At 42.1% G+C, this 288,358-nt stretch overlaps 3 protein-coding genes, 2 non-coding genes and 1 pseudogene across 8 annotated transcripts; 3 read left to right on the plus strand and 3 right to left on the minus strand.

Moving 5' to 3' along the window:
- Window positions 1-7,147: 7,147 nt before the first annotated feature.
- Window positions 7,148-193,958, plus strand: Stim1 (stromal interaction molecule 1). 4 transcript variants are annotated; one of them, XM_070035138.1, is made up of 14 exons: window positions 7,148-7,898; window positions 106,590-106,720; window positions 137,755-137,869; window positions 157,453-157,564; window positions 161,733-161,848; window positions 171,424-171,601; window positions 176,370-176,547; window positions 181,896-182,063; window positions 182,556-182,656; window positions 182,941-183,176; window positions 184,802-184,894; window positions 187,034-187,100; window positions 189,280-189,316; window positions 192,041-192,187. In XM_070035138.1, the coding sequence occupies exons 1-14, from the start codon at window positions 7,760-7,762 to the stop codon at window positions 192,083-192,085; spliced, it is 1,716 nt and encodes a 571-aa protein (XP_069891239.1). In that variant the 5' UTR covers window positions 7,148-7,759; the 3' UTR covers window positions 192,086-192,187. The 4 variants fall into 4 exon arrangements, with proteins under 4 accessions (XP_069891239.1, XP_069891240.1, XP_069891236.1 ...); XM_070035139.1 differs by lacking the exon at window positions 184,802-184,894 and having other exon boundaries at window positions 7,149-7,898; window positions 192,041-193,958; XM_070035135.1 differs by lacking the exon at window positions 189,280-189,316 and having other exon boundaries at window positions 7,150-7,898; window positions 192,041-193,958.
- On the minus strand, window positions 139,700-139,806 carry LOC138836672 (U6 spliceosomal RNA). The gene has a single exon (XR_011374990.1). It is a non-coding gene; the product is annotated as a U6 spliceosomal RNA (small nuclear RNA).
- LOC138836656 (U6 spliceosomal RNA) lies at window positions 155,186-155,287 on the plus strand. The gene has a single exon (XR_011374977.1). It is a non-coding gene; the product is annotated as a U6 spliceosomal RNA (small nuclear RNA).
- A 2,634-nt stretch (window positions 193,959-196,592) lies between the features above and the next one.
- On the plus strand, window positions 196,593-236,755 carry Rrm1 (ribonucleotide reductase catalytic subunit M1). Its single transcript, XM_070035156.1, has 19 exons — window positions 196,593-196,828; window positions 202,402-202,490; window positions 205,355-205,532; window positions 207,214-207,314; window positions 209,180-209,239; window positions 211,926-211,965; window positions 213,072-213,234; window positions 219,402-219,543; window positions 220,799-220,882; window positions 222,007-222,168; window positions 222,836-222,915; window positions 224,656-224,857; window positions 225,679-225,828; window positions 226,161-226,382; window positions 227,891-227,967; window positions 229,957-230,092; window positions 232,055-232,150; window positions 233,629-233,817; window positions 236,123-236,755. Exons 1-19 carry the CDS (start codon window positions 196,810-196,812, stop codon window positions 236,309-236,311), a joined length of 2,379 nt encoding a protein of 792 aa, XP_069891257.1. The 5' UTR covers window positions 196,593-196,809; the 3' UTR covers window positions 236,312-236,755.
- A 5,164-nt stretch (window positions 236,756-241,919) lies between these two features.
- On the minus strand, window positions 241,920-247,452 carry LOC138836180 (olfactory receptor 52Z1P-like). The gene is made up of 2 exons (XM_070034681.1): window positions 246,771-247,452; window positions 241,920-243,028 (listed from the first exon to the last, which is right to left on the minus strand). Exon 2 carries the CDS (start codon window positions 243,010-243,012, stop codon window positions 241,993-241,995), a length of 1,020 nt encoding a protein of 339 aa, XP_069890782.1. The 5' UTR covers window positions 243,013-243,028; window positions 246,771-247,452; the 3' UTR covers window positions 241,920-241,992.
- Window positions 247,453-253,161: 5,709 nt separating this feature from the next.
- Window positions 253,162-254,534, minus strand: LOC138836569 (olfactory receptor 52K1-like; annotated as a pseudogene).
- Between the last annotated feature and the right edge of the window lie 33,824 nt (window positions 254,535-288,358).

Raw genomic sequence — 288,358 nt, forward strand, 5'->3', positions numbered from 1 at the left:
GATTTGTGGGGCTGTGAGGTTGAAATCCCCTCTGATCTGATCTCAGCGTTATCTCTAGAATGATCTCTCCAAATTACAAGTAGTCAGTTTTGGTGTAAATCTTCTTCTTCTCTTTTTTTTTAAAAAAAAAAATAGAAAATGGTTATTATGTTATATGTTTGAAATATGTGAATCAAAGGATACCAATGAAGAGAGAATTAATTAGGCCAAACCAAAAAAGCAGTCATGTGGCTTTGTCTCCCAAGGTCTAGAATATTTGAGAGACTCACTTATAACCGCTTTCCATCTTATGGCCTTTTAATTTAACCTTTAGTTACAACTCACCACAATGGGGAAACTGAAGCTCTCCCAGCTTGGAGAAGCTATTCTCATTCTCTGACCCATGGCTCTTTACATCTTCTAAGGCAGCCATGGCAGGTTAAGCTCCACCCTCTGTTGTACCCCCTTTTAATGGCTCTTTTGCTTCCTCTTCTACATTTAAGGACCTTCCACCACATTAGGATTACCATGTAAGGCTACATATTCACAGGCTCTGAATTTCTGGGGGCTCACTGTACACATACTTGAGAGTTAGAAACTCTGGGGTCCGGTCATAGGATGGCCTTTTACATTTTTGAGTTTGCCACTAGATTCTCACAGAGTGAAACAGGGGGAAAAAACCCACATGCTTCTATTAGGGATCCAGTTTCTGGTCCTGCTCTGTCCCTAGGAGGAGGAGGCTGTAAGTTGTCAGATGTATGAGCTGTTGTTCTCTATGAACAATGTTAGTAAGATTCCAGGCACTTGGGAGCACAGGCTGAAACCCCTGGGAAGTTCATTTAGTAGCAATTCCACTGATTGGTGGCCACATCATGATCAGGATCCAGATGGTCAGGACCTGAAGATAAAGTTCTTCTTCAAAGTGCATAGTTTGGGCAAATATCAGGGTGAATCTGGTCTTTTCCTCTTTCTTTCTTTCTTTCTTTCTTTCTTTCTTTCTTTCTTTCTTTCTTTCTTTCTTTCTTTCTTTCTTTCTTTCTTTCTTTCTTTTTCTTCTTGTGGAGGTCTTAGGGCTTGAACTCAGAACCTGGACACTATCCCTGAGCTTATTTGCTCAAGGCTTGTGCTCTATCACTTGAGCCACAGATCCACTTCTGGATTTTTTGGTGGTTAATTGGTTTTAAGAGTCCTTCCTTCCTTCCTTCCTTCCTTCCATTTCTTTCTCTTTGTGCCTGTCCTGTGGTTTGAACTCAGGGCCTGTGCTGTTCATGAACTTTCTTGCTCAAGGCTAGTGCCTATCACTTGAGCCAAAGCTCCACTTGTTTTTTTTTTTTTTTGGGGGGGGGTGCTTAATTGGAGATAAGAATATAACAGACCCCCCCAAAAGAAATCTTTCTTGGGCTGGGAAGGTGGCTTAGTGGTAGAGCACTTGCCTTGCATGCTTGAGGCCCTGGGTTCGATTCCTCAGCACCCCATAAGCAAAAAAGAAAAAAGCCGGAAGTGGCGCTGTGATTCAAGTGGTAGAACGCTAACCTTGAGCTGAATTGCTGAGGGACAGTGCCCAGGCCCAGCGTTCAGGCCCCACGACCAGACCCCTCCCCCCCCCCAAAAAAAAGAATATAACAGACTTTCCTGCACAGGCTGGCTTCAAATCATGATCCTCAGATCTCAGCCCCCTAAGTAGCTAGGGTTATAGGAAGGAGCCATGGATGCCTGGCAAAGACTCCAATTTAAATAGCTCAGAAATTCCTTGCAGAATATTAAGAGTCCACATTTACTGAGCATATTACTCTATGCTTGGCACTATTTGAATTGCTTTACAGATATTCTAAGCTTACAGAATATTCCATTTTTATATGGGAAACTGAGGCCAGAGAGGCTGTATAGATTCCTCAGGATCAACATCAGAGCTTAGATGGGAATCTAGGCAGTCCAATTCCAGACACCCCCCCCTACACCAACACACATGAAATCTGTATCCCTGCACGGTATCCTTGGCTGCTTTTAGCAGTTTGTCCCCTCTCTGATCCATTATCTACCCCTTTATCTCTCAAAACATTATCACTAAGTACTATCTACTCATATATGTATGTACAAAACTGCTTTGATGGCAGGAATGAGATTGTCATAAATAACCAGTAGATATTAAATGAAAGAATGAGTGAATATCGGCAGTAAGATTCTAGGTGTGGTATTAAAAGGGGAGATAATTCAGTTTCTGGAAGCCAAATAAGCCAGACGTTGGGCAAGTTCCCAGTAACAGCAATTCTTTCAGTTGGACAGCAAGGGGCGCCAGTAATAATGCTGCCCAAACAACAATTCCTAAACTTGTCTGAGCAGATAGATGTAGGACACTTTTTGTTTTGTTTTTGTTGGTTTACGGTGTTAGGGATCCAAACTCAAGGCCTGTGGAATACTAGGCAAGTGATCTGTCACTGAACTATACCTCCCAGCCTGAATCTCTTTATTTTAATCAAGTGTAATCTCCTGTTCAACACTTCTGTTTCTAAAGGATAATCAGAAACCCTACTGTATAGAGGAAGGACACTTAGTTTGCTGTACAGGGCATATCGTTTATCCATACTTTAAGCAAAATGTTTATGTACATGCTAGGTATGGGGAACGTAGCCTATGAGAATATAAAGATGTAGGAAATGCAGTACTTTATGAGCTCAGGGGCTGACAGGAGGAGATAGATACTTAGCTAATCAAGTCAAATGAAGAGAAGGAAGGGGAGAAAATGCAGTTAAAAATTCAGTGCATATCTTACAAAATTAAGAGAAGGGAGGAAAGGGGGGTGGAATTGGAGGGAGGCGTGAGAATGTTCAAAGGAATAACACTGACCAAAATGCATTTTTTTTTGAATGGCACTCCTTTGTACAACTACCTAAAAAATAAACGAGTTATATAAGTACTCTAAAATATAGCAGAAGGGCTGGGAAGGTGGCTCAGTGGGAGAATGCTTGCCTTGCATGCATGAGGCCCTGGGTTTGATTCCTCAGCACCACATAAGCAAAAAGAAAAAAGCCGGAAGTGGCGCTGTGGCTCAAGTGGTAGAGCGCTAGCCTTGAGCTGAAGAGCTGAGGGACAGCGCCTAGGCCCAGAGTTTGGCCCCACTACCAGACCCAAAAAACAAAACAAAACAAAACAAAAACAACAATAAAATATAGCAGAAGTCTGAAGAGATAGGACAAGTTTGGGAAGATACCAAAGGAACAGATGATGTTTTAAAGGTTTTTTTCTTTCTTCTTTTTTTTTTTGCCAGTCCTGAGGTTTGAACTCAGGGCCTGGGCACTGTCCTTGAGTTTCTTTTGCTCCATGCCAGCACTTTACTACTTGAGTCACAACGCTACTTCCTGCCTTTTCTGTGTATGTGGTACTGAGGAATGGAACCCAGGGTTTCATGCATGCTAGGCAAGCACTCTACTACTAAGCCACATTCCCAGCCTAAGTTATTTTTTCAATCTTCAAGTAGTTAGACAAAGACGGTTTTATTCAACAAAGCAGTTTGTGAAGACATGCATCTTGAGCAATGTCACTTCTTTCAACATTTTCACACATCCCTTCCCTCCCCACTCCTCCCATCATTCTTCCTAATTTTGTAGGATATACATTGAATTCTTTTTAAAATTAATATAATTTTGTTGTTATTGTGTTGTACAGAAAAGTTATTGTTTCCTGTCGGGTAAGGAGTACATTTCTTTTTTTAGACAATGATGCCAATTCCTTCGCTTTCCCCCATGTTCTCCTCCTGTCCCTGCCCACAAATTACATAGTTCATTTTCCACATACTGTATGCTGAATAGCATGATTGCATTTGTTCACTTTTCTTCCTTCCCTTTCTGTACCCTTCCTTTACTCCCCATTAAAAAAAAAACCCTAAAGCAAACAGTTGAATTTTTAAAGTTGAGTCTTCTTTTCCTCTTCCTCCTCCTTTTCCATCTTCTCTTTCTTTTTGAGTACTAGGGATTAAACTCAGGGCCTGATACTCTTGTGTGGCTTTTTTTTTTTTGCTTAAGGCTGGCATCCTACCACTTCAGCCATGCTAAGGGATAGTGCCTAGACCCTGAGTTTAAGCTCTAGACCAGCAAGAGAAAAAAAAAGCCAAAGCCAGCCCAGGCAGACAAATCCCAGAAATCCAGAAACTCTCATCTCCTATTAACCAACATAAAATCAGAACTACAGGCATGGCTCAAGTGGTAGGGTGCCAGCCTTAAGCAAAAAAGCCAACCAAGAGTATTATTTTTCTGCGTGTGTGGTACTGGATTTGAGCTTAGGACCTGGTCACTGACCTTTAGCTTTTTCTGAAGGCTGGTCCTTCACCACCTGATCTACAGCTTCACTTCCAGCTTTTTGGGTGTTATTTGGAGATAAGCATCCCAAACTTTCCTGCTTGGGCTGGCGCCAAACCTCTGTTCTCAGATCTCAGCCTCTTGAATAGATAACATTACAGGCGTAAGCCACAGGGGTTGGAGTTGGAATCATGATATATTTTTCTCTTGTTATTGGCTTATTTACTTATTTACTTACTTTTCCTCATCTATGTTCTATCATGTGTCAGAATTTACTGTACCAGAATTTTAAGGTTACAGAATATTCTACTGTATGTACTTACATTTTTGTTTATCCTTTCCTTATAGATTCTGTGGTTACTTTGAATATTTGGCTTTGTGAATAATGTTACTATGTACAAATATTTCTTTGAGACCCAACTTTCATTACTTTCAGGTATATACCCAAAGGAATATAAATTGGATCTTTGCTAATTCTTAGATGGATCTAATTTTTAGATGGAAAATGTAATTTTTTGCCTCACAGGAAATATAAAAATTTCTGAAAAATTCAAAGTCTTGATGTAAATTGGTAATTGGCTGACCCTGGTTTCTTGTTTCTAAGACTCAGACTTTTTGTGCCAAGTAGGTCATGTACTCATACACCCAAAGAAATCATGCGGTGGCTAAGGGAAATGATGTAGTCAAATTTGAAGGAAGTTGTGTTAAGCATGCTTTACTTTGCACTTAAAAAAAATTCTATTTTGGTGCTTTTGAAATAGGGTCTTGTTATGTTGAGATAGGGTCTTGTTATCCAGGATGGCTTCAAACTTTTAATCTTCTTGCTGCCACCTCCTGAGTGATGAGATTACAGGGATGTTCCAACACAGCAAGCAAAATGGTTTTTCTTTTCTTTTCTTTTTGATGTGGTACTGGGGATTGAGCCCAGGACTTGGCACTTACTAGACAAGTGTTCTACCAGTTTAGCTACAACTTCAGCACTTGCTCATTTCTCCTTCTTCCCTCCCTCCTTCCCTTCCTTCCTTCTTTCCTTCCTTCCCTCTTTTGTGTGTACAGGCCATATCTTCATTTCTGGCTTTTTGCTAGTTAATTCGACATAAGCATATCATTGACTTTCCTACAAGGCTGGCTTCTAACCTTGATCCTCAGATCTCAGCCTCCATGCTAGCTAAAGATTATTGATGAAAGCCACCTGCCCTGGAAGGAGTGCAGTTTCAAAGGAAGAACAGCTATGTGAAGAGCTGCAGGGTAGGGGGGAAAGTTTCAGGCAGAAGCAGCCGCACACAGAAATCTAGGCTGTGAATGCACCAAGAGTTAGGTGTGCATTGGCAACTTCACAGAAGGCTCTAGGATGGGGGTGTGACACAGTGGTGAAATGCTTGTTTAGCAAGCCTGATGCTTGGGTTTGATCCTCAGCACTACTAGGGAAGAAGGGGAGGGAGGGGGGAGAGAGAGAAAGAGAGCAAGCAGCGAGAGAGTGAGAGCAAGCAAGCCAGCCAGCAAGTCAGTGTCAGGGCCAGCTAGAGTGGGGAGAGTGGTAGTAGCTGACGTTGGATATGTATTTTTATATCAACAGCCTACCCATTAAGCCAGGCAGCTGTTGGACAAATCCACGCTCTAGTGTTCAAAGGCTTTCCTTAGAACAGGAGCTGGTTTATTACTGTCAGAGGAACGACTGGGCCTGATTCCTTCTCCTGCCTCCGGTGGCAAGGACAGGGTAGGGCACAGAGGTTTCAGTAAAGATTTGCTGACGGTATGCTTGAGAACAGGAAATGCAGCTTTGCTGAAGGAGGCTCAGGCCCGGCTTGCTCTTTCCTGGGGCTCTCATTCTCAAGTCGCTGCCACTTCCCCCCACCAGGCTCAATGGGCAGGGAGACTGAGATGCATGGGGGAACTGGCCACGGGCCCTTCCCGCAAAAACCTCAAGAGGGTGGAGACTTGAGGGGCAGGTAGGAAAACGGACAGGGAGTGTTAAGCAAGGGCATCCGATTTAGCTTGAAAAGGAGGGAAGGGGGGATGGGTGGGAGGGTGTCAAGAAGGCAGTTGTATAAGTGGAACTTTATCCAGAGTGGTCTGGACATTTTAGTTGGCTTTTTGCAATAATTTCCTTTGGAAAGACTCGCAGACTCTACATGAACCTCTAGGGGCGGATCCTAGTTTCTCACCTCAACCCTTTCTGCCAAGAGACCCCGGGCCTCCCGGGAGCTCATCTGGACTGGAGTACCTAGAATTTCCCACCAGAGGTCGCTACGTACGGGAGCCTACGTGCACTGGTTCCTAAGCCGCAGAGAGGCGGAAGCCGATTGGTTGTGAGGTCGTAAGGAGGGCGGGGCTTGGAAGGCCAGTAGGGGTGGTGGGTGGGTGGGTGGGGTTGGGGGAGCGCGCCCCCAGGCCAAACGCAGCGGGGCCGTGGTCACCTCCCGCGACGCCTCGGGCCGACTCTCGTTGCGTGGGGTCCTTGGTCCAGCTTGGGATCTAGCGCTGAGGCGAGTGGAGCAGCACCGCGGCCCGGGTATCCGGGCGGGGCAGTTGCTGTCACCGCCGCCGCCGCCGCCACCGCAGGCCTAGGTTACCTGAGCAACTGCGTGTCGGGCCCTCCGATAGGCGGGCGGTTAGCGCGGGAGACTCGGGGGGCGGCGGAGGGAGGCTGAGGTAGGGGTCCGGACGAAGACCTTGAGCTGGGGTGGGGTGGGGGGGGGCGGCCAGGAGATCCCGGCCTCCCACAGGTTCCTCCCCGCTGAGCCCCGGCCCTGGGGCGGGTCTGGGCTTGTCCAGGGGCCGGGCGGCGCGGGGCGGGTTCGACGGAGAGCACGCCCCCGGCCGCCCGCGGCCGCCCCGGGCCGCCCCGCCCCGCCCGCGCCCGCCCGCCCGCTCGCCTGTCGGCCCGCCCGAGAGCCGCTGTCCCGGGCCTGGCCCGTGTGCTGGAGCGGGGCAGCGCGGGCCCACTGGGCACGGGAGTGAGTGAGCGCACTGACCTCGGCCCGGGAGTCTGAGGATCCCGGGCACCTCCGCGCCCCCTGGGGGGGCCTGCGGGTCGCACGTTTTCCCTCCGGAGCTTCCGTGGCTCGGACTCCTCCTCGGCGGGGCGAGGTCAGGTGCCTTCCCGCTTCGCACCTCGTCTCCCTCGCGCTTCCTCCGCCACCCCGGCGGAGCCCGTGCGCCCCTTCCCGCGTCGGCCGGCTGCGGAGCTGACTGCGGCCCCCCGCGGCCACCCTGTCCTAACTCTCCGGAAGCGGCCGGAGTGGAGGCCGCCGCCGCCGCCCAAGCCCGGCCCGACCCACACCGCGGGACCCTCTTTGCGCCCAAACTTGGGAAAGCACTTGACCTTTGGCTGTCGAGAGGAGGCAGGCCCGCAGGTGGCTGGACAGCTGCGGCGCGGCGAGGGCAGCTTGCCTAGGAGCTGTGGGCTACGCTCCCGGGGCTCCTGGCTTTGCCTCCGGGATCCCAAGGTGTCCACACCAGGCGCATGGTGACTGAGACCGACAGTCATGGAGGTGTGCGCCCGTCTTGCCCTGTGGCTTCTCTGGGGGCTCCTCCTGCACCAGGGCCAGAGCCTCAGCCACAGCCACAGCGAGAAGGCGGCAGGAGCCGGTTCCGGGGCGACTAACGAAGAGTCCACTGCAGCAGGTAAGGCCTTGCTGCGCGGGCCGGACGGAGGCTGGGGGCTTTGACTCACAGCCCAGTGACCTGAAGCGGGCCGCTGGAATCTACTTGGATACCCGTGGGTTAGTGGAGGATCCACACATGGCCCTGCCTAGTCCTAGTCTGAGAAGTTTTGTTTTGTTTTTTGTCTTTTCTATTTTCTTTTTCTGTTTAGTTGCACTGGCTAATGGTACGTGTGTCTCCCGAATAAACTTTCTGCATCCCTCCTCAGAATGCCTTTTGTTGGCGGTGGAAAGCCTTTGGGGGGCACATCGCCCTAGCAGATCAGCAAGGCAAGACCCCACTCAGGACTACTTGTGTAAAGAATGCCCTGTCCAGATGATATGTTCCGTCCCCCCACCCCCCCAAGTTTTAGCACTTAGGAGCACGAGTGTGCTGGGGGGGGAGGACTGAGAACATTTGGGTTGGGCCAGCCGTGTTGTGCTCCTTGCCTATTGTTCAGGTGTGCCTTTCTAATCCTTCTTACTATGAGAATCGTAGTCCTTCCCTTTCCTTAAGGAGATCTGCTGTCTCTTAGCTCTGCCCATACGAAATATCAAAGCAAGTCCTTAGATGGAATCCTATTTACCAGTAGGGAGTGAAATGGCCTTTTTGACTTTGACATAGTATAGTTCTTGGAACCACTTGTTGACTTATTCTGGTTCTTCTGCCAGAGTAGGGAATTCCGTGTTATTTTTCGTATGTCCTGATTTCCTTCCCCTCTGCACTTGTGAAGCCTTGTCAGGCATTTGGATCCCTGGTACACGCTTGAAGTAGAAAGGAGCCCTTTTAAAATCCAGTTATATAGCAGAACATGTAGTTGATCTTTTCTCAGTTATTTCATCCCGTAACTGATCTGCCCAAAGTTGTGGCCTGAAGAGTGGTATTGTGCAGATGTGTGTGTGTGTGTGTGTGTGTGTGTGTGTGTGTGTGTTAGGGAGGGTAGAGGAGGGGGAAGTATAAGTAGGGTGGAGAAAGAGTTTATAGTGGATTGTTTTGACATTAAGCAAGCTCAAGTGAGGGAATGTCTCCTTGAGTATCTGCTGATAGAAGTAGGAAAAGGAAGTTCAGGTCTTCATGGGTGAGGTGTCTCATGTATGGATCCAGAGTCTGATATTCGAGGTAGACCTTTTCTTGGGAAGCCCCCCTTTAGTTTCCATGCCTGGGCTGGATATGATTCCATATCCCCCAAGAACAAACTTTCAAATGAGGCTAGGGTTGCCTTGTGTACTAATGTAGCACTCAGTCTGTTGCGTTCAAGATAGATCATTCTTGCAAATTAACCTTGCAGTTGCTCAGGCCTCTGAAACAGCTCAGAGCTTGGTTTCATTGGACTGTGAAAGGAAAGACAGGTGGAACTGTTAGGTAGGCCCCGAGTAGCATCTCTCTTGTCCCAGTGACAACTATTTTTGCTGATATATTTTTTTTAAACTTTAAAATATGAGTGCCTGACAGAGGAGGTGTTTTAGATTTTAGACATGAGCTAAAGGGATGAAGTTTTGAATTTTAGGTATCAGCTATTAGGAAGTTGTGTGTGTGTGTGTGTGTGTGTGTGTGTGTGTGTGTGTGTGTGTGTGTGTGTGTGTGTGTGTGTGTGTGTGTGTGTGTGTGTGTGTGTGTATGTTTTAAGTTTTACCTAGAGGGTCAGTCTGGCATTTCTTAGGAATATTGCAGAGGTTGAGCTTATAGGGACAGCACTCACATCATATTTCAGGGACCTAGCTCTGCTGATTCTACCACCTAGAATCAGCCCATCATCCAAACAACCGTGCTATCCTCTTCAATGCTCCACCACCACCACCACTGCTCTTCATGTCACAGCTTTGGGCAGAGATCACAGTAACAGGATGAATGAAACAAGGAAAAATGGACTTTTTCCTCTTTTCCACTCTCTCAGTTCAGAAACTGGCTCCTGTTGTTACAATAACAGTGAATTCCAGGGCAGAAAACGTCTTGGACAGAGACTGTAGGAGAATGCTTATGATTTGTGTGGGAACTTGTGTGCCCCCACTGTCGTTCTGGTAGGTTGTCCCTTTGGTTCTTTCTGGGGCTTTGACTCAGACTTACTTTTGTTAAGAGGTGGCTCACAGACCAGGCTCTGCAAAAGGGTTTTGAGGGAAGCACTTCTATGCAGCTAGACCCTCTTATAGACTTTTCAATTCCCCTACTTTTGTTTTGTGCTTGTTACTAGGGCTTGAACTCAGGACTTCATGGTCATGGTTTGCTTGCTCAGGGACTGTGCTCTACCACTTGAGCCACCCCTTTTTATCTTTAGAACACAGAAGTTGTAACTGCTCCTAAAGCTACCATTTTCTAAGTCATATTTAATATGTATTGAACATTTCTGTTCAAGTTTTCTGTAGAACTTCACAATGTCTCAATTAGAATGTATGGCTAGATAATATATTCCTATTTCTAGGGGTGAAAAAACTGGGTCCTGTTCTTGGTCTTGTAGGCAAGTCTTCTAATGCTAAGTCTTGGCCTTCTTCCATCTTCTCATGTCCTGTCCTGTTAAAGGAGTGCTAGGTGGGGCCTAGAGAATATTGCACTTCTTCTGGTAATTAGGCAGGCCCGGTAACACTATAGCTGAGACTCTAGAATAGAGATACCCTTTTCTCCACTGGAAAGTGTGTTTAGGGGTTCAGAGAATACATTTTTAGGGGGTGCCATTTCTGGGGCTTGAACTCAGGGCTTGGGTGTTGTCCATGAGCTTTTTTGCTCAAGGCTAGTGCACTTCCACTAGAGCTAGAGCTCCACTTCTGGCATTCTGGTGGTTAATTGGAAAAAAAAGTGTCATGCCCAGGCTGACTTCAAACCATGATCCTCATATCTCAGCCTTCTGAGAAGCTAGGATTACAGGGGTGAGCTACTGGTGCCCAGTGAGACTATATTAAAAACATCAATTAAAAAAATATGTTGTACTCATCTATTTCCTTTTAGTCAGTTACAGAATTTGATTTTTTTTTTTTGTCTGTTGTGGGGCCTGAACTAAGCATGAATGCTGCTCCATGGCTCTTCAGCTTAAGGCTAGTGCTCTGCCACTTGAGCCACAGTGCCACATCTGGCTTTTTCTGCTTATGTGGTGCTGAGCAATTGAACCCAGGGCCTTATGTATGCAAGGCAAGCGCTCTACCATTGAGCCACTTTCCCAGCCCAGAATTGGATTTAAAAAAAATATTGTTTTAGAGGTGATATATAACAGGGTTACCTTTACAGATGTCAGGTAATAAGTACATTTCCTTTCTTTTGCATAGTATCATCTATTCTCTTATTCTCTCCTATTCCCTTTCTCCCTACCATCTCAGCCCATGAGTTGTGTGGCAAAATTTGATTTTTAAAAATATTTTTTTTCCTTTCTTTTTTAAGCAGGTTAGTATTGTTTATTGGGGCGCAGCAAGGTGCCACAAACCTTCCTTCTTTACCGGAATGCAGGTTGTGCACGCCACTTTGAAAAAAACTCATTTTAATGTAGTTTTTTCTTTTCTTTCTTTCTTATTATTTTTAGCCAATCTTGGGGCTTGAACTCAGGTCCTGGGCACTGTCCCTGAGCTGCTTTTGCTCAAGTCTAGCACTCTACCACTTGAGCCACAGTGCTACTTCTGGCTTTTTCTGCTTATTTGGCACTGAAGAATTGAACCCAGGTCTTCATGCATGCTAGGCAAGCACTCTATCACTGAGCAACATTCTTAGGCCCATCTTTTATTTATTTTTTATGTGGTACGGAGGAATTGAACCCAGGGCCTTATGAATGGTAGACAAGCTCTCTACCACTAATCCACATTCCCAGCCCCAAAATTTGATTTTTTTGGCTATTAATTTTAACAAAATTTGATTTTTAAAAAAGTTTAGTTGCCCACGAGACCCCCATCTCCAATGTTTCTTTTTTTTTAATTTTTTTAATTTTTTTGGTCCGGTTGTGGGGCCTGAACTCTGGGCCTGAGCACTTTCCCTCAGCTCTTCAACTCAAGGCTAGTGCCCTACCACTTGAGCCACAGCGCCACTTCCGGCTTTTTTCTTTTTTGCTTATGTGGTGCTGAGGAATCGAACCCAGGGCCTCATGCTTGCAAGGCAAGCGCTCTACCACTGAGCCAACTTCCCAGCCCCTCCAATGTTTCTTAAGATGGCTTGAAATGGAGACTTGGAACCTCTGTTAGCCTGTAGGCTCTTTGTCTCTAGAAACTAAAAAACATTTTCTCTTGAATGTGTGTGAGGACTGAGGGATAGCTGCAGTTGTGGCTGCCATTGTTGAGAAGAAGCTGGGCATTGTGGCACTCACCTGTTATCCCAGCTATGACAGGGAGCTAAAATAGGTCCAGGCATGCTTAGGTAGGAAGCAAGACTCTCTAGGAATGTGGCTTAGTGGTAGAGTGCTTGCCTAGCATGCATGAAGACCGGGATTCGGGTCCTCAGAACCACATACACAGAAAAAGCCAGAAGTGGCACTGTGGCTCAAATGGTAGAGTGCCAGCCTTGAGCAAAAGAGGCTCAGGGACAGTGCCCATGCCCCGAGTTCAAGCCCCAGGACTGGCCAAAAAATAAAATAAGTTGAGCGCCAGTGGCTCAAGCCTATAGGCCTAGCTACTCAGGAGGCTGAGATCTGAGGATTGTGGTTCATAGCCAGCCCAGGCAAGAGAGTCTATGATACTCTTATCTCCAATTAACCACCTGAAAACTGGAAGTGGTAGAGCGCTCACCTTGAGCTGAAGAGCGCAGGGATAGTGCCCAGGCCCAGAGTTCAAGCCTCATGAACGGGGGGAAAAAAAAAGCCAGTGCATAAAAAAGGCTGAAAATAAGGCTTATTAGTAGAACACCTCCCTAGCAAGTGTGAGGCTCTGAGTTTAAAGCCCAGTAATGCCTCCTCCATTAAAAAAACAAAACAAAACAAACCACCCAAAAAGATTTAGTTTCAATATTTCTGGTAGGCTTGGAGGTATATAGTTCAGTGGCAGAGTGCTTGGTTAGCATGCAAAGGCTGTGGGTTTAGTCCCTCATACCATCCTCCTCACCAATACAAATGTTTGTGAAATTCTCTTGCATAAACTCAATACTGTTAAACCCATGACTCTGCTTGAAGACTGTCTTGTTGGGCAGAAGAGAACCCTGACACTTGCTGTCTTTTTTATACTTTCACACTTAGCTGTGCTAAATTGCTTTCTCAGTAAAGAACTGTGCCTGGTGCCAGGCTACTCAGGAGGCTGAGATCTGAGGATCTCAGTTCAAAGCCAGCCCAGGCAGGAAAGTCCATGAGACTCTTATCTCCAGTAAACCACTAGAAAACCAGAAGTGGTGCTGTGGCTCAAGTGGCGCGCTTGCCTTGAGCTGAAGAGCGCAGGGACAGCGCCCAAGCCCAGCGTTCAAGCCCCACGACCGACAAAAAAAAAAAACAACAACAAAAAACAAACTGTGTCTGGCTACTACTTTAGTGCCTACATTTCTGAGGATGACTTGAAATGGGTACTTGGAACCCCTGTTACTCTGTAGGCTCATTGCTTCTAGAAACTAAAAAATATTTTCTGTAGAGTATATGTGAAGACTAAGGAGCATCTGCAGTTGTTGCTGCCATTGTTGGAGTATTGAAAATTTCTAATCAGAAACTGTGGTTTGGTTCATTTAGCTAGAAGCAGGTATCGGAAGATAGGACTCTAGGCAGTGTGTATGGTGCAGGCTAGCTTCTCAATCATCTGATGGAGTGTCAGGCTCGAGCCCTGTCTGCCTACCCAGTTAGTTATTGCTGCCTCCAAGGCTATAAATGGGTTGGCCATCTTGGTAGCTATGCTAATTTTAGCAGAGGGTTGTTCCTAGAACTGGGATGGGGCCAAGAGCAGGTAGGTGGGGCTTGCCTGAAGTTAACACAGCTGGGGAGAGGGACACCCTAATCCTGGAACAGCCTGGATGTATCTGTTTGAAGGCCTCAGCTTTGACAATCACCTTTAGCTGGGTTATTTGATTCAGCAAGCAGAGAACAGTGCCAGCTCATGGCCTATTTACTCAGCAAGTATTTGAGTGACTGCTCTGGGTCAACTACTATCTATGTTTTCTGTGGAGAGTTAAGGATGAACAAAGCAGATGTCTTCCCTCCTTCCTAGAAGCTGGTATTGTTGGGAAGACAGAAAATAAACACATACATACATGCATATTGTGGTGTGGAAAACAACACAAATGGGAGAAATAGAGATCTAGCATTCAATGTCTAGTAAGGTAGTATCAAAAATAATCTTAGCAAGCTAACAGTTTTTTGTTGCTTATTATGTGACAGGCACGCTTATCAACAAATGTCTTGTGTGATAGATGTTCTTCATTTTATAGTTGAGAAAATGAAGTCATAGTGAGGTTAAAAACTGCCCAAGATTACACAGTTAGTAAAGAGAGTCAGAGACTGAGTCCAGGAAGACTCCTTACCTCTCCTTCAGCAATTAATCTTTATATCCTGTAACTCTATCAAAACTTTGTGATAATGCTGTTTTAGGTGTATTGTATGTGTACATACATATGTACACACACAGAAAACTGTGGGAAGCCCAGAGGAACAAGTGACTATATCTGGGAGAGTTGAGGGAGGCCCTATAGTTTCCCCTATCATTTTTCTAAGATTCTGAGGTGATAAAAAATGGCCATTTAGGGCTGGGAAGGTGGCTCAGTGGTAGAGTGCTTGCCTTGCACGCATGAGGCCCTGGGTTCAATTCCTCAGCACCACATAAGCAGAAAAAGCCAGAAGTGGCACTGTGGCTCAAGTGGTAGAGCATTACCTTGAGCTGAAGAGCTGAGCAAAAGTGCCCAGGCCCAGAGTTCAAGCCCTAGGACCGACAAAAAAAGAAAAAAATAGGCCATTTAATTAAAAAGTTAAGAGACTGAAATATCAGTTCAGCCTACTTGTTTTCATGTGTGAGGAAATTGATACTTAGGCATTAAATACAAGTTTCATAGTAGGTTAATGGTAGAACACTAGACTAGACATTTGAATAGGGATCCTGAATTAGTTACTGAGTTTATAAGTGAGAAAAATGAATGTTGCTTGCTTTGTACTGTGGAAGAAACTTAGGTCTACCAAAGAAATCTGAGTCTTGTAGAGCCATATATATTTAGGAAATAATAAATATAATGTAATGCCTAAGCTTATTGAAATGTAGGCAAAGGGCTGAAAGAGGTTTATATGGGCTGAGCTAGGCTAAGATGGCTAAGGAGGGCTTTTTTAGAGTGAGAGGTTAGGTGAAGGCAGAAGAGAATCAGGAGTAAGTCAGGTATTGTACATGTCTGGAGTTACTAGTATCACCATATGGTATCTCACTGTTTAGTGGCTGGTAACTGAGCAGAATTACTTCACTGTTAGCTAGCTACCTCTCATGAGTACCTGCAGGTAGGATGATTGCAGTCATGTGTAATTTAGTGGTGATTCTAATAATTACCTCAATTTTTTTTTTTTTTTTTTTTGTCGGTTGTAGGGCTTGAACTCTGGGCCTGGGCGCTGTCCTTGCCCTCTTCAGTTCAAGGCGACTACTCTACCATTTGAGCCACAGCACCACTTCCAGTTTTCTGGTGGTTAACTGCATTTAAAAGTCTCACGGACTTTCCTTCGCAGGCTGGCTTCAAACCACAGTCCTCAAATCTCAGCCTCCTGAGTAGCTAGGCTTATAGGCATGAACCACTGATGTTCGGCAATTGCCTTACTTTTTAAGATGAATGTCAATATTTTGTGATATCTTTTTTTTGAACTCTGGGCCTAGGTGCTGTCCCTCAGCTCTTCAGCTCAAGGTGAGCGCTCTACCACTTGGGCCATAGCACCACTTCTAGTTTTCTGGTGGTTTATTGGAGATAAGAGTCTCACAGACATTCTTGCCTGGGCTGGCTTTGAACCGTGATCTTCAGATCTCAGCCTCCTTAATAGCTAGGATTACAGGCATGAGCCACAAGTGCCGGCTTGCAACAATATATGGTATGGAAATATCTATATTTTTATCTGTGAGACTCTAATTTCCAATTAACACCAGAAAACCAGAAGTGGTGCTGTGGATCAAGTGGTAGAGTGCTAGTCTTGAGCTGAAGAGCTGAGGGACAGAGCCCAGGCCCAGAGTTTAAGCCCCATGAATAATAACAACAAAAAGAAATAAAATAAAAATACAGAGCTTTCTTTATTACCCCATGAACACTTTGTATAAATTTCTGATGTAACACATTGCACGTTCTCTATCTATCTGCTCCTTCAGAATTGTGAGATCTTGGTGGATTGTGTACTGTCTCACTTCTGTTACAATTTGCTGAAAAACTGCAATTAGGTCTAATAGATCTTAGTTTCTCTCCTTTATTTGATGTTTTAGAATACATTTGGGGCCTTTTCTCAGTCTTTGGAGATGTTGCTTTTTTTTTTTTTGGGTCCGGTCGTGGGGCCTGAATTCTGGGCCTGGGTGCTGTCCCTCAGCTCTTCAGCTCAAGGCTAGCACTCTACCACTTGAGCCACAGCGCCACTTCCAGCTTTTTTTCTTTTTGCTTATGTGGTGCTGGGGAATCGAAACCAGGGCCTCATGCATGCAAGGCAAGCACTCTACCACTGAGCCACCTTCCCAGCTCCGAGATGTTGCTTTTTATCCAGGGTGCTTGGCATTAAGTTTATGTCTGCCTATCCCTTTTCAACTTTTTTTTTTTTTTTTGGGTCCAGTCGTGGGGCCTGAACTCTGGGCCTGGGCGCTGTCCCTCAGCTCTTCAGCTCAAGGCTAGCGCTCTACCACTTGAGCCACAGCACCACTTCCGGCTTTTTTCCTTTTGCTTATGTGGTGCTGAGGAATCGAACCCAGGGCCTCAGGCTTGCAAGGCAAGCGCTTCTACCACTGAGCCAACTTCCCAGCCCTCAACTTTTTTTTTAAACTCTGAGTTTTGCCACTTTAAAGTCGATGAGTTTGTAGCAGAGAGATTGTTTTCTGTATGACATAGTTAAAAAGTGTCAGGATCAGTGGAGTTAGCCTGTGTTATTTTTACCAAAACATATTACCTGTCAGCATAACCTAAAGAAAGATCTGGCACTCAAAGCCTCAGTCCTCAATAGTCTGTCTATACCTGTATGGACAAAGATATTTGAATAGCAAAGTCACTCATTACAAAGCAGTGCTGCTTTGGAGGATAGATAATTGATTCTATAGGGTTAGCAGCTATGCTGTGCGGTTACCTCTTTATGTACCTGCCTGCATGCCTGCTCTTCTACACCCTAAACTCCTCAAGAGTTAGGTTAGTAGATGTTCAGCTTTTAAAAATTGTTATTATAAAGGTGATATACAGAGGAGTTACAACTATATAAGTCAGGTAAAGAGTATATTTCTTTTTGAACAATGTCAATCCTTTCCTTGGATGTTCAACTTTTTTACTGAAGCTCCTAGCACAATGTTTTGCATGTGGCATATTTCATGTACTATAAAGTCTGTAGAATTGAGTTAAACTGTATATATTATCTGGTTCTGACTCTATTATAATTTATGAAGTAATCTGATTGAAAGTTGAAAAATACTTCCTTTGAAAGGGGTTAGGTGAAAATAGGCTTTACATTTATTTATTATTTACTACTGATGCTTGATGAATGTAATATGGATGTATTTGTTTGAAAAACAACAATAACAAAAAAAAGCATCTGTGAAACTTTAATTCTCCAGAAGACCTATTTTAGGAAGTTGGGAAATTAGGGGGAAGGGCTGGATAGAAGCTTAGACGTATAAATTGTGATGTTGCTTTTGGTTTACAGAAAGGTCTAAGGTGGCCACACCCATATAAATATCCGATTTCTTGAAAGCTTTAGAATTCTAGACCCTTTCCTTATTAGCTCTGTTTATCCAGTGGATGATAAATCATTTAATCTCTCTCAACCTTAGATTTTTCTTGTTTTGTTTTTAAATTTTGTATTGTTATTATAAAAAATTTAAATTATTATCAAGGTGATGTACAGAGGAGTTACAGTTATATAAGTCAGGTCAGAGTACATTTCTTTTTGGACAGTGTCACCTCTTCCCTCTCTCCCAGTTTTTTCTTTCCATCCCTGTCCACAGTTGTATAGTTCATTTTCAACATTGTGTATAAGACTTTTCATTTGTAAAAAAGGAATAAGATTAACTAATAAAGTTAGTGGCTTGCCAGGTGCTGGTGGCTTATACATGTAATCCTAGCTACTCAGGAACTGAGATCTGAGGATAAAGGTTTGAAACAAACCCAGGCAGTCCATGAGATTCTTATCTCCAAATAACCAGCAAAAAGCCAGAAGTACAGGTATGGCGTAAGAGGTAGAACACCAGCTTTGAGAGAAAAAAAACCCATTTTCTGAGTTCAAAGCCTAGCACAGGGACAAAAAAAAGTTGTGGTGAGGTAAGGATAAAAAAAGACAATGTGGGCTGGGAAGGTGGCTCAGTGGTAGAGCGCTTGCCTTGCATGCATGAGGCCCTGGGTTCAATTCCTTAGCACCACATAAGCAGAAAAAAAAGCCGGAAGTGGCACTATGGCTCAAGTGGTAGAGTGCTAGCCTTGAGCTGAAAAGCTGAGGGACATCGCCCAGGCCCCCAGTTCAGGCCCCACAACCGGACCCCCTCCCCCCAAAAAAGACAATGTTCATGAAGGATCTTTATAAAACGATACATAGGTCGTTGAGTCATCTCAGCCTTTTTTTTCATTTCCGAAAAAGCTTAGAATTTATATATCTGCTTATAGTACTAGTCTCTGAGGGTAGTTGTACTCTGAATTACTGTAGTTCCGTTGTCTTTTTTTTCAAGTATACATACCCACTGGATATATAGGCTTTGGGTATGTCAAGCCAGGCTTTTCTTCAAGGCTTACTCTAGACCATAGGAAAATTGTGAATAAAGTCTAGGTGCTAGTATTTAACCTAATTTCTGGCCTATACTCCTTTCACTTTTCTGTATATAACCGCTTCCTTAGTCCCACCTGTGGTCTTGAAATGGCTGAGCAGATGGGCCAGGTCCCCACTTGGGTTGGTATTTAGTGGTGCATAGCAAATTATGACAAAATTAGAGGTTTAAGGTATTACTTTTTTTTTTCTTAAATCTCCTTGATTCTGTGGATTAGGAATCTGGGTGCAGTTTACCTGGGCATTTTTGGCTCAAGGTCTCATAAGATTGCAGTCAAGCTGTTGGCTGGAGCTGAAAACTCAACTAGGGAAAGAGTATTTGCTTTCAAGCTAATTTACATGGTTGTTGGCAGGCCTTGGTCCCCTGCCACATGGACCTCTCTACTGGGCTGCTTTATGACATGACAGTTGGCTTCCTAACCCCAAAATAAGTGATCCAAGAGAGCATGAGAGAGTGAGATGAATGTTCCAGTCTTTTTATTGTCTAATCTTGAAATCTGTATGCTACCACTTCTTCCATATTCTGTTTGTCAGAAGCAAGCCAGTAAGTCCACTTCAGAGTCAAGGAGATAGGATTACATAATAAGGTCACTCAACACCAGGAGGGCAGGAATTACTGGAGCCATTTTAAACAATACCCCCAGTATTACCAGAACCATTCATTTGGGGACAATAACTTCTAAGTATTGTGACCTTTCAGGTGTTTTTTTTCTTTTTTTTTTAAACTTTGCTTATTTCTTTGAGCTTCATGAAGTCTCTCTGTATTTCTTTGGTATCATGCCACTGGTTGCTTTGCTATATTCCCTCTATATCTCTTAGTCTCTCCTGAAGCCAGCCCAATCCTGAGTTAGTTTTAACTAGGCTTTAGTCCTGTCTCTCAACTTCTTTTTTGATAACTTTGATTATGATGTCTCTGCATAGCTATTGATCTTGGAGCCTTTACCAGTCCTACTTGGCTTCTGAAAATTAGACTTACAGATGGCATTGTTTTAGAATTCATACAGTAATAGATGATAGACTTGCTCAGAGCTGGTGATGTGGCTTAAGTATTAGAGTTCTTGCTTAGCACACGCATGAGGCCTAGGGTTCAATCTCTAGTATTGCAAAAAAAGAAAAAAAAAAGAAAGAAAAGGGAAATCTTTATTTATTTATTTACATTTGGGCTGGTCCTGGGGCTTGAACTCAGGGCCTAGGTGCTGTCCCTGACCTCTATTACTCAAGGTAAGTGCTCTGCCACTTTGAGCCAGATCTCCATTTCTATTTTTTAGGTGAATAAGTGGAGCTGGCTTCAAACCATTATCCTCAGCTCTCAGCCTCTTGAGTAGCTGGGATTACAGGCATGAGCCACCAGTGCCTGGCTACTTCCAGTTTTTTGGTGGTTAATTGGAGGTCAGAGTCGCACACAGACTTTTCCTGCTTTAGCTGGCTTTAAACTTTGATCCTCATAGCTCAGCCTCCTAAGTAGCTAGGATTGCAGGCCTGAGACTGGCTATCCGTGACTCTTTAGACCCTTGCTTGGTATTAGGTGTTGGAATGAAACATTCTAATATGTCATAGATAGAAGGGATTTTAGAGGCCATCTCTTCCAAACTTTTCACTGTACATATGAGAAGAGCAAACTTTCACAAGGCTTTGCTAAGTGAGGGCTAGGATCTTACTTTTCTCTGATTTTCAATTGTTGTTGTTGTCCCTACTTGGTTGTAGAGCCTTTCTATCTTTCATAATGTAGACACTTTGCATTGTTAGGGTCTGGGACCTACATAGAAGAGAAGCAGAAAGCTGTCCATAATATTGCATCATATTCACAGAAATTGGTGCTTCTAGGGTCCCAGCTAGGGAGCATTTATGTTAGGAAAAAATGCCCAGTAATATCCTTTGCTTATGGCAGCTCTGTGCCTCTCTTTTGGCATTATCAGTTCAGAGGAACGAGAGATCCCTCCCTAACAGGGGTTAGCATCTGAGTTAGCATCTGAAGGATGTGGGTCAGAGCCTTATGTCACATGTCTTACGTGCCATATGCCATATGCAAGTTGTATTACAGATTTGGAGCCTCCACAGCAAGGTAAGTGTATCTAAAGCCTTGTGGAGTTACTTGTGGCCACCCAGAAAATGCCAATGGAAGCTTTCTGGGTACTGAGAATTGCGTGGAGACAATTCTCCAGGGCAGGTGAGACTTAAATAGGGATGGCTGTGTGTCTGTCATATTTATCAGTGAAACAGATTCATTTTGTGTGAAAGGCCATGTAAAGAAAAACCTGAAATGAGCCAACAGTACTCTACAGCAACTTTGTTTTCTGCTGGGGAGCTTGAAAATCTCTTTGTGGGTAGTGGTTGCTTTTCCAAAATCTCAGGGTTCTAACCACAGAACACTCACTTACTTGATCTTTCTCTGTTACTGTCTGCATTCTGGGTGGCCCAGGTTTTTTTTTTTTTTCATATATGACTTGTTCTATAGAACACACCATTATTTATAATGCTTTTTTACTTTTTTCTTTTTTTCTTTTTTTTTTGTTGGTCGTGAGGCTTGAACTCTGGGCCTGGGCGCTATACCTTAGCTCTTCAGCTCAAGCTAGCGCTCTACCGCTTGAGCCACAGCACCACTTCCGGTTTTCTAGTGTTTATTGGAGATAAGAGTCTCAAGGAGTTTCCTGCCCAGGCTAGCTTTGAACCATGATCCTCAGATCTCAGCCTCCTGAGTAGCTAGGAATACAGGCGTGAGCTACCCGTGCCCGACTTTCTTTTTTTTTTTTTTTTTTATTGTGAAAATACTGTACAGAGGGGTTACAATTACATGGGCAAGATAATGAGTACATTTCTTATCAAACATTGTAGCCTCCTCCTTTGTTTCCCCTTCCCATCCCTTCCCATCCTCCACCCCGCCCCTCTGACTTTATTTTTTTAATGTATGTTTTTTATTGTAAAGATACTGTACAGTGGGGTTACAGTTACATGAGTAAAGAGTACATTTCCTATGAAGCATTGTTACCCCCTCCTTTGTTTTTCTCCTACCATCTCTTCCCTCCTCACCTCCCCAACTTCTCCCTATCCCCCAAGGCGTAAAGTTCATTTTGAACATAGTATCTGTACATCTCATTGTTACAATGGGTCAACCTGTTTCCTTGTTTCAGCATTTTATTATTTCCCTTCCCCTCCTCAAATTAGAAAAATGTACATACAAGATGCAGGGCATCGGAATCAAATACAGTGAAAACAGGGGTTATACCATGGAGGAAGAAAGTAGAAAAGAAACAAAAAAATCACATAGTACATTAAAAATAACAGCAAGAAAGATAAAACCTCTCGTGTCCCTAACTTGGGGTTCATTTTGCTTAGCATCATCTTATATAGTCATATGTACATAGCTTTTGACCTTTTCTGCTTGTCTTAGACGTATACTCGTTATTGCAAATAAGGGAAACCATGGGACTTATGTTTCTTTGGGCCTGGCTTACTTCACTTAATATAATTTTTTCCAAGTCTTTCCATTTCCTAACAAATGGGGCAGTGTCATTCTTTCTGATAGAGGCATAGAATTCCATTGTATATATATGTATATATATTTGTGTATATGTATATATACACACACACACACACAAACCATATTTTTTTGGGGGGGGGTCAGGTCATGGGGCCTGAACTCTGGGCCTGGGCGCTGTCCCTCAGCTCTTCAGCTCAAGGCTAGTGCTCTACCACTTGAGCCACAGGGCCACTTCTGGCTTTTTTCTTTTTGCTTATGTGATGCTGAGGAATCAAACCCAGGGCCTCATGCATGCAAGGCAAGCACTGTACCACTGAGCCACCTTCCCAGCCCCCCAAACCATATTTTCTTGATCCATTCATCTACTAAGGGGCATCTGGGTTGATTCCATATCTTAGCCATGGTGAATAATGCTGTGATAAACATAGTTGTGCTGGTAGCTTTAGTATGGTCTTGTTTGTGAGTGTTTGGGTAAATGCCCAAAAGTGGGATTGCTGGGTCATAGGGGAACTCTATGTGTAGTCTTTTTTTTCCAGAGTGGTTAAACAAGTTTACACTACCACCAATAGTGTAGTAGGGTTCCCTTTTGGCCACATTCCCTCCAGCATCTGTTGTTAATAGATTTCTTGATTATAGCCATTCTAACTGGGGTGAGGTAGAATCTCAATAGATGAAAACTAAAAACCTTGATGTCAGTATAACATGTGGAGGAGATGGGGACAAACAAGTCGTTTAAGGATTCAGGTGGACCTGTTGCAACAATGAGAAGTACAAAATGTCATGTCAAAACCAGCTTTACAATGTCGGTGTGTGTGGGGGGGAGGGGGGTATGATTGGGTGGGGGGGAGGGAGGAGGCTGGGAAGGGAGGTGAAGGGTAAACAAAGGAGGAGGCTGCAATGCTTGGTAAGAAATGTATGCATTATCCTGCCCATGTAATTGTAACCCCTCTGTACAGTATGTTCTCAAATAAAATAAAATAAAATAAAAAAAAAAACAAAAAAAAACTAAAAACCTGAAAAAGGAAATTAAAGCAGAACTAAGGAAATGGAAAAACTTCCCATGCTCCTGGATTGGGAGGATTATCTGTGAAAAGGGCAATACTGCCAAAGGCTATCTACAAATTCAATGTGACACCTATCAATATCCCAACCTCATTCTTCAGTGAAATAGAAGAATCAATCCAAAAATTCATATGGAACAATAAAAGACCCCTGAATAATTGGAGGAATATCAATACCGAATTTCAAACTCTACTACAAAGTCATAGTAATCAAAACAGCTTGGTACTGGCACAAGAACAGACCTGAAGACCTGAGGGCCAATGGAATAGAGCTGAAGGCTTTTTTTTTTTGTTGTTTTTGGTCGTGGGGCTTGAACTCTGAGCCTGGGCGCTGTCCCTTACTCTTCAGCTCAAGACTAGCTCTCTACCACTGAGCCACAGCTCCACTCTCCTGCCTGGACTGGCTTTGAACTGTGATCCTCAGATCTCAGCATCCTGAGTAGCTAGGATTACAGGCGTGAGCCACCTGTACCTGGCTTATTTATACTTCTTCTTCTTTTTTTTTTGTCAGTCGTGGGGCTTGAACTTTGGGCCTGGGCACTGTCCCTCAGCTCTTCAGCTCAAGGTGAGTGCTCTACCGCTTGAGCTACAGTACCACTTCCAGTTTTCTGGTGGTTTGTTGGAGATAAGAGTTTCACGGACTTTCCTGCCTTGGCTGGCTATGAACCATGATCCTCAGATCTAAGCCTTCTAAGTAGCTAGGATTACAGGCATGAACCACCGGCGCCCAGCTTATTTATGTTTCTTTTATTCCTTTTTTCCTGTCAATTTACATTCCTTATTGAGTGTTCTCCATCCTTCTTTATTTTCCCCCAATCTCTCAGTTCTCAGTATTATTCTCTCATCTTTGATTAGTTTCTGGTACTTACTGTCTGCAGTAGTCTGCATTTGATAACTTGCTTTGGCCTTTCAGTGAGAGGCAGTTTGATGGCTTTAGACCTTGCTGAGAGTGATTCAGATTCTCCTCGCTTGAAAAATGGAGATAAAAAAGTTATATATGTCAAGTATACACTATGTAGAAAACGAGCAATACAACTTGTAGGCTGGGACTGGAGGGGGAAACTGGGGGAAGTGAAGGAGGAGGTGAAATTGTCAAAAAGAGAAATGTATACATTCTCTGAATTGTGAAACAGTAACTCCACTGTACTATACCTTAATAATAACAATAAAGTTATATATGAAAAACAAAAAACAAAAAAAAGTTACTGTGTATGAGAGGGTTGTATAGAGCTTAAAGTTCTTTTGTTTATACATTTCCCTTTCTCTACAGGACAGGAACCATGTTAGTTTTTCTACCACTGAAGTATTTATACTCTATCACAGTGTATTACACAGTATTGGTCAGAGAATGTGTGCTGCCCAAGAGATGTATTTGTTAAACAAATTTGTTTATTTACCTTTTCCAGTATTGATTGAACTGAACATGATGGATTTTCTGAGAAGTTTTTTTTTTTTTTTTTTTTTTTTTTTTTTTTTTGTGGGTTGTGGGGCTTGAACTCTGAGCTTGGGTGCTGTCCCTGTGCTCTTCAGCTCAAGGCAAGTGCTCTACTGCTTGAGACACACCACTTCCGGTTTTTGAGTGGTTTATTGGAGATAAGAGTCTCACGGGCAGGGACTTTCCTGCCCGGGCTGGCTTTGAGCCGAGATCCTCAGATCTCAGCCTCCTGAGTAGCTAATATTACAGGTGTGAGCCACCGGTGCCTGGCTTCTGAGAAGTTTTGTGGGATGATTTTTCTATCTGACCTATTACTTTATCCTTTTTTTTTTTTTTGGTCGGTTGTGGGGCCTGAACTCTGGGCCTGGGCACTGTCCCTCAACTCTTCAGCTCAAGGCTAGTGCTCTACCACTTGAGCCACAGCACCATTTCTGACTTTTTCTGCTTATGTGGTGCTGAGGAATCGAACCCAGGGCTTCATGCATGCAAGGCAAGCACTCTACCACTGAGCCACCTTCCCAGCCCTACTTTATCCTTTTATTGAGCAACTACTTATTGTGCTCATTGATAGTTCTCAATCACACTATGGAATTATTTGGCTAGTGACTCTGGCCGGCATTTTCCCACGCACGCGCGCCCCCTACCCCCCTTGTGGGGCTCAATCTCTGGGCCTGGATGCTGTCCCTTAGCTCCTCATCTCAATGCTAGCACTCTACCACTTGATCGACAGCACTACTTCCAGTTTTCTGGAGGTTAATTGGAGATAAGAGTCTCACAGACTTTCCTGCCCAGGCTGGCTTTGAACCGAGACCCTCAGATCTCAGCCTCCTGCGTAGCTAGGACTACAGATGTGAGCCACCAGCATCTGGAATGGATGGCATTTTTGTACACTACCACAGTGGCTTCTGCAAGTGGCTACATTCTGAGTGGAGTAAGGAAAGACTTGACGCCTGAGGGCGAGGCCTCCTTGGATGCTGCTGCTCCCTGTCTTTAGTTCCACAGCCCACATGGGTTTACCTCAGGTCAAACTTGAGGCAGCCAAATGAACAGAATGAACTTTAACTGCTTTTCTTAGCCTGGCTTGTGGGATGGAGGAAGGAACCTTTTCTGGTTTCCACTGCTGGGCTTGTGTAGCAGGGAGATAGTATAGTCTTGGAATGATGTCTGTCTGCCCTTCTTTCCTTCTTTCCTTCCTTCCTTCCTTTTTTTTGTGTTTTGATATTGAGGGCTTTAACTCAGGGCCTTATGCTCTTTCTTAGCTTCTTCACTCAAGGCTGGTCCTCTACCACTTAAGCCACACCTTCACTTCTAGCTGTTTTGCTGGTTAATTGAGGTTAGAGTCTCTCAGATTTTTTTTGCCTAGATGACTTCAAACCTTGATCCTCAGATCTCACTGTCTTGAGTAGCAAGGATTACAGGTTTGAGACACCAGTGCCTAGCAAGATAGCTGAGTTTTTATTTTATTTTTGGTAGCTGGCTTAAAAAAAAAAAAAAAAGTTATCTCTGCTGCTGAGAACTCCTTGAGCTTCTGAGAATGCCAGCCTGAGCAGAGTTAGAATCCCACTAGCTTTTCTTCAAGGCATTAAGGAGGATCTTTTTTCCAGTCTTGTTAGAAGAGGTCAATGAGTAAGAGTCAAACTATCCTGTCAATGTAGCCTATGCAGGACAGATCTTTCCTTTTCCTCTCTTAGCCTATTTACAGAGCTGCCTCATGTTGAGCTTTGGCCTAGGTAATGACAAGAAATCTCACTGGCTGGCAGTCAGACAGACCTACAAATCTCATGTGTCTCTAAATTTTGAAGTGTGATTCAATAGCTTGCTCTTGTTTGGCCTCTCTGGGTTATCTCAGGCCTCTTAGGAAGCTCTCAGAACTCTCATCACTACAGTGCATGTTAAAACAAATGTGTCTGTATCTGCCAAGCTCTAAGAGCCAGCTTCTGAAATGCAGTAGCCAGGGAAGATGGGTGCCCCTCAGATACAATATACATATACAGATTAGCAAACAGTGTTTTGCTTTTGGTTTGTGTTTATTTTGGGGGGAGGTCAGATTTGTGGAGGTCTTGTTTCAAGAAACTTTTGCTGATCAGGGCAAAGGTCACTTGAACTCTTCTAAAGTGATACATATTCAAGTAACTTTAATGATAAGAATAATGATGATAGCTACAGTTCTTTTGAGCAACTGGATAAGTGATTTACAAGATAGGACAACTCTTATAGGTCAATATTTTTCTTCAGGAGTTTAAGATAATTTTCTCCAAGAATTTAAGGTAACTTTTAAGATATTTTAAGATAACTTTTCCCAAAGTTGGCTGACCCAGGATTTGAAGTGAACTACATCTGATCCCCAAACCAAAACTGTTTCTCTTTTTGTTTAATAACTTGCAGAGAGGGAAAGAAACAGCTATATGAATTTAGATAAGAGATAAACATTTTAATTAGAAACTATAGAACTGGGGGGGGAGGATTGGGGGGGAGGGGGGAGGCTGGGAAGGGATGTGAAGGGTAAACAAAGGAGGAGGCTGCAATGCTTGGTAAGAAATGTATGCATTATCCTGCCCATGTAATTGTAACCCTTCTGTACAATATGTTCACAAATAAAATAAAATAAAATATGTATATATAAAAAAAGAAACTATAGAACTGTTAGTGGCATTTGTTTAGTCCATCTTATAAGTGGCTTGGAAAAATCTAGAATTAGAGTTGGTGGGGGGGTTAAGGAGAAAGAAAGAAGGTTTGTATTTCACCTATGAATTGTGAGTGGATCATACCATGTTTGTGAAGCACTTGGCTACAGGGTTGTGTATATTCAGTTTGTATCTTCCAAAAATAGCACTCTGGTTGAGCTCCCCTTGGGACGGGGCTCTGAGTATGTAGCTTTTTTACCTCCTCTATCAGCATTTAGCTTGTTTGCTATTGGTTATATGACAATCCCTGCCCCATTAGAAGGACTCAATACAAGGGTTAAGATGTATATCTAAGCTGAGCATCGTGACGCATACCTGGGCTATATAATGATACCTTGCTGCTAAATGAAGTGCTTGATAACTAAATTTTACATTATAACAAGAGTTCTGTTTTAATGTGAACCTATACTATATAAGGACTGGGTAAGTACTCTTGCATACATGATCATATTTAATCCTTAAAACAGGTCTCCTATAGCTTATTGTGCAAGGCATTGTCTAGGTTCATTGTCCTATGGGTTGGTACTGTTAGTTCTGTTTGAAAGTAGAAAGGATCACTTCTGCCTAGAGAAGTTAGAAAAGCTTTGTGGAGGAAGTAGCAGCCTAGTTAAATCTTCTAGTACTTTAAGCAGAAATATAAGAAAGGCTGAGAGAAATATTTCAGAGGAAATGTCTCAAATGAAGGTATGGAAAGGGAAAAACTGAAGAGTTCTTGGAGGACACTAGTTCAGACAGGTATGTATCTGCAGAAAAATGCTATAAAATAAGGTCAGAAGATTAATTGAAGAGAGATTACAGAGAGCCCCAAATGTCAGGTAAATAGTTTAGACTTTATTATGTAGGTAATAAGTAGGGTTTTAAGCAGAGGAATGACATGATCTGAGTTTTAGCTTTAGGAAATATTAAATCTTACAGAACATGCATAATACATTGGTAGAAGATCGGAGGCAAGAGCCTAGAGAGGAGAGTTCAAAATTTTGAGTAGAGTGATCAGAGTGAATTGTGGAGGCTGAGTCAGTAGGAATTAAGGAGAGTTAAAGCTATATCAGTGTTTTGTTTTGTTTTGTTTTGTTTTTTTGGGTCCGGTCGTGGGGCCTGAACTCTGGGCCTGGGCGCTGTCCCTCAGCTCTTCAGCTCAAGGCTAGCGCTCTACCACTTGAGCCAGAGCGCCACTTCTTTATTTATTTTTTCTTTATTTGCTTATGTGGTGCTGAGGAATTGAACCCAGGGCCTCGAGCGTGCAAGGCAAGCGCTCTACCACTGAGCCACCTTCCCAGCCCCTGTATATTATTTTTGAGTATGGTAATAAGGGATTGGTGGTACCATTAACAAAAAATGTATGACAGTCCAAGTGTCAAGGGGCAATGAGTAGTTGACCTTATTTAAAGTACTAAGCCAGGGGCCACACTCTATAGTATTCTGGGAACCAAATAGTTCTTTCTGTGCTTGTTTCATATTGCTGTATTTTTACAGATAAGTTTTCTGGCATCGAAAGAAATGACGTGATTTTTTTTCCCCTAAACATCATACAGTAACTCCATGGTAAAATTTTTATTTATTTATTTTATTGTGTGAATACTGTACAGAGGAGTTACAATTATGGGCAAGATGAGTACATTTCTTTTTTTTTTTTGGTCAGTTGTGGGGCTTGAACTCTGGGCCTGGGCGCTGTCCCTCAGCTCTTCAGCTCAAGGCGAGCGCTCTACCACTTTAGCTACAGCGCCACTTCCGGTTTTCTGGTGATTTATTGGAGATAGGAGTCTCACGGTCTCTCCTGCCCTGGCTGGCTTTGAACCTCGATCCTCACTCAGATCTCAGCCTCCTGAGTAGCTAGGATTACAGGCGAGAGCTACCAACGCCCGGCTCACGAGTACATTTCTTATCAAACATTGTTGCCTCCTCTTTGTTTCCCCTTCCCATCCCTTCCCATCTCCCCACCAACCCCCTACCCCCCTCCCCCCGCCCCAGCCAAAGTTGTAAAGTTCATTTTTTGGCATAATGATTTGTACATCTCACTGTTGCAATGGGTCCACCTGTATCCCTAGTTAAACGATTTGTTTTTGCCCTTCCCCTCCACAAATTATACCAAGATCAAATACAGTGAAAGCAGGGGTTATACTGTGGGGGAGGAACATACAAAGCAACATAGAAATCATCTTATAAATATGTTTGAAACAATTGCATGAAAGAAAAAAAAAACATTTGAGTCCTTATCTTGGGGTCCATTCCCCTAATATCAACTTATCTGACCTTTTCTGCTTGACTCAGACATATACTAGTTATTGCAAATAAGGGAAAATTTAAGCTTGAGAATCCAAGCCTCTGCTTTTTATCTATTAAGCTTCATAACAAAGTTGGGTCTTCTCTTCACTCTAGGATATCAGAGAGAGAAGTCTTAGAGATAGATAAATTGAGTTCAGCTCCAACTTTGCTATTTGCTGTTCTATGAATTCTTGAATAGGTTACTTTTTTTCTCTGAACCTCAGTGTCCACATTGTATAAATCCCTACCTCTTGGAGGCAATGGAAGAAAGGTACTTTGTAGAACTTGTTTTATTAATTTTTTGGTGTCATTCTGGGGACTGGGACTAGTGTGATCATCTCTTTGGCTTAATACACTGGTTTCTGAGTCAAGTAGGCTGCTTGTTAGGTACCATGGCTGTGATTATCTCAGCTCTCTGTCATCTGAAAGGGATAAAATGACTGTTATGTCTGATATCTAGTCACATACATTCTGTGTTTCTGTGTGAGAGAAGGAATACAAGAAGATTTTTCTTTTTTTGGTTGGTTGTGGGGCTTGAACTCTGGGTTTGGGCACTGCCCCTCAGCCCTTCAGCTCAAGGCTAGCGCTCTACCACTTGAGCCACAGCACCACTTCCGGTTTTCTAGTGGTTTATTGGAGATAAGAGTCTCATGGACTTTCCTGCCCTGGCTGTCTTTGAACCGTGATCCTCAGATCTCAGCCTCCTGAGTAGCTAGGATTACAGGTGTGAGCCACTGGCCGGTGCCCAGCTACAAGACTTTTTTTTTGGTCTGGTCGTGGGGCCTGAACTCTGGGCCTGTCCCTCAGCTCTTCAGCTCAGGGCTAGCACTCTACCACTTGAGCCACAGTGCCACTTCTGGCTTTTTTTCTTATGTGGTCCTGAGGAATTGAACCTAGGACCTCATCCATGCAAGGCAAGTGCTCTACCACTGAGCAAGCGCTCTACCACTGAGCCACCTTCCCAGCCCCTACAAGAAGATTTTTTAATTAACAAAATAGTCGATTATTCTCTTGTAGCTTCTGTTTAAATTTTTTTCCATTTGTTTCTCTTGAATTTTTCTTCTTAGCTTGGTTTTCTTGAGTCTTCCCAGTTTTCTTGGAAGAATATGTAGTTAAGAAAAAAGACCACTAGATTTGGAGTTAGGTAGAAATAGTTAGGTAGATATATGGATTATGATGCAATTGACCTGTCCAGATCTCAACATTGCTAAGTATTGTGGGGATATCTTACAAGATTGATATTTGCAGATCTTATGAGGTAATGTAACAAGCATTTAGTCTTTTTTTTTTTTTGCTTAAGTGGTGTTGTGGAATCGAACCCAGGGCCTCATGCATGCAAGGCAAGTGCTCTACCACTGAGCTACCTTCCCAGCCCCAAGCATTTAGTCTTACATGAGCAGTTCATCATCATCATCATCATCATCATCATCATCATCATCATCATCATCATCATCATCATCATCATCATCCACTTTTCCTTCTCTCCATTATCTGACTTTATTCTTCACAATTATTTGACTCAACCATTTGATTTTTTCTATTTCTTTTTCTTTCACTCTCCCTCCCTCTCCCTCCTTCCCTCCCTCTCAGCCTCCCTCCTTCCCTCCCTCTCAGCTTCCCTCCCTCCCTCCCTCCCTCCCTCCCTCCCTCCCTCCCTTCCTTCCTTCCTTCCTGCTTTTTTGCTGGGGCTTGAACTCAGGCCTGGGCACTGTCCCTGACCTTTGCTCAAGGCTAGCACTCTACCACTTGAGCCACAGCACCACTTTTGGTTTTTCCTGTTTATGTGGCAGTAAGGAATGGAACCCAGGGCTTCATGCATGCTAGGCAAGCACTCTACCACTAAGCCACATTCCCAGTCCTTTTCCTATTTCATGTAGCCTTGATTTTTTTTTTTTTAACTCTTCACTACCCCTAGCCCTGATCCATCCACTGCTGGGGATCTGATCAAGTCCTCAAGTGCTAGGCAAGTACTCTACCACTGAGGTATATTCTCAGCCCTTTGTTTTTTGAGACTGAGTCTTGTTATGTAGCTTGGGTGGCCTTGGTCTTGAGCTCTTTACCCATCTGCCTCAGCATCCCTAGTGCTAAGATTCTAGGTGTGTGCCACAACATCTGCCCATCTGCCTGTTTTATTTTATTATTATTTTTTTACGCTGATCCTGTGGATTGAACTCAGGGCCTGGGTGCTATCCCTGAACTTTTGAGCTCAAGGCTAGCTCTCTACTTCTTGAGCCACAGCTCTACTTCTGGCTTTTTGTTAGTTAATTGGAGATGAGAGTATTGTGGACTTTTTTTGCCCTGGCTGGCTTCAAACCCTGATCCTCATATCTCAGTCTCCTGAGTAGCTGGGGCTATAAGTGTGAGCCACTGGTACCTGGTTTATCTGTCTGTTTTTTAATTTTTAATAATTGGAAAAGTATGGTAACAGTGGTCTTGTTGAAAGGGGTAGACTTACAACTTGGAGGAAATATAAAATTCATTGGCTTTGGCATAATATGTCTTATTATTAACTTGAACACATCTTTGTACCTCTTTATGCCTCAATTTTCACATCTGTCATCAAGTTTATTACTATACTTCTTTTGAGTCTTGAATTCACTTTTTTTTTTTTTTGATGGATACTACCTCTCCCCCAACCCTTTTAAAATGCAAGTATTACTGTGTTGAGGTTTCCTTCTGATTTGAGGATTCACATTTGCCTTTGCTATCATTTTAATATGAATTAGGCTGGTGTATAGTTACTGGGAGAATGGGTCACAGCAGGACTCTGCATTCGGGGGATAGAGCCTGGCAAAAAGAAAGTTCTGTTAGTTGACTTCACCTGTACAGGAAAAGATGCCAGTGCCTCAGGGCATACTTTATGCTACCTATTAGACTGTAGCCAGCTGTTCTTCCCGAGCTGAACATGTGCCTGTATTCTCAGACAGAATTCAGAACTTGGTGAGTTTTATTCCCCAAAGAATTCAGTGGTGAAAATTAGGGCACTTGAATAGATCTAATTGACTGAACTGTGTGAAGGGCAGAGGCATTCCCGGGGGGCTCCTTTTAATCTCTTATGCTTATAGACTTTTGAGGTTGGACTAATTAAAATCTGTTCGCAGCTGGACTCAATACTTTCCGTGCACTAGGTTCTGTTCCAGCCTCCTGCAATATCAGCAGTTGGTACAGGGCTGTCTTTCCTGTGGAGCTGAGGAGTGGGTTTCCATTTCTTCATCTGTGAGGTGACACTTTTCAGAGTGGACTGCCAAACATCTGGTGGTGGAGAGTAATGTTGGCTATTACCTGGATATGGTCTGCATTTACTACTTCCAGACATTTAAGAGACCTTTTGGTTGATTCCCTATTTCATCTCCCACCTAACCCCAGTGACCTAATCTTTGAGCTTGCAGATCATTTCTATTGTCTTGGAGTATCCTTCCCTAGTATGTGTTCCTGTTCTAACCAGGGTAGATAAGATATTATGCCTTATCATGTGCCAGGTTGTGGCTAGTAGTTTACACAGCTATTGGTTGAAGTATGCTTCATAATGACCATTTTACTGATGAGGAAATAGATTTGGAGAAGGAAAATATCTTCATCATTACAGGAAACCTATTCTTTGTTCACATCTGAATCAGAATTCAAATCAAGCTTTTGGTTGTTTTTCTAAGGTAGTACAAATGACTCCCTCCCTTCTCTTTCTTGCTCCCTTCTGAAACAGGGTCCTTTGCCTAGGCTGGTCTTAAATTCCTGAGCTTAAACAATCCTCTTACTTGCTTAGCTTTCTAAGTAGCTGAGACAGCATGCTTACCACCATACCCGACTTTATGTCCTTTTATTCTTCTAAGCCTAGCTAAGTTCTCACCTCCAGAAAATTCTCTAATTCCTTCAGCCAGGAAACGATTCCTGTGCCTTTTTCATCTGACTACTCCCATTTCTGCAAGGTGTGACACTCTGGGTGTATTTGTTAAAGAACAGAATGAAATTGTAGCAATGGAATTTTAGGTGTCATGAATCTTGGCTACCACTAGAATAAAGCTAGGCTTGTGTCTTCCTGATTTGCTCAGTGGGCTGCTCTATTTTTGAGGCAATGAGTTTCTGGCAGGGGGCCTCTGGTTTCCTAAAGGTGCAGGCATTGCTTCATTTAGATTATTTTTCTTGATCTCTGTGGTTAGGATTTGTTTCTTTCTTGTAGTCTTCTTGCAACCAATAAAACTAGGCTCATGCTCTTAGAGGTAGAGTGGTGTGACAAAGCCTTGGCCTTGGTTGCTGAACTCAGGGCCTGTGTTCTTACACAGCTTTCTTTCTTTTTCCTTTTTCCCCCCTCTCACTGCTGGCACTTTGCCACTTTTATTACACCTCTACTTTTATCATTTGCTGGTTAATTGGAGGAAAGTGTCTCATGGACTTTTGTGAATTGGCTGGCTTTGAACCTCAATCCTCAGATCTCAGACTCTTGAGTAGCTAGGTTACAGGTATGAGCCCCTGTTGCCCAGCTTGGTTTTTTCTTTGTTTCTTTTTCTTTTTCTTTTTCTTTTTCTTTTCGTGTGTGTGTGTGTGTGTGTGTGTGTGTGTGTGTGTGTGTGTGTGTGTGTGTGTGTGTGTGTGTGTGTGTGTGTGTGTGTGTGTGTGTGTGTGTGTGTGTGTGTGTGTGTGTGTGTGTGCGCGCGCAGGCCCCAGGGCTTGCCTGGGTGTTGCTGTCTGTGAGCTTTTGTGTTCAAGGTAGTACTCTACCACTTGAGCCACATGTCTACTTCCACCTTTTTTGGTGGTTAATTGGAGGCAAGGGTCTCATGGACTTTCCTGTGCAGGCTAGCTTTGAACCACAATCCTCAGATCTGAGCCTCTTGAGTAGTCAGGATTACAGATGAGCTGCAAGTGCCTGGCTTTAACACTGAGGGATTTTTATTTATTTATTTATTTATTTATTTATTTATTTATTTATTTATTTATTTATTTATTTATTTATTTAATGTGTGTGTCAATACTGGGAATTGAAGTTAGGGCCTAGGTGCTGTCCCTGAGCTCTTTTGCACCGGGCTAGCAATCTACCTCTTGAGCCATAGCTCCACTTCCAGCTTTTTGGTGGTTCATTGGAGGTAAGAGTCTCATGGACTGGCTTTGAACCTTAATCCTCAGATCTCAGACTCTTGAGTAGCCAGGATTACAGGTGAGCTGCCAGTGCTGGCTCCAACACTGAGTTTTTTTTGGTTGGTTGTCGGGCTTGAACTCTGGGCCTGGGCGCTATCCCTCAGCTCTTCAGCTCAAGGGGAATGCTCTACCACTTGAGCTACAGTGCTACTTCCAGTTTTCTGGTGGTTTATTGGAGATAGGAGTCTCACGGTGTTTATTGGAGATAGGAGTCTCACGGTCTCTCCTGCCCGGGCTGGCTTTGAACCGAGATCCTCAGATCTCAGCCTCCTGAGTAGCTAGGATTACAGGCGAGAGCCACCAGCGCCCGGCTGAACACTGAGTTTTTAATCCAGAATTTGGGTTTAGTTTTTGTAACCTTTGTCTACTGGAACACATCACTTCAAAGGAAAAAAAAGGCTTACTTGGAGAAAGGAAGCACATGTAAAAGCACTTTTAAAGTTGAATTTTTTTCTCAATGACTTGAAAATTATTATTATAGTAAAGTATTTTTAGGCCTTTTCTATGCATATAGCATATATTTAAATTTTAATATATATTTAAGTATATATTAAACTTTTAATATATATATATATATTTAAATTTAAGTTTGTTCCTTTGGGAATAAATGTCTAGTGTGAACAGAGTAAAATACACTTAAATGGGGAAAGTGGTAACATACTAATGAAAATTTCACAATAGGATGAAACAATGTGGGTCTTTTTTGTTTTTACTTGTTTTGTTTTGATGCAGTATTAAATCTGAAATAGTTTAGTCAATGGGATGAATTAGATAGTGACACAAGACTCCATTGGTTTCTCTGATGGGGAGAGTAGGGTCACGGAATGTTCTTAGGAGAAGGGGAGAAGAATGCATTCTGAAACTGGGGGGAGCTGCTGTAGTTTGGTATGTCCTTGTGTTACTAAGCTTTCTAGATGTCAGATAAAGGGGAATAATACCTACCTTGTTTAATTTTATGAGAAAGTGAAAGTATCTGGTTAACTCTGAAGTACTATTTTCTTACTAACTCGGTGGCTGGAGCTCACTAACACTGCAAGGAAGCTTTTGATTTAAGATATGGCTTGACGTAAGAAGGAAGGATGCAGAATTGATGGATACACCGTTAAATGCTGTTTGGGCAGCGGCTGAGAGGAATTCCTGTGAGGCGATGGAAAAGAATGCACTCATTTCTCCAATGTGTGTTTATTACTGAGGCCTGCCTAGTGGGTGAGAGATAAATCTACCCACTAAATATGTCATGCTAAACTATAGAGGTGGCTTGGTGTAGAAGGAAAACTCTAGAGAGTTTTTTTTCTGTCTCATATGTTGTAATATAATCACCCAGGAGTAGTACCTGGCATGTAGTAATAGCTGTCAATAGGTCTCTGTTAAAACAAACACACAAATGGTTAAATTTTGGAAATAATAAGGACTGGGTTTATATATGACTAGAATTTGCTAAAACACAGTATTATATAACTTATGAAAAACGAACTAACAGTTCTACCCTCGCTTCCAGCCTTTCAGTAATCGTTAGCTATGGCTGTGAAAACGTGGGTTCAGCGTGACTCCTGTTCGGGATCAGCTGTAAATTCTCTCTTTTTTTTTTTTTTTTGTCGGTCGTGGGGCTTGAACTCTGGGCCTGGGAGCTGTCCCTCAGCTCTTCAGCTCAAGGCGAGCGCTCTACCACTTGAGCTACAGCGCCATTTCCGCTTTTCTGGTGGTTTATTGGAGATAAGAGTCTCATGGTCTTTCCTGCCCGGGCTGGCTTTGAACCGGGATCCTCAGATCTCAGCCTTCTGAGTAGCTAGGATTACAGGCGTGAGCCACCAGCGCCCGGCTGTAAATTCTCTTAAGACTTAGAGCAAACTTGGGTTAACAGGTATTTCTGAGTTGACCTTTCCTAGTGAAAATCTAATTTCCCCCTCATGCCTGAGTGACTCCAGTAGGTTCAGGGCCTGTTTGTGGGCATTCTTGGAACTAGTAGAACTGTGGCAGAATTGCCTGCCTTTGTCAGATCCTCACAAACTCCATTGAAATTTATTCATCCTTGAGCAAGGAGCCACAAATTTTATTTATTTATTTTTGTTGTTGTTGGTCTGGGGCCTGAACTCTGGGGCTTGGGCACTATCCCTCAGTCTTCAGCTCAAGGCTAGTGCTCTACCACTTGAGCTGGAGCATCACTTCTGGCTTTTTTTTTTTTTGCTTATATGGTGTGGAAGAATTGAACCCAGGGCCTCAGGTATGCCAGCAAGCACTCTACCACTGAGCCAACTTCCCAGTCCCAACTTCTTTGTTTTATCATATAGCTTTAAAGTACTGGGAAGACTACTGTCTTCTCTCTGACTAGCATTTTAGATGTTCGGAGAATGAATAAGCAAGAGAGGAATTATCCATCAGACAGAAAGGGCTTTTTGCTTGTGAATTGAAGACACTTGTAAGAAATATATGAGCAAAATTTCTGGATAGTAGTGATCAAGCATTGGCTAAATTAGAGAGTTGGTTTGGGACTTACTGGGTCTGATGCTCTGTAAGTATGGGATCAGTAAGTGTCTGGTATGTCTTCTGTGACCTCCTTGGGGATCTGAGTATTGTCACAGGGGAGATCTCAAATTGGACTGGGAGAAGGGGAAACTGTTTACCATGCTAGATGATTTATATCATTTTTTCTTTCATTTTAATGACAGTCTTATGAGGTGTAGATATAATTACTTTTGTTCAAAAAGTGATGAAGGTTAAGGGTATAACTTGAGTGGTAGGACACTTGTATAGCAAGCACAAGGCCCTGAGTTCAAACCCCAATACCACCAAAAGAAATAATATTTTTTAAAAAGGTGATGAAACTGAAGCTCAGAGAAGTTAAATAACCTTTCCAAGGTCACAGAGCTAGTAAATTATATAATAATAACAATAATTATTATTACTTATTGGACACTTGGAAGGCAAATGCCAAGTTTTCTTTTTTTTTAATTCTGTAAGAGAGGAAAATTTTTTTTGTATTAGAATTAGCTTTGGTGCTGTGGCTCAAGTGGTAGAGCGCTAGCCTTGAACTGAAGAGCTGAGGGACAGCACCCAGGCCCAGAGTTCAGGCCGCACGACTGGATACCCCTACCCCCCAAAAAAAGAAAATAGAATTAGCTTTGATTACTAATGGAGTCACTCTTTTAGCACTATCAATGAGGTAAGGGGGGGGGGATACTGGAAACTAGGTCTGTCTGATTATAAAACTTACTTTCTTGATGGCAGTGTTATTCTGCAGGAGGAAGAGCAGGAATTCAAATGCAGAGTCAAGAGAGCAGAACATTTGTCTTACTTTCATTTGTATTCCCATAACCTTTGACAATGCCTACCACGTTGCTGACACTCAGTAAATGTTTGCAATGAAATGTAGCCCTGCTGTCTGCCAAAGCTCATGTTATCTGCAGTAACTCTCTCCCTCTACCAGCCTCTAGCTTCCTCTCTTTACTCCCTAGTTTTACATTACCCTCCCTATTCTTTGTGAACTCCCTGATTCCACTGCAGCACTGTTACTCTCCTGCTTCTCCTCCTCTTTTGTTTATCCCTGTCTACATTTGTTCCTGCCATTGCTCTGCATCACTCTCCAATCTTGTCCATTCTTTCATATTTTTTTCTGTAGTTTCTCTGTTTAACCCCAGAGATTTCTCTTTTCAGACTTCTTGGTCTGTACCATGTAATTTGGTACCATGTTTTCTACTGTTTCACTTTGTATTGGTCACAGGGACATCTTCTCTCCAGGCAGCTGATGACCCCCCAGATGGATTTGTTCTCTGCGCTTTACCAGGCACTTCTGTACTCAAGATGGGTCTTTGTTCAATATACCCACAGCAACTTTGAGATATGACAGCAGAGAATTGTTTTCTCCATATCATAGTGGAAAAAGCAACTAAAAGAAGACAGGTGGCAACTTCCCAAGGCTATATATCTGTTGCAGAACTAGTTCTATTGATTCCTGGTTTAATATTTTGTTTGCAGTCCCTTCCATAGTTGTGATTGTGCCTGATTTTCCCCCTTCAAGGGCCATTCAGAAAACTTGGTGAGTTTCTTTTGGATTGGTTAGTGACCCTAGGAATGGCAGAGTAGCTTAGATAGCAATTTCAGATGTCACTCAGTGGCATCAGTGTCAGTCCTGGGTTACTGTTAGCCATGAGAGGTTCTGTCCTTGTGGCTGTAACTGCTAGGATTAAGAAGCAGTGAATGCCAGGCATTGTGTAATAGAAACATGCTTGTAATCCTTGAATTCAAGAGGCTGAGGCAGGGGGATAGCAAATTTAAGGACACCTTGGGCTACAAGGTTTCCTATGCCTCTTGAGGGCAACCAAAACAGCTTGTGGAAAGCTGGGGGCATGGTTTCATGAAACATTGGTAGCTAAATTCTTTTTTTAATGAAAGACTTTAGCTTTAGGAGTATTGCTTCTGGAAAGTCAAGAACCTAACTGTTATTTAGAAATTTTAGTTATTGCTGGAACTAGATATGGCTCTAAAGCCATGCTTCCTGAATTCCCACCCTCCCCAAAAGGAAGATAATCAGATCCAGACCTTTGTGTGATGTTGGCAGATTTGGCTTTCAACTGCTGCTTCAGGAGAGGTCAGTCATCTCCTTTCCCATTTGTGACCTGTCGGTGCTGCAGAGGAAATAGGGTGAAACACAAACATGGATCACTTGGACCCTGTTTAAAAGGGAGCTTTCCCTGGGTGTTGGTGGCTCATGCCTGTAATCTTAGTTCATGCCTGTAATCCTAGCTACTCGGGAGGCTGAGATCTAAGGATAGCAGTTAAAAGACAGTCCCCACAAGAAAGCTTATGAAGTTCTTATCACCAATTAACTACTAGAAAACTGTGGCTCCAAGTGGCAAAACTCTAGCCTTGAGCAATAAAGCTCAAGGACAGTGTGCAAGCCAAGTTCAAGGCCCAGGACTGGAAAATAACAACAACAGCAACAACTAAGGAGCTTTCTTTCTCACGGGATTTCAGACTACCTGACATACTGGAAATAACTAGAAACTCTAACCAAGGGAGCATAAGTCATTGCCAAAATGGCAGATTCAGATGTCTATGGGATGAGAGGGCCTAGGTTCCCTGAAGGGAAGGGTAGCTAGATAGAAAATGTATGTGACTTGAATTTTCCTTTTCATGTAAGGTCATTCTTTTAAAAATTGAGTTGAAAGTCAGATGATATAAAATGAACTATCTTGTAGTGCACAATTTAATGGCATTTAGTTAATTCATAATGTGTAGCTATCACCTCTATCTAGTTGGATGCCATTTATATTATTTCAAAGGAAAGCCACACTTTTTTGGGGGGGGTCTGCTTGTAGGGCCTGAACTCTGGGCCTGGGTGCTGTCCCTCAGCTCTTCAGCTCAAGGCTAGCACTCTACCACTATGAGCCACAGCACCACTTCTGGCTTTTTTCTTTTTTCTTATGTGGTGCTGAGGAATCGAACCCAGGGCCCATGCATGCAAGGCAAGCACTCTACCAGTGAGCCACCTTCCCAGCCCCTGAAACCCACACCTTTTAAGCAGTTGCTTCTCATTCTTTCCTCTTGCTTTCCCTCTGGCAGCCTGCTTTCTGTCTCTGTGGATTTACCTGTTACTGCTATTTTATATCAATGGAATTATGTGATATATGACCTTGTCTGTGTGGTTCTTTTACTTAGCATAATGTTTTAGAGGCTTAGCTAGTTGCTGCTTTTATTTCTCGGCCTGCCTTTTATGCACATACACATGTATGTATGTATGTATGTATTGTGCTCAAGGCTAGTGCTCTACCACTTGAGCCATAGCACCACTTCTTTATCTTCTTTATCTTCTCAAGCATAATTTCCTTATAGTGAGAATATTTAAAATCCTTTCTTCTAGCTTTTTTGGAAAGCGTAACTACATTATTGTTATCCATAGTCACCCTATTCTTCAATAGAACACCGGAACTTATGTTTTCTGTTAACTAAAACTTAGTCTCCACTGACCAGCCTTTCCCTAACTTTACCTACTCTCTACTTTCCCAGCCTATGCTAACCGGTATTCTGTTTCTCAACTTATATGAAATTAGCTTTCTTTTCTTTCTTTTTTTTTTTAGTTTATCTTTCAATCATTTATTCACAATTTTCTCCTAAAAGAGCAGAGAGAGCAAGAAAAGAACAGAGAGCGAAATTAGCTTTCTTAAGCTCCACATATTTTTTGGTATTTTGCAGTGTTTGTCTTTCTGTACCTCTCTTTTTTTCACTTTCATGTAATGACTTCAACTACTCATGCTTTTGCAATTACAGGATTCCTTTTTAAATGACTGAATAGTATTTTACAGCATTTCTATATAGCATATGTACAGCATTTCTTTATCCACTCATTAATTGATACCTGGGAGTTTTTCTTTGTTTGGCTATTGTTAATAGAGCAGCAGTAAACTAAGTAGCGCAGATGTCTTTTTGACATATTGATTTTATTTCCTTTGGACACATATCAGTAATGATTGCTGGGTCATTTGATAGTCTTACTCTTAATTATTTTTTATTTTTATTTTTTGCTAGTTCTGGGGTTTGAACTCCTGTACACTGTCCTTGAGCTTCTTTTGCTCAAGGCTAGCACTCTTACCACTTGAGCCACAGTGCTACTTCTGGATTTTTCTGTTTATGTGGTGCTGAGGAATCGAACTCAGGGGTTCATGCATGATACACAAGTACTCTACCACTAGGCCACATTTGTAGCCCTTACTCTTAATTTTTTCAGAATCTTTTATACTGTTTTCCATAATGTTTCCCACCAGTAGTATATAGTATATGAGTTCCCTTTTCTTCCCATCCTTCTTTTTTTTTTTTTTTTTTTTTGGTCGGTCATGGGGCTTGGACTCTGGGCTTGGGCACTATCCCTCAGCTCTTCAGCTCAAGGCGAGCGCTCTACCACTTAAGCCACAGCGCCACTTCCAGTTTTCTAGTGGTTTATTGGAGATAAGAGTCTCATGGACTTTCCTTGCCTGGGCTGGCTTTGAACCATGATCCACATATCTCAGCCTCCCGAGTAGCTAGGATTACAGGCGTGAGCTGCCGGCACCTAGCTTCACATTCTTCTTAACCTCATTATTTTTTGTCTTTTTGATAATAGCCATTTTCACTGGAATTAGGTGATATTGTGGTTTTGATTTGCATTTCCCTGATGGTCAGTGATGTTGAATATTTTTTCATCTTTAGAGAAATGTTTGTTGAAATCTATTGCCCATTTGTAATTATATTATTATTCTTGCTATTGATTTGTTTATGTTCTTAGATAGTGTAGATGTTAATTCTTTGTCAGATAAATAGTTTGCAAATATTTTCTCCCCTGTTGAAGGTTGTATCTTCAATTTCTTGATGTTTCCTTTACTATGTAGAATCCTTTTAGTTTAGTGTAATTCTCTCTATTTTTGCTTCTGTTTCCTGTGCTTTTGAGGCCTCATGGTTTTGATATGCATTTCCTTGATGACTAATGATGTTGGTCATCTTTTAATGTGCTGTTGACCATTTGTTTTTATATCTTCTTTAGAGAAATGTCTGTTCAAGACCTTTGTCCATTTTTAGGCTTTTTTCCTTTTTATTGTTGAATTGTAGTCTTCTAGATACTAGATTGATTTATCTTATCTGTCTTTTCCTGTGATACTGAAGTTTGAACTCAGGACCTGTACTTGGCTATGAAAATAGTAGTTAAGCCATATCTCCAAGTCCTTTTTGCTTTAGTGTTCTATTTTGGATATTATTTTGGATTTTTTTTCTAGGCTAGACTTTGACAATGACCCTCCTATGTAGCTGTGATTACAGGTGTGTGCTACCATGTCTGAGATGAGATCTCACTAGTTTTTTTGGGTATGTGTGTGCTTATACCTGGGGCTTGAACTTGATCAAGATTGATGATCTATCACTTGTGCCACAGCTCTACTTAAGGCTTTTGCTGGTTAATTGGAGATAAGAGACTTTCATTGCCTGTGGCATCTTGAACTTAAGTCCTAAGATTTGAGCCTTCTGAGTAGCTATGATTACAGGCATGAGCCAGGGCACTTAGCTAGAGCCCATATCTTAAAGGTTGCATTACTTCAACTTTGCCATATTGGAAACCAAGCTTCTAATTTGTAGGGGACAAACCATATCTAAACCATAACTGTGAGCATTGTAGCTCAATAAAAACAAAGATCCATTGAATCTGCTAAAACCTATTCATTTTAACACAATTGTAGGAAATAATATTTTATTTTCTCTTCTAATTGGAGATCTTCCTTTAGGACGTTAGGATTTATTGGCCTTATTCTAGTTTTGCATGTGAGCCTGAACATGATTTTAGGTATGAGCCCACCAGTGGGTAGGGGGAGAGCAATAGTACTCTGTTTGGCTCAAGGGAATGTTTTCCACCTTTGGCTAAGGATGGCATGGATGAGTCATTCTACCAATCTGAAGGTTGTGTGATGTGAAGAATAGGTTGTTATCTCATTCTGATGACATCTTGTGTATCATATAGTTGTAAGTCATATATAGGTTCCAAGCCACCTGGCCTGAATTCTTTGTGGAGAATTCCTTGGGAACATCTGAAGAAATGGAAAAGATAATTGAAGCTTGCGGGAACAACCAGTGAGAGATACCAATGATATATTTTGTTTTTGGTTTTGAGGCATGATCTTGTTACATTGCTAGGTTAGTTTCAAACTCATGGGCTCAAGAGATCCTTCTGCTTCAGACTTTTGAATAGTTGGAACTACAGACACATTCCATTGTACCCAGCTGGCACATTTTTAGATTACTTTTTCATAGATCAACAGTTACAGGCTGAAGGGAAATTTTTTTCCCATCTGTCTACAGCTATTGGTGGACTTCCTGTGTTTTCTGCAATAAGAGAGAGAAAGGCATCAGGTGCTGGTGGCTCAAGCCTGTAATATTAGCTACTCAGGAGGCTGAGCAGTAAGAGTAGTTTAAAGCCAGCCCAGGCAGGAAGTCTATGAGACTCTTATCTCTAGTTAACTACCAGAAAACTAGAAGTGAGGCTGTGGCTCAAGTGGTAGAGTGCTAGCCTTTAGCACAAAAGCTGAAGGACAGAACCCAGGCCCAGAGTTCAAGACCCGGGACTGATGAGAGAGAAAGACAGAGAGACAGAGAGAGAAAGACTAGTTCAGGACTGTGCACAGTAAGAGGAAGGAGTTGATTGTGATAATAAGAGAAGTAGACTGGGAAACTTGTTCTCAGCTAGAGCAGCATGCAGGGTGTATGCCTCCAGGAGAGATGTCAGGATGTGTGTGCTTCCTGTCGTGTTACAATTTTCTGCTCAGCTTTGCTGTACAACTAACATCTTTTCTGAGCCTGGCTCTGCACTGGTGGAACTGGAAGCATGGGCATGAAACTTGGGCTCTGCCTTTAGAAGAGCCTAATGTACTATGGAAAACAATGAACTCTACAGTTATAGGTCAAGGGGTATAGTAGACAAATGGTAGTCTTGGTATTTAAGACTAGACTGACTGACTTGGAATTAGGTAAGCCTACTTTTGAGTAGGCATTAGGAGAGGGCCTGGAAAGGATCATCTTCTCTTTTGGCATTAATGCCAGAAAATGAAGAAGATGAATGCTTCTTTTGAGGTTTGAGCTACTTCAGATTTGGTGCTCAGTGTTCAGAAATCTTTTTCTCCATCGTGCCTTCCAGCAGTGCTGGATGGACTGCAGAAGGCCATTTCCTGTTGTGCACTTGCTCCAGTGATGTTTTGGAAAGATGAAGTCTGAGAGTTGCCAGAGTTATGCCAGTTGCCACAGGGCCGGAAACAGGTGAGACTTCTATCTCTGAGTTGAGGAGTGAGAGATTGTCTTCTTCAGCCAGCGTAAGATCTACGTTTGCCATGAAATTGGATAAGTAGTCCACATGGCTTGTTTCTCATTTGGGGCTATTTTCAGCCTTAAGCCCAGCAAGGTGGAATGATTGAGATGCTTTTGTGGGGTTCAAGCTTTTGTTAGATGCTGTGTGCTAGGGTTTGTGCCCAGCTATTTCCCAGGAGTACTAAAGGGAAGAAATACTTCCCTTACTTTCAATGGGTAGTATAGGAAATGTGAGGGTGCATATTCAGTTTACCACCAAGCTCCTAGACAGAGCGGTGTCTAGTTTGAAACATTGCCTTTAAATTGCCATTAGTCTTTTTTTTTTTTTTTTAAAGAACTGTATTTTTTTTGTCAGTCGTGGGGCCTGAACTCTGGGCCTGGGTGCTGTCCCTCAGCTCTTCAGCTCAAGGCGAGCGCTCTACCACTTGAGCTACAGTGCCACTTCCGGTTTTCTGGTGGTTTATTGGAGATAGGAGTCTCACGGTCTCTCCTGCCCAGGCTGGCTTTGAACCGTGATCCTCAGATCTCAGCCTCCTGAGTAGCTAGGATTACAGGCGTGAGCCACCAGCACCCGGCCTTAAAGAACTGTATTTTTTTGTATTTTCTTTTCTTTTCTTCTTTTTTGGTACTGGGGATTGAACCTAGGACATTGCACTTGCTAGGCAAGTGCTTTAGCCACATCCCAGCCCTGCCACTAGTCTTTAAAGAAATGTTGAGGGGTTCATTGGAATCCTTGTTTTTTCTTGACACTCTAGTGGCTAGGCTTTACTCTGTGTGTGTGTACGTGTGTGTGTGTGTGTTTGTGCATGCGTGCATGTGTGCATGTGTATATATGCGTGTGTGTGTGTGTGTGTGTGTGTGTGTGTGTGCATGTGTAGTTCTGTATCCCTAACCCTTTCATTTTTATTTTGTTTTTGAGGCATAGTCTAACATTGCCTGGGTTGGCCTCAAACTTATAATCCTCTTGTTTCTGTCTCCTGAGTAGCTGTGATTACATGTGTGTAGCACCTTGACTGGCCTGACACTAAGGTTTTAAGTTCAAGAAGATACTGTATTGGTTTATTTTGAGACAAGGTCTCACTGTGTAACCCATGCTTGCCTGGAACTCAAGATCCTCTTGTCTGTGCCTCCCAAGCGGTTGGGATTACTGGTGTGTGCCACCACACCCAGCTTTAAAGACATTTTCTACTGTGGTTTCTTTCATTATTTGTTGGGTCAACTAGAGATCATGGTTTCTTGATTTTACCTCTGGAAGGTATAGTTTGAAAAGAGAGATTGCACTTCATTCTTTGGATTTTTACCTTTCTAGCACTGGGATAGAAGTTTAAGTTCTGGGGGGGAAAAAAAGTCTAAATTGTGCCAGGAGCTGGTGGCTCACATCTGTAACCCTACCTACTCAGGAAGCTGAGATCTGAGGATCATGTTTCAAAGACAGCTCTGGCAGGATAGTCCATGAAACTCTTATCTCCAATTAACCACCAGAAAAGGGGAAGTGGCACTTTGGCTCAAAGTAGTAGAGGGTTAGCTAGCCTTGAGCAAAAGAGCTCAGACAGAACCCAGGCCCCCATTTCAAGGCCTATGACCCACAAAACAACAACAATAAAAAATCTATATTTATAAAATAATCAGTATGGGTACAACTTGGTTCTTTTGGGGGGGCACTACCAGGAAATCATAGAAATTCTTAAGGTACCACCAAGTCCACCACTAATTAGACAATTAATATGATTAATTCTGACAAAACCAGATGTAGGTAGAATATTTGTCAGATAGCATTATACTTTTAAGTCTCATAACAGCAAATGACATAGACATTATTATTATATCATTTTATAGATGGGGAATGTGAAGTTATGTTATCTAGTATTGGTAGAACTAGGACTGAAATCTAACTTGGAATTTCATGTTCTAATCCTAAAGCCTCCTTTTTTTGTTTTGTTTTTTTGCTTTTTGTTTTTTGTCCAGTCCCAGCCTTGAACTCAGGCTTGGGTGCTGTCCCTGAGCTTTTTTGCTCTATGCTAGCATTCTACCACTTGAACCACAGCTATACTTCTGACATTTTTGATGGCTAATTAGAGATAAGAGTCTTATAAACTTTCTAGTGTGGGCTGGCTTTGAACCATTATCCTTAAATCTCAGCTTCCTGAGTAGCTAAGATTACAGGTATGAGGCACTGGTGCCTGGCCCCTAAACTCTGTGTTTTTGTTTTTTTTTATTTTGGGTCCAGTCGTGGGGCCTGAACTCTGGGCCTGGGCGCTGTCCCTCAGCTCTTCAGCTCAAGGCTAGCGCTCTACCACTTGAGCCACAGCGCCACTTCCGGCTTTTTTCTTTTTGCTTATGTGGTGCTGAGGAATTGAACCCAGGGCCTCAGGCATGCAAGGCAAGCACTCTACCACTGAGCCACCTTCCCAGCCCCTTTGGAGCTTGAACTCAGGCCTGGGCACTGACCCTGAGCTTCTTTTGCTCAAAGCTAGCACTCTACCACTTGAACCACAGTGCTACTTCCAGGTTTTTCTGTTTATGTGGTACTGAGGTGTTTATGTGGTACTGAGGAATAGAACCCAGGGCTTCATGCATGCAGGGCAAGCACTCTATCACTAAGCCACATTCCCAGCCCCCTAAACTTTTTTTTTTTTTTTTGGTCGGTCATGGGGCTTGACCTCTGGGCCTGAGCGCTGTCCCTCAGCTCTTCAGCTCAAGGCAAGCGAGTGCTCTACTACTTGAGCTATAGCACCACTTCCGGTTTTCTGGTGGTTTATTGGAGATAAGAGTCTCACGGACTTTCCTGTCAGGGCTGGCTTTGAACCGCAATCCTCAGATCTCAGCCTCCTGAGTAGCTAGGATTATAGGCATGAGCCACCGGCGCCCAGCTCCCCCTAAACTTTTTATTTATTTATTTTTTATTTACTTCTTTTTTTAAAATTTTATTTTATTTGTGAACATACTGTACAGAGGGGTTACAATTACGTGGGCAAGATAATGCATACATTTCTTACCAAGCATTGCACCCTCCTCCTTTGTTTACCCTTCACCTCCCTTCCCAGCCTCCCCCCTCCCCCCCACCGACATTGTAAAGCCCCTTTTTGACATGACAATTTGTACTTCTCACTGTTGCAACAGGTCCACCTGAATCCTTAAATGACTTGTTTTTCCCCATCTCCTCCATAAGTTATACTGACATCAAATATATTGAAAGCGGGGGAGGGACAACAAAGCAACAAAGAAATAAACTATAAACCTAAACTTTTTAAACTAATCCGTTATGTGGTCTTTCCAGCATACATGGATATATGCTGATTATATATTTGTGGGTCAGGTTGCTTCATTAGGAAGAGGATAATATGGTTACTGTCTCATCAGGCTCTTTCAAGACATTTATTTTTAGAATTCTTGTTTATGAGGTACTGGTTAGGGACCACAGATACTAATTTAGTTAACATTTTTCTTATTTAAAATTTTACCATTCATTTGGGCTGGGAAGGTGGCTCAGTGGTAAAGTGCTTGCCTTGCATGCATGAGGCCCTGGGTTCAATTGCTCAGTACCACATAAGCAGAAAAAGCTGGAAGTGGTGCTGTGGCTCAAGTGGTAGAGCACTAGCCTTGAGGTGAAGAGCTAAGGGACAGTGCCGAGGCCCAGAATTCAGGCCCCGTGACTGACAAAAACAACAACAAAAAAATTTACCTGTTCATTTATCAAGGTATATTTTAACTATCTTGTCTATAAAAATTGGCTTTGGACTGGGAAGGTGGCTCAGTGGTAGAGCGCTTGCCTTGCATGCTCGAGGCCCTGGGTTCAATTCCTCAGCACCACATAAGCAAAAAAGGAAAAACCAGAAGTGGCACTGTGGCTCAGGTAGTAGAGCGCTAGCCTTGAGCTGAAGAGCTGAGGGACAGCGCCCAAGCCCAGAGTTCAGGCCCCATGACCGGACCAAAAAAAAAAAATTTTTTTGGCCTTGCATGCCTTCCTAGATTATTCATTTTTCCCTTTTGTGCCATTGCAAAAATTAGCATAGCCCTTAACTGTAATTCTTACTACCATTGTAAAATAATTATTTACTTTTATTTCTTCCTACCGGGGTTTAAATTGCTAGAGAGCAGGAACTGATTACTATTTATTTCATTAAAACATATTGTATGGCCGGGCACAGGTGGTTCACGCCTGTAATCCTAGCTACTCAGGAAGCTGAGATCTGAGGATTTTTGTTCAGCCTGGGCGGGGAAATCCTTGAGACTCTTATCTCCAAAATGACCACCAGAAAACTGGAAGTGGCACCGTGGCTCAAGTGGTAGAGTGCTAGCCTTGAGCTGAAAAGCTGAGGGTCAGTGCCCAGGCCCAGAGTTAAAGCCCTACGACTGCTACCTCCCCCCTCAAAAAAAAAAAAAAACACCAAAAAACATATTGTTATAGCAATAACAATACAATAAAATTAATCAAATGCCTGATGAATTTTTACCAGTATATACAGATCTGTAATGTCTCTCTAGATCAACATACAGATATATTTCTGTATTTCCAGAGTCTAATAAAGACTACACAAATGTTTTCTGTTTAGGGCCAAATAGTATTTCAGAACTTGATGGAGCCACATACCAAGTTGTAGCAGGACAGCTGCTGTAGAAAATAAGTAAATTGATGTGTAGGGCTCTGTTCCAATAAAAATTTATTTACAAAAATAAGTTTTGGCTATCCTTGAGCAAAAATGCTCAGGCCCTAAGTTCAAGCCCAAGGACCAGCACACACACACAAAAAATAGACGGCAACAGACATGTATATTTTAGCCATTTTGATCATATGTAGCCATGTGTCTTTTTTATTTTTTTATCGTTCTCATTTCTTTTTCTTCAAATATTTCTTTATTGAGATTACTTGACTACATAAATTTCATATTTATACTTAGCTAAAGCCACAAACACATTTTAATCTTTACAATGATAATCATCATCTTAATCTACAAAGCTTAGAACTCTACAAACTTTAACATCGAGTGATATGTATACCTCTTTCCTTTTATTTAGTATCAGCTGTTTCCTCTTTCTCTCTCATTTGTCTTTTAGAAATGACATTTATTTTAGTGATCTGAAAAGTGGACGGAGAGGTAGATGAGGCTGATAAAAGTCATCTTTCTCACAAATCTTTTTGAGATAGAGATCTTGCAAGGCACTGCAGCTCTGGCATCCATTGTATAAAATTCAACGTGTGTATTCATAATAGTTTAAATTTACATACTGCTTTACATTTTATAAAAATGCATCCATATGTTTATTGTATGTGGAGAAATGTACCTCTAGGATCTGAGTCCTGATTTGATTTTGTATATGGGCTGTGTGCTGTTTATTCTTTTCAGTGTATTTCTGTTTTGACCTAAGTTTTCTCCTTTATTTCTGAACTGTGGTATTTGTAAATCATAGGATGCTTAATTTTGTGTTTTTTAAAAAAATAAATTATTTGGTATTGTTCTTACTAAAGAAAGCATTAAAAAAAACCCCAAATAGGTGTTGGGATGATTTGTCCTGAGGGGCCACAGCCTAGTCTCCAATGGCAGAATAGAAATTCAGTAAATGTTTGTTGGGTTATAGAAAATGACCTTGATCTCAGAAATCTTTTACCCTTTCTCTTCATCCCTTCCTTTTTTCCTTCTTTCTTCCCCTCTTCCTTCTCCTTTTTTTTTTTTGGTCCGGTCGTGGGGCCTGAACTCTGGGCCTGGGCGCTGTCCCTCACCTTTTCAGCTCAAGGCTAGCGCTCTACCACTTGAGCCACAGCGCCACTTCCGGCTTTTTTCTTTTTGCTTATGTGGTGCTGAGGAATTGAACCCAGGGCCTCGAGCATGCAAGGCAAGTGCTCTACCACTGAGCCACCTTCCCAGCCCCTTCCCTCTCCTTCTTTTTCCCGCTCTTTCCCTCTCTCTTCCTCTTTCCCCTATCCCTTCTTCTTTCTCCCTTCTCATTTATTTAGTACTTGGCCTGGGGCTTGATCTCAGGGCCTGAGTACTGTCCCTGAGCTTTTGCTCTACCACTTGAGCTACAACTCCACTTGCTTTTTTTTTGGGGGGGGGTATGCTTAATTGAAGATAAGAGTCTCACAGACTTTCCTGCCTGGACTGGTTTCAAATCAGGATCCTCAGATCTCAGCCTCCTCAGTAGTTAAGATTACCGATATGATTCACCAGCATTTGACTGTTTTTTGTTTTGTAATTTTTTGTTTTTGTTGGCTGTGGGGTTTGAACTCTGGGCCTGGGTGCTGTCCCTGAGCTCTTCAGCCCAAGGCTAGCCCTCTACCACTTGAGCCACAGAGACTCTTATGGTTTTCTGGAGATTAGAGTTTCATGGCCTTTCCTGACTGAGCTGACTTTGAATCGTGATCTTCAGATCTCAGCCTCCTGAGTAGCTAGGATTATGGATGTGAGCTACTGGCGCCCAGCTTGTTTTGTGATTTTTTAAATTGTTATACAGTTCTTGTACAGACTTTTTTTTGGTCAGTCATGGGGCTTGAACTCAGGGATGTGCTATGTCCCTGAGCTCTTTTGCTCAAAGCTAATGCTATAGAGCCACATCTCCACTTCCAGTTTTCTGGCGGCTCATGGGAGATAAGAGTTTCCTAGACTTTCCTGTCCCAGCTGGCTTTGAACCTCCATCTTCATAGCTCTGCTTCCTAAACAGCTAGGATTACAAGTGTGAGCTACCAACGCCTGGCTTTTTTTTTGTTTTTAAGGCACTGTTGTGTCACATAACCTAGGCTGCCTAGAACTCAGGATCCTCCTGCTTTTGCCTTCTGAGTGCTGGGATTGTGGGCATGGCTGGAGAAACTCTTTTCTTAATTTTCCAGCTTGTATATTCAGGATAGTTTTGTAATTTTGAAGGGGTAAATTTCTGGTGTAAGCTGCCGTTTGGCAAGTTATTTATGTTCCTAAAAGGATAAACATGTCACCTCCTGGTCTCAGGAACCTTAGGGTTCCATGAAATCACTAGGGCAGTATGTTCGTGTGAATTCCCTGAGGCCATGGACTATTATGTCTTATTAATTTTGTCCCTAGTGCCTAGCTAACATTGATAGACAATAATTCTTAGTAATTTTTTTTCTTTTGGTACTAGGTATTGAACCAAAGGCCTCCCAAAGGTTATGTTCCACAACACTTGGCTATTGGAGGCTTTTTTTGTTTTGTTTTGTTTTGTTTTTGAGACAGGGTCTCACTATGTAGTCCAGGCTGGCCTCAAACTTACCATCCTCCTGACTCAGCCTCCGAAGTGCTAGGATTGCAGGTATGTGCCACCATAAATGACCAAAAGACTTTTTTTTTAAGTTAAAAAAATTAGTGAAGTGTAGAGGGGGCTATTATTGGGACATGAAGAACCCACAGCTCTTCAAAATGTTTTACTTCTCCAACATAATTCCATGCTGATTGATTCTTTGACCTGACATTTTTTTTTTTAATTTTATTTATTTATTTTTTTATAATTTTTTTTTTTGAGTCTGGTCATGGGCCTGAACTCTGGGCCTGGGCACTGTCCCTCAGCTCTTCAGCTCAAGGCTAGCGCTCTACCACTTGAGCCACAGTGCCACTTCCAGCTTTTTTCTTTTTGCTTATGTGGTGCTGAGGAATCGAACCCAGGGCCTCAGGCATGCAAGGCAAGCGCTCTACCACTGAGCCACCTTCCCAGCTCCTTGACCTGACATTTGACAGGACATAAACCTGTTCAGTGAGTGAATGACCTTGAGTATAAGTATTGAGTCAAAATAAACACCTGGTAGCCCAATGCTTCAGTGTTTGTATGTTTACTTTCATTTTTTTTGTTTATTAGCAATATTAGCCCTTAACAATGTTATCAGGAAGCTTTGATACTTGTGTATGGTTGGTTAAAATCTGGATCAACATTTCTAAAAGAAAAGTAGTGATAATAAACACAGCTGGATAGGTTGAATTCTTTGCCAGTAAATATACTTTATTTATAGACAAAATCCCTCAAAATACGAGGAGCTGTGGAGGATAAACTTAAGTGTGGATAATGGAGAAGTCTTTTTTTTTTTTCTTAGTCAAGAATAGGCAGTTAAACTCTGTCACTAAGCCTAAGTATTTTTTTCCCCTAATAGACAGCCTTTATCACAGTGCCTTTTTCTTACTAGGTTTTATGATTTGGGACTAAGTGTTTAGAAACTTGGGTTCTACACTGGGAAGCAGTGGCAGAAGAAAAGGAGTTTAAGGCTAGCCTGGGCTACATAGCAAGTATAAGGTCAGCCTAAACTACATAGCAAGTGGCCTCTTTCTCTCAAAAAAAAAAAAAAAAGCCCTGAAAACAATGACTAGGAACGTAACTCAGTGGTAGAATGCTTGACTACCACTATACTTAGCACCAAAACACCAAACCAAACCAAACCAAACCAAAAAACATTGAGCAAATGAAGCTCAGGGACAGTGCCCAGGCCCTGAGTTCAAGCCCTAGGACTGGCAAAAACAAAAAACATCCCCCCCCCAAAAGCCCCATTTGTCCTTAAGGACAAATTTAAACATATTTTAAACCAAGGAGGTGTTATATAAATATTATGTAAAAACTATTATGTAATATGTATAATGAACCTTCATGTGTCTATGAGTCATCATCTACAGTATGTACTAATGATCAATCTTATCAGTTTTGTTTCATCTTGACTCTCCTACTTTATTGGATTATTATTATTGTTACTGGGGATGTGCTCTACCACTCTAGTCATGCCTCCAGCCCATCTTGGATTATTATTGTTATTATTATTATTATTATTTATTTTGTTAGTTGTGGGTCTTGAATTCTGGGCCTGGGTGCTATCCCTCAGCTCTTCAGCCCAAAGTAAGTACTATTCCACTTGAGCCAGTGTCACTCCAGTTTTCTGGTGGTTTATTGGAGATAAAAAAAGTCTCACGGATTTTGCTTGCCTGTGCTGGCTTTGAGCCATGATCCTCAGAACTCAGCCTCCTGAGTAGCTAGGATTACAGGTGGGAGCCACCAGTACCTGGCTAAGCTAGCACTTTGAACTACAGCTCTATTCCAGCTTTTCAGTGTTTAATTGAAGATTAAGAGTCTCATGGACTTTCCTGCCTTGTTGGGATCTGGCAGCCATCATCAGATCTCAGCCTGCTGAATAGCTAGGATACAGGTGTGAACCCAAGGTCTTGCTAGTGCTACTAAGCACTTTGCCACTGAGCTATATCCTGGCCTTTAAATCTTAAATCTCTTTAACTTTATAGTTTTTCTTTCATTGCAATTTTATATTGAAGAAGCTGGTCATTTGTTTTGAAGATTTTGTAGATTTCTTGGTTTAGCTGATCATCTCTCCATGATGTCATTTAATTTAATATGTCCTCTGTCTTTTCTGTAAATTGGCAGTTGGATTTTAAGGCTTGATCAGATTTATATTTAATCTTTTTCTTCCTTCCCCCTTCTTCCTTCTCTCTCTTCTCCTTCCCTCCCATTTTTTTTTTTTTTTAATCCGTCGTGGGACTTGAACTCTGGGCCTGGGCGCTGTCCCTCAGCTCTTCAGCTCAGGGCGAGCGCTCTACCACTTGAGCTACAGCGCCACTTCTGGTTTTCTGGTGGTTTATTGGAGATAGGAGTCTCATGGTCTCTCCTGCCCGGGCTGGCTTTGAACCGTGATCCTCAGATCTTAGCCTCCTGAGTAGCTAGGATTACAGGCGTGAGCCACCAGCGCCCGGCTAAACATATAGATTGTTTTGTTTTTTCTTTTTTTTTGTCGGTCGTGATGCCTGAACTCTAGGCCTGGGCGCTGTCCTTCAGCTCTTCAGCTGTAGACTAGCCCTCTACCACTTGAGCCTCAGTCCCACCCCAAGCCTTTTCTGCTTATGTGGTGCTGAGGAATCGAACCCAAGGCCTCATACATGCAAGGCAAGCACTCTACCACTGAGCCACCTTCCCAGCCCCTTCCCTCCCATTTTTTAAAGAATGTCCAATCATATCTAATTTGCTTTTGTTTTGTGAAGATTGATGAATGAGCTAAGGTATTATCATCCTGATCTGTTCATTTAAGTATTTCCTATCAGCTCTTTTTTTTTTTTAAAGGTATGATATTACCATACAGCTCAACTGGTCTCAAGTTTGTGATTCTCCTGCCTCAGCCTCCTGAGTGCTGGGATTACAGGCTGGTATCACAACACCTAGCTTCCTATCAGCTTTTTTCTCCTGCCCCCTCAATGGCTTTAGGAGACTCAGTGTCCATTAGTAGGTGAAGGGTTACAGAGAACATGGTGTGTGTGTGTGTGTGTGTGTGTGTGTGTGTGTGTGTGTGTGTGTGTGTGTGTGTGTGTGTGTGTGTGTGTGTGTGTGTGTGTGTGTGTGTGTAGTGTCACATTTTTCGCTCAGTTGTGGAATTTAGGAAAAATTTAAAAAAAGGCATGGTGTGTGTGTGTGTGTGTGTGTGTGTGTGTGTGTGTGTGTGTGTGTAGTGTCACATTTTTCGCTCAGTTGTGGAATTTAGGAAAAATTTAAAAAAAGGCATGAAAGTAAAAGGAGGATTAATTGGGAGGTGGAAGGAAAAGAAAATGGGAAATAAGAGTAATGGAAAGGGTAAATATGATCAAGGTATGTATGGAAATGCCATGATGACATCTCTCACTTTGTGTAGTAGCATATGCTATAAAATACTGTGTAGCATGAAAAAAGAAATTTGTGAAAACTATTGTCTCAGAAACCAGGAACTATGAAATAGAAACAGAGACAGTGGCTAACTTGTTAAACTTTTTAAACCTTGGTTTATTTCCTCATGTGTGTTGTTTTTGGCCTTCATTCTTTCCCAATCAAACAGTTAAACCCTTGCAACAGAAAGAGCCCATGTGTGTTACCTTTTGAAAGTGGATGTCATCTCACTTTAGAGCCAGGCTTGGGAAAGGGAGTAGGAATTACACTTTAATGAGCAAAGGAAGTGGTTAAGTCCCTAGGGCCTATATAGCCAGAGGAGACTGAAAAGTGACCTTGGGAGCAACTAAATTTAGATACTGTTAGCTGAGCATTGCTGGACTATTCTTTCTCTCTCTCTCTCTCTTTCTCTCTCTCTCTCTGTGTCAATACTTGGGTCTGAACTCAGGGCATTGAGCTTGCTTGCTGACATTCTACCACATGAACCATGCATCCAGCTTGTCTTTTTGCTGGTTATATTGGAGATGGAGTGTCTTAGACTTTTCTTTCAGTTTTCTGAGTAGGATTACAGAAGTGAGCCTCTGACTGGTACCTGGCTTCAGACCCTATTCTTTACTCAATATTCCATACCCTAAGATGGCTCCCTCCTCTATCCAAAGGTACTAGCATCAGTTGTGTCATACCTGACATGTCCCAGGCCCAGGTTCAGGTAGAGATGAGTTTTAATGGCTTGCTAGGAATCTTGAGTAGGTAATCTTAGGTAAAGGAGTGAAGGGCTCCCAGTTTTCACTCTGTTCTAAGGAAGAGCAAGGGCATGGGCTTCTTAGCAATAGATTTGGGTGATACTTGGCCAGCAATGCCTTATGTCACTCTGGCCAAGAGGAGAGCTTCTGTGGAGCACTTAGTGTTCCCTAGCATTTGTAGAGGTCATGGACAGGCAGGGCAAGAGAGCAAGGCCTTAATTAGCTAGGGACTCCTGGAACAAAGCCTCTTGGCAGTGTCATTCCTCAGCTACTTTGTGGGACTGGCTCCTCCTCTTAGTGACAGTGCAAATATACCCTCCTTTTATATCTTTTAGATCTCTGAGAGTTAAGTCTTAGGAGCTTTAAAATTCTCTGCATGGTGGTTTAGGACTGATTTTATAAACCAGAAAGGTAGCATGCTAGCACTACTTAGCCACTCTGGAAAGTTTAATTTGCTCTGAGGTAACAGTTCTATGAGTTGCAGATGAGGATGTTGAAGGTCAGAAGAAATTCTTAAACTGAGATTATTGATAATTAGACTCTGGATTTCCAGACCAGTGCTCATTCTGCCAGCATATATAGAAAGGGAAAGAAGGATGATACATGAAATTGAGCAATTTTTACATGTGAGGCCCTATGTAAAGTGCTTAACTTAGTATTTTTTTCTGTGTTGGGATTGAATTCAGAACCTTGCACATGCCAGGCAAATATTCTTCCACTAAGCAACCTTCCTAACCTTTAGCTTATTTTTTTCTTTAATCACTGTATGGTCAAAAATTTAATCTCCATTTTAGTGATAGGGACACTGAGTCTCAGAATGATTAAGTCACTTTCCCAAGATACAAAACTATGACATAGCTGAACCTGAATTCCAATTTCAGTCTTTGTTTTTTTTGGCCTGTCCTGGGGCTTGAACTTCTTTTGCTCAAGGCTAGCACTCTACCATCTGAGCCACAGTGCCACTTTGGGCTTTTTCTGTTTATGTGGTACTGAGGAATAGAACCATAGAACCCAGGGCTTCACGCATACTAGGCAAGCATTCTACCACTAAGCCACCTTCCTAGCCCCCTTTTTTGCTTTTAAAACTTAAAACCGATTTTTTTGGTGTCACTAGAGTTTGTACTCAGGACCTCATGCTGAGCCATGCCTCCAGCCCTGAACCTGGGAGTGTTCAATGTGATAAGGAAAGGTATGCAAGATTACCTCCATTTTTTTTTTGATCATGGGATTAAAAAAAAAATCTTCAAAAAAAATCCCCACAATACCCTACTAATTGACATTTGATAAGTCAACAGTGATCCATGGAACCCAGTTAGGCAATGAGTACATTGTGGGCCCTGTGTTTTGTTAGCAGGTTTTGGAGAAGCATATGGCAAGCTGTCTTTTGCCTGGTAAGGTGCCTTCGGGGATTCCCTTCTTTTCCAAGACTTGGTTTTGAAGTTGGAGGTGTTGGTTAATCCAACAGCCCTTCCTTATGTTTCAGACTCAATAGCGGGTTCTTTAGCTAATATCATCCATAATTGGTCTGAGTCTAGAAGTGAAGAAAGTGTCCTACCTCAAGGAAACAATACCAAGTTCAACCTGGGCTGTGTCTCTAAAGTTTTGGGAGCTTGCATTTACCATTTCAGTTTGCTCTGAGTGAAATATTTCTATTTTCTGAATCTTGATTTTCTTGTAGAAAGATGAAGAGACTAATTACATTTAATAAATACTTATTAAACATTTACTATGATCTATTCCCTCTTCTATGGTAATGAGGATATAGTGACAGAAGACATAACTTCTTTATGGGATTAAATCTAATAGAGATGATTGAATGGTATGCAGGTGGAAATGTATGCTAAAGATTAAGACTTTAAGCCGGGTGCCAGTGGCCCTTGCCTGTAATCCTAGCTAATCAGGAGGCTGAAGATCTTGGTTCAAAGCCAGCCCAGGCAGGAAAGTCCATGAGACTCTTATCTCCAATAAACCACTAGAAAACCATAAGTGATGCTGTGGCTCAAGAGGTAGAGTGCTCGCCTTGAGCTGAAGAGTGCAGGGACAGCGCTCAGGCCCAGAGTTCAAGCCCCATGACCAAAAAAAAAAAAAAAAAAAAAAAAAAAAGATTAACACTTTAATACTTGAAGGACAGCAGACACTTATATGAGTCACTGTAGACTTCCTGGTGATGGTGTCACTTAACTAGTTCCTACAGTCTTTTCAATGTTTTTATACTGCAGAAGCGCAGGGAGACAGTTGCATAGTGAATTTGACCTGGGAGCAGGTAGTAGAGAGCATAGAGAACAGACTCCTCAGGAGAAGATGGTGTTCTGCTTACTACTTTTAGGCATGCCATTATATGTGGGATATTATTGAAGGAGATAGTTCTTGGTTAGCTGAAGATAGTATTGCCAGAGAGGGAATTTACAGCTAACAATGGAGGGAGGAGTTGAGTGGATAGCAAACGATGTTGTGGGATGTAGAGGCAAAGGTTTATAAAAGAAATCAGAACTTACAAGGACTGTGAGCTGGTGGATTGTATAATGAGGCATAGGAAAGGCAATAATTCTCTTTCCAGAGTATGAATAACAGAGGGTCTTGAAACATGAACAGCTTTACAATATAATTTACTAAGTTCTTATTATGTATCAAGGATAATTCTTAGCATGTTAATGGTAAATTTAATTTTTATTATTAGATTATTTGGTATTACATTATTAATCTTTATAGCAGCTATTGAAGGTAGGTACTATTATTTCATTGTTTTATACATGAAAAAAACTGAGGTCCAGACAGTTTAACTTGCTTAAATTCATATGGTTAGTAGATGATAGAGTTGGAATTCAAGCCTAGGTGATACATTTTTAGAGTCTCAGAGTTTTTTGCTTTTAATCTCAGTTATACAGTTTTAGGCAATGAGAAGTCGTCATAGATTTCTGCCTAGTATAGTAATTTGTTGTAAATATTGTGATACAGGCCACTATCCTAAGGGATGAATTGAAGGCAAGGTAAGCCACAGGCTGTTGTAATTATCATCCAATTGCTTTTGAAGGTGTATAAATGTCTTAAAGTTATTTCAGAAATTGGTTCCTGAGATGTAGCTGGCAGTGTCTTTCCAGTACTCGGCTAATTTCAGAAATTATTTTCCAAAGAATTTTAACCTTTTTTTTTCAAATGGGCATGTTTAAAATCAGTGTCTAGCAATCTCACTTGGCTTGTTTGTTCACAGCCAGTGTTCTACCACTTGAGCTATACTTTCAGTCCAGCTCTTTTTGCTGGTTAGTTGGAGGTAGACTCTCTTGGATTGCCCTCCCCAGACTGGCTTCAAACTGTTTCAAGAGCTCAGACTCGTGAGTAGCTAGGATTGTAGGCTTTATTCGAAGTCCCAACAATATTTTTAATCTTAAGGAAATTCTCTGTCTCACAGGTGGTTCTTGGCTGAAGGACAGTGGGATTTTAGTTAGGAATAGCTCCTCTGAGTCCGTGTAGCATCTGGGAACATTTGCAAGAGGGGAAGTAGAACCTATTGAGACTTTCTGTTGCCTAGAGTTTGCTATCCCTGTACTGGAAGTACATAGGACGTTCATGTAATATAGTGTCACAAATGCTATAATAGAGGAAAATGAGAAAAATCAGAGAAAAAGGAAGTGGGGGTCTAAATACTAATCAAGACAGAGTTAGGGAAGAGCTGGGAGTGGGGGTTGGGTTCATGCCTATAATCCCAGCTACTTGGGGGGTGAAGGCAAGAGGATCTTGAGTTTGAGGCCAAATTAGTTTGAGTGAGTCCCTTTCTCAAAACCAAAACACAAAGGACTTGAGGTATAGCTTAAGTGGAAGAATACTTGTGTAGCGTGCAAAAGCCCTGGGTTCAGTCTCAGGAGAAAGGGGGCTGGGAATGTGTGTGTTAGACAAGGTGTCAAAGCTAGATCTTAAGGGTGATCATAAGCATACTGGGCAGAGAGGGCCAAAGAAGTAGGGGAATACTGAGGATGTGAATATAGAAAAACATGGCCTTTTGGGGGAATGGTAAGTGGTTCCTTGAGCCAGAGTCAAGGTGCTTAGAGCAGCAGTAGATGAACCTGGATGTGTAAAGAGTGTCAGATCCTGAATGGCTTTGTATTTTATGCCAGAAAAAACATAACAATTTTTACTGGAGTTGAACTTTACTATAGATAACTTAAAGATGACATGACAAGTAGGGTTCTTTAAAAAGATATCCCTTATACTTGTTCTTCGGGTGAAAAGATTAAAAGTAAGTAGAAACAGGGAAGCCAGTTGGAACACTGAACACTGTTGCAGTAGTGAATGATAATGAAACAAAGGCAGTAGTCATGGCAAGTGAATTAATTGTAGGACTGGATGATGAAGAGGTAGTATGACTATGACTGTGATACTATTAACACATGGAATATGACAAGGGAGAGAAAGAGAGTTAGAGATACAGCTTATTAGAGTTTTATAGGTAATGTTTCTGAAATACTTGCAAGTGACAATCAGAGAAAACATCTGCTACCTGGGGGAGGAATATGGATATAGGAATGGGGCATGTAAGTGATAGTGGAAACCATAGAAGTAGATGAGATAATCTGAGTAAAATTTATAAGAAAGGGAAAAGCGCAGGATGTGGATAGAGCACAAGGAACTTTGATGTGATTAGACAGAAAAGTTAGGGAGTCTAAGGAGGAACAATCAGAGAGGCAGAGCAAGTACTTCCTGGGAAGCCAGAAATGAGGAGTGTTTCTAAAAGAGAACAATAGTGTTGTCTCTTGCAGCAAAGAACAAGTAGGGTGAGCTTTGAGATGAGGATACTGAGTCATTGGTAACTTTACTGATAATAGTTTTTGTGGAGGGGTGGGGACGGAAATGACACTGCTGTGGCTTAGGGAGTATGAAGTGAGAATATAAAGGCACCTAGAGACTTCTCATTTGAGAAGAACAGGGGTAGGAGAAGAAGAAAGAAAGGGGTTAGTGGCTTGCACTATCATGTATATGCCATCATTCCTCCCCCAAGTAGCAGATGTTTTCACTGACGTCACTCATAAGCATCTCAGAAACATCAACTTTCCCAAAACATTTTGAAGCAGGGGAAGGTTTAAAGGTTTTAGTTTTTCAAAGTTGGGAGACTGGAGTGGAGACCTGATCTGATAAAGATTCAAAGGAGGAAAGACTGAACGTACAGCCAGTGAAGATTCTATTGCTCTCAGGGTACTGTATATAATGGTGGGAACATTATACATAGCCCTAAACAGTGCTGCTCTCAGAAGTCTGCTGTGGCTAGGGTGTGGGCAGATTGGGGAAACCTTGTCTTTAATAATAAGTCATCACAGCAGCATTTATTGGTGCTTTGCCTCTCCATGCCAGGCATTTCTCTAATGTTTACTACAATTCCAAGAAGTAAGCATTGTCACCATTTTTCCAGGTGCAAAAACAGATGAGTTAAGAAACATATAGCTAGCTAGTGGTGGAACCAAAATTTCTATCAGGTCAGCAGGACTCCAAGGCATGTGCCTTATGCCTTGTAGTGTTGTTTTTCCATTAGGGGCTTCATGTTGAGACTCTAAAGATATCCTTACTGGGGGCAGGAATTGGTGGTCCAGAAGGTCAAAGACAGAGGTCGGAAACTAATGTTATCCTGGAGAAAACATGGCTTCATTTTTGTAATAAGAGAGGAAGGTCCCGATGTGCCATTTCTCTGCCATCTCTTCGCTTAGACGGTGGTCCTAGTGACTATAGGCTTTTGTTTTATTTTGTCTCCATCTTTCTGTAATTTCTAATGTCTAAAGTCCCAGCTGCTACATGTTGTAGACTGTTCACAGTCTCTCACCCTCACTTTACTCTCATGATGCTACGAATAGGACTCAGGGCCTCTGTGCTCGGTAAGCACTCTATCACTTGAATTATACCCACAGATAAGATGTTGTGCTAAATTTGCTGGGGCTGGCTTTGGACTTAGATCCTCTTATCTTCACCTTCTGAGTAGCAGGAACCACAGGTGTGTACCACCATATCCAGTAGTTTAGTGTTTTTGAAAGACCATTTGACCATAAAGAAAGAGCATAACTGAGTCCTGAAGGGGCCAGGATGATACTCTATTTGGCATAGGACACATGGCAGGCACAAATACTCTTCCTGATATGTATTTTTGTTTGAATTGAATTATTTTGGGATTATTGAAAGAGCAAAAGAACTGAGAATTGGAAGACATGAGTTCCAATCTAAGTGATCAGTTGATCACTTACTCCAGCTAAGGCCTTTCACTAATCCATTAAAAAAAAGTATCTGTCCCCTTCCTCAGGGTACTGAAACTTCTTTTTCTCTTACTCTCCACCATCTGACATTTTTTTTAGCCTTTATGCTTAGTAAATATTTACTGAATAAATGAAGAAATAGAATGAAAACCTACTCTAAGTAGGCCAGGTATATTTGTCAATGATTTATATATGTATTTACTTTTCTTCAGAGGATCCCTGCAGAATACTACTGCTATTCCCATTTTACAAATAGGGAAAGTTATTTGCCCAAGATTGCATGACTAGAAAGTTGTAAAACCTATGACTCTTCTGTTTAATACACTGCCAAGTTAAAATAAAATGTTATTGAGGGATGGCATCTCAAAATTATTGCTCTGCTGTCCACAGGCCTACAAACCCAAGGAAAGCCAAAGTCTAAATGTCCTAAATTGGACCGTGCTCATTTATTTTACACACTGCTTCCTCTGACTCTGCTACATCTAGAAGCTATAGACCTTTTGTGTTAGACCTTCCTGTGCACCATTAGACACATTTGAATTGTATACCCAGGAAGCCAGCAGAGTTTGATTAGTTGGAAGATTTTTACTTTCCCCAAAGGAGACCGCTTTTGCCTGCTTTGGAAAGATACTCGAATTACTTTGGGCCAATTGCTTCATGTCACTTTTTTTCTTTTCTGTGTATTATCAGCCAAGACCAGAGTGTGTAATATCCCTAGGGATTGCTGGTATATGACTTTCTCAATGATATAATGTTTGGGGTGGTCAAGATAAAACAAGCAGGTGCTGGTGGCTCAGGCTTGTAATCCCAGATACTCAGGAGGCTGAGATTTGAGGACTGCAGGTCAAAGCCAGCTTGGATAGGAAAGTCTGTGAGACTCTTATCTCCAATTAACCACCAGAAAACCAGAAGTGGAGCTATGGCTCATGGAGCACTATCCTTGAGCAAAAGAAACTAAGGAAGGGCCAGCACTCAGGCACAGAGTTCAAGCCCCAGGACAGGCAAAATAAATAAAGGCATTTGGGGTGACAACATCATCACCAGGGTAAGAGGGGAAAAAAATAGCATGTTTGGTCAGCTATGAGTAAGAAGAGAAACATAATGAAAGGAAAGAATGTGAGGGTAGCATGTTTGAGAGATGAGGACAGGGAACTATGCACTTGCCAGATGATAGAGAGCCCTGTAGGTCTTGTTAAGAATTTGAGAATTTATTCTTTGGGCAATGCAGAAACATTGAAAAGTATTAAATACATATATATGTATATGTATATGTATACACACATATATGTTGGCTTTTGGTCACAATGATCTGAGTTCCTTGGGAAGCTGACATCAGGAAAAGCTAGAAAAGGTATGGTAGTCTAGGACTAGGAAGATGCTTGCGAAAAACCAGAATATCAGGCCTATTAGTCTTAGTAGAGATATCTGGGAATGGAATAAAATCGGTTACATGTGAAAACAACAGAGGTTTTCCTAGGTCCTTGTCAAAAACTAAGAACTTCTATCCTGGCATCATGGTATATCTATAGTCATAGCTACTGGGGAGGCAGAAATGGGAGAATCAGTTGAGTACAGGAATTTGAGATCAACCTGGGTGATACAGTGAGTTCCTCTCTAAAAAATGCTTCCAAACAAAAATCTGAGAACCTTAGTGAATGCACAATATTGTTATTATTTGTTATCTGAATTTCACTTCAATAAAAAACACTGGAAACCAAAACTAAGGGCCTCATCCTTCTTTTCTTTGTAGGAGTGGCTTATCCGTGGTGGCATTGGTCAGCTAAGGACAAGAATAGCAGCAGAGAAGCTAGTCCAAGCTATATCTTCTTGTCTATCCTTCCAATTGGCTGCTAGAGTCATCTTTCTAACAAATTAGTCTAACGGTAGCCCACTTCTATTCAGAAGTTTCAGTTGCTTTCCCATTCCCAGAGACTATAGAATCCAAGCTCCTTGTTCTGTGTTCATTATATTTTATGTTTTGGGTTCTATATACGGTCTTTTAAACTAAATATTCTCTGCTTTTGTTCATGCTTTCTTTCCATTTTGCTAGGAATGTCTTAAATTCTTTATCTAGTAACACTCAGCTTCAGTGTTGCCACTCTTCAAAGTTTTCAAAAGCAGGCAGACAGTTCCCATTTACTTTATATGTCTGTTAGTTATCTTGCTGCATTGTGGTTGCTGTGTATGATTGCCATACAAGATTGGAAGTGTTTTGAAGAGAGTAACTCTTGCAGAGATAGAGGCAACTCTCTGTCTGTCTGTCTGTCTTTACACAGAGATTTTATGTCTATGATAATTAATGTCAAGTAAAAAGGCTATTTTGCTTTTGATCAGTATTGTGAGAGGAAGTGTACCTTTTCCTCCCTCCCTTCTTCCTTTCTATCCTCCCTCCTTCTTTATCTCTTTCCCTTTCACCCTCTTTTCCTTGTTACCTTCCTTCCTTGTTTGTTTGTTTGTTTATTTGAGGTGAGTGTGAAAGATTCTTTGCAAATATTAACTCATTTTTTTCCTTAAGAATAGAATACCTGAGTATGATCAGAACACATAGCTGCCCTGCCTCCCTTGCTCTACTGAATTATGGTTACATGTCTAACTCGTGGAGTCCGAGTAGAAGTTGTTATGTAGGGTATGCCATTATAAAGAATACACAGTGCTTCCCTTACCCCCTTTTCCCTTCCTTCTGGCTGGGAGATGGTGAGAACTACAGCATGGTTGGTTTGTTGGTTTTTTTTTTTTTTGTCCCAGAAATGAAAACTTAATGTTGAGCAAGGAAGGCAAAGTTCACTCAGCCTCAGGCTACTCAGCACCAAGCTGTTTTATTTGCCAGTCCTAGGGCTTGAAGTAAGGGTCTGGGCACTGTCCCTGAGCTTCTTTGGGCTCAAGGTTAGCTCTACCACTTGAGCTACAGCTCAACTTCAAGCTTTTCCTGAATAGTTTATTAGAGATCAGAGTTTCATGGATTTTACAGCTTGGGCTAGTTTTGAACCATGATCCTCAGATCTCAGTCTCCTAAGTAGTTAGCCACTGGCACCTGGTTGGCACCAAACTATTATATCTATTTGGTTTAATCTAGTATATTTAAGAGTTTCTTTATAATGGAAGTTTTACCTCTATCCCTACCAGTACACCTGAGGCATTAGGTCACTTTACTATCAAGGTGCTTTTTTTTTTTTTTTGATGGGTTGTGGGGCTTGAACTCTGGGCTTGGGCACTGTCCCTGAGTTCTTCAGCTCAAGGCACTCTACCACTTGAGGCACATTGTTACTTCTAGTTTTCTGGTGGTTAATTGGAGATAAGAGTCTCACAGGCTTTCCTGCCTAGTGTTTGAACTGTGATCCTCAGATCTCAGCCTCCTGAGTAACTAGGATTACAGGCATGAGCCACCAGTGACCAGTTTCAAGTTGGTTTTTATTGCTGCTGTTCTTAGGTATCAGTCAGTTCAACTGCTTATTGGGTTCCTTAGCCATAATTCCTAATGCTAAGACAATTCCTTGAATTCCCTTACATACTAAAATAATTATTGAGCAGGATGCTGGTGGCTAATGCTAGCTACTCAGAGATCTAAGGATTGTGGTTTAAAGTCAGCCCAGGTAGAAAAGTTCATAAGACTCTCTATTTCTAATTAACTACCAAAAACTGGGACTGGAGCTATGGATCAAGTAGTAGAGCATTAACCTTGAACATAAAAGCTCAGGGATAGCGTCTGGGCCCTGAATTCAAACCTAAGGACTGACACATATACACACCCTCACTCTCTGTCTCTGTCTGTCTGTCTGTCTGTCTGTCTGTCTGTCTGTCTGTCTGTCTGTCTGTCTGTCTGTCTGTCTGTCTGTCTCTGTCTCTCTCTCTCTCTCTCTCATACACATACAATATTATTGGGGTTATACTTCATTTAATATAAAAATAGCCATTTAAAATTGAACAAATTTGGTTGTACCTAGTACACAAAAACTCCAAAGCAGTTTCTCCCCCATTTTCTTTTTCTTTCTTTCTTTCTTTCTTTTTTTTTTTGGTCGGTTGTGGGGCTTGAACTCTGGGCCTGGGCGCTATCTCTCAGCTCTTCAGCTCAAGGCTAGTGCTCTACCACTTGAGCCACAGTGCCACTTCTGGCTTTTTTCTTTTTTGCTTATGTGGTGCTGAGAAATCGAACCCAGGGCCTCATGCATGCAAGGCAAGCACTCTACCACTGAGCCACCTTCCCAGCCCTCCCCCATTTTCTTATACCCTAGCAACTACTTCTGAGTGTTTCGTATCAGTGAGTTTGTACCTTTTGTGACTGTTTTCTTTACTTTAGAATAGTACTTTGCTCTACTACATCTACAAATGTATCAATACTTCATTCCTTTTGAAAATACTTTTTGGTGATTGAATATGTCTGTCATTTTAATCACTAGTAGATATACACAATGTAATGATGCTATTTATATTTATAATGTTGTGCAATTATTACTGTTTCCAAAACTTTCATCCCAAACAGAAACTCTGTACCCATTAAGCAATGACTCCCCATTTCCTCCCTGCCAAGCCATTGTTAACCTGTAATCTATATTCTATCTCCATGAATTTAGCTATTCTAGATATTTGTAGAAGTGGAGTCACATAATATTTGGCCTTTTAGGTTTGGTTTATTTCATTTAGTATTTAGCACGTGTTTTCAGTTCTTTTGAGTCTATACCTAGGAATTGTGAAGTCATATGGTAATCAAGTTTTTGAGGGACCAACAGACTCTTCCATAGTGGCTGTACTGATCTGTATTCTCATCAACAAAGTATCAGAGTTACAGTTTTCCCACATTTCTCACCAAATTTGGTGTTTCTCTTTCTTTTTGTTTTTATTTTTAATTATAGCCATCCTATTGGGTGATAAATGGTATTTCATTGTGGTTTGATTTGTACTCCTTATGACTAATGACTTTGATTATATTTCCACTTGCTAGTTGGCTATTCATGTCTTTGGAGAAGTTATACAAATGCCTTCAGTATTATCAGATACTTTGTTTAAAATTAGGCTATTTGAATTTTTGTTAAGTTGCTAATTTTTTTTCTAGTCCTGAGGTTGAACTCCAGGCCTGGGCACTGTCCCTGTGCTGCTTTTGCTCAAGGCTAGCACTCTACCATTTGAACCACAGTGCCACTTCCAGCCTTTTCTGTTTATGTGGTATGGAGTAATTGAACCCAGGGTTTCAAGTATGCTAGGCAAGCACTCTACTACTAAGCTGTATTACCAGCCCTGAGTTGCTTGCTTTGATTTTTTTTTTTTTTTTTTTTTTTTTGGTCGGTCGTGGGGCTTGAACTCTGGGCCTGGGCGTTGTCCCTCAGCTCTTCAGCTCAAGGCGAGCGCTCTACCACTTGAGCTACAGCGCCACTTCCGGTTTTCTGATGGTTTATTGGAGATAGGAGTCTCACGGTCTTTCTTGCCCGGGCTGGCTTTGAACCGCAATCCTCAGATCTCAGCCTCCTGAGTAGCTAGGATTACAGGCGTGAGCCACCAGCGCCCTGCTTGCTTTGATTTTGTATCTGTCTGTCTGTCTGTCTGTCTGTCTGTCTGTCTGTCTATCTATCTATCTATCTATCTCTATCTGATTATATATTTTGCATATTAGACCATTGTCATGTATATGATTTGCAAATATTCTTTCGTATGGTTGACCTTTTACTTTCTTGATAATTTCCTTTGATGAATAGTAGTGTGTTACTTATTTACTTTTTTTGTTTTTTGGAGATAGGTTCTCACAATGTAGCCTAGGGCTAGCTAGCACTTGCTATATAGCCTAGTCTGGCCTAGAACCCACAGTCCTCCTGTTTCAACTTATAGATGCTTGGATAATAGGCATGTTCCACTATGTCCAGTTATTCTTAAGACTTATTTTCTTCTAACACTTTTTATGGTTTTAAATGCAGCCTCTTACCCCAACCCCTCCAGTCCCTTGCAATATTCACATATTGGGGCCTGAAGTTGGGGCCCAGAGCTTTTGCTAATGTTTTTTTTTTCTTTCATAGGTGGGGGGGAAAGGTGGGGGGCTAGGGCTTGATTTCAGGGTTTGCGTACTGTCCCTGAGCTTTTTTTTTTTTTGCTCAAGGCTAGTGTTCTGCCACTTGAGCTACAGCTCCACTTCTAGTTTTTTTTTAGTGGTTAATTGGAGATAAGAGTTTGTTTCATGGACTGCCTAGGCTGGCTTAAAGCCATGATCCTCAGATCTCAATTTCCTGAGTAGCTAGGATTGTAGGCATGATCCACTGGTGCCAAGCAGGTAGATCTATTTTTAGATCATAATGGTAGGTTCTTTCTGCTTGCCTGTCCTTCCTTCCTTCCTTCCTTCCTTCCTTCCTTCCTTCCTTCCTTCCTTCCTTCCTTCCTTCCTTCCTTCCTTCCTTCCTTCCCTTCTTTTCTTCTGTCCTTCCTTTCCTTCTGTCCTTCCTTTTCTTCTTTCCTCTCCGTTCCTTTCCTTCCTTTCCTTCATTCGTTTCCCTCCCTCCCTCCCTCCCTCCCTCCCTCCTTCCTTCCTTCCTTCCTCCCTCCCTTCCTTTTCCTCCTTCCTTCTTTCCTTTTCCTCCCTCCTCCCCTTCCTTCTTCCTTCCCTCCCTTCCTTTTCCTCCCTCCCTCCCTCCCTCCCTTCCTTTTCCTCCCTCCCTCCCTCCCTCCCTTTTCTTCCTTCCTTCCTTCCTTCTTCCTTCCTTCCTTCCTTCCTTCCTTCCTTCCTCTCCCTCCCTCCCCTTCCTTCTTCCTTCCCTCCCTCCCTTCCTCCCTCCTTCCCTTCCCTTCCTTCCTCCCTTCGTTCCACATGTTCATCCATGTATCCATGTAATGTAAAAGATATAACAGATTTGAAAATTTCTTGTACTGGGTAATTGAAAGAGACAAAGGTGGTAATTCTACTACTGTTGAGAGCTGATACCTCTTTTCTCACCATTTTGAATATGATTTTGGCCTTAGCCATGTGCCCACCCCAAAGTAATCACTGTGGTTGGAGAATCAAGTCTACCATTGGCTAACAGAATTATGTCCTACTCATGGTAACCTGGAGAGGCTTTTCTGAAACCATGTGGAATGAGAGTAGGGAAGGGATAGTTTCCTATGGGAAGAAGATCAAGATGTACTTGCTGAAAGAGGGATGGGAAATGGGGAAATTGTCAACACAATTTATAGATGTCTACTATCTTACTATTTACTTGAGACATTTTTATTAATTAAAAAATGTGTTCTGAATATTTAAAACTCAACAAAAGTACAATTGCTCTACTTGAAAAAGTAGATATTACCCAGAAACCTGTTAGGAGGTCTGAGGAGTCTGCAGAGCATAATTTGAAAATTGCTGGACAGTTTACCCAGTGAGTATTTGCGTGAGGTGAGATAGTGTATGAATTTTTTCTTCTATCTCTCTAGGCCTTTGTAATAGAGATGGTCTTTTCTTTCTAATCAGAGAAAGGGAGGGAAATAGCAGAGCCAAGTACTGTCTTGGATTGAAGGTAGTAAGGAACTTTTTATCCTTTAGTCTTGATCCCAAATTGTATGTTTTTGTTTTAAGAAGCTATAAGTAGTCTACTTTAAATAGAAACTCAAAGAGAACAGGAAGAAATTATTTTACAATATATTGCCTAATGTGAGTGATGAAATGTGCTTCTATCTTAAGTGTTTGGCAAGGTTTAATGCTATGTGTGCTATCAGTTATGATAAACTGAGTGAGGTCAAAGCTACCTGCATACCAGCCAGAGCATCAGATAGTGAACAACTAACTATTCAGTATTTTTTTAGATAAAATTAACATAAGGTTTTTATTATTTAGTATATGTAATTTGTAATCTTTTTTCTTTTTCTTTCTTTTTTTTTTGCAGGGGGTAGGCAGGGTCTTTCTGTTACAGCTTAGCTGGGCCTCAAGCTTGAGGTTCTCTTGTCTCAACCTGCTGAGTGCTGGAATTACAGGTATATACTACCATGTTAGGCCTAATTCAGTGGTTTATAAAACAACTTCACACAACCATTACTACTGTCTAATTCTAGATCATTTTTATCATTCCAAAAAGAAACTCTATACTCATTAAAGCAGTCATTCCCCATTTACTAGCCCCTGGAAACCATTAATCTAGTTTCTACTTCTATGAATTTGCTTATTCTGGGCATTTCATATAAGCAGGATCATGTCTGGTTTTGTTCATTTAATATAGTGTTAATATATATTTATCTTGTTACTGTATTTATGACACTGTTAAGAAGATTATCCCCTAGACCTACCAAGTGGTCATTTTCCCTGTCCTCAAGTGTGTAATTGGAACTGACAACCTCAGCAGTTAGAGCAGCATCCACATCAGGTCCTTGGCTTACTGAGTAGCTATCATAGTAGAGAAGGCCAACTAGAAGCCTTTGAAAAATTCCTGTCTGCTTCTTGGTTAAAGCAATGAATTAGGGCTGGGGTGATGGAGGGGTTTAAGAGGCAGAGTGCCTGCCTAGCAAATGACAGGACCTAAGTTCAAACCCTAGTACTGCCAAAATAGTGAATTAAAATCAATATAATGGCTTGGCACCAGTGGCTCACAATTCCAATCCTAGTTCCCCAGCCCAGCAGGAAAGTTCACGAGACTCTTTATCTCCAATTAATCACCCCCAAACCAGAAGTAGCATTGTGGCTCAAGTGGTAGAGTGCCAGCCTTGAACAAATAAGCTAAGGAATAGCACTCAGGCTCTGAACACATACCAGAACACACACACACACACACACACACACACACACACACACGCACGCACGCACGCACGCACGCACGCACACACACACACACACAAACACAAAATCATTGTCACCTTCTGGCAGAGATTAGTGTTACTCTAAGGATACTCTAAGGATTCAAGATGGTGAATCCTATTATGTCTTCACTTAATCAATTAGTTTTCATCCGGAAAAGGTGGATTGATCCAGGAGAATGACTAGACTACCGCAAGTTTTAACTTAGTAGCTGCATTGTGACTTCTGTAAAAAATGTGGTGTCTTTGCTAGAGTAGGTTATAATGTGGTATGTGGCCATTGACTTGGTGATTGCCTTCTTGTCTCAGTTGGAAAAAAAAAGATAAAAAAGAGTTTTATTTTTTCCTTCCTGTCTTCTTCCTGCCCTGCAGTTGCCTTCCAGTTTCCTATTCTTTCCCTTTTTGTTTTATTTTAAGACAGGATCTTTCTGTATAGACCAGGCTGGCCTGGAAGTCAGTCGTTCATATCCCAGGCTGACCTGAAACTTATGATCCTCTTGCCTCTGCTTTCTGAGTGTTGGAATTGTGGGTGTGTGCTACCATGCCCAGCTTTATGATAGTTTCCTAGCTATATGATATATGTATAAGATATAGTCTTTCTCTTTTTGTTGTTATTGTTGTTGTTATTATTATTATCATTATCATTACTATTATGCTGGTCCTGGGACTTGAACTCAGGCTCTGGACACTGTCTCTAAGGTTTTTTCTCAAGGCTATCCCTGTACCCCCTGAGCTCTAATTCTGTCTTTTTAATGTTTTTAGTTGGAGATAAGAGTGTCTTGGACTTTTCCTCCCCAGGCTGGCTTCAAACCACGATTCTCAGATCTTAGCTTCCTGTTTGGATTACAGGCGTGAGCCATCAGATAAAAACAAAGTGTGTGTGTGTGTGTGTGTGTGTGTGTGTGTGTGTGTGTTTGTGTGTGTGTGTGTGTGTGTGTGTGTGGCGTGAGCCATCAGATAAAAACAAAGTGTGTGTGTGTGTGTGTGTGTGTGTGTGTGTGTTGTTGAGGAGCAAACCCAGAGTCTTGTTCATGCTTGGCAAGTACTCTTATCACTGAGTTTATACCTTCAGCGTCTGTTTTGTGGACTTTTTTTAGTTGTTGATTTTTTTTTTTTTTTTTGGCCAGTCCTGGGACTTAAATTCAGGGCCTGGGTACTGTCCCTGAGCTGCTTTTGTTCAAGGCTAGCACTCTATCACTTGAGCCACAGTGCCACTTCTAGGTTTTTCTGTTTATGTGGACTGAGGAATCTAACCCTGGCTTAATGCATGCTAGGGAAGCATTCTACCACTAAGCCATATTCCCAGCCCTCTTTAAGTTTTTTTTTTTTTTTTTTTTTTTTTACCAAGTTTTCCAGGGGGTTGTTTGTTTGTTTCTTTTTTTTGGGTAATTTAAATTTTTATTGTTATAAAGGTCATGTACAGAGGGCCTACAGCCACATAAGTCAGGTAATAAGTACATTTCTTTTTGAACTAGTGATCCTCCTGCCTCATATTCCTCGTTGATTACAGACGTGTGCCATCACAGACAATGTACATTTTTTTTGAACGTACATTTTTTTCCCTTTCTGCTTCCCCAGTTTTTTCTTCCCATTCCCACCCACAAGTTGTTTAGTTCATTTTCAACATGGTGTCTAGTGAGTATCATGCTGCATTTGTTCAACATGGTGTCTAGTGAGTATCATGCTGCATTTGTTCACCCTTTGTCCCTCCATTTCAGTGTGGTTATTTCTTAACATGTTTTCTATGCATTCTGGGCCATATATGCATTGTGAACATTTTAGTTTATAAATTTTTTCTTTAATATTTAGACCTTTTTTTTGCATCCTATTCACGAAACTTTTACCCGATTCAAGATCATAAAACTTCTTTTTTTTTTTTTTTTTTTTTGGGTCTGGTCGTTGGGCCTGAACTCTGGGCCTGGGCACTGTCCCTCAGCTCTTCAGCTCAAGGCTAGTGCTCTACCACTTGAGCCACTGCGCCATTTCCGGCTTTTTTCTTTTTGCTTATGTGGTGCTGAGGAATCGAACTCAGGGCCTCAGGCATGCAAGGCAAGTACTCTACCACTGGAGCCACCTTCCCAGCCCAAGATCATAAAACTTCTAATTTAAAAAGTTTTTAGCCTTTATTATTTCATCTTTCACATTAGATCTGAAGTCTAATGTGAAGTTTAGTGTGTGTGTGTGTGTGTGTGTGTGTGTGTGTGTGTGTGTGTGTGTGTATTGGGATAAAAGTCAAGGTACTTCACTGTGTTGATGTTCTGTTGATTCAGCACCATTTATTGAAAACACCATTCTTTTCTTTCTGTACTGTAATGTCTCCTTTTTCAAACCAGGGGATAATATATTTAGGTTTATTTTTGGACTATTTTATTCTATTGGTAATTTAAAAAAAATTCGGCACCACTACCACATTATACACATTTTTTTTTTTTTTTTTTTTTGTCGGCCGTGGGGCTTGAACTCTGGGCCTGGGCACCGGCCCTCAGCTCTTCAGCTCAAGGCGAGTGCTCTACCACTTGAGCTACAGCGCCACTTCCGGTTTTCTGGTGGTTTATTGGAGATAGGAGTCTCACGGTCTCTCCTGCCCGGGCTGGCTTTGAACCGCGATCCTCAGATCTCAGCCTCCTGAGTAGCTAGGATTACAGGCGTGAGCCACCAGCGCCCGGCATTATACACATTTTTATTGTAAGTGTTTTTGATATTTGCTATTGTAAGTTCATCAGCTTGTTGTTCTTCAGGACTACCTGACTGTTCTTTCCTTCCTTTAAAAGAATTGCCAGTATTGGGGCATTTAACTCAGGACCCTGGTGCTTGCTGTGCTGGTGCAATACTATTGAGCCACTGCTGGACAGCAATTCACCTACTTTATTTAAGCTTCCTTTTATTGCTGGGATCACAGGCATGTACCACTGAGCCCAGCTTCCTTTCCTGGAAAGAGTCTTGAAGACTTTTCCTGCCTGGCCTGGCCTGGCACTATTATACTCTCAGACTCAGTCCCTTATGTATCTTGGGATGACAGATACATGCCATTGCACTACCATGAGCAGCTACAGGTAGAGCATCAGGGGCCCAGCTATTCTTAGGTTGAGTTCAAAATCTGGGTTGCTTCTTTGATTTTTTTTTTTTTGGGTCCGTTAGTGGGGCCTGAACTCTGGGCCTGGGCATTGTCCCTCAGCTCTTCAGTTCAAGGCTAGTGCTCTACCACTTGAGCCACAACGCCACTTCTGGCTTTTTTTCTTTTTTCTTATGTGGTGCTGGGGAATCAAACCCAGGGTCTCATGCATGCAAGGCAAGTGCAAGTGCTCTACAACTGAGCCACCTTCCCAGCCCCTCCTTGATTTTTTTTAGCCCCTCCTTGATTTTTTTTAGCTGTATATTCTTGGGTAAATTTACTTAGTCACTTTGTATCTCAGTTTCTTCTTATATATTAAATAGGGAACAATAGTATCCAACTTACAAAGTTGTTATGAAAACTTAGTTAATCCATATTAAATGCTTGGAATAGAATATGGCACTTGTGAAGTGTTCAGAGAGGATTAAAAGTTAACTTTTTGCAGGTTTAGATTTTGACAATTCACTGAGAACATTTTTGTTATATTTACCAAGTTCATTAGGCTGATGTAACAAAACTAAAATGTCAGCTTTTCAGTTTTCCTTAACAGAGAGAACAATCACATACTGGATTATCTATATGAATGTGACTAATATATTTTCTGCCTTGAGATGGCAATATTGAATCCTAATTATAAAGGTTGTGGTGAACATAGACTGAATTAGAGATGTTACTCAGATAAGTTTATTGTTTTGAATATATGCTAATATGACTAAAACTAATATTTATTACTCTTTCCTGTGTTTCCTGAAAAATTTCTTCAGCTAAAATACCAGATATTACTTTCAACCTCTTTTTCAGCTTACTCTAGGTTCTTTTAGTCTGATCTACTCCCTGTGGACTTTGACTCTTTGAAGAGCTTGGATACAAAGAAGTAGGATGCTGTGGTAATGATGTATGTAGCAAGACCCAGTTCTTGGAGCAATCATGGCAGTGATGGTATCCTGGATTAGTGTAGGTCAGCATTAGAAGAGAGATGCTCTAATCAAACTAGTTCTGCTACCTGGTTTTAGGTGTTGTTCTTGGGCATCCATCTCTAGTTTTCCACTTCTCTACATGAGTTTGAATAACTCTTTTGACAAGTTATTTTTCCATTTTAGGTAGAATCTGTTTCAATTGCTGAGCTAGCAGAGTAAGTTTTTCTCAACTTAGTTGATTGAACACCTTCATTAGCCTGATGCTTTTGTGTCTCACAGCAGGGCAGAAATGTCATAGAAGTGAAACTTGAATGTTTAAACTTAGATTGAGTCCTTTCCTGTTGAGAGTTTCATGACTACTGTATTTCCAGGACCTATGATAGTGCCTGGGAAGATGTAGGTTCTTGAAAGAACCTACATCTTTGTAGAATGATGGATACTGCCAAATATGTATCTGTGACTTGGCTTTTACTCAGCTTCATGGGTGACCAACTTCCCAAATGAAGAACACTGTGTGTGTGTGTGTGTGTGTGTGTGTGTGTGTGTGTGTGTGTGTGTGTGTGTGTGTGTGTGTGTGTGTGTGTGTGTGTGTGTGTGTGTGTGTGTGTGTGTGTGTGTGTGTGTGTGTGTGTGTCTCGTAGGGCTTGAACTCTGGGCCTGGGTACTGTCCCTCAGCTCTTCATCTCAAAGCTAGTGTTCTACCACTTGAGCCACAGCGCCACTTCCTGCTTTTTTTTTTTTTTTTCTGCTTATGTGGTGCTGAAGAATGGACCCAGGGCCTCAGGCATGCAAGGCAAGCACTTTACTACTGACCCACATTCCCAGCTCCATGAAGGACACTTTTTTTGGTATGTGGATGCCAATCCTAGGGCTTGAAATTAGGGCCTGAGTGCTGTCCCTTAGCTTCTTTACTCAAGGCTAGTGTTCTGCCATGCAACTCTCCTTCCGACCTTTTGGTGCTTATTTGGGGATAAAAGTCTCCTGAGATTACAGGTGTAAGCCACCAGCACCTGACATCTGAAGGCCTTTCTAGAGGCAAATTGAAATCCCAGAAAAGGCTAAGCCCCACCTGAGGTGTACTGTACAAAAAGCTAGCAGGGCTGGGAAGGGTCCAGAGTTTAATTCTTTGTTTCCTTCCCTGCACCAACACCTCTGGATATTTTTAAAAATAAGTACACATATATTTTATTCATTTATTTAACAAGTATCTCACCATGTAGCCCTAGCTAGCCTCAAATTTGTCATCCTCCTTCCTCAGCTTCTGAAGTGTAATATAGCATCCCCAGTACTACAATATTTTGCCATCCGTTTAAATTTTTTTTAATGTAAAGATACTGTACAGAGGCCCATTGTAAGAAGGATATGTACAAGATACTGTGTTGCAAATGAACCTTACAACTTCTGAGGGGGAGGGAGGAGTTGAAGAGGTGGGGAAGGAAGGGATAGTAGGGGAAAAACAAAGGAGGGAGTAAAAATGCTCAATAGGAAATGTACTCATTACCTTCCTCATGTAACTGTAACCCTTCTGGATATTTTTTTAAACTTCTGTTTGCTTTGATTTGATCCCACATTTCATTATTCAGATGGAATCTGAGCTCCAATTTTGTTCTGAAATGCACCCCAGTCTTAAATTGCTTGTCTTGTTCCATAGATTAGCAAGTTTGCAGATAACAGTTCTTCGCCTCTCTGGACACGTGACCAAGCTAATAATAGATGTGAAGTTCTGGGAGCCTCTCAGCTTCCCCCACATCCTCCTTCCTCTTTGCCCCCAGCAGCCTGCCTGCTGAGAGGTTTTTTTTTTTTTTTCATTGCCTTGGCAGCTGGATACAGAATGGAAACAGGGCAGTCTGCCCATCCCCTTTTAGGAGGCAGTGCAGGTCCAAGTCTATATGAGTAGCTTCTGACTTCATGGGTCTCTGTGGTGCTTCAGGTCAAGTGAAAGTACCTAGTGTTTAGGAGGAAATAATACCCTTATGACCCCCATGCAATTATGCCCTGAATGCCATCCTTTCCCCCCCTTTCCCCCTCTCCCTCTTTCTTCCCCTCTCCTTCTTCTCTTCTTTCATTCATTTGTGTGTGTTATCATAGTCTTCCCTATAACGTTTTGAATAGGTTATTCCTATTTTTCAGGATTTCTAAAACTCAGAAAGAATGATGAAATAACCAAATGTCGTGTAGCTGGCAAGACTTGATTCTATCATTCTTAAAACAACAGCCTTCACTTTATAATGTTCTATAGGAAAATTGGGCTATAATGATTGGGACAGACTTGTTTTTGGAGACACTTATATTATTGAATTATCTCATATAGCTCAAGAAAATGGGGCAAACCTGAAAGGTCAGAAAGAAAGCTTGTAACTGTGTGTTACAAAAGTTGCCCAGTAGATAGGAGATACTACTATAGGTCCATATGAGCCAAATTCTGCAGTTAATACTCATATTCCTTTAGCATGGCACATACTGCTTTCAGAGGTGAGCTTTCTGCTTTATAACCCTAATCTCTCCTCATTACTGTCAAACAAATGCTATTTGTTCTATTGTTCACTAAATATACTGTCCTCTTTCAAGCATGGGCATGTGTAGGCTGTTAGGATTCTAGTCAAAAAAGAACTATTATAGTTTCAGACTGAGCAGACAGTTTTGAATCCTAGAGCTATTTTAGATTAGAGTTCTGTCATTCATTCATTCATTCATTCATTCATCTATTCTGCCTTTTAACATTTGGTATTACCTCTGTGCCAGATACTGTCTTATGCAATGGGAATCAGTGTAATGAACAAGACATATATGGTTCCTGTTCTCCTAGAGCATATGGTGTAGGAGGGAAGGCAAACATGAAATGTAAACACAGTAAAGTCTGATGAATGTCATGAAATGGAAATCCAGGATGTGATGAGAGCGTACTGTAGCAGGGGAACTTAATACTATTTATTGTGTCAGGAAAGAGCTGACAGTATCTGAGGAAATGACTTAAGACTTGTAAATTGGGAAGAACTGGCTAGGTAAATGTTAAGAAAGACAATAGTGTGCGTATGGGTGTGTGTGTATGTGTCCATATGTGTGTGCATGTGTGTGTGTATATGTGCGTACATGCTTGCACACGTGAGCATGCGTGTGCTGGTACTGGACCAAGTTCAGGGATTTACTCATAACTGATGATTTACCACTTGAGCCACATCTCCAGTTCTGTTTTTTTTGCTGATTAATTGGAGATAACATCTCAACAATTTGTCTGCTTCATTGGCTTCAAATTGTAATCCTAAGATCTCAACCTCCTGAATGGCTAGTATTAGAGATATGAGCCACTAGCACCCAGCAAGGAAAATAGTTCTGGGTAGCAAGAAGAATATGTAAAAAGACGGAAAGGCCAGGCAGTAAGGATAAAAACCATGTTCATTTATTTAGCAACTGTTTACATCTGTATTACATAATGCAGCATGCTAGGTTCTGAGGACATAAAAACAGACACAATCTTCTTATCTGCCCTGGAGAAACTCAGTCAAGAGAAGTGATGTCAATTCTTGGTAACCATGGTGCTAAGGTCACCCTAGATCTTGGACTAAGTCTCCTGGGTCCCATGTGACAGGACTTAACACCATTAGGGAAACTACATGCCCTTAAGTGTTTGGTCCACCTGTCAAGAAGAGAGGACATGGACCTCAACTAGAAACTTGTAGCCTTTTCTCTTAACCCTGGATCACACTAGATCCTTGATTGATAGGACTCTGCTGCAGGCTGAATGTTTGTGCTACTGAATTCCATATTCATATGTTGAATTTTTTTTTCTGTCTGGTACTGGGGCTTGAACTCTGGCCCTGGGTGCTATCCCTGAGCTTTTGTGCTCAAGGCTAGTGCTCTACATAGCTCCACTTCCAGCTTTTTGTGGTTGCTTAGAGATAAGAGTCTCATGGACTTTCCTGCCCAGGCTAACTTCAAACCACGATCCTCAGATCTCAGACTCCCAAGTAGCTAGGATTACAGGTGTGAACCAGCAGTCCTGGGCTCCATTAGTTTTTTTTGGGGGGGGAGAGATCCAGTCATGGGGCCTGAACTCTGGGCCTGGGTGCTGGCCCTCAGCTCTTCAGCTCAAGGCTAGCGTTCTACCACTTGAGCCACAGAGCCACTTGCGGCTTTTTTCTTTTTGCTTATGTGGTGCTGAGGGATTGAACCCAGGGCCTCAGACATGCAAGGCAAGCACTCTACACTGAGCCACCTTCCCAGCCCCTCAACTAAAGTTTCTTGAACTATTGGCCTTAGACTGAGGGTTCTGTCCTTTTGGTGGTGTCCTAAGTATCTATGATATAGGAGAAGAATATATATATATGTAAGACAAAATTCAGGGAATGATGGGAGAAGATGTGGGGTGTGTTATTCATGCCATCACCTACTTTTCAGCATTCTTTTTCTCTTCCTTTCTTTTGAAGACTTTGCCTGGTCCTATATAGCACATGATGTTAAACTCACATATTCTGTGTTCCAACCCTACTAGTTTACTTGCTGTTCATGGACTATGACTTATCTTTTTATATCTCAAGCTTCTCTGTACTTTCTCTTTATCAGGCATGCCCTTCTCTTCTTCAATTTATTCAAGACCCAGTTTCCATGCCAGCTTTTCATTGACATTGCCTTTGATCTCTTCCCACTATGGAGGTAGTCATACCCACTTTTGTGCCTCCATAGTACTTTATAGTATTCTTATATTATGATTACTCATGTAGCTGTCTTTCTCTCCCCATGTTTTGTTATCCCCCCCTCACCCCATAAAGGAAGGTCTCTCTGTGTTGCCCAGGAGAGCTCAAATTCTAAATCCTCCTGCCCCAGCTTTCTCAGTGCTGTGTGTGCTACTATGTATAGCCATCTTTAACCTCTTATATCCTCAAAATTAAGAAAAGTGAGGGAAGGGGTAGGCTGGGAGGGATAGGTGAGTAGGTTGAAAGGGGTAATATTGATCAAGACACACACACTGTATTCATAAACTGCTTTGTTGAATGGCAACTACTTTGTACAATTACGTAAAGATAATAAAAACATAAAAAAATGTTACCCAAAAAGAGTAAGAGGCTGAGTTAGTTTTATCTGTCTTCAGCAAGCTCAGGTTGAGAGAGATTAGAATATCAATAATTACTAGTTTGAATAATTCAATTCATTATAGTATATCTGCACATCAGTGTTCTGATGCTCAAACTAAAAGCAGATGGTTGAGTGCTCCTGTGTCATGTACCTCCATAAACCAAAAAGATTCACTGAGTTGTATATCATCAAGGCCCCACAGTCTTCCCAACATGAATTGCAGCTGTTGACTTCCAAAGAGACCAGATGTCATCTTTGCCTGGTTTGCCTTACCTTGCCTTTTACCTTGTGAAGCTCTTCTAAGCTCCTGGGCCGAGCCCAGGGAATGAGTAGGAAGGAAATGCCAGGAATGAGCGTTTCTTGGCAGCCTGACTCTTTGGTTCACAGGCTTGGCCTTGTGTGGCCATGCAGGGTGCGAAAATGGAACTGAACCCATTCCCTGTAGTAGCAGCTGAAAGGGAACTCCTTCAGATTATTACTGCAGTTGTGTTGCTGATGCACAAAGAAGCACTCCCTGAGTTATGTTCTGGTCTAAGACCAGCCCTTCTGCATTGGTCCATTTTGCTTAGCCTGAGATTTCTCACAGGTCTGAGGGTCTGAAGTAAGTGGTCCTTCACTTCACATTTTTTTTTTCCTACCTGTATTAGGGCATGGGCTGTGAGGTTATCTTTTTTCCTTTGCATATCCTTTGGATACCAAGATTCACAGTGGGCATGATACCAAGATTCACAGTGGGCATGAAGTTGTTTGGCTTGTTTCACTTAAGGCCTGACACTGGTCTTCTAGCTCTCTGCAAGGCACTCCCTTCACTGTATTTTCCCTGCTTGTAAATAATGTAGATGGTAAAGTTTATGAGGATGAATTAACCAGGAAACCTGCTATCTTTCCCTTCTGTCTCCTACTTCCTATACATCTGGGCACAGAAGACATCCAGGATAAACTTAGAGAAGGGCTGAATAAAAAACAAATTTGAGCCATGTTCTGGTGACTCAACCTGTAATCCTAGCTACTAGGCTGAGATCTGAGGATCACAGTTTGAAGCCTGCTGGGGCAGGAAAGTCCATGAGACTCTTATCTCTAATAAACTAATCAGAAAAAGCCAGAAGTGGCACTGTGGCTCCAGTGGTAGAGCACTAGCCTTGAGCACAAAATGGCTTAGGGACAGTACCCAGGCCCAGAGTTCAAACTCCAGGGCCAGCAAAGAAAAAACAAAACAAAACAAAAGGCCAAAGTTGACAAAGTGAGACCTTACAGTCTAAGCCAAAGAAGGCTAATGCAAGCAGATTCCTCCCAGTTTCACTAGAATGTCTTTAATTGTGATGATATTTCCGTGCTTTGGCTTTCCCTGTGTCAAGTGCAACCTTTGCTGGAGCACTGAAGAGTTATAGTTTGTCATGCTAGTATTTTACCTAGCAAAAGCTAGACCTGTAGTAAAACTTCTGGGTATGTACCAATATCTGAGCAAGCTGGGGAATGCTTGTGGGCCTTCAGGTCATTCTTCTTTATTCCCCAGAAGCAAACACAGCACACACACAGTTGTGAGGGACTGAAAAGTCTTCTACAAATACATAATACTTGTTGAGTTCTTTACTAGGTTTTTGGATATTTTCCAATTCCAAATTCTATTTTAATCCTCACAAACTTCCATGAGTAGTAACTACATTAAAAAAAACTTCAACCCAGTGCTGGTGACTTAGGTCTTTAGGAGATTGAGATGTAGAGAACTGGGGTTTCGATTCAGCTCAGGCAGGAAAGTTTGCTAGACTTCATTTTCAAAATAATCAGTGAAAAGCAAGACTGGAGGGAGGCCTGGCTCACGTGGTAGACTGCCAGCCTAGCAAGCATGAAGTCCAGAGTTCAAACTTCAGTAAAACCTCTCCTCCCATTTTTTTCCCAAATTGATTTCCTGCTAATTAAAAAAAATTGACATTGTTCAGATATAATTTACATAGAAAATGCACTTATTTTATGTGATTGAGTTCTGAGAAATGTTTATCCTGTGCAAGTTCTTTCCTACAATCAAGATACAGATTTAAAAAAATCTATAGTTACTATTATTGAACTCATTATACAAAAGGGAAAACTGGGGCAGGAAGAAATTAAGTGACTTGTAAGCAATAGAACTAGTATTTGAACACTGGATATAAGGCTCTACATCCCATGTTCTGAAGGGTCTTTCTATATATCTAGGCAAATTTCAAACTCCTGGGCTCAAGAAATCCTACTGCTTCCGTCTCCCAAATAGTTGGGACTAAAGTTTACCCATTGTTTCAAGTTCTGTACCTCTATTCTTAACTACTATGCTTTTCTACTATTTTTTTTCTTTTTATTTGTTGTCCAACCATTGCCCTTTTTGCTCCGATGAACAAGTACATTAAAAGGAATTAGATGATTTAGCCTTTAAAGTCTTAAGCACTAAAGGAAGGTTTTGGAGAACAAGATGTTTAGAGATAGGCAGTGGGGAGAGGGATGAGATAGCCCTGACAATTCACTATGCTTAAAGATCAGGCAGACTTGCCTGTCTTTGTCCAGCCTTTGCCTTTTTAGGCCTGTGAAGAAAGGGGTGGATTAGGGAGCCAAGACAAGTGTGATTATAGTATCTGATAAAGGGGCTGGCTTCTAGCCTTATATAACTAAGGTACAAATGTATAGAGGATGAGAACAGATGATAGTCTCATGTTCTGTAAGTGATCTTGGCAGGAGGCTGCAAGCCAGTTCTGGCCGTGTGGTTGTAGACAACATAGATAGACCAAAATATTTGTGAAGGGGGGGGGGGGAAATCGAGATGGGAGAGGCCTTGAAATCAAATCATTAGAGAAGGGGCTGAGGGAGCCAGGATTGGATGCCCTGAAGAAAGAAATGTAATTCATTGTCTTTATTTCCTTGAAAGGCTATTCTTCCTCAGAAGAGAAAACTAACTTATTTTTCTTTGTGGCTTTAGAAGACAGAATTAGAACTCACAGGGACAGTGAAATGTATTTTGGAAAAATTGGACATAAGTGGATATGAAATATATCATCATCTTGGACTAATGTCTTTTCAGTTGTTAAAATGAATTTCTTTTGTACTTTAGTTGTTTAAACGATACAGCTGGCCAGGTACCGGTGGCATATGCTTGTAATGCTAGCTATCCAGACGGCTGATATTTGAGGATATCTGTTTGAAACCAGCCTGGGCTTCAAGTCTGTGAGACATAGCCATTTAACCTAAAAAAGCCAGAAGTGGAACTGTGGCTCAAGTGGTAGAATACTAACTAGCCTTAAGCAAAAAAGCTGAGGAACAGCACCTAGGCCTTCAGTTCAAGCCCTAGGACTGGCACATATATACAAACACAAAAAGATACAACCTTATCCTTTTTTTTTGGGGGGGGGTCAGGTCGTGGGGCCTGAACTCTGGGCCTGGGCGCTGTCCCTCAGCTCTTCAGCTCAAGGCTAGCACTCTACCACTTGAGCCACAGTGCCACTTCCGGCTCTTTTCTTTTTGCTTATGTGGTGCTGAGGAATCGAACCCAGGGCCTCATGGATGCAAGGCAAGCACTCTACCACTGAGCCACCTTCCCAGCCCCACAACCTTATTCTTTGTTCCACAATAGTAGCCTGTCCTTTCTCATTTGACTCAATAAATATTTTCTTATGTTGGCAATATAGTGCTTAGTAAGGTCATTTTATTTATTTATTTTTTATTTATTTATTTATTTATTTTGGGTCCGGTCGTGGGGCCTGAACTCTGAGTCTGGGCACTGTCCCTCAGCTCTTCAGCTCAAGGCTAGCGCTCTACCACTTGAACCACAGTGCCACTTCCGGCTTTTTCTTTTTGCTTGTGTGGTGCTGAGGAATCGAACCCAGGGCCTCAGGCATGCAAGGCAAGCACTCTACCACTGAGCCACCTTCCCAACCCAGTAAGGTCATTTTAGAGAGGAAGAAATTGAGGTCCGGGGAAATAATTTACGTGGTACAAATTGCATACCAGGTTGGCTAATATTCTTATTTCTTTCAATAAATATTTGTTAAATAAATGAAAGACTCAGAATTGGATCCCAGATTTTGTGATTCCTTGGGCAGTATTTTTCCACTCATATTTTTCTTAGCCCCTTTGGGGCATACCGGGTGGTATACCTTTCTGGTTGGCTGTGTTTTGTTGATCTTCTCTTTGGGATTCCCTCATCTGTAGCTGGAGCTGTGTGTACTCTTAGAGATCATCATCTAAGTTGTGTTTCCCACTGAGTGGGAAGGGAAAAAACACTACACCCACTGAAATTCTTTTTTTGTTACTTGTTTTCTGGGATCTTCATATCATTGCTGACAAGAGTGACTCATAGACTTGGCTATGTGATTTTTCTCAGTTAAGAGAGTTTTTTGTCTTCATTTTAAAAGAAATTCCTAATTTTTATATATGGTTAAGATGCAGTTGTTTTATTGCATTATGCAGGACACCATCGTTCTTTCTTCTAGCTGGGCCTGGACCTATGGATTGATAAAACACTGGGCCTAACTACGTGTTAGGATTATAGGGGAAGCTTTTGGGGTGAGGAAAGAGGTATTTAAAAATCCAAGCCGGGCGCTGGTGGCTCACGCCTGTAATCCTAGCTACTCAGGAGACTAAGATCTGAGGATTGTGGTTCAAAGCCAGCCCGGTCAGCAAAGTCCGTGAAACTCTTATCTCCAATAAGCCACCAGAAAACCGGAAGTGGCGCTGTAGCTCTAGTGGTAGAGCGCTTGCCTTGAGCTGAAGAACTGAGGGACAGCGTCCAAGCCCAGAGTTCAAGCCCTACGACCGACAAAAAAAAAAAAGAAAAAAGAAAGAAAGAAAGAAAAAAAATCAGGGAGATAAAACACATACATAAATAATGAAAGAGTTTGAGATAATTTTCAATAAAATGTAAAATCAGGGTATATACATATAAGTATTTACACATGGAGAATAAGTCATAATATAGTGGAAAGGACACATGCTTTAGAGCTGTGGGCCACCGACAAGTAAATATAACTCTTAGAACTACCATTTTTTTTAATCTGAAAAAGAGAGTAATAATAACCACATCACAGGGTTGTGAAGATTAACTGAAGTAATGTAGCATAAAGCACCAACACAGTGACTTGTACATGCGATACAGAAAACTCTTGGTAAATCCTTCCCTGTTCTTTTTCAAAGAGCCTTCCTGGAGGAATTGCACTTGAAAGCTTGATCAGCAATTTGAGAGAACATAGCATGCTGTGAATGAAGGGGTAGGGGTAGTTTCAGCACAGTATGTCAGTCTGGTGGAAGTTGAGGGGTACATGAAGAAAGTTTGGATTTTATTTAAAAGACATATTTTGTGGCATATTTCCTGAGAAAAATGGTCTAAGGTGCCTGATTAGCACATTTTCTAGCCTCTTTGCAACATTTCCAGGTTCCACAAGGACCAAGTTGAGCTGAGATTCTGTGGGTAGAGTTACCAGTGTGTGAAGGGTATCATGTTTACTACTACCCTCTTCTGTTTGGATAATGCTTTAGAGGAAGGCCTGAAAACCTTCCTCTATCCTTCTTTGCAATGCTGTCTGTGCTATGTACCTATCTTGAGCCTAACTAGAATGTGAATTTAGTGCGTGGTAGGATGGGAGAGATTACTGGATTTGAGGTATTTGCTCTGTATTTATGTAGCATTAAAAAGCTTTACCTTCATCTTTTGCCAGTTTAAGATGAAAACCTCTAAAAGTTGCATTTGATGCTAGATGTATCATGTTTCCTAAGTCAAGCTATGAAAACCTCTTTTGGAAGCCTTTCCCTGATTCCCACAAGAGTGTTAGGAATCTTGCTTCCACAGAACCTGATATATCCCTTGATTATAGCTTCACTACAAGATGGTAAAGGCTAGTAGGCTAGAAACTATTTTTTCCTAAGAAGAAAGATATTATACTTTAATTTAGAAATTATTCACTATTAGCTGGGTGCCAGTGGCTCATGCCTCTAATCCTAACTACTCAGGAGGCTGAGATCTGAGGATCATGGTTCAAAGCTAGCCCAGGCAGGAAAGTTCTTGAAACTCTTATCTCCAATAAACCACCAGAAAACTGGAAGTGGTGCTGTGGCTCAAGTGGTAGAGCACTAGCCTTGAGTTGAAGAGCTGAGAGACAGCGCTCAGGCCCAGAGTTCAAGCCCCATGACTGACACACACACACAAAAGTTATTCACTATTAAGCATTTTCCCCCCAAAAAGCTATATAGTAATTCTGATTATTTTTTCTTTTTCCTTTCTTTTTTCCTTTTTGGCACTACTGAGATTTGAACTGAAGGCTTTGTGCTTCCTAGGCAGATCCTAGGCTGAGTCATGCCTCCAGCATGAATTCAGATTTCTAAAACAAAAGACAAAACTTTTTCTGGAATAGATGGGGAAGTATAGTAAGGAACAAATAGTAATACAACTTTCCATTCATTCTTTCTCTCTGTATATAGGCATTATCACTGACTTGAGAAAAAGCAAATTGTCACTTCTGTACACACAGTTCACATAGGTAATAGAAGCAAATGAGTTACTCAAAGCATGGCATTACCTAGGGTCTGTTGCTCTCACTTGCTTTTTCATTCAAAGCTAGCACCTTGGCTGACTTTGAACCTTAGTTATTGGATCTAGCTTCCTTGGCAGCTAGGGTTATAGGCATGAACCACTGGATCCTAACTTAGGTAAGTTTTAGGGTTTTTTTTGATCATGGGGCTTGAACTCAGGGCCTGGATGCTGTCCCTCAGCAATTCAGCTCAAGGCAAGTGCTGTACCACTTGAGCCACAGCACCATGTCCAGTTTTCTGGTAGTTTATTGGAGATAAGAGTCTCATGGACTTTCCTTGCCTGGGCTGGCTTTAAACCAGATCCTCAGATCTCAGCCTCCTGAGTAGCTAGGATTACAAATATGAGCCACTGGCGCCCGGCTAGGTCAAGTTTTTTTTAAGGCAATGAAGTTGGGTGACTCTAGAACCTAACAAAACAAAGGCTTTATATAGAACAAATATTAATAATGAAGACTATAAGTTAGTGTTGGATTTTCAGCACTCTCTTTTCTTGTTTGGAGCTTAAAATCTCAGCTCAGTTGATTTGGTGGATAGAAATAAAGCTGGGGCCAAATTCCATCTTCTGTACAGGCTTAAGATAGTATGAAATGTTCTCTTCTCACCGGGTGTTAGCCCTAGCCTTTCCTTTTTTAGCGTTCTTCTCTTTTCTTTAATTGATTTGTATGCTGTGGATGAGCTGACAGAGGAGAATGTTTCCCTGAGGACGTGGCTTAGAATGGCAGCCAGGGTTTTGTGGGCTGATTAACTCACTGATTGAATCACTGACCTCTGGAGACACACCAAGGGAGGGAACCTCTGTCTATTTAAGTAGGCAGAACTTTGGTGGGAGCAGAGAGGGGTGGGGAAGGGAATGATGGTAAAGTGAAGAGAATGGTCAGAGAAAGCTAGAGTCAAGCTTTTCCTCAGCATCATTATTTAAAAAATTTAAACCATGTTTTAGACTTCCTTGCTGTGAACTCATACAAAAGGCAGAAGCCCAAGAGAATGTTTTTTGTCACTAACTTAGCTGTACCACCACAAACACTGCTGCTCTGTGGGATTTATTTTTTTTCTGTGTCAAGTGTGATCAGCAGTCTTTGCCTTGTTTGACTTCATGGTCTGTAGTGAGGATTGGTGAGATGTTGGATGAGAAAGCTCTGCATAACAAGTGAAGGTATAGTAAAGGAGTGTTGTACCTCTGGTTGCCATCATTACCAGAACCTTCCTGTCCTTGGAGGAGAAAATCATTGGACTCTGTTCTTGGAAGATCATTGATCTTATTTACTCTCATTCACTGTCTCCATTCACCCCTTCCACTATGTTTTGCTTCCCAACAGAGCCTGTTTAACTTTTCTGTCATTTTAGTGTATACTAATAAAAATTATAATAAAAAAGAATATGTTCTGGCTGGGTGTGGAGACACCCATGCTTATAAGAGGTTCATGGTTCAAGGTTAGCAAGACAAAAATTAGCAAGATTCCCATCTTAACTAAGAAACAATGCATGGTGGCTCATGCTGTAACACCAGTTACATGGATGTATAAATAGGATTGTGGTCCAGAATGGCCTAGGCAAAAAGGCCTACAGCCCAAACTACAAGAACTTATCTAAAACAAAACAAAACACTTAAAGTTCCCTCCTTCTTATAAAAAGGACTAGGGGCATGACTCAAGTGCAAGACTCTAGTTTAAATGCCAGTACTACCTGTACCAGCTATGGGTTGAAAACATTTCTGTTAAAGCACCCTAAGTGGCCAGGATTACAGGTGTGAGCAACCAGTGCTCTTCCCCAGGGACTATGTTTATTTCATTATCATACTTATCACAGAGTTGGTATAGCAGGCACTTGATAAGAATTTCTTGAATAAAAATATATACATTGGAATAATAGATCTGCTGTATACAGTACAAATTTTATGACGATGAGCAAGAGACTTGTCTTCTCTAAGCTGTAGTTTAGTTTATCTCTTGAATGGGAATCATAATCCTTGTCTTACGAGGCTGGAGTGAGCATCAAACACAGATGAAATGCCAGATGGTATGTAAATATCATTCCTTTCCCCACCTGCCAGGTATGACGTGTGGGGCCCAGTCATTTGCTAGGTACTGTGTTACTCCCATAGTGGGCTGTTCAACCCAGGCATGCTTGTGTGTGTGTGAGCTGCTATTTTTTGTATACTTGGCTTAGGAGAGAGGAAAGAAGAGGTACCTCAAGATTATCTTTAGCATTTCTAGCCTTTTCTTCCTTGCCCCCTTTTTTCTTTTTTAAGACAGGTCTCACTGTGTAGCCTAGACTGGCCTTGAACTCATGAACCTACTGCCTCAGCCTTCTGAGGATTGTAGGCATGCACCACCATTCTGGCTTTTGCTGTCTGACTGCCTCTTATTCTTCCTTGAACTCTTAGTTCCTAAAATAGCCAGAATATTTCTTTACCTCTCAGTTTTCCAAGTGTCTTAAGCAACCAGAAGCAGTTTTATTTTGGCTCTTTTAAACAGGCTCTGTTTAGTTCTTGTCATTCTTCATTAACCATTAGCATATCCTGCTTATACTGAGTTTCCTGACCTGAATTTTTTCCAGGACCGAAATAACACCACATCACTTTATCTGCTTCTCCCTACCCAGGGGAGGCATACTGGCCTGTGAGGTAGAAGACTTGAGTTCTGCCAGTATCTGACTGTGTGGCCTTGGGTGAGGCTCTTGTCTTCTCTGTGTTTCAGGCTTTTCATCATTAAAAATTAAGGATTTGAACCAAGTAAGTGGTTCCTAAGAGTCCTTACATCTTGTGTTTAATTTTTAACAAACTATTTCTCTTTTTTCGGGGGGGGTGGTCCTCATTTTTCTTATATATAAAACAAGTAAATTGGCCTGAATAAATTATAAAGTCCTACCTAGACCTGAATGTTTTTTCCTTTTTAATTTTTTTTTCTGTCTTGAATTGCTTTCTGGAGAGTTTCTGTGACGGTTAACAGTTGTGAACAGGAAACCCTTGAACACTTCTAACTTGGCAAAGGTTGCTGCTCCTGCTGAACCTCATCCCAGCCCATTTCCTGTGTTTACAGCCTTTGAGTTTTGAGCTTAGTGACAGGCCTGACAGGTTGTATTCTAGTACTTACTCCACAGCCTGGTACAGGGTAGGCCAAAATGGGTGCCAACTTGGGAGGCAGGAGGCAGGAAGCAGGGGGCAGGAGGCAGAAGGCAGAAGGCAGAAGGCAAAAACAAGAAGCAGGAGGGAAGGTATCAGTCTCTATTGTGATGTGTGGCCACAGGCAAATGACTACCTCTCCTACAGTTCAGTTTCCTCATTTGAAAAGCCAGAAAGATTAGCTAGTGAGATTTTATGACTCCAGTGTTGAAGGATGTGACTATCTGCCTACCTTCTATTCTCCCTTGAGGGCTTTTTATTTAACCTGTTTTTTCCATACACTCTACCTTGGAAAGGAGCTTCTTTGCTTTTTTTTTTTTTTTTTTTGGTTAGGGGGCTTAAGTTCAGGGCTTGGGCACTTTCTATGAGCTCCTTTTGCTCAAGGGTAGTGCTCTACCACGTTGAGCCACCTTGCTACTTCAGGTTTTCTAGTAGTTAGTTGGAGATGAGTCTGTTGGACTTCCTGACTGGGCTGGCTTCAAAACTTGAGCCACTCGTGCCTGGCATACTTTTATTCTAATCCAGACTTTGGAGACAGTTCTAGCCCTGCTTTCAATATCTATATGACCTTGGACAGCAATTTAGTATATTGGGCCTGTTTCCACACATTGGGGATAATAAAAGCACTAGTTTCACAAAATTGTAAAAGGAATAACTTATGTGGAAGTATTCCACACAATTCCTAACATGTTCATCTTCCTTTCCTTCCTCAGACATTATAATGTACTTATTTCTGTTCTTGCGAGAAACTAAAGAGTCTCTCAAGTCCAGCTCCAGAAGATTGAATAGGCCAGCTGGAGACAGAGTTCCTTATGGTTTGAAGAGCCTTTGCAGCATGGGAAGTGTAGCCTAGGCTCAGCAGTCTGATCTCAGAGGGGTCTCAGAGAGCCTCCAGTGCTTAACGGTTTCCTAACGACAATAGTTCTTTGTTTCTGTTTTATTTTTCAAGCTGGGCTTTGAAGGGCCAGCAAGTCTTAAACATGAGGAGCTAAAAGAAATAATTCTAGGCAACCTTCTACCCTTCCTCAGGCTTTGGTATTTTGTTCTCTTTCTCTCTTTCTGTCTTCCTCCCCTGCTTCTTCCCTCCCTCCATCCCCCCTCCTTCATGTAGATGGTTTTCCAAGGGACTTTTCCTTTTTTTTTTCATCCTTCTTTTCTTCCTTCCTTTCCTTCCTTCTTCCTTCCTTCCTTCTTCCCTTACTCTCTCTCTCCCTCTCTCTCTTCCCCCTCTCTCCCTTTCTCTCTCTCTTTCTTTCTTTCTTCATCAGTCATGGGCCTGGGGCCTGTCCCTCAGCTCTTCAGCTCAAGGCTAGTGCTGTACCACTTGAGCCACAGCACCACTTCCAGCTTTTTCTGCTTATGTGCTGCTGAGGAACCGAACCCAGGGCCTCATGCATGCAAGGTAAGCACTCTACCACTGAGCCACTTTCCCAGCTCCCCCATTTTATTTTAAGAGAAAAAAATCTTAGGGGAAAAGCCTGATTTTATTAAGAACAAATTAGTTTTACTTTAATCAGTGGACAATGTGATTTACTTGCATAATCTTAAATATTGAATATAGTAGTATTGTATTTATTTTGTAGATGGAAAAACAATGCCTCCAAAGGTTAAGTAACTGTTTGGGTTCCATATTAACAAATTATAATGATGAATCAAATGGACCCTACATAATAATTGGGAATATTTTGAGCTAGTGTATATAATAATAATTTAGCAGTTCTCAGTTGTGCTTATATATTATTGAAGTTTTAAATGTATAATAGAGTTTTTTTGAGTGTGTGATTGTGCTCATGTTCCAAAGATGTTTATCTTATTCCTAGTCCAACTTATACTTAACTCCTGCTCTTAGCAACAGTATTATGGCTCCAAATCTCAAGTTCTACCAATGACTTAGCCTTCTATCACTCTACCCCAACCTTAAATCCTGAGGTATTTGCCATCCACTATATGTCAGGCTAACGATGAAGTCAAATACTAGTTCTTGCTTTGGTCTTGTAGTGGTTAGATGGACAGTTATAACAAAAATATCATGGTAATAGTGTTTACTATATGCTTCACTCCTATCTGAAGTACTCTGTGTATTAACTTCTTTAATTTCCACAACCTACAGGTTGTGTACCATTTTCTCTTTATTTTACAGATAGAAACAGAAACAGAGAGTTTAAATAATTGGGCTAGATGTCATAGAGAGAAGCACAAAAGCTATAAGAGCACAAAAGAGGAGCTCCTAGGGCTAGAGGAGTTAGAAAAATCTTGAGTGGTTAATTTATAAAATCCAAGCACAGGGCTGGGAGGGTGGCTCAGTAGTAGAACACTTGCCTTGCATGCATGAGGTCCTGGGTTCGATTCCTCAGCACCACATAAGCAAAAAGAAAAAAAAAGTGGTACTGTGGCTCAAGTGGCAGAGCACTAGTCTTGAGCTGAAGAGCTGAGGGACAGCGCCCAGGCCCAGAGTTCAGGCCCCACGACAGGACCCAAAAAAATATAAAATCCAAGCTCACTGGTAACAGATGCATCACTAGTTCAAGGCCAGGTGGGATGTAAAAAGACTTTTTCTTTCCAATAAGCCTTGTATGTTTTGCTACACAATACCCATTATATTATAGACCAAGGGTTTCCAATTCCAACCTTGAAGATTTGAAGCCTTTGGAAAGGGATCTTGTCTATGGCCATACTGCCCTAAATCTGCCTGATCTCATCTGAAAGGGGCCCTTGAGGGAATCCTTATTATTTCCTTAATAATTTGCAAGGAGCTAGGTGCTGTTGGCTTACGCCTGTAATTCTAGCTACTCCGGAGGCTGAGATCTGAGGATCGTGGTTCAAAGCCAGCCCAGGCAAGAAAGTCTGTGAGACTCAGATCTTCAATTAATCACAGAAGTGACTCTCTGACAGAGCTAGCCTTGAGCAAAAAGTTGCTCAAGATAGCACCCAAGTCCAGAGTTCAAGCCCCAGGGCCAGGAAAAAATTCAAACATATTTATAAGATGAATCCTTTGTTGCTTTGTATGTCCCTCCCCTGCGGTATAGCCCCTGCTTTCACTGTATTTGATGTTGGTATAATTTGTGGAGGGGAAGGGAAAAAACTAATCATTTAATAGGGATACAGGTGGACCCATTGCAACAATGAGATGTACAAGTCATTATGTCGGAAAACGAACTTTACAACTTTGGCTGGGGGTGGGGGTGGGTGGGAGATGGGAAGGATGGGAAGGGGAAACAAAGGAGGAGGCAACAATGCTTGATAAGAAATGTACTCATTATCTTGCCCATGTAATTGTAACCCCTCTGTTCTGTATTTTCACAATTAAAAAAAAAGAAAAAAATTTAAAAAATTTAAAAAATTAAAAAAAATCAAGTAGATGCTAAAAGGACAATTATTATTATTATGGTTGTTATTGTTGTTGTTGTTGTTGCTGCTGCTGTTGCTGCTGATTTCCCTGCCTCTGTTCTAGTGTCTCTCAGATTTATCTTCTAAACCATCATTGTTTTTTTTTTTTTGTTGTTTTTTTTTGGTCATAGGGCTTGAACTCTGAGCCTGGGTGCTGTCCCTGAGCCTTTTAGCTCAAGGCTAGGGCTTTACCACTTGAGCCACAGTGCCACTTCTGGTTTTCTGGTGGTTTATTGGAGATTAGAGTCTCATGGACTTGCCTGCCAGGGCTGGCTTTGAACCTCGATCCTCAGATCTCAGCCTCCTGAGTAGCTAGGATTATAGGTGTAAGCCATCGGCACCCGGCTCATCAGTATATGTTCTAAACTTCAACTCTACCTTGTATATTCTACTAAAATTCATATATTTTGTAAAATTTAAATCTGTTTAATTCCTGAATGAATGAATCCTTTGATTGAGAGGATTCTGTTCTTTGCTATGTTAGGAATAACTGTTGTAGGAGTTTGGGAACCTTGAAATAATTATAAATTTACATCAGTTTTAAATAGTATTGGGAAACTGTAGTTTCTTCTATACTAACATTTAAAAAAAAACCTCTATAGTATAATTTTACTACCAACTTATTGGCATTGGCACAGTCCCCTTATCTTGTTCAGATTTCTTCAGCTTTACATGCTGTGTGTATGTGCACGTGTGTGTTAACACCAAAGGCTTCTTCCTGCCCTTTTAGAACTACTCTCATCTCCCTCTATCCCTGTCTCTGTCTCTAAATCTTCCTGCCCTCCATTCCTTTTTTGTTTTTGCCTTCCATTTGGAAAAGTTGTTCTTTCAAAACAATGTTATATAAATTGATGCACAGAGTATGAACCTTTTGGAGTTAGCTCATTATAATTTCTTGGAAAAATCACCAAAAATGTGTGCATTAAGTTCATTCCCTTTTATTGCTTGAGCAGTGTTATATTGTATATAAGTAACAGAGTTTAATCATTCATTGGTTAAGAAATATGTGGGCTGGTGTTGGGCTCAGGTGACTCATGCCTATAATCCTAGCTACTAAAGAGGCTGAGATCTGAGGACTGCTCAAAGCTAACCTGGGAGGAAAGTCCATGAGACTCTTATCTCCAATAAATCACCAGAAAACTGTCAGTGGTACTGTTGTGGCTTAAGTGGTAGAACACTTGCCTTGAACTGAAGAGCTAAAGGACAGTGCCCAGGCCCAGAGTTCAAGCCCCACGACTGACAAAAACGAAAAACAAAAGAGAAATACATGGGCTGATTCCAGGTTTTCAGCTGTTCTAAATAAAGTTATTATACATTTGTATACAGTTGTTTCCCGCCCCCGCCCCCCCCCCCCCCCACCATGGGTGAATCTGCAAAGGAGTTTGTTCAGGAGAGTTAGTTCCGGCTTTGTTCTGGGCTGGGTTGTGCTTTGCTGTATAGCTTTTGCCTTCAGAAATCATACCAGGCGGGGCTGGGAAGGTGGCTCAGTGGTAGAGTGCTTGCTTTGCATGCATAGGCCCTGGGTTCAATTCCTCAGCACAACAGAAGCAGAAAAAGTCAGAAGTGGCACTGTGGTAGAGCACTAGCCTTGAGCTGAAGAGCTAGGGATAGCACCCAGGCCCAGAGTTCAGGCCCCATGACCAGAAAAAAAAAAATCATACCAGGCTTGGGGTGATGGAGGACAGGCCTGAGCTGTAAGGATATTCCATAACACTTCGCTCTGGATGGTCTCCATACAGGGTAGATTTAATTTTTTTTTCTACTGCAGCAGAATAAGGTAATCAGGGATAGCTACTATTTATTTTTTTATTTTTTATTTTTTTGGGGTACTAGGGTTTGAACTCAGGGCCTTACTAGACAAGTACTCTATCACTTAACTCACTTCTCTAGTACTAGGAAAAGCTACCCTCAAGCTACACCTGCTTCTCAGAAGAATCATTCCGTTTAGAAGGTTTCTCAGGCTGTGTTCTCTCAAGTGAACAGGAGGACCAGTTATCTTTTATTATTTTAGTGAAAGCAGAACCATAATAAGAAGCGCTTTCCTAGTTCTGGTGTCATTTGGAGTCCAGGAATGTGTTCTCTGATTAATCAGGCAGCCACAGGCCTAAAAGACATTTGAGGCCGTCCTCTTGTTGCTATGGAAAATGGAATCCACATTGTTTTTACCCCACACAGTAGTGTGCCTGATTCCTCATTGTTTACATCTTCAAGGCATTTGTCATTATATTTTAGGGGTTGGTGATTAGAACTAATGATTGGAGCCAGCCTCATGTATGAACTCAGAAGAGTATAGTCTTAGCAGGGCAACTCATGGGTTGGACATCTCTCTTAGGCACTATGAAAAGTCCCCTTGTCTGGGCCAGTTCTTGAGTACCTAAGCTAACACTTTTAGAAAACTTTTCCCATCATGAAGCTATCTTGTGTTGATTATAATTATTATTTTGGCTGTCTGAGAGCCTGATGAGTGCTGGCTAGGACACAAGAATGTTTGGGTCAGGCACCAGGTCAGAGAGCTTGGGGTGTTTTTTGAGCAAGTGTGTACGGATTTAATTCCTCTGGGATTGTCTTGAATTTTCTTTTTTTGGGTCCAGTCATAGGCCTGAACTCTGGGCGTGGGCATTGTCCCTCAGCTCTTCAGCTCAAGGCTAGCACTCTACCACTTGAGCCACAGCACCACTTCCAGCTTTGTTTTCCTGCTTATGTGGTGCTGAGGAATCTAACCCAGGGCCTCATGCATGCAAGGCAAGCGCTCTACCACTGAGCCATCTTCTTAGCCCCATTGTTTCTTGTCATAGGCAGTTTTGCTTTACAGTGTGAAGACATGTGGCATGTGGAATCCCAAAGCTGGGAAAGCAAACCTTGAAAGTCAGTTCACAGCTTTCACTTGTCTCTAGATCAGGGTTTGTTTTGCCTAGTACTGAACTAGCCACCAAGGAACACCAGAAAAATCAAAGACTCCTCCTACTATCTTGGCAAGATAAGACTTCCAAGTGAAGTGGAAAATAGAAGACTGAGAAGTGAACAATTAGAAGGCTTTACTGTTTTTCCAAGAACTTTCCTGATTTTTCAGATAAGAAAATTAATCCTTAGGAGTAGACAGTTTATAGGAAAGTTGGAATTCAAGGATTTGCATTTTTGTAACTCAGCCTATATTTCAGTAATTGGAAGGTGAGAGCCGAAAGGATTCTGAAGGCCAAAGAAGTGTCTTTCGCATGTATGTATGTATGTATGTATGTATGTATGTATGTATGCATGCATGCATGTATGCATGTATGCATGTATATTTCCAATTGCCTTTGGCTAGTTAAGCTAGTTCTGTTTTTAGCAAAAACTTGAAGGTGTTAAATGAATATTGAAATGGGTGTTTCAACATATGAAAACTGAACTGGGGGTAAGAAACTTTTAATTCAATCAGAAAGATTATAGAAATAAAAAGGCAGGCAAATAGGTTGTCCAGCAGGAGACTGCAGCCCCGTGGGAGACCAAAGAATAGGCAGAGGGAGTCAACAGCTAGAAGATTCCTACTCCAAATGCCTAAGTTACAGAGGTGGTGGCTTGCTTGATGGTGACCAGCTTTAGAGATTAAGCCTTTTCCTTTGGAAGGTAGCTTCTATTGAGGTCAAACTGTGGAGAAAATAGTACTGAGAGGCAGTAGTAGATAAATGTGGAACAAGTGGCTGAGTGCCTCCCTAAGGGGAGTGGCTGAGGATTTCTTCCAGCAGATGATTAAGTTTCATATACATTTTCAGAAGCATCTTTCTGTTTTGCTCCTCCCTGCAGTATGCCAGGAGCTAGTTATTCCTTCTCTAGTAACTCCTCTCCCCCCTCTCCCTTTCCCCTTTTCTCTCCTCTCCCAGCCCAGGTGTAAATGTGAGTCCCAATTAGAAGAATAAAGCAAAAAGGGTGGGGGCATGGCTCAATAGTAGCATGGATGTGAAGCAAGCATGAGGCCTTGAGTTCATATTCTACTACTGCCAAAAAAAAAAAAAAGAAGGGAAGGAAGGAAGAAGGGAGGAGGAGAGATCAAAAGAGAGAAGGAAGGAAGAAAAAAGAAGGAAGAAAGGAAAGAAGAAAGAACATTTGTATTTTTAGAGTAATGAGACTTTGTGTGTGTATGTGTGTGCTGGTTGTGAGGCTTGAACTCTGGGGCTGGGCACTGTTCCTGAGCTTCTTTGGCTCAAGACTAGTGCTCTGCCACTTCAGCCACAGCACAACTTCTGGCTGTTGCTGAGTAGTTTACTGGAGTTACGTAAGAGTCTCATAGACTTTCCTGCTTGGACTGGCTTCAAACAGTGATTCTCAGGTCTCAGCCTTTTGAATAGCTAGGATTGCAGGTATGAGCCACCAGTATCCAGCTAATGAGACTTTTTTTATTATTATTATTTTTTGGGCCCAGTTGTGGGGCCTGAACTCTGGGCCTGGGTGCTGTCCCTCAGCTCTTCAGCTCAAGGCTAGCACTCTACCACTTGAGCCACAGTGCCACTTCCGGCTGTTTTCTTTTTGCTTATGTGGTACTGAGGAATCAAACTCAGGGCCTCATGCATACAAGGCAAGCGCTCTACCACTGAACCATCTTCCCAGCCCCATGAGACATTTTTTGAAGAGTTACAAAGGGTAGTAACTAGAGTGGTATTCTACAGGTGGTCACTAGCGTTGCCTGTGGCTAGCATTCCTGCTGATTAAACATTTTCAGTTTTCAGAATATTTCCTCTAGGACTGGTATACTGTTCAGAGAATAGCATTTGGAATAGTTAAGGAGTAGTGAACTAGGACTGGTAATTGCTTAACTTGGGGAGGAGGAGAGTGACATGTTAAGATATCTGACATAAACAACTGTGCAAGTTAGGAAAGTTGGGGGAGAGAGAAAGAGTCCAGATTCTGAAATCAAGAGTTTAGGTACCTGAGAGACATCCATGTGGGAGTGTTCAGCAGGTCCTTGGAGTCTATGGGTTTCTATGAATCAGAAGTGCAATTAATCAGAAAAATAATTAGGGGAACTGGCAATAAATTTATTTCCTTGGTGGTAGTTACATGGCTTTTCTGGGGCTTGAACTCAGAGCTTGGGTGCTGTCCTTCAGCTAGCATTTTACCACTTGAGCCATAGCTCCATTTCCAGCTAATTAGAGATAAGAGTCTCATGGACTTTCCTGTTTGGGCTGGCTTCAAACCTCAGTCCTCACATCTCAGCCTTCTGAGTAGCTAGGATTCCATGCATGATCCACCAGTGCCCAGCTGTTACATGCCTTTTTTTTTTTTTTTGGTTGGTCCTGGGGTTTGAACTCTTGGCCTGGGCGCTGTATCTGAGCTTTTCAGCTCAGGGTGAAAATTCTACCACTTGAGCCACAGTGCTATTTCCGGTTTTCTGATGGTTAATTGGAGATAAGAATCTCATGGATTTTTCTTGTGAGGTGGGGGTGGGGTAGAGGTGTGGGGGGGTAGGGACTAGCTTTGAACCACGATCGTTAGATATCAGCCTCCTGACCAGCTAAGATTACGGGTGTGAGCTACTGGCACCTGACTTACATGCTTTTTTTGAGACAGGGTCTTGCTTGTATAGCTCAGGCTAGCCTTGAACTCATAATTTTCTGCCTGATAACATAACAGGCTTGTACTCCCTATATCTGAGTTCATAATTTAAGTAATAATTGAGAAGAAGTAAAATGAGAAGAGGAAAAGTCATTTAGGAAATTGTAGTATGAAAAGTGGTAGCCATTTTTTTTTTTTAAAGCTTGGTGTGTATCAGTTACATAGGGGGAAATTTCATTGTTATATCTCCACACATGAAACTAAATTCTTAAAACTCTTGACATTTATATATATTGTTTTCATAAAGTGCATTGTTAAATGGTAGCACCTTTGTACAGCTACTTAAAGAAAATAACAAAATCAAATCCAAACAAAATAAAACAGACATTTATAAGTCAGGTAGAAAGAAGAGGGGCTGGGAAGGTGGCTCAGTAGTAGAGTGCTTGCCTTGCATGCATGAGGCCCTGGGTTCGATTCTGCAGCACCACATAAGCAAAAAGAAAAAAAAAAAGCTGGAAGTGGTGCTGTGGCTCAAGTGGTAGAGTGCTAGCCTTAAGCTGAAGAGCTGAGGGACAGCGCCCAGGCCCAGAGTTCAAGCCCCACAACCGGACCCCCTCTCCCCAAAAAAGAAGAAACTTGCCTTGCATTATAGAAAGTGAAGACATTTCCATTTAACACATTCTCTACTGAATGCCTGCTAATATGTCCGATATTTATACAGGTCCTTGAGGATACTGAAGTGAACAGAGAAGTACCTGCTCTGTGGAACTTCTAGTGGAGGGAGATAGACAATAAGTAAATAAAGTAATAAACAGATCATATCCAGGTAGAAGACACTATACTCTCAGAATTCCTCAAACAACTGTTGTAGAAAGCTGGTTGAAATAAAATTGTAAGAGAGACAAAGTCAAAGCTCAGGCGCATCTCCTCATGTTGCTCACTACGGAGATTTATATGTAGTTTGGTGCTGTGAATTAGATTTTGGTAAATGACCCCAAGGAGAGAGAAGCGAGCTTGTCAAAAGTCACAGTTTTGAATCTGTGTTCATTTGTGTCAGTGCTGCTTGTGCAATTGAAACTGGTACCAGTTTTGTCTAGAAAATAAGCTCTTCTGAATTTCATACTCCTTGCTGTTTCTTCCTGGATATAAGGGCATGATGTTCTGACAGGCCTGTGACAGGGACATCTCCCAGGGATCTGATCCCTCTGTCCTCTGTGGCTAACCTCAGAGACTGTACTCAGCTGAGATTTTGACTTTCATTGGAGATCTTTTTCCTGCCAATACCAGGTCTTAAACCAGTTCCTCTTCTCAGTCTCAACACTTGTATCCACCTTTCCCTACCCTAGCCTTCCCCCATTCTGGTGAAGTTTTTGTTTTGGGCCAAGTTTGAGAGACTCTCTAGGGATAATGCCCTCAGTCAAATCCCTTTTTGAGGTCTGATATGAGGGTCCATTTGTTCACCAGTTTTTACTGATTCAATTTTATGCTTTACATGGTGGATGTCAGTAGTAGTAATAGTAGAGGTAGTACCATTCTGGACCCTAGGGAATACAATGAGTTAAGCTTATTGCTCTTTTCTGAATCTCAGAGCATGAGAATTAATATGACAGAGTAATATTCAAAGAGCTTTAAGCATGGACCAGTAAACAGTGAATTCCTCACCTAGTAATAATTTGGGCAAGATTTGGACATAAGAGAAAGGACTGTGTGAGAGTGTTTTTCTTATTTTTGCTTAATTTTTAAATTGTTATTATAAAGGTTACAGTTACATAAGTTAGGTAAAGAGTACATTTCTTTTTGGATAGTGGCACCTCTTCCTTAGCTCTATTATTTATTTTTTGAGACAGGTTTCACTATGTAGCATAAGTTGGCCTCAAACTTGCTATTTTCTTGCTTCAGCCTCCCAAGTCCTGAGATTCCAAGTAGGGGGTATCACACTTGGTTTGGACTTTGTAGTTTTGTCTGCCAAACGAATATTAAGCCGTTATTTGCTTATGTCTTTATATACTTTTGTCCTGACTTTGCAAAAGCAGTGGTTAGTGTAACTGTTTATCCCTTATACAAATGAAAGCAGAAGAACCAAAGTGCCCTAGGGATCATTGTATTCTTCACCTCTTACACATTTTCAGTTTAAAAAGTTTTGAATAAACACAATGGTTTGGAGGAAAATACTCAATCTCATCTCTCCCCTGCTTTCACTCAACAACCACATTTGTGACAGTGGATGTATTGGGGTTTTTCCCCATACATCAATTTGGGTGTTATATAATGTATATAATTGTGTTCTAAAAGCATCTCGTTGAAGAATGTGTCATATCTCATAAGTTGAAGGTTTATTCCTCAAAACTGCCTCCTCTTACCACTTTAATGACAATCACATGTCCCAGGTTGTGTATGTGTGCGTGCGTGTGTGTGCCGCGCATGCTCCCGCGCATGTGCTACTCCTGAGGCTTGAGCTCTGGGCCTGGGTGCTGTTCTTGAGCTTCGTTTTTGCTCAAGGTTAATGCTCTACCATTTGAGCCACAGTGCCAGGTCTGGCTTATTCTGAGTAGTTTATTGGAGATAAGAGTCTCACAGACTTTCCTGCCTGGGCTGGCTTTGAACCATGATCCTTAGATCTCAGCCTCCTGAGTAGCTAGGATTACATGTGTGAGCCACCAGTGCCAGGCTCCCAGGTTTTCTTATCTATGCTTATGATCTATCAGCTATAAACCTCAATAACTGTTCTTGGGCCTGATTAATTCACAGAATAGCTCATAGAACTTGGGAAAACACATATATTTGTTGGTTTGTTATACAGGTTATTTATAGGATACAGATAAAGAGATGCATAGGGCAAGATATGGAGAAGAGGCATACAGCTTTCCAGCCTTTTCCCAGTGCACTCTCTTGGAAACTTCACATGTGCTGTCTTCTGGAAGAGCTCTGGGTGCTGCCCTTTGGAGGTTTTATGGAGGCTCCATCATATGAACATGATTGATTGTCCTTCTGGCCCCTCTGAATTCTTCCCTGGAGCTAGAGGGAAAGGACCAAAAGTCACAAGGGCAGCCAACCAGCAGTATTTCATTCCTGTACAGAGATGCCATTTGTCACTTCATAGATGCCAAGGATTTTAAGAGTTGTATGCCAGGAAATAGGAATGAAGACAAAAATACATTTGTTTTACTAATGTCACAAGTAACAAACTATTTATTATATTAAATTGTATCTCATGAGTACATGCCTTTAGATATTCTGTGTGATGAAATAGGAAGTACACACAACACTGCTGCATGAAGCAGTTTGATGTTATCTCAAGGAAAAACACTTGTGCTATTGGATTATAAATGGAACCACTTCAATTTCCAGGGAACACAATTTCTACTTGAAAAAACAGCTTAAAATTATGGTTATTCATACTTAGATGTTTAGCAGTCATCTTGAAAGTGAATGAAATGAATGTTTTGCTTTAAGGAAAACATCTTGACAGTATTTGTGGCCAGTGATAAGATTCTGTCTTGTAAGTGCAAATTAAATTTTGGAGGATTTGTATCTGTTACTTTGAGTTTGACAAGTTCCCTGGATTAAAAGCTTTTCTGGTGAAATCTGTAGTGATACTAATAACTATGATTACTTTTCTATTGTCTTAATAAAATGTGTCAACATTTGGGTGCTTTACATAACTCAGTGAACCAGTAGTTTCCAAATGACCTGAGCATCATGTCACACAACCATTGATATGGGCTAGGAAGGTGTCTCAGTGGTAGAGTGCTTGCCTTGCATGCATGAGGCCCTGGGTTTGATTTCTCAGCACCACATAAGCAGAAAAAGCCAGAAATGATGCTGTGGCTCAAGTGGTGGAGTGCTAGCCTTGAGCCGGAGAGCTGAGGGACAGTGCCCAGGCCCAGAGTTCAGGTCCCACAACCGGCAAAAATAAAAAAACACATTGATATATAAAAGATTCATTCCAAGTATAAGATTTTAATATTGGATTTTAATATTACAAAGCACAGAAAGTTCATGTACATAGTTTCAGATTTCACGTCTCAACTAATCTTTAGTTAACCTAACCTTGATCCCTTGTCACATTTCGATATCCTGTCAAAGAAGAATAACAAGACTTTTCTGAAAAGGCTATTTGAAATGTGTCTCCCCTTTTCAACTGCCCCATCTGTGTTTTGATCTTGAATAAAAACAATACCCAACAGATTGAATATGTGAGAGGATGACTATAGCTGTCATCTGTTAAGCCACATATTAAAAAGATTTTACAAAAATATAAAATAATCCCACTTTTCTTGTGATTTCCCTCCCCCCAGGAAATAATTGTTTTTATAAACATACTATTTTTATCTGAATTTTTTAGAGACTTGTTATAAAATGAATTAACAACTAAATATAAAATTGTTTTAAGCTTTTTCTGGTGGCTCACCTCTGTAATCCTATCTATGTGGGAGGCTGAGATTGGGGGACTATAGTCCAGTCATAAACCTGGGCAGGAAGTGAGACCCTATCTCAGAAACAACCAATGCAAAAAATAACGGAGGGCTATGACTTGACAGTAGTACACTGGCCTAGCAAGTGTGAGGTCCTGCAATTACCCCCATAACCCACACAAAAACAATTTTTTAATTTCTAATATGATAAATTACCAAAAAGTTTTTTTGTTTTTGTTTTTTTGTTAGTCATGGGGCTTGAACTCTGGGCCTTGGTGCTGTCCCTTAGCTCTTCAGCTCAAGGCAAGCGCTCTACCACTTGAGCCACAGTGCCACTTCCAGTTTTCTCAGTGGTTTATTGGAAATAAGAGGCTCATGGCCTTGCCTTCCTGGGCCGGCTTTTGAACCATGACCCTCAGATCTCAGCCTCCTGAGTAGCTAGGATTACAGGAGTGAGCCACCAGCGCCCCAGCTTCCAAAAAGGTTTTTTTTTTTTTTTTTTTTTTTGGGTCTGGTCGTGGGGCCTGAACTCTGGGCCTGGGTGCTGTCCCTCAGCTCTTCAGCTCAAGGCTAGCGCTCTATCACTTGAGCCACAGCGCCACTTCCGGCTTTTTTCTTTTTGCTTATGTGGTGCTGAGGAATCGAACCCAGGGCCTCAGGCATGCAAGGCAAGTGCTCTACCACTGAGCCACCTTCCCAGCCCTTCCAAAAAGTTTTTGAGATTAAAATTTTCAAGTGTATAAAGGAATCTTGAGACCAAAAGTTAAAAATAAAAACATAGGCCTATGTTGTCCTTTTTTGCCTAGAATTATTCTCTTATTTGCTCTAGAAAATCATATAGATGATTGTAGATTTGATATTTTAGGCAGTCATTAAAAAAATTATAGAGAATTTACCAAGAACTTGGCTTTTCGCTTGCTGCTGGGGCCCCGGGCCCAAACCTAATTTGTGGAAATTACAGTTTGGTGGTGATGATACATTGAACAGACAATTATAATACAATGTGATATTACCGGTTATAGCACTTAAATATGAAAATTCAGGCTATTTATTGTCAGAATATTGCAAAGACTCTGCTCATTCAGACTATATGTCAGTTTGATTGAACTAAAAACTTCCTGTACTTGCTTCTTTATAGTCAAGGGAAATGGCTAACATTAATAGAAGATGCAAACTGTTCACTGCTTCTCTGAAGGGAAAGAAAAATATTGTGAATATTTTGAATGTTAACTTTGTACCAGGTTCTGTGTTAGGTGTTTTAAGAACAGCTATTCACTTTTACTTAATTCTCACAAAAATCCTTTGTGGCATCTTATTATTCTCCTTTTGCAAATGAATTTAAGAGATAACCTCCATTTCACCCCTATGCAACTTATCAAGACAAATGTAGAAGAAATTTGATGATATTTCTTTTTATAAAAAATTCATTTTAAAATTTATCTTTAAATAGTTGTACAAAGGGGTTCTAATTCAATATGTCAATGTGTCACCCCTTCTGTCATTCTCCCTTAACATCTCTTTCACCCCCACCTATCACATAGTGACATTTCTTTTGCATACACACAAATTCATCTTACTTTTTTATTTTATATTCTTTTTTTGGCCATGCTGAAAATACAGGGAAGGCCCTGTATGTACTAAGTCAACTACTTTACCACTGAGCTACATCTTCAACCCTGAGGGTTTTTTTTTTGATGCAGGGTCTTGTTATGTAGCTCAGGCTGGCATTGATCCTGTCTCAGCCTCCTGAGTGTTGGGACTATGGGATGAACTACCATACTTGGCTTGTTTTTTTTTTTTTTTGGGTCCGGTCGTGGGGCCTGAACTCTGGGCCTGGACGCTTTCCCTCAGCTCTTCAGCTCAAGGCCAGCACTCTACCACTTGAGCCATAGCACCATTTCCGGCTTTTTTCTTTTTGCTTATGTGGTGCTGAGGGCCTCATGCATGCAAGGCAATTGCTCTACCACTGAGCAACCTTCCTAGCCCCTTGGCTTGTTTTTGTATTTTCATCTGCATTATTATTTGTGGTTTCTAGAAGATGAAACCAGCTCCTCCTCATCTTCTTCCTCCCTTTCCTTTCTTTCCTTTCCTTTCCTTTCCTTTCCTTTCCTTTCCTTTCCTTTCCTTTCCTTTCCTTTCCCTTCCCTTCCCTTCCCTTCCCTCCCCTCCCCTTCCCTTCCCTTCCCTCCCCTCCCCTCCCCTCCCCTCCCCTCCCCTCCCCTCCCCTCCCCTCCCCTCCCCTTTCCCCTTTCCCCTTTCCCCTTTCCCCTTTCCCCTTTTCTTCCCCTTCCCCTTTCCCTTTCCCCTTTCCCCTTTTCTTTCCCTTTCCCTTTCCCTTTCCCTTTCCCTTTCCCCTTTCCTTTCCTTTCCTTTCCTTTCCTTTCCTTTCCTTTCCTTTCCTTTCCTTTCCTTTCCTTTCCTTTCCTTTCCTTTCCTTTCCTTTCCTTTCCTTTCCTTTCCTTTCCTTTCCCCTCCCTCCCTCCCTCCTTTCCTTCCCCCTTCTTTCCTTCCCTTCTTCTTCCCTCCCTCCCTCCCTCCCTCCCTCCCTCCCTCCCTTCCTCCCTCCCTTCCTTCCTCTGCCTCTTCCTCCTTGTTTTGCCACCACCACCACCTCCTCCTCCTCCTCCTCCTCCTCCCCCCCCCCTCCCCCTGCCCTGCAACTCCCCTCCTCATACAGAGCCTGAAGGAAGGCTGTGGTGGACTCTGCAGTCTAGGAAGAGATTCCTCACAGAACTCAATAGCGCTGTCATCCTGATCCTATTCTTCCAGAATTCATAACTGTGCAGATATGCAACTCTCTTTAAGTGCTGTGGATCCAGGCACCAGTAAGCTCATGCCTGTTATCCCAGCTTCTCAGGAGGCTGAGACCTGGAGAATCATAGTTTGAAAGAGTCCAGGCAGAAAAGTCTTGAAAACCAGAAAAAAAAAGCCAAACTGAAGGAGTGGCTTAAGTGGTAGAGCCTCAGCCTTGAGTAAGAGCCATTGCTCAAGGCCTTGACTTCAAGCTCAGTATCAGACATAAAAAGTATTACATAATCAATCTCTGAACTGCAAAGAAGAGTATTTCTTTGATATATACTATAATTCGCCATTTAACTAAAATTACAGCTTTTTATCTTTTTTTTTAAACAAACAAAAAGTGAAAGTAACCAAAAGTCACCTGAACAAAAAGATGAAGTGCTGGCATGAGGGTGAGCAGACCTTAACTTTCACTGACTATCTTCTGCTCTTTGACTTTAGGCACAATTTGTTTTTGATATCTTTGAGCTTCAGCATTCAGCAGCATACTTCTATAGAGTCATATATGCCACACTTTGCAATGTAATATTTATATCCCTTTCTTATTTTGAAAAGAATTTGAACATATGGCAAGAGATGTGACCTGTCCTGTCCTACTGTTGTCTCTGGCAGGCAGACAAGTAAATCATTAAATTGATGAGGGTATTTCAGGTCATGGCTAACCTTCACAGCTTTAACCTGACCTTACTTTGTCTTTCTTTCTTTCTCCATCCTTCCCTCTCTCCTTCCCTCCCCCTTCCTCTGAGTAATGTTTTATCTCCCTTTTCTTGTACAGAATTTTGCCGGATTGACAAGCCCCTGTGTGACAGTGAGGATGAGAAGCTAAGCTTTGAAGCAGTCCGCAACATCCACAAGCTGATGGATGATGATGCCAATGGTGATGTGGATGTGGAAGAAAGTGATGAGGTGAACTTCTTACTTGCCTTGTCTCTCTTCTCTTTATGTGTGTAACAATCCCTGAAAGCTGCCTAGAGTATTCCCCCTGGGAAGATGCGCTCTGCTGGCTTGTTCTCTGGGAACTCATTCCCACTGGTCAAGGTGGCTCTCAGCAGAATAGCTCTCTTAAGAGCTAGCCAGGCAGACTGCAGTCTTGTGCTTGTGTCTGTGCCTACTGGCTAGTACCATTACACTGACTACCATGTTATTTGGGAGAGAGTTTTCCTGAGCTGTTCCCTATAATTTCCTTAGTTAAAAAAAACAAACAAACAGTTATTAGTCCAGGGCCTCATACTTGCTAGGCAGGCACTCTATCACTTGAGCCATAGCCCCAGCCCTTTTTTTGCTTTAGTTATCCTTTGAGTAGGGTTTCACTTTCTTTTTTGATGATGTGGGACTTGGGACCAGCTTCAGACCTCAGTACTGCGTTCTACAACCTCCTTCATATCTGGGATGACAAGCGTGTGCCACCTTCCTTTTTGAGTTGAAGTCTTGCTGACTTTTGAACTGTGATTCTTCCAGTCTCTGCCTCCCTAGTAGCTGGTATTGTAGGGATGAGCCACCACACCAACCTCTCTGATCTGTGGTGTAATCCTGCTGTTTCAGTCTTTATTCAGCCTATGTTGGCATGTGGGGAAAAAAAGCAAAACAAATCCCACCTAAGGGAGCTTCATACTTTACTTTGGAGATATAGTTGCAGGAGCTAGTTTGACTGGTCCAGATAGACCAAAGGAACTAGAGTAATCTCTAAATGGGTAAAGCTCTGTTATTCTGTGAAAAGATTGAAAGGTTTCATGATTTCAAGCACAACATGAATAAGCCATTTGGTGAAGCTTCCAAGTTATGCCAAATCTTCACAGTGACATACTGTGTATTATAAGAGTCTAGTCTCTCACCTTTGCTGGCTGTACCTTTGAGTTTTGGATGTCACATTGTCAGAAGGATTTAGAATTGCAAGGACTATAGATAGAGAGGTAACATAAATGAAGAAGAGTATGAAAGTATGTTATCAAGAGCATTCAGCATAGTTAAGTATTATTAAGTATTATGTATGTGCCATTTACTGTACTAGGTAGAAAGATGAGATAGCATATCAGACAAATATATTAGGTCTTCATACATTTTATGGTCTAGAGAAGAAAGTTGAGCCTGAAGGAGACTGTTAGTTTTTTTATTTTATGAAAAAAACAACTTATGAGAAAAGTAAATTAGGGGAGGAGGGATCATTGTGGCATATAATTTTAACAGTTTCAGCCACGTTCCGTTGTTTCATTGTTTCTGGGCCTGTAGTGAGTCAGAATCATCATGGCTGGAGCACATGGCAAAGAAAAGCTGCTTATCTCCTGGCAACCAGGAGAGGACAGAGAGGGAGTGTCTGGGGAACAAGATACATCTTCATAGGCCAGACAGTATTAAGCATTTTCATATAGTCATCCAGTTTTCTTAACATATTATAAAGTTGATTTCATTACCAGGGAAAGGAATCTTGGCAATACTAAGCATTTTGTTTAAGGAAATGCTGGATGTGAGTTTAGATCTGAATTCAAAGTCCATCTGTTTAAGTTCTGCTATATTGTTTCTTTTATTCTTAGGGCAAATCCAAGTGGGGAAAGTAATAAGCACACATAGTAGTCTTCTAAAATAAAAAAATTGCTTAATACTTAGAGCAATTTGTTACGGGAGAAGCTTCTTTATTAAATATTGAGCTACTTGTCATTGAAGATGGGCAAATAGAAAACAGAACTCCATTAACTGGTCAGCAGAAGGAATTCTTCTGTTAGGATGAAACATATAATGTATGAGGAATTTAAGGAGAGAGATAGAATAAAATGGGTAAGTTTAGCTGAGTAAGAACCAGTGTGAACAAAGGTATAGAGATGGTATGGTGAGTTGGTTTAGTTAGAAAGACTGTGATAGAAAAATCATCAGAATATTTAAAGTATAGCCCAGGAAACCAGGTTGAAATATGTAAACTTTTGTTGAGACAGTCAATAAGTTCTTGAACAAGAATGACCACCACAATAAAAGTATCTGAATTTTGTAATCCTAGCCACCTCAGGAGGCTGAGGTTTGAGGATCACAATTTGAAGCTAGCCTGGGCAGACAAATCTGAGATTCATCTCCAGTTAACTAGCAAAAAGCTGTAAGTGGAGCTGTGGCTCAAGTAGTAGAAAAGCTTAAGTGAGAGTGCATGGCCCTGAGTTCAAACCTCAGTACTGGCACAAATAAAAAAGTATCTGAACTTCTGGTTATATTTAAGAGTGTCATTGGTCTCCAAAGGGGGTCAAAATTTGTTTTGTCTATGTTTGATGGGGAGTGAAATCTAGAGGTATCCTGATCACTGCTCCCGGGCATTGCCCTAGGATGGTAAGGGATAGCACAACGGTTAAAAAAGTGATATAATCCAAGATCTATAAATGCCTGGATATCTTTGTCATCCACTCCTCCTTTTTTCACATTCTGTTGAATTGCTTTGTCAATGAGGGAAGGAAGAAAATGTTCTTTTTAGAGGAATGTTACCACAACAAAAATTTCATCAGCACAAACTGTTCAGAAATAACACAAAAGCTGTCATTCTGCTCTCCTTTGAGCCAGTGGTGAGATGTTCTTTTTCAGCATAGCTTCTGCCTTGCGTTGCTTCCCCTGCTTTCTGCTGCAACCCCAGGCCTCTTGTGGTTGCAAAGGCCTGCTAGTCTGGGTTTTACAATCACAGGCTACTGTCCTGGAGAGAGTAGTAAAATATACATGCTGAATTCCATCCAACCATACATGAGACAGCCTTGGCATTTGGGATCTAACTAGAAAGTTGGGTAGATAACTCAGAGCCTAGAATATTAGGTAATGAATGGTGAGATATTATGAGAAACTGGTTATGTTGGCTGTCAAAGACCTGCGATTTTATGACCCATCTAAAAACATTGTTGATTATCCTAGGACCTTAGTAGAAATTTGCCGCAGACCGGGTTAAATTTAAAGTTACGCTCTATTAAGATCTCATTTACTCAGTCTCATATTGGCAAGTTTTCCAGGTAAGTACAGTGAACTTGAGGGCTAAATGTTAAAACTTTTTGCCATTTTTGGCCACAAAAATGAGTAACTTACACCTATAATCCTAGCTATTTGGGGAACGTAGATTGGGAGAATTGCCAGCTGTGGGGACAATGTTCTTGAGACCCCTATCCCAACCAGTAGCTAGATGAAGTGATATGTACCTGTCATTCCAGCCATATAGGAGGCCAAGATTATGAGAAGATTGTGGTTCCAGGTCAGCCTGGGTGAAAATGTTTGAGATATCCTAACTCAGTAGAAAAAGCTGGATTGGTGGCATGTGTCAATTCTCAGCTATGAAAACAGGAGGATTGTGGTCCAGGCCTGCCTGAACAGATCAAGACCCTTTTTCAAAAATGACTAGAGAAAAAATGTCTGGAAGTGTGGCTTAAATGGTAGAGCACCTGCCTACTACTTATGAAGCCATGATTTCAAACCCTAGTTCTTACATACAAATTTTTTTTTTTAGTTTTTATTTATTTTTCAATGTGAAAATACTGTACAGAGGGGTTACAATTACATTACATGGGCAAGATAATGAGTACATTTCTTATCAAGCATTGTAGCCTCCTCCTTTGTTTCCCCTTCCCATCCCTTCCCAGCCTCCCTCCACCCCCTTACAAAAAATTTTTTTAAGCCATTTTTTTTTTTTTTTGGGTCCAGTCGTGGGGCCTGAACTCTGGGCCTGGGCGCTGTCCCTCAGCTCTTCAGCTCAAGGCTAGCGCTCTACCACTTGAGTCACAGCGCCACTTCCGGCTTTTTTCTTTTTGCTTATGTGGTGCTGAGGAATCAAACCCAGGGCCTCAGGCATGCAAGGCAAGCACTCTACCACTGAGTCACCTTCCCAGCCCCTTTTAAGCCATTTTTGAAGTCTTTCTTTTTACAGACTACTGTAAACCCGAGTGTTAGCTTTCTTTGTATCAAAGTATATATGTTATCATATTAGTACCTAGAGTCCAATGTGATTATTGTGCTTGCTTCTTACAGTTTTTTCCTTCTCTCATTCATTCTTATTGACTAATTGCTATATTTAATCTACCAAGAGATGTGAAATGAGGCTTAGCTAAACTGAGACTTAGACATTTTGTGGAAAATAGTAATCATTTGTTGGAGAGGGTCAGGTAGTCTGGCTATTCAAATGCTGTTTTTACCTTTTCTGGAGAGCAGAAGCAGTATATAGTAGGTTCATCAGATAAGCAGGTTGGCACTGTTGGTATTGGTCTTTTCTGGCAAAGCTAGCTGGAGGTTCTGCCAAGTTAGCAGTCTGAGCATTTATGACTTATGTTCTTCACAGATCTGTGGTGACAACACTGCCCATAGTCAAAGGTGTGCTGTGGTGTGGAACTCTCAGATTGTCTTCATAGTCTAAGGTGGTCATACAGTGCTCTGCTTAATTGGATTAGTCTTAGAGAAAGGAGTTATTTTCTTTTCTGGACTGTAAATATAAAATGAAAGCATTTACTCAGTCATTAAACAAATACGGTATTTTATTTTATTTTATTTTTTTTTGTGCTCGTACTAGGGCTTGAACTCAGGGCCTAGGAGCTCACTGCAAGCTTTTTTACCCAAAGTTAGTACTCTACCACTTGAGCCACAGCTGCACTTTGAGGCTATTTGGCCTGAAATTAGAGTCTCACAAACTTGCCTGCATGGGTTGGCTTGTGATCCTCAAATCTCAGCCTCCTTGAGTAAGTAGTATTTCAGGCATGCCTTGCTTAAACAAAAAAATTTTAATACCGATTTATATGCCAGGTATTGATTAAGAAGGTTTGGGATTCCTTGGTGAGCAAAGCAGAAAAGATTTGTGTTTATGTTGGGCCTGTGTTCTAGTGATCTATGTATCATAGGTGATTAAATGATAAGAAAACCTTGAAATTAGGCAGAAAAGTGGTGATATTATGTTAGTTTAGTGGCTTCCTCTTTTGTTTTCTCAGGATAAAATAGTGGTTAATGATTCCTACCTTGGTATCCTTTTTAGTATTAAGTGAGAAAAGTACTGTTAAAAGCTCCCTGTTAGCTGGGTGCTGGTGACTCACACGTGTAATCCTAGCTACTCAGGAGGCTGAGATCTGAGGATTATGGTTCAAAGCCAGCGGGGCAGGAAAGTCCATGAAACTCTTATCTCCAATAAACCATCAGAAAACCAGAAATGGTGCTGGGCCCAGTGGTAGGGTGATAGCCTTGAGCTGAAGAGCTGAGGGACAGTGCTCTGGCCCAGAGTTCAAGCCCCACAATTGACAAGAAAGGGAAAAAAAAAGCCCCCAGTTTACTCAAGGCAAAAAAAAAAAAAAAAAAAAAAATCCTAAGCTATTCAGAAGGCTGAGATCTGAGGATCAGGGTTCCTATCTACCCTAGGTAGGAATGTCTGTAAAATTCTTATATCCAATTAACCACCAAAAAGTCAGAAGTGGCTCAAGAGGTAGAGCCATAGCTTCAAACACAAAAGCTCAAAGACAGGGCCCAGGCCCTGAGTTCAAGCCCCAGGACCTGCGCACAAAGACATAAAAGTTCCCAGAATAATGTATATAATGTTACAGTGAAACCTTCCTTGTGTAACTATTGTATACTGTAAAAAATCATATCAAAAGTTTTAGCATAAAATATTCAAACAACAATAGAAAACAAGTAATTAGACTAAAATATGAGGAAAGATTTAAGGATATTTTATTAAGAAAAATATTATGAGCAAGAAATTAGAATATAAAAATGTTCTCAATATTGTTATCAGGGAAATGAAAATTTAAAACACAGTACTACTGCACACTTATCAGAAAGGCTAAAATTAAAAAAAATTAGGTGGATAATTCCAAATGTTGGTCAATAAGATCCCCTAGAACACGGCTGATGGAAATACAAGGAAAGCCTTTCTGGACAAGTGAGATAGTTCAGCATAGCTTACCACAGGCTGCCAGAAATTCTACTTCTGGCTATTGACCCCTACAGAAGAATTTACATTTAAATTCATGCTAAAGTTTGTACTTGATTTTTTTTTTTTGGAGGGGGGCAGGGCATGGATTCAAACTCATAGTCTTCACCTTGCTAGACAGATGCTCTACCACTTGAGCAAGCCCCAGGTTTTTGTTTTTTGTTTTGCTGTTAGTTATTTTTCTTATAGAGGCTTTTATTTTTGTTCAGGGCTGGACTCTAATCACAATCTTTCTGCCTATACTTTTTCTGAACGTGGGTGCCACAAGCATCTACTACCTTTCCCACATTATTGGTTGAGAAGAGGTCTTACTAATTTTTTTTCCTGCCAGGGGGCCTCAGCCTGTAAAACTCCTGAGTAGCTTGGTTTAAAGACATGTGTCACCATGCCTGGCTGATATATTTGTTTTTTTGTTTTTTTTAGACCTATTCTTCCAAAGTCCACAGTGGCATGGAACTCATGTAACCCATACTGGCCTCCAGCTTGTCATCCTCCTGCCTCAGCTTCTTGAGAGCTAGCATGTTAACTTGTCCATGAATATTTATAGCAGCTTTAGTCACAATCTTAAAAAAATGAACCAACCCAAATGCTCATCTGTTGTGAATGGATAACCAAAATATGAAAAATTACTCAGCTATAAAAAGGAATGAACATTTTTTTTCTGTATGTGTGCCAGTCCTGGGGCTTGAACTCTGGCCTGGGTGTTGTCCCTGAGCTGCTTTTGCTTAAGTCTAGTGCTCCACCACTTATGCCTTTTCTGGTAGTTTAATGGAAGTAAGCTGGGCTGGCTTTGAACCATGATCCTTAGATCTCAGCTTCCTGAGTAGCTTGGATGACAGGTGTGAGCCACTAGCGCCCAGCAGGAAGGAACTGTTGTAGCATACCACATAGATAAATCTCAGAGACGTGATGCTGAGTGAAAGAAACCAGTCTCAAAACTTACATACTTTATGATTCCATTTTTATGGTAATTTGAGGAAGGCAGAGTCTATAGGGATGGAACTAAAGTCAGTAGTTACCAGGTTAGCAATGTAGTGGAAGTTTGACTGTAAAGCATGAAGGGATTTATTGGATAAAAGAATTATCCTTTGCCTATTATGTGAATCTAAATATGTATTAGGACTCATAGAACTATATACACACACAAAGTTAATTTTGTATATTAACTAAAGGAGTTTCCAGCATAGTATCTGACTTACAATTCAAGTTTAGTAAGTGCGAGTTACTTTTCTTTTTCTCTTTCCTCCCTATATCTGTTTCCTCTACATATCTGACAGTTGTATTTAGCATAAGTCTGATTGGTGTGTTTCTCTTACCAAATTGTGAACTCTGTTAGGACAGGGACTGGCTTTTGTCACAGTTGTTGTATAGCCTGTAACAGAGAATGTACTTAACTGTGTCAAATAAATGACCAGTGCCACTATGGTAACAGTATCAGGCTAACATAGGAGTTCTGAGTAAAGATGTGCTCATTTTGGGAGGTGAGAAATGAGTAGGTAGTAGAATGAACCCAGGAAGTTTTGCACAGCTCTGTATGATTCTGTTAGTACTTATCTCTACTGGTGAAGTATATATAGTGTGTGCTGCAGGCACACACACCTGACTCTGCTTCCTTATATTAGCTGTGGGAACTTGGAAAGTTACATAATCTCTACCATCCTGTCTCTTAATATTAGCAATTAGAGTAATAATGAAGTTAGGGATCTTATAAAATTTTTGCAAAGATTAAATGAATAATGCATATGTTACCTTGTACAATGCCTGATGCATATACAAAGTTTAGTAAAAGTTTTTGTGGTTATTTTCTTCTTGTCATCAGAAAGAGCATACATTTTGATGAAAACAGGTCTGCATTCAAAATTTTGTTTTGCCACTTACTGGCTGTGAATGTAGGCAAATAACTTGTCAGTAGGGTCTACTTTTTTTGAGCTGTCTGAGAATAACTATTTTCAGGATTGTTGCGATAGTTTAATGTATGCAAAGCCCTAAGCAAAATACCTGGCACATGATAGGTGCTAACTTCATGTTCCCCTCCCCCCTAATATGACAATAAGTTAGTGAGAGTTGGCCTATTTAGCAATAGCTCTAAATTAGGGCTAGGGATTCAGCTCAGTGGAGGGGCACTTGCCTCACATGTGAAAGGCTCTGGGATACATCCCTACCACCATACAGTAACAAAACTGCAACAACCAACTCTTAAAACAGGAGACAGTTGGGCTAACAAGGAAGACGCAAGAGGATGAATGCAGTCAAAATAGATTGCATCTATGAAAACAGAACAATAAAGCCCATTGAAATTGTCTTGGGAAGGGAGAAGGGAGATGATAGGATGGGTTAGCTTGATTGGACTGTATTGTAAACATATACAGAAAGGTAACAATGAAATCCCTCCCCTTTAACTAATGTAAGCTTAACTAAAAAAGATAAGAACCTCCTAAACACATTCATACATACATACATAAACAATTTGTTGTCTTGACCTTGTACTTCCAGGCTATGAGCAACAAATCTTCTGGTGGTGGTGGTGGTGGGGGGGGTGGGGGGTGGTGGGGGGTGGGGGGTGGGGGTGGGGGTGGGGGTGGTGGGGGTGGGGGTGGTGGGGGTGGGGGTGGTGGTGGTGGTGGTGGTGTGTGTGTGTGTGTGTGTGTGTGTGTGTGTGTGTGTGTGTGTGTGTCCAAAATAACAACATCAATAAGAGTTCCAAACGAATTCTGTCATCATTCTGTGTGTGTGTGTGTGTGTGTGTGTGTGTGTGTGTGTGTGTGTGTGTGTGTGTGTGTCCAAAAAATAACATCAATAAAAGTTCCAAACGAATTCTATCATCATCCTTGACACCCTCAGCAGTGTGGCTGACTTGATTAGGGTTAGGGCCAGGACATTACCAGAGGCAGTTATGTTATTTCCTGTAGTGTTGATGTTAAGGAAGAGGTAATAACAGAACAAGGACATGTGTTTCTAATTTTTTTTCTTTTTTTGGGGGGGGGGGAAGTCTGGTCATGGGGCCTGAACTCTGGGCCTAGGCGCTGTCCCTCAGCTCTTCAGCTCAAGGCTAGCACTCTACCACTTGAGCCACAGCACCACTTGCGGCTTTTTTCTTTTTGCTTATGTGGTGCTGAGGAATCGAACCCAGGGCCTCATGCATGCAAGGCAAGTGCTCTACCACTGAGCCACCTTCCCAGCCCTGGACATGTGTTTCTAAAGCTACTGTTTCTCTAGAAGCTCATTTAGTCTTCTACCTATGCTTGTGTATTTTCTCAAAGGTTTGGGTTTAGATAGGCATCCAGTGGCTCATGCCTGTAATCTTAGCAACTCAGGAGGCCGAGACCTGGAGGATTGCAATTAGAAACAATTCCTGGCAGAAAAATCTGTGAGAGACTCCATTTCTAAAAAAGTAGGGCTAGAGATGTGGCAGAAATGGTAGAGCACCAGTTGAAAAAGTAAGTCATGCTATATATGTGTGTGTTGGGGGCGAGGGGAAGATTGGAGGTGGGCAGGGAGATCTGGCTTTAATGGAAGGTTTGTGTGAGATCTAATTTTTCCTTACCCATCTGGGAAAATAGATGATTTTGAACAATAAGGTCATTTTATAGTACTGTTATGAGATGTACTTAGACTTTTACTTGGATAAAAGCAAACTTCTTTCCTCTTGTTTTTCCTTGTCCCACCAAGTAAGAGAATGGTAGGTCCTGGGAGGCAGTGAGGGTGGAGCAGTGTTGGAAGCTGGCACCAGTTGGAATGTGAAGAGCATGGTCATCAAGTTCACTTGCAGTAATCCAAAAGACCAGCAGAAACTAGGACTTGACATGAAGAAGTGTGTAGGGAGATGAGGGAAAGTCAAGTACTGTGGTTAGCTTGGGTTAATCTAAATGAAAGTGAGCATCAGGGTTATGTATGAAAGTTATTACCATGACTGGGAACTATTGTTACTTCTTGGGCATTGGGCCTCATTTCCTTTATCCAGATAACTGTAACACTATGCTGGAAAGGGATTATTTCTGCCATGTACCAAGTCTTGTGCTGGCTGATTACATATGCAGCATTTAGTTCTCAAATATTCTGTGAGCTAGGTGCTATTAATTCCATTTAAAGATTATTAAACTAGGCCAGGCATGGTGGTGCATGCCTACAATCCTAGCACTTGGGACCTGAAGCAAAAGGATTTCAATCAAGTTCCAGGGCAGCCTGAACTGAATAGAAAAATTGTATTTCAAACACACACACACACACACACACACACACACACACACACACACACACACACACACACACACACACACACACACACACACATCTTGATTATTAAACTCTAAATCAGTGACCTTTGCTTATTTAAAATTAATCTAAATTCTATCCTGCCCTCAGGTCTCTCACAGTCTGGTGGTAGCTGATCTGGCTAGTTCACATTATGCCACATTCATTCCCTTACTCTATGCTACAGCTATGCCAAACATGTTCTTCATATCCAACTCTTGTACCCTTGCTCCAGATAAATGTTTATCTTGGCATCCTCTGCCTCCCATTTTGCCTCCACCAAGGCCTAGATCAAGTTTCTCATCCTCAGCATTATTAGTATTTTAGGCCATATAGTTCTTCACTATGGGGAGCTGTCTCTGTGTGCAGTTAGTAGCTTCCTTTCTCTGCATACTGTATTCCAGCAGCAAATCTCCCTTCTATAACCTTTGTAGCTGTTACAATTGTTAATTTCCCTGAGAAAAAGAATTAGCCTCAGTTGAAAACTTCTGGTCTAGATTAATGTTTCTTCTAAGAAGACACTTCTACTGTGGAAAATAATCCTTCACCTTTGGGGTCTCTAGAGTACATAGCCTGAAACTCCCATTTGACATGTGGCTCTATTCTGCATTGTAATTTAGACTCTGAGATCCTCTGAGGGCAAAGAACCAGGGCTTTCGGTTGTTAAGTATTTATCCTTTATGGCAGGTTTTTGTTATGTAGCCCCAACTGACTGAACATAGAATCTTTTTTCCTCAGCCTCCCCAGTGCTGGGATTGTAGGTTTGTGTCACCATGCCTGGCAAAAAACCAGGTTTTATTCTTCTGTTTCTCCTACAGTGTTCGATGCAGCCCTTAGATATAAAGGTACCGAGATGAATTATTTTGAATTTTGAACTTGAGTAAGAAAACAGAGTTGCTTGGTCAGTGTTATGGGGATAGAGTACTTTGGATTTATGAACTTCTCCTTAGGAAAGATTTATGAACTTCTTAAGAAAGAAGTTATTTATGGGTTTATGAACTTCTTAGGAAAGAAGTTGAGTCAATGTGGGTTGTTTCTCTAGAGTTTCTCAGTTCTGGGCTCCTATATATTAGTGTATGACCTGTAGATGTGTCTATCTCTCTCTTTTCTGACCTCTCTTCCCAGTATTTGAATCATGTGCAGAATCTGGCTGGAGGCCAACTCACTTTAGTTAAAACAATAGGAAAGACTCAGAGAAAAGCAAAGTAGAGGGATATAGGTACACAATAAAAAGATGCTGAAAATGCTGAAAGGTGATGTGGAAAGCAGAAGTATAAGGCTTTGGGGGCAAGAAAGATGATGTTGGGAGGTATTTTTTCCCCAATGATTACGCATATGACCTTGGAAAACTTCTGAAACTTCATGAACTATTATTTCCTCACTGTAAATGGGAGTAGCAATTACATCCTTAAAAGGATTATGGCAATGATGAATTGAAATCATGTAAGGCGTCCAGACTGTGGTCTAGTTTATAGTGCAGAATTACAGTTTCTCCTCCTATTAGCACTGCTACAATATGCTAGGCCTGTGCTAGTCACTCTGACATACACTTCTCTCATGCAATCTTTTTAATTTAATTTTTTCCACATTTTTATTAGTATCAATTAGTCATACAAGGATGTTTTATTTGAACATGTCCATATCTACCTACAGTGTACTTTGATCAGATTCACCTCCCCTTATCATGCAATCTTTATAATAAATGTATCAGGAAAATATTAATTTTTCTCATATAATCAAGAAAACAGATCGAAATAGTTCTTAGATATATATTTTTAATTATTGTTTCTCAGATTGGCATCAAGCTGGTAATAATGTTCTAAATTTAGATTGTAGAGATGATTTCCTTATATTCTCTGTGAATATACTAAAAACTACTGAGTCTTACACTATAGTAGATATGTGCATTATATCTCATATTAAAAAATATATCAGCTGGCATCTGTGGCTCATGCCTGTAATCCTAGCTTCTCAAGAGGCTGAGATCTGAGGATCAGGGATTAAAGCTAGCTGAGACAATAAAGTTTCTTTTCTCACAGACTTTGAGAATTGGAGCTATGGCTTAAATGGTAGAGCAACAGTCTTGAATGAAAAGGCTAAGGGACAGACAGTGCTCATATAAACAGTAATGGCACAAACAGTTTTTAAAAAGTGTCATTGCTCTGAGTTGACTAGTAGTCACCTCCCACTAAACTTTCTGTAACCTAGCCCTTACTCATTAGGATGCAGTGACACTTTGAAAGCCACGTTGATTTCTGTCCGTATTTCTCTCCACCCAGCTTTGATAGAGCTATTGGGGTACTTCTGAATCTGAAGTACCATGATTACTACAATCAATCTGTTGTTGTTTGGATGGATATCTATGATTTTTAAAGACACAGAATGATGAATACTGTGGCATTCTCTTTAGGAGAAATAGCTCCTTCCATCACTTTCTTTCCTTTCTTTTCTTTTTTTCCCTTCCTCCCTCACTCCTTCCTTCCTTCTTTCCTTCTTTCCTTCTTTCCTTCTTCCTCTTCCTCCGTGTGTGTGTGTGTGTGTGTGTGTGTGTGTGTGTGTGTGTGTGTGTGTGTGTGTGTGTGTGTGTGTGTGTGTGTGTGTGTGTGTGTGTGTGTGTGTGTGTGTGTGTGTGTGTGTGTGTGTGTGTGTGTGTGTGTGTGTGTGTGTGTAGGTCCTGGGACTTGTACTCAGGGATGGGGCACTGTCCCTGAGCTTTTCTGCTCAAGACTACCACTCTACCACTTGACCACAGTTCTACTTGCAGCTTTTTGGTGGTTAATGGGAGATAGAATCTCTCAGACTTTCCTGCAAGGGCTGACTTCAAACCGTAATCCTTATGTCTCAGCCTCCTGAGTAGCTAGTGAGCCACAGGCACTGGGCCCTTCTCCCCGTTTTAAGTTGGCATTGCATTCAAGGAAGTTAAGATGTCAAAGAAGCTATGAGTAATTCCCTCTTACCCACATACCAGAGGCCTGATTCAATTTCTTGATCCTTATGTAACATTTTGTGGAAAGGTCTCAAAGCTATCTGGCCCAAGAGCCCTGATTTTGTTTCTTCTGGATTAACCTTTGTTCTCAGTCTCCCTCTGAGTCCCACTGCTTCAGTATCATTCCAAGGAGCCAGCCCAGCCCCTGGGAAGTAGAACTCTCCCTTTCATCCCTGGCTAAAAAATTCTGGGTGTAGATTTTCCTTCTTTGGCACAAGTTTGGCAGCCCTCCCACCCTTTTCTTCTTGGTGTTAGTGGTGTTTGAACTAGAGACTTCGTACTTGGCCAGCCTGCTTGCTTGGCTAGTGCTCTACCATGTAACCCATGCCTTCTGCCCCGCTTTTTTCTGGGGGGTGTGCACATACGCATGTGTATCAGTTCTACTACTTACCATGACTCCATTTCTGACTGGTAGTTAATTTATAATAAACTACTCATGAATTTTGCTGCCCTGCCTGGTTTGAACAATGTTCCTCTGATTTTAGCCTCATGAGTAGTTAGGATAACAGGCATGAGCCACTGGTGTCTGACTTTCTGGTTATTCTAGAAATGGAGTCTTGGAGACTTTTCTACATATGCTGGCCTTAAAACAAGATCCTCTGGATCTCAGTCTCTGGAGTAACTAAGATTACAGGTATGAACCATTGGTACTCAGTTAGCCTTTTTTTTTTTCAAAGTTTCACTGTATGCAAAATAAATTCAGCTTAGTTATTTATCTGATGTAGCATTTTTCTTGCTGCAGTAATTCTTTGACCTTAGTTTTAGAGGCACCTCTCTGCTTTTCTTCTTTCTAGCTTACCATCCTAGCTCCTTTCTTGCAGAACATTCTCTGCCCTTAATATAAGCTGGGTACAAACTGAAGTCTGCTTAGGTTCTTGAGACAGAATAGAGATAGATGATCAAACCTTCATGTCATTGTTCTTCAGGTGAAATCTGCTCCTTAGGTTAAGGAAATGGCCTGTCCCCATCCTTATGAATACTTAACTATAAAGGAGCTATACCATCACTTATCAGTAGGGGCTCACAGTTTATAGATGACAACTTGGATGGAGTTTAAGTTCTGTGGTTCTGCTAATACATTCAAACCTTTCCTGCTTTGTGATTCTGTCATTTGAACTCAGGGCCTTATGCTTGCTAGGCAAGTGCCCTCTCACTTGAGCCATACTCCATGCCTTTTTTGCTTTAGTTTAATTTTCATACATAGTCTTGCATTTGCCAATGGCTGGCCTTTCAACATGATATTCTTACTTTTTACCTCCTGTATAGCCAGGAATACAGGCGCATGCCACCTTGCCTAATTTTTTTTTTTAGATAGATCTCACAAACATTTTTGCTTAGCTGGCCCCAAACTACAATCATCCTGTCTTTGCCTCCTATACAGCTGGGATTATAAGAGCATACTACCATTCCAGCTCTGTCCTATTTTTTTTTTTTTGTTGTTGTTGTTGTTGGTCATGGGGCTTGAACTCTGGGCCTGAGTGCTGTCCCTCAGCTCTTCAGCTCAAGGCTAGTGCTCTACCACTTGAGCCACAGCGCCACTTCTGGTTTTCTGGTGGTTTACTGAAGATAAGAGTTTCACAGACTTTCCTGCCTGGGCTGGCTTTGAACTGTGATCCTCAGATCTCAGCCTCCTGAGTAGCTAGGATTACAGATGTGAGCCAACAGCTTCAGTCCTAATTTTTTTTTTTGGTCAGTTTCTTAGAATAAACTATTTGGACCTGGATATGTATGTATGCATGCATTTATGTATTCATGCATGTTTTTTGAGACAGGCTCTTGCTCTGTACACAAAGCTAGCAAGAGCTTTTCTGCTTTCAGTCTCTAGAGTGTTGTGATCACAGCATGTAATTACAGTGCTCTCCATGCCTAGCTAAGTTCACTCATGAGATGGACTGTTTCTGTGCTGTCCAGGATGATCACGAACTCCTAGGTTCCAGTGATCCTTCTTTCTCAGCCTCCCAAGTAGCTGGGACTTTATAAATGTCATCAAACACAGCTTGGATATTAAAGTTTTAGAAGTTTAAGCAGGAGCTTTGGAGTCTGACCTGAATTCAAGTCTAGTCTTGCAGTGTATTAGCAGTGTATTAGTTTGAAGACCTGATTTTCTTGTCTATGATTTCAGATGAAAATGAGATAGTCTTACAATTGGAAAGCCCTTGGGCTAGAGAGGCATTTCTAGACACAAGCAGTGGCAGTAGTGCATCTTAAGTGTGTAATGGTAGTCCTTAAAGTGGACTGACTATATGAGTTTCAAGAGAGATCAAGATGGTGGTGTAAAACTGGTAGTATAGCAGAAGATACATTGTCAGCTGGCACTCAGGCAAGAGTCTCAGTTGCCAGAGAAGCTGAGCTACACATCAGTGAGAGTAAGCATAGTTTGCAATCTGTCCTAGTGCCTTAGCCAGCTACAAGATGAGGCAGCAGCTCCCCCAGATGGTATCCCTCATGTTTCGAGGAAAACCCAGACGGTGACCTGCTTTGACAGACAGGGAAATTATTTCTCACTAAGCAGGCTGTTGTTTTCCTTCCTCCCTTCTTTGTTGTGGAGTCTGTATTGTCTATGCTGGAAGGCAATCCTGTTGATGACAGGGATTTGTTATAGTCATAGGTTTTTGTTTTCTTTTTTTTTTTTTGTCTTTATGTGTCTTTTTCTATTTGTGTCTTCATTTGTTTGTTTTGGTGTCAGTCCTGGGGCTTAAACTCAGAGCCTAGGTGCTATCTCTGAACTTTTTCTGCTCAAGGCTAGCATTTTACCAGTTGAGCTTTAGTTCCTCCACTTCCAGTATTTTGGGGGTTAATTGGAGATAAGAGTCTTACGAACTTTTTCCTTCCTGAGCTGCCTTTGAACCATGATCCTCAGATTTTAGCCTCCTGAGTAGCTGGGATTATAGGCATGGGTCCCTAGCAGCTGACTTTTTTGTGTTTGTTTTTATGTGAATATATCATTTTGTGTTTCTGTGAGTATGTATCTTTGTGCATTTAGATATGACACTGAAGGAAAGAGAAGAACACTGAGCCCAAGGAAGGAGGAGCTAAGAGAAAGCCCATCAAGTCAGAGAACAAGGACAAAGTTAGGAGCAAAAGTATAGTATGCAGGACCAGAAAGTAAAAGCACAGTCCAAAGATGCTGTTATTCTAGGCAAAATCTGGGCCCTACAAAGTGGTAGGCAGATGCAAGGATCAGCTTGCAGCTTCTGATCTTCCCTCTCTCCCTCCCTCCTTCCCTCCTTACTCTCTCCTTCCTTCTCTCTTTTCTCTCTTCTTTCTTTCTTGCTAGAACCAGGGATTGAATTCAAGCCCTTGTGTTTATTCAGCTTGTTTTCTTGGCTGGTACTCTACTACTTGAGTCAGGTCTCTGACTTTTTATTGGTTATTTTGGAACTAGAGTCTTGAAAGACTTATGCTTAGTCTGACTTTGAACTGTGATCCTTCAGATCTCATTTTCCTGAGTAGCTAGGATTATAGGCATGAGCCATTAGAGCCCAGCTCTGACCTTTTAGGAATTGGCAGCTGGGTTCCATATGTTACTGGTATTTTTGTTTGCTTTTCTCTTTGTATAGTTATTAAAATCACTCTGTGTATGCTTGTATCTGTATATGTATCATATTCAGTGTACATCATAATATTAAAAGAATTGGTTTGCAATGCAATATCTAATTCATTGGATTCAAAGGATTGATTCCTTTTTATTTGTTTGTTTGAGACAAAGTTTTTCTATGTAACCCGCTCTTTTTTTTTTTTTTTGTCAGCCCTGGGGCTTGAACTCAGGGCCTGGGCACTGTCCCTGTACTGCTTTTGCTCAAAGCTAGCTAGCACTCTACCACTTGAGCTACGGAGCCACTTCTAGCTTTTGCTGTTTATATGGTGGTAAAGAATCGAACCCAGGGCTTCATGAATGCTAGGCAAGCACTCTACCACTAAGCCACATTCCCAGCCCTGTAACCCACTCTTATCTGGAACTTAGTTTGTAATCCTGGCTGGTCTTTAACTCTTGATCTTGCCTCTTACTCTCTCCTCCCTCCATGCTGAGATTTACAGGCATATATTACTATATCTGGCCTTTTATGTGTTCTTGTTTTGTTCTCTCCTTACCTCCTTACCCCTGTTTTCTTCTTTCTCTAAATATATTTAGTGTCTTCTCTGTCCTGGGTGCTGGATATGCAAGACTAATAAGGCAGACACATTTTTCTGCCTACAAAGATTTCTTATATTATTGAGGCAGAAAGACAAACGTGTCCATTTCTGATAGGTGCAGTGACAAAATATGAGCTTGGCATGCTCTGGAAATACAGAAGCCATACAAATATGTCAGGCAAGACTATAATCCTAGTTACTCAGGAAGATGAGATCTGAAGGATCATATTTCATAGTCAGCCTGAGCATAAAAATCTTCAATACTCAATTTCCAAAATAACCAGTAAAAAGTCAGAAGTGATGTCTGCACTGAATTTTGGGAAAGGAACAGTAGTCTGCCTGGGGAGAGGACTGAGAAGGATGAGCCAGCTAGAAGCACAAATATGATTTCCTTAGAAACCTTGAGTTAATGGCGTTTAATCTTCAGCATGGAATGTAACAGTTGGGCAAGGAGGGAGAGGCTCAAAAAGCAGGAATGAGGCACATCTGTGCCATACTGAGGAACTTGGGTTTTATCCCAAACAAAATGAACTACAAGTAAACAGAGCTGGCTGTAAATTCTGGCTGAAGGTATGTCAGGAGCAGGCGTTACAGAAGAGGTGGGACAGGAACTTTATTTTTAAAGATTAGCCAGAGTTTATCAGCTAAAAAAAGGAGAACATTTCAGGAAAGGGAAACTTTATGAACAGGAAGATAGGAGGCAAAAATGTTTGCAAGTTTGGGAGAGTCATAGGGAGATTCAAGAGATTGGGGCACTAGTAATGTGCACATTCAGTGAGTGGTGTGAGCCTCCCCCCCCCCCCCCCCCCGATAAAACCAGAACAACAAAATGAGAGTCTTTCACCACTGGCTCATGGTTATAGTCCTAGCTACCCAGGAGGCTGAGATCTGAGGATCACAGTTTAAAGCCATCCTGGGAAGAAAAAGTCCATAGATCTTATCTGCAGTTAATCATCAAAAAACTGAAAGTAGAGCACTAGCTTTGATAGCACTCTGGCCCCTAAGTTCAAGTCCCAGTAAAGGCATAAAAAATGAATATAAAGAATTCAGCTTTCCATGTAGTTTGGGATGACAGGATCACACTACTCTGCCCAGCTAGGGATTGAGAAGGGGTTCTCTTGAACTTTTTTGCGTGGTCTGGACTCAAACTTTGACCTCTTCCCCATTCTTAGCCTTGTAGGTGGCTAGAATTACAGGCATGAGCCATCAATATCTGACTAGGACCACTGCTTTAAAAAAACAAACCAAACAACTGCTTTTAGTGATAAGAAACATAAAAATAATTTTAAGGTGGCATAAATTTCGATGTAGAGTTGATAGCAACATGAACAGGATTTTTTTTCATACAAACTCATGTTTTTTATTTTAAAATTACAAGTAGTATGTGTTAATTTTATAAAATGGGAGCCTTCATTATGGTATATCTGCATATACATACATTTTGATCATTTTACCCTCTTTTTATCTCCCTTCCCTTTTTCAGCTTTCCTACTTTTTGTTCTTTTTGGCATTATTGGAATTTGAACTCATACTCAGGGCCTTACACTTGATAGGTAGGTAAGCACTCTACTACTTGAGCTACAGTCTCTTCCTTTTGGGCTTTAGTTATTTTTTAGTTATTAGCTGTGTTTTTGCCTCAGACTGCTATCGTGCTACCTATGCTTCTTGAGTAGCTGGGATTATAGGCTCAAGCCACTGCACCCAGCTCACAGATGGCTTTTTTGTTTGTTTTTGGTTGGTCATGGTTTTTGGTTGAACTCAGGGCCTAGGTGCTGTCCCTCAGCTCTTCAGCTCAAGGCAAACACTCTACCACTTGAACCACAGGGCCACTTCCAGTTTTTTGGTGGTTTATTGGTGATAAGAGTCTCACAGACTTTCCTGCCCTGGCTGGCTTTGAACTGTGATCCTCAGATCTCAGCCTCATGAGTAGCTAGGATTACAGGTGTGAGCTACTGTCACTTGGCTCACAGATAGTTTTAAATGAACTTCATTGTGAACTTTTCATCTGATGTGCTTTGATCATTTTATCCTTCCTTTGTTTGCTTTCCCTCCCATCTTCCGCTGGTACTCTTGCTATTGATGATATATGTAAGAATCTATTGCCAAATCTAAGGTTATAGTTACATACTCCTGATTTTATTCCAAGATTTAAGGAAATTCGAAGTTTAACATGCATCAGTTTTAAATATTTTCACCTAGAACATGCTTTTCCTACAACTTTCTCAGTTGAAGGTGCCTCTCTTGTTTGAATTACTTAGGCTGAACCCATTCTTAATGTGTAATTCCTCTTACACCAAATCCATTGGTAAATATGCCCCAAATACACTTTTTACTACTTCTCAACTGTAGGTACCAAGGCTTTATAATCTCCTAACAGTTAACCAACCATACAATTTCCTCTATTTTCAATATAGCAACCAGTGAGTTTTCTTTTCTTTTTGAAATACATACCAGATCGTTGCACTCCTTTGCTCCAAACTCTGAAATAGCTCTATGTTTCACTCAAGGTGAAAACTACAGAGTCAACAGAATCTTGTTTGATCTGGCTCCCACTCATCATTTTGTTTTCTTTCCTACTTCCATCCTTCCTGGTTCCTTACTTTGACCACATTTCTTCCTGTCTGTCAAATATTCTGCTTCAGGGCCTGATTCTAGCTCTTATCTCTACTTGGAATAATCTTACCACAGATACATATTTCACAAACTTCTTCATGTCCTAAATACCTTGTAATTTGTCATATTTATTTTATCCACCAGAACTGTTTCAGAACTCCCCATTTAATAGTGAAAATTATTTTGTCCTGCTCTTGGCTGCCAGAGAGAGAGAGAGAGAGAGAGAGAGAGAGAGAGAGAGAGAGAGAGAGAGAGAGAGAGAATACGTGCATGTGTGTGCGCATGCACCTATGCATGTGATTGTAAGCTCGCGTTGCTTTGGTAGTATTGGGTTGGACTCAGGGCCATGAGCTCTCACTTGGATTTCTCAAGTGGTGCTCTACCACTTGAACCACACTTTCAGCCCAGCTTTTTGCTAGATAATTATAGATTTGGGGTCTTGAAGGCTTTTCTCTCTGGCCTGGATTCAATCCTCAATGCTTTAGATCTCAGCTTCCTGAGTAGGTAGGATTGTAGGTATTAGCCATAAGTTGCCTGGCTTGGGTATCATTTTTAAGTTTACATTTGTTAAACAGAAATTTAAGAGCTTAATATATTCTGTGTTCTATAATTTAGCCATTTAAAAAATTATTGTCTAGAATATAAGCTCTGCAAGGGCAAGGGATCTATTTTGTTTACTGTTGTGCTTTAGCACCTTAGGTCTTCTAGCTTCTGGTCTTCTGGCTTGCCTCTTCCAGAGTAATATCTTATAAGCTAGGGTGGTGCTGCATCCAAGGTAAGCTTCTGTCTTATGACTGAGGGCTAAGCAGAAGAAGACGGGCCTGCCTCTTGGCTACAGTCACCTAGAACTGAATCCCCTAGACAGGTAACTGGGGGCAATGAGAAATGTTGATTTTCTCTGTCTGTTCAGGCAGTTAACTTTCCAACTGGGAGGGAAGAGGGAGCCCTGTGTTCTTGCCTGAAGTGTTTATTCTCCACTGAGTGGGTGAGGAACAGTCTTGTTTAAATACTATAGACTCTTGCTTTTCTTACTAAATTTTAGCAGATTTTATTTGCTTATATTTCTTTATTTGTTATAATCCCCTAAAGCCATTTCTAGGGACTTCACTTAAGGTAGTAGGTATTGAATTCAATACCTTAAGCTTGCTGGGTAAGTGCTCTATATTTGAGCTATTCCCCTTGACCTTTATGTCTTTAGTTAGTTGTAAAAAGGTCTCTATATTTTGCCTAGACTTGCCTGGGGCAATGATTCTCCTGCTTTTAACTTGTTTATGAGATACTCTCATTAACTTTCTTGCTAGGCTGGCATCAAACTATGATCTTCCCATCTCCACCTCTTTAATAGCTGGGATTGTAGGTGTGCACTATCATACTGAACTATTTCCAGAAACTAAATGTCTGTGGAACTTATGCTATAAAGACACAGTCACTTCACTTAATATAATTTTTTCCAAGTCTTTCCATTTCCTAACAAATGGGGCAATGTCATTCTTTCTGATGGAGGCATAGAATTCCATTGTGCATATATACCACATTTTCTTGATCCATTCATCTACTGAGGGGCATCTGGGTTGGTTCCATATCTTAGCTATGGTAAGGCTGCAATAAACATAGTCGTGCTGGTAGCTTTAGTGTGGTCTTGTTTGTGAACATTTGGGTAAATGCCCAAAAGTGGGATTGCTGGGTCATAGGGGAGGTCTATGTGGAGTCTTTTGAGGAACCTCCATACTACTTTCCAAAGTGGTTGAACAAGTTTACACTCCCACCAATAATGCAGTAAGGTTCCCTTCTGACCACATCCCCTCCAGCATCTGTTGTTATTAGAGTTCTTGATTATAGCCATTCTAACTGGGATGAGATGGTATCTTAATGTTCTTTTGATTTGCATTTCTTTTATGGCTAGAGAGGTTGAGTATTTCTTCGTGTGTCTATTGGCCATCCTTCTTTCCTCTTCAGAGAAGTTTCTCTTGAAGTCTTTAGCCCACTTATATCCCTCCCCCACAGTATAACCCCTGTTTTCACTGTATTTGATGTTGTTATAATTTGTGGAGGGGAAGGGAAAAAATGAATCGTTTAAATAGGGATACAGGTGGACCCATTGCAACAATGAGAAGTACAAGTCGTTATGTCTAAAACGAACTTTACAACTTTGGTGCGGGGGGGGGGGGTGTTAGGTGGGGAGGGTGGAGGGAGGATGGGATAGGAAGGGGAAACAAAGGAGGAGGCTACAATGCTTGATAAGAAATATACTAATTATCTTGTCCATGTAATTGTAACCCCCCTGTACAATATTTTCACACACACACACAAAAAGACACAGTCACTTCTAATCCACCAGATTCTGCCCCCCGCCCCCCTCGGTCATGGGGCTTGAATTCAGGGCATTGTCCCTGAACTTCTTTTGTTCAAGGCTAGCATTCTACCACTTGAGCCACAGCTCTTTTTCTGGCTTTTTGTTAGTTTAGTGGAGATAACGTATCATGGACTTTCCTGCCTGGGCTGATTTTGAGCTGCAATCCTCAGATCTCAGCCTCTTGAGTATAGGCATTAGCTACTGGAGCCTTTTCTTATGCATTCTGTCCAGTGCTATCTTACACTATGTAAATGTGTCACTATTGAACCCAATTAAGAAGATTATCTTTTTTCTCTGGGGGAATATTGTCTAATTAGTAATCTATTTCTGTACTTTTGTCCTAAGACAAAGGTTCCCCAGCCAGTTTCCTAGGCTCCTTTTGATATTTGTGTTCTGATAGTTTCAAGACTGGAGATGCTAGGGTAATGCAGTTTTTGCCATTCAGTTCAGATTCTTAGCAATGAACCCTTAGGTTTGGCCTTTAGGATTTAACATGTATCATATGTCCAATGTCATGGTGAGTTATCAAGGATGGTTCCCATGTAAGGGCCAAGCTTTATCAACCTCAGAGGGATTTTCTGTACAGAGTTCATTGTGCAGGGTTCTGTAAATATGAGGTAAAAGGAAAGGTGATATTGTTGCCTTAGAAGAAGTTCCTTTCTAGTAAAGATAGCTGTAAAATACCCAAGGGTACTATAGCATTTTCAGTGAACACTTTGATAGTCACAGAAGAGTACAACTTAAGTTAGCTTTACCTGTGTCCAGTGCAATTGACACATAACCTTGGTCTGAATAGATGACTAGGTAAAATCAGATGAAGGATCTACTGCTGCTGTAGGGCTAGGCAAAGTGGTACACTTCTGTAATCCCAAGAGGCAGAGGTAGGAGGATTGTAGTTTGAAGCCAGCCTGGGCAAAAGTAGGAGACTCCATCTGCAAAACTAACTTAAAAAATGACTGTGAGCATAGCTCAAGTGGCAGAAAGTTTGCCCAGTGAGGTCTGGAGTTCAAAACCGTAGTACTGCCAAAAAAAAAAAAGAAAAAAATCAATGCATACTGTGTATACCAAATAGGAGAAGGATAAAGGCATATGCACTATGAGACATTCGAAAAAACAAAGATAATTAGTTCAAAGCCAGAGGGTTACAATGACTTGGATTCAGTGTAGCATGATTGGTGCTTGGTACTTTGAGACAATGGGAAGGAATTTTGTTATTGGCAATGTGAGGAAGTCGCACTTTATACATTAAGGAAGGCAGGAAGGGGCCAGCCAGTTAAGAGTCTTTCAGAGGGCTGTGAAGTTTCAGTTTTAGGTGAAGTTAGAGATAGAGATCATATAGTTATTATGAAACTAAGATATTGTATTTAAAATATTTGTACAGTGTGTTTTTATTATTACTATAAAGGTGATGTACAGAGTGGTTACAGTTACATAAATCAGGTGAAGATTACATTTCTTTTTATACAATATCATCACCCCTTTCCTAACCTTCTCCCAGTTTTCCTCTCCAGTCCCCACACAGGAGTTAAGTAATTGATTTTCTTTTTTTGGGGGGGGGAGGGGTCCGGTCGTGGGGCCTGAACTCTGGGCCTGGGCGCTGTCCCTCAGCTCTTCAGCTCAAGGCTAGTGCTCTACCGCTTGAACCACAGCACCACTTATGGCTTTTTTCTTTTTGCTTATATGGTGCTGAGGAATTGAACCCAGGGCCTCAGGCATGCAAGGCAAGCACTCTACCACTGAGCCACCTTCCCAGCCCAAGTAATTGTTTTCAACACAGTGACCAGTAAGTAAGGTATTGTAATTTTTTACATAGGATGAACCTCAACACCACAGTCTATCTACTTACATCTTCCAGATAGCTGGATGACAGGAATGCACCATTAGGCCCAGGTTCTTTGTTGAGATAGGGTCTCACTAACATTTTACCTAGGATGGCCTTGAATCACAGTCCTCCTGATCTCATGAGTAGTTGGTATTATAGATGTGAGCCCCTGTACTTGACCTGACTTGAATGGCATAAACAGAATGTATATAACAGAATGCATATAACAGAAAGGACCTACTATGTTGTTACAATGCCTTGCGTTAATTATCTCCACTGCAGATCTCCTGGCACATTGATATTAGATTGATATTAGACACTTAGGACTGGGCAAAGTGGCTCATGCCTGCAGTCCCATCAATTTGGGAGGTGGTGATCAGGAGGTGGCGATTAGGAGTATAGCAGTTTGAGGTCAGCCCAGGCAAAAAAAGTTAGGGTAAGTCCATCTCAACAAATAAGCTGGATATGGTGGCACACGCTTGTCGTCCCAGGCAGAAGAGTGGCTATAGGTAGGAAGATCATAAGCCTCCTACCTGTATCTAGAGGCCAGGGATTACACCAACTGGGATTCACTGTGTCATGGAGCTTGATTCTAAGGCTGGCTGCTGGGGTTTCAATCTTGTTCTACCACTTACTTTTAATGCATCACACATATCATCGTAAAACCTCATCAGTATAAAACCTCATAATAGCCTTACATCTAGGACACTGAAAATGAGTCAGTTCACACAAACAGCTTAGGATGGTGTCTGACACAAAATCAGCCTGTGTGTGTGTGTGTGTGTGTGTGTGTGTGTGTGTGTGTGTGTGTGTGTGTGTGTGTGTGTGTGTGTGTGTGTTAGACATGGTAAGATGGCTAGAATGTGTGCTACTGGGATTCACTCATAAGGTGCCAGCACGCTCATATGTAAGGGAAATGAGACCCATAGAGAAGATAGAAATGGGTATTTTCTAAGTTATACTTTTTATTTATTTATTTGGTGGTGGTACTGGGGTTTGAATTTAAGGCCTTGTCCTTGCTAGTCAAGCAGTTTACCACTTAAGCCATGCTCCCAGTCCTTTTTGTTTCAATTATTTGTCAAGTAGGATCTCATGCTTATTTTAGACTAGGTGATAATTTGAGTATATTTTTCTTCTGTTTGGTAGACATAATATGCATTGACTATTTATTTGAAAATTTAAATTTTTATTTTTTATTCTAGCAACAAATAATAAAAAAACTTAAGAAAATACTTTTATCATAAAAATGCTTAGCTCTTTTTGCCTAAGCATTCTGTTCCATATTGAAGTGCAAACTCAGGTATGAGACCCCCATTTGGGTATTTAATTACTAACTGCATACCCTGCTTTGTATAAGGCCCTATTGCTTGGACATTTATAAGATAAATAGGTGAATAGATAAGTGAGAAATAAAATACAGTTTCTATTTTTAAGTTGCTTAGGGAAAATAGGAAGGGGGTAATTAGTAATTTCAGTATAATGGGAGAAACAGATGGATATTCTGAGAACTAAAGGAACAAATAATTAAAATGAAATGAACTCACCTGGAAGATGTCTAAAAAAGTCTTTAAAGGCAAAAAGTGGCCTTCAAAAAGAAAACATATTATATCAGGCACCTTATACAAAGATTGTGTGTGTATGTGTGCCAGCACGTGAGCCTGAATTCAGAGCTTCAGCACTGAGTCTCTTCTCCACTCAAGGCTGGTGTGCTACCACTTGGGCCATACCTTCCCTATGGCTTTTGAGTGGTTACTTGGAGATAAGAGTCTCATGGACGTTCCTGCCTGGACTATCTTTGAGCTGAATTCTCAAATCTCAACCTCCTGAGTTGCTAGGATTACAGGTTTGGGCCACTGGCAAAAATATGAAGATATAAAAGTGTATGTATTATTTAGAAAGCCTGAAATGGTTTGATGTGTCTAGAGCTGAGGTTAGAAAATTAGCAACTTTTTTTTTGTAGAGCCAGATATATTTTAGGGTTTGCTGGTCATAGAGTCTTGATCATACTTACTCAAGTCTATCTTTGTAGTGTGACATTATCCACAGATAATATATCATGAATAAGCCTGGCTATGTTTCAATAAAACTTGATTTACAAAAGCAAATGGCAAACTGGATTTGGTCATGGGCATAGTTTTCTGACCTCTCCTTTGATGTAAGCTCTCAGTCTGATAGGGAGAAGAAAGTCGATGGCCCACATTATAAGAAGTCTGAATTCCAGGATAAGAAACTAGAGATTCTCCAGTAGGTAGTGGGAGCCGTGTGTGTGTGTGTGTGTGTGTGTGTGTGTGTGTGTGTGTGTGTGTGTGTGTGTGTGTGTGTGTGTGTGTGTCTGTGTCTGTGTGTCTGTCTGTGTGTCTGTCTGTGTGTCTGTGTCTGTGTGTTGATAATGGAGTTGAACTCAGAGATTTACATGCTTGTTTGGATACCTTCCCCCTGCCTGCTCCCTTTTTCTTGTTCTGCCATTTGGACCATGCCTCCATTTCCAGATTTTGCTGGTTAATTGGAGATAAGTCTCTCAGATTTATTTTCCTTGGCTGGTTTTGAATCTTTTTTTTTTTTTTTTTTGCCAGTCGTGGGGCCTGAACTCTGGGACTGGGCTCTGTCCCTCAGCTCTTCAGCTCAAGACTAGCGCCCTACCACTTGAGCCACAGCACCACTTCTGGCTTTTTCTGCTTATGTGGTGCTGAGGAATGGAACTCAGGGCCTCATGCATGCAAGGCAAGCACTCTACCCCTGAGCCACCTTCCCAGCCCTGGTCTTGAATCTTGTTCTAGAAATCAGTTTCTCAGATCTCAGCCTCCTGAGTAGCTAGGAATATAGGCATGGACTATCATTGCCTGGCTACCATGAACTTTTAAGTAAATGAGTTGGTCTAGTTATAAAGGTCATTCTACTGTTGATATGATAGGTCTAGTGTTTATATTGCAGAAGTGAGACTTAGATGTTCAAAGGTGAGTGAAAATGTCTTCTCCCAGCCTTTGAGCAATAGTTTCTGATGTGACTGGAGACATGTATTTCACCCTTGAAACATCTATATCTCAGCTCTATGTAACTTTGGTAGTGAATGTGGATAATCCCAGCACTGAGGAGGCTGAGGCAGGAGAAGCATGAATTTGAGGCCAGCCTGGACTACAGAGTAAGCCCCTGTCTCAGAAAACAAAATCGAACAAGTGAGACCTTGTTAGATGTTTTAAGAAGTGCACAAAAATTGGAAAGTATGAAGCATAAGACTTGTGGGCTTAAAATACTGAGAAGAGGGTGTAAGCAGGGGAAGTGGGAGTGGGGGTGGTGATTTGGTTTGGAAGAAATGGAAGATAGGTAGCAAGATTGGATACTAGAGGAGGAGTCATGGGTTCTAAGGTAGAACCTAGTAGAGCTGCCTAGATCCTTGCACCCAATGAAAGATGTTGATCTGGCTTTGTGCCTGAAAGGAGCTGGCTGAGTCTGTATTGTGGTAATTCTGTGGGGATTCTGGGTTGAAGTCTTTTTGTCTCTGCTCCCACCCACATAACTTCACTACTGCTGATTTACTCTGGATGGGGTTGCATGCTTTGTGCTGCCTCTGGGAGATCAGTGTTCTGGGCTAAATATACCTAGTGACAGCTGGTGCCTTGGAGCTTAGGCAAGCTATTGAGCTATCGTTCTAGCCAATGCTGCATTCCACTGGGTAAGGCAAGACTTTAAGGGAGCCTCTTTGGACCTTCTTGAGAGAGGAGCTGCATGTTCTGAGTCTAAAACTGTAAATCCGTGTTATAAGAGCCAAAAGCTGCCTGTTTTGTTTTCATTTTCCTTTTAAACTTTGTTTTAAATAAGACTTTAGTTATTAGCTGTCTGTGGGGGCAGTGTTCATGTTCAGACTGATATGTGGTAATGCTTCTGTCAGATATGTTGGGCATTACAGTTCTGGTTCAATGTAACATTCCTGCACTCTTTGTTTATGATGGGGTAACTGAGAGCTTCTACCAGCAAGTATATGGTTTGTTAGGGAAGATCGACATACAACTTGACTGACAAAGGAATGTCCACAAGCTGTGGGAGCATGGAAAAGACAATTCTTTATCAAGAATTGATTTTTTCTTTTCTGTCCTTTTCTTGACCTCCTCCAGTAAGAATCACAATTAACTTTTTTTTTTTGTCGGTTGTGGGGCCTAGATGCTGACCCTCAGCTCTTCAGCTCAAGGCAAGCTCTCTTTGAGCCACAGCGCCACTTCCAGGTTTTTCTGCTTATGTGGTGCTAAGGAATCGAACCCAGGGCCTCATGCTTGCAAGGCAAACACTACCACGGAGCCACCTTCCTAGCCCCCACAATTAACCTTTGAGGTGGGCTTTAAAACTTTAACAGAAGACAGGCACCGATGATGCACATCTGTAATCCTAGCTACTCAGGAGGTTGAGATCTGAGGATTGCAGTTTGAAGCCAGCCCAGACAGGAAAGTCCATGAGGCTCTTATCTCCAGTTAACCTAAGTGGTAGAGTACTAGCCTTGAGCAGTGGGGAGGGGACCCAAAAACCAATAACAACCTAAAAAACCTCAGGGACAGGGCTCAGTCCATGAGACTTCAAGTCCCTAGGACCGGTACACACGTGTGCGCATGCATGTGTGTGCACACGCACACACACAAACACAAACAAAAAACCAACTTTAACAGAATGCTTTCCTATATGGCAGGAATCCTAAAGTCTATTCCTCTGAGGGCATAGACATATGTGTGAATACTTGCCTACACCTGTGAGTGGTAGGAATATTGGAAAAGGAGACCATACTCTCTCTTCAGGGGGGGCAGCTGCAGTCAGCTCTGGCCATGTTTTTGCCAGGTAGATATGGGAATCCAGGAGTGAGGCCTTTGTTTGCGGCCAGAGCTCCAGTTGCTGCCATCCCATATATGTGTCCCTGGGAGAACCAGGTGGAATCCCTATTGCCTTTTCTGACCTTTGGAGTCATGCAACATCACTGTTGCCACATTTCTCTTAGCTAAAAGATGAGTATATTGTTCAGTTTTCTATTATTGTAGGCAATTATCTCATAATGAGAAATTATTTTAGCCAGTGGTTCTAAAAGCTCTAGACTAAAATTCAGTAGCTTCATTGCTTTAGCCCTCACAAGCCAAAGAGCAGTAAGAAAAGGAAGAAGAAGGCAGTAGGATACTGCAAACACCTTTCATTGTATGCCTCAGCAATTTAAGTACATCTCACAGGCCCACTTCTCAAAAGTTCCACTGTCTCCTATTGATACCCTGGGGACCATGCCACATGGACTCTTTTTTTTGGGGGGGGGGGTCCAGTCATGGGGCCTGAACTCTGGGCCTGGGCGCTGTCCCTCAGCTCTTCAGCTCAAGGCTAGCGCTCTACCACTTGAGCCACAGCGCCACTTCCGGCTTTCTTCTTTTTGCTTATGTGGTGCTGAGGAATCGAACCCAGGGCTTTGAGCATGCAAGGCGAGCGCTCTACCACTGAGCCACCTTCCCAGCCCCAACCACATGGACTCTTGAAAGACACTTATCCAAACCACAGCAATTAGTTACTAATGACAGCTTATATTTTCAAGGTAAGGGTCATCTACCTTTTTTTTTTTTTTTTTTTGTCGGTCGTGGGGCTTGAACTCTGGGCCTGGGCGCTGTCCCTCAGCTCTTCAGCTCAAGGCGAGTGCTCTACCATTCGAGCTACAGCGCCACTTCCGGTTTTCTGGTGGTTTATTGGAGATAGGAGTCTCACAGTCTCTCCTGCCCGGGCTGGCTTTGAACCACGATCCTCAGATCTCAGCCTCCTGAGTAGCTAGGATTATAGGCGTGAGCCACCAGCGCCCGGCTTCATCTACCTTTAATTGAAGGACTGTCAAAGAATTTGTGGGCATGTTTAAAATAATCACATCAAATAATTTCACTTATCTAAACTCAATGTGACTTAGGGAAAAGTCTGCTGTTTCTGAGAATATTAGTCTCATTTGTTAAATAGGTATGGTAATTCATTGTTTTTGAGGATTAGATGAGAAAATGTTATGGAAGTCCTTAGTATGTAAAGAACCCCCAAATTGTTCATCCTTTTCTTCCTTTCTCTCATTTTAGAATTCCGATCAATTATCACTTATCTTTCTCTAATTAAAAATGCATGAAGAAAGAATTTCTAATTTATTTGTTTATTTCAGCTGTAGGGGATTGAACTCAGTGCCTTGTGCTTGCTAGGTAGGTGCTCTACCACTTGAGCCACTCCTCCAGCCCTTTTATCCATTCATTATTTTTTAGGTAGATCTCACTTTGTGGCTGGGCTGGCCTGGACCACTCCTGTCATCCTCCTGCTTGTGCTTCTTCCTGTTGCTTGAGATGATAGGTGCACACCATGATGTAGAGATGGAGTCTCAAGAACTTCTTTTTGAAAAGACTGGTCTTAAACCATGATCTTCTGATCTCTGATTCCCAAATAGCTAGGATTACTGTCTTAAGCCACAGTAAGTGGGAGATTGCCTTATGCCTCAAGCTAAGCAAGTTCTTTGCCATTTGAGCCACTCCCCTAGCAGTTTTGTTATTTTGTTTTCTGATACAGAATTTTATTACCTTTTGTGCATGTATCCTTGGACACTAAATCACTCTGCCTCTGTCTCTTGAGTGGTTGGGATTACAGGTGTACACCACTGTGCCGTATTTATTAAGCCTACTTATAAGTAGGCCTCCTATTTTTTAAATAAAACATGTAATAAAGAAGAAAGTGTGGTCTTACTGGCAACTAATACATATGGAAAGATATATGAATGATATGATACAGTTATGCATTTGTCAAGTAAAATGTGCATGGATATCTGGAGGCAGATGATCTGTGGAGATTTTGGTGGGGTGACTCCCACTTGCTATTATGACTTGTGTGCTTTTTCTTGCAGTTCCTAAGGGAAGACCTCAATTACCATGATCCAACAGTGAAGCACAGCACCTTCCACGGTGAGGATAAGCTCATCAGTGTGGAGGACCTGTGGAAGGCTTGGAAGTCCTCAGAAGGTAATAGGCGGGCAGCTTCAGTGTCAGTGCTAGTTATTGGGAAGTTTGGAGAAGGGAGAAAATGGATAACAGCTTGGTCTTACAAGGACATGAACATAAAATCCTTAATAAAAAGTTGATTATTGAAATGATTCAGTGAGCAGTCACTGAATAAGAATGATTATAGTCACTGCTGGGAAGGGGGAAGGGCCTTCCAACAGAATTGGAATTGTTCTTTCTCAGAGTGGTTTTTGAATTCCAGCTTATCTGTTTTTCTTCTCACATCACCCCTCATAGAATCTCCTATCTTCTACTGCATTATCTCCAGAGATGAGGAACTTGAGGCAGCCCCTCTCTTCTGTAGCCCCTCACCTTGGGCCAGCTCTGCTGTGGTCCCAGATTATTCAGAGATTAGGTGGATGATGAGTTCTTTTCTGAGTCTTCTCTTTTTTAAATTAAGTAGCTCTAGTTCTTTGTAGAAAACATGTTCTCAGTCTCTTTCTTGGCTTGGTTCCCTGCCTGTAAACATCTTTGTTAATATCTTTCTTAGTTCCTGGAGTTAGACACAGACTCCTAAGTGCAGTTTTATTTTTACAGAGTTGACATAATCAACTAACTCAGTTGAACTGGATTATCAACTTCTCAGTTCTGGACACCATACATCTGTTAACACAGTTAGATTAGATGCTGGTACCTTCAGTGGGCACATCAACCTACTGGCTTCTTTTATTAGTGAAAACATTAGGTCCTTTTCACATGTAAAAACTGCCAAACTATGACTACCCTTTTCTAGAACATTTTCTTTTTCTTTTTGTGCTGGTCCTGGGACTTGAACTCAGGGCCTGGGTGCTGCCCCTGAGCTTTTCTGCTTAAGGCAAGCACGAGTGTTTTCTTCAGGGTTTTGAGTGAAAGCAAAGGTCTAATTGTAAGAGTCTTGACACAGTGGAAAATAACAGGACTTTAACTTCATCTCACTTGTATGTATAGTTAGAGCTTCCTTTGATATTAATAATATTGGAAGCATTCTCTTCCCAGGGACTTGTAGTGCAGGCCCTGATGCTAAAAAAGGTTAAACATAAGTGGTCATCAGGCTAACTTGTATTTTATTTTTGTTGTATATTTAATTAAGTAATTATTATTATTTTGCCATTACTAGAATTTGAACTCAGGGCCTTGTACTTTCTTGCTTGGCTGGTACTCTACTACTTGAGCCATATTTCCAGCCTCACTTTTTATTATTATTTTGGTGATAGAGTCTCTTGGACTTTTCTGCTCAGACTGGCTTTGAATCTTTGTTCTCCAGTTCTCAGGCTCTTGAGTAGCTACAGTTTTAGGTGGGAGACACCAGTGCCCAACCTTTTTTTTTTTTTAATTAAGATAATTTCCCTATGTTGCCTATACTAGTGAAATTCCTGGGCTCATCTCAGCCTCCTGAATAATTGAAACAACAGGCATGACAGGCATGCATCATTGTGTGAAGCCTTCCTAAATTTTAGGTAAGGAAATTTAAGTTTTGGCTTATAAAATTGATTGTTCTTTGCCATGCATTTAGTGGAGCCAGAACTTATACTTGGGTTCTCTGATTTCTAGACCAATGTGTTTTCTTTTCTTTAAAATTTTTTTTGTGTGTGAAAATACTGTACAGTGGGGTTACAATTACATGGGCAAGGTAATGAGTGCATTTCTTATCAAGCATTGTTTCCTCTTCCTTTGTTTCCCCTTCCCATCCTTTCCCAGCCCCTCCCTCCCCTGCCCCCACCTGGCCAAAGTTGTAAAGTTTGTTTTGCAACGTAACGACTTGTACATCTCATTGTTGCAATGGGTCCACCTGTATCCCTATTTAAACGGTTTAAAAATATGGAATGCTTCACGAATTTGCGTGTCATCCTTGCGCAGAGGCCATGCTAATCTTCTCTGTATTGCTCCAATTTTAGTATATGTGCTGCTGAAGCAAACACTTTTTTTTTTAAAATAAGTTTTTTATTGTGAAAATACGGTACAGAGAAGGGGTTACAGTTACATGAGCAAGGTAATGAGTACATTTCTTATCAAGTATTGTTGCCTCTTCCTTTGTTTTTCCCCTACCATCCCTTCCCTCCACAACTACGCAACTGTGTACAGCATAGAGTATTGTACATCTCATTGTTGCAGTAGGTCAACCTGTGTCCTTATTCTTTTCTTTTCTTTTTTCTTTTTGTCAGTTGTGGGGCTTGAACACAGGGCCTGGGCACTGTCCCTGAGCCTATTTGTGCTCAAGGCTAGAGCTCTACCACTTGAGCTATAGCACCACTTCCAGTTTTTGAGTAGTTAATTGGAGATAAGAGTCTCTTAGGGGGGCTGGGAAGGTGGCTCAGTGGTAGAGCACTTGCCTTGCATGCTCGAGGCCCTGGGTTCGATTCCTCAGCACCACATAAAAAAAAAAGCCGGAAGTGGCACTGTGGCTCAAGTGGTAGAGCGCTAGCCTTGAGCTGAAGAGCTGAGGGACAGTGCCCAGGCCCAGAGTTCAGGCCCCACGACCGGACCCAAAAAAAAAAAAAAGAGTCTCTTAGGGACTTTTCTGCCTGGGTAGGTTTCAAACCTTGATCTTCCTATCTCAACCTCAGGAGTGGCTAGGATTACAGGTAGGAGCTTTGGGTTGTCTTTGTTCAAAGAACTTCTCTGATGATAGAGAATATTATTTTTTGTAGGAATGAGGCAGTTTCTATTTTTATTTAAATTCTTATTTAAAATATCTACAATTCTAGAATTTTAGATCTAGTAGAGATTGTGTATAATGTGGGCAGATTAAACTTGTAGTTTAATTTGGTTCTGGGATGGACAGGGTGGTACTTCTAGTTAGCTATTTTATCAGTTGAGGAGAACTTAGGAGGAAGCTAGAGGAGAAAGCTTCTTGGAAATCTTCAGAAGTCTAGTTCCTTGTGGTGGTCTTGTTTTTTGTTTTGTTTTTTGTTTTAATAGCTGCTGAGCATCTCAAGTTGCTGATGAAAGATGAAGCAGTGACATGCACTTTGGAATTATATCAGCATTGACATGAAAATCTTTCATCAGTATCATTTAATTTTGGCTTTCTTCTTTAATAACATGAGGTTAAGATGCCTAGTTTTTGAGGATAGGTTTTCTAAGTAGGAGTATATAATGCAAAATGGCAAGGAGAACATTCCTGGCCTTTTCTGAAACTCACAGCAAAACAACTAGAAGGAGAAATTACCAAGAGAAGGCAGAAATAGAGGGATTGAATCATAGTACTAGAAACAACTCCAGACAATCTTCTGAACTTTATTTCTAGACTTAGTAACTATTTGGAATACTTCCAGTATATTACAGGAAAGTAGGATATAATAGAGTTTTTGGGTTTTTTTTGGTTGGTCATGAGGCTTGAACTCTGGGCCTGGGCGTTATGTTATCCCTCAGCTCTTCAATTCAAGGCAAGCTCTCTATTACTTGAGCCACAGTGCTACTTCTGGTTTTCTAGTGGTTAATTGGAAGATAAGTATTTCATAGACTTTCCTGCCCAGGCTGGCTTTGAACAGTGATCCTCAGATCTCAGCCTCCCCAGTAGCTAGGATTACAGGCATGAGCCACCAGCGCCTGGCAATAGAGTTTTTGGAAGTGAGTATCCTTATTACCCATTAGCAGAGAAAAACATTTTAATACATAGTAATTAATGTAGTTCACAGCTAAAATAGGAGAAGTAATACATTTGCATTTCTAGGATTGGCTCACCATGTATTATATTCAGTGATCTGACAGACTAAAAGTAAGCGTTTTCTTGTGTTCTGTTCTTACCAGTAACTTGTTGTACTATTCAGAAAATGGCTCTTCATCTCTCTAGAGTGACAATTTCCAGAATTACCAAAAAAATGTAATATATTCTGGCACTGGCTCAAAGTGGCTGGCCTGAATTTAGCAAGCTGATGTAGACATCAGTAGTGGTCACTTGTGTTTGAAACATTAGCGGGCTCATGTCTGTGTGATTAGTGTTGTTAGCATTTTCTGACATGTGGGAAACCAGTGTTTTTTCCTCGGTGTTATTTAGATCTTTGCTGAATAGTCTGCTAATCTCTACATTAATCAGCATGGATTTTAATAATAAAAACAGTAGTAATTCAAATCAACTTTGACATATATATATATATATGTAATAATAAACTTGACTTCTGTGATTTCTAGACCAATTTGTTTTCTTTTCTTTTTTTTTTGTCAATTGTAGGCTTGAATGCAGGGCCTGGGCCTCTCTGGGCCTGTCTCTGAGCCTCTTTGTATTTAATATATGGTAGGGACTATTATAGGAGTTTTATGCATATTAAGAAATATACAGTAAGTATTAAGAAGTATAAATGCTGTGGTTATCTCCATTTATAGATGAGGAAAATGTGACAAAGCGATGGGTTAACTGAGGGAGAGGTAGTTTCTAACTACCCAATGTTACTTCAGACCTCACAAGTTAAGGGTATGGTTTTCAACAAGATTACGTTCACTACAGACACCAACCATAAGCTCTAGGAGATACCACAATCTCCTTGGGTTCCATAATTTACTAGGGCTACTCATGGAGTTTAGGCAAGCCATTTATTTATCATTATAGTTTTATTATAAAGGACACAGATTAGGAGTAGCCAAAAGACTTAGAGATCTGGGAGAGTCCTGAATGTGGCACTTCTGTGTCTTCTTGTGGAATCAGATCACATAGTCCACCTAGCACATCACTGTATTTGTCACTCAGAAAACTCAACTAAACTTTGGTTTTGCTTTCTTAAAGTTTTACTTTTATCTTTCTGGTGACTAGCCCCCTTCCTGATTCATCTCATTAGTATGAATCCAAGTGTGACCCAAGAGGCCAACCATGAAAAAAAAGGTTTTCCTGGCCTGGGGATGTAGCTCAGTGACAGAGTCTTGCCTAGCATGTGTAAGGCACTAGATTACATCCCTACCACCACAAAGGAAAAAAAATACTCCTATCTTCAGGGAATTTCTCAAATTTTATGTCCCCTCCTACCTTTCTGTGGTGCTTTGAATACAATCCAGAGTCTTGTGTATGCTAGCGAAGCACTCTATTTCTGAGCTACATTCCTGGATTCTCCATCATATCTGATCTTTATGAATCAAATAGCAGATTTGATTAAAAAAAAATCTACCCATTGTTTACATTCTGTTGTGGGTTAATCTTGAATTGATTAAAACATACACTAATTATGATATATGTCTTTCAATATATTACCTGTATGTCACATTTATTGAATAAATAAAAGATATTAATCTCTGATCTTAGATAAAAGGATTCAGATACAGACATTTGCACAGAATAACATACCTTTAGATATAAAGAACCATCAAGAACACCATAAAGGCTGTCAAGCTAACATGATAGAAAATAGTCCTATTGCAAAAAAAAAAAAAAAAAAAAAAAGAAGCACAGTCCCAAGCACAGGATCATTCTTTCCTCCACCACCCCCACAAAAATAAATAAATAAATTTCCAATCGAATAGAGGATTTCTGCCATTATGAATCTTTCTTTCTCTCTCTCTCTCTCCAATCGAATTAGAATTTCTCTCTCTCTCTCTCTCTCTCTCTCCTCTCTCTCTCTCTCTCTCTCTCTCTCTCTCTCTCTCTCTCTCTCTCTCTCTCTCCTCTCTCTCTCTCTCTCTCTCTCTCTCGTCCGGTCGTGGAGCCTGAACTCTGGGCCTGGGCGCTGTCCTTCAGCTCAAGGCTAGCGCTCTACCACTTCAGCCACAGTGCCACTTCCAGCTTTTTTCTTTTTGCTTATGTGGTGCTGAGGAATCGAACCCAGGGCCTCTGGCATGCAAGGCAAGTGCTCTACCACTGAGCCACCTTCCCAGCCCTGCCATTATGAATCTTTATAAACTCCACTGAAAATATTCCTAGAGCACACATCTCATCATAAACAAATGGTGAGAGAAAGGAAATTAGAAAGTGCCCAACTTAACCTGTTAATTTTAAAGCTGCAGAAACTGAGGACAAGACCTGAATTTGTGAAGCAAGTAAATGCAGGAGCTCATGGACAGCCATGATAAACAGTAGATAGTGGAAAATTATTATTTAATTATGCATATGTTGCAATTATAATAAAATATTTTTGTTAAAGTTAAAAAAAAACAACTAGCAAGAATTGAACAGGATGAGCTAAGGAATGACCAAGAACAAGAGAATTCCAGAGATCCCTGCATCAGACCTTAGAGATTGGATTGGCCTTTTCTAACTGCCTCTTTACTGATAATTCATCCCTAAGTATCTTTACTCTGGAGTCAGACATGGCCAGGGGGTGAGAGTGCCCATGGAGAATCAGATTTGTGTAGGGTGGATTACAGGTTTACGTAGGGTAGTGATTAATCTGAGGGAATGTGAAGCAATTTGAGATGATCTGTAATTTCTTGTCTTTTCAGGACCATATAAGATGGAAGAGTGGCCGGGAGATAGGAGTCTCACGGTCTCTCCTGCCCGGGCAATTTATTATATTATTAATATAATATAATATAATATAATCCTACCTGAGTAGCTAGGATTACAGGCGTGAGCCACCAGCGCTTGGCTAGTCCATGAGACTCTTATCTCCAGTAAACCACTAGAAAACCGGAAGTGGCGCTGTGGCTCAAGCGGTAGAGCGTTCGCCTTGAGCTGAAGAGTTGAGGGACAGCGCCCAAGCCCAGAATTCAAGCCCCACCACGGATCAAAAAAAAAAAAAAAAAAATAGAAGAATGGCTGTTCTTGAAAAGAAGGAAGAAATACTGGATAGATTTTGCAGACTTTCTTTTTTTTTTTTTTTTTTGTCGTCGGTCGTGGGGCTTGAACTCTGGGCCTGGGCGCTGTCCCTCAGCTCTTCAGCTCAAGGCGAGTGCTCTACCACTTGAGCTACAGCGCCACAGCCTTGGCAGGAAAGTCTGTGAGATTCCCATTTCTAACTAACCACCCTAAAACTGGAAGTGGAGCTATGGCTCAAGTAGTGGGGCCCTAGCCTTGAGTAAAACAGCTCAGGGACAGTACCCAGGCCCTGAGTTGAAGCCCCGAGGACCAGCAAAAACAAAACAAAACAAGCCTCCCTCAACACCTCCCCCCGCCCCCACTGCAACTCCAACAAAAAATATTAATTAATTAATTATGATCCTCCTTTCTTTGCCAGCTGAATTCTGGGTCACAGACTTATCTATACTACCATCCTGCTCATTTTTGTGTGTGTGTGCTGGTCCTGGGGTTTGAATTCAAGACCTGGGATCTATCCATGCTTTCCTTACAACTTTGAGCCGCAGCACCACTTCTGGTTTTCTGGTGGTTAATTGGAGATTAGAGTCTCACTGACTTTCCAGCCTGGGCTGGCTTTGACTGTGATCCTCAGATCCCAGCCTCCTGAGTAGCTAGGATTACAGGTGTGAGCCACTGGCACCAGGCTGTCTGGCTAATTTTATAGTAACAATAACATTATTATTATTATTATTATTCAGTCATTGGGCTTGAACTCTGGTCCTGGGTGCTGTTCCTCAGCTCTTCAGCTCAAGGCTAGTGCTCTACCACTTGAGCCACAGCGCCACTTCTGGTTTTCTGGTGGTTAATTGGAGATAAGGGTCTCATGGACTTTCCTGCCTGGACTGGCTTTGAACTGCTATCCTCAGATCTCAATCCTCCTTAGCTAGGGTTCTAGGCATGAGCCACTGGCGCCCGGCTTATTATTATTATTTTGAGACCAGGTAGCTTTTGAACTTTAGAGTTCTTATACTTCAGCCTCCTGAGTGCTAGAATTACAGATATGTACTACTGTGCTTGGCCTATTGCATCATTTTTAAGCCTGTGTGTCAGTATAAAAACTGTATATTGTGTGTTTATTTAAATAATATGGTATATTTTCTATTTATAAATTGCTTAGAAAGATAACTGATTATGATATATAAGGAAAATATAATTGAGATTTTATAAATGATGTAATATATAAATTAGCATGCAATAGTTTTCTGCTGTTTCTTATCCAACTCTAATATTGGCCTTAAGAAGTAGTCTTTCTCGGGCTGGGAAGGTGGCTCAGTGGTAGAGCGCTTGCCTTGCATGCTCGAGGCCCTGGGTTCGATTCCTCAGCACCACATAAGCAAAAAAAGAAAAAAGCCGGAAGTGGTGCTCTGGCTCAAGTGGTAGAGCGCTAGCCTTGAGCTGAAGAGCTGAGGGACAGCGCCCAGGCCCAGAGTTCAGTCCCCACGACTGGACAAAAAAAAAAAAAAAAAAAAAGAAGTGCTATTTCTCTTTAGTCATTTGTGCAAACATTCCTACATTAAGAATATTTTACTAATTAACTTTGTTTGCCAGGCCTTGTACTTGATGAATTTAGCATGTAGGCTCATGTTTATTTCCTTAGCCACTTATTTATTTTCCACTACTCTTCATGAATGTCCTCTGTACTCACACTGACTTATCAGTGGTTCCTAGGATACCTCATCCCTTGCATCCCCTCATGGGTTCATATATGCTGTTCTTTCTGCTCCTCATTTATCCTCTGTTGATATTATTAAATCCTACTTGCCAATTCAGATTCAGTTTAACTAGCTTCTTCTTTACCAAATCTTTCCTGAAAACCACAGGCTAAATTGGGTGTCTTCTGTGTTCCCACAGTCTCCTATGCTTAACTCATAGCATTTAGAGCAGTAATTGCAGTGATCAGCCCCCCTATCTATTTTCCCATCAGTCTGCTTGAGGGCATCATCTAATATGATTCCTTCCTTTACTGTAGCACAGGTCCTACCCCAATGTAGAGAGATAAGAGATAAAACTTTGCCATTGTCTCTAGCACTGTGTGATCTTACAGTTCAACATTTCAGGGCTCCTGGATTCTCTTACTATTCTGCAGCCATGCTACCAGTCTTTCCCTAGGCTGGCTTTTCCTAGCCTTATTACTCTTTGGATAGCCTTCAATAGCATGTCTGGTGGGCCCTGAGAGAACTGGTTTTTGTGCATAAGCCTAATGAGCTATCACATGAGGCCTAGGCACCATGCCCATATTATTTTTGTGGTATTGATAATTCAGTATTTGATATTAACATGATAATAGAATGAAACTGCTCAGATTAACTAGTTCCAGCCCCCCACTGTCTTTAGGAACAGCCACTTTGAAAGATTATGAGCTGCCCTGGAGTGTGCAGTGAGAAGTCAAATAAGAAGCCCAATTTGGGGATGCTTTTCCCTTTATCTGTGTCCTGATATCACCTTCCATTGTTCTCTGATCTAGCACTTGTCATTTTTTCCTTTGTACGTCTGTCTACTTTTCTAGAAGAGAGCCTTTAAGGATGGAGGTCATGGAGAATCATCTCTGTTGACAACTAATCAAGGACCTACATTTAGGAAGTGGCAGATCTCAAATCAAACCACCTGTTTCCAAGGCCCACATTTGTAGCTGCTGTGCCACATTTACTAGCTGACCAAATGTGACCAAAGTCTGACCAAGTGGTCAGATAATTGACTAGTAGCTGTGTGAAGGAGACCAAAAAATGATACTGGAAAATTTCCTGCCAGACATATTTCTCTTGGGATGTAGATTTGAAACCACAAAAGTATATGAAGGCTTCATCTAGAGGCGCCGCCACAAGTCCATTATGGGAAAGAGATTCTGACTCAGGAGCCCATTTTGTATTGCTCTTTTTTTCCTGGCAAGAGGAAGAATTAGCGTGGTTCAGTATCTGCCTTGGCACATCTGTGGAGGTATTGCTATAGCTCACATGCTAGGTACAATACTTATTGTTTCTTCTGTGGCATGTCCTTTTTCCAGGTATCCACATGGCTCAGATGTTTTTCATTATCTGCTCATATGTCTCTTCATCAAAGAGGCCTTCCCTAACCTAAAACCACTGTCCACTGTTCTTTTCCCTTATACCCTTTTATTACTTAAATTTTTCTTCATTATACTTCTCATTTTTTGACATATAATTACATGTTTATTGTGGCTTTTTATTTTTGTTGTACTAAAGATTGAACCCAGGGTCTTGCTCATGCTAGGAAAGCACTACCACTGAGCAGCTTCCTCAGCCCTTGTAAAAGTTTTCATTTTGAAACAAGATCTTATTAGGTTGTCCAGCCTGGCCTTGAACTTTCAGTTTTCCTTCCCCAACCTCCTGAGTGACTGGGATTACGGGCATGTACCATCATACCTAGCTCTTGTTTACAGTGTTTTACTTCTTTTCTTTCCCTCAAAACAGAAACAACATGAGAACAGTGACTCTACTTTTTATACTGTTGTATCTCTAGCTCCTACAGTGGTGCCTAAGTAGTAGGTATGTAAAAAAAATGTTTTTTTGTCAGTCCTGGGGCTTGAACTGGGCTTGGGCACTGTCCTTGTGCTCTTCAGCTCAAGGCGAGCACTCTACCACTTGAGCCACAGCACCACTTCTGGTTTTCTAGTGGTTTATTGGAGATAAGAGTCTGACAAGGAAGTGGCGCTGTAACAGCTCAAGTGGTAGAGCGCTCGACTTGAGTTGAAGAGCTGAGGGACAACGCCCAGGCCCAGAGTTCAAGCCCCATGACCTACAAAAACAAACAAACAAACAAAAAAAAACTATAAGGGGCTGGGAAGGTGGCTCAGTGGTAGAGTACTTGCCTTGCATGCTCGAGGTCCTGGGTTCGATTCCTCAGCACCACATAAGAAAAAAGCCGGAAGTGGTGCTGTAGCTCAAGTGGTAGAGCGCTAGCCTTGAGCTGAAGAGCTGAGGGACAGCGCCCAGGCCCAGAGTTCAGGCCCCACAACCGGACCCCAAAAAAAAAAAAAAAAAAAGAGTCTGACAGACTTTCTTGCCTGGGCTGGCTTTGAACTGTGATCCTTAGATCTCAGCCTCCTGAGAAGCTAGTATTACAGACATGAGCCACCAGTGCCTGGCTATAATATATATATGTGTGTATATATATATATATATATATATTTTTTTTTTTTTAAATCCAAGACCAGGACTTGGAACTTGGTATCTGATGCTTGCTTGTACTTATTGGCTGGTGCTCTACTACCTGAGCCATGCCTCTAATCCTTTAATAATTTTTTTTCTCCCAGTAGATAAATTTTTTTGAAGTTTGAGACTACCTGCTTTTCTTATGTGTGCATGTCAGTCCTGAGACTTGAACTCAGGGCCTGGGCATTGTCCCTGAGCTTCTTTGGCTCATGGCTAGCACCCTACCACTTTAGCTATGTTTCTACTTTCAGATTTTTATTTTTGGTAGTTTATTGTAGATAGAATCTCATATACTTTCTTTCTCAAACTGGCTTTGAACCATGATTCTCAGATCTCAGCTTCCTGAGTAGGATTACAGGTATGAACCACAGGTGCCTGGCTTGAGACTACCTGCTTTTAAGGACCATTATCATTTGATCCAGCAATATCTGATTCTCTTTGTCTTTACTAAGTGACCCTAGGACTCCATACAAGCTAGAGTGATTGTTCTTTGTACATGTCTACACCGTGTCTTTGCTTATAAGTGAGCCTGTGATCATTTTTTAACATGTTCTTTTGAATGAATATATGTATAAAGAAACAACTCTTACTAAATTTATATTAAATCCTAGGTATTTTCAAAGTTATTTCCATGAACTCACTTATTAAACAATCCTGGGAGGTAAGTGTTGCTAGATTGTAAATTACATGAGAATAAGGACTTCTTTCTCCTTCACTGCTCTGTTCCTATGTTTGGCATGGAATAGTACAAAATAAATAACAGAATAAATACTTTTTTGTGCTGGTACTGGGGCTCGTACTCAGGGCTTACACACTGACCCTTAACTTTTTTGCTCAAGGCTGTGCTCTGCTGCTTAAGCCACAGCTCTATTTCCGGCTTTTTAATTGAAGATAAGATTCTCAAGATATTCCTTCCTGGGATAGCTTTCAATTACAATTCTCAGATCTCAGCTTCCTGAATTCACTAGGATTACAGGCATGAAATATTGGAACCCAGCCAGAGTGAATATTTAACAGAAAGTGAAATTGAAGCTTATAATGGTCAAATGATTCATTCAAGTTGGTCCCTAATAGCTAAGGTAGAAATCAAAGTCTTTCAGCTTCCAATTCTAGTACATTTAACAATAAAAATCCAGTTTTCTAAGGTGCTCAGAAATTTGTCAGTCTTCAATAATGTTATTTTTCATGGTTTTGAGACTAGCCATGGCAAAAGTTTTTAGGACCCTTATTTCCACAGATTAGCTGGGTGCAGCGGCATGCATCTGTGGCACTAGCTGCCTAGGAAGCCATAGGTAGGAGAAGTATAGTCCAGACCAGGCCCGGGCAAAAACACAAGACAGTGTCTAAAGAATAACCTATGGGGGGCTGGGAAGGTGGCTCAGTGGTAGAGCGCTTGACTTGCATGCATAAGGCCCTGGGTTCTATTCCTCAGCACCACATAAGCAAAAAGAAAAAAGCCGGAAGTGGCGCTGTAGCTCAAGTGGTAGAGCGCTAGCCTTGAGCTGAAGAGCTGAGGGACAGCGCTCAGGCCCAGAGTTCAGGCCCCACGACCAGACAAAAAAAAAAAAAAAAAAAAAAGAATAACCTATGGTAAAAGAGCTGGAGGCACTGGCAGAACACCTAGCTAGCAAACACAACGTTCTGAGTTCAGACTACAGTACTATCCCAATCACTTAAACAAACAAAACTCAACCAAAGCATACTTTTTTTGGTGATTACCTCATTATAAAATAGAATATTTTATTTATGTAAAATATTTCTCAAATACAAAAGCCCCTTTCCCAGGGCTGGGGCTGACTATACATACTAATTAATATTAATTAATAAATAATGATAATGACAATGAGAAAGTAAGATTATTCATCTTGTGTGGTCTCTCTTTTGATGGAATTTCCAGAGATTGACATTCTCTGATTCCGTGTAACCTTGTTCATTATTTTGTCCAGAAATGTAGTCTTTGATGTGGCTAACAACCACAGATCAGGCTTTGAGGAGGCTTGTGACTTCAATAAACTGCTCTTGCTTATATGTCCTCCTAGGATTTGGACACAGATCATTTGGAATCTGTATCTGTATTATTTTCTTATAAACTCTCCTTGTCATATTCTGTAGCCTCTTGCTAACAGTGAGCTCTGTGTACTTGGTGTTGCTTTCTCTGTGGTCCAGGGATTTTTCCCATTTCCTCTGTTGGAATGAGAATGCAGAACAAGACTTAACTTCTAGGTATTTGAGTCTTAGGAACAAGAGGCCCTGATAGCTTCATTGCCCTGTTGTTTGTGAATCTTGTTAGAACTTACACTGTCTGAGATACACTTAATATATATGATACAGCTTGTTACAGATTATTTTGTTCAGACTACAGTGACTGTGGGTGGATGACACTATGTTGCCAAGCCCTACTAGATAGGGCTGCTGCCTAGGTAACAGAATGAAATGTAGAGAATAAACCAAACAAACAAAAACTGCCTTGAGGTTTGGTGTGATACACTGGGCCATTGTCCCTTTTCCCTGTACTTCAGCTACGTAGGGGCTAGTCAAAGTCCATCTGCTTTGGAGTACAGTGTCCTCCTTAGAGACTCTGTTTCTTAATACCATGTTTAGAGCAGTGATTGTGGCACAGTTTTGTCTCCCAGGGGACATTCAGCAGTATGTGGAAACATCTTTGATCATCATAACTGGCAGTATGCAACTGGCATCTGGTAGATATATGTTAGAGATGTTAATCTTGCAGTAATACATAAGACAAGTCCCACAACAAAGATGCTTCCATCCCAAGTGTCACTGAACCCTGGGCTAGACTGGCTGTTGCTTGTCTGTGCTGGGGCGGGTATTGATCAAGCAATTCCTCTGTGCCAGTTGTGTGCCCGTATATGCAAGTTCTTGTAGTAAGGTAGCCTCCTAATAGACAGAAGTCCCTTGAAGCACCGCTGGCCTCAGGCCCTTCTAACAACAAAAAGAGTGGCCTTCTTTCCTCTCCCCACCAAGGAGAAAGGCCGCTTTGTGCAGAGTTAGGCCTCGCTCCAGTAGCAGCACAGATAGGAGTGTGTTGTTTTCTGCCCTTTACAGGCTAGCACTTGTCTGTCTGCCTCATGTAGGCGTGCCACTCTTCTCTGACTTCATTACCTGACTCTCCAGACCATAGTCAAAGACCACATTTATAATGTGTGAGAACATATTTTCATTATCAGGAATAAGCTATTTTATTCTACTTTCCTCAACACTTCGTTAACCCTAATTCCATTATCCTCTTTTCCCAAGCCCTAGAACTTGAATGCATCTCTTAGAAATTAATTTTTTTCTTTTTGTCTAATACATTCTTGTTTGAGACCTACAGACTTAACTTAGTGGTATTTACACACCCTTTGCCTAAGCTTCTAGTGTCTTGTCTTCCAGGATGTGGTCATAGAACACACTATACTTATTTCATTCCTCCCTCTTCACACCTTTCCCTTTTTACCTGTCATGTCTCTGAATTATGCCTACCTCTATAGCCACTCAGCACTCAGCAAACATGCTTTCGTCCTGAAACCTGGCATATCTTGTGGAGGACCTTAAGATTGGAACATTTTTGCCTTCAGCGTTTTCTTCATACAAGATGCTTCTGAATCATGAGAGAATATGAGAGTGACAGAAACACTACCAGAGTTATGTATATATATTTTTTTGAAATAGAGTCTATGTAGCCCAGGTTGGCCTCTCAGCCTTCCAAGAGCTGGGGTTACAGGCATGTGCTACCAACACCCAGCTTTTTGGTGGTACTTGAATTTGAAGGGCCTGGGCACTGTCTCTGAGTTTTTTTTTGCTCAAGGATAGCATTTTACCACTTGGGCCATAGCACCACTTCCAACTTTTTCTGTTTATGTTGTTCTGAGGAATCAAACCCAGGGTTTCATGCATGCTAGGCAAGCACTCTACCACTAAGCTACATTCCCAGCCCCACTGAATTTGAACTCTTAATCCTCACAGTGCATTGTACTGCTGGGCCATGCTTCCAGCTCTTCTCCTTTTGCACTAATTCTTTTTGAGAAGAGGTCTCACTTCCTGTATAAGGTTGTGTCTGGACCTCAATCTTGTTTTATTTCCCCCTGTAGTTGGCATTGAGATGAGAGGTCTCACAAACTTTCCTGCCCAGGTTGGCCTTGAATGGGAATCTCTGGATTAGCTAAGATTAGAGTCTTAAACTATTTCATTCAGCCTCTTTGAGTAAATTCTCATTGATACCATGTATATGATCTTTTATTTAGAAACAGTGACTGAGCAAAAGTGAACAGGACATATTCTTATATGGCTCCTAAGGGGTAAGGGGATGAAACTCATCATTCTCCTCAAAACTGTTTTGGCTTTTTGCTGGCCACAGTGCTTTTTAAATGTGAGGAAAGTACACATTTCTTTTGGAAAAAAAATTTATTTTGGACCTGTAGTGTTGACCTAAATTATTTTAATGTTATTTAAAAACATGTTATATACAAACATATATGGAGCTTTAAGTTGTTATACAAAATTTACTTAAATATAAGGAAAATCAGGTTCACATTTTAAGTACCAGTAAACTTCTCATCCAATTACATGGTATCTTTTTGCTGAAATTCAATTGCTCTCAGGCTTTTAAGTTCCACATGTCTGTATTACTGGGTGCCATCTGATGACTCATTCCTCCCACCGTTTTTCACTATTTCAGCTTCTGCAAACTGTGATTTGTATAATACATCATGATCTCATTTGACCCCTACTTGGCTTGAACATATTCCTTCTATAGTAAGTCCACTTCTGTTCCTTAACACAGTGTTGATTTTTTTTTTTTTTTTTTTTTTTTTGTCGGTCGTGGGGCTTGAACTCTGGGCCTGGGCGCTGTCCCTCAGCTCTTCAGCTCAAGGCGAGCGCTGTACCACTTGAGCTACAGCGCCACTTCCGGTTTTCTGGTGGTTTTATTGGAGATAGGAGTCTCACGGTCTCTCTTGCCCGGGCTGGCTTTGAACCTTGATCCTCAGATCTCAGCCTCCTGAGTAGCTAGGAACACAGCGTTGATTTTTAACAGAGTATAGTCTTCAGTTTGCTTTCTATGGAGCTACATACACAAGATATAAAAATTATTTCCAAAGGGTATTTTTACACAACATTATAATCATTGAGGTTTATAAGCCATAGTGCTCCAAGTATTAGTGATGATATGATTTGCCATGTTTTGAAGGATCACTCAATAATTATTTCAGTTAGAATTGGCTTCTGTTATGACAGAAAATCCTATTACTCTGTTGTAATCAAAAGAGGAAATTTACTTGTACAAAACTGAAATATCAATGAATAGGGATGTTTGCAGGCTTGTTCTGATTCAGGACCTAAATGATTCCATCTGGATTCATCTCTGCTCGGCTTTGCCTCTGTAGGAAGGCTTCTAGCAGCCTTAGGGAGGAGAGATAGATGGGCAGATTGATACAGAGACAGTTTGCCTGAGATTGAATCTTTATCCATTTCTAGCTGGGTAACTTTTGTGAAGTTATGTAATCTTTCTGTGCTTCAGTTTCATCATCTTAAAATGAGGATAAAATGGCCGGGCGCTGATGGCTCACGCCTGTAATCCTAGCTACTCAGGAGGCTGAGATCTGAGGATCGCGGTTCAAAGCCAGCCCGGGCAGGAAAGACCGTGAGACTCCTATCTCCAATAAACCACCAGAAAACCGGAAGTGGCGCTGTAGCTCAAGTGGTAGAGCGCTCGCCTTGAGCTGGAGAGCTGAGGGACAGCGCCCAGGCCCAGAGTTCAAGCCCACGACCGACAAAAAAAAAAAAAAAAAATGAGGATAAAATGGTGTCGATTTCACATTGTGTTGGTGAAGATTAGTGACTTAATACATCTGAGGTGCTCAGAACAGTACTATCATATGTTTATGTGACTGCTTCTCTTGATTTTATTAACCTGGTAGTTCAGGACTATCATATACCAGTGTCATAGATGAACAAGTCTGTCCTGCATGGGCCAGGAAAAAATCATGAAATTGAGTTTCTTTAGGCTCACATTGGGTTGTATGCTCATTTTGGAATTAAGCATTGTAGACCTCAAGATGGAATATACTGATTGACTGAACCTTAGTTATATGCTCTACTTTCAGTGGTTGATTTAGCTTTCCCTGAACATACTAGCTGAAAGCAGGAGATGGGTGGCTCTCCTAATAACTTCAGCATACTGCTGCCTTCACAAGGGGAAGGATATGGTTGGTGATAAAAATGACCCTGTCCATCATAGTGCTATCAAATAGATTGTAATAGGTTGTCATGTTATATTATGGCATTCTTTCTGGGGATGTGGTGGTTTTAGGTTTTAATGGGAAACATTTGGATTGTAGTTATAAAAATATACTTGTATACAATATTAGTTTTGATATATGGGTTTTTTTGTATTAAACTACTTAAATTTGAGTGCTTACTTCAACAGCGCATATTCTAAAATTGGAATGATTCAGAGAATCATGGCTCCTGATCAAGAATGACATGCAAATTCATGGAGCATTCTACATTTTTAAAAACTCTAAATTTAAGATTGATAACTTTTTTTTTTAATTAAGTAGTTATACAAAGGAGTTTCAGTTCTAGAAGTCAGGTTATGAGTACAATGCATCTTGACCCATGCCATACCTTCCATTGTTCTTCCCCCATCTTTCCCCATCCCATCCCTACTTTCAAGTTACATAGTTCAATTTTTATATAATATACATTGAATACATAGACTGTATTTGCTCATCCTTCCTCCCTCCTTTGTGTACACCCTCCATGTTCTCTCCTCCCATACAGAACTTGTTACAGCTTCCTGGTATTCATTTTGTTAAACTGTTAGTTGTTCAGTAGAATTACACCATTGGACTCATCCCCTAAGTATTTGATTAATTAGTCAATTTATGCATGTATATGCATATAACCCTGTGTATGTTTATATTTAGACCTAAAACTTCAACATAGGAGGGAAAACATGCATTGTTTGTCCCTTTAAGCCTGATTTACTTAACATAATTTTTTTCTAGGTCCATCCATTTCCCTGCAAATGACATAATATTCTATCTGATAGATGAGTAAAATTCCATCATATATATGTATCATCTTTTCTTGATCCACTCATCCACTATAGGGCATCTGGGCTATTTGCATAATTTGGCTATTGAGAATAGCGTAGCAATGACCATGGATGTACAAGTGTCTTTATTGTATCTTGATTTTTAATACTCTGGATAGATGCCCAAGAGTTATATAGTTGGATTGTAGTGTAGTTCTATGCTTAGGTTTTGATTATTAATAATTTATATAAAAGATCATGTTCTAAAATTCAGGCAAATATTTTCTATTGTAACTATTCTACATGAACACAATTGAAAACTCAAATGCAAAATTCTTACCAAAGTTGATAGCCTGTACCTCATATATTTGTATGACCCACCTATACTCTTGATTTTGACTTGTAGGTTATTTTCAAAATAAAGATATAAAGTTGAAACATTCTCATAGAAAATTATCTTCATCAGTGTTATCCAACAGAACTTTCTAATAATAATGAAACTATTATATGATTGGTATTGTCCAATGTGGTAGCCACTAGCCACTTCTAGCTACTATAAACTTGAAATTCTTAGAGACACTGGAGAACTGAATTTTTAATTTAAACTACTTTTTTAATAAAATTACATTTAAAGAGCCACTTGTAGCTACTACTTTTTTGGCAGTGCAGCTCTGTCTAGCAACATTAAATAAAATAATATTTATAAAGTGCTCAAAGGCTTTGTAACAAGTTCTCAATAGATGTGAGACATGGTTAGTTCTCTAACTTCTGACCTGAAAAGCAGTAGATCTCCTTAATTGGCTAGAGCAACCTAAGGCAGGCTTATTTCAGGCAATCCCAGTAGTTGTGTTAGCATGGCAGGCAAGAACTTTCATGGCATGTCTTCAACTTTGTTCTGCCATTGCATTCCATATTCTAGACAAATCCAACTTCACATCTTTTCTTTGCACCTTCATTCTAATAGCAAGTACTTATTTCTCTCACATCCGTGAAGTATTGCACACTTGGATAGGTTCCTTCACACACAGATAGACTCTTCTCTTTTATGCTGCAGTTTCAACATCTTTTCTCAGGTTGTCCCCAAACCACTAGGCAGTCATTCCCTTTCTCTTCTGTGCTCTATGCATATTTCTTTATCAAGTTTTCTACTCCATGCCTCACTGATGTTATTTAGTTTTACTCTTTCTAACTAACTTCTTGTGTGCTTGGTATTAAGTGGGCCTTTGCCTTTTATATATGCTTTATGAACAGATAGATGGATGGATGGATCCTTTTCAATCCTGGTCACATTTATGATTAAAAATACTTCAAGATCAACCTTACTGAGATATCACAAAGATATCCAGTTTGATGAGTCTTGTGGGTGTTGTAATTTGTATGACCATCATTGTACTGAATATAGAATATTTTCATTAACCCAAAACACTTTTGAGGTAATGGTTGAATCTATACTATAAATTTTAAGATTTCATATAAGTAGACTTGCACAGTGTGTACTCTTTTCATACTTGGGATGTTATGGGTAAAAGACATGTTAAACACACAAATGTGGAAAATGTTAAAGTCAGTTTGATCAAACAGTTAAATGCAAGCAGTGCTTGGTATTTTGGAGTCATGGTGTGCTTGTCTCTTTTCACAGTGTACAATTGGACTGTGGATGAGGTGGTGCAATGGCTGATCACATACGTGGAGCTGCCTCAATATGAGGAGACCTTCAGGAAGCTGCAACTTAGTGGTCATGCCATGCCAAGGTCAGGAGGGGGTCTGGATTTTACTCACTTGAAGATGGAGGGAGGTGGATATGCTTCCAGGTTGTCCTGTCTGGTTAAGTGAGATTTTACAGGATAGTCTGCAGGCGTCTCTTCTTCACACATCTGTTGTGTGCTTTTATAAAGCACGATGAGCACTTGGTGTTCATTCTCTAATTTAATGTTTCTATCAATCCTGAAAGTTGCTTCAACAGCTTTCCCTTATTGAATGCTTAGTACATGCCAGACGACAGGCTACTCAACACTTTATATATAGCATCTCATTTAATTGTTAGATCAGTCCTGAAGGTAGGTATTATTGTATATAGATGATGAAATTGCTTAGGCAACTTTCCCAATATAAAGGTCATAAACATGGCTAAATCAGGGGTAAAACTGTGATACGAATCTAGAGCTGTGATAGATGCAATAGATTCAGTCTGCATTATTTGTTTGTTTTTGTTTTTGCTGTTTCCCCAGTGCTGCTGTTGCTGCCACTGCCACTGCCACTGCCGCTGCTGCCTCCTCCTCCTCCTCCTCCTCCTCCTCCTCCTCCTCCTCCTTCCTCCTCTAGGAGCCTTAGGGCTCTTTTAGCCTCTCTGTGTTATCCAAATACAGTAATAAAAATGGTACAGAGGTGCTGACTCCCATTATCTCACTCATCTCTGGAACGACCTGTGCAGCAGATATGTCACAACTGCTTGCCTGTTTTCTGGGACAGTACACTAGGGCTTGGATAGGAGTGGAGAGGGTTGGAGTGCTGCTTAGACTTCTTGTTATGTCAAACTAGTATCAAATGCCATGCAGTCCTTAATCTTATTTATTCATTCAACAAGTATTTACTAGGTACTTAGTCTGTACCAAGCACTTGTACTGGATACTGGGCATAGACAACAACTTTCCTTGGCCCTCAGAAGTTTTATTATCTGTTAAGTTCGGATAATATATTATGTAGAAACATCTAGTTTTGAGCTTTGGCAAAGAATAAAGGGGAAGGGGAAGCCATTGGAATGCTTTACACACTGCTGTCTGCAGCCACCGCGTTACCAGGAGCTGCTGTCCCAGCCTAGCTGGTTGAGCTGGCTGTTCTCCCTTCTGCTACCTATGATCTCCTCGTCACAGCTTTTTCTTAGTCTTGAGGGAGTAATAATCCCAATACTTCTACCTCTGGGTATAGAGTACCAATACTTCTACCTCTGGGTATAGAGTACTCTGGGTATAGAGTGAGCAAATTGAACTCCAGTAAATCTTATTTATCTAAGATGGTAGGTGGCAGAGCTAGGATTTGAACCCAAGTCTGCCTAATTCTAAGTGCCCCTCCTTTATTTTTCACTTCCTTTTCCTCATATATTGTGTGATTGAAAATAGGCTTCCATGTAGTATTCAGTTTAGTTTTTTGTTTGTTTGTTTGTTTGTTTTGTCGGTCCTAGGGCTTGAAGTCTGGGCCTGAGCACTGTCTCTCAGCTCTTCAGCTCAAGGATAGTGTTCTACCATTTGAATTACAGCACCACTTCTGGTTTTCTGGTGGCTTATTGGAGATAAGAGTTTCACGGACTTTCCTGCCTGGGCTGGCTTTGAACTGTGATCCTCAGACCTTAGCCCCTGAGTAGCTAGGATTACAGGCATTAGCCACCGGCACCCAGCGTTAGTTCTTTTTTAAAAAAAGTTCACACACATACCTACCATATGCCGTACTCCTTGGACCTTGAAGACAAAGAGATTTATGAGACCTGGCCCTTGCCTAGAGGAAGTGTATATTCATTGGAAGAAACGATGAAATGAATAGATGATTGACCATAAAACTCAGGATGTGGGATTTTTTTCTTGTTACTCATGGATATAGCAGTATTGCCTTGTGGATTCTTAGGCAATGTAATTAAATGTAATGGTTATGGCTTGTGTTAAAACTGCAAAGCATAGGATAAAAAGTGAGTTCTCAGGTCACAGATTCACCTAGCCCTTCTGAGGCTAGGATTAGAGCCGCCAAGAGCAGGTCTAGCCATGCTGAGTACAGGAGTAGAAGATAGCAAGCTGTGGTACCTTAGTGACAGCAGGAAGTATGTAGCCCCCTTCAGTGCATGAGGGGGAAAAAGAATGGTTCTCAGAACACAATTAGCTAGGATGGTATAATAGGAAGAATATAGCAGATTGGAGTTTATTCTCAGCTTTTATTGCTTACTTGTATGTGACTTAGTGCAAGTTACTCAACTCTCAGTCTCAGTTTCTTATCTGCAAGATGGAGTGAATAATAGAACTGCTTTCTTTTCCTTTTTTTCCTGTACTGGGGCTTGCACCTTGCTCAGCTTGTTTGCTAGACTGATGCTCTACCATTTGAGCCTTGCCTTCCCTCTACTTTTTGCTGGTTATTTTTTGCCAGTCCTGGGGTTTAAACTTAGGGCTTGGGCACTGTCCCTGAGTTGCTTTTGCTCAAGGTTAGCACTTTGTCATGTGAGCCACAATGCTGCTTCTGGCTTTTTCTGTGTGTGTGGTACTGAGAAATTGAACCCAGACCTTCATGCATGCTATGCAAGCACTGTACCACTAAGCCACATTCCCAACCCTGCTGGTTAATTTTGAGATAGTGTCTTACAGACTTTTCTTCCCAGGCTGGGTTTAAACCATGATCTTCCATATCTCAGTTTCCTGAGTAGCTAGGATTACAGGTTTCAACCTTGGTGCCAGGATACAGCTATTTTCTTAAGGTTGTTCTGAGGACTAAATGTACTTTTGTATGTAAAATATCAGAACAATATGAGATACACAGTAGTTGTTTAGTAAATGCTAGCTCCCTTCTTTTTTCTCTCATTGTATAGACATAGATAGCATTTCAGTTTGTAGGTATCTTTGAGAAATAGACTACAGTCTATTTCTTTTGATTAGATAAGAATCCATCACACCTTGCAGAAGTGACTTGAAGAGGAGCCCAAAGAACTCCCGGGCTTATAGGAAGCATCTAATTTTATGTAAGTTTGCATAGAAGGAAACTGAGGTCCTAGGAGAGAGACCAACAGCTTATAATCAGACGAGTTACTAGTAAATAGGTATCAGAAGACAGCTCTCTTGACTGCTTCCTAATCACAGTGCTTCACTGCTCGACTTGTAGGTAGGCTTGATTGCTTTTTAAGACCAGAAGAGGAAGTAGGTATTCCTGTATGCTTAGACAGGAATATAAACCAAACACTGTAATGTAAGCTTTTCTTCTACCTGAGGAAATAAAACTATGAATCAGAAAAGAACACCAACCTAACAGTAATATTCAATATTCCTTTATGGGCTTCCGGCAAGTGTTTTTCAACCTTTTGTATCTTATACCCCTTTTCTCCTGTACCCACTGTGTTCCAGCAGTAGAGAAGCAAAGTCCAGTTCTTCCTATGTCATTTTCTTGTTTACAGACATTGTGGTTAAAGGTCAGAAAAAATTACAGTAATTTTTTGGGACTAAATTACATTGTAATGACTCAGAGATGAACTCAATTTTTGTCATCAGCAGGTTGATTTATAATGACAGTGGGTTAGAATTAGGGCAGTTCAGAAATTCCATGTATTGGGCTGGGAAGGTGACTCAGTGGGAGAGCACTTGCCTTGCATGCATGAGGCCCTGGGTTCGATTCCTCAGCCCCACATAAGCAAAAAGAAAAAAGCCAGAAGTGGCGCTGTGGCTCGAGTGGTAGAGTGTTTGCCTTGAGCTGAAGAGCTGAGGGACAGCGCCCAGGCCCAGAGTTCAGGCCCCATGACCGGACCCCCCCAAAAAAGAAAGAAATTCCATGTATTACTGGGCCAAATGGCATGAAATTTTAGTCTGGACTGGACAAGAGAATGTTTTTTATTGTATTTAGTGAAACATGATGACAGATATATAAAGGATAATTCCTGGACATGGAAGCATAAGAGAAAATTTGTAGTTGAGTATGGGAATTGTCATGAATGGGTAGTCCTTAGAAGGAAAGGTACTTAGGAAATGGTGGGGATCAGGAGAGAGAAAATTCAAATTTTGATAATGTTTTGTGTCCCTCAATACTGCCTGTTTAGACTTTATTGATAAAGTTTGTATTCTAAAATGTAAAGAGGAGCGGTTACCAAGAGCTAAAATTGTTCCTTAGGAAGTGGATAATCCTACTTGGATCCTTTTGCTTTTGCTGTCAGGGTCCTAACCCCCAACTCTGTCTCAACAGGCTAGCTGTAACCAATACCACCATGACAGGGACTGTGCTGAAGATGACAGATCGGAGCCACCGGCAGAAGCTGCAGCTAAAGGCCCTGGACACAGTGCTGTTTGGACCTCCTCTTTGTGAGTCCTATTTAGAAAAGGCCTACTACAATGCCATGGAACCCAATGCTGTTTGAGTTTCTGGGCTGAAGCAGAGTCTCATAGGCATATCTGCAGGGCAGCACCTTCACTGTTTCCACTGGTATTGAAATACAAAACAGTCTTGTATTTTAGTCTAGCCAAATAACAACTTTTATTCCTGTCATTTATTAAATATTTTAAAGGAATAGCTACTTTGTGCATGTACTACGCTGGATTCTGTAGGAGGACCTAGCTGAATCATGTTCTACCCTAAAGGGAAAAAAAAATGAACATTCTATCTAGGGTTATATCTCAGTAATAGAGCACTTGCCTAGCACATAAGCCCTGGGTTCTGTCCCCCCCATAAAGACAAACAAGCAAACAAACAAAATGCATATTATAGAGCTGAAGATAGAGTTCATGGTAGAGTGCTTGCTTGAGGCTCTGGGTTCAATTCCTAGCGCTGCCCCTCTGCTCCCCCATGAAAAGTGTTCTAGACAGGTATTCAGTGCTTCTGAGGGCCAGAGGAGAGACAGAGTTTTATTCTGTGTTCCTTTATTCCATGGCAAAATAGGCCATTTTAGATGGACAGAACAACCCGAGCAAGCGTACAAAGGCTAAAAAAATATGAAAAATATGCTCAGGTATATCAAATAACCCTAAGGGATTGATACTACTTACCTGCCTTCACAATGTACAGAGTGAAGGTCTGCTTGTTAAACATTTTTGTGTTGGTGGTTGACAAAGGAAGACTTAGCAGGCTTTGACTGAAGCAATAGAGACCAACTCAAGCCTAAGGAAAATTGAACTCTTCAGCCATGAGAGAGTAGTAAGTTCATTTCATTCTCTGTGGATCTGAATGGAAGGAGTGGTCCTACCTGGCCATCCTTTGATTATTTTAAGTGAGTCAAGGGTGGGGGGGAACAAAGGAAGTAATATTTGTTAAGAAATTCGCTTTGACCATACAGTTCTTAGGGCCAACTCTACCTTTTGGGAGATGATAGTTAACGATGTCACCAGTCAAATGCTATAGAGATGTGACCTAGTCCAGAGAAGCAGCTGGCTTACAGGGTCAAAGGTAGTACATTTCTTTTCCTGTATTTGTGGACTGACAAGAAAATGTCTAAGCTAATGTGTCAATACAGGTGGGTTTAAACCTTTTTAAAGGTATAGAATAGAGTAACTTAGAAGATTTCCTACCTTCTTTGTTGTCTTCAGGGAATTCTAGGATTCATTTACTTTCTCATTCATTGTCAAGTTTTAACTAAAGGACACAATGAATAGCTTACTTTTTATGTGAGGCTGCACTATATACTGAGCACTGACCTGTCATGCATTCACTCATGCTTATTAAGCACCTACTGTGTACCAGTATAAATAATAGAATAGAGTTGCTGATCAACAACTATAATAAATGTTGTAGCTACTCTGTCTTTTTAGAGTTCAGTTGGGGATACAAAGTAGTTATGAATTTCTTATTGGAGTCCAAGAAATTTTTTTGTGTGTAGGGGTGTGGAGCTGGGGCTATGCCTCTGTGTATTTTGTATTTTTTTTTAAAGGTAGTGACAGTTGAACCCAAGGCTTTACTCTTCAGTCACTTGAGCTGTATCCTCAATCTCTCCAGGAAGTTTTATGGAGAAAACACTTTAAGCTGAGTTGAAAGATAGGAAGCTGGGTTGGGAATGTGGCTTAGTGGTAGAGTGCTTGCCTGGCATGCATGAAGCCCTGGGTTTGATTCCTCAGTACCACATAAACAGAAAAGACGGAAGTGGCGCTGTGGCTCAAGTGTAGAGTGTTAGCTATGAGCAAAAGAAGCTCAGGGGTAGTGCTCAGACCCTGAGTTCAAGCCCCAGGACTGGCAAAAGAGAGGGGGGGGAGAGAGGGAGGAAGGAAGGAAGGAAGGAAGGAAGGAAGGAAGGAAGGAAGGAAGGAAGGAAGGAAGGAAGGAAGGAAAGAAGAAGATGGGAAGTGGCCTTATTAAACTCTAACTTTGACAAGCTTATATGCTTTTGTGCACACACCAGCAAGAACATTTATAGCAGAAGAATTGTACCCAATGAAAGCTAGAGTACTTTCACATACTCCTGTTATCCCCCAAGAAGGGGAGGCCTTTGACAGTCTTAAAGTCTTTCTTAGTCTTTTAAGATACATTATTAAAGTAGAATTTACCATATCTGAAAGACTACATCAGTGGTGCACACTGGGGAATCCAAGGCAGTAAGATCACCAGTTCAAGGCCAACCAGTGAGAGCATGTCTTAAAAAGAAAGAACAGGACGGGCGCCAGTGGCTCATGCCTGTAATCCTAGCTTCTCAGGAGACTGAACTCTGAGGATCACGGTTCAAAGCCAGCCTGGGCAGGAAAGTCTGTGAGACTCTTATCTCCAATAAACCACTAGAAAACCAGAAGTGGCGCTGTGGCTCAAGCGGTAGAGCACTCGCCTTGAGCTGAAGAGCACAGAGACAGCACCTAAGCCAAGAGTTTAAGCCCCAAGACCGACCAAAAAAAAAAAAAGAACAGTGAGAGCATGTCTTTAAAAAAAAAAAAAAAAAAAGAAGAAGAAAAGAAACTATTAAGCAAGAATTCTATCAGTAAAAATCAGCTAATGTGGAACCAGAATCCTGGCTGGGTCTGGGGATTGGAGTAAGCAGGAGGAGCCCTAGTAGAGCAGGTTAGACTGGTATTTTTCTTGAAAAATAGAGGCTGTGTACTGTGCGTGATCTAACCTGCATATCTAAGATATACAGAACAGAGATTTCAAATGCTAAGGATATATTTCACACTACCTGGGATATCTGTAATATCTGTAGTAATAGTAGTAATAATAATAATAAATGTTGGTGAAGATATGAAACCTCTGATCCTTCTTCATACATTGTTGGTCAGGATGTGAAATGGTTCAGTTATTGTGAAAAACAATATTGTGGTTCTTTAAGACTCAAACAGAGTTACTACAACCCAGTATTTGCATATCTAAGTATATATCCAAACATTGAAACAGGTACTCAAGTAAGTACATCTACACATGTTCAAACCAGTATAAGACACCACAAGCAGTAGAAGGTAGTGGGCACCAGTGGCTCATGCCTGTAATCCTACCTACTCAAGGGTCTGTGATCTGGTTTGAAGCCAGCCCAGGCAGGAAAGTCTCTGAGACTCTTATCTCTTATCTTCAATCAAGAGCTGGAAGTGGAGCCACGAGTTTAGGCCCCACAACCACTCCCCCTCCAAAAAAAGAATATACTGTATGCTCTTGAATTGTTCACTTTTGTATTTATTTATTTGAGTTTTACCTATATTACTTTTTTTTTCTTTCAGAAAAACCAAGCAACGAAACAGCATTTAAAATTCAGTTTAAAAGTTTTGTACTTCAAAGGACATATCAAGAATTTGAAAGGGCTGAAAGTACAGTTGAAGGTCCTGAGTTTACACCCTAGTACTACTCCCTCCCCCCAAATAAAGAATTTTTAAAATTGAACAACAACAACAAAAAAGATAACCCAATTTAAAAAAATGGGCCATGGCTTTCAAATATATTTTTCCATGTCCAACTATGCACATGAACTGATGTAACAGAGTAAACTATAAATCAAGACTATATTGAGGTATAATACCTCACCCAATGATACATCAGTAATAAAAAAGATAGACAATAATAAGTGTTGGTATAGTATAGAAAATTAGAATATTAGTCAAAAATTGGAACATCAAAAAATGGAAAAAATAAATGTGGTATATGCATATAACAGAATAATAATCAACCCCAGAAAGTATAAAAGAAATACTGATACAACGTAGACAAAATTGAAAATCATCATTCTAAGGGAGAGAAGTCAGTCCCAAGAGATCACATAGTGTGTGGTTTTATGATTTTGATTGTATGAGGTATCTAGAATAGGCAAATCCATGGAGACAGAAAGTAAACAGATTTGGACTGGGAAGTGAATGCTAATGGATATAGGATTTTTTCAGGGGTAATAATAATTTTATAAAAATTATGCTTATGATTGTGAAGCCTTGTGAATATACTAAAACTGTTACCTTGTATAATTTAAAAGAGAATTTTAGAATTTTAGTGTTTACAAATTATATCTTAAATATATAACCTGAATTTTTGTAACTCATGGACTTCTATTCAGAGAACTTGTTTATAAACTTTGAGAAAGAACCCTAAAGTGACAGTCAGGAGTCTGTTTCTTTTTTTATAATTGCTACTTACTGTGTGATTAGGTAGATTCCCCGCTCCCCCCCCCCCCACTTTTTTTTTTTATGTCAGTTGTGGGGCGTGGGCCTGGGTGCTGTCCCTCAAGGCAAGCATTCTACCACTTCAGCCATAGCGCCACTTCCAGTTTTCTGGTGGTTAGGAGATGAATATCATGGACTTTCCTGCCCAGGCTAGCTTTAAACCACGATCCTCAGATCTCAGCCTCCTGAGTAGCTAGGATTACAGGCGTAAGCCACTGGTGCCTAGCTTCGTAGATCCTTTTTCTCCAGCGTGTTTCTGATGTATGAAGGATCCTGTAACATTCCAAGGTTTGGGGAAGAAACTTCTCCTTGATAAGGGTCTTGTATTCCTTTGTGAGGTCTGTGTCCTGTACTTAGGGAATACCATGGTTGGTCCTTGTGTCATCATGTAGCCTTTGGTAGTTTGGTACTGCCTAGATTTAGGTTCTCTTATGTGTAAAATGGGTGTGGTAAGCAAAAGCTCTTATTAGCTCTCTCATTCAAGGTTCTGAGAGTTTGTTGTGCTGGGTGCAAAACTTTTAGAAACCAACAGCCATCCTGATGGCAAATACTGTTTTCTATATTTTTCTGCTTGTTAAAGGAAAACTTTGAAAATTGCCAACTGGAATTTGAGGAAAATACTAGGTGACTGTATGCCAGGAGACTTATTCAGAGTAGGCTGTGCCAGCCGGGTGCCTGTAAAGAGTCCTTTGAGCTTTGCTCCTTGGGCTCTGATTTCTTTTATTAGTATGGACTGAAATTCCTCCTTCAGTACTGTTCTCTGTTCAGCACACTTGGTGGACAGAGAGTGACAGTCTGTGCTGGCGCTACCCTGTATTCTAAACCTAGCATGGGTAGATATTCAGGCTATAAGTCAAGTAGCAAATACCCCAGAGAACAGCCACAGCCACTTTGACCAGCCATAGTGTAAACCCTGCCAGTTGACCTGAGATAGCTTAAGAGCCTGTGGAGGGAGTAGATTCCACCTGGCCAGAGCAGCCTCAGAGCTTGGGAAGGGGACAAAGGGTCGGACTGGTTCTAACTCAGGGACCATTTTCTGACAAGGAAGGCATGCTCAGGCCTCTTGTAGCCTCTGAGGAGATCATGGTCCTTTATAGTTTTTTCCACTCTCAGAGTTGGCTCTAGGCTTACAAGCCAGTCTGGGCCTCTGAATGTGAAAATTGTCACATGCCACATGACAGGTGTTAGGTGTGCTTAGAGGATCACACCTAGTAGAATGAGTGTCCATTTTGAGGCCTAAGCTATTGTCTTTCTTTTATAGATATTATCTCAGAAAAATTAAGGCTCAGAGAGATGAAATGTGTTTTTAGAGGACATTTGTTTTTTAAGTGACAACCATTATTCAAAAATTAGTTTCTGTTTTTAAGCCAAGCAGACTGGCTCTATAACTCAGTAGCTTCGGGATCTTGGGCACATTCCTAAGGTTCTCTGTGCCTCAATTTCTCCTAAACAAGTGGCAGCTACTATTTTTAGAGTGTGCCTACTGTGTCTTGGACTAGGGGATAAGGTTCCATTTGTGTTTTTAGCAGGATGCAGTTATGTAGAAGAAAACACTACATCTTAACCTTCTGTGGTTCAAATGAAAGCAGAAAGTTTTTACAGAGCAGGAGTGGTAGAGCTTATCCTTGTCTTTGTTGGCATATTCTTCTTTCTGCTATGCTCCTACTTACCCTTTAAACCTTCTCCAGGATTCTTTTCTTCCCTCCTCTCAGGCAAGCTCAGCCCTTCTCTTCTACCCTTCTATGAACATTGCTCCTTTGTACTGGCTTTCTTTTTTTCTGTTTTTCTATTTTTTACTTTTTTTTTTGGCCCAGCTGGTTTGCATGATCCTCACAATCCTCCTGCCTCATTGATTACTGGTGTGTGCCACCACAGCTAGCTGTTGTTTACCTTTTTAACTTGGTTTAATGAGGGTAACTTTGTTCATCTATCATCAGCATTCAGCTTAAAACCCAGCTAGAAGTTTATTCTTGCTTCTAAAGGAGATGTATGTTAGGAGCTCTACAGAAGGAGACTCATCTCTGTCTGGGGTTTGACTCAGGGCTCTATTGAAAGGACTTGATGATTTTCTTTTTTTTTTGGTCATGGGGCTTGAACTCTGGGCCTGGGCACTGTCCATGAGCTCTTCAGCTCAAGGCTAGCACTCTTACCACCTGAGCCACAGTGCCACTTCCGGCTTTTACTGCTTTATGGTGATGAGGAATCAAACCTGGCCAAGGCTTCATGCATTCAAGGCAAGCACTCTACAACTGAGCCACCTTCCCAGCACTGGACTTGATGATTTTTTTTGTTGTTGTTCAGTCATGGGGCTTGAACTCGGCCTGAGTGCTGTCCCTCAGCTCTTCAGCCCAAGACAAGCGCTCTACCACTTGAGCCACAGCACCACTTCCAGTGTTTCTGGTGGTTAATTGGAGAGAAGAGTCTCATGGACTTTCCTGCCTGGGCTAGCTTTCAACTGTGATCTTCTGAGTAGCTAGGATTACAGGCGTGAGCCACTGGCACCTGGCTGGGCTTGATGATTTTTATATCTGTTTCTCCAGCTTCTTCTCTTCCTCAAAGTACATGTCTATATTATTAATTACCTCCTGGATAGGTCCATTTGAGTATTTTTAAGGCACCTCAAAGTATGGTACTTTTATTTATATCTATGCATTCTGTATCTTCAGTAATATGTGATAATACTTTTTAGAATGGAGGAAGCTGAGATCCAGGCAGAAGTGAATTTCACAACTCACTGGGGCAGATGCTAGCATAGAACCTAGACCTTATATCAATGCAAGACAGTTGCTATTACCACATGTGAATTTCTCCATTTGAGGCCTTATGTTTAACTTTAAAGGTGAAGCATTTGGCTATTACTCTCATAGCAATATAGACATCTCTAGGATGTCCATAGGTTGTCACTTATGTATTCTTTTTTTTTTTTTTTGGTCGGCTGTGGGGCTTGAACTCTGGGCCTGGGCGCTGTCCTTCAGCTCTTCAGCTCAAGGCAAGCGCTCTACCACTTGAGCTACAGCGCCACTTCCGGTTTTCTGTTGGTTTATTGGAGATAGGAGTCTCACGGTCTCTCCTGCCCGGGCTGGCTTTGAACCACGATCCTCAGATCTCAACCTCCTGAGTAGCTAGGATTACAGGCGTGAGCCACCAGCGCCCGGCTAGGTTGTCACTTATGATACAACTCATAGACTTGTGCTTGTAGACTCATACTCAAACTTTATCAAGGAAACATAGATATGTTGAGAGATGTTTGCTATAACAGCATATAGAGTTGCAGCATAAATATGAACATAGCAATGAGAAAATATGGTATAGAGGAAAGACAATGCAGCCGGCAAATCCACATTTGAATCTGCTCTGTCACTTTTTTTCCTTCATTGCTGGGTATCAAGCCCAGGACTTCATGAATGCTAGGCAAATACTCTGCCACTGAACTACTCTCCATATATATACCCTCTCCCCCATTTTTTTGATACTGGTCTTGGGGCTTGAACTCAGAGTATGGTGCTGTCCCTGAACTTTTCTGCTCAAGCCTATCACTCTACCACTTGAACCATAACTCTGCTTCCAGCTTTTTGGTGGTTGAAGAAAATAATCTCATGGACTTTTCTGCCTAGGCTGTCTTTGAACCACAATCTTCAGATATCACCTTCACAGGTATGAGCCACTGGTGCAAGGCTTATATAATTTTTTATGAAAAGACTCCAACAAGTTAATATTCATTACAGTGCTTCAGTTTTCTTACATTTTCCGCTGTTTCCACTTTAGTATGGATTAAGAGGAGGGAGATGCCATAATGTTCTGAGGCTTAGCAATACAGATTAAATCCTATTTATTGAGTGCATTCTGAATGCTGTTACATAATATTTTGGGCACAGGCATACAAGCAAGTGATGATCACTGAAACCAGAGAGTAAATCAGTTGTTCTTTTGGTAAGTTTGGTAACTTGTGAGATGTGGCCAGGTACATACTTGGGTCCTGTTAAATTTCCGTCAGCCCATATATGTAACTTGACACTAACATGCTGCCAGTCCTACCTTTTCCTCTCCCTAACCAAGGGCAACTTGCCATGCACAGAGGGCCATTAGGCTCTGATTTAACTCCCATTTTCACTTATTCCCAGGCCCTCACAGCACAACCCAAACAGATTGTAGCAGTAGGACCTTGAGACACATGGAAGGGTTAAGTAGCATGGAGAAGGTATTAAGAAGCCCTTATGGTGCCTCTTTCAAGTCTCCTATGCTATGGCCTAGAGCTCAGATCTGAACAATGCCAGGCCTCAGGAGCAGCCTTCTACTGATTGGATAAGTTCTTGGGAGTGACTTTTGCTTTTTATCATCTGGTGATGTTCCTTGTTTAGCATCCAAAATTTTCTCTATTGACTGGACGTTTCTCCAAACCCCAGCTAGTGACTGAAACCCTTGCACTTCACTAACTTACTGCCAGTAATTCTCTGGTGGTAGATCTGTCTTTCAGTTCCTGACGTGTGTAATGTCATACACACACACACACACACACACACACACACACACACACACACACACACACACGAATACCTCTCTCTCTCTCTCTCTCTCTCTCTCTCTTTTCTTTCTCCCTCCCTTCTTCTTCCCTGTTCCTTTCTTCCTTCCTCCTCCTCCCTCAGGAGGATTTATTTTGGATCACAGTTTCAGAGATTTTGGTTCACAGTTCTCCATGTTTCTGTACCTGTGGTGAGGCAGAACAGTGTGCTAACACAGAGCTGTTAAATTCATGGCAGCCAGGAAGCAGAGCAATGAATTTCTTGATGGTACTCTGGGTTTAGCTGATCTCCATTTGAGCCATAGTCCAGAAGTATTCTTCATAGACTGAGAATTCTTCCAGACCTTTACTGAATCTGAGCTTTGGATCTTTTGCTTAGAATGGCATAGCAGTTCAGGATACTCAGCTCCTACATAACTTTACCCACATAGCCAGATCCCTTGCTCTAGTGACATTGATTTGCACCAGCCAACTCCTTTTGCCTTACCATTGCTTTCCCCATAAGATGAAAGTCACTCTGTCTGGACACATGGGCTCATCCCTGTCCAGAGATGGCTGAGAATGTTCTAAGAGGCACTGTTTTCTTGTGTCTAAGGGAAATATGAGTTAATAAATTTCTATTATAACCAGGCCTTGACTAGTGGAGGGATAGACACAAAACTTATTATGATAGTTTGTGGCAAGTATGTATCTAAGAAGAGAAAGGTTGTGTCTCTCAGGGAAGACATCATAGAGGTGGAGATACATTGAGTGTTCAAGGCCAAGTGTGCTGTGGACATCCTGACTCACTATGCCCTCCCTTTTCTGGCAGTGACCCGCCATAATCATCTCAAGGACTTCATGCTGGTAGTGTCTATTGTTATTGGTGTGGGCGGCTGCTGGTTTGCCTATATCCAGAACCGTTACTCCAAGGAGCACATGAAGAAGATGATGAAGGATTTGGAAGGCTTACACCGAGCCGAGCAGAGCCTACATGACCTTCAGGAAAGGTAAGGCCCTGCCTCTTTCCCCACAGCCCTGGTTCTTCCAACACTTGAGCTACAGCACCACTTCCACCTTTTTCTGCTTATGTGGTGCTGAAGATTCAAACCCAGGGCCTCATGCAAGGCAAGCATTCTACCACTGAGCCACCTACCTGGCCCCAATTATTCATCTTGAAGAGAAGCTTGTTCCTATCTTTTTCCCTCTGAGCTTCAGAGGGAGAAGTAAGTAGCTGTCTTGAACTTTCCTTGGTTGGATGGCTGCCATTCCGTTTCTTTCTCTTTATTTATCCCACCTAAACAGATACAGTTACATGTTTTGTACTGCCCACCTCCCCCCCCCCAAAAAAAAAAAACACCTCATGGATCTGTCTTTCCTATAGACCACAGGTTTTCTTTGTATGGAGTCTAAACCATGCAAATATTACTTATATGAATTTGGATCATATAAGTCAATATCATCATACAGCATTGACTTACATGACTCTGGGGTCAGCCCTTTCTTTCCTTCCACTTAATTCCTTATCTGTAACACAGGGCCTCAATGAGGAGAACACCATATTTTCTTAGAAGAAAACTTTCATCTCTACTAGTCTGATTCTGTTGAAAATGATTAAAAAACTGACGCAGAAGATTTAGCTGCAAAAATAGCAGCCAAGTTTGTGCTGGAAATCACAAGGAACCCATTGCTCTTGGGGCAACAAAGCTCTCGTTAGGGGCAATGAGGTCTCAATATAGACTCATTGCCATCCTATGGCATTAGAACTCTAGGAAATAGGAAACCTCAGGTTCAGGAGCAGAATAGGTCTGAGATTTTGAGGAAAGATGGGTAAGGAATTGAAAGATGGGCAAGAAGGTTCTGGGAGTTAAGGTTGAATATTTTGGGAGGAGTCAAATCCCTGGGACCTTGGGGGCACATAAAGAAATGTTTAGTAGTCTGACAAAATCAACAGTCAGTGCAGGTTTTATTTTTATGTTACTGATACTAGGCTTGAACTCAGGGCCTGAGCACTGTCCCTGAGCCTTTTTGCTCAAAGCTCCCCCTCTACCACTTCAGCTCTGCTTCTAGCTTTTTAGTAGTTAATTGAAGATAAGAGTGTCATGGACTTTCCTACTCAGATGGGCTTCAAACAGTGATACTCAGATCTCAGCCTCCTGAGTAGCTAGGCTTACAGATTTGAGCTACCAGCCCACAGCTTATTTTATTTTATTTTATTTTATTTTATTTTTTTTGTTTTTTTTTTTTGGGTCCGGTCGTGGGGCCTGAACTCTGGGCCTGGGTGCTTTCCCTCAGCTCTTCAGCTCAAGGCTAGCGCTCTACCACTTGAGCCACAGAGCCACTTCCGGCTTTTTTCTTTTTGCTTATGTGGTGCTGAGGAATCGAACCCAGGGTCTCAGGCATGCAAGGCAAGCGTTCTACCACTGAGCCACCTTCCCAGCCCCAGCTTATTTTATTTTTGAAAAGGGGAGAGGCCTACTTCAAGACTTATTTTTTAGAAAGTGACTTTGGCAGCCTAGAAACTATAGTTGGAAAGTCTTTGCTGAAATCTCTGTAAAAGGAAATGAAGCCTGGCATTTTTGTTTTTGTTCCTTTTAAATGGTAGATACTATTTCCTTTGCCAGAGTGGGGTAAAGATTTCTTATGAGCCAGGTATTTTTTATTTACTTAATTGTCTTAATGCTTTTAGTCACCACAACTTTTTGAAGCATTTACAATGAACTTATTTTAGAGAACAAATGAAGGCTTGGAGAGGGTAAGTGCTTTGCTGAGGGTCACATGTGTGTAACAAGCTAGGAATTTGGATACTCCTGAGGCTTTACCATATAGATTCATTTCCATAGGCTAGGCTTCTAGGGGGCAAAAAGGGGCTGATTTTTAAGCTGATTCATGACTGTTCTGCCGGGCCTCTTGTTCCTAGACACTTTGCCAGCTAGGGTCTAACTAGTGCTGTTTGAACAATCCCCAAACTTCATTTGTCTGAAAAAACATGTTCTGTTTTCATTCCAAAGACAAAAGAATCTTAGCAGGAGACATTCCAAGTTTGGGGATAAAACTAAGCTCCCAGCTCTCCTATTCCCCAAGGCTTCCTGAGCTTAATGACCTCTATATGGCACTTAGAAGGAGACACCCCTCCCCCCCAGGCTTGAACACAAGTACACACATACCCCCTCTGATGGTACTCAGAGCCCTCAGGCCACTTTGCCCCTTCTTCCTTCTATAGACCTTCACTGCCACCACCACAGAGCTTTATCTGCTGAGTTCCTGATATTTCATGTGAATAAATATAATGCTACATGCACATTCCAATTAGGATTTCACTGGGTTTCAAAATAATTCTTTTGGGCAGGCAGGAATTTTGTTTCCCTTTTTGTTATGAAGAAATAGGCAGAATTTTCACATAGTCCCACAAATGATTAGAGCCACAACCCAGAACTTAAAATTAGGCTACTCAATTTTCTTCCTTGTACTGCTAATGGATTGTTGCCTTGGAGTAAAACAAATTTATTTGCTCATTTTTATAGCTTTAGTAATACTTATTGATCCTAGTCTCCACTACTCTATTGGGAATATGGAAGTGAGTTCGGCTTCAGTTCTACCTTGAAGGTCCAGTCTATTATAGAGGACAGACATATCATAGCATTGGATTTTACTAAGAGGACAGTATTTCAGTAAATAATTGACATTTCTTACACTTGGGTCATGGAAGAGTACAAGGAAAGGGATATTCTGTAAGGAAGGGAGATGGAGGCAGGAAATGTGGCTCTAGTTGTTTTTTTTTTTAAACTTTGCAAGTAGCGCCATCTAGTGTATGACATGAGGACTATCAACTCCCTTTTTCTTCAGAGGTAAAATAGGTAGAAGACTCCATTTGTAAGCAGACCAGGAAACCTGTAGCTTAATATTTCTTTGTATTCCCTATCTGTTCCAGTATATTTTTTTGAGACACTACTCTGGACTTCAGTGGGTTTTTTTGTTTGATTTTTGTTCTGTTGTTGATTGTGGGGCTTAAACCCTGGGCCCGGGTGCTGTCTGTCCCTCAGCTCTAGGCAAGCACTCTATCACTTGAGCCACAGCGCCACTTCCGATTTTCTGGTGGTTTATTGGAGTCTTATGGACTTTCCTGCTTGGGCTGGCTTTGAACCGCAATCCTCAGATCTCAGCCTCCTGAGTAGCTAGGATTATAGGCGTGAGCCACTGGTGCCTGGCTTAAGTGGTTTTCTTTGTTTGTTTGTTTGTTTGTTTTAAGAGGTTGTGTTCTATTTCTGTCTTCTTAATTCAGTGGCCAAATGCTTTTCTCTGTGGATTCTTCTTGTTCTAGAGACTGTTACTTTTCCATACCTCAGTTTTATCTCTTTCCTGCCCTTTCTCTCTCCCTTCTTCACTGCCTCCTTACCTTCATCTCTCCCTGCAAACTCGAGCCTCTTGCCTGCTAGGCAAACACTTTACTGCTAAGCTACATTCCCTCTCTTCTTCATCATCCTTTTATTGTTCTGTTCCAGTGTTGTGGTAACTTGATAATTGCTATTAAGGCAAGAAGGACTTTTCAAAGAACAGCCCTTTCCATTTTCAAAGGGATTAGTAAACTGTTATTCTTTCTTCTGGATCCAGTTTGATATCCATTTCCCCTAGTCCTCATCCCTTCCTTTATCTGCCTTCAAGTAGAGTTTATTTGAACATCTTTTGGCTTTACCGTATGTGTATGTATATATGTATACCTTTATTGTGAAACTGCCACACTGCAGTTTTCAGTTTGTCGTTAGCTCTAGTGGAAGGATTAGTTTCCTGACTTGTTTCCATATATATATTTCCATAAATTTAGGCTTAGTGAACTTAGTGACTAAATGGATGAATGAATTAATGGATTAACACAAGTAGATATGTGGAAGAAAGAAAGCTTGTAGAAGGAATATATGGGTAAGTACAAAAGTAGTTTTTTAAAATTATAACTGATGCCTTTGAAATTTTCCCTACTATGAAAGATACTTAGGAGAGGAATCTCAGGGAATCTCCCAAGCCCAGACCAGCCTAGTCCAGCCCATCCTAGCCCAGCCCAGCCCAGCCCTACCTAGCCCTGCCCCAGCCAGCCCCTTTGGCATAAATTTCATTTTTCTGTGCTTCTTGAGTAAGCACTAAGGATCCTAGAAGGTCTAGCTCAATAATTCCTTTCTCTTCTGTTAGTTGACCTTCTACTACTATCTAGGTCACATCTCAACAATGAGATTTTTTTTCTTGGATTTTGCCTAGTTTTCAGGGTTTTCTACATTTTTTTGAACCTGCCAGATACCCCAATATGATGGGAATAATTATGGAACACGAAGTAAAAAAGATTTGAATTCTAGTCTTGGTTTCTCCTGTAATTTCCTTCCCTTCTCCTAAGCCTTTAGACTCACATCTCTCTCAGGCTGATAATGATATCAATATATCATTATCTATCAGTATGTCATTATCTGCTAAGTAGACAAATGTGAAATGCCTTGTAAATTGGTAGTTTACAAGTTATGTGAAATACTTTAGGGGAGGGATTCAGATTCTTGTGAACCTGCCTTAACAGCAGAGTAATTACTGGCAGCAAAATGATGGTCAATATGAGAGTTGGGGTAATGACTGTGGTTTCTGTTGGCCCTGAGCTAGCTCAACACTAGTTCTGCCTCCTCAGAGTAGGGAGAACTTACTTGAGATCTGACACTTGTATTTCTTCCTTGTTGCCATGACTTATGGCATGTTGGCCTGCACTGCCTTGCTTGGCCTCCTCCAACATCTTACATTGCCCCCCAGGCTGCACAAGGCCCAGGAAGAGCACCGCACAGTAGAGGTGGAAAAGGTCCATCTGGAAAAGAAGCTGCGTGATGAGATCAACCTTGCCAAGCAGGAAGCCCAGCGGCTGAAGGAGCTGCGGGAAGGTACAGAGAATGAGCGGAGCCGCCAAAAATATGCTGAGGAAGAGTTGGAACAGGTAGGAGAATATACAGATTCCTGGATCCCTAGTGGGGTGGGGGGTGGGGGGGATGGGGATAAAAGACAGGAGCCCAGGGTCTGGCTAGAAAGTTCTGTGTATAAGGGCTTTGAAATATGGTCTCAAACTTGCTATGGAGCCCAAACTGGTCTTGATATCTCAGTCTTTCAGCCTCAGTTTCCTGAGTGCTGAGATCACAAGCTTGGACCTCCATGCCCCATCCCTTCTCTGGTTGTTTTTTTTTTTATTTTTAATTTTAATTTTTTTATTTTGTCAGTTGTAGGGCTTGAATTCTGGGCCTGGACGCTGTCCCTGAGCTCTTCAGCTCAAGGCTAGCACTCTACTACTCGAGCCACAGTGCCACTTCTGGTTTTCTGGTGGTTAATTGGAAATAACAGTCTCACTGACTTTCTTTGCCCAGGCTGCCTTTGAACCATGATCCTCAGATCTGAGCTACCTGACTATAGCTAGGATTACAGGTGTGAGCCACCAGTGCCTGGCACTTCTCTGGGTTTTTGGCTCCTGTAATCCACTGGTTCTCAAATTTTCTCATCTCAAGATCTTTTAAGTCTTAAACATTATTTAGGACTTTAAAGAAGTGTGTGTGTGTGTGTGTGTGTGTGTGTGTGTGTGTGTGTGTGTGTGTGTGTGTGTGTGTGTGTGTGTGTGTGTCTGTGTGTCTGTGTGTCTGTGTGTGTCTGTGTGTGTCTGTGTGTGTCTGTGTCTGTGTCTGTGTGTCTGTGTGTGTCTGTGTCTGTGTCTGTCATGGGGCCTGAACTCTAGGCCTGGACACTGTCCCTGAACTCTTCAGCTCAAGGCTAGCACTCTACCACTTGAGCCACAGTGCCACTTTCAGCTTTTTCTGCTTATGTGGTGCTGAGGAATCAAACCTGGCCAGGACCTCATGCATGCAAGGCAAGCACTCTACCACTGAGCCACCTTCCCAGCCTACTTGAACTCTTTTATTCAAGGCTAGTGCTCTACCACTTTGAGCCACAGCTCTACTTCCAGTTTTTGGGTGGTTAATTAGACTTTTCTGCCTGGACTGGCTTTGAACTGCGATCCTCAGATCTCAGGTTCCTGAGTAGCTAGGATTACAGGTGTGAACCTCTGGCACCTGGTTAAGGAACATTTTTGTGGGAGCAATATTGATATTATTAGAAATGAAAATGGAAATGCTGGATGTAGTTCAGTGTAGAGCACTTGCCTAGCATGCACAAAGTTCTATCTTCAGAACTGTAAGAAAACAGAAATTAACATGGAAAGATTTGAGCACAATGTATCTTTATTAGTGTCACCTTTTTCACCATTATCCTCTATCTTTCCTAACTCTACCCATCCCCTGAATCTTCTTAATTCCATTTTCACATATATACATTGAATATTATGACTGCATCCTCCCACCCTTCCTTTCTTCATTCATCTACCCCCTCCTCTTGATCTAACTTCTACCTGACCCCTCACATTCCAGCTTTCTGGTATTCATTTTGTTAGACTATAGGTTAGTTTCCTTCCTTCCTTCCTTCCTTCCTTCCTGATCAGTCGTGGGGCTTGAACTCTGGGCTTGGGTGCTGTCCCTGTGCTCTTCAGCTCAAGGCAAGCGCTCTACTGTTTGAGTGACAGCGCCACTTCCAGTTTTCTAGTGGTTTGTTGGTGATAAGAGTCTCATGGACTTTCCTGCCCGGGCTGGCTTTGAACTGTGATCCTCAGATCTTAGCCTTTTGAGTAGCTAGGATTACAGGTGTGAGCCACCAGTGCCTTGCTGTAGGTTAGTTTTCAAAGGAGTTACACCATTGGAATTCTTCCCTACATATATTATACTTTAGGTAATATGTTTGTGTATATATGTAAATGATGTAAATGATCCCATATATGTTTACACATATTTATAAATTACATCTAATTTCCACATAGGAGAGAAAACATATGGGCTTGACTTACTTCACTTCACTTAAATGAAAAAAGTAACTTTTTACAATTTTGCACTGTGTGTGTGTGTGCACGTGTGTGCGTGTGTGTGCGTGTGTGCCAGTCCTGGGGCTTGAACTCAGGGCCTGAAACTGTCCCTGAGCTTCTTTTGCTCAAGGTTAGTGCTCTACCACTTGAGCCATAGTTCTGCTTCCCAATTTTGCAAATTTTTTAAATATCTGGCATTAAGACTAGTTAGTTCTTACATTAATGTCTGCATTAAGTCTGTTACAATTTCACACACCATGTATCCTCTGGAGAACTCCATGGTTCAGTTGTAAGAGAAAGGGAATAAAAAAAAAGTAGTTAATGTCTTAGTATTATGAAAATAGTTTTGACCTTATAAATGCTCTCTGGAAGGTCTTTGAGACACCTGAGAATTCCTGAATCACTTAGTGTGCTACAAGTCTAGTCATAATTGTTTCTACAGCTCTCTGATATTTTTGGAAACTCAATTATAATAATTTATACAGCTTTCTTCCAGATGTGTTCTTTTACCATGACATATAGTATATCCTACTGGAAAGTGAAAGTAAGGTGATACCACTTTAAAATATGTCAGTGATTATGAACTTTGACTAGTTACAATGACTTAGGGAACTACTTAATTAATTAAGTTATTTAAATTTTTTTAAGAACTGGGGTTTGAATTCAGGGCTTTGTGCTTGCTACACTGTGCCATACCTAAGAGCTATCTGTCTATCTATCTATCTATGTTTTTAAGATAAAAGTCTTGTAGTCCACGTTGGCCTACAATTCATATTCTTCTTGTCTCTACTTCCCAAGTGTTAGTATTGCAAGTGTGAATCACTGTGCCAAGCCTAGGAAGCATTTTAATACCCAGTTAGTACCCCAGATCAGTGAAATCAGAATTTCTAGGTTAGGGCCCAGATATCAGTATTTTTACCACATTTCTAGTATGTGAAAAGATTGAGAACCATATTATAGAATAGGCCCAGTGTTGTCTTACTTGCCTATTTATTGTCTTCTATCCTTTAAGCATTTGTTGCTTACATGTGGCAAGATATATCTTTTTCTAATCCTCTGTCTCTGGTCTCTCCATCTCCTATTTTGTAATTATTTCTCTCACAACATTTTTTAACCTAGTGCTCTAGCCCCTTTGTGTGTCTTTTAGTCAAACTTTCCTCTATTTACTTTTTTTCTCCTTAGTGATCTTGTTCCTTTAATTGCTTTTAGTGTTGAACTTAATCATAAGTTGTTAGTCTCTAAGGTATCTATTAGTCTCTAAGGTATCTATTCTTCATTTAAAAATCTATAAAACCAGAAGTGGGCCATTTTATTCTTACAAGAGCCACAAGCCAAGTGCTTTCATTGGCTCTCAAATAAACAAAGGTGTCTGTCCTTAACTAAGACCCTTCTGATGTAGTTTGCACTATGGAGAGGATAGGGCTTACTATAGGATACATACATGTTCCAGTGGCTGAAATTGGGAATAATCAGCCTGTTTCTCAATCCCTGTTCCCTGGATTCTGTCCAGATGAAGGTTAGTGTCCAGTTTGAGAAGTTGGGAATCACTTTTACTGGGGGGACTTGATGAGGTAGCAGGATATCTAATGTCTACATATACTTCCAGATCTCTCACACCTGAGTGCTTTATAACTGTTTGCTGAGCTGGGTGCCAGTGGCTCATGCCTGTAATCCTAGCTACTCAGGAGGCTGAGATCTGAGGATCACAGTTCAAAGCCAGCCTGGGCAGGAAACTCCATGAGACTCTTTTTTTTTTTTTTTTTTTTTTTTTTGGTCGTGGGGCTTGAACTTTGGGCCTGGGCGCTGTCCTTCAGCTCTTCAGCTCAAGGTGAGCGCTCTACCACTTGAGCTACAGCACCACTTCCGGTTTTCTGGTGGTTTATTGGAGATAGGAGTCTCACAGTCTTTCCTGCCTGGGCTGGCTTTGAACCGTGATCCTCAGATCTCAGCCTCCTTGAGTAGCTAGGATTACAGGCGTGAGCCACCAGCGCCCGGCTTCCATGAGACTCTTATCTCCAATAAATCACTAGAAAACTGGAAGTGGTGCTGTGCCTCACGCAGTAGAGCGCTTGCCTTGAGGTGAAGAGCACAGGAAAAGTACCCATGCCCAGAATTCAAGCCCCACGACTGACCTCCCCCCGCATATATATATATATCTGTTTTCTTTTTTTTTTTTCTTCTTTTTTTGTCGGCCGTGGGGCTTGAACTCTGGGCCTGGGCGCTGTCCCTCAGCTCTTCAGCTCAAGGCGAGTGCTCTACCACTTGAGCTATAGCGCCACTTCTGGTTTCCTGGTGGTTTATTGGAGATAGGAGTCTCACAGTCTCTCCTGCCCGGGCTGGCTTTGAACCGAGAACCTCAGATCTCAGCCTCCTGAGTAGCTAGGATTACAGGCGTGAGCCACCAGCACCCGGCCTAGCTGTTTTCTTTATAGAGAAAGTCAGTGAGGAGTTTTCTGGTTATATGTCGATCCTATCATGTCTTGGTTTCCGTTGGCAATGCTTGTGTTAAATGTGTGCATACTCATTGTCTTTCCATTTTATAGAGAGTACTTTTTCAAAGGTTATCTGCTCTGTTCACTGAGAGAATCATAGGCACAGTACTTGGACTAGAGGAAACTGGGCTCATTCAGGCCAGTGCCCTTCTGGAGTATTGAATACTGAGTGTCGAGATCTCTTTGATGTGATTTCTTTTCTTCTTCTTCTTCTTTTTTTTTTTTTTCTTGGTCAGTCCTGGGGCTTGAACTCAGGGTCTGGGCACTATCTCTGAGCTTGTTTTGCTCAAGGCTAGCACTCTACCACTTGAGCTGAAGCACTACTTCTGGCTTTTTTCTGTTTATGTGGTACTGAGGAATGGATCCCAGGGCTTTGTGCAAACAAGGCAAGCACTCTACCACTAAGCCATGTTCCCAGCCCTGATGTGATTTCTTCATATACCTCTTATGACAGTTGTCCCACAGTCTCCCGAGATCACTGTTACTGATTGCTTTGATTTGCATAAGCAAAAGCCCTACCACATAGTGAATTAATAATGTCTGAGACCTAACCAAATACCAGAACCAGATTTTCAGATTTTTGAACCAACTGCTTTTTCTGCTGCATGGTGATATCTTGAGGTTCACACAGACCCCAGTAAGAATCAACTTATGTAGTAGAAAAGAGTGCCTAGAGTGGGAAAAAAAATGTTAGTTTGAGTTCTGGTTGACACAACTGACAATGTGACCTTGAATAGGTTACTTCCTTCTCTGAGCTTAGGTCCTTGCATATAAGATATGGAAAAACAAAATCCTTATCCTATCTCACTCTAGATGAAAACTGGATTCTGAAGCATCATTCAGAAGTGTTAGGGAGGGTTTTAGTATCAGAAACAGACTTGCATGCTCTTGTCTGCATAGGTTCGGGAGGCCTTGAGGAAAGCAGAGAAGGAGCTGGAATCACACAGCTCATGGTATGCTCCAGAGGCCCTTCAGAAATGGCTGCAGCTGACACATGAGGTGGAGGTTCAGTACTACAATATCAAGAAGCAAAATGCTGAGAAGCAGCTGCTTGTGGCCAAAGAGGGGGTGAGACCTCCCCTCCTGCCTTCTTTCCCCTTGCCCCTTTTCCTTTTCTCTGTCCCACTCTGTCCCTCCCTTTGGGCCAAGAGATAATGTGGTGGTGGGTTCAATTTCTTTTTCTAATGTGCAACTCCTGATACTTCCTTCAAGCTTCTAGATGAGGGAATGAGGGTGTAGGGATATTCCCTCCACCTGTCTCCGGGGAAAGATGAAGCAAGTGGAAACAGGCAGAGGGAAAGCTCTTCTAGTCCCAGGCTGCCATGAAGACAGTGATTCTCCCGGGGGTAGGGTACCGACAGGGGAACCTTTTGCTTCTTCTCTGGTTCCCTCTAGTCCCTTTGCCACTCCCTGCCTTTATCCCTCCCTTTCTGTCCTCCTTTTCTCCTCCTCAACCTAAATTGTGCTAGGGAGAGAAGGACCCAGCCACAAGAATGCCCTTCTCACTTCTCCTAACATCTAAGCCCTGCTCTTTTTAAGATGGGGGCTTCATCTTTGCAGGCTGAGAAGATAAAAAAGAAGAGAAACACACTCTTTGGCACCTTCCATGTGGCCCACAGCTCTTCCTTGGATGATGTGGATCATAAAATACTAACAGCTAAGTAAGTAGCACAAGTTATCCATTTGGGCAACATTCATACTATCATTAGAATTTGAGGGTACATAGAACTTCTAAGAACCCCAATTCTGTTTTTCCACTGATGGACTGAAAGCTCTAGTCTAATGCTCTAGTGGTGATCCAGCTCTCACTTTGCTCAAAAGTTTATAAATTTATTGTATTTTGTATCACAAATATCTCTGTAACTTGTTCTCTGAGAAGATACCTTACTCTTTCTGGGTCTCCTACCCAGTCCACCCCTGCAGTTATTTTTCCATCTACCTTCAGGCAAGCACTGAGTGAGGTGACAGCAGCACTGAGGGAGCGCCTGCACCGCTGGCAGCAGATTGAGATCCTCTGTGGCTTCCAGATTGTCAACAATCCTGGCATCCACTCTCTGGTAGCTGCCCTCAACATAGACCCCAGCTGGATGGGCAGTACCCGCCCCAACCCTGCCCACTTCATCATGACTGACGATGTGGATGATATGGATGAAGAGATTGTGTCACCTTTGTCCATGCAGTGTAGGTGATCTCTTTGGTAGAGATGGGGATTTTCATTAGTAGGAATGAGGGAAGTAGTCTTTCATTTGTACTTCAGAAGTCTGTGGCCTTTGCTGCGTTTAAATAACACATGGGGCAGATAACCAAGAAAACAGTTGACTTCTGACATGGGTTATTAAACACAATTCACATCAAGGCATTTCTTTTATAGTTGTCCTTTTGATGGTTTTCCCTTGCTATATACTGTATCCTCATAGGTCTGTTGTGTTAAGTATGTTTTCCTTTACTCTTTGTTTTTCTGTTCATTTTCCCTTCCCCCCATGTTATCTACCTTTGTAAAAAATAATCTCATCTGAGATTTTTATTTACAATGTAAAAATGGCATTCATTTCGAATATTTTTTGCATTTATTTATTTTTTTGTTTCTTATTTTTTAATTGCTTAAGTAGATGAATGGAATGATATCTCTCTTTTTCTCCCTGCCTTTTTGTGTGAGGATGCTTATAGCAACATGTCCTTAAAGTGATCTACCCCCAAAGCCTCAAGTTTGAAGGCATTCTTGGTCAGGAGAGAGCTCCTGCACACACATGGCTGGCTCTCCACCTGAACTGTTGGAACCGATCCTCTGTCCTGGGTCTTTCCTCTCCCTTCTTTTCCCTGAAAGTGATGTGGACTGAGTAGAACAGTGTCAAAAGGCACAACATTATGTGGGTATTCTTAAGGAAATTTTCCTTTACTGGCTCACAGTTGAAATTTTCTTTTTCTTTTTTTTTTTTTTTTTTTTTGGGTCCAGTCGTGGGGCCTGAACTCTGGGCCTGGGCACTGTCCCTCAGCTCTTCAGCTCAAGGCTAGTGCTTGAGCCACAGCACCACTTCCAGCTTTTTTTTTTTTTTGCTTATGTGGTGCTGAGGAATCGAACCCAGGGCCTCATGCATGCAAGGCAAGCGCTCTACCACTGAGCCTCCTTCCCAGCCCAGTTGAAATTTTCTTTAGCTGAGAAGTTTTTGTTTCATTTTTAAAGTAAATAAAATAGGTCTTCTAAAGGTAAAACTATTGTTCCCACCTGTGCAGTGGGGATGGCAGAAATCCAGGGCTGCTTTAGGGGGAGCAAAGAAGGCTGGATTCCCATTCTCTAATAATACATTGTCCCTAGACAAGCCTCTTTACCTCCTTGATCTGGTATCTTTTATGTGTGTACACATACCAGTACTAGGGCTTGAACTCAGGGCTGAGGGCCTGTCCCTTACCTTTTTTGCTCAACCTTAGTGCTTTGCCACTTGAGTCAAAGCTTTACTTTTTGGTGATTAACTGGAGAAAAGAGTCTCATGGACTTTCCTGCCTGGGATGGCTTTGAGCCTTGATCCTCAGGTCTTAGTCTTCTGAGTAGCTAGGATTACAGATGTGAGCAAGTGATACCCAGATTCTTTGTATGTTTTTGGTCAAAAGTCAAACAAGGTTTGGATCACTGATGGTAAAACAGACCCTGACCTATTGATCCAAAAATTCCTGTGTCCCAGGAAGGGAAGGACTTTCAATACCTTAAACACCTCCTACTCCCTGCCTTTCTCATAGCCCATTGATGGGCAGGCTGAAGCCCTCCATAAATCAGATTTTCTTCTCCTTTTGGCCTGGCTTGTTGACCCTAGATGCTGCCTGGCTGATGGGGCGTAGGTCCAGTGACCGCTCTCTCTGCTCTACATCCGCCGGCTCGGATGATCAGTCCCTCTGGAAATACCCGGGTTTGAGGAGCCCCTTTGGGGCTTTTGTTTTTTCCAACTTTTGGGACTAAACCAACACTCCTACCCATGGGCCCCTTCCCCTGCCTGTGTCACACCCCATGCCTGCTCCCTATATCCCCTCAGCACTTTCCCTACTAACTACAGGGAGGGGTTCGGGGGTGAGAAGAATCAGCCTACTTGGTCAAGAGCTGGAGAGAGAATATCCATGGTTATGGAAGGCTTTAGGCTTTTCCCTTCAACTCAGCTACACAGTATCTTGATGGCCCTTCTTCCAACAGGACTGGGAGGAAAAGAGGGAAGGCAAAACCACCCCTCTTTTTAAAAAATATTTTCCCCCTCTCTTTCCTGATTCTGTCTTGTTTTTACCTCTTCCCCGTCCTATTATGGGTTTCTTCTTCCTCTGAGGCCTCCTTTTCATGACCTGAAAGCCACTAGCTGCAGAAGCCTTGCCTTGCAACCCCATTCAGTGGAAAATTGTGGTCTCTCTCTGAGAGCCCTTCCAACACTTCTGTCACCCTTATACCTTACACTTTCCATCTTTTTTTTTTTTTTTTTTTTTTTTTTTTTTTGTCGGCCGTGGGGCTTGAACTCTGGGCCTGGGCGCTGTCCCTCAGCTCTTCAGCTCAAGGCGAGCGCTCTACCACTTGAGCTACAGCACCACTTCCGGTTTTCTGGTGGTTTATTGGAGATAGGAGTCTCACGGTCTCTCCTGCCCGGGCTGGCTTTGAACCGCGATCCTCAGATCTCAGCCTCCTGAGTAGCTAGGATTACAGGCGTGAGCCACCAGCGCCCGGCACACTTTCCATCTTTAAGTAGATAGCTATCTACCACAGTGGAAGGAAGGGTGTAAGATTTGCATTTTTTTTTTCATCTTGGATATGAGATTGAGCCCACGGGGTTGCTCTGTCACAATTCTAAATAACCTAGTGCCCAAATGGGCATTATAGTTATCATTTTCGGTATTGGCATAATTGGTCCAGGAGCTAGATTCTTTTATGCATATTACAGGAAATTTGGAAAATTTAAAAGGTAAATAGTAGGATAAGAAAGGCATTCATGGTTCTACCATAGTTGAATACCTGTTCTTTCTGTATTTTGTCTGTAAAATAGTTTTAAATGTATTTAAGATAATGACCATCATTTATGGAGTGCCATGACCTGTGACAGATACATACATGATTATGAAGTCTCAGAATAACTCTTCAGGGTTGTACAAGTTGTGTAATAAAATGGGGATATAAGCTACTCAAAATATAGTTCCAGGTAAAAAGGCTTTGCTTGCAATTTTAGTGTTTTACATTCCAAAGCTCAAGGCTATTCTATATAATTTTGTTTACGTCTTCTTCCCCTGAACATTTTAATAGGAATTTTCCCATGCTCTTAAAATCATTTTACTGCTATCTCTGTAGGTTTTTTTGTGCTGGTCCTGGGGCTTGAACTCAGGCCTGAGCATTGTCCCACAGCTTTTTTGCACAGGGTTGGCACTCTTATCACTTGAGCCACAGCTACCTTTCCAGCTTTTGCCCATAAGAGATAAGAGTCTCATGGACTTTCCTGACTGGGCGGGGTTTGAACAGTGATCCTCAGAACTCAGCCTCCTGAATAGCTAGTATTACAAGCGTGAGGCACTGACACTTAACCTCATATCTCTGTAGTCTCTCAGAAAATAGATAGGTTATCATTCTTCCCTTATCCCATCTTTTATGTTAACTTTCATACAATTATTAATGATGATCCAATGGATATATTCATCATAAGTCCTTGTTTAAGTTGTGAATTATTTCCTGATGTTGGTTTTGCTGAAAAGGCTGGTTCTTAGTGCTCTCCCGGACCTTGCCCCAGTCCCCTATCCTACCCTGTCCTGCCTGTGTCCTCCCACTAACTGCCTTGCTACCTCCCTTTATAGTGACATTGGCCTTAGGTCTTTTCCCACTGAAGTTGCCATTAAAATTGCCCTAGGCAGCTCATCTTCAATTTCCCATCCCATGGTGGGAGGTTTCTGGGAGATGATGCCCCTTTCTCCAGATTGGGCATCAAAGGCCCAGCAAAGTCTTCATCAGCCATTTCTCTATGGGTTGCTTGCCTGCCAGCCCAAAGCATGTTGGCCTTTCCTCACACCTTTCTTTACTTTCCTTGCAGCTCCCAGCCTGCAAAGCAGTGTTCGGCAGCGCCTGACAGAGACACAGCACGGCCTGGGATCTCAGAGGTTGGTAGAGGGCGAGGCTGGCCACTTCTTGACAAGCCGGGTATCTCTGCGGCGAATGCGCAGCCTTTCATCCGGACAGTCTTTCAGTTCTGAAGGCCACGGGACCAGTTCTCCACCTGCCTCTACTTCTTCCTGTTCCTCTTCTACCACCACCTCCACCATCACCACCACCACCACCACTACCACCACTACCACCACCGTCCATGTCCACCCTGTTTATTACCACCACAGCACTTCCTATTTCCTCCAGATGGATCCCTACCCTGACCCATCCCCTTCTGACAGCACCGCTGTGATGCCTGGGCATTCAGAAAGCTTGGGGTATCATCTGTCTCTCTTTTCTTTTCCCCTTCCATTCCTTTCCTTTCCATTGCTTTTCCCTTGGCCTCTGCCTGCTGGCTGCTGCTTGGTTACCTCTGGGTGTGTATTGTGGGGAATCTTCTTGATGTTTCCTTTACCATCTCTGGAACTCCTTTTTAAGGTCAGCTTAATTTCTCATACCTTTCTCCCCGTCTCTGTCTGGGGTTTGCTGACTCTAAAAATGAGTATCTAACTCTTCCTTCATAATCCTATAGCACTTTTGCCTAAACTATGTACTTTATATCGGTTATCTTCATGGGGTCCTCACTTCCTTTATTCCTTCACCAAATATTTGTTGATGTTTACTCTGTGCCAGGTTCTTCTGGGCATAGGAGTTCATAGATGATAAGATACAATCATAGTCATCACAAACTTCAGTCTGGGAGAGGTACATAAATAATTATGTAAAAATTTGATAAGTGCTATGTGGGTGTTGAGGGAGGAGGAGTAACTAACAGTGTGTACCTGGGTGGAATGCTTCACCAATGAGATGACATTTGTGCTAACATCTTATACAGGGAAAAGAGAAAGTGTTTTAGACAGAGGAGACATTATGTGCAGAGGCATGGAGATGTAAGAGCATGTGATACAATAGATTCACAATTAAAATATTGGATATTGTTAGTGGGAAGAAGAAGTAGATATGAAACTAGAATGATAGGCTCAGAAAGTCTATTGTTTTAGGAGATAGAGAACTACAAAAGAGTTTCTGAAAGAAAGTATACTGATCCTACTTACATTTTAGAAATAAAATTTTATGGGCAGTGTATAGGAAGGAGATTACAAGAATCTAGAAGTTATCATACACCTGTAGGGGAAGTACTATGATCCTGGGATAGAAAGAAAATGATTAACCTAATACATGGACGCAGAAGTGAAGGAAAGGGAAGAATCTAATATAATACATGTTTCTAACTTGAGTGACTGAATGAATCTAGTATCATTCATGTAACTGGAGTATAGAAAAGGGGAATCAGGTGTGGGGGTTTTAGACAAGAACAGTTGGGTAGGTTGAAAAGTTCAGAGTAGGAAGCTAGAGTAAAATAATTCATAATATTCATAGCTAATTAGGAACAGAACACAGACAGGAAGTTGGCTTTCCATTTGAAGACACAGTTTTGGGTATTTTTGTCCTTCTACAAGGTCTCAGTAAGTGAACTGGAAAAGAATTGGTGAGAAACGTTGTCCCATAGTCTGCTCTGAGAGCTTCAGGGATTTCCCCTGAAGGTGAGAGCTAAGGTTAGAGTCTGGAACAACCTTAGGGCACTCTCAGAAAGTCTCTGGTTGGGGAGGCAACTCAGTGATAGCTTGTTTGCCTAGCATGCCAAAGGTCCTGTATTTGATCTTCAGTACTGTGGGGAGGAAAAAAGCTTCCCCTACTTCCTCTAAAATAACCTCTCCATCTGTGAAGTTAGGACTATGGCCCAGTCCTGACTTTTGGACTGTAATCTACTGATTTCATTGCTTTATTGTTGTTTGTTTGTTTTTGTTTTATTCTTGCCTCCTTCTGACACTCATAATTTTAGCTTTGTCCCTTGAGCCTCTGGATAATTATCCTTGAGGGCTATTCCTTTCCCAAAGGGGCTGTCCTCACTAGGATTATTACTCAGCAGAGCTGCATATCTTCACTGTCATCCTCATTTTCATCCAGAAGCCTAGAAAGGGAGACTATGACTGAATTAGGGGTGGGGATGGTGGAGGATGCTGTATATCTTATGCTCCAAGACCTAAGCTGAGGGCAGTGGGGAGGAAGGGTGGAAAGCAACTTGCATCTACTTGGCCTGTTTACTACTTAATTTTCTTTTGCACCATGCACCAGAGGATCATCTCTAAAGGCAAACAGGCTCTCTAGTAAGGTTAGTAACTTGGGATGGGAGTCCAAAGCAGTCCAGCCTTTGGGGAGGGACACCTCTAGTCAGAGGGTCTCAACACTTCAGGGAGGGAAGGTGATCCTGCTTCAGTGGGCCTTCTCCCTCCTATATCTACTCAGGCTTCCTCCCACACTTGTATCTTTCTTTGGAAGTCTCACCTTTGAGCTGATGAGGGCAGGCATAGGTGGATGGCAATGAAGACCAAATGGGACTGGGGGCTAGGAGAGGTAAGGCTAGGAGGGCTCCAATATTTTGACCTCTGCTTTAGTTACTATTGACTTGCTGTGACCAACTATGTGACAAAAACAAATTAAAGGAAGATTTGTTTGACTCATGGTTTCAAAGGGTTCTGTCCCTGGTCATTTGGCTCTGTATTCTTGCTCAGAACATCCTAGTAATGGGAGTCTTTGGCACAGGATGTTCTTCATTTCTCAGTGAACAGGAAGCTAGTGGCGGGGGCGGGGGCGGGAGGGGGAAAGGGAGAGGGAAGGAGGGAGGGAGATGGGTGAAAGAAGAGACTGACAGGGGCTGGGGAGGTGGCTCAGTGGTAGAGTGCTTGCCTTGCATGCATGAGGCCCTGGGTTTGATTCCTCAGCACCACATAAGCAGAAAAGGCCGGAAATGGCTCAAGTGGTAGAGTGCTAGCCTTGAGCTAAAGAGCTGAGGGACAGCGCCCAGGCCCAGAGTTCAGGCCCCACGACTGACAAAAAAAAAAGAGAGACTGACAAAAAGACAGATACTGGTTACAAGATATAGCTCCCAAGAACCCGACCCTAATGACCTACCTATTTCCTTCAGTTGGGTCTCAGGCCTCCCAAAATAGTCAAAATTTGTGTTGCTAGCTGGGGAACACGTGGTCTATTGGAAACATTTCATATTCAAATGATGACAGTTTCTTTTCCTTAGTGTTTGAACTGTCAGTTCTTTGGATCCTCACCTTTTGAGTTTAGAGGGTACTTTTTCTAAGTGTGCTGCTCCCTAAAACTTCCTTTGTACCTTGTTGAGTGCTTTGCATGTGTGTGGAAAGGCAGAATATGTCAAGGATAGACATGGAGCTTACAGAAACAAGGACACATTTGGATAGAAACAAGGGCCAATGTCAGAATATGGAACCAAATTTAAGACTGAATATTTGTAAACATTAGCTTCTGTGGTTAAAACAGTATTTGTGGCATGGAAACTATAGCCAGAATTGTTCTCTGCTATCCTGGGTCCAGGACATGCGCACTGGAACATGGATGGCAGCTTAAGTTAGTTTTCCTGAGAATTAAACCTACAATAGCTATCAACCAACCCCGCCCCCCCCCGCCCCCCCCCCCCCACTTTTGCCTGTCCTTTCTAGAAATCTCTCTTTTCCCTTAACTTCTGATACTTGCCCTCCCTCTTTCTGGATTTTGTGGTGCTCTCCTCTTCCACTCATGACTTTTTTTGCTGCCTGACTCAGATATTTAGACATTTCCTTTAACCTTTCCTGTGGTTCTCAAGCCTCTGGGAAACAGAAAGAGAGTTTGGGATTGGGAATCTTCTTTTGTCTGTAGAGGCAGGATCAATGACATCTGGAATTGGTTTATGGTCTTCCTAGGAAGAGCTAGACCCCTAAAGGGTCTCAGATTCCTGGAGTAGCTCTTTGTGTGCATGTCCAGTTTGTGATGGCAGGTCCTCAAAACTTAGCTTTGCAAAGAAAGCCTCTTGTGAGTGGTATTTCATATTCTAAACCTCCAAATTGTCTTGGAATATAACTGAACTGGTATTGTCTAAATTAGGCCAAAATCAAGGACCCGCAAAGATAGATAATTTGTCTAAGATCACACAGAAAAAAGCCTAGAGGTCTTCTGAACCCTACCCCTCATCTCAATCCCAAAGGCCAACATCCTGATGCCACCCTGGACTCTGGTTTACACTCTCACATTTCTCTGTGATCTCCTTTAAATCATGTGAAAAAGTGGGACAAAGCAGCATCTTGGCCTTTGGAGTGGGTGAGGGATGTTTGCAAGGCTGTTCTAATCTCCCAGCCTGGCTCAGGCTCGCTGACTGCATGTACCCTGTACCTTGGAGCCTGGCCCAGAGTGAACATGTCCCAGGGTGTGACAGGGATAAGTGGGGGAGGAAGGCATGGAAAATGGTGACTTAGAGCAGCATGCAGTTTCTATGTTACCTTAAGTTTGTGTCTTAAGAAACCTAGTCAGCTATGGGAGGCAGAGATCTTACTGAGGATGTTGACTGTAGAATTTAAGCCTACAATTGCACTAATTTAGATATTGGGCAGGTTTGGGGCCCAGATATTGCAAACCCTTTTGCTTGACAGATTATGGTATAATGACATTTGTTTTTGTTTCCTTTTTATCTATCTCTTCTTTTCCCATCACTTTCCCCTTATTTCTCCTCTTGGTCTTTCTTATTGCTACCTGCTTGCTTATCTTTTTGTTTTTCTTCCTTCATGTTTTATGCTTTCTTTCCTTGTATCTCTCCAATCTATCCCCATTCTCTCTATTCTCCTCTGTAAACCTGTACTCAACTTTCATTACTCATACTCTATCTTTCATCTGCCTACTCATCCTGTTTCTCTTTCCTGTTTATGTCTTCTCACATTGTTTTCCTCTCCTCTTTGCCCTTTCCCTTGTTACTATCCTGCACATGCCTGTTTCTCTCTCCTCTTTGCCCTTCCTCTTCTTCCTATCCTTTTCTTCCGTTCTGCCCTATGTCTTGCAGGGATTTGACCCATTCCGATTCGGAGTCCTCCCTCCACATGAGTGACCGCCAGCGTGTGGCCCCCAAGCCTCCTCAGATGGGCCGTGCTGCAGATGAGGCTCTCAATGCCACGACTTCCAATGGCAGCCAGCGGCTGACTGAGGGGGTCCATCCAGGATCTCTGGTAGAGAAAGTGCCTGACAGCCCCGCTGTGGCCAAGAAAGCATTACTGGCACTGAACCATGGGCTGGACAAAGCCCACAGCCTGATGGAGCTGAGCCCCTCAGCTCCACCTGGTGGCTCCCCACCTTTGGATTCCTCCCGTTCTCATAGCCCCAGTTCCCCAGACCCAGACACACCATCTCCAGTTGGGGACAGCAGAGCCCTGCAGGCCAACCGAAACACACGCATTCCTCACTTGGCTGGCAAGAAGGCCATGGCTGAGGAGGATAATGGTTCTATTGGTGAGGAGACTGACTCCAGCCCAGGCAGGAAGAAGTTAACCCTCAAAATCTTTAAGAAGCCTCTTAAGAAGTAGACAAATAGGGGTAACAGTGGTGAGACAGCTTTTCCTTCCCTGGGTCTTCTGCCTCCCTGTCCTTCCCTTTGTTCAAGATATCTGGCCCCTAGACTGGGGACTAGAGGGGCTGGCCCAGAGGCTTGGGCACTGTACATACCCACCTCCCTCACCCTTGGGTCCTTCATCATTATTTATTAACTGACCACCATGGCCTGCTTGCCCTGCTTCCCTCTCAACCACAGGCTGCTGCTGCCACTCCCTCTCCACTTCAGTGCATGTCTTAGTTGCTGTTCCCTCAACTTCCAGCTCCACCTCTGGGGTGCAGCTTCTGTCTCTGCTGTCCCAGTTTGAGGTTTGATTTTTCTTTTGTTTGTTTTGTTTCTGTCTCCTGATTTTATGCTCCTCCCTCCCACCACTCCCCAATTTCCTGTAGCAATTGTGGGGAAAAAGGAGGAGTAACTTCTGACACCTGCTTATACCTCAGATATGTTCATCCCACCTGCAGTCATTCTGTTTGCCACAGACGGGCCAAAGGTTTACTCTTAGGAGTTTGTTCTTTGGGAATATAGTGGGCTGGAGAGAACCTCATCCTGGCCTCCAGTAGTTTAGGGGTGGGGGGGAGATAGTTAAACCAATTTCCAGGAACAAGCCACCAGAGCTTAAAGTGAGGCTAGGTTTGGGATGGATTGGGAGAGACCTCGCTTAGAGGATAAATGGATGCCAAAGCTGTGGCCTATAAGGCCCTCACCTCTCCTCTCTTATCCTGCCCACACCTGCCTTTTTCTTACCCCTTTTACTCCATACTGCAGGAGCATTAGTCTCTATGAGGTGCTGCCCCAAAGCAACCCAAAGCATCAATACTCCTGGAGCTCAGGACAATTGGCTCCCCTGGCTGTGTGAGCCACCAGTCATGACTCAGGGCTCTTGTGAAACCCTGGAGTCGTTTGGCAAGAATGTTGTTGTATTTGAACCAAAAGATACAAGCTTAAACGTGAACAAAAGGAAATCTCCTGAATTTCCCAAGTGCCTGCACAGTGTACTCCCCTTGTCAGATTCCCCTGATTTTCGTGTACACGTAGTCTGGGCCAGAGGCTCAAAAAGGACACAACTGGTTTGGAAAAGAGGTGGTGAAGGAAGATGGTATATATGAAAGCTGCTGTATGACCACTTCCCTCTACCCTTCTCATCTTCTAGACAACTCTCTCCTTTACCTATTTTTGCTATGGCTGTAAAGGTATTTTTCCTCTGCCCCACTCTGCCATGCTGAACCCTATTGTGGGTACAACTGGGACTGGTCTTAGGAGCGTGCCAGGCTGCAGACTGCCTTGTGCCCACTGGACACCCTCACTTGGGTTTTTCCGTGTTATTTCATAAGACTCTTTGAAGTCCAATAAAGCATGTAGGAGATTTTAGCCTCTATTGTCTTTGTCTGTCTTTGTGTCTTGTGTGTTCTCTGTGGCTTACAAGACTAGATGAAGAAGAGATTGTTGTTCTGACATGGGAAAATGAAACTCCAGTGCATCAGCCTAAGAGCACTCTGGGTAAAGTTAAAGACTGCCTAGGTAAATTTGAACTGCAGATAAGTAACTTTTTAATTAAAATTATGCCTTATACAATATTCGTGACACAGTTTTATTTCCTAAATTTGACAATCCTGTTTCTGGGTCATCTTGAGTCTATGGGGTTATTTATGACTTCCTGTGACTTGGAATGAATGACTTTACAGGGATCTTGAGCAGCATCTGGAGAACATCAAGGCACCAGTTAACGTTGTAAAAGGTTTTTGGGGGAAAGATGCCATAGAAAAATTAATGAAGGTAAGTTTGTGTAGCTAAGACCAGAAGCTTTCAATCAGCCTTGCATATTAAAACTCTCATCTGTTCTTATCCACGTTTAGACACCAATTCTAACCTCCACAAGGCAACAGCCGCCTTGTCTCAGACCCTGTTCCTACAATCATCCATAACTGGAGTCTTAGGTCAGAGACCTGATTTAGGGAGTTCCAACATGTCAGTTACCCCAAAGAAAACAAACAGAAGTAAGGTAAAAAGGCAGTAAATGATTTATTCAGCATAGATATGCTGAGAGGAAAACTAAACATTTTAGCTTAGCTTTGGGATGAGGTATTGCTATAAAATTTAGGTATGGTTTTGTGTGTGTGTGTGTTAGCCTGGGATTTGAACTTACACTTGGAGGCCCTCTACTGCTTGAGTCATGCCCTCCCCCCATCCCTGGGCCCATCTTTAGGTTTAAGTAAAGATTGGGGAGAGGGGGGCAAGAGGTTTGAATAATTAACCTTTTTTTTTTTTTTTTTTTTTTTTTGGTCCTGGGGCTTGAATTCTGGGCCTGAACACTGTCCCTGTGCTCTTCAGCTCAAGCCTACTGTTCTATCACTTGAGCCACAGCACCACTTCTGGTTTTCTGGTGGTTTATTGGAGATAAGAGTCTCACATACTTTCCTGCCTGGGCTGGTTTTGAACTGCAATCCTCAGATCTCAGCCTCCTGAGTAGCTTGGATTACAAACGTAAGCCACCGCTGCCTCCGGTGGCTGGCAAACCTTTCTTGTTCATAGTGTGGTAAGGTTGATCCTTAGTTCTGGTCCTGCAAAATGGTTGGAAAAAGTCCATATTGCTTGCTCAGACAATTCAGTTACTATGGGATTACTGCTTCTCCAGGTGCAGCATCACCATTATAGGTGACTGCCTCATTTGGGGATTGATGTGCCCTGAGAGGTTCACTGTTGCTTGGGGATTGAGAGTAGTTTTGATTTCCTGTCATACATATTATCAACTAGTCCTTTTATCAGAATCCAAGGCTCAGGAGGAAAACACAGCCAGAGAGGGAAGAAATGGACCCACTAATTATCCCATTAGGGATGGGAGGGGTTAGGGAGGAAGGTGTTATGGTCATTTTCTTTAGTAGTTACTTCCTGTTGATGGTGCTATAGGAATCTTGGAATGAGAGATTTGCACAGAGTCAGAAATCTCCTGTGCCCACTTGGGAGATTAGATAGGAATCTTCTATTTTTTGGATACTCTCTGAGTGATTGAGTGAGCATGCATGTGAAATGAAGGCAATGATGCTAGTACTTTTTTTTTTTTTTTTAGGGAGAGAAAATAGCTTAAAAATTTTTAGTATCTTGTAGTTGTACATAGGAGTTGCCCTTCACTGAATAAGTTTATGAATATAGTGCATCCTGATCAGTGTTACCCCTTTCAACATTCCCACCTACCCTTCCCAACCCACCTCTTCCCATATTCTTTACTTAATTTTAGGTTATGTTTAAATTTTTTTTGCCACTTAAACCAGACTGTACAATACATCTTGATCTGTGTCACCTGTGTCACCTCTTCATCTTCACGCCCCCCTCCCCTTATATTTCTTTCAATTCTGTGATAAATACAACAAGTTTTTGCCTGCAAGATGCCAGTCTTACTCTTCTCTTATTTAACTTGTAGACTCAATTGAGGAGTCAGTGCTTTTTAGGTCTGAGAACCTATTATCCAACTACTGGAGAAAAGGCAAAAAGATTATGTCCCTACTTAAAAAATCTCCCAGGTCTCTAAGGATAAAATCAAAACACCATTGGCCCACTTTGGCCTTTCTCCCACTCTGGAGAGCCAGGATTCTGGCCAACCTAAATGCACTCCGCTGAGCTGCCTTGGCCCGTGGGTCCTAGAGTAGAGCTCACATCCAAAGCTCATGAAAATGCATCGATCAAAACAAGAAAAAGTGTTCTGGACGGTTGACTTTTCATTGTGAATTCAAAAATCCTTGCCCGGTAGGACTTTAGGCAGGAGTCCCAGGCAGGAAGGACGAGGACAGAACTGGCACGCTCCACCAGGGTACCCGGCGGTTGCCCACATCAAACATGGCGGCGGGAGAAAAAACGTGCCCGCCAGCCTGCCTGCCCACATCCAGAGAGCGAGAGTCGCGGTTTCCGGGGTCTTGCCCACACTCAACATGGCGGCCGCAGAGTGACGCTGACTTTTGCCTATTCAGATCCGGGCGTGGGCAGCGTCTAGTCGCGTCACTCGAGCTCCGTCGCCCCGTTTTGTGCGTCACGGGTGGCGGGAGCGGGAAGGAATTCGGATTGTCGCGCCTCTGCCCGGGCGGAGAGAGTGCGGTCTGCACCCCAATTCCGGACCCTTAGGCCTGTGAACCCTGCTGCAAGTCCGAGCCTTCCCTCTCGGCCTCCGTCTCGGTCGTGCCGGCGCCTCGCAGCTGCAGCTCCGCCTCGAATTACCAGCGCCTCAGCCACTAGCGACGATGCATGTAATCAAGCGAGGTGAGGGGTCCGGGAAGGTGGGTTGGGTGGGTGAGGAGAGATGGAGGAAGGGGCTGTGGGTGGCTGAGGCCGGAGCTGGTACCCTCGTCCGCCCACCGGCCGGCTGGCCGGCCTCTGCGGCTTCCCGCCCTGCCTTCCCGCCCTGCCTTCCCGCCCTGTCAACCATCTCGGCCTCCGCAGTCAGCCTCTCTCTTTTCTCCAGGCCTTCAGTACGCGCTCTCTCTCGTCTTTGTCATTATGCTGTCGTTCACCATAATCACTGCCCTGTATCGAGTGGTTTCCAGGTGCAGGGTGATTCCCCACCACAACCCTGGTCGTTAGCTCCACCGGCACAAGTGAAGAAACGAGCTCAGGGAAGGGTGACTGACCCAAAGCCCTTCAGCGAGGCGCTGGGGAGGCCAGGGTGGGATCTCAGAGTGAGGACTGAGTTGTTTGAAAATTAATTGTGAGCTTGGTAACCAGTGCTAGGCATAACAGGAAACCAGGAAAGACAGGACTTCGGGGCCCAAAATAGGCACCTGTTATTTTTCCTGGTCAGCTTTTGGGGGTGAAAAGAACATCCCAAACACAAACGGCGTTCCGGAGTTTGCTCTTTGAACCAGGTTGTGTTGTCTTCCAACCCCAGTCATAGCCCCAGAGAAGAGCCTGTGTGACAGGCACTGTCTTCCTTTCTCATGGGAAGACTGGGTCAAAAAAAAAAAGGAGGCCAGGGGCTGGGAAGGTGGCTCAGTGGTAGAGTGCTTGCTGGGTTCGATTCCTCAGCACCACATAGGCAAAAAGAAAAAAGCCAGAAGTGGTGCTGTGGCTCAAGTGGTAGAGCGCTAGCCTTGAGCTGAAGAGCTGAGGGATAGTGCCCAGGCCCAGAGTTCCGGCCCCACGACCGGACCCCCCCCCCAAAAAAAAAAATCCAGTAAAATAAAGGAGGCCGTGCTACTCAGGAGGCTGAGCGGTTCAAAGCCAGCCTGGGCAGGAAAGTCCATGAGACTCTTCAATAAGCCACCAGAAAACAGGAAGTGGCACTGTGGCTCAAGTGGTAGAGTGCTCACTTTGAGCTGAAGAGCTGAGGGACAGTGCTCAGGCCGAGTTCAAGGCCCACGACCGACAAAAAAAAAAAAAAAAGGCCATGGCCAAGGGTTTTGACAGGGTGGGGGACTTGTACTCATATTCAGCAGTTTCCCATTAGATTTGTGTTCAGCCCTTTGCTAGCAGTTTATGAGAACAAACAGTCCCTTCCTTGGGAATAAGTTGGGAAAAAAACAACATATTTAGAACAACACATAATTAGAACAGAGTCACATGAGACAAGCAGAAACAAATTTTGAGTTGTAACTACTTGCTTCTGTAAAAATGAAGTTTAAGCCAGACACTGGTAGCTCATGCCTATAATCCTAGCCACTCAGGAGACTGAGATCAGGGGTTAAGGTACAAAGCTAGCTCAGACAGGAAAGTCCTCGAAATTTATCTCCAATTAACCACCAAAAAAGCTGGAAATGTAGCTGTGGTTCAGGTGATAGAGTGCTTAGTCTTGAACAGAAATACTCAAGGACAGCACCTAGGCCCTGAGTTCAAGGCCCAGGACTGGCACCAAAAAACAAAAAAGCCCTCCAAAACAAAGGTATTTCAAAAATACAGTAATTTAGTAAATTCTTAATGACTGAATGGATTATTGGAATAGGTAAACCTGTGTTGGATTTTAAACCATTTAAGTCAACTTTAGAATAACATAAAAAGTACTATCTACAGTAAGCAGGATTGATATTGATTCTCATTCCTTCGGTTTCTTTTTGTTTTGGTGGTACTGGAGAGTTTGAACCCAGGGCCTTGCACTTGCCAGGTGGGTGCCCTATTATTTGGGGATCATGTCTTCGATCTTATAGAACATAATTTGATCCAGATGGCTCTTATTCTAGATTCTGCCACTGTAGCATTCAGCAGAACTTGTTAATATTCAAAGTGTATTAAGATTTTTGTTGGATTTTTTTTTGGGGGGGTCCAGTCATGGGGCCTGAACTCTGGGCCTGGGCACTGTCCCTTAGCTCTTCAGCTCAAGGCTAGCGCTCTACCACTTGAGCCACAGTGCCACTTCGGGCTTTTTTCTTTTTGCTTATGTGGAGCTGAGGAATCGAACCCAGGGCCTCAGGCATGTAAGGCAAGCGCTCTACCACTGAGCCACCTTCTCAGCCCTTGTTGGATTTTTTTTTTTTAATGTACATAATGTTTTTCTTTTTTTCCTGCTGTTTTCTCCTACTTTCATATGCCAGTGAAATAGCAAGACTATTGAGGTTTTTCATTATTATTATTTTTTTGTTTTTGCCAGTCTAGGGGATTGAACTTGGGACCTAGACATTGTCTCTGACCTGCTCTTTGCTCAAGGCAAAAAGCTGTGGCTCCACTTGCTGGTTTTTTGGGGGGTGGGGAGGAGGAGTGGTAGTTGTTTATTAAAAGTAAGAGTCTTATGGACATGCCCAGACTAGCTTTGAACTGTGATTATCAGATCAGCTAGGATTACAGGCATGAGCTACCAGTGCCTGAGGAGTTTTTGGTTTTTTTTTTTTTTAAGTTTGTTGTTGTTGTTGTTATAAAGGTGATGTACAGAGAGGTTACAGTTACATGAGTCAGGAAAAGAGTAAATTTCTTTTTGGACAATGTCACCCCTTCCCTCACTCTCCCCCAGTCTGGCAAAGTTTTTTATTTATTTTAATATAAATTACTCAGAAGAAAAAGCAACGATTTACTTAGTAGGCTAATACTTTGCTGAACACTATGAAGATAATAGAGAAAGCAGCTCCATCTTCACAGAACTTAAAGTTCTTAGGGATTTAGAAATAATCCATAGGAAAATTGTTAGATAAAGGAAGGGAATAGTAGATGAGTTTTTCCTTATTTGTTATCTTGAGTTATTTTTCCTAGTGGGAAATACACACACACACACGCACGCACGCACGCACGCACGCACGCACGCACGCACGCACGCACGCACTGGGTGCCAATGGCTCATGCATATAATCTTAGCTACTTAGGAGGCTGAGATCTGAGTATTGTTTTTCAGAGCCAGCCCGGTCTGGAAAGTCTATGAAAGTCTTATCTCCAAATAATCACCAGAAAGTTGGAAGAAGTTGGAAGTTGAACTGTTGCTCAAGCAGTAGAGCTCTAGCCATGAGCAAAAACACTCAGGGACAGTGTGTGCAGGCCTTGAGTTCAAACCCCAGTACCTGCAAAAAAAAAAAAAAAAAAAAAGTCGAGAGCCATTTGTAATAAATAGTAAAAGTAACTGATTGAATTGTAACCAGTGCTTTGGAATTTACTGTTGTGTGTCTAAAACTTTGGATTGTAGCCCGAGTAAGAAATAGATTATAAATACATGTATAATATATATGTATGTGTATATATGTATACATATATATATATGTATATACGTATACACACACCTACATAAATCTGAAACAAGTTTATAAACTTGTATCTTTACATCTGTGACTTATTCCTTATCCTGTCTTCCCTTCCTTTTAATTTGTTCTGTAGCCCACTGTATTATAACTACTGGATACTATGCTGGGCACTTGATTAGAGTGGTGAGTTGGCAGGTATTATTGTTGCTTCCAGAGATCTTAACTGAGAAACATGAACAAGTAAAATATAATAAAGCAGAACAGCTCACACCATGATGTCTAGGAAGCAGAACAAGAATGCTTGTACTAGCAGGCTACCTCCTTCTTCCCTGCTTAATTCTCTCAAAATCCTCTCTCACAACACAGAAGTGTGCTTCTCTCAATGCAATCAAGTTGACAAAAACATTACATACACGAAAGTTGTTATGTTGGGTGCCAGTGGTTCATACCTGTAGTCATAGCTACTCAGGAGACTAAGATCTGAGGCTTGCAGTTCATAGGCAGCCTGGGCAGGGAAGTCCGTGAGACTCTTAATTCCAACTTACTACCAAAATAGCTGGAAGTGAAGCAAGTGGTAGGTAGAGTGCTAACTTTAAAAGAAGCTTAGGAACAGCACTCAGGCTATGAGTTCAAGCCCCAAGACTGACACAAAGTTTTTTTTTAAATAAATAAAATTGGTATAACGAAAGTATAGATAAAGTAAACAAAACTGATTATGTAGTAGCCTTTTAAGGAAGGCTTAAGGCTATGTGGTACTGGGGTATATCTACTATTCCAACCAAGAATAGTGACACCTGTTGTTTGAAAGGACAGAGAGGAAGGTGATCTAAGTTCAAAGTTATGGAAGGACTAACTAGATAAAGTCTACATATATTGACTTACCATATCCTCAGCATGTTAAAATTAATAGATTGCCTCTGGAAATTTGTCTTGAATTATAAACGAAAGGTTCTTCTTTGCATAATATGAAGTATATTACCCTAGGAGGGTATGCAAGCCAGATTTACTATGAAGTTATTAAAATTGTGACAGGTTTAGGAATCATTTAGCACTCAATAATATTTGAGTGCTTATTTCACACTAGGCCTTGGTCTCTTGCTTGGGCATTGGAGAATACATTGACAAGAAAGTGTAAAAATCTTCATCCTTTTAGAAATTTTGTTTAATTTGAATGAGTAGGAGGAGCTGCAATAAGCAAATTATAAACATGAATAGTATACCATGGTAATAAGTGGTATGGGGAAAATAAATCATAGAGGGAAAAGAAAGGATAGGAAGAGTTAGGCTATATATGTGGTACTGAAATTTAAACAGAACTATCAGGGAAAGCCTAGTTGACCATATGACAGTGAATAAAGATCTAGAGGAGGTGTAGATAGCATGATGATAGGGTTGCCAAGATAGAGTAGGGAAGGACGGGGGAGATGAGGTTGGACAGACATAGGACATAGGACAGGATAAGACATAGGACAGGATAGGATTTTTTGGACTGTTTTAATGATTTGGACTTTTATTTTGAAGGAGATGAGATGCTATCTTTAGGGTCTTTGAGGGAGGTAAAAATATGATTTTGACTTAAGCTTTAAAGGATAATTCTGGCTGCTTTATAGAGCAGTAGATGAGGATCAAGGCAGAACATCATTTGAGAAGGTAAGGCTTTCAGTACAGAATCTGCTTTTTGAAGATGACATTAAAAAAGAGAAAACAATCTCTGTTGGTAGTATGAATCTTTTTTTTTTTTTTTTATGGTCAGTTGTGAGGCTTGAACTCTGGGCCTGGGTGCTGTCCCCCAGCATTTCAGCTCAAGGCTAGCTCTCTACCATTTGAGCCACAGCACTCCTTCTGGTTTTCTGGAGGTTAATTGGAGATAAAAGTCTCACAGACTTTCCTTCCTAGGCTGGCTTTGAACCAAGATCATCAGATCTCAGCTTCCTGAGTAGCTAGGATTACAGGTGTGAGCTACCAGCTCATGGAAGTATGAATCTTTTATGTTGGTCAATTCAAAAGTTCACATACTGGTTAGTTACATTTGATTCTTTTTTGGCAGCATTTTGGTTTGAACCAGGGACTTAAGCTTGCCAAGCAGACAGTATACTGCTGAGCCACACCTCTCCCTCACTTTTGACTCTTAGACCATGCCCTCTTAATTGGTGCTAGCATGAACTCTCTGGTTTGATTTTTCAGATGGCCGCCAAGAGCGAGTTATGTTTGATAAAATTACATCTCGAATTCAGAAGCTTTGTTATGGACTCAATATGGACTTTGTTGATCCTGTAAGTAAATATAATTAGTATGTTGGGTTCCTTGCTTCCTTTGATTTTTTCTACTTGTCTCTTACCTTTGACCTTTCACTTACTTGATCTACTTCGATATTCTAGCTATTTCCTTAGAGGTAAACTGACTTTATCAAACCTTTTTTTAAAATGTTGATTCTATCCTATGAATTCTTGCCTTTCTGTGAACCATGAATGTGAGCAAAGAGGAAAATAATTATCAGAGATTTTATTGAGTAAATTTAGTGTGTGTATGTGTGTGTAGGTGTAGGTGTGTGTAGGTATGGCGCTGGGGTTTGAACTTAAACTTTCAAGACAAGCACTCAGTGCTGAACCACAACTCCAGCCCTATTTTTTTTCTGATTATTTTTTGAGATAGGGCATTGCTTCCTGTCAGGGTGCACATTTGGACATTTTCTGTGTTAGACTTTCTATCACAGATAGAATTGTGTACCACTGAGCCCAACTCTCAGTTGAAAAGGAGTCTCCAACTTTTCTACCCTGGCTGGCTTCAAAACTACCATCCTCCCAGTTTCAACCTCCTAAGTAGCTAGGATTACAGACATGTGCCATGCTATCTGGCTACCTTGAGTTAAAAAAATAAAGTTTTTTTTTGTGCCAGTTCTAGGGCTTGGACACAGGGCCTAGACACTGTTCCTGAGCTGCTTTTTTTGTTTGAGGCTAGTGTTCTACCACTTAAGCTATAGTTCTTTCAGATTTTTTTAAAATTTTATTTTTTTTATTTTGTGTAGTTTAGTGGAGATAGAGTCTCAAAGACTTTCCTTCCTGGGCTGTTTTATTTTATTTTCTAATTTTTTTGCCAGTGATGGGGCCTGAACTCTGGGCCTGGGCGCTGTCCCTCAACTCTTCAGCTTAAGGTTAGCGCTCTACCACTTGAGCCACAGTACCACTTCCAGCTTTTTCTGCTTATGTGGTGCTGAGGAATTGAACCCAGGCCCTCATGCATATGAAGCAAGCACTGTACCATTGAGCCACCTTCCCAGCCCCTATTATTATTTTTTATAATACTGAAGTTTAAACTCAGAGCCTCATGTTCACTCAGTCAGTACTCTACCACTTGAGCTATCTTCCAGGCTTCTCCTTTTTGCTGGTTAATTTGGAGATGGAATCTTGTAGACTTTTTTTTCCCTGGGCTGGCTTCAAACCACTGTCTTCCAGGTCTCAGACTCTTAAGTACCTATTATTATAGGCATGAGTCACTGGTACCTCACTGTAGAGGACAAGCTTTTATATGCAAGTTACTCTGTTTTTTTTCCCTTAATATTGTAGTACCTCTGCTCACTATCCCTTATCTGGACTGCTTTAATAGTGGTCCTGGAAATTCTCTCTCATTTTTCTGATCATGCCCACTGCTTGTAAAGTGATCTTCCTAAGATAAAAGTCTCAAGAAACCCTTTTCCAAGCCCACCTATATTTCCCTGGTATAAATACCTCATATTTTTTGTCATCTCCAAGGATTAAGAATTTCTTATTCTTTTGTTGGCATATGTCTAGTTAGGTGCTTGGTAAATGTTAAGTTGACCAAAGTGAGAAAACAGCTTACCCGCCCACCCCACCTCCCATACTTACACATAATGTGTTTTAGTTATCTTTTCCCCCTCTATTTCTCTTTCTTATCCCCTCTACCCAAAAGTGCCTAGGTAAAATAATATTATTGTGAAATGTTAGTGATTGAAAGGTTGAAATACTTCACACTTTGCAAAAGAAATACTTTACACTTTACAAAAGAAAAGAGTAGTCATTATTTATGACTTTTACATTCCCACTATGCTCCCTGCACTCCCACCCCTAGTGCTTGAGATTGAAGTTGGGGCTTCACACATGCTAGGCAAGTGCTGTGTCCCCAGTCTGAGAGTAGTCATTTAGATGACTTAGCTCCAGTCTGAATTCATGGTCATTTCCTTTAACTGGAATGATTAAAACTTTATTCATTTTATTTCCCCTACTTGTTCTTAAGTGAAATTAGGGGAAAGTGGATGAATATGGAGCTGGAGTCCTGATCATATAGTGATAATTTAAATAAAAGATAATACTTACAAAAGCCATTGGTCCACTTTTAGCTATTTCCTTGTGAGACCACTAATTTTTATTTTATTTTATTTTATTTTTTGCTTGTCCTGGGGCTTGAACCCCAGGCCTAGGCTCTGTCCCTCAGCTTCTTTTTGCTCAAGGCTAGTGCTTTACCACTTGAACCATAGTGCCTCTTCTGGCTTTTTCTGAATAGTTTATTGAAGATAAGAGTCTCACAGACTTTCCTGCCCAGGCTGGCTTCGAACCACAGTCCTCAGCTCTCAACTTCCTGAGTAGCTAGGATTACAGGTGTGAGCCACTGGCACCCAGCTCTCCATTAATCTTTTTTTTTTTTTGGTCGGCCTTGGGGCTTGAACTCTGGGCCTAGGCGCTGTCCCTCAGCTCTTCAGCTCAAGGCGAGCGCTCTACCACTTGAGCTACAGCGCCACTTCCGGTTTTCTGGTGGTTTATTGGAGATAGGAGTCTCACAGTCTTTCCTGCCCGGGCTGGCTTTGAACCGCGATCCTCAGATCTCAGCCTTCTGAGTAGCTAGGATTACAGGCGTGAGCCACCAGCGCCCGGCTCCATTAGTCTTTTTAAAGATGAAGCTTTTTTCTTTCTAAAGTGACACTTCTTTATTGTATATATAGTATATATTACTGGCAGTTCTGTTGGTTTATGAATTTTTATTACCAAGTTTCCCATACTCTGAAAATTGTTCAGAGGAGAAAGGTGTCTGTATTATGATATAAATTTGATTGTTTTAATTGTTATTTTAAGGAAGCACTAGTTTCTTGGGAAAGTTGAGGTAACTCTTGGTTTTACTTTTGTAGGCTCAAATCACCATGAAGGTAATCCAAGGCCTCTACAGTGGGGTCACTACGGTGGAACTGGATACATTAGCTGCTGAGACAGCTGCCACCTTGACTACTAAGCATCCTGACTATGCCATCTTGGCAGCAAGGATTGCAGTCTCCAACTTACACAAAGAAACAAAGAAAGTGTTTAGTGGTAAGTCAGGTGAAAAATGTTAGAAAGTTAACAGTGGTAAAACTGCATGACTTTAAAAAGTTACAGCTTATTTTATTTTTTATGAATTATTTAATGACTTTTTTGTTTATGTGGTACCATGGAATCAAGCCCAGGGACTTATACATACCAGGCAAGCATTCTACTACTAAGCCACAATTCCAGTCCCACATCTTATTTTAAAAAGCAAAGAAGATAAAATAATTAGTGGCAGAAATAGAAGAATAACTTTCTGTTTTCCATGTTTTATGGAAATACGAATGGATCTTTATATGTTTTTGCTCTCATTTCTTTTTGTCAGTCATAGGGCTTGAATTCAAGGCCTGGGTGCTGTCCCTAAGCTTTTTTGCTCAAGGGTAGTACTCTACCATTAGAGCCACAGCTCTACCTCCAGTTTTCTGGTGGTTAGAGACAAAAAGTCTCATGAACTTTCCTGCCCAGGCTGCCTTTGAATTTCGATAGTCAGATCTTGGCCTCTTGAATAGCTAGGCTTGCAAGGGTGAGCTACTGGTGTCTGGCTGTTCTCTTTTCTTGAAGCTCATCTTTTGGCTTGTTGGTGTGGTTGGAAAAAATGACAAGTTCTGGGTTAAACAGAATGTTAAAAGACTTACGTAGCAGGAGATACCATAATCAGTGGTTTCCCCAAGGCAAGGCTTACTTACTGAACTCTGGGTGTGCTGACCTTTGAAATTTCCCCACATTTGGAAAACTTAACTGCAAACTTAGGGTAGTGCGTGGAGCTGCAGTTAAGCTTTCTCTTTCCTTCCTTTTTTTTTGGTCTGGTATTGGGGCTTGAGCTTAGGGCTTGACTCTCATTCAGCTTTTTCCCTTATGGCTAGTGCTCTACCACTTAAGCCACATTTCTATTTACAAATAGACAGCAAAAGCTGTCCGTTGGATTTATCTTTCTGGGCTTACGTTGAACCTCAGTCCTCAAATGTCAACCTCCTGAATCACTAAGATTACAGGTGTGAGCCACTAGCACCTGGCTCCCATCACTTTTATAGCTAGGAATGTGGACAAAGGAATATTACATATATTTTCCTTGGTAAGCTGAATTTAGAAATTTTTTGGTTCTCAATTCCAGATCCATTATATGAATCTAACCACTATATCCTTTTTCTCTATAGATTTATTATGAAGATCCCATTTCTCCTAAATGGATCTATAGATCCAACTTAATCCAGCCAATTCTATTTTATATATGTAGAGGTCCCAAATACTGCTGTGACATCTTGAAGAGCAGGCAAAGCTTATCATGTGTGCTTTTATAGAAAGGAACCATTTGGGACAATAGATTTTGGGTTTCTGTCCTGATGGAATAAAAATTGATGAGAAATTTTGATTTCCATATTTCCTTACTTTCAACCAATTATCCTCAAATGGGCGTTAGTATCAAGATCATTTGCAATCTTAATTTTTTTTCAGTAGTGGATTTCTGCCTTCTAAATCACTGGGATTGTAGGCCTGGCCTAATCTAGAAATCTTTTAAACGACAAGAGTTTACATTAATTCTAACTCCGGAAGATATTTATCCAATAAGGATATGTTTATTGAGCACTTTCAATAAATTACTGAAGTGGATTGATATAAAAAATATAAACAGTGGCTCTCAATCTCATTAGTTATTAATAGCTTTAACATTTTTATTGTTTTATTATAGATGTGATGGAAGACCTCTACAACTACATCAATCCACATAATGGCAAACATTCTTCCATGGTGGCCAAATCAACACTGGATATTGTTTTGGCCAATAAAGATGTATGTTCAGTATTTTTCTGGTGCAAAGTTTCTATTTTATTTTGTTTTTTTTTTTTTGATAGAAAAATGTTAATAGATTAAAAATATATTAAAGAAAAATTTAAACACTCCAAAAGGGTTAGGTGAAAAACTTATCTCTTCTGCCCTGAATCCTAGTTTTCTTCTGTAAAGCAACTATTTTAAAGTTGTTCTTTTTTGTTTTCGTGGTGCTGTTACTGTGGTTTGAACCTGGGGCCTGTGTGTTGTCCCTTAGCTTTTTCACTCAGGGCTGGTACCTCAACTTCAATTCTGGCTTTTTTTGGTGGTTAATTGGAGATAAGTGTCTCATGGACTTTACTTGCCTGACTTGGCATCAAACTGATCCTCAATTCTCAGTCTCCTGAGTAGCAAGGATGACAGATATGAGCCACTGGCACCTGCCCGTGACTGCATTCTTTAACCTTACAAGGCTGTTCTGAATATGCATCCAGGAATGTGTTTAACATACTGTGCACTCTTTTTTTTTTTTTTTTTTTGGTTGGTCGTGAGGCTTGAACTCTGGGCCTTAGCGCTGTCCCTCAGCTCTTCAGCTCAAGGCTAGCACTCTACCACTTGAGCTATAGCACCACTTCCTGTGCATACTCTTCTTATTGATACTTTTTTCAGTTACAGGTATACCTTAGAGATTGTATTATATCATCATTTATGAACCTTTCCTATTCTTTCTAAATAACATACCTTTTTTTTGGGTCAGTTGTGGGGCCTGAACTCTGGGCCTGGGAGCTGTCTCTCAGCTCTTCAGCTCAAGGCTAGTACTCTATCACTTGAGCCACAGTGCCACTTCTGGCTTTTTCTGCTTATGTGGTGCTGAAGAATTGAACCCAGGGCCTCATGCATGTGAGGCGAGCACTCTACCACTGAGCCACCTTCCCAGCCCCTAACATTTCATTTTATAGATGCAGTCATTATATCTATGAGCAAAAACTTCCCTATTGATGAATATCTGTTTCTTTCAATGATGGTAGATCTTTTGCCAACAGATGAATATATTATAAGATAAATTCTTAAGAATAATTGCTGAGTAAGTGTTATCTGACATTCGTGTTTTTATCATCATTTATTGTTATTAAGGAGTTGTACAGTGAGGTTAATTCCATAAGGCAAGTAATGAGTACAATGCTTCTTGGATAATAACATGCGTGTTTTTAAGCCCAATTAGTATGCTCAATTTACATACTTTTTTTTTTTTTTTTTTGTCAGTCATGGGCCTTGAACTCAGGGCCTGGGTGCTGTCCCCAAGCTCTTTTGTTCAGGGCAAGTGTTCTACCACTTTGAGCCACAGCACCACTTCTGGTTTTGAGTGGTTAATTGGAGACAAGAGTCTCATGGGGACTTTTTCTTCCCAGGCTGGCTTTGAACCACAATCATCAGATCTCAGCCTCCAGAGTAGGTAGGATTACTAGTTAGGGGTGAGGCACAGGCATCCAGCTATTCTCTTTTTTTTTTTTTTTTTTTTTTAAATTTTTTTTGGGTCCAGTCGTGGGGCCTGAACTCTGGGCCTGGGCGCTGTCCCTCAGCTCTTCAGCTCAAGGCTAGCGCTCTACCACTTGAGCCACAGTGCCACTTCCGGCTTTTTTCTTTTTGCTTATATGGTGCTGAGGAATCGAACCCAGGGCCTCAGGCTTGCAAGGCAAGCGCTCTACCACTGAGCCACCTTCCCAGCCCCTCAGCTATTCTCTTTTAATGTTAAATGTTTTTCTGTTATATAGCAGAAGATACTGTTATCTATTTAGTATTGTGTCAATTTTAGTTCTGGAGTCAAGGCTAAAAGATCAGATTTTATTAAAATATCCATTTTAATTATGGCTACTCTTTACCTTCTTTAGCGCCTGAATTCTGCTATTATCTATGACCGAGATTTCTCTTACAATTACTTTGGCTTTAAGGTAAGTAAATAATGGATTTCAAATAAGTGGGATTGATTCCTCCTTAAATCAGGAAATGCAGGGTTTTTTTTCTTAAACATCAGAATTTTATTGCTTGATCAATAGAGCATATAAATCACAAGAATGTCAATGAAAAGTAAATAGGCTTTAAATGTATCATACATTATCAGATGAAGTAAAATATTAATTAACCTGAACTCTGCATTAGAAAGATGTATGGAAAAAATGAATTGTTTACTTGGGAAATAGATACTTAAAATAAAATGTTATTGTACAAATCAGAAAAGGCAACACCTACTAACTTACTATTTTGCTAGATTAGACTGCCTTTGGTACTAAAAACAAAACAGTTCCTTTTGTGTTATACAAGCACACTTCATGGTTATGATATCCAGGAAGTAACTTGAAATAACTTCAACTTAAAACATTCAGCAAAATTATTCCCTCTTCATTATATTCCCTCTTCATTATCCAAGGGAAATATATTTGATTAAGATGTAACAATATTTCCTTTTTCTAAACTTGTAAAATATTATTATTAAGAAATCTAATACTTATAAACTTTACTCACTTAGCTGTCCTAATTAAAATTGGAATCCTGGCAGCTAGACTCTTTGGGAATGGGAATGTAGAAATTTAAATGACTTGGCAACTGACACAGGATTTAATTACTTCATACTATCTTAAGTGGTTTTTCTATATACTAGATTCCTATAATAATCACTACTATATTGAAACTAAATTAAAGCTTCTTTGTAATGAACAGTTTGAAACTACTTGCAATTTCATATAGGGCAAATATGTTATGACACACTTTCTTTTTTTTGGGGGGGGGGGTCCGGTTGTAGGGCCCAAACTCTGGGCCTGGGCACTGTCCCTCAGCTCTTCAGCTCAAGCCTAGCACTCTACCACTTGAGCCACAGCGCCGGCTTTTTTCTTTTTGCTTATGTGGTACTGAGGAATCGAACCCAGGGCCTCATGCATGCAAGGCAAGTGCTCTACCACTGAGCCATCTTCCCAGCCCATGACACACTTTCTTTTTTTTTTTTGGTCAGCCGGGGAGCTTGAACTCTGGGCCTGGGCCCTGTCCCTCAGCTCTTCAGCTCAAGGCAAGCACTCTACTACTTGAGCTACAGCGCCACTTCCGGTTTTCTGGTGGTTTATTGGAGATAGGAGTCTCATGGTCTCTCCTGCCCGGGCTGGCTTTGAACCACGATCCTCAGATCTCAGCCTCCTGAGTAGCTAGGATTACAGGCGTGAGCCACCAGCGCCCGGCACATGACACACTTTCTTCAGCAAACCAAACTTTAAAAAACTTTCCAAAGCTACCATTTAAGTTGGAGAAAATGATACTATGACAATAGATAGCATTGGACTCTAGGCTATCTAGTCAAGATTTACTTATGTTTTAGCTGAGTGCTGGTGGCTCATGCCTGTAATCCTAGCTACTTAGGAGGCTGAGATCTGAGGATCACAGTTCAAAACCAGCCCAGGCAGGAAAATCTGTGAAACTTTTTTTTTTTTTTTTTGTGAGCCTTTTATCCCCAGTTAACCATCAGAAAACTGGAAGTGGTGCTGTGGCTCCAAGTAATAGAGCTATAGCCTTGAGCAAAAAAGCTTAGGGACAGTGCTTACGCACTGAGTTCAAGTGCCATGACTAACAAAAAAAAAAGATTTATGTTTTGATGATACAGTTATAATTGGCAGTAAGTTGCTGATGTTGGAACGTAGCTTGGGGATTGTTGGGGTTAAGGTAGGAATGGTTTGAATTAAGGTAAGAGTAGCTTTATCTATATTTACAGTTTTTAACTTTCAAATATTACTTCTGGGTTACCTGAATTATGCAGAAAATATGCTAGAATTATCTTACACTATTATACTATTTTTTCGACATCTGTTTTATTGAATTCTTAATAGATGCCAAATGTTAAGTGTGTGCCAAGTTTTGTGTTGATAGTATAATGTAATAACTGAGAATATAAAATGTTGGTGTCTTGGGTTCAAGTCTCTGCCAAATTTCTTTCTTTTTTTTTTTTTTGTCGGTCATGGGGCTTGAACTCTGAGCTTGGGCCCTATCCCTCAGCTATTCAGCTCAAGGTGAGCACTCTACCCTTTGAGCCACAGCGCCACTTCCGGTTTCCTAGTGGTTTATTGGAGATAAGAGTCTCATGGACTTTCCTGGTGGGGCTGGCTTTGAACCATGATCCTCAGATCTCAGACTCCTGAGTAACTAGGATTACAGGCATGAGCCACTGATGCCCAGCTCTGCCCAATTTCTTATTATGAACTTTTTTCATCTTTCTGGGTGTCAGTTTCCTCATTTTTAAAATGAGGAAATTTCAACTAATTAATTCCTATTGAGTATTCAATCTGTATTTTATAAGCACTTTATAAGTGTTAGTATGAGATGAACATTTGTGTTGATGGTAATGTTCCTGATGATGAGTACCATAACTTATGGTATTAATATATACAAAGTTGGCTTTTTATAGGAATTTTCATGCAATCTTTGCTCAAACAGAACAAGTAATAATATTCCTGATCTGAGATCGGAAAAATAAATGTGCTATTATTTTAATTTAAAATTACATGAAATTGAGAAGATTTAAATACCATCCTACTGCAAATGATAAACTATGTCTGTAAAAACTGCTCTGGAAATATTTTGGCTACTTTGATTTTCTAGACATTGGAGAGGTCCTATTTGTTGAAGATCAATGGAAAAGGTGAGAAATAAAAATGTTTCTGTATTACATTTTCTGTTCATTATATTGAACATGGAGCTTTGCACTGTTAGCCTTAATGTTTCTTGTTTTGTTGCTTTTCTTTCTCTTTTTTTTTTTTTTCTTTTTGTCATGGGGCTTGAACTCTGGGGCTGGGTGTTGTCCCTTGAGCTCTTTTGCTTAAGTCTAGTGCTCTATCACTTTGAGCCACAGCTCCATTTCAGGTTTTCTGGTGGTTAACTGGAGATAACAGTCTCATGGACTTTCTTGCCTAGCCTGGCTTTGAACTGTGCTCCTCAGATCTCAGCCTCCTGAATAGCTAGGACTACAGGTGTGAACCACCAGCACCTGGTGCTTTTTATTTTCTTGTAGTGCCTGGGGATCAAACTTAAGACATTGCTCATGCTGAATTTCATTCTCAGCCCATAGCTTAACATTTCTATTTAGAATCTAGATAACATTTTTAATTTTAGGTCTATTTTCACAAGTCATTGTTTTGCCTATTCATATAATTTTTGATGTATTTTTGTTTTTCTTTTTAATTGTTTTTGTGTGTGTTAGTCTTGGGGTTTGAACTCAGGTTACTGTCAGGGCACTGTCCCTGAGCTTTTTTGCTTAAGGCTAATACTGTTTTGGGGGTTTTGTTTTTTTTTTGGTCCAGTCGTGGGGCCTGAACTCTGGGTCTGGGTGCTATCCCTCAGCTCTTCAGCTCAAGGCTTGCGCTCTACCACTTGAGCCACAGCCCCACTTCCGGCTTTTTTCTTTTTGCTTATGTGGTGCTGAGGAATCGAAACCAGGGCCTCAGGCATGCAAGGCAAGAGCTCTACCACTGAGCCACCTTCCCAGCCCCTCAAGGCTAGTACTGTATCACTTGAGACACAGCTCTACTTCTGGCTTTTTGGTGGTTAATTGGAGATAAGAGTCTCATGGCCTTTTCTGCGTGGGCTGGCTTTCAAAGTGGGATCCTGAGATCTCAGCCTTCCAAGTGAGTAGCTAGGATTATAGTCAAGAGCCACTGATGCCTGGTTTATTTTGTTGTTGGTTCAATTATGTTTTGGTCTAGTTTTCTGAAATGTCTCATCCTGTGAAAACTCCTGTTTCGTTTACAGTGGCTGAAAGACCACAGCATATGTTGATGAGGGTGTCTGTGGGGATTCATAAAGAAGACATTGATGCTGCAATTGAAACATACAACCTTCTTTCTGAGAAGTGGTTCACTCATGCCTCACCCACTCTCTTCAATGCTGGCACTAACCGTCCACAGTTGTCAAGGTATATGTTACAGATAACTGCTTTTAATATTTTGAAATAATTTTGACTAGGAAAACCCAGCTGACTAAGAAACCCAGCTGGGAAGCCTGGCTCAAGTGAGAGAGTGCTTACCTAGCCAGTTCAAGGCCCTGAATTAAAAAATCCAGTACTGCCAAAACAAACAGGCAAGCAAACTTATTATCATGTGCTCTGATTACATGAATTTGCATTCTGAAATGACCTCTGACTGCAATGTAGTAAATGAATTGGAAGAAGGCAAATGCTGGTAGTGAAAAATTTCTAGAATTGATTGTAATGGTGGTGGGTGGGCAAATCCTAACATTCTAAAATCCATTGAATGGTGTGTGTGTGTGTATATATATATATATATATATATTTATTTATTTCTTTATTTATTTATTTGTGTGAGTCCTGGGGCTTGAACTCAGGGCCTGGGGTGCTACCCCTGAGCTTTTGTGCTCAAGGCTATTGTTCTAGCACAGCTTTTTTTTTTTGCTTTTTTTTTTTGGTAGTTAATTCTAAGTAGGACTCTTACGGACTTTCCTGCCCAAGCTGGCTTTGAACTGTGATCCTTACGTCTCAGCCTCCTGAGTAGCTAGGAGTGCAGGTGGGAGCTACCTGCACCCAGCTAAATAGTATATTTTAAATAGGGAATGGTATCATATATAAATTATATTTTGTAAAGCTGTTTAAATAATAAAGTTGGGCTGGAGGTGTAGCTCATTGGTAGAGCATGTGCTTAGCATGAGCAAGATCCTTCCTGTTTGAATACAGGATGCTCATCATGACAGAAAAAAAAAATGTAAGAAGTTGAATTATACCATTAACTAGTTGGTTATTCTAGGAATTCAAAGGTCTGTCAAAATAAAACATACATTAACATAATACATTTTATTGTATATATATATGTGTGTGTGTGTATATATATATATATATATATATATATATATACCTAACATACTTTTATATAATGTTCTTTCATAATAAAATATGTAAGAAATTACTTCCTTAATTTGGTCAAAGATACCCACTTAAAACATAGATCCATCACCTTTTCTTTTTTCATTGGAGTATGGGAGTCTGAGCTAATATTGTAAGTTAGAAAGATTGGAAATGATTCTATATATAACTATAATGATTCAGAGATGCCATGTTTACATAGGGAATTATTAGAATTCAAAACATTTCAGGAAAATATCCAGATACATGTTTGTTATAAATTAACCAGTTGAGTTTCTATAGTTTGAGAATTAAGGTATTAAGTTTAAAACATACCATTTAGGAGTATGTTTTAAGTTTTAAAATATACTTGGTTCAAGTATTAGAGAGCTTGACTAGCAAGCAAAAGGTCCTGAGTTCAAACACTAGTGCTGCCAAAGAAACACAACTTCAACGTGGGCCTAGTGGTGCATGCTTGTAATCCCAGCACTCAGGAGGCAAAGGCAAAAGGATCAAAAGTTTAGGGACAGCCTGGGCTACACAGTGAGACTATGACTGGAGACAGAGAGAGAGAAAGAGAGAGAATGAATGAATGAATATGTGTATGTGTGTTCAGGCACTATGGCTTATGCCTGCTGTAAACTTAGCTACTCAAGAGGTGGAAGTTGTAAGAATTATAGTTCAAGATTAGCCTGGGCAAAAATAAACAAGTTGATAAGGTGGTACACAGCCTAGTACACAGCTTACTCTAGAGACATAAATGGGAGCCAAGACCAGCTCCTATTTTGCCTTTAAAATAAAGAAAAAAATATCTAAAATTATGAAGGGGTTAAAGTGGGCACAGGTAGCTCATGCCTATAATCCTAACTATTCAGGAGGCTGAGATTGGAGGATTCCAGTTCAAAGCTAGCCCAGAAAGGAAAGTGTGTGAGACGGTATCTCCAGTTAATAACCAAAAAAAGTGAATGGAGCTGTGGCTCAAGTGGTAGAGTACTAGTCTTCAGCACAACAGCCCAGGAACAGTGCCTAGGCCCTGAGTTCAAGCCCCAGGTTCAATACCAAAAAAATAAAGAGGTTGAGAATGTAGCTCAAACGGTAGAGCATCTGCCTAGCAAGCACTAGACCTAGAGTTCGAACCCTAAATTACAAGAAAAAGAGAAGTATAATTAGATACCTTTTTTTCATGTCATATATAGACACATTTTAAGAAAAGTCTAATATGAATGTAAACGATGTAGAAGAACATATAAAGAAAATAGGTAGAGGGGCTGGAAGGTGGCTCAGTGGTAGAGTGCTTACCTTGCATGCATGAGGCCCTGGGTTTGACTCCTCAGCACCACATAAACAGAAAAAGCCAGAAGTGGCGCTGTGGCTCAAGTTACCACTCAAGTGCTAGCCTTGAGCTGAAGAGCTGAGAGACAGTGTCCAGGCCCAGAGTTCAGCAAGGCCCAGGACCGACCAAAAAAAAAAAAAAGAAAAGAAAATAGGTAGATACTTTTTCTCAACTTTTTAATATGAATGTCAAACAGAAAAGTTTAACAGAAAAGACAGCAAACACCCATACATTCATGACTACCTAGAATGAAAAATTATTAACATATTTAGATTTTTGCCTTTAAAATAAAGTTTTGTTCCCATATCATTTGAAAGTGGTTTATAAACATCGTGACTCAACTTATGTTTTTCCTTTTTTGTTACCAGGGATTGAACCCAGAACCTCTAATTCTTACTTGGCTTCCTTGCTCACAGATTGTGCTCTCCCATTTGAGCCATACCTCCAATCTAGCAGTGCTAGAGTTTCTAAGACTTCTTTGGGCTGTCTTCTAACTGTGATACTCCAGGTCTCAGCCTCCTGAATAGCTAGGATTATATATATGAGCCACTGTTGTATAACTGAACTTAAAACTTTAAAAAAAATCTTTTCATTCATGAAGATAGAACCCAGATCCTTACTATGATACCAGGGCCTCTATTTCTTTTTTTTTTTTTTTTTGGGGTCCGGTCATGGGGCCTGAACTCAAGGCCTGGGCGCTGTCCCTGAGCTCTTCAGCTCAAGGCTAGCACTCTACCACTTGAGCCACAGTGCCACTTCCAGCTTTTTTTCTTTTTGCTTATGTGGTGCTGAGGAATCGAACCCAGGGCTTTGAGCATGCAAGTCGAGCGCTCTACCACTGAGCCACCTTCCCAGCCCCAGGGCCTCTATTTCTTAGTTACATCTCCACCTTCAACTTACATTTTAATAAACTCTATGAACTCTATAAACTCTACTTACATTTTAATAAACTCAATGGTGAGGGAATTTTTTTTAGTCGGTCCTGGGTCTTGAACTCTGGGCCTGGGCGCTGTCACTGAGCTCTTCAGCTCAAGGGTAGTGCTCTATCACTTGAGCAACAGTGCCACTTTCGATTTTCTGGTGGTTAATTGAAGGTAAGAGTCTCATGGACTTTCCTGCCCGAGTTGGCTTTGAACAGTGATCCTCAGATCTCTGCTTCCTGTAGGATTATAGGTGTGAGCCGCTGATTCAAAGCACTGGGGAAATTGTCTACATTAAGATTAAAGGTTCCTGTGAGTGAAAAACAAAATAAAAAGCAAATATTACCCTGGGAAAATAATAATGTTAACTATTGACAACTTACAAGAAAAAGACAGAAAACCATACAGAAATAAGGACCAAAGATAGCAATAATTAATTGATAGAAGAAAGCTGATTCAGTAAACATCTGAGTTGTAAATAATTTGCTGATAATGAGGAAAATGAGAACCTGTAATAAGATTTTATGCCCCTCAAATTTTTTTTCTCATTCTTTATTGTGATTGATTACATAATTTCCCAAATTTCACAGTATTATGGGCTAGTGATGCTTAGTTAAAGTCACAAACACATTCTTTCATGGGACAAATTGTCTATTGTGGTCTATAAAATTTATGAGTTCTATGAGCTTTGCAGTATAGTTATTTCTTCCACATTGGATGGTATGTACATTTCTTTTGGTTTGTATAACATCAGCTGTTCCCTCTTTCCCACTTGTTCCCTCCCTCCCATCGCTGTCATTGAGTTGCTTAGTTCATTTTGATCAATGTCCAGTGTAGCTGATGGGTCCCGCTGTTGTATGTTTTCCCCTGATTCCTTCTAGTTCTGTGTCGTCTTCCTGGTTTCCCTCCAGTAGGCACATATATACCATACATGTGATCAGCAGCATGGGGTTATTTAGTAGTAATTCAGCCAGATGAGTAGAAGTCCTTTGTTTCTTAAGCCTTGTTAATTTTGTCGTATCACCTTACATTTTGGATTTAACATCCACTTATCAGGGAGACCCTGTGCCTTTTGTCTCTTTGCTCTTGGCTTACCTCGCTCAACATGATTTCTTCTAGCTCCTCTATTTCCCTGAAAATGCCATTATTTTGTCATTTCTAATGGCTGCATAGTATTCCATTGTGTATAGATACCACAATTTTTGGATCCATTCATCTGTGGTGGAACATCTGGGTTGTTTCCATATCCTGGCTATTGTGAACAGTGCTGCAATAAACATGGAGGTGCATGTGTCCTTGTATACTGTTTCCTGTTCAGGATAGCGTCATAAAGGAGGTCAATATTTAGCTTTCTGAGGACCTTCTAGACTGCTTTCCAAAGTTACTGTATAACTCCCCTCCAGCATTTGTTGTTGGCTGACTTTAGGATGTGGGCCATTCTGACTGGGGTAAGGTGGTATCTCAAGGTTGTCTTTATTTGCATTTCCTTTACAACCAGGGATGGTGAACATTTCCTCATGTGTTTCTTTGCCATTTTTATCTCTTCTTCTGAGAAGTCTCTCTTTAGTTCCCTTGCCCATTTAGTAATTGGTTTGTTAGGTTTGGGAGGGATTAGTTTCTTGAGTTCCCTGTATATACTGGATATTAACCCCTTGTCTGATATATTGCTGGTAAGTATTTTTTCCCAATTAGTTGGTTGTCTTTCTAGCTTGGTTGCTATAGCTTTAGCTATGCAGAAACTTTATTTTAAGGTAGTTCCATTTGTTGAGTCTCTTTCCAATTTGTTGTGACCCCGAGACTCTGTTCAAAAAGTTCCTTCCTGTGCCTATAAGTTCAAGTGTGTCTCCTACTCTGTCCTGGAGTAGTCTCAGAGATTCAGATTTGATGTTAAGGTTTTTAATCCATTTTGAGTTGATGTTGGTGCATGGTGATAGGCGGGGTCCACTTCCAGCTTTCTGCATGTGGCCTCCCAGTTTTCCCAGCACCAGTAGTTGAAGAGGCTGTTTCTTTCACTGTAGTCTTTGGCTACTTTGTCAAATATCAGCTGACTGTAGACGTGTGGTTTTATTTTTGGATCTTCTTTTCCATTGGTCTTCGGGTCTGGTTTTTGCCAGTCCCATGCTGTCTTTGTTATTATGGCTCTATAGTAGAGTTTGAAGTGCTCCTCAAATTTTTAAAAATTGGAAGGCAGGCAAGAATATGCAGTACAGGAAAATTATATATGTTGTGAGATTATAGTATTGATCTTTTCACTTTGGAGAATCTTTAGAAAAGTGGAACATGAATGTCATTTATTTTTCTTCAGTGCTAAGGATCAAACCCAGGACTTCATGTATGCTAGGAAGGATCTATACTACTGAGCCATATCTTCCCATGTCTCTATTCTTTTGACTCACTGTTTCCCTCCTGGTTTATGCCATATAGCAGTACTTTTAAAAAAAAAAAAAAAAAGCAAAAAGTGTTATATTTAAGAATTTTTGGGCTGGGAATGTGGCTTAGTGGTAGAGTGCTTGCCGAACATGCAGGAAGCCTTAGGTTCGATTCCTCAGTACCACATACAGAAAAAGCCAGAAGTGGCACTGTGGCTCAAGTGGTAGAATGCTAGCCTTGAGCAAAAAGAAGCCCAGGGACAGCGTCCAGGCCCTGAGTTCAAGCCTCAGGACTGGGCCCCCGCCCCCCCCCCTAAAAAAAATTCATAGCAGGACTGAGTATGGTAAGGAAATGTAAGTGGTACACGTATAATCTGGGGAAAATGTTAAGACCTTGTTCTAGGCTTAATATCTAGGGTAGGTAGCAAGATGATTTTACATATTATGTTGATGATCTTCATTATGTCATATCCAGTGACAGTTCCCCTTGTAAAAATGCTTGGGAACCCTGTAAACTTCAAATTTTAATTTGCTAGCTTAACTAATTTTGTATTGTCTAATCATTTTTGTGACTTGCCCTGAGTTATCCCTTTTTGTCCCCCATAGTTGCTTCCTTCTGAGCATGAAAGATGACAGCATTGAAGGAATTTATGACACTCTAAAGCAATGTGCATTGATTTCTAAATCTGCTGGGGGAATTGGTGTTGCTGTGAGTTGTATTAGGGCTACTGGCAGCTACATTGCTGGGGTAAGCATCTATCATACAACTTGGAAAAGGGAGATTGAAATCTAGAACCAACCATGCCTATGGTCCAGAGGAAACCATTTTCATAATGCTGATGTTTGGGAGACCTGGGTTTTTGTTCATTACTAGCTAGTTGAGTGATATGGGTATGAGTCATTTCACTTCTGGCTTCATTTTCATCTATTGGAGGCTTAAGTTATTGTAGATGATCTCTGGAGTCCTTTAAGCTAAAATTTTGTTTTTAACAATATTAGAAGATGTCATTTTTTTATTGCTCTTTATGTGCCAACTGTCATGTAATCCTCATTAAAACTCTATTCAAACTCTGTCTACCCTTATGGACACATTATTTTTTACAATAAACTTGTGAGTATTTTATTTTACAAATGAAGAAATTGAGGCTTAAAAGTTAAGTTTCTTTCAGGCATCAAAGTGATAGAGCCAGCATACAAGCTTTAAATGTTGGCACATTATAGGCCACATAACCTTTGTTAATTTATTATTTTTTGGGAATCAATATAGTGGTTTTGGATGAGACTTGGATTTAAATCCCAGCTCTACTGCTTGCTAGTAGCATAGCCTAAGGCAAGCTATTTTATATCTCTGAGTTGTTTCCTCATCTATAAAGCAAAGAAAACACTTAACCATTGGACTAAAGTAGGTTTTTTGTAGTTATTGTTATATATACTTAACATGTTTACAACAATAAGATGAGCTATTGCTCACTTATCTTTCTCTAATGTTGAAAGAGTTATCTAGGGATTAAAAGGATGAAAGAAGTAATGAAATATTCTATAGACATAGCTTACAGTCATAACACTTTTATTGGCATTGTTCTACAATCTATTAACCTTATTTATTGCTTTGATATTTCTATTTCATATAGTTCCTATGTAAGTTGTTTTAAATCCAAAGTATCCAGAAGTATATCTTTATATAGTGATCTTTAGAAGGTTGTAGAGTTTATATTTAGCTACCTTGATTTTCGGTTTGGTTGGTAATGGTTATACCTTATTGTAAATTAGAGATGTGATGGAGTAATGATACTCAGTTGTGATTTATTGAACATTTTGTTGATTTTATGTTAGTCACTTGTAACAGATGGAGAAGAGGTAAAACTTCATCAGTTGCTACCTAGAAGTTAGGCACTAACTTCTAGATTAAGAAAGAGTTGATCACTTTTGGGCCATTTTGTTCTTTTGCTTGCAGAGCCCTTCCTTTCTCCTCTAGATCACTTTATTCTTGACCTTTCTTTCAGACTAATGGCAATTCCAATGGCCTTGTGCCAATGCTGAGAGTGTATAACAACACAGCTCGATATGTGGACCAAGGTGGAAATAAGGTTTGTTCTGTTACTTGAAAGTACTGGAAATCAGAGCTAAAAATCTTTAGCCATGTATACTTCGGTTCAATTTGATATATTTTCTAACTTATTTTTTTTTAGGGGGGTACAGATTTTGTTTTGAAATAGGATCGCTATGAGGAGGCCCAGGCTGGCCTCAGATAATATTTTTTCCCTTAACTTTTAAAATCAACTTAAGGAGACATAAATTACTCCTTTAAAAACATAAACATTTTATTTTTATTTTATTCTATTTTTTGGTCAGTCATTGAACTAGGCAAGCACTCTACCACTAAGCCATAGTCCCAGCCCTCACTGAGCTCTTTTTGCTCAAGGCTAGTGCTCTACCACTTTGAGCCACATCACCACTTCCAGTTTTCTGGTTGGAGATGAGAGTCTCATGGACTTGCCTGCCTGAGCTAGCTTTGAACTATGATCCTGAAATCTCAGCCTCCTGAGTAGCTAGGATTACAGGCGTGAGCCACTAGTGCATGGCAAAGTACACACTTTTTAAATATACAGTTGGTTGGGTTTTGAGTAATCACCACACCAGCTAAGATACAGAGCACTTCCATTACCCCAAAATGTTTGCCCTATGCATCTTTATATTCTATTTCTCTGTCACTCCCACCCACACATAACTTTATCCCTGGCTCTCGCAGCCATTGATCTATTCAGCATTTTTATATCATAGTTTATTGGTAAAAAATTTCTCAAGTTGTGACTCATATTAACACTTACTCTTCACATGGAGTTGTAATATGTGTTCTAGGTTTTCTTAAAAAGCATAAACAAAAGGTCACCCAAGAGTTCACAGAACTGGATTTGTTTACCCACTGTTGTCATCATCTTATGAATTTGTAGACACACTAATGATCTATTTATGAACTGTTTTCTGATGGACTTCAGTGATCTTGATGAGACAGATCACCCTTATATTAGTTGTTCTTTCTTACTCTTAGAAATGTAAGAGAAAACTATTACTTCAAGTTTTATAGTACTTTAATTTATTTTATTTATAGTACTTTTTATTTAGTTAATTCTAGTGAAGAGCAAAGGAAATATCTTTGAAAATATGAAGTTTATTTTCATTCTGAAAAGAATGATGATTTATTTACTTCTAGCGTCCTGGGGCATTTGCTATTTACCTAGAACCTTGGCATTTAGACATCTTTGAATTCCTTGATTTAAAGAAGAACACAGGAAAGGAAGAGCAGCGTGCCAGAGATCTTTTCTTTGCTCTTTGGATTCCAGATCTTTTCATGAAACGAGTGGAGACTAATCAGGTGAGAGGGATAAGTACCTGTAGGTTATAGTGACTTGATTCATAGGAGCTTTTGTCATCTTCAATCATTTTATTATGCTTGGAAAGAATCCACTTGTATGTGATTCCACAGAATGCTTTCTGTGGAATGGCAAACCTTTCTTCTTGAATTTCTATTCTCTATATAGTAGATGCTACCTGTACTTCTCTATGTAGTAGATGCTACCTGACCTAAGTACTTAAAGGTCATGTACAAATAGTAAAACTAGAGTTGGGCTTAAGCCTAAAATGATTATTTTTATAGCAAATTTCCTACAGAGTCTATGAAAACCACCTTTCTGTCATAATGTTTCTAATGAGATATGTATGGTTGGCTATTTGAACTTTCTAGTACTGTTCTTCCCTTGCAGGAGTGGTCTTTTAAATTTTTATTTTATTTAGTTGTACAAAAGGGTTATAATTAAACAAATCAGTTATATAAACTGATATACATAAACATATACACACACACACACACACACACATATACACATATATCTGGATCAATGTCACTCCTTTAGTTGTTCTCCCTCAGCAGGATGGTGTTTTAAATTTTTTTTTCATTATCATAAATTTGTTGCACAGAGTTTCATTGTGATATTTACATACATTGTTTACTTTGATTCACCATATCCTTATTACTTCTTTAGGACTGGTCTTTGATGTGTCCAAATGAATGTCCTGGTCTGGATGAAGTTTGGGGAGAGGAATTTGAGAAGTTATATGAAAGGTATGAGAAAGACATGGAAGTAACATATTTTAAAGATGTCGTCTTTGATTTGAGGGAATATGAATAGCAAATATATTTAATTTGAGTTGGGGTGAGACTCAGAATACTTGCTTGACTGAGGCCCTGGTTCACTGCAGCACTGCATTAAAAAAAGTATTTAAATCAATATCTTGTTTTTAGGAATCTTTGGATACATCTAGAAAACGGTATGTTTTATAGTTTAACTTTGGTCCTGATTTGTCATAAAAATTATTTTTTGTCTTCTTTCTTAAAACTTTTGGACATGTTGCTAGGAATTTTGGTTTATAAATAGATCTATGTATAATCTGAATAAAGACAGCAGGGTTAGAATTTTCTGATTTTTTTTTCTCCCATTACCTGGGCAAACTCAGGGCCACAAGCTCTCCCTCAGCTTTTTCATTCACTTTAGTCACATACCCAATCCAGCATTTTTCTAGTTAATTGGTGATAGGGTCTTAAAAAAAATTTTATTGTTATTTTAGAGGGGTTACATTTACATGAGTCAGGTAATAAGTACATTTCCTTTCATACAACGTCATCTGCACCCTCATTCTCTCTTACTCCCTCTTATCTCTACTTAGGCGTTATGTGGTTCACTTTCATCAATGTTCAGTGCACTCCAGTGCTGCACTTTTTCACCCTTTTTCAGATTCAGTGTCCTCCCCACCCTCCCACAGATAGACTTTTCTGCCCAGGCAATCTTCAAACTGTGATCCTCAGATTTCAACCTCCTCAGATTAAAGGTGTGAGCCATTGGCATCCCTTTCGGGTCAAAATGTTCCTTGTGGTAAAAAAGTTATACTTTATATTATACATAGTTATCACAAGTGATTAAGATACATGTTTTAATAGTTCATTAAAATTTCCTAGTTTTAAGAGATTTTGTGTGTATGTGTGTGCCGGTCTTGGGGCTTGAATTTAGGGCCTAGGCATTGTCCCTAAAGCTTTTTCTGCTCAATGCTAGATAACGCTCTACCACTTGAGCCATAGCTCCACCTTCACCTTTTTGGTGATTAAGTGAAGGTAAGAGCCTCATGGGCTTTTTTGCTCAGGCAGGTTCCGAACCTGCATGATCCTCAGATCTCAGCTTCTGAGGAGCCAAGATTACAGGTATGAGCCACTGGTGTCTGGCATAGTGGTAAGAAACTTTTAGGGTAGATTTTCTTTTCTTTTTATTATGAAAGGTATGATTGATTTGGGGTTGGGGTTCATTTAAAAGTAGAGCTCATGCCTGTGATCTTAGTTCTCAGGAAGCTGAGATCTGAGATCATGGTTGAAAGCTATCCTGGGCAGGAAAGTCCATGGGATTCTAATTCCAATTAATCATCAAAAAGCTGGAAGTGCAACTGTGGCTCAAGTGGAAAAATGCTAGCCTTGAATAAAACAGCTTAAGAGCAGTACCTAGACCTGGAGTTCAAGCCCCAGGACTGGCATATACACACACACAAAAGTATTGAAAACTGTCTGGTTTTATGCAGAACACAATGAATAGTATATTCTTCTATTTCCTTCATTAGTAAAACAGTGAAAATTTAAGAATTTATATAATTTTATATTTTAGTACCATCAAATTGTCTGTAATACTTTCCTAGGAATACATATTATAGGGCTGAGAATATGGTTCAAGTTGTAGGTGCTTGCCTAGCAAAAACTAGGTGGGCCCTAAGTTCAAATCCCAGTACCACAAAATGAATGAACAATACTATTTTTGTCTTTCAGTTATGAGAAACAGGGCCGTGTCCGCAAAGTGGTAAAAGCTCAGCAACTTTGGTATGCCATTATTGAGTCTCAAACAGAGACGGGCACCCCATATATGGTCTACAAAGATTCCTGTAATCGGAAGAGCAACCAGCAGAATCTGGGAACAATCAAATGCAGCAACCTGTGTACAGAAATAGTAGAGTATACTAGCAAAGATGAGGTGAGTAGAAAAACTGCCTAGAATACTGAGAGAAATATCTTAGGTAGTTCACTTTAAATGGCTGCAGGGAGTTTTCATTTCATTGAAGCAAGAGTGCCAAAACAGGCTACAAAGGAAAGAAAAGATATCATCTGTACCTGTAAAGGTTTTTTGTTTTGTTTTGTTAGTGGTGGAGCACTAGCTTTGTACACAAAAGCTCAGTGATAGCACCTAGGCTAAGTTCAAGCCCCTAGGCTGAGGAGGACCAAGAAACCACCAACAAACAAATAAAGAGAATTACCAGTGACGGTGAGGTGGTATTTTAGAAGAGCTTTCTGCAGTGATGGAGATATTTTGTCTTATGGCTTTGGGGCACTTGACATTGATTTTACAGTTGTACTTATTTTTTCCTTTCGACTTTTAAACTTTTCCTTTAGAAGGGCTTGCACTTGCTAGGCAGGTGCTCTAGCACTGAATCACACCACCAGCCCTAAAATTTTATTTTTTATTAAATAGTTATATGTTGCTAATGGCTGCAGCACATACTTACTTGAATATGAAGATCTATACCGAAGAAATTAATTATATCACAATGTGCTATAGGTTTGTTAATAGAACTATATGTTATAAAACAATTGTCCCTTCACCTTACATGTATCTTACAACTCATGTCACTGCATATTGAAGAGAGTTAGAAATATACTGATGAATTGTAAAGACAAGTTAGAGAGACACATTACAAATTTTCATGTCTGAGCGTTAGAGGTTTGCAATAGTGTCATTGACATAGGGAGAAGAAATTAAAATTGTGTGATCCTAACCCTCTTTTATTTTCTTTCTAGGTTGCAGTGTGTAACTTGGCTTCCTTGGCCCTGAATATGTATGTCACATCAGAACACACGTATGATTTTAAGAAGTTGGCTGAAGTCACTAAAGTCGTTGTTCGTAATTTGAATAAAATTATTGACATAAACTACTACCCTATTCCAGAGGTATGAATAGATTTCTGTCTTTATCAATAATTATTGAAATCCAAGAGGGATTTCAAAGTCTGAAATTCATAAATTAAATGGTTGTTATTAGAATGGAGTGAGAAAACTGAAGTTCAGAGGGATTGTATAGCCAGGTATGGTGGTGCATATCTGTAGTTTCAGAACTTAGGAAGCTAAAGTAGGAGGATCCCGAGTTTCCAGGTCAGCCCTGTTTATCAGGTAACACCCTGTCTTAGGAAAAACAAACAGGTATTATGTTATCAATGTTGAATGTTATTTTTTGTTTTCAGTGATGTTTTCTCTTTTTTCTTTCTAAATCTTTTGGCACAAAGGCAAGCTTATCAAATAAACGCCATCGCCCCATTGGAATTGGGGTTCAAGGTCTAGCAGATGCCTTTATCCTGATGAGATACCCTTTTGAGAGTCCAGAAGCTCAGTTATTAAATAAGCAAATCTTTGAAACTATTTATTATGGAGCCCTGGAAGCCAGTTGTGACCTAGCCAAGGAGTATGGCCCGTATGAAACCTATGAAGGCTCTCCAGTAAGCAAAGGAGTAAGTACATGAATGAAATTTCTTTTCTGTGAGTACGTATATACTGGACCATATGACCCACTTCTCAGAAGACCACATCCTAATCCCTGGAATCTGTGAACATCATCTTTATGTGTTCATGAAGGAGTCTTTGTAATTTCAATGAAGGGTCTTAAAGAGATCATCCTGGATTATTGAAGTGGGCCTTAAATCTTATGACAGTTGTCTTATTAGAGGGACTGAGGAAAAGGGAAAGCAAAAGGATCATGATGGCAGAGATTGGAGTGATACAGACATAAGGCTCAGAATGCTAATGGCCATGGCAATTAAAAGAAACAAGGACTAGAATCTCTGGAGAGAACATGCCATCCCAATATGTAGATTTTGAGCTGTGACTTCCAGAAACATGAGAATACATTTTTTTGTTATTTTAACTACCAACATATTGTGTCATACTAGCCATAGGAAACTTCAGTATCTTTCTCTTATGGAGTGAATAGGATACTCAATTTTAATCTCTTGAATTAATTAGTCATTGCTAAAATAACTGATGAGGGATGCTACTTTCTATTACTAAATTTAGTGGATTAAAATAATATACATTTGTGCCAGGTGCAAACTTACAATTGTAATCCTAGCTATTAAGAGCTAAGATCTGAAGATTGAGGTTCAAAGCCCAGCCTGGGCAGAAAACCTGGGCAGAAAAGTCTGTGAGACTCTTATCTACTATTACCCACCAAAAAGCTGGAAGTAGAGGTGTGGCTCAAGTGGTGGGGCACCAGCCTTGTGCATAAAAGCTTAAGGGACAGAAAGTGCTAGGATTACGGCATTAAGCCACCAGTGCTGGGTACTTCTGAGGAATTTTATCTGACCAAGTTAGTTCTTCTCTTTTTGTTTGAGTCAAAATTAACTGATTGTAACCTTAATTACATGTTTACCTTTACCACAATCATGGGCATGGCTTGCATTGCATTCCCAAGTCCTATCCACATTCTCCTAGTTTGTGGCCTGTCTACAGGGACTAGCAATTTTGGGAGCTGTCTTAAAATTCTGCTGTTGCACTGCCTTTTTTAAAAATCAGTAGTATGATTCTCTTCCATGTAAAATTTTAGTTTTGACATTTCTGCTGATATTTAGGAATTTTCATGTGTCATTGTTTGAAATAAGGTGTTTTTACCTAAGTAAACAATCAAAATAATGACCTGAAGTAAACATCAAGGTTGGAATATGTTTTTATTATAAAAAGAATATCTCAGCAACATAGTTTCATGAGTGTTAAGATTTCCTGGTTTATAGGCATCAAATGAATAAGAAGACTCAAGGGGCTATAGGCGAGAGACCTTAAATTTTCTTAGTCCACTTCTGACTGCATGTTAGCGTATCATGTTAGCTGGATCATGTGATTGTTTTATATAGGTTAACTAAAAGATAGCATTTGTTGGGATGTGGGAACATGGCATGTTTTATTTTTTTGGTCATAGTTTTAAATTGCTATAGAATGACATCATTTTGGGCTCTTTATCTCTTAGATTCTTCAGTATGATATGTGGAATGTTACTCCTACAGACCTATGGGATTGGAAACTTCTCAAGGAGAAGATTGCAAAGTAAGTAAAGTTAGAATTAAGTTAGGAAGACATGGATTTTCTTGGCTCTTAAGAAGTAAAATATATTATTGTAAATTCTGAAATTTATATTTTCTCTGTTTTTTTTTTTCTGGCTCTGGCCTTGAACTTAGGTCCTAGGTACTATCCCTGAGCTTTTTCAGCTCAAAGTTAGCTCTCTACAATTTGAGTTACTGCTCTACTTCCCATTTTTTTGGTGGTGAATTGGAGATCAGAGTCTCACAGACTTTCCTTCCTGGGCTGTCTCTGAACCATGATCCTCAGATCTCAACTTCTTGAGTAGCTACCAGCTTATTTTCTCCTGTTTTAAAGTTATTTATTTTAGAGCTGATTTTGGAACAACACTTAGTAAGAAAATACAGAATAGCCCGCAAGTGAAAGCATTTCAAAACGTGACTTGTTGATTTTATTTTAGGGGCTCAACACCTTAATTTTTCCAAATATTCCTGCTTTTTTTTTTTTTTTTTTTTTAAGTTTACTAGTACTGGGGGTTGAACTCAAGGCTTTGCCTGCTTGGTAAGCAAACACTCTACCATTTGAGCCATACCACCAGCCTTATGTTTTTGTTTTTGCTTTTTTTTTTTTTTTTTTTTTTTTTTTGGTTGTGGGGATTGAACTCGGCACTGTTCCTGAGCTCTTGTGCTCAAGGGTAGTCCTCTGTCACTTTGCGCTGTCACTTCCAGGTTTCTGGTGGTTAATTGGAGATAAGAGTCTCACAGACCTTCCTACCCAGGCTGACTTTGTACTGTAATCCTCAGATCTCAGCTTCCTGAGTAGCTAGAATGACAGGTGTGAGTCACTAGTGCCTGTAATATTTATGCATATTGGATTTACAAATGAATTGTTTTAGTTGATGGTTATAGGAATAAGTTAAAGATTTTGAAAGAATAATGAAAGGGCAATGTAGGAGAGAAATACTAAAAATGTAATCTTTGGGCTAACACATAGCTTAGTGATAGAGTGCTTGCCTACCACCTTGGATTCAAATCCCAGTCGTCCTAACCCGTAAAAGGAGTCACTGTAGGCCGTTCAAACTAGTGAGGAAACACAGTGATGTGTTTCCTGAAATGGTCTAGCATGGTGATCATATAGGTTCTTATAAAAGACTGAGGAGTACCAAATATGGCTCACGCATATCATGCCAAGTATCTCAGGGTTTGTTTGTTCTTTGTTCAAGGCTGGTTCTTTAACTTGAGCCACAGGTTTATTTTAATCTGTTTTTGGGGATTAATTGGAGATAAGAGTCTCAAAGACTTTTCCTGACTGGACTGGCTTCCAACACTGGGCCTCTGATCTCAGCTTTCTGAGTAGCTAGGATTTTAGGCATGAGCCACTGGTACCTGGTAATCTCAGCTACTTAGAGGCAAAAGTAATGAAGGGAGGATTGATAGTTCAAGACCAGACTGGACAAAGTTAACAACACTTTATCCCAAATACAAAATTAGGAAGCCTGGTTATATGGCACAAGCTGCAGACACTTGCCTGGCAAGCACAGGGCCCTGCATTCAAGCCCCAGTTCGGCCAAAACAAGCAAACCAAAAAATACAAAACAAAGGTTGTGGTAGAGCACTTGCCTAGGAAGTACAGGGCCCTAGGTTCAGTGTCCACAAAGAATGAAAAAAATGAGAAAAGAATGAATGTACCCTGATACAGGTGGACAACTCTTCAGTTCTGATTTGTGTATTTCCTGAGTGCCACAGTGCAAGTGGCATAAGTTAGGATATTATAAGAATTGCCAGCAGTAAAAATTTGTGCTAATTCTATTCAAGAATCACGAATTTAAGATAGGTGAGCTATAGGGTCAATCCTGTGTGGATCCACATCCTAATAAGAGTTTCACAAGTGAACATGTTAGCCAAATGCATGTATATGATATGTCTGACATCTGCATATGCTACAGTGACTTAAAGCAGCTTCCTTTCTGGGAGACTGTAGTTTTTAGCACCAGCATATAATAATCTTTTTCTTTAGGTATGGTATAAGAAACAGCTTGCTTCTTGCCCCGATGCCTACTGCTTCAACTGCTCAGATCCTGGGAAATAATGAGTCCATTGAACCTTATACCAGTAACATCTATACTCGCAGAGTCTTGTCAGGAGAATTTCAGGTGAGAAGTTCATAACCACATTTATAGAAAGATATTTTAAAGGTTTGAGATCAGCAGCGAATGTCCACATATATTGAATATGCTTTTTCTTAGTTTGGGGGCAAAGCTTTGTCTAGTCCTCTTTTTTCTTTAATATTGTGCTATATTGTTTCAGAAAATAATAGACATTTAATATTTAATAGATATCTGCTGAAAGAATGAATGTTTAGGAGATGACTATGAAAGTAACTTATTGATATTAATGTGGACATTGATGTTTTGTCTGTTATGTGATTATAGGGTTGTATACTACAACCTCAGCATGCTCAAGTCGGGATACTGAAGATGTATATAGAAGCATTAGCCCAGCACATTGGAATATACCTATAATTCCAGTACTCATGAGGCTGATGTAGGAAAGATTATAAGCTTGAGGCCAACCTGGTTTTTACAACAAGACCTGGGTTTTTTGTTTGTTTGTTTGTTTAATAAAAGAAACATTTAAGACTGGTTCTCAGACTTGGCTACTAATTAGAATTTCTGGCAGGTGAGACAAGTGTGGCTGTGTTTGAAAGTGCCCTGGTAATTTTTTTTTTTTTTTTTTGGTTGGTCGTGGGGCCTGAACTCTGGGCCTGGGCGCTGTCCCTCAGCTCTTCAGCTCAAGGCTAACGCTCTACCACTTGAGCTACAGCACCACTTCTGGCTTTTTCTGTTTATGTGGTGCTGAGGAATCAACCCAGGCAGGGCCTCATGCATGCAAGGCAAGCACTGTACCACTGAGCCACCTTCCCAGCCCTCCCAGTGATTTTTATATGTAGCAAGGGTTGTAAACCAATAATTTGAAAGATTTTTTTTTTAATATGTGAATTTCCACACATCCTGAGTAAATTTTTCTGCTTGGTTTAGGGAGGTAACATTTCTTCCCCCCACCCCCACCCCCAGTATTAGATTTAATTAAACTTAGAGTCTGGAACTTACTAGTCAAGTTCTCTACCATTTGAGCTTGCATCCTAGCCCTTTTGTTTTTTCATTATTTTTGTTATAGGGTCTCACTATTTTACCCAGATCATCCTGGACTTTGATCCTCCCATTTACTTTTCCTATATAACAGGAATAATAGGCATACACCATGTCAACTTTTTTTTTGCTTGGGATGTGACCTAATTTTTTTAACCAAAAATATATTGTACATTTAGAAAAAATAAAGCAGAATCAGTTCATATAGTTTTATCTAGCTTAGACGATATTGTTCTTTTCACTTTTGCAAACTACACGGTATGATTTTTATATACATTGCATTATGATAACCACTATATATATATTATTTTATTTTATTTTTTGCCAGTCCTAGGGCTTGAACTCAGGGCCTGGACACTGTCCCTGAGCTTCTTTTGCTCAAGGCTAGCACCTTTACCAATTGAGCGACAGCACCACTTCTGGCTTTTTCTGTTTATGTGTTACTGAGGAATCAAACCCAGGGCTTCATGCATACTAGGCAAGCACTCTACCACTAAGCCACATTCCCAGCCCTATTATGCTTTTTAAAATAATAGATTTCAAGATGTTGATGATGATGATGATGATGATGATTCATGGTATTGGGGATTGAACAGAGAGCCTCATGCAGCTAGGCAAGTCAAGAGCTTTACCACATGAGCTATGTCCCCAGCCCTTTGGCTTGTATTTTGATTTTGGAACAGGATCTTGCTGTTGTCTTTCCCATGTTGGCCCCAAACTTGATCTTCCTGCCTCTGCTTCTGAGTAGCTAGGGTTGCAGGTATGTGCTATTGTGTCCAGCTTAGATATCAGGTTCTTAAAAGAATATAAATTTCATGTAGTAAGATGGACCTCTTAGTTTTGTGAAAAATAGTTTACTAAGCAGTTTAGTACTAAATAATTCACTTATTTTGAGCTCTATACTTGTGGTTCTGTGTAGGCAGTCATTGTTAAGTTTCTTCACAAGTTTTCTGCTTTTCCATTCAGATTGTAAATCCTCACTTATTGAAAGATCTTACTGAACGGGGCTTGTGGAATGAAGAGATGAAAAACCAGATTATTGCTTGCAATGGCTCCATCCAGGTACAGAATGAAAATGTGGCTCTTCAGAAGCCAATTTGAACATTGTAGTCTACCTCTTTTATCCCAGGCAGTGAAGAGAAAACTTCTCATTTGTTGTTGTCATAGAGACTCTGCTTATGTAGCTGTTACTTCTGCTTTGTTGTACTAGGAATTGTACACATCTTTACATATCCCTGATCCTCTTATTTGTTTAGTAAAACATTGGTTCCTAACTTTTCTGTACACTTGAGGAATTTAAAAAATTCTATAGTTTAGGGCTCATTCCCTGCTAGTAAAATAAGAATGTGTGGGAGAGATGGGTTAAAGATTCTTTTTGCAGTTCCAAAATGCTTGAAAATTTGGGGAACACTGATTTTTTTTTTAAAGTCTAAAATTAGCACTAACCTTAAAAAGCTTGATACTTTGAAGATTGAGGTATCAGAAGACAGTCACAGAGTTGTTTTTGTTTTGTTTTGTTTTGTTTTTTTGGTCCTGGGGTGTGAACTCTGGGCTTGGGTGCTATACCTCAGCTCTTCAGCTCAAGGCTAGCACTCTACCGCTTGAGCCACAGCACCACTTCCAGTTTTCTAGTGGTTTATTGGAGATAAGAGTCTCACAGACTTTCCTGGTAGGGCTGGCTTTGAACAGTGATCCTCAGATCTCAGCCTCCTCATTAGCTTGGATTACAGGCGTGAGCTACCAGTGTCCAGCACAGAGAGGTTTTTTTAATAACAAAGTATTTTCAGTTGAGAATCAAGAAGCATTTAATTGTAGGTAGAAATCTAAATGTTGGTCTGCTTAGCAACACAAAAAGTCCTAAAACATTTTATTTATTTATTTATTTTTGGTTGGTCATGGGGCCTGAACTCTGGGCCTGGGCACTGTCCTAAGCTCTTCAGCTTAAGGCTAGCACTGTACCACTTGAGCCACAGCGCCACTTCCAGCTTTTTCTGCTTATGTGGTACTAAGGAATCGAACCCAGGGCCTCATGCATGCAAGGCAAGCATTCTACCACTGGACCACCTTCCCAGCCAAACATTTTAATTTTTGATGGCAGAAACTAGCATTAGTTTGTCATTTTAAAGCAGATTAACTATAGACCTAAGAAACCCGACTTATTTAGATTCCAAATGGAGTTTGTGGGTTTATAGCTTACTTGTCTCATTGCTTATTTTGATTATGTCTCTGTGAATTACATCACTTATTACTATTTTTCTCTGAATGTTCCTTCCTAAGTATCTCTAGAATAATGAACATTTTGGTTATATATGAAATAGAGATGGATACTTAAATCTTTGGATGGATGATTGGTTAGTGGGTTGACTTTCTAAACAAGCAGTAGGCATAAGCAGTCTGGAAAAACTTGACAAGGATCATCATGTACTGAATGAATTGTAAGGTTAAATCTGGTAGGAAGACTAGACGCTTTCATTCTTATTCTGTTAGTCATACTGGTTTCTTTACTAGGGCAGAATAGAGATTTGTTTTTCCCTTTTCAGAGCATACCAGAAATTCCTGATGATTTGAAACAACTTTATAAGACTGTGTGGGAAATCTCTCAGAAAACTGTTCTTAAGATGGCGGCCGAGAGAGGTGCTTTCATTGATCAAAGTCAGTCTTTGAACATCCATATTGCGGAACCTAACTATGGCAAACTCACTAGTATGCACTTCTACGGCTGGAAGCAGGTTGGTAGAGGAAGTTTAAAATAACTTAATTGTTGGCATGGGATGGGATTTTTTTGGTGTTTTCTTTCTTTTCCTTCCTTCCTTCCTTCCTTCCTTCCTTCCTTCCTTCCTTCCTTCCTTCCTTCCTTCCGTTCTTTCTTTCCTTTCTTTCTTTCTTTCTTTCTTTCTTTCTTTCTTTCTTTCTTTCTTTCTTTCTTTCTTTCTTTCTTTCTTTCTTTCTTTCTTTCTTTCTTTCTTTCTTTCTTTCTTTCTTTCTTTCTTTCTTTCTTTCTTTCTTTCAATTCTGGGCCTATGCGCTCTCCTTCAGCTCTTCAGCTCAAGGCTCACACTCTACCACTTGAGCCACAGTGCCACTTCCAGTTTTCTGGTAGTTTATTGGAGATAAGAGTCTTACGGACTTCCCTGCCCGGGCTGGCTTTGAACCATGATCCTCAGATCTCAGCCTCTCAAATAGCTAGGATTACAGGTGTGAGCCACCAATGGCCAGCTTGTTTTCTTTTTTAGTAGTGGAGTTTGACTTCAAAGTCTCATGAGCCAGTCCACTAGCCCAGGAACAGTTTTTTTATCCTAGCTACCTATTAAATATTACCATCTAGAAATTCTTTTATTTCAAATCCAAATGTATTAAAACCAATCCATGGTTTATATACCATAACAGCTTTGGATTTTTGTTTGTCTTGGAATTATTTCATCCTAGGTTTGAAAACTTGGAGTTGCTACTTAAGATCCTTCCCATCCCCTTTATTGTCCCTGCAATTCTTTACAAAATTATATTGGTTATTCTTTGTATGTTTCTTTTTTTTTGGCGGGGGGGTGGGGGGGGTCCAGTCATGGGCCTGAACTCTGGGCCTGGGTGCTATCCCTCAGCTTTTCACCTCAAGGCTAGCACTCTACCACTTGAGCCACAGCACCACTTTTGGCTTTTTTTTTTCTGCTTATGTGGTGCTGAGGAATCAAACCCAGGGCCTCATGCATACAGGAAAACGCTCTACCTCTGAGCCACCTTTCCAGCCCTCTTTGTATGTTTCTTGAATGTCTTCTCACCTCTTCCATTGGCATTATTTTTAGCTGATATTTTTGGTTTAGTGTATTGTTTCAAACCATCTTGTTCACTGCTGCCATTCCTAAATGAATGCTTTGTCTATGTCAACCCATATTCAGAATTATCCATTTTTTTCCCACAGTGTAAAGGCCAACTGTAAAGTTCTATGAATCTGAATTCTATTCTTATTCCTTGGCAATATGATGGATTTTTTTTTTTTGTACTGGTCCTGGAGCTTGAACTCAGGGCCTGAGTGTTGTCCTTGAGTTTTTTGCTCAAGACTAATGCTCTACTACTTGAGCCATGGCTCTACTTTTGGCTTTTGCTTATTAATTGGAAATAAGAACCTCATGGACTTTTCTGCCTGGACTGGTTTCAAACCACCATTCTCAGATCTCAGCCTCCTGAGTAACTAGGATGACAGATATGAGCCACCACGCTGCCTGGCAATGTGATGGATTTTTATGTACAATCATAAATTTGTTTTCTTATGTAACATACTTTTCTTGAGCTGCTACAGTATACCAGCACTGGGATACAGAACAGAAGATGATCCTTATCCTAAAGTATTTATAGTCTGTTACACAGACACTTACTTTGTCTCTGAAAATAGGTAGAATTTAAGGCAAATGTGTTGTCTTTGGCAAACCAGAAGTCTCAATAAAAGCAAATACAACTGAATAAAAATATGTGAGAGTACCACCTAGAGAAGATAGAATTGCAAGTTTAAAAATAATATTTATAATCATTAAGTAGTTGTACAAAAGAGTTTTAATTCAACATATCAGCTTATAGGTTTAATGCATCTTAAAAAAAATTTTAAATAATTGTATAAAGAGGTTTCAATTCTGTATGTCAGATTATGAGTACAGTGTATCTTTTTTTTTTTTCCAGTACTGGTTCTTGAACTCAGAGCCTGGGTACTTGAGCAAAAGAAGCTCAAGATTATCACTCTACCACTTGAGCCATAGTGCTACTTCCAGCTTTTTCTGTTTATGTGGTACTAAAGAATCAGACCCAGGGTTTCATGCATGCTAGGCAAGCACTCTACCACTAAGCCACATTCCTAGCCCGAGTACAGTGCATCTTGACCAATGTCACCCTAGAATTTCAAATTTAGTAAAGAGTTTAACCTGGTTTATGAGAATATTGTTAAATTAAGTTGATGTTTTAGCATGTAAGAGAATGTCTTTTAAACATTGACCTTGAATGTCTAGTGTTCTCACAAAATTTTTCCTAGTAGTTTTATTTACTTCCTTACAGGGTTTAAAGACTGGGATGTATTATTTAAGGACAAGACCTGCAGCTAACCCAATCCAATTCACCATAAATAAAGAAAAGCTGAGAGATAAAGAAAAGACATTGAAAGAAGAAGAGGAGAAGGAGAGGAACACAGCAGCCATGGTGTGTTCTTTGGAGAACAGAGATGAGTGTCTGATGTGTGGGTCCTGAGGAAAGGCTGAAAAGAGATCAGCACATCATCCAGAGCAGACCAACTTGATTGAGTGTAGATAGACATAGTGGGTTTGCTTGAAATGGTAAGGCTTTGCTGGACTTCACTGCAACAAAAGGAGCAATTGATTTAAAGTAGTTTCTACATAGTGTGAAGATAATGATTTTTTTAAAAGTAAAAAACACCAAAATATTTTGGGAATCAAAGTGGAGTTTTAGGATTGCAAAAGAAGTCATCGTGGAAATAGGAAGTGATTTGGTAAGGTTTCATCAACCCTTCTAGCATTCCTTTTCTGATGATTTCAGTTTGGGTAAGGACACTGATTTGAGTTTTGTTGCTTCTACTGGTTTCCTGGACTCAAAACTCACTGATAACCCACGAGAAGTATGGATAAGGAGTCAAGTTCTATAGGTCATTCTGAAATAAAGACGAACATTTCTAAATGATTGTGTGATGATAATTTTTGTTACTTTTTTTTTTTTTTTTTTTTTGCTTATTGCTTATGTGGTGCTGAGGAATCGAACCCAGGGCCTCTGGCATGCAAGGCAAGCACTTTACCTTCCCAGCCCCATTGTTACTTATTTTCATACATAGGTCATATTTGAAAAAAAATTTTGAGAATTAAATGAGATTTTTTGAGATACTATTAGACTATATAGATGCTGCAGTATGTCCTTTTCCTCCACTGTACCCCTGTAGTAAAATTTCTGTAACATCAAATTTACTGTTTGACCCATTTTTAAATGTACAATTCAGTGGCATTTAGTACATTCACAATCTTGTATGGCCATCAGCACTTTCCATATCTGTAATTTTTCAATCTTTCCAAATAGGAACAGGACTCATCAAAACATTACAACTAAGCTGGGTGCTGGTGGCTCAATGCCTAAAATCCTAGCCACTCAAGAGGGTAAGATCTGAGAATAACATTGGTATACAATGTATTGAATTAATTCCTACATTCAATTGTTTGGGTTATGTACATTGAAAAAAGGTGTAGGAATATATGACCATTCTGTGTTTAACTTTGAGGAATTACCTAACTTTTCCATATCAGCTGCACTGTTTTATATTTCTACCAGTGAGCTGGGCGCTGGTGGCTCATGCCTGTAATCCTAGGAGGCTGAAATCTGAGGATGATGGTTCCAGCCCAGGCAGGAAAAGCTGGGAAATTCTTACCTCCAATAAACCACCAGAAAACAAAGTGGCACTGTGGCTCAATGGTAGAGTGCTAGCCTTGAGCTGAAGAGCTGAGGGACAGTGCTCAGGCCCAGAGTTCAAGCCCCATAACAGACTCTCCCCCCACCCCAAAAAAAGTTATCTTTCTACCAGTGATCTTCAAAGGCTCTAGGTTCTCTACATCTTCACTAACACCTGTTTTTCATAATTTCTATACTAGCCATGCTCATGGCTTTGACGATTTTAGTCTAATGTTTCTTTTTGTTGTTGTTGTTGTTGTTGGTCATGGGGCCTGGGCCTGAGCACTGTCCCTCAGCTCTTCTGCTCAAGGCTAGCGCCCTACCACTTGAGCCAAAGTGCCACTTCCAGCTTTTTCTGCTTATGTGGTGCTGAGGAATTGAATCCAGGGCCTCATGTATGCAAGGCAAGCATTCTACCACTGAGCCACCTTCCCAGCCCTTCTAATGTTTCTTGACCTGGTTATTTGAGATGGTTGTTTTGGATTTTTTTCCTCCTTAGGCTTCCTAGATCTATAACTACATTTTTTTTTTTATTAAATTGGAAATTTGGGACATTTGGGACTATTATTTCTTCAGATAAAGCTTTTGCTTCTTTCCCTGTTACGGAGCTCTCATAATGTAATGTCACTATTGATGATTGGCCTATTGATGGCCCTTGGGTCTCTAGGCTCTATTCAATTTTCTTTTTCCTTTCTGTTTCCTATTACATAATAATTTCTGTTGCCTTGTCTTCAAGTTTGTTGATACTTCTTCCTGCTGTTAAGCCCCTCTCAAGAATTTTTTGTTATTATGCTTTTCAGTTCTAGAATTTGATTTTTTTAAGTTATTTTTACCTTTGTTGATATGTTTATTTTTGTTGATAGACTGATTTTGTTGTTTTTCTGTATTTGTGTTTTCTTTTAGCTTTTTGAGTTTATAAGACAACTTTTGTTAGTGGGAATATAAATTAATCCAGCCAGTATAATTGTGTAAAGGTTCTAGACAAGTTTAAAAGGCTGGGAAGGTGGCTCAATGGTAGAGTGCTTGCCTTGCATGCATGAGGTCCTAGGTTCAATTCCTCAGCAGAAAAAGCCAGAAGTGGTGCTGTGGCTCAAGTGGTAGAGCGCTAGCCTTGAGTTGAAGAGCTGAGGGACAGCGCCCAGGCCCAAAGTATAGGCCCCACAACTGGAGAAAAAAAAAAATCTTTAACAAAGTGGAACTACCATCTGACCCATTTATACCAATTTGGGGGTATCTACCCACAAAATTCTGTCAATAGACAGTAGAGATACCTGTACACCTGTGTTTATTGGAATAAGCCTAAGTACCCATTACAGAAGAATGGATTAAAAAAATGTGTTGTACACAATGGAGTTTTATTTAGCCATAAGGAAGAATGAAAATGTCATTTGTATGAAAATGGGTATAACTGGAGATTTATCTTGTTAAGCAAAACAAGCCAGACTCAGAAGGACAAACTTTCTATCATGTGGAATTTAAATATAAAAGAAAAAGAAGACTTACTAAGGAAAAAGGAGGAGACCAATTGGGCGTGGACATAGTTATGAGAACAACCTGGGGGAACAAAACCAACAAACTTGGTAATATACTGTGAGAGACCCTAATGGGATGTTGCAAAATGGTAGGCAATTCTTGATAAAATTCTGGGGAAAAAACTTTTTTTTTTCATTTTTTTAATGAAGCTTGCAAAAATAGAATATTAATTAGATAGCTCTATTTGATATTTTAAAAAATCATGCTGGCCAATAGTTATAAACTTTCAATGATAAGATTAATGAGCTTGGGGGTCTAGTGTATAACATGGGAGATGATGGTCATTTTAAATGGATTTGATTGACATCATTACACAGTGTATACATAAGTCATGTGCACATTGAATAAATTTGAAAAGAAAAATGAAGCTTGGAACTTTAGAAATACATATATCTGCCACATGGTGATTATGTGTGTGCTTGTGAGCCAGTACTAGGGCTTGAACTCAACCTGGGCACTGTCCTGAGTTTTTGTGCTCAAGGCTAGAATTCTGTCACTTGAATCACAGCTCTACCTTCTGGCTATTTTGGTGGCTAAGTGGAGATGAGAATCTCATCAACTTTCCTGCCCAAGCTGGCTTTGAACTATGATTCTTGGGTCTTAGCCTCCTAAGCAGTTAGGCTTACAAGTGTGAACCAACAGTGCCTGGCTACATAGTGAATTCCTTTGTTTTTCTTTTTAAATATTATTAAATTGTATAAAGGAGTTCCAATTCTGTAAGTAAGGTAATGAGTATAATGCTGCTTGGATAATATCATCCACTTCATTTGAGATAAATATAGGGATCTGTTGTATTTTTTTTTAATAGAACTTCATATTTAGGTTTCATCAAACAGACTTCCATGAAATTGGTATCATCTTTTGTTTTAATTCACCCTTTTACATTATATGATCTAGTTACTTTACACCACCAAATATGCATATATTTAATCTTTCCCTGTGGGAACGATAGGGACCTGTAGCCTTTTTACCAGAGTGGCTGTATTGGGGAAAAGGAAACAAATCTTTTAGGATTCCTGGACACAGGCACTGAACTGACATGGGAAACCCCAAGTGTCACTGTGGTCTACAAAGTAAAAGCTTAGGTAGGTCAGGTGATAATGGAGTCTTTGCTCAGGTCCATCTAAGTGGATTTTGTGGATTCCAGAAACTATCCTATGTTTATTTTTTCAGTCCTATAATGCATAATTATAAAAGACATGCTCAGCAACAGGCAGAATCCCCACAATCATTCCTGCTTCTGGAGCAAGGGCTGTTATAACAGGAAAAGCCAAGTGTAAGGTCACTAGGAAAATGGTCAGCCAACATCTGTAATGTCTTTCTGGAAGGATGGCAAAGATTAGTGCCACCGTTGACTTGAAGTATTCAAGTACTTCAGGTACTGAGTGCTCAGGATTTTGCAGAAAAGGGATGTTGGACAGACAATGGGTTATTGTCCATTGAATGGTAATTCCAACAGGATAGGGTTTCATTAGCTTCATGTGTTTTCATTTGGACACATGGGGCAACACCCCATCCTCTAACGGAAGTGTTATGTACAAGATCTGACTCAAGCAGGCACTGAAGACATGAAGAAATGGCTCAAATGGTATGGCCCCTGCTCCTACTACATTTATCTCTCTCCCTAATCTCTATCTATGGCCTCACGAGTTCACTCTGGTCATTTGACAGAGAAAGAGAAGAATCCGTGGTTTTATGCAATGTAGGGCAACATAGCTCCCTTCTAGAGATGTCAGAGAAGGTTTTTTTTTTTTTTTTGATCGGTTGTGGGGCTTAAACTCTGGGCCTGAGTGTTGTCTCTGAGCTCTTAAGCTCAAGGCTAGCACTCTACTACCTGAGCCACAGTGCCTCTTCTAGTTTTCTGGTGGTTTATGGGAGCTAAGAGTCTCATGGACTTTGCTGCCTGGACTGGCTTTGAACCGAGATCCTCAGATCTGTCTCTTGAGTAGCTAGGATTACAGGCGTGAGCCACTGGCACCTGGCTTATAGAAGTCTTTTCGGCAAGGAATTTAAATTATTTTTTTAAGTTTTGACACAGGGTCTCATGTATTATCCAGGCTGCCCTGAACTTGACTCAGGAGATCTTCCTGCCTCAGTCTCTTGAGTAGTTGAGACTATACACTATTCTGACAAGGGTAGATCATATTAGCTACCAGAGGAAGAATGTACTGATACATGTGAATTGGAGTCAGACTCAGGTCTGGGTCTCAGACTAGGACCTTGTCTGGTCTTTGGGTCAGGTGGGAGCCAGTGCAGGACCTTGTGTGTATGCCTGAGGTCAGCCCAGAGGCCTCAGAGTTCTGACGGGTGTTTGGCTCATATTGGGCTTCAGGGGAAGGTCTGTTCTGATCTTTGGGCCAGATTACAGCCTAGAAGAAGATCTTGGAGTATCTGTCAGACAGGGGCCCTGGGAATAAACTAGCCTGTTTGTGTGAACTAAATGGGCCACCCTAAGGTCAGCCTGACCTGTGTGTCTATGTCAGATTTGCAATCTCAAGAAGGGCCTTTGCCTGAATTATCGAATCTAACTCAGTTCTTGAATTAGAATAGAAAACTCAAGGCTGACAGGCATATTTGGCCACACTGAACTTCATGTCTAAGTCTTAGGCTAAATTTGGGAGAGACAGCCCTAGGTAAGGGCTTAAACTGTTTGCTTGACACTAAAAGTTCAAGACAGGCTGTAATCTGATCTGGTCTGTGTACATCCTAATAAAGCTACATGCATTCACATATTAATTTGGGCTTTCCCAAGAATCAGAGGACAGAGAAAAATAAGGATAAGTAGGTACAAGCAGTTTTTTTATTGGGGTAAAGACAAAACATTCTAATAATTTAACAAACCATAGTTGACCAACAGTGGCCCTGCTGCTGAGCCTATAATGTCAGGAAATTGCAGCCTGTCTCAGTACTGCTTGTTTCGTTCTTGTTACTAGAGGTTACAGCCCTCTTTACCCTGGCAACTTCCTTTCTACTCTTGGGTTCTGTAACGTCTGTGGTATCTTTCCCACCTCCTGGGGTGGTTCCTTTCCACAAAGCATCTTTCCTACATGTTGCCGGATCTCCCTAGTCCTCACCCCATAGATGAGAGGATTCAAGGTTCCGGGCAGCAGCAAATAGATGGCGCTGAGTAGATTCTGAACATCCTGCGACACAGTCTTGGCTACTCGAAAGACAATGGAAGTGGAAAGACCAGAGAGGTAGATGGTAAAAATGACCAATAAGTGGGAGCCACAGGTGTGCAGGGCCTTGGAGCGGGCTCCTCCAGAGGAGATTCGGAAGGCAGCATAGATAATCCGAGTATAGGAAGTTCCCAGCAGGACCAGATCGAAGGTCACAGTGATCAGCCGCATAGCCAGTCCCAATTGGTTGTTGAAGGTCAGGTCTCCACAAGCTATGCTCAGCAGTGCGATGTACTCACAGGTAAAGTGTCGAATCACAGCTGTGTGGCAGAATCGAGCTCGTGCAGTTAGTATCACCAAGGGTGCTGCCACTCCCAGGCTCCGTGTCAGGGCAAAAATGGCCAGTGAGCCCAGCAGGCGGGAAGTCATCAGGTCAGAGTAACGGAGTGGGTGGCAGATGGCCACGTAGCGGTCAAGGGCCATGGCTAGCAGGAGATTGTAATCCAGAAGAAGGGTGAAGTAGATAAAGAACATCTGGGCCAGGCAGCCAGGCAGTGAAATGGGATTCGCATAATGTACAAAGCCTTCTAACATTTTAGGCATCACCGCTGTGGCAGCACAAATGTTCACAGCCAGGAGCAGAGCAATGAGTACATACATGGGCTGGTGCAGACTCCGCTGAGCCACCACAGTGTAGATGACCACAGCATTGGCAGTAATGATGGTCACATAGAGGAAGGTGAGAGGCAGGACCAAGAGGGACCGCCACTGTTGCAGTCCAGGGAAACCCACCAGGAAGAAGTTGATATAGGAGATGTTGACAGTGCTGATATTTCCATCCTCACCCATTAGGTTCAGTCCTGGGCTGGCACCAGGAATGGGGATCAGAGGCAGTTAGAAGGAAATAGTTATTTTAGGGGCCTGAGAATTTTATGAAAATCTGCCTGCCTGCCTGTTTATTACTTTGGAGCAGACAGTACAATGTGAGGTATTGTGGAAGCTACACAGATTTCCTTGTCCTCTAGGAGCTCATGTAAACTCAAGACCCTTGTTTATAACATCTTATAGGCATTTGATTGCTAAGTAAAAGGTAAGGAGAAAATGTAAATATGTTATATGAAGGGGGGAGGTAAAGTAATGATGGCTGAAGGTAACAGAAGAAAGGTTGAAGAAAAATGCTTTATTCAGAAGAGAAACTATGGAGAGCTTTGATTCAAAGAGCATGAGAAGGACAGATGCATTGCTTGGGAGAGAGGAACCCACTAGGAATGATGGGCTCACTGTGTGCTCAGGCACGCTGAAGCTAACTAAGCTAGAGGAAAGCTGCCTAGGAAGTTGGTCTTTCTGGACCAAAAGGAACCTGTTCTAGAGCCTGATCCTTTCTTAAGCCCCACTCAAATGGCCTTGTTCTCCTGTCGGGCCTCATCTTCAGTATCCTTGGTGATGACCTTGCTTTCCTCTCTCAAGGTGAGTTCTGGGAGGACATGCCTCTGGAGTGCTCACCAGAGCTCCAAGTTCAGACATAGGGTTTGTTGGAGCATTGCTTGTGAGTTGGTGGATGGGGAGTAGGAAGAAGATGGAGCAGGCCACATGTGTAATTGGATGTTTAGAACCAAACTTTTTGCGTAATGAAGGGAGTAGAAATTGAAAGATCGATGATTCAGCAATGCAGTCTTATCTTACCCAGATGTGATGACTGATATACACATATACAGCTAATGCTTATTGGACATTGAGTATCCACCTGGAAACATCTGAGATGCTTTTGTATATTAACTTTAAAAAATTCTCATTTATCCAAGAGGAAACTGAGACAAAGTAAAGGTTCAGTCCAGTTGAAGGTTTTATGGCTAGTAAATGGCAGAGTTGGATTTGAACCCAGGGACTCACACCAAAGTCTATTCTTTTAGCAATTTCAGGATGACAATTTGTTCTGCTTTTCCTAAGATTTGCTGGGTTGTAGGACTGTAAGTCTGAAATGTCAGGTACACTAGGCAGCTGTCCCTTTATCTATATTAATATTAGCTACACTGAAGATTAGAGATACTTTATAGATAGATAGTGGAATAATTTGGATATATTTTTCTTCCTTTTCACTAGGTTTGGATCTATGAAAATTACTGTTTGTGTTACCATAGCCATCCTCTGAAGACTCAGGAAAAAGGGACACGTGGATTTGATATTCACACTACAAGGAGAACTCAAGAGGAAGAGGACCTAGAATCCCAAAGGCCCCTTAGGATGTATTTCTGGAAATCTTAGAGTCTTAATTTAGAAAGCAGAACATAGATTTTGGGAGATGTATTTTTGTTGAGGTTGGACAAGGGTCAGTCAGCCCTTGTGGGAAGGTGGTAAAATCGATTCTTATGGTGGAGTTTGTGGAAGACCTTCTAGGAGGAAAGTGAAAATGGAAGCAGAGTGAGGTGAGAGATGGTGCATAAATGAGTGAAGAAATATGCGGGGCGCTGGTGGCTTGCCCTGTAGTCCAGTTAGGACTGGAGGCTGAGATCTGAGAATTACCATTTGAAGCCAGCCTCTGCAGGAAAGTTTGTGAGACTCTTTATCAAAAATTAGTCACCCAAAATGCTTCAAGGAGAGCTGTGAATCAAGTAGTAAAAGCACCAGCCTTGAGCAAAAAAGCTCAGGGACAGCTCCCAGGCCCTGAGTTCAAGCCCCACGACCATAGGCAGAATAAACAGATCAGTGCAAGTGACTAAAATAAGGGAAGCTGGGGAATGGGAGCTGTGCTCAAGTGGTAGAATGCCAGGTTTGAGTAAAAAAGCTCAGAGACAGTTGATTAAGCCCAGAGTTCAAACAGGACTGGTACACACACAAAGAGAGGATCATGTAAAGAAAGAAAAGAAGGGAAGCAGAGTGAGACCCAGTAGCAAACAGTGCTGGAAACCAGCGTTTGATTCACACCAGCGCTTGAAGAGATTTGATTGCTCTGGAGGCTTCATGGTATAAATAAAACTTAGTGACTAGTACAGGAGGAGTTGAAGGCGGCTAAATTACCCTAAAAGGATTACTGTTCTGAGCAGTAGAACAGTGGGACAGACAGGAGAACTGAAATGAGGATTCCTGTGGGAAGAAGCCTGTCTCCTCCTTGCCAAAGTCAAAGCCCCAGAAAAGAACTTCAGTGACCTCTTATCCTCACAAGCTGTTGCGCTACTCTCATCCTCTTTCTTCCTTCAGCTCCAGAGGAGAAGTCTTTTCTCTCTCTGCCTTCAGAACATCTCCCATATCTCGCTTCTTTCCCTTCAGTTTATGAAAAAGTTCACGTCTCTGTTGTTGGAGAAAGTACACGCTGTCTTAACTTTATATAGCCTTTGAGATCCCAATCTTTCTTCCCATTTTTAAACAAGCTCTTGGAATGTCTTTACCATGCTATAATTACTGGCTTCCTGATCTCCCTGCCAGATTGAAAGTGGGACTCATCTCTGCCCCAGTGTCCAGCATACAGCCTATTGAAGAATGGGGAGTCTCAAACAGTACTATGTTAGCCAGGTACAGTGTCTCAAACCTGTCATCCAAGCTATTTTGAAGATAAAGATCCAGGGGATCATGGGTTGAGGCCAGCCCTGGGGAAGAAGTTTTTGAGACTCTATCTTAACTAATGGCTAGGTGCAGTGGCACCCTCTTGCCATTCCTAGCAACACGGGAAAACCTAAGTAGGAAGATCACAGCCCAAATGAGGGTACCTTGGTTATAAAGCAATATATGGAATTGAAACTCCATTGGTCATTTCAGAAATAACTAATACAAAAAGAGGCTGGGGGGCTGGGAAGGTGGCTCAGTGGTAGAGCTCTTGCCTTGTATGCCTGAGGCCTTGGGTTCGATTCCTCAGCACCACATAAGAAAAAAGAAAAAAGCCGGAAGTGGCGCTGTGGCTCAAGTGGTAGAGTGCTAGCCTTGAGCTGAAGAGCTGAGGGACAGCGCCCAGGCCCAGAGTTCAGGCCCCACGACCGGACACAAAAAAAAAGAAAAACAAAACAAAAAAGAGGCTGGAAGGATGGCTTTGCAAGCTTGAGGCCCTGAGTTCAATCCCCAGTATCACAACAACAACAACAAAACCATGCTGTGTTGAAGGGATTAACAATTCTACAAAGTGATTTTACTAAACCTAATATGCCCTTTAGAGCAACTTGGAGGTTTACTGAATGAATGACTAGCTAACTCTATTGGGGATCAGTGATTTCCAGTGATATGCTTAGTCTCGCTTAGAAGGGAGAGCAACACCACAACTCTAGGTCTTCTCAGACCGTTTTCTTTACAGCTCTCCAGATCCCCAATAAATACAGCACTGGCCAAGCTTACAAGAATTCTTCATCTCAGCAGCAACATTGAGAGTTAGGATGTCCTGAGTACTTATTACAGGCCAGACATGTTCCAGGTGTTTTCCATGGGTTTAATGTCTCATGGTAACTGAGAAAACAATTCCACTTATTATCCCAGTTTGTAGATGAGGTCACTGAGGTTTAGAGAGGTTAAATAGCATATGAATTAAGGGATAGGACTGGATATGAACCTAAGTTTGCCAGTGGTAGAATTGGTTCCAATCTCAGGTTTACTTCCCTCCAAATACCCACATAGATCTTTCTTCTCACCGTGGCAGCTTCTGACTGGGTTGCAGTCTGCTGGAGCTTTTGTTCCGCTTCTGAAGAGGGAAAGCCCGAGGTCAGTGCCCAGCTCTAAGGCGGATCTGTGAGGCTGGGGAGGGTTAGGTAATTATTCCTGTCGCCCCAAGGAGGAGCAGAAGAGAATTCCCAGAGGAGCGTCAGTCATGCCTAGGGACTTAAAGGATGAAAGAAGGGGAACCTTCCTGTCATATTCCCATGTGTAAATATATTATGCATTGATTATGCCCATCTACCCTTTTCTATGCTTTAACCCTTTCTCCTTTTCTCATCTCAGACTACTTAATATCTGTCTGTCTATCTGTCTGTCTGTCTATCTGTCTATCTATCTATATCTATTTTTTGCTGAAGCATATTTGTTATTTGTTGTTTTTTACATTTAGGAACAATGTCATAGGCAGGCGCCGTTGGCTCATTACTATCATCTTACCTATTCCATGGCTAAGATTTGAGGATCTAAGTTTAAAGCCAACCCATACAGAAAAGTCCATGAGACTCCATCTCCAATTAACCATCAACAATCAAGGATAGAGGTATGGCTTAAGTGGTAAAGCATCAACTATGAACAAAAATGCCAAGCAAGGGTACAAGTTCAAGGGCCATGAGGTCAAGCCTTGGTAGTAGCATTGAAAAATAAAAAAACCAAACCCAAAACAATAATAACAAACCCCATAACAAGGGCATTGTGAGTATTCTTGTATGTGTATTTTTTGATGCTTATGTGTCTGAGATTTGTGAGACATGCATATTTTCAATTTTACTAGATAAAGATAAATCATCCAAAGTGGTTGTAATAATTTATAGTATCATCGATAATCTATGAGAGTATCATTGCCATCTTTAGGAGAATTGATATATATATATGTAATATATAATACATAAAATTTAAATTATATATCCATCTATTATGTCTGTATGACAGATATGGTGAGTGTACAGTGGACAACCTGGATATTTGTATGTGAGAGGTTTGAGATAACTTTATACATACTTATTTTTTTTTTTTTTTTACATACTTATTTTTTGAAATGCAAAGTCTTTTGCCTATTTTGTTATTGTCTATTTTTCTCTTATTGGGTTATAGTTGCTCTTTATATATTCTGCATAGTAGGTCTTCATTAGTTAAATTATTGAAACTATCTCCCCCAAATTTATAGCTTGCCTTTTAACTCCTCTCCTTTTTTTTTTTTTTTTCTGTTTTGTTTCAGTGCTGGAGATGGAACCCAGGGCAGGCTAGGTAGGTCTATGACACACTACTGAGTTATATATCCTCAACCCTTGCCTTTGCACTTTTATGACTTTTTTTTTTAAAGATAGGATCTTGCTATATAGCCCAGGCTGGACTCTAGCTTTTGATCATCCTGGCTTAGCTTCCTGGAGGTTAGAATTATAGGCATAGAACACCACACCCAGGTTTGTGGTATTTTTTGGTCAAATCCTGTCTAGTACATAGGGTATCTTTGTACAAATTACAAATCAATCTCTTTGAAGGTCTGAAAAGTATAGTGTGGATTGCATTTCATCTTCCAGTTGCTTCTAGTTACTCTTGTCAGATGCCTTTGTGCAGCTTAGTGCATAAAACCAACTACATAAAAGTGGTGGCACTGCCTTTTATTAACAAAAGTTCTTAATTTTAATGTAGTCAAATTTATATCATGTTCTTTCCTTTCCTTTATAAAATTGTTAGTACTTTTTGTGCACTTTTAATAAAAGTTTTAAACAATGAATATATAAATACATATTATTTATAATATATTCATAAATTTTCTTTTCAACAAGGTAGGTGTAGTGGTTCATGCTTATATCTAGATACTCAAGAAGTGGAAATAGGAAGGACTGCAGTTCAAGGCCAGTCCAGACAAAAATGCTTATGAGATCTCTTCACAAACAATCGTTGAGTGGAGTGGCACTTGCCTGTTATCTCAGCTACACAGGAAATGTAAATAAGAGGATCATGGTTCAGGCTGTCCTAGGCATAGACACAATAACCTATTTGAAAAATAACAGCCAAAAGGACTGGGGTGGTGGCTCTGTGGCTCAAAGTGGTAGAGCATTAGCTTTGAGCAAAAATCTCAGAGACAGTGCCCAGGCCCTGAGTTCAAGCCCCACGACTTACCAAAACAACAACAAAACAAAAACAATAACAAAAGGGCTGGGGTATGGCTCAAATGGTAAAGCACCTGCCTAGTAATTGCAAGTCCCAAGGCCAAAAAGTTTTAAACTACCCTCCCTCCCTCCCTCCCTCGCTTCCTTCCTTCCTTCCTTCCTTCCTTCTTGTTTGAGATCAGGGCTTCATGCTTGTGTAATTGTGGGGCCCCAATCGTCAGCGTGGCCCCGTGGTCCGGCCTGCTGGAGGGGGCGGGGCATCAGGAGGCGAGCCTCACCGCTCCACAGAACAGGCCACCAAACAGAGCCGGGCTGACGTCACAGCCCCACGGGGCCTGCCGCCGGAGGGGCGTGCCACGCCGCCGAAAGGGGGCGGGGTGTGCTACTGGAGGGGGTGGGGTGTCGAGCCCCACACGGCGAGCTGCCTATGGGGATTGGACAGGGGGCAGCTTGGGGGAGGAGCATGAATGACCATTCGTGGGGGAGGGGCGCAGCCTATCTGGGTATATATAAGCCGCATGCGCGCAGGCGCGCGGCCAGAGGTAGGATAGAGGAGTAGGGAGGAGGAGACCAGAGGAGACCTGGAGTCCTGAGAGGGGGAGAGTAGGGGAAAGACCGTGAGTCCTGAGGGAGGAAGGGGGAGCAACGAGGGGCCTGTGGAGGGGTGCCTACCTGAGCAGAGCAGGGCAGGGCAGGGCAGGGCAGGCCTGTGGGGAGCAGAGAGGCCTGCAGAGGAGGAGGAAGGGAAGAAAGGGAAAGCCTTCCCTTTGGAGGTTTGAGGTTGGAGGTGTGCAGACCAACTAATAAAGGTCAGGGGGTCAGGGCTGCCCACTGGAGGCTTGGAGGTTTGGTGGTTGAGGCTGCTCTTGGTTCTGGGTATCTAGCCCAGGACAAGGTAGGCTCAGGACCCCTTTCTGGTGTAAATAGTGTAAATAAACTTTGTCCACCTTTCACTGTGCCTTGATGGATTGTCTTGCTCTCTGGAGGTCATAGGTGTTGCTAAACAGATGTTCTACCAATTAAGCCATGACCTTAGCCTTTAGTTTTTTTTCAGAGACGTCTATAATTTTGCCCAAGTCTAGCCTCTAATTGTGATCTTCTCCCCAAGGCTTCCAACATAGCCTTATATAGGCTTATACTTTTACACCCAACTTATTTTGTTGAATATAGTCTCACTAACATTTTGCCCAAACTGGCCTCAAACTCTAATCTTCCTGATCTTTGTCTCTTGAACAGCTAAGATGACATGTGTACACCCTATTCCCGGCCTAGACTTTTTTTTGCTAAGGTTCACCAAATAATACAGTAATACAATAAAACTATGATTCATTGTGTTAGGCATCACAAGCAATCTAGATATGATTTAACATATATGGGAAAATGGGTACAGATTATACGCAAATACTCTGCCATTTTTTAAAAAGCAATTGGAACATCAAGTTTTGGCCTGATATGTGTGTGTGTGTGTGTGTGTGTGTGTGTATTCATGTACACATGCACAATGAAAGATGGCACAGTTTGTCTTTTCCAATTATCTAATCAACATCTTTGTGTAATGGTTACTTGCTTCCTTCAATGCAAGTGACATAGTCTCTATGTAGTCTAGCCAAAGTGAACATGATGATCACCTAGAAATATTCTACCTAGAAATATCCTTATATTTTAGTGTCTCTTTCCAGCCATCCTAGTCTGTCCTTCACACTTACTTTTATATTTCACAATCACTTCCTCTGCCCCTCTTACACCTGAGTGTCAGACATGTCACTTACCCCAATACGTTGTACTCTGACAACTGGATAAAGGCTATGCCTTGGCTGCTGTGTGTCTGACAAACAGCACAGCTGTGCAGTTCTGTGCTCTTCTCACATCTTTCCTTCCTTCCTTCTTTCCTTCCTTTCTTCCTTCCTTCCTTCCTTCCTTCCTTCCTTCCTCCCTCTCTCTCTCTCTCTGCAAATGTGTGTGCGTAAATGCGTGCATGCATGCATGCATGCGTGTGTGTGTGTGTGTGTGTGTGTGTGTGTGTGTGTGTGTGTGCTGGTACTGGGCCTTGAACTTGGGGCTTTGTGCTCCTGCTTGACTTTAACCAAGGCTGGTGGTTTACCATTTGAGCCACCCCTCCATTTCAGGCTTTTTTCTGGTTAATTGGAGATGAGTCTCTTGCATTTGTTTGCCCAAGTTGGCATTAAACCTTGATCCTCAGATCTCAGCCTTCTAAGGAGCCAGAAGTACGGGCAGGAGTCACTGGTGCCTGGCTCCCCCTCACCCCTTCCAATAAGAGAAGGATCCTTTCTTCTTTTAGGACTTAGCTTTCTTGCTTTTCACACATAGTACCTCACTGAATGGCTCATCCTGGACTTTCTTTTCTCTGGGCTCCTCATCTTCTCATGAAGCAGGTAATATTTTGCAGAAGACAAGACTGCGATTCAGAAGAATTCCAAGGTTGCTCCATAGTCTCCCAACCCATAAGTGGCTGAGGCAGGAATAAAACTCTGCCCTTGCCCAATTGAAGCCTCAAATTCTATTTTTCAGTTTACCCACATCCTCCTTGCTTTTCCTTCCCTCTGCTCCTTCCTACTTACTTCCAAACACTTCTCTCCATTGGATCCATCTAGAATCATGATGGTTTTTATTTCAGTCCTACCATTTCACTGCATTGAAATTGCATGCTATAGCATACTGCTGTCTTTTAAAAGGGTACATATTACATTATTAAAAGCACCAGGTACACAATAAGACAACAGAAAAAATTACTGATAACATGCCTTAAAAAATATCCAGGTGCTCATGGTTAAGGCCTATAATCCTAGGTTTTCAGGAAGCTATCTAATGTGGGTAGGGACCGGGCGGGACGGATAAACAGTAAGGGGAGAGGTGACATTGTCCAAACAGAAATGTGCTCTTTACCTGACATAAAACCGTAACCGCTCTCTGTACATCACCTTTATACTAACAATTTAAAAAATAAAAAATTTAAGAAGTAAAAAAAAAAAAGAAATTGTATGCTATTCATGCTCTACACTTATTAACTAACTTATTTGGTGGTGATGACGGGGGGATACTTGGGATTAAACCCAGAATACTGAGCAAGCTAAACATGTGCTCTACTACTGAGTCATATTCCCAGCTCTATCCTCTAAACATTATGTCCATTGAAGGCAAAAGCCAGGTGATGCTCAGTATGGTGTCTTTAGGGCTCGTCAAAGAAACTTCCTTGGCTAAAGTGAGCATCAGCAACTTGTCCATTAAAGTCAAAGGACTGGCCAGGCGCCTGGGCAGGAAAGGCTGTGAGACTCTTATCTCCAATAAACCACCAGAAAACCAGAAGTGGTGCTGTGGCTCAAGTGGTAGAGCACTTGCCTTGAACTGAAGAGCTGAGGGAAAGTGCCCAGGCATAGAGTTCAAGCCCCACGACTGATTAAAAAAGTCAAAGGATTTTGTCCCCATTCTCCTTGACCCATCTGAGGAGTTAACATGGCCAATTACTCCAGCCTTCTCTATTGCCCTGTTTAGCCATTCACCTTGTTTCCTTCCTGCCCCTGACCACTCCATACAATATCAGTCTTCAGATTCATCTTTCACCTGTCTACTTTCAGTCCCTAGTTAGGTTCAGGCCAGTGCTGTTTGGTCTGTACTGGTGTTACTGTTCCTAGGCTTGTGTCTCCTCCAATCAGCATACTAGCATGACAGTAGAGTGATCACTTAAACACCTTGTGATCTTGCCACTTCTGTGCTTTGAATTCTTTTTTTTTTTTTTGCCAGTTGTGGGGCCTGTACTTTGGGCCTGGGCACTGTCCCTCAGCTCTTCAGCTCAAGGCTAGCACTCTACCACTTAAGCCACAGCACCACCTCTGGCTTTTTCTGCTTATGTGGTGCTGAGGAATCGAACCCATGGCCTCATGCATACAAGGCAAGCACTCTACCACTGAGCCACCTTCCCAGCCCTGACTTCTTAAATGAGTAGTATTGCCTGGAGTGAAATCAAGTTCTTAAGCATGTCAGAAAAGGCCTTTCATCCTCTGTCCTCTCAGGACCCATCCATGCCCCCTTTCCTTTTCACAGCTCTGTGATCTCTCTAGTCTATGGTAACTGACCTGCTAGTGAGTGTCCTTGTCCGCCATGTTCATCCACACCTGTGTATCTTTCCCCAAGCAACTTCTTTCCTTTAAATGAGGTTTAGGTTTCTCCGACTCTTCTCCTCTCCCCTTCCCTCCCCTTCCTTCCTCTCCCAGAGAACATCTTATTCATCAAATAAAACTGAGCTATTCCTAGTTTACTTCTCCATGTTCCCAAAAGAAGTTTCTACTCAGAGCTATTATGGAAGATAACATTTCTAATAGCTTGCTAGACTGGGGCCTTCCGGAAGAGGGTGGTTTTTCTCTGCCTTTGCAAACCTATATGTATAATACATAGGTGACAGCTAAACAAGTGAATGAACGAAGGAAGCAGAGGGAAGGGAAGAAGGCTTAGAGACAGAAAGCCGGAGACAGAAGCTTGCTTTGCAGAGGATTATTATAGAACAAGGGCCTAGCTGCTGTCTTTCAGAAAATGGATAGAAGACTCTCAACACTGAAGGCAGAGAGCCCAGGCCAAACGCTGGACAGGGAGCGGTGCTTTCAGGACCCCAGAGAATCAACAAGGAAGCTCGCCGTGCGAGGGCAGGGCCTGGGGTTTCTCAGCCGAGACCTTCTGCTGGTTCCTGCGGAACAGAGCGGCGAGGTGCGGCCTGATCGCCTTGGTCCTGGCGGGGTTCAGCAGGCACGGGAGCAGCAGGTAGAAGGCGCCGAGCAGGTTGTGCAGGGCCTGGGAGGCCGCGCGGGCCAGGCGGTCGGCCATGGACGAGGACACGGTGGAGGAAAAGATGGTGAAGATGACCAGCAGGTGGGAGCCGCGGGTCTGGAGGGCCTTGGAGCGCGCCGGGCCCGAGGACGAGATGCGGAAGGCAGCGTGGATGAGGCGGGAGCAGGAGGCCCCGAGCAGCAGCAAGTCCAGGACTCTGTTGAGGACGCGCATGGCTTGGCCCACCCGCTTGTTGAGCCAGACGTCGCCACAGGCCAGCTTCCTCAGGGCCGTGCGCTCACGGGCCAAGTGACGGATGATACTGGAGCAGCGGCAGAAGCGCACCCGGGAAGCCAGCGCCGCCACCGCCGGGGCCACAGAGCCTGTGCGCCCGGAGGCCGCCACCCCGACCAGGGCGACCAACAGCGCCGGGACCGCGACTACCTCCGGGGAGCGGAGAGGGCTGCAGCTGGCCACGTAGCGATCCAAGGCCCTGACCAGGAGGATGACCTCCAAGACGATGAGGAAGTAGACGTAGAACATCTGGAGCAGGTGGCGAGGCGGGGAGATGCGGTGCAAGTGTGTGGAGAAGCTGGAGAGCATGGCGGGCACCACGGTGGTGGCGGCGGCGGCGCAGATGTTGACGGCCAGGAGCAGCGCGATGAGCAGGTACATGGGCTGGTGCAGGCTGGGCTGCCACCGTGCGGATGACCAGGGCGTTGGTGGACAGGATCACCAGGTAGAGGCCGAGGAAGGGCAGCACCAGGAGGGCCCCGGGACTCCCGGAAAGCCCACCAGGATGAAGCTGGTGGAGGACCCGTTGAAGCTGCCGTTGCTCCACCCTGACGTCATTCCTGGGAGGGCCAGAAGCCTGCTGTTCCTGCCCCAGCCGCCTCTCTAGGCTGCTCTAGGCGCTTCGTGCTTCATGATCTACTGGATTTCTGCAGAGAAAATGAAGAGTTCTTTGTTCACATTTAGTGGGATCTTTCAGAAACAACTGCCCATGAGCTCTTTAGGGCTTGCTTTTCTTTTCTTGTTTACAAAGAAAAACCTTTCCATACTTATTGAGAACTTACATTCCTCTAGTTTCAATGCTAGAGGGGCTTATAGCACACCCCAAATAATAGATGGTCTCTGTCCTGAGTGAACTTATAGTGTATTGAACAAATCCGAAGTGACAAGAAAGAAAGAAAAAATGCAGTAATAGGATGCTAGCATGGAAGCCCTGTCTGTCCTACATCCAAGAAGAAAACATAAAGCAAATACTTGTTCCTCATTTCAAAGTCGGGCGCTGGAGGAGAATTTACACAATTGGTTGCGATTGATTGCAACCTGTATACTCCAATGCCCACCTAGAAAGCACAGGAAGTTTGAGGAGTCTGAGAGACAGCACATGTTGGGGAGAGCTGGCATTTTCCTTTCCGCATCCTGAAAGGGTAGGGGTCAGGACACCAAAGGGGCTTCACCTGGAGCCCAGGAATTCAAGGCTTTGAAGAACACAACAGTGAACTAAAGTTACATCCCTGTACATACGCTATGACGTACCACTGTTAGCAATCCTATCAAAAATAGAGATGTATAAAATCTTCTGTTCTTGGTGAATTGATTTGTGGTTTCCTAGAGACTCTCTCTCTCCCTCTTTTTTTTTTTTTCTGTCAGTCATGGTACTTGAACTCTGGGCCTGGGTGCTGTCCCTCAGCTCTTCACCTCAAGGCTAGCGCTCTACCACTTGAGCCACAGCGCCACTTCCTCTCTCCTTCTTTTGTTGGTTGGTATTACATGCTACTTAGATGTTCTTTTTTTTTTTTTACTTAGATAAAAAATGAAATTTCCATTTCCGACTTTTTGTGTTGTCATTTTGTTATGCTTGTACAGACCCCTGCCCTCCCCCCATTTTTTTATTGTGAAAATACTGTACAGAGGGGTTACAATTACATGGGCAAGACAATGAGTACATTTCTTTTTTTTTTTTTTTTTTTTTTGGGTCCGGTCGTGGGGCCTGAACTCTGGGCCTCGGCGCTGTCCCTCAGCTCTTCAGCTCAAGGCTAGCCCTCTACCACTTGAGCCACAGTGCCACTTCTGGCTTTTTTCTTATGTGGTGCTGAGAAATCGAACCCAGGGCCTCAGGCATGCAAGGCAAGCGCTCTACCACTGAGCCACCTTCCCAGCCCCTAATGAGTCATTTCTTATCAAGCATTGTAGCCTCCTCCTTTGTTTCCCCTTCCCATCGCTTCCCATCCTCCCCCCGCTCCCCCCCACCCAATCCTCCTTCCCCCCTCCACCAAAGTTGTAAAGTTCGTTTTTGAAATAACGACTTGTACATCTCATTGTTGCAATGGGTCCACCTTTATCCCTATTTAAACGATTTGTTTGTTCCCTTCCCCTCCACAAATTATACCAACATCAAATACAGTGAAAGCAGGGGTTATACTGTGGGGCCTCCCTCCCATTTTTTTTTTTTTTTTTTTTTTTGCTAGTCCTGGGGCTTGAACTCAGGGCCTGGGCACTGTCCCTTAGCTGCTGCTGCTGCTGCTTCTGCTTCTTCTTCTTCTTCCTCTTCTTCCTCTTCTTCTTCTTCTTCCTCTTCCTCTTCCTCTTCTTCTTCTTCTTCTAGGCTAGCACTTGAGACACAGCACTACTTTGGGCCTTTTCTGTTTATGTGGTACTGAGGAATCGAACTCAGGGCTTCATGCATACTAAGCAAACACTCTACCACTATGCCACATTCCCAGGCCCAGATTCCTTTGTTTTGATGAGAGAGAGCGCATGTATGTGTGTGTGTGTGTGAAGAGGTGATTTCAGTGCAGTAAAAGCACTGTCGTGTTTTGCTTGCTGCGTCGTCCTTATCATGAGAGTCTTCCTTGTGAAGGCCCAGACCCTGCAACGGGTGGGGTCCCTGGAACGTGTCCCGGGGGTGTGCCCGCAGCCTGGATCTCCTCCAGCACTGGTCCCCATCACTGTTCCTGCCACAGCGCCCTAACTGACGGTGTCATCTTTTAAGAATCTAGAACATACTAGGTTATGGTAGATATTTAGTAGCAGTGAACTCGTGTGCAGGTTTTACAAAAGCCTAACAGGACCGGCATTGTCTTTTGCATTTGGTAATTGAAGAGACTAAGGTAAGCAAGGCCCTATTATAGTATGTAATATCTCATATAGGAACCTCATTGTTTCATTCCACATTCTTTTTCATGGGATCTGGCAAATTGAAGCTGAAGCTTTTGGCTGGGAGGGAAGGCAAGGGGAAGGCAAGATGAAGACTGTGAGAACTCACAACGTCTGTACTGGATAAACTATAAATCTAGTGTTTTTTTTTTTTTTTCTCTTCTGGTCCTGTGGCTTGAACTCAGGGCCTGTCCTTGAGCTCTTGTGCTCAAGGCTAGCACTCTTACCACTTGAGCCATAGAACCACTTTTTTTGGGAGTTAATTAGAGGCAAGGGCCTCACAGACTTTTCTGCCAGGATTGGTTTTGGACTGCGATCCTCAGGTCTCAGCTTCCTGAGTAGCAAGGATTACAGATGTGAGCCACCAGCGGTAGCTAGTGAGAGCAATTTTTTTTTTTTTTGGTCCAGTTGTGGGGCCTGAACTCTGGGCCTGGGCGCTGTCCCTCAGCTCTTCAGCTCAAGGCTATCACTCTACCACTTGAGCCACAGCGCCACTTCCAGCTTTTTGCTTTTTGCTTATGTGGTGCTGAGGAATCGAACCCAGGGCCTCTGGCATGCAAGGCAAGCGCTCTACCATTGAGCCACCTTCCCAGCCCAAGAGCAATTCTTGAGTAGGTACTAAGAGACAAACTCAGCAATGGAGCCAGTGGCCAGGGAAGGTTGTGTGACACAGGAGTCTGATGCCTGGCACTGAGTACAGGACGCTGAGGTTGACTTGGTTTTGTGGGAGTCTCCACTGTCCACAGGACAGAAAGTCAGGCACAATCTAGACGCACGTCCTAGCTCAGGGTCAAATCAAGCATTATTCTCAGAGAATGTAGCTCTGTACCTGGGCCTGCAGGTGGCATACAGGAAGTCGGGGGGGGGGGGCGGAGCAGACCGGCTGAGAGCAGAATTGGGGTACTGTGTGGGAAGGCAGCACCATCAGAGGTCTTCTGTTCAGCAGCCACATTTTGAGGAAGGGGGCCTCGCTAGGTCCTGAGTCTCATCCTGCACTGTGGGCTTGCAGGGACCTAGTGTTCAGAGCTTGGTTAAGGGATACTGGATACTAAAGCTGAGCTGCAGGTCTTCATAGAAACCCACACGTGGCTGGGCTGTGAGGTGATATAGTTCTCACCCTATGTGGGATTGGCTGTAATGCCCAGGCTGTACTCACTGGGCCAAGGGAGGCTGTGGGGGCAGGGAGGGGCTGCCGGCACCTGTGCGTGCACCTGCTAGTTTTCTCTTGGAGCCTTGGAATGCTCGCCACTGCCCACCCCAAAGGTGCCTTGTATTCCGCTTGCTTAAGTCTTTCTGATTCTACTTAGTGAAGTTGTAATGATCGGTTGTTTTATTGCTTTACTTTTGTGTTGGTCCTAGTGCTTGAACTCAGAGTCTGGGAGCTGTCCCTGAGCCTCTTTTTATGCTCAAGGCTAGAGCTCATGTGGCTTGAGCCACATGGACACTTCTGGTGTTTTTGGTAGTTAATTGAAGATGAGTCTCATGGACTTTCCTGCATGGGCTGGCTTCCATCTGTGACCCTCAGATCCCAACCTCCTGAGTAGTTAAGATGACAGGGGGTGAGCCACCAACACCTGGCAACATTTACTTATTTTTTTTTTTTTTGGGTCCAGTTGTGGGCCCTGAACTCTGGGCCTGGGCACTGTCCCTCAGCTCTTCAGCTCAAGGCTAGCGCTCTACCACTTGAGCCACAGCGCCACTTCCAGCTTTTTTCTTTTTGTTTATGTGGTGCTGAGGAATCGAACCCAGGGCCTCAGGCATGCAAGGCAAGCACTCTACCACTGAGCCACCTTCCCAGACCCACATTTACTTATTTTTAAAAGCTTTTTAAAATTAGCATACATCAGTTGTACAAGGGAGGGGGTTTTGTTACGCTAATTCCATACCTGGATGGAACGTATCCCTCCATCTCTCTCCTTCCTTCCCCTACACTTCTTAAAACAATTTCAACAGGTTTCATCATTCTACCTTCACACATGATTATAAATCCCTTCAGCCTCAGTCATGCCTCCCGTAGTTCCCCCTCCTGCATTGACACCTCCCCCCATACCCTGCTTTACTTCCTTCATTCTTTCCCCATTTTTCATGCATATTAATTGTACAAAGGGGTTTTACCAGCGTCTTTCACTGTGTTTATGTCATCATTTAGTAAGATTAACCCACTGTTCTCTTTCCTCATTACCCATACTCCCTATTGTTCAACAGCTTTGTGTGAGTTTCCTTAGGCCCTCTTCACACACAGACACAATGAATGTTATCTATCATTTTCTTTTCCTCTCTCACCTCCCCAATACCGCATAGTCACAATTGTGTTTGTACACATATATGTATATGCATACCTGGGTATATCTTTTAGGTCTAGATTCCATCATTGAGCAAAAATACATAATATTTGACTTATTGAACTTGATTTATGGGGCTCAACATCATAGTCTCCACATCATAATCAACATCCACTGTCCTGTGAATGATATAATTTCATTTTTATAGTTGAGTGATATTCTATGGTTTATGCGCATCATATTTCCTTTATTCATCAATTGTTGGGCACCTTGACTAATCCCACAGTTTGGTAATTGTAAATAGAGGCCTGAAGTGCACATGCACTCTTGTATATTGATTTACACCATTCAGATGTATGCCTAAGAGTAGCCTGGCAAGGTCATGGGGTAGATCTGTTCTGTTTTTTCTTTGAGGAACCTCCATACTGATTTTCATTATTGTTGCACTAGTTTACAATCTCATAAAGTATGAAGATTACTTTTCCCCCCTGCATCTTTGCTGTTTGCTTTTTTGATGATTATTATTCTAACTCAGATAGGATGGTGTAGTTTTGATATGCATTTCTCTTATGACTAAGGCTGCTAAACATTTCTTTGTGTACTTATTAGTCAACTGTATTTCTTCTTCTGAGAACTGTCTAATTCTTTGCCCACTTCTTAACTGGGATATTTGTTCTTTTACTACTTATTTTCTTGAGCTTTCTGTATATTTTAGATATTAATCTTTTATACATTGAATAATTGGTGAAGATTTTCTCCCTTTCTATGGGTAGTCTCTTGGTTCTGATAATTGTTTCTTTAAAAGTGCAGAAACTTTCATTTGTTAATTCTTGTTCTTAATTTCTATCTGCTCTGGAGGCTGTGATCTAAGAATCGCAGTTTGAAGGCAGCCCAGGCAGGAAAGTTCATGAGACTGTTATCTCCACTAAACTACTCCCCTGCAAAAAAAAAAAAAAAAAGAAAAAAAAAGAAAAGAAAGAAAGAAAGAAAAAGAAAAAAGAAGAAAAAGGCTAGAAGTAGGGCTGTGGCTCAAGTGGTAGAGTACTAGCCTTGAGCAAAAGAAGCTCAGGAACAGTGCCTAGACCCGGAGTTCAGGCCCTAGGACTGGCATACACACACACACACACACACACACACACACACACACACACGCACGCACGCACGCACGCACGCACGCATGCACACATTCATACATACATAGGACAGTCTGAGGTTGGAGGTGTGGCTCAGATGATAGAGAGCCAGCCAATGAATGAAATGTCAGGTAGTGAGTTTGAGTCCCAGTTTTGGATGAAAAGAAAATAGTTGAATAACTGGGAGCTGGGCACCAGTGCCTTATACCTGTAATCCTAGCCACTCAGGAGGCTGCAACCTAAGGACTGCAGTCTAAAGGTATCATGGGCAGAAAAGTCTAATGAGGCTTTTTTTTTTTTTTTTTTTTTTAAATCTCCAATTAGCAGCCAAAGAGCTAAGAGACAGAGCCCAGGCCTTGAGTTCAAGAGTTGGGGGAAGAAAAATAAAAAAATATAAATAATTACCTATGCTTCTCCCATCTCCCATTTCATGTAATCGTTTTAGTGTTTCAGATCTGATACTTAAATCTTTAATCCATTTGGAGTTGGCATTGTTCATGGCTCTCTTTTCCTGCATGTGCCTTAAATATTTTGACCATTTTCATTTTGCTTCACCCTCTCTGGTCACTACCCTCTTTCCCATGAGTGCTCACATCCTGGATCTGCTGTACATTCAAGATGTCCTGCCTGGGGGAGTAGACGCAGAACATCTGGAGCAGGTGGCGAGGCGGGGAGATGCGGTTGAAGTGTGTGGAGAAGCTGAAGAGCGTGGCGGGCACCATGGTGGTGGCGGCGCAGATGTTGACAGCCAGGAGCAGGGTGATGAGCAGGTACATGGGCTGGTGCAGACTCCTCTGCCCCGTGTGGATGACCAGGGCGTTGGTAGACAGGATCACCAGGTAGAGGCTGAGGAAGGGCAGCACCAGCAGGGCCCGGGACTCCCGTAGTCCTGTAGTCCTTTGTCCACTAGGCTGAAGCTGGTGTAGGACACATTGAAGCTTCTGTTCATCTTGACCCCAAGATAGAAGAGTGGTAGGATGTTTGGTTTTGGATCCCCAAGCTCTAACAAGGACCTGAACCTCCAGTACTTCTGGGATGGGGGAAGATATTTAGAGTCATAACCCAACAAGATTCATATCTTTGAATACATCTTGCCCTTGATTTCAAAGAAATTTCTCGAAGAAGATTTTGGATGTGGCATTCCTGAGTCACAGGATACCAGTGGTTTTGAAAGTATCCAAGTTGGTTTCCAGGGAAGTGAGACAAAGCTCGTCACTGACGCACTGGTGCTACTTTGGAATTGAAATGATTAAAAAAAAAAAACTGAGGAATGTAAAACATCTCATTTTAATGGATGCATTGTCTTTTTTGGATTTCTTATCCACAGACAGGTAGAGAATGGAGGGTCCTCTGCTGGCCAAGGCAGGTTTTCTGTTGGGGCCAGCAACATCTGGGCGTAGGGTTGTGACCTGAAGGGCCAACTTAAGGCTTTGGATATGGCAAGATCACGTGGCCTGGATTCCTGGGCACCTGGCCCTGCAGCGTGGGTATGCCCAGTGGACAGTCAGGGCTGGACAGTCCTGCAGACAGCAGAACCCCTACCAGTCCTGCTCGTACCCTGCTCCAGACCCAGGCGAGAAGTTTATCAAGAGGGGGGGCATTTTTACACTGGGTGGGACTCACTTCCTGGGACCCTTCCCTGGGCCAGCACCCCTAGGACTTGCTCCTCTCCCTGGGGTCCCCTCTAGTTTGCTCTTAAGTCATCCTCGCTCCTGTGGGCTACACCTGGGCCTGGCAGGCAGTGGCTGGCAAAGCTGGCTTCTCAGCTCCTCTCCTTTGGTGGCCAAGGATCATGGCATTTCCCCTTAGTTCACACCTCAGTCAACTCAGACCTCTGAAATGGGTTTGCTGCAGGCTCTGTGCTAGCGTCCTAAAGGCTCCACAAGAAATTACCACTTTTCTCTACAGTTCTGGTGACTAGAGGCCCCAGACCATGGGGTGTGCAGGTCAGGCTCGCGGGCAGGCTTTAGAGGAGAACATATCCTGGCCTCTTCCAGCCTTGGTGGTTCTACAAGTTCCTCAGCCTGTGCAGTGTAATGCCAGCTCTGCCTCTGTCTTTTCCTGTCTTCATTTACCACTGGATTTACGGCCCATCTGGGTCATCAAAGATGATCTCATCTGAAGATCCTGAAAGGAATTACATTCATCAAGACCCTTTTCCTAAACAAGCTCCTAAACAGGCTCCTGGACTCCAACACATCTTTGTGTGTGTGTGCGTGTGTATGTGTATGGGGGCACCATTCAGCCCATTTCAGTCCCCTAGGTGTGCAATTTGAAAGGACGTGAAGGGGAGGGGCAGTGACTGGGCCGTGTCCGGCTTGGGAGCAGAGGGCAGATGTAGGGGTGACTGTACCAGCTGTGGTAGGGAGCCAAGGCACTATGCCCAGAAAGCCCCTGTATTCCGTGAATAAAGTTCTGGACTCCAGGGGTGCAGTTCAGAAGGGGGCCTGGCCCACCCATGGGCTATGGCTGAACCAGAAAGCTTCATGCAGTAGCTAAGTTTCAACAGCTTACTGTAGGAAACAGATTCTCTGGATCATGAGTGCACAGACACCTTTCACTCTGAGGGGTCTTTTTCACACTAGGTCCTCTCTCCGTTGTGTCTTCTCTCAAGTCTTATCAGAGTGGAGTAGGCCTCTCTCAGGCTTGAAGATCCCCCTGCAGGGGCAGCATCCATTGAGGGGCAGATGGGTGGCAGAGTGCCAAGGGCAGGTTCTTTAGGTCATGACCAGGACTTGAAACCAGGTCAAGTAGGAAGGGGGAACAGAAGGTAGGCAGGTGTCTCCACGCCAGCATGGCCACCACCGGCCTCGCCCCCTCTGCCTGCTACCAGGCAGGTTGTCTCCTTTCATCTCTCTCTTTCCACCTGTGGCCAAGGCTCAGTTTACCTGGCCACACGCAGCACTAGGAAGTAGCAGTGTTGGGATTTAGAGTCAAGTCTGATCGCATACGACTATTGGCCCAGGGGTTGGAGGTGTGGCTCAGGTGGTAGAGCACCCACCAATGAGCAAAAGTGTTAGATTCCTTGAGTCCTGGTCTGGGGAGTGAGGTTGAGGGAGACTACTGGCCTGGCCTGGCTGAAGGACATTTTTCTGAAGGGGTACTCTGCATACAGAGTCCATGAATGCAGAACTGAGTCACAGCACCCTGCAGTTTTTGGTTTGGGAGGGGGAGGGGTTACTGAGAATCCAGTGGCCAGTGAGAGTCTGGGCCTTTGCTGTGTGAGTGTGGACAGGGCCCAACCCCTAAAGAAGGGGTGGAAACAATTCATTTGGGTGGTCCTTCCTGCTGAGCATCCTGGCCCCAAGAAATAAGGAAGTGGGGAGAGGGAAATCTGGTACATGGCTTGTGAAGTGGCTCCTGTGTAGGAGAGGCAAGTGAGAGGCAATCTGGGGTTGGTGTTCCAGAAAGACACAAGGCCTGAGAAGACCCTCTTGGACACAGAAAGCAGCCAGCTGTATGGCCTCAGTTCCTTCCAACCCATAAACAAGTTATCTGGCTGTAGCGGGAGGAGGAGGGCTTTCTGAGTAAACCTCTTGGAATAGCCTGTCCTTTGTATCTACGTCCAGGCTGGGGGAGACCTCACCCAGATCTCTGGACCTCTTCTGGCCTCCAGACTGGCTGGCCAGCAGCGCAAGATTCCTGGATGTTAGACTGCATTTCCTCCAAACGCCACCAGGTGGCACCCAAGCACCATACACTGCAAGGCAACCAGGGCTCAGGCCTGTGTCAGAGGGACCACGGCTTCACTGGCAGGGCTATGAGTTTGAGGCCCTTTATTCTCACACACCCTGGTGACCCCTCTGCACCCTCCACCGCTCTGTTGGTCCTGATGGTGTAGGGTAAGAGGTCTGGCTTCATGAAGTTCTGGAAGGTGCTTCCTTTCTGAGCCTCAGATTACTTTACTGAAAATTGTGTATAATGACAGCACCAACCTTTCCCCCCCCCCCACTTCTCTCTCTCTCCTTCTTTCCTTCCCTCCTTCTCCCTTCCCATCATATTTACTGAGCCCATGCCTGATTAGACCACACGGCTGTGGTCAACAAAAGCCTAAAAAGGTGTTCTGAGGATACAGTAATGTCTATAACTAATTTAGCACGGTTAGCTCACGCACAGCATGGCCTCTAATCATTGCAACAATCCTACGTGTGTCCTGTTATTATTATAATATCTAACATGGAGGAGGAGACAGGTAAAGACCTTTGCCTGGGGTCACACAATTGGAACATGGCCGAGGGCTGTCAACTCCTAAACCCAACAGATGCTGCTTCTTTCATTTGGCTTAGGGATGGATATGGCTCCCTCCAGGAGCCCAGAGGGCTTTGGACCTTCCTCATCTGTAGCTCCAAGTTCCCACTCCTCCTGCAGGTTTGGTCCTGCTGGGGTGGGGGCGGGGGACTGGTAAGAAGGCCCGTGGTCATCAAGAGACCACTGTTGATTCATGAGCCTCCAAAAGGTCCCGGCCCAGATCCCTTCTGCGAGTGGTAGGACTCAGCTCTGTTAAAGAACATAGGCCAGAGCCCTGCATTCAACTTTGGTGGTCCTGCACATGAACACCCGGTCACAGAGTGGGATTATTGAGCTAATGACTCTCTCCAGGAGTCAGTGGTGCGGGCAGCTGAGAGCTCCTTCCTGGTCAGAATAGAAGAGGGCGGGTTGAGACACATTCAAGGCTGTGTTTTCTAGCATGCTCTCTGCTTCTGTTAGGCTGTGGGCTTATTTGGAGTGATGGACGCAGCAGAGAGAGGGTCCTTGAAACTCACAGGTGACATCTAAAAGCAGGACCAGACAAGGAAGGGAGTCTGCTGCCCTCCACTCCCTCTGCCTGCACCAGGCCTGTGTTTCCCTCTCTCTGAGTCCTCTGAGCCCTCAGGCCTAAGACCTGCTGCTATGAGTTCCCTGGGAGGAGGTCAGGTCTGCCTCACGTGTGGCCTGCTGTGTGAGTGAGATGGAAGAGCTGAAGAAAGTGTGGCTGAGCCGCTCAAGCATTCTCCAGCAGAAAAAGCCCTGGGCTCCATTCTGGGCATGGCTGGTTTCCAGCTATCTGCCTTGAACAATGATCTCAGGTTTTGCAACCTCAGCTGCCTTATCTTTGAGATGGCACGGGCTATGTCTGTCTGGCTCTGGATTGTGCAGACCATGAGGTTGTGCGCAGTATTGAGCGCACTATTGAGCTCAGTTTTCACAGTAAGCTGCAAGGCAGGTAATGCTCCATCTCACAGATGGCAAAGTTAAGCACAGAAAGTCACACAGAGTCTCACCCTTGTGCCTGACACCCCCCCCCCACTTCACTGCACTTTCTTCCCTGTCTCATTCTTCGCAGACTCCATGCCTGCTCCCGAACCTGACATGGTGCAAGGGAGCAACACTTGGCCCTGAATTCCATGCTCTCTTCATTCCACCAATGTATCACACAGTATTGGCCACATCCAAATTGCCTGTGTCAGGCAATTAACTGATAGACACTGTCTTTAATCTTTTTTTTTTTTTCCAGTCTTGGGGCTTGAACTCAGGGCCTGGGCACTGTCCCTGAGCTTCTTTTGCTCAAGGCTAGCACTCTACCACATGAGCCACAGGGCCACTTCCAGCTTTTACTGTTTATGTGGTACTGAGGAATCGAACCCAGAGCTTCATGCATGCTGGGCAAGCACTCTACCAATAAGTCATATTCCCAGTCCACTGTCTTTAATCTTTACAACTTTATGCAATAAAGGTGGGGAATAACCCCCACTGCACAGATGAAGAAAAATCTTGCAGAAGTTAACTATACAATGTGCATAAATTTACGTAGCTGGCTGAGTAGCAGAGCTGGGATCCAGCCCAAACTCCACCAAACCTAATGTTCTGTGCAGGAACAGGTGTATGACCTGCTCATACACAGCTGGATCACCCTGAGTCTCAGTTCATTTATCTCTGGAATAGGCATGATAATGAACACCCCAAGGCACTTCTCTGGAGGGTAAGTGGGTGATGCACGTCTGACATTTAGCTGGGAAATAGCAGCTGTTTCTCACTGCCATCATCTTTACATCACCCTCCCTGTCTCCTTCCTGGGACCGCTGTGAGGAACAAATGGGCTCAGGTGGGTTGGTGGCTTCTGTGACATGACTGGGCTGGGGATGGGGTGGGGAGCATCCTCAGCTTGGTGGTCAGACATCTTGGTTCCTTCAGGGCTGTAGTGCTTGGCCCTGGGCATGTCTAGGCCGCACCGAGTGTTTCAGGGTCGGGTGGAGGGCAGAGCTAGGGCACTGTCTCCCACATGGAGGCCATCCTGTGATCCCGAGGAGCCAGTGAGGGCCTCAGATGGCCAGGGAGAGGCAAAGGTTTCTGTATGCACCTGGGCTTAGGTGAGCTGGAGAAAGCTGGGCCCCAGCAGGGGCCAACTATGTCCTCTAGGGCCGGAAAAAGTTTGGGCTGCTGCAGAGCAAGTTGTAGGCCCTGTGGGAGGAAGTTGTGCCTGCTCCAACTTTTCCCACTCTGCGCTCCGTGCTGTGTCCCTGAGGCTTGCCGAGTGATTTGCCGCTAATTAGGCCATAATGAGCTGGACCAAGGTGGCCTGTGAGGTTACTGAGGGCGAGGGGGAGGAGATGGGCTCAGCGGGACACCTGGGGCCCAATTACAGCAACCTGGCCCTGATGCCAGGCCCAGCTGACGCCCGAGCCCACGGGGCGATCCACTTGCCCCTGGTGCCCACTTTGCTAGCCTGGCCAAACTTTTAATGAGAAAAATGGCTGCTTCTCTCCCTGGCCTGCTGATTACCCTGGGCAGGCCACCAGGGCGCTGCCTGCTCCGTTCTTAAAGAGCCAGAACAATTTCTACAGTATAACTTGCCGTAGTTTTAAGTGGATTGATTGCAGGCAGGTCATGTGGGGTCTAGACACGGACCCTTCAGTGGGCCTGGAGGAAGGCAGGCCTCGCAGGCCTCAGTGCTTGGAAATAATCATCACAGGGTTAGCTCGAGGCCCAGAGGAGAGACTATGAACCCGAAACTGGTTACTTCGAATAGTCACCATTGTCCATCGCCTGGCTGAGACCTGGCTGGGGCCGGCTTCCTGGGGGACAGGAGGCGGCTCTGACCTGCGTGCTCACTGAGGCAGTGGTGCGGCGCCTCCTCCTCTGCTGGTCACTGGCCTGGCCTCTGCCTGCTCCCAGCTGGGCCCACCTAGCACCACACTGCTGACTGAGGTGGATCAACAGCTATTAGCTGTACAAGGAGGGTGTGTGTGTTCATTTTGACATGTCCACATACGTACATGCTGTACCTTGAGCAGACGCCTCCCCGCCATCAGGTTCCGTCTCCCTCCTCAAACAAGCTTCCTGGTTCCATTTTTCACACATATATGGGAAATACATTGGCTGTTTTCATCCTCATTTCCCTTCTCCCTTCACCTCTCCCCTACCCATTAGTTCCAACATCCTGGACAGGCCTGCCATTCATTTTCTGGTGAATGCTAATGGCTTCAATGGTTAAAACACAGGCTAGCTTCGTTCGCAGGTGTAATGTTACTTGTTATCATTCTCGCTCTGACATTCTATTTTTCTCTAGTTCTCTCCAACATTCCTACAGTAACAAATATGATGTATATATACTATATATTATATAGTATGTATATATGTATATAAGCATATGCATATGTATGTGTACACACACATTTATCATCTATGTATCTATGTATGCATCTGTGTATCTATGTATCTAACTGATCCTCTGTGTGTTTACATACATACTTACCTTTTGGTCTGTCTCTTCCAGCCCAGCCTTCCCCTCCCCCTCTCCAGTGTTCCTTAGACATGGACACAGTCACAGGTGAGGGGATGGGACCTGTTATTACCAAGTTTTTACTGCACAGATGGAATGTAGGCCCAGGGAGAAGAGGGCTTGATGGGTTTTCCATCCTTTTCTGGGCTAGTTACAGTAAACCATTATGTGCATACAGCCCTGTCTTATCTTTGGGTTGGATTCTCAGCAGTCCTGTGAGTGTAGGTAGGCCTCCATCTGCAGACTCCAGAGCCAGAATGACTGGATGAATGCACTGATTTTACTATTTGTTGGGTCCATCTTTGTGCCTTTGTTTCCTTAAATAGGAAAACACTAGCATTGACTGCCTATGCTGGTTGTATTAAGTGAATTAGAATCCACGTGACTCCATGCGAGATGTCTAGAACTGGGCCTAGGGTGCAGTGGCCTATCAATAATTAATACCAGCTATCTTTCTAGTTATTATGGTTCAGCCATTAAGTTATCATACATTTATTGGGCTCCTAGTATGTGCTGAGCTTGACGGTGCCGGTCCCTGGGCTAGGGCAGTGAGCAAGGCTGGCTGCTAGGAGCTCATTTTTATGGGGGAGACAGGCACCTAAGACCATACTTTCAAGACCAAAGGTATGGCAGGGTAAAGCACAGAGGACACCAGCCTGGGGATGGGAGGTCGGCATATTCATGGAAGGCTTCCCAGAGGAGTTGGAAGTGGGGTACTTACCATAGGCTGGGTCTCGTGCTAAGTGCTTTGCCATGGTGGGGTTTTTGTTTTGTTTTCTAAAGAACTAATGGTTACTTGTCTAAGGTCATGCAGCCAGTGAATGGTGAGATCAGGGTCAAATCTTGTCTTTTTTCTCCTGTGAGGGTATTCATGGTGGTAGTTACAGTAGATAGTGAGAGGAGGAATTAAGTAGACAAGACTGTTTTGTGTGTGTGTGTGTGTGTGTGTGTGTGTGTGTGTGTGTGTGTGTGTATGTGCCAGTCCTGGGGCTTGAAGTCAGAGTTTAGGCACTATCCTTGAGCTATTTTGCTCAAGGCTAGCTCTACTTCCAGCTTTTTGGTGGTTAAGGAGATGAGTCTCATGGGCTTTTTTCAAAGCCTGAACTGGCTTTGAACCTTGCTCCTCAGAACTCAGCCTCCTGGATAGCTAGAACAAGCGTGAGCCACTGGCACCCAGCAAGGAGAAGAGTCACTTAAAGGAAATCCTGTCTTTACTACTGAGGGCCTGGGCCTGGTGTTTCCTGTGCATGTGTGTCAGAGAGACAGGATAAATACTACAGGGGTACGAGCACAGGCCCTGCCCTTGGCTACCTGGGTTCCAGCTCACTTACTACTAGTACTAGTCACTGCATCTTGCTGCCTCAGTTTCCTTCTTTGTCAAATAGGGATGACAATAGCAAATACTCATTTAGTAATTCTAAGGACTTTTTAACATTTATTTTTTCTAAGGACCTTTTGATTCCTATAGATTTTACATCTATTATTAATTTAATCTTCAGATATTAGTGTGTATGTATACCTAGGTAATCTCAGAGATTAAAATACTTGAGAAGCAGAGGCAGGAAGCTTGCAAGTTTCACGTAAGCATGAGCAAAGTTAGTATGGCCCTATACCAAAAATAAAATACAAATAAAAGAGGCATGTGGCTCAAGGGGCAGGGTACTTGCATGAAACCCTGGGTTCAATTCCTGGTAAAGGGTGGGGGAGCAGTCAGTGAGAGGAACAGTTAATGTATATAAGCACTTAGATGAGAGTTGGCACATAAGACATGCTCTGCTAACGTTTGTTTGTTGTCAGTACTCAATACCACAGTTCCCCAAGGCCAAGGGCAGCATTCCTAAAACTAATGAACTTTTGAGAGGCCAGTGTGATCCAAGGTGTATTTCATGAATCAGTCCCTCTGGATGTTAGTATTTTTTTTTTAAGGGCTCTCTGTTCAAATAAGCCTGGAAAACTCCTAATTAAACCACGTTCAACAGTTTTCTTCCCAGAGACTGCAACTCACTAAAACGAATGGCCAGCCTTGCAAATGTCAAGGCAGTTTGCCGTGTTTCCCAAATAACTGGGCCTGAGGGGCGCCTGTGTGGGCGTGGCCTCTGTAAGACACTGAAAATTTGGGGGTTGGCGGGGGGGGGGGGGGATGGAAAAGGAGAGCACCCCCACTGTCCAGGCCAGGCCATGGGCCTCTGAGTCAAAGCAGGCCTCCCAGGTCTCAGTCTACCTAGGTAACAGGGGAACAGCTGTACACAGGACGGGGGCCCATCCCTGTGTGGTCAAAACAGAATAGCCAGGAGAAGTGCTCCCGCCCTATGCCCCGCGCATGCGCACGACGCACTCGCTGTATTCACTCAAAGCCCTATGGGATGAAAATCACTGCTGTCCCAGTGCTTCAACTTCGAGTACGGGAAGAACACTCACACCCAGGCCGAGTGCAGCGACTTAGGCGCTGCTTTCCCTTCCCGCTCCTTGGCCTCTGGCCACCGAGGACATCACTGGGCCTCAGGCAAGGAAAGATCAAGGTTGGGGCCGCTGGGCCTCCCGCTAGCCCACAAGGCACCGGGGAGCCGGCAGGGGCTGAGGCCTCTCTGCTCCGAGCCGGTTCTCTATGGCCACGCCGCCGCAGGGCAGCGTGGGAAGCGCCCCGCAGGAAGTTGGCCAGGCCCGCGCGGCCGGGCGGCCGGCACAGCCGCGGCCTACCGAGTTGCCAGGGCCAGGCCTGCTCGCCGCCGCGCTCCGGCGGGACTCGTTAGCTCGCCGCCTGGCCCGGGGGGAGCACCGCGAGTTGGCAAACAAGTGCGGCCTGCTGCGCCCTGACGAGGCCCCCGGGGAGGAAGGCAGCCCCGGGTCTCCGGGCCGCCGTGCGGACTCCGGCTGGCGAGCGCCGGGCCTCGCGGGACCGGCCTCGGGGACCCCGGGGCCGGCGCGCCGCCCCTCCGCGGCCGCGCGGGGGCGCCCGAGCCCACGGAACGAGCCAGCGGCGCGGCCACCGCGAGCGGGAGGCCAGGCCGGCCGGCGCACGGCTTTGGATGTTCCTTAGGTGGCACAGTCTCTTTTTGGTTATCTTTTTCAGTTCGCCATGAATGTTGACCACCCCGTCGGTCATTCTCCTTCCTCCAGTGAACCCACCCCACCCACCCGCTCAGGTTACCGGCTTCGATTTTCGCGTGTGTTCTCGGTTCTAGTTTTAAACCCAGTTATTCTTCATCCCTCCCCGAAAACAAAATCACCTGGGATGTCAAAAACACCATCCAGGGTTTGCACTTGCTCATGGACCCTCAGTGGCCCCTGAGAAAGTGCTGGGGCCAGTCAGATCTGGTAGGGGCCCCAGATCATTGCTGACTAAGGCAGGCCTGTGCCTGTGTTGTTGCTCTCTGGCCTCAGCGGCCCCAGGTGTGGATCGACCCCTGTCTGTCTGCCTTGGCCCAGCAAGCCCTAATGGTACTCATTAGCCAATAGCTCATCCCAACACCCCTCTACCTACTGTGTGCCCGCTATGGTGTCCGCTGCGTGCACTGTCAGACTGAGTCGGCAAGGAATAGTATCGTACCCAATCAGCTCTGACTGCTTTTATAAAATACTGACTAGGTAACTTAAGCATTTATGTCTCCCAGTCCTGGTGGCTGAAAAGTTCACCATCAAGGTGTTGACAGTTTCATCGTCGGGTAAAAAAGAGAAGTAACCCTTTTCATTTCTACCCTGGAATCCAGTTTAGTTAGGGTCACATGATACTTGTCACCGACAAGCAGGGCTCTTGTATTGGGACTTCAGCTTGAGCTGGCAGATATATCAGCAGGCATACAAGGATAGGGCAATGATTTGAGAGGGGGATCAGGCTGCTGATCAATAAAAGAGCAACAAGCTTTAATTGCCTTTTTTTTTTTTTGGTAGGTGGGAGAGGTGGCTAAAGTTTGGTGACTGTCATTGGCTATGGTTAGAATATGTTTTCTTTCCTATTTACGAGCACTTTCTGGTCTTGAGGTTTTCAAGCTAATGGGTGACCCAGGTCACTCAGTGATTGCAGTTACTCAGCACCTTGTATCAATAAATGAACCAGAGTTAGCCAAGTTAACTCAGCATTTTTGTCTTGGATAAAAACTTAAAATGCAGAGCCAAGTGGAATCTGAGCAAGGGGTAAGACAGCACGAAGACACAACACCGAGTCTTGTGTCCCATTTTAGTCACCCATCAGTTATCTGTAGGAGCTCCAATGAAGTCCTTTTTAAAATTTTATTTTAGCTAACTGGTAGCATGACCCACACACCACAGATGTTCTCTATAGTGAAGCCTGTGCGAAACTATGTATTGCGGAGCTGTGTGCACCAAAAAATAGTGATTTAAGGACAAATAGAATTTTGCTTTGACAGACTGATGCCAGAGTTGATTCTGGGTGCTTACTATGGACAATTCATTAGACAGGTATTTTTTCTTGGTGGCATTATTCTCCCTTGTCTTTCTTATTTGTCAGTCTGAATCCCACTAATTTTAGCTTGGCTTTGAACCAAGAGCCTCAGATCTCAGCTTCCTGAGTAGGTTTATAGGTGTGAGCCACTGGTGATTGGTTGAAAGCATGCTTTTTAACCAGGAACTGGTTAAGGGCACAGAGATCATTTGCCTTGTGCTGGTCACTCCTTGTCTCAAATAGACTAGAGTAGGATAGGGAAGATTTTGCTGCTATATGGCCTCTATTTATGGATCTTCAAAATTCTGTATTTTATGAAGATTTTCTATTTCCCTCTCAAATGTGCAGGCCACATTTGAACCCCACCTTGCCTGGATTACAGAAGAACTTACTCTGCTTTTTTTTGGTAATACTAGAGACTGAACTCAGGGCCTCATGCTTGCTAGGCAGGCAGTCATCCCTTGAACCACACCTCCTGTTCCTTTTTGTATTGGGTAGTTGTTTTCCAGGTAAGGCCTCACTTTATGCTAAAGCTGGCCTAGGCTTTGATCCTCCTGTGTCCCTGGGGATGATAGGCACATGTCACTATGCTTAGCCATTGTGCTTCCCTGGTAGCTGGAAAACAGGCACACGCCACCATACTCAGCTGATTGAGTTGGAGGCTCATGAACTTTTATGCCCAGGCTGGCCTCTAACAGGATTCCCAAGGACTCCAACTCCAAAGTAGCTAGGATTGCAGGCCTGAGATACTGTACCCAGCTCTTCCCCTTAAGTATCTCTGTTTCTTACTCAAGGTTGGTTGCTTCAAAGATCTCTTCTTGAGGCTGCACCTAGGATAACTGCAGTGTCCTTAGGAAAGGCCTAGTATTGGAAGCTTGACATTGTGCAATTGGGGAATAGTATGATACAATGCATGACAACTGTTTGGTGGCTCCAAAGCAGGGATTTTTATAGGAGGAAGGTTAGGCAATACCATGTGTTCCCACCCCTCCTGGCCTGCCCTCTAAGATTGCATTCATCACTGTGACTTCTGACAGCTGCACTGAAATAAGCATATCCACATGTAGTGGCAAGAATAGCTTCTCTCTTCCTGAAAGTAGAGAGATGGTATTGGAACCAGGCTGCTGTGTATAGGTGGCACTGTCTGCCTGACTCCCCCATACCCTATTCTAAGAAAAACAAAGCTGCCAACAAACAAAATCCCTACAGGAGCCCTACCTTCAGGCCAGCCCATGATTATCCTATCTTCAGTCTTTGTTTCCCAAGGCCTTAAAGTGGCCTACTGCTTGCTAACATCCATATCAGGGCAGGGAGCTAAAAAGCTGAGAAGCTGAGAAGGGAGGTTTGCTTCATGCTCAGAAAAGGGTTTCAGAAGGCTTTGCACAGCTAGTCTCATAGCTAGGCTATTAGGGAAATAAATGACATGGAAGTTGATATGGGTTCTACCACTTTGCTGAGTATCTGATTCACTGAGGTTGTGGATAAGTCAGTTTTCCATCCTTATCAGAATCTTAGGTAAAATAATCAATAAGAGAGCGTTCAGTTCTTTAATGCCCCATGTTCCCATCTGGGCCTAGTAAGGTAGGAAGGAAAAAAAAATGTTTGGCCTGAAGGAGGAAGGCCTTTTGTAAGAAATTGAGTAATACCCTGGGGTGGGACAGAAGGGGTGGTGATTGTGAGGCTGGAAGATGGCCCAGTGACCCTTGGTTCTCTCACGACTTTACAGAGGTGAAAGTGGGCCAAACACAGATGAGCTGGCTACAGCATCTGCGTTTGGTTGATGGATTCATAACCTGATGAGATATTGAGATGTGATGGCAACTTGGGAGGGGGGACCTAGTTGAGCAGGGAGTCATCAAAGGTGTGCTCTTGGGCTTATGTTTTGTCGTTCACCCTTTACTCTCTGCCTTTTCTTCTTTTTCTAGAACTCAGAGTCTGGGCACTTCCTTCAGCTTACTCTACCACTTGAACCACAGCTTCACTTCCAGCATTTTGGTGGTCAATTGGAGATAAGAGTCCCATGGATTTTCTTGCCCAGACTGGCTTTGAATCCTGATCACCAGCATCTCAGTCTCCTGAGTAGCTAATAGGTGTAGCCGCTGGTGCCTAGCTGCTCCCTGCCTCTTCGTCTGCCAAGAAATGAGCCCGCTGCCCCACCACATGCTCCTGCCACCATGTTCTGCTTCACCTTAGGCCCAAAACAATATAGGATAGCTGGCTAGGGACTTATGACACTGTGAGCTGCAACAAATCTTTTCTCTCTTGTTTATCTGAGGTATTTCATCACCATAACAAGAAGTTATGAAACACATCCTAGGAGCACCCTATGTGGGCTACAGGTAATGTCAGGAAGACCTCAAGGGCAGCTTGCTAAAAATATTAAGCTCATGGGCCAGGTATAAGGGAGCTTGCTAAAATAGTGAAATGTGAAGTATGATTTGGAAATGGCTGAGGTTCCCAGTCACCGTGGTCCTGGTGGCCATCAAGGGTTAGGACCGTTTGTCACCAATCCATATTCTGTTAGCTCCTGTAGTCCTCGGTCCCTGGTTCATCTCTGGGTATCCTTTTTGACCAGGGACTTACCCAGGGACAGTGTTAGCATCCCCAGATGAACTTCTGTCTCCTGAGGCTGTGGGTCTGCCTCCACTAAAGATGTGCATGAGCTGATGTAAGTACAGGTATGCCTTCCTTAATGGTGGAGTTGCATTCTAAGAAATTCCTATTAGGCAACTTCATTATGTGAACATTACAGGGTGTACTTACACGAACTTGGACAGTCTATTATACATCTTGGCTATATGGAATATTACATAAGTGTATTATTGCTGGTAACGAACAAAACAACATGAGATTCAATCAAACATGAGAAAATGATAAAACCAAAACACGGGGTAAATGCCAGATGCATGGGATTCTGGTCAGTATAACACTGATTACTGCTTACAACAAGTAGGGGCATGCTGTAAAATAACAATATAGGCTGGGGATGTAGCTTAGTGAGAGCACTTGTATAGTATGTACAATTCCCTGGGGATGGTCCAAATAGTATAACTATATAACTAGCAACATATTTGTTCACTATGATTGTAAAGGATCAGCACACATGACTGGATGTGCTATATACTGTTATACATCTGGCACTTATTTCACACAAGTGGTATGCTGTGCTTTGACATTACGATGCCACCAGGACAGGAAAGGTTAAGCTGTGTTGTAATCATTTAGGACCACTCTTGTACACTGGTGGTCCCTGACAGACATGTTGCTATGCAGTGCATGGTCATATAGCGACACTCACCCCAGGACTGAGGGAGAAGTTAGTAGGATGGGGGTTGTTCTGGGCACCTGGATTCTCCTCTCTAGTGACAAATCCTGACAGGCTTGCAGTCTTCCTCAGCTGCAGTGAGGAGAACTATGGGTGCCAGTTCACAGTCTAGTTCACAGGGGATTCTTGGGTCTCTGGTATCTACTCCCAAAGGTAGGCCTTGAGTGTTCAGCAGACTGCCAGTTTCTTACCTTCTCTTCTTTGCCAGACTTGGCATAAGCTCCCTGCACCACTCCTGGGAGCAGAGCCCTGCTGGGAGCCATTTCTGCCTCTGCCCTCTGTGGGTAGTTGGCAGGCCAAGGCTCCTTCTGGAGAAGCTCCAGCTTCTCTTGGCCAGTTCCTGCCACAGCTAATCTCCTCCCTGTGGCCATTCCTGGCACTGTGCCCTCCTTGGCAGACAGAGTACATGTGAAGTCTCCAGAGGAAGGTCTGCTTCCATCCTTGGCACAGCCTCCAGAATGCTCATCTTAGCGCAGTGCCTGATCACCCACATGGTTTCTCCCTTAAGTTCTGCTACTGTTTGCCAGGGGCTTCACAGTTCAGAATACTCTTTGATATATGATCTTATCATAGGGGAAAGCCTTTGTTTCTTGGAGAACCCTTCCTCAGGCATGTGGCTGGAAAAGGTGGTTGGCTGGGAATCAGTCAGATCAGGAGAATCTGGAGCTTCCTTTGTCCCCTTGGCTGCTGGACTGGAAGCTAAGAGGAAAATTCACTTATGAGAGAAATAGCTTTGGTGTTAAGTTAGGAGTGAGGAGAAAGGTGGGATCCCTAGCATCACAAGGCTGCAGGGAGATAGTTTTACTTTAAAGTTGGCACAGAAAACTATGTGATGAAGGGGCGCCCCCTAGAGAGAAATTTGGATATAGAGGGTGGGGCTGGAATCAGCCAGTAGATTTGAAAATTAGGTCTTTATGCTATCTTGGGTGCCAATTTTGGCAAAGTGTGGTTTCCCAAACATCAGTTAAACTAAAGCTGAGAAGAGCTTGTGAACAAGCCATTCCTTCGTTGTAGTTGGAAGACAGTGGGCCACCCAGACCATTTCAATGAGACTCAGTGATAACTGAGTCCCAGCTTTGCCTGGTGGGACCTAGGGCTGTGAAGGCCTTTGTGATTTCACCAGTACTCTAGTCTGCCCTTTAGCTTTGGCTCTGCTCTTCTGTTAGGCCTCCCAGAATGGAACTGGGACCAGTGGAGTGATTGAACTTTGGGAAGCTGGGGTAGGCTGTGGAGCCACTTTTAAGGGACAGCCTGCCTTCCTGTCACGGGGCCTCTATCTAAAGCTCCTGTGTTTCTTTCAGCAGAGTCCTGGGAAGAATTTCTTCTGGTGCAATTGATGTTCCCAGTATAGGAGAGGGAACAGTGCTGTGGCTTGAGGTTACCTGTCAAGAGGTTGAGAGATGAGGTCCAGGTAGGTTCTATTGTCCTGGCTGAGAGGAAGACTCTAGATCCAGAGGATCTTCAGGAGGGGGAATGTGTACACAGCTCACACAGATTGGCAAGACAGAGTTCTTTGTTGGCGACGATGAGCCCAAGTGAGACCCTTGATGCCTCTCCTTGGGCAGAATCCACCTCCCACTGGGTCTCCTTGCAGACTCACCTTGCTGACTTCTATGGTCTTTCATGGCGAGGCAGCTAGCAGCCTTGGTCTGCTTCTGCCTGGGCTCAGGGAGTCATTTCTAGCAGAGCTGCCCTCATGTGGCAGGCCCTGACGCACTTCCTATCCACTGCCTTCACTTTCAATGTGCATGCTCTGGTGTGTGCAGGTTTGGTGTAGGCATGGCCTGTACTGCAGGACCTTAGGCAACTGAGTTTGCTCTGATCATGTCATAGCATTTCTACTCATACTAAAGCCTAAAACCCTCTAGCAAAGTGTTGTGTCTTAAATATTCATTTGGCGGGTCAGTGAAATGACCCAAATGGGGCTGGGCATGAAGGAGTTGTAGTAATTTGTGAACTCAGGCCTGGGAACATGAGCTACAACTCCCTAGAGGCAGATGATTCTATGAAGCCAGTGCTATGTCCAGCCCTGTTATGGCTGCAGTGGGCACAACTAAAACTCTCTGTCATTTCAGCATCTGAAGTCTCTACTACCCTTATCATTATTCTGAAGCAAAGGAATGAAAAATCACATCCTGGGTCTATGGCTTGAGGGCTCTTGTGGGTGTGTGGGTACAAGGTGGTTTGCGACTCACACAATGATTAAACTCTATCTTCACTCCCATAACAAATGTCCAGGAAGATGTGGGCAGAGGTACTAGTCAGGAGGTGCAGGGCACCTTCTTTGCCATGATCTTTTGCCAGGGTTAGAGAGGTAAATAAGGCATGTCAAATTGCTCTAAGCTGGGAGTCTTTCAAAACTTTCTGATGGGTCCAAAATGAGTTTCGGTGCCTAAGATGATAATCTTGTTTCTTCTTTCGATGTGGACATCCCTGTCTGACTCTGGGATTGCCAGTCAACATGGACATGGTAGGGTGGAGAAGGCAGGCACCCATCCTCCTTTGAAGTGTCACTACCAAGAGCAGGAAAATGAGATGTGTGTGTGTGGAAATGTCTATTTTGTTTTTAAGTATCACATTTGAATTGCCATAACCCCACTCTGCCCACCTTCTACCCAGCTCTGCTTCCACCCACCCCCAGCCCAGCTCCTCTGTAGCCTGTCTTGAAGACATCACTTGGCTCATCTTTGGCCACTGCAGGGACAGGAAACAATGTTGCCCTCCGTCCTACTTGTTCTGGGGCTAGACTTGCACCAGAGCCAGCTACCTAGGCTGGTTCAAAGGGTAAACTCTGGGGCCACTCCTGAGGACAAGGAGTGATGGGTGAGGAATAAGCTGGTGGAAACTGCAGTGTACCCCTCCCCCCCCAGCTGACAAACTAAACTGAGGCTGTTGGCCATCTTAAAGCTGGCACAAAAGCTGTCATCATGCCAAGATTTCAAGAGATTCTTGGGGGGTAGTTCTTTATTCTATATTCTACCCTTTCCATTCCTTTAGTGAATATCCAACAATTTTCCACCTCTTTCTTAGGTAAGTATAGTATCAATCTTTCATTGGAACTCCCTTTTCTGAACCTTTTTTTCAGAAATTAGTCATTTTAGGTTCATTTTGCTTTTTGTCTTATTCATTTGTCTTTTAAGGACTTTTCATTTATAAATTTGAATAGCAGAAAACCTGTAAAAATTAGCAGTGTACATAGTACTTCCATATATCCTTATCAGATTCCATATACACTGCTGTTACTATGTATGCTGTATCCTTCTATTCCTCCACATGTAGATGTGGATAGGATGTAGACAGGATGTTGTAGACAGGACTCTGTATTACCTCTAAGTATTTTCCTGTTTATTTTGTAAAATATATTGATAATCCTTTATATAACCACCATAAATTATCAAAGTGGGTAATGAAGACACACTACTATAATCTACAAACCTAGTTTAAATTTTGTCGTGTTCTTTATGGCTAGAGGGGGATCTCTCTCTCTCTCTCTCTCTCTAATATATATATATATATATATATATATATTTCATTTAAATACACAAATAAAACCTATCTGGTCTAAGATGCCTGATAGAATATGGAGTCAGGCAATTAGCCATGCTGAAGAGGCCTGGGGACACTGGTCACTGTGGGAGACCCCAGTTTCTGTATGGGAGCCTGAAGGGACAGTTTTTCACTCTCATCTCCTCCTATAGTCCCATGCACAGGAGGCCCACAGGTCAGCAAAAGGGAGGGAGTTCTTGGCCGGGTGACGGTGGCTCACCCTGTAATCCTAATTACTCAGGAGGCTGAGACCTGAGGATCACAGTTCAGATTCAGCCTGGGCAGGAAAGTCCGTGAGACTCTTATCTCCAATAAACCACTAGAAAACTGGAAGTGCCACTGTGGCTCAAGTGGTAGAGTGCTCGCCTTGAGCTGAAGAGGGCAGGGACAGTGCCCAGGCCCAGAGTTCAAGCCCCATGACTGCCCCCCCCAAAAAAAGGGAGGGGTCCTTGTGATTATGCCATCTGGGGAAGAGTGGTTGCAGACAGCGAAAAAGAAGATATGCTTAGCAAAACACAGAATAATGGAAATGGTTTCAAAGAATCAGAAAACTGTTAGGAAATGAGGTTGAGAAAGGGCACTAAAGGAAAATGTATAGGGACATGGCAAAGAGGCCAGGGGGTAGATACAGAAATACAGAATGCAGGACAGTGGCTGGCATAAAGGCAGCAGAGGAGAGGGTCTTTTTCACTGAGAGCTTTTTTTTTTCCTGGGGCCTGAACTATGGGCCTGGGTGCTGTTCCTCAGCTCTTCAGCTCAAGGCTAGCGCTCTACCACTTGAGCTATAGCACCACTTCTGGCTTTTTTTCCTGCTTATGTGGTGCTGAGGAATCGAACCCAGGGCCTCATGCATGCAAGGCAAGAGCTCTACCACTGAGCCACCTTCCCAGCCCCTCATAGAGAGCTTTGAGCAGCCCAATCTTCGGGTCAGGAGAACATCAGAGAGAAACCTCATTACCTCAAGGAGGAAGTGCCTCTCCAGATGTTACCTAAACTGTCCTACCCTCATATGATGGCTTTGCTCATCCCACAGCCTTTGTTTCAATCACAGAAATATCTGTTCACAATGGGTGGACGGGGGTGGGGGGGGTGGGGCGCATAGATGACTTCATCCCTAAGGATGGCCTCAGTGAGAAACAAAGACATGCTGGGCACCATAAGTCCATCTGAGCAGCCAGACTTCCCAGCGTTAGTATGACAAAGAGGGTGACACCAAAGACTGTGCCTTAGAATCCCTTGGAGGGATGCATGAGCCTAGGGGAGAGTGGCCCCTAAGACCAGGTCAGATATTCAATTCTACTGTCTTCCCAATTCTGCAGCTTCTCAGACTCCCCATTATCAAGGTCTTTGTAAGCCCTACCTCATGACACAGCAGTCAGTATCATTTCCTAGGGAATTATGACTGGAATTGTAATCTGTCAGGTGTTTATTTTTGAGCACAGAGATTCTCTATAAAAGGCAACAGTGTGATGACAATCTTTTGGGCTGTGAAGAAAGCCATCACAGAGAGAATGTCTAGCAAACAGATATACCCTCTGATCCTATGAAGTGCATCAGTGCATGAGCCTTGTGGTCCCACTTTACTGCTTCCCAGGCAGAGCGCCCACAAACATATCTTAGCCTGAGACAGTCAGCAAACCACTCTGGTCACTGACTGTTTGCTGAGCTTTAGGATTAAGTGTTTTTCCCACGACTGTGTTTTCCATAACTCCCATTTCTCTATGACTGACAGGATCACGCCAGGTACCATTTGCTCATGCCTATAATCCTAGCTACTCTGGAGGCTGCAATATGAGGATCACAGTTCAAAGCCAGCCTGAGCAGGAAAGTCTGTGAGACTTTTATTTCCAACTAATCACCAAAAAGCTGCAAGTGGAGCCTCCCTACCACCCCCCCAAAAAAAATGACGGATCTAGGGAAAGTGGCAGAGGGAAGGGTGTTATTGGAAATGGGTGTGTTCAGAGAATCAGTCTGCTGATGGGATGAAGACAGCAGACCTGACAGGATGTCAGGACACACCCCTCTGAGGGCCAATAGGCTGTATGTGAGCAGGCAACCCTGAGGGGCATTCCCAATAACCTAACTTTCATTCCTGCTCTCCAGAGGCGTGAGAACATCTGCTGTGTGGCCAAGTTGAACAGTTGGCATCTGAAGTGTATGTGTGCGTGCATGCATGTAGGGGTACAGTTTTTCATTTAACTTTGGGGGGGGGGTCTGTGGTAATAACCCTGGGCAGTTAGTATTAGAGCTGAGTTATAGTACACCCAGTTGGCGTTTAATGAAGAACTAAGTTAATTTGTGTAGGAAAAAGCAACCACATAAGTTTTTCCAAGGAAATATCAGAGACATTGATAGTAGGAAATTAGTGGAGAAAATGAAGTTTTTTTGCTTATACATCCTAACCCAGTTTTGATAAGCAAAAATCTCTCTAGATCTTGAAAAATTGATCTGAGAGCTACTTTTCTTTTGTGTTATTTGAGGGATTGTATTCACAATGATAAAACCTATGCAATTAAAGATCAATGTTAGAAGCCCAGTATCTGAGATCCAACAGGGACATCATGTATGGACACAGATGTTTATTATTATGTTGTGTGAGTGTAAAAATGAGAAATCAAGAAATCCATTCTAGTGTGATAAGGTCAGGGGTTTCATTTCCAAAACTGGGGCAAAAACATGAAAAAATCCATTAGGATACTGATGGGTACTGGGATGATCTAAAAGTCTGATAACATCAACTTGATGGGAAGAGTTAAAGAAAAATGTTTGTTTGCCACTCACTGTGTGTGAGACTTTAGGTCAAATATTTTGCCCCTGTTTAAGCATTATTTATATACTTACTGTTCATTGTCATAAATACTACTATCTGCATTGAAAATGGATATGACATTATAAATTGTTACTCTATTTCTGGAATACTCAAAGTATGTGTATAAATTTTATTTGGAGATTTCTTGTCCTGTTTCTTACCAGTGATCTATGAAGGAAATTTATCCTTTGTACTTGGAACAAGTGTGGACATGGGAAAATATGCCTCCCTTTCTTGCCTGTTTTCTGATTGCACAGACCTGGTTGCTTACTTCATCTGAAGGGTGGAAGAAAAGAATGAAGAAAGGAAAAGGGTCTATGAACTTGTACAACAGAGCCTCAGAATATACACTTTTCTTTTTGTTAGTCGTGGGGCCTGAACTCAGGGCCTGGGCACTGTCCCTCAGTTCTTCAGCTCAAAGCTAGCATTCTACCACTTGAGCCATAGTGCCACTTCTGGCATTTTCTGCTTATGTGGTTCTGAGGAATTGAACCCAGGGCCTCATGCATGCAGGGCAAGCACTCTACCACGGAGACACCTTCCCAGCCCCAGAATACACACTTTTAAATACATTTTCCTGAGGCTCCCAAGGAGGCGCAGGCCAGACCTGCTTATGAAGATGAGGGTCATTTCTTCCTGCACTGCAAACCCTAATATAGGCATCTGAAACACACGTGCAAACAGAAAAAGGGGAAGTTTCATGGGAAACTGGGAAATACCATTCAAATATGTTATCACCCCATGTGCATATTTTAGATTGAAGTCTTAATTTATCTGATCCCTAAGGACCATGAGGCCAGGTCTTTCCTACAACCCTGAGTTAACTGAACTCAAGCAGAATGAGAGCAAGAGTGAATGAGAGCAAGAGCAGGTGAGCACACCAGCAACAGAGAGAACACTGTAGTGGTGGTGAGAGGAAAGACTTCCCACCTCCTTTGCAAGCCACTATAAAACCACTGTAATCCTGCCTTGAGGACATAGGGGCCCAGCCTGCAGGAAGTGGACCTGTGGTGTGTTTACAAATAGTGCAGGATGTTGGGGGTGTTGCATAGGAATAAGGACACCAAGATGAAAGGAGCTGGGCAAGGCAAACTTTACTTCTAAACCATCAGGCAAGCAAGCACAGAGCTGGCAGGCTGCTCCCTTTTTAATCCCTAACCCAGCAGGCTCAGCCTCTCTGCTCACATTGGCTGAGCTCAGGTCCACAATCTGCAAAAGGATGTGGTTTTGACAGGGTGTAACAAAAACTCAAGAAGCTTCTAACTAGCTGTCTCAATTAAAGTGCTCAGGGAAAGAAGGTTATGTAACTAAAGTGTAATTAACAAGGGCCAGGCCACACAGCCATAACAGGAGCCCTTTAGGAAAACCATTCTCTCAAGATGAACGGAAAGGAAGCAAACTACTTTGATAGAAAAGATGCCCTTTTCCTCAACTGGTGCCAAGTGAGGGCGCTAACCTTGAGCAAAGCAGCTCAGAGACAGCGCCCAGCTCGAACTCATCAAAGCCCAGGACCAGCACAGCGACACAAGCAGGATTGCCCCTGGGGCTGAGCAGCGCAGTCTAGGGCTGGAACGCCCAGATTTAGATTCTGAGGACGGAGGCTGTGTGCGCTCCCACGAACAGCTAAGAGCTAGGGCCTAGGCCTTCAGACCCACCTGCGCCCGGCCCGCCGGCCTCCCCAGCACCCCTCACCCCTGGCCCACCCCGCGGGGCCCCCGGCCCGCCCCAGCCCTCGCTTCCTCCCACCTCTTCATCCGCCCCTCACCTCCCGCGTTCTCCAGGACGGGCGAGGCCCGGGGCAAGGCGGAGCTCTTCCTCGCGACCAAACTCCAGCTGAGGAGGTCCCACGGCCACCTCTGAGTGACAAGGGGACAGGTGGCTGGGAAAAGGGATGGGAGGTGAAGACCGGAGGCTCCGACACCCTTTTAAATCACACTTTCGCCGCCCGCCTGTAGGCCTACTACGGAAGGAAGCCGGGATGCTGAGAACCGGAAGCGGAAGTCTCCTGGGGAGTGGGAGGGGCTCGTCCTCATGGGCGGGGCCAGCCCCCTTAGCTAAAGGCCAATCCACACACCGGTTTTGGAAGCCCAGAGGCCTACCACAGTCGAGGCCTCACTGCCACACTCCAACTAGGTCCTTCCCAAGCAAGAGGAACCGGGCACAAACCTCAGTCCTTGGCTCTCTAGCCATCCGCTTGAAACAACCTAAGTATCTTAAAGATGGGCTGACTTAGAGCTTGGGTAAATAAATGAATGGCCACATTTGTCTCATGTAGTACAAGGAGTTGTAAAATGATAGTAGGAAGTCTTCAGGTCTTGGTCACATGAAGGCTTGATGGGGAAAACTGGTAGGAGATGCTTTGTGAAAAGGTCTAAGTTAGTTCTGGTCCTAAGATCTAAAAAAGGAGAAGAGAGGTTGATTCTGGTACCTTGAGAATGTATTCTCCAAGGACATTAGAAGGCAAAGTGAGATCCTGAGGTAGGTTGCAGGAGCACTGGAAGGCTTTCTTCAGGCTCATCAGCAGAGATCTGCTAATTTTGTTCTTTACCACCTGCCTTAGGAGTGAGTAAAGAATTAGTACTTTACTAACTGAATTTCATCACCATATTCATGTCTGTTTCAGAAGATTATGTTTGAAGCTGGTGAGCAAATTAGACATCTGTGCATAGACCTGCTTGTAGGGTCAAGATAAGGCCTGGACTGGTGTTTTTTTCTTGGATAGAGGTTACAAGCCTCTTTGAACTGTTCGTATATGTGAACAAAGAGCAGTTTTATGATTTGAATGTGTCACCAAAAAGTTGATGTGCTGGAAAAGTTAATTCCTGAATTCATACATTGATAGTATTTGGAGGTGGGATATTTAGGAAGTAATTAAGGTTAAATGAGGTCATAAGGGCCCCTCTGGGTTGAGATTACTGGCTTTGTAAGAAGAGTAAGAGAAACCTGAGTTGACAGCTACATTACTCTTGCTGTGTTATAATGCAGGAAGAAGGCTCTTTCCAGATGCTGATGCCTTCTGTTGGATTCCAGAATCATGAGTTAAATAGTCTACTATCTGTCAATTTTTAGTCTGTGACATTCTAGTACGGCAACAGAAAACAGACTAAATGGCAAAACCCAGAGGCTCAAATCTTATTGGTTATTGCAGATGTGGAAGATAAAATCTGCAAATGAAACTGAGGACATATAAACCCAACTGAGGTTAATGTTGGAAAAATAGGTCATTAAAAAAAAAAATCAAGCCGGGCGCTGGTGGCTCACGCCTGTAATCCTAGCTACTCAGGAGGCTGAGATCTGAGGATCGCGGTTCAAAGCCAGCCCGGGCAGGAGAGACCGTGAGACTCCTATCTCCAATAAACCACCAGAAAACCGGAAGTGGCGCTGTAGCTCAAGTGGTAGAGCGCTCGCCTTGAGCTGAAGAGCTGAGGGACAGCGCCCAGGCCCAGAGTTCAAGCCCCATGACTGACAAAAAAAAAAAAAAAAAAAAAAAAAAAAAATCAGATGCCCTAAGAATTAGACTAAAATGTATTGGAAAAGCTGAAATGACATTGACTTGAACTGCAGACCCTCTTGGCAAGTAGAGCCCAGAGAAAGCTTAGGATCTGTGCTCCTTGCCCAAACCAGGGTATGGGTAGTGGCTTGGAGGAGGCAACCAGCCCATCCTAGTGGTATGAGAAGAATATGTGGGAAAGGAAGCATTTGCGTGGGGAGTTTTAGGTTGAAGATATGTTAGACCAAAATCATTCTATAAGGAGACCAGTGTTACAGGCAAATTCCCAAACTCTGAGTTCATTGGCTTATTTTTCTAGCTCTAGTTAATAAAATTTCTTCTGCTATTCCATTCCCCAGACATGGCTTTGTCAGCTTCTGTAGTCTTTCCTCCTCTCTGGCTCTGCCTTTTATTTTTGCTGGTTCTGAGGCTTAAATTCTGGGATTGGGTGCTGACCCTGAGCTTCTTTTGCTCAGTTCTCTACCACTTGACCCACAGTACCCTATCTGGATCTTTTGAGTTTATTGGAGATAAGAGTCTTACAGAGGTTTCTGCCCTGGGCTGGCCTTGAACCATGATCCTCAGATCTCAACCTCTTGAGTAGCTAGGATTACAGGTATAAGCCACCAGCAACCAGGTTGGCCCTACCTTTTTTGAATGTTGAATTATGTCTTTCCCTGACCCAAGACCTGACTGGATGCCTACATTATTGGCTCTAATGGAAGGGTAATTTCATCTAGTGCTTGGAAGAAGGTAATAGAAGCTGATTTGATTCTGCAGAAATAAAAATCAGAAGAAAATATAATGATGAGCACAGTTGTAAGTTAGACCTTTTAAGAGACTCTCATTAGAGAAAATATTTGATTCTCTAGTGAGGAATTCCAGTCATGCTCCTGAGTTTGCTTCACCTTTAAACCATAAGCTAGCTCATAGTACTTAAGAAGTAGGCTCTTAATCTCCAGTTTATAAAACAGTACCTGCAAAATAGTTAAAATATGCTTGCTGCCTGGTGCCTGTGCATCATCCCTGTAATTCTAACTACTCAGGAGGCTGATATCTGAGGATTGCAGTTTGAAGACAGCCCAGGCAGAAAAGTCTGTGAGACTCTTATCTCTAATTAATCACAGAAAAAGCTGGACGAGGAGCTATGGCTCAAGTGGTAGAGCACTAGCCTTGAGCAAAAGGAGCTCAGAGACAGCTACCAGGCCAAGTTCAAGTCCCAAGACTGTCAAAAAAACTTGCAAAATGACTGAGGCACTTAATAAATAAAAATACTATGATGCAGATTTTGCAGTGTCTTCATATCTAAAAAAATTTTTTTTGGGGGTCCGGTCGTGGGGCCTGAACTCTGGGCCTGGGTGCTATCCCTCAGCTCTTCAGCTCAAGGCTAGTGCTCTACCACTTGAGCCACAGCGCCACTTCTGGCTTTTTTTTTTTTTTTTTTTTTTTTTTTGCTTATGTGGTGCTGAGGAATCGAACCCAGGGCCTCATGCATGCAAGGCAAGTGCTCTACCACTGAGCCACCTTCCCAGCCCCCATATGTAAAATTTTTATACTGCACTTTTGAAGCATTTATTTTGAGGAAATAAAAGGGCATTTGTCTAACTACATACTTGAGGTGTATATATTTTCTGTCATTCTAAAACAAATTTGTGAAGCAAAGTTTTGCTGAATATTAAATTTAGAAATTTAATACTCCAGATTATCAGAATATTGTCCGTTAACTATCAGATTTTAAAAATAAAATGCTTCAGACGGTTAAAACTATATGTAGAAAAATCTTGTCTAATTGCAATTGAAAGGAAATGTTAAAATAGTAAAATGAAAATAAAAGTAATACTTTCCAAAAAAAAAAAAACCACTATGAGTTGGTTGCCAGTGGCTCACACCTAAATCCTAGCTACTCAGGAGGCTGAGATCTGAGTATCAAGGTTCAAAGCCAGCTTAAGCAGGAAAGTCCACGATACTGTTACCTCCAGTGGACCACCAAAAGGCTGGAAGTAGAAGTGTGGTTCAAGTGGTAGAGCACTAGACTTGAGCTAAAACGCTCAGGGACAGTACCCAGACCCCAAGTGCATGCATGTGTACCTGTGTGTACACGTGCACACACACAGACACACCTAGAAAACCAAACAGCCAAAAAACCCTCCAAAACCCCACCATCAAATAAATGATAATTTCCCAAACCACACTCTCCTTCATCCTCAAAATAATGACTCCCTCTTTCTAGTTTCAGTCCTTCCTAACCCTGATTTCATATGGCGTGACCATCAGGAGTGCCTTCCCTTAGGCTCAAATGTGTGAGCTGTACATGTCAAAGCCAGAGATTTAAAATCTCTGACTGTTATGTTTCTAGATGCATAATATTTTCCTCAATGGATTCATATTCATCTGTCTGTAGGAGTATATGTAATAAGATCTTTTTACCTTAGTTAATATATATATTAATTAGCCTGTCATTCATTGGAGGCAGAAAAATTTTTTATATTTACTACCTCTGAATGTTTTTGTTAAGAAACTCAGTTGGCATTTATTTTGACAAATTACCTGATCATTTTTATGTAAGCTATGTATTTTTTCAGTAAGCTGGAATTTTTTTATTTTTTCTGTATATAGTTTTATTGTAAAAATACTGTACAGAGGGGCTGGGAAGGTGGCTCAGTGGTAGAGTGCTTGCCTTGCATGCATGAGGCCCTGGGTTCCATTCCTCAGCACCACATAAGCAGAAAAAGCTGGAAGTGGCGCTGTGGCTCAAGTGGTAAAGCACT

Source organism: Dipodomys merriami, unplaced genomic scaffold (assembly GCF_024711535.1).
Source record: "Dipodomys merriami isolate MVZ:Mamm:240054 unplaced genomic scaffold, mDipMer1.0.p SCAF_25, whole genome shotgun sequence".
NCBI lineage: Eukaryota > Metazoa > Chordata > Mammalia > Rodentia > Heteromyidae > Dipodomys > Dipodomys merriami.

What these genes read in the sequence shown, in the direction of transcription:
- Stim1 (XM_070035135.1), top strand. Translation starts at nt 7,760, where the DNA reads ATGGAGGTGTGCGCCCGTCTTGCCCTGTGGCTTCTCTGGGGGCTCCTC. An exon ending in CTGAGGAAGAGTTGGAACAG is followed by an intron (nt 176,548 to 181,895) that starts GTAGGAGAATAT and finishes TTGTCTGCATAG; the next exon opens with GTTCGGGAGGCCTTGAGGAA. An exon ending in TGCTTGTGGCCAAAGAGGGG is followed by an intron (nt 182,064 to 182,555) that starts GTGAGACCTCCC and finishes TCATCTTTGCAG; the next exon opens with GCTGAGAAGATAAAAAAGAA.
- Rrm1 (XM_070035156.1), top strand. An exon ending in GCTCTCCAGTAAGCAAAGGA is followed by an intron (nt 226,383 to 227,890) that starts GTAAGTACATGA and finishes TTTATCTCTTAG; the next exon opens with ATTCTTCAGTATGATATGTG. An exon ending in CTCAAGGAGAAGATTGCAAA is followed by an intron (nt 227,968 to 229,956) that starts GTAAGTAAAGTT and finishes CTTTTTCTTTAG; the next exon opens with GTATGGTATAAGAAACAGCT.
- LOC138836180 (XM_070034681.1), bottom strand. Translation starts at nt 243,012, where the DNA reads ATGGGTGAGGATGGAAATATCAGCACTGTCAACATCTCCTATATCAAC.